The sequence below is a fragment of the Myotis myotis genome, unplaced genomic scaffold (genome assembly GCF_014108235.1).
Source record: "Myotis myotis isolate mMyoMyo1 unplaced genomic scaffold, mMyoMyo1.p scaffold_m19_p_18, whole genome shotgun sequence".
In the NCBI taxonomy this organism is placed as follows: domain Eukaryota; kingdom Metazoa; phylum Chordata; class Mammalia; order Chiroptera; family Vespertilionidae; genus Myotis; species Myotis myotis.
The window spans coordinates 33090988-33378626 of NW_023416322.1; the positions used below are offsets into that span (position 1 = coordinate 33090988).

Here is a 287639-nt window from a genome sequence, read left to right on the forward strand (position 1 = left end):
TAGCCCTTGGACTTGGACTTACACTCTGGGCCCTCTGGTTGTCAGAACTCCACCATCAGCTTTCCTTGATTTCCAGTTTCCACAGCTGAACTTGGGATTTCTCAGCTTCCATATTGCACAAGCCAATCCCTTATAATATATCTCTTTCCAATACCAAGAGTGTGATTACCAGGGATCACTGGGGTACTTCTTAAAGATTGCCTGTCACAGTCTGCATCCATTACCTCAACTCCTAGAAATTAGATGAATAAGGCAATTTATTCCTTCCCTTTCTTCCTTCTGGAACAAGGCTAGTACAAATCAAGCACAAAAATCAGGGAGTGTAACCAGAGCTGGGGCCGAAGACTGTGCCAAGCTATGTATGTCATGTCAAAGATTTTCATCTGTATCCTTAGAATAATAAAATCCCCAGACTCTACCTGCTCAGTCAGCTCTCCAAACATCTCTGGAAAACATTGCTGGCAGTGACTGGCTCTGGCTATTTTCTTGGATGCCTAAAAGGTTGAGTGGATCAATTTCTGGACATTGTAACCTGTTTGCAGCACAAGAGGAACCCTGGCTGGGAAGCTCTGCCTTAGAGGACCTATTGGAAGACCATCTTGTAGAGGGTGTGGCAAAAGTAGGTTTACAGTTGTGAGCATGCGAAACAGTTTATTCTCATATTATTATTTATTCATGATTGTATTATTTGCCATATGAACAACTGTAAATCTACTTTTGCCCCACCCTGTATGTGTAGTTTATAGTGACGGCCCGCAAGCCCCTATTCTGAGGGCCAAACAATATACATGGTGAGGCTTCTCTGTAGGACACGTTCTGCCAGCAGGGGGCATCTGTAGATGGTTGCACTGTCATAAGACCAGGTTTGGTGTTTGTGGGTGGGCACTTCTTGCCAAGGGAGAGGCTACAGTTTGATAGTTTCCTAAGCATTTTTTCTCTGTGGCCTAGATTGCCTGATACATGCTCCTTGGCCGTGGACTGGAACTGCTTGTCCCCTACAGGAAGATGACTCAGGTTTTAGTGATGGTGCAATTGTCGCGAATGCCTGGAAAGCTCTTTGTGAATTTACGTCAGTATTGTTTTGGATCGCAGGAATTTATTTTTTTAACCCTCAAATCAGTCCCTTCAATTTTTAAGGCCCAATATCTATGTTCAAAGCAGTGAGAATTATCCAGGTATTTCACACAAGTCTTCCTTCACTGACCCAACTCCCCTTCCTAGACATTTTCATACCACATTTCTTACATAATTCCCCCAGCTCCCACATCAGATACACATAAGTAGTGGGTGTTGAAAGAATGAGGGGGATTGTATGAGTAAATTACCACCAGCTGTCTGAAGGCTTGATCATAATTTCTCTCCTTAAGGGGTTTTTTGTGTGTGTGTGTTTTTTTAAACAGCTGACAGGGCTAGCTAGTAAAGGAGATGGGTCTGAATCACACACACACACACACACACACACACACACACACACAGTCCTAAAGACAGAAGGAGAAGATTGGGGGAGAAAGAATACAAGATGATGGAAATGCCTCCTTTTATTGTCCCTAGAACTCCAGTCAGGTGGCGAGGGAACCAGTTCATTTAGCTGCCTTGCCAGTGCCTCGGTCTCATATGATAGATCAGAGAGCTGAGAAATGGAAAAACCTGGGTCACTGACCTAGCCCTCGAGAGTAGTTTGGAACAGAATTGACTTTATGTCTTCTATCCAGGGTTGGAATCCTGCCTGGTATGCAAATATTAATAAAAAATAGCTATGATGTATTCAGTGCTTTAAATGTGCTAGGCAACGCATTAAACACGTCATATGTTAGCTCATTTTGTTCTCACAACTACCTTATTAGGTAGTTGTTGTCATTAACCTTATTTTACAAACGAGGAAGCTAAAGTACAGAGTTTAAGTAACTTGTCAAAATTACAGGGCTGGAAATTGACCAAGGGGGTGTGGGGGGAGGAGGGATTCACCCAAGTCTCTCTTATTCCAGAGCCAGAAAGCTTAACCACTCTGTTGTAATCCCTGCCAGTGACAGCATCTTCATTGCATGGCTCTTCTGGATGGATGGGACCATAGGCAGTCACTCAGAGGAGACTGGAATCATCTCTCCTTCTACCAGTGAAAATTCAAATTGTTTAATAGAAGCACGATCTTTTGCAATCCTAATATGTGATGAAGTGTTTTAATGGATAAATGAATGAGATAATGTATCAGAATTCTTGTGTACATGAGAAGGCATTGGTCCAGTTGTCTAATTCTGCATAATGATGCACTTAAAAACTTAGTGGCTTAAACCAACAGCCATTTTATTACATCTAATGATTTTATGGATCAGGAATCTGGACAGGTCTCACTTGAGCAATTTGTTTGCTTCCTGTTGAAACGGAATATTTGGACTGGAACCTGGATTCTTTGTCCGCCGGAATCAAAGAATGAATCCACGGACAGAAAGTGGTATAGCAAAGGTGGTGATTCATTGAAGAACAAGTACAGACTCCCACGTGGGGAGAGGGAAAGAGTCCCACAGAATAGACTCCCATGTGGGGAGGGGGAAAGGGCCCCACTGAGTTCCTGTTCCTTATGGCTTATAAAAGCTGCAGATCCTGGTGCCTTGATATCCCCTCTGATTGGTCACTATTCCCTTAGACTGGTTCCTATAGCAATTCCTGGGCTCAAAGGTCAAACCTCACATGGAACATGTGAGGTTCTTCCCCCCTCCCTTCCTTCCTTATTGTTTTCCTATTCCCTTTGGGCTTTCTTCTTCTCCTTCTGGATGAAGGGCTTCCTTCTCTTTATTTTGTAAACATAGACCTTTTGCTGCTCCCAGCTCCCTTATTCTATGGAAATGTACCTGTTGCAGCTTTTCAGCTTCCCTATTCTATGGAAATATACTTTCTGCTGCTCTGCAGCCCTGTGCTTCCTCCATGGTCCCCTTAATTTGCAAAATTTCTAAAATTTCCTAAACCTGTCCCATTTTACCCCTAAAATTCCTGTTTCACTGTGGTGTTGACTGGGTCTCTAGGTGGATGTTTCGGAGGTCCAGAAAAACTTCACTCATATCAGATTTAGAATGTGAGTGACGCCTGATGGCTTCATGTCGACTGCTAGATGATATTTCACAAGTGGTCTCAGGGCCTGTCCTTGGGGTCTCTCCAGCAGAGTGGTCAGTCTTCTTTTATGGCAGCTCCCAGGTGGAAGCTGCAAGTCTTCTTATGCCTCAGCCTCAGAATGTATAACCTAGCACTGTATCCTGTTGGTCAAGCAAGTCACCAAGACCAGCCTAGAGTCAAGAGGTGGAGAATTAAACCCCAGGTCTCAATGGGAGAAGTAGCAAAGAATTTTCAACCATCTCTAATCTACCACATTCCTCCAGCTTTGGCCATGAACATTACCACATGCATTATTTACTCCCTCTCCAAGCTCCCAAATTTCATAACATTTACTTCATCAGCTCAGAATCTCACCATCTAAATCAAGTTCAGGTGGAGATGAAGTTGCTGGGGTACAGCTCCTTAAGTATGGTTCCTCTAGATCTGAAGGTATCTTGGTCTTTCCCTCTGGGCTCCTGGTCCCATTCTTTGAGTCATTCTCCCCCCCCCCCCCCCGCGCCGCCCCCCTCCCCCCCAGTAAGAAATGGTACTTGTTTGTAGTCAGGTAACTTTCTCAGCCTGCTTCCTCTCAGCATCAGGTTGATGGGTGCAAAGGCATTTTTTCATTCCGTACTGTCTAATCCCTTTCAGTCCATGCTGGTACAATTCACTTTAAAAATTTGAGGGCATCTTTTGTGCAAATTTATAGTCAATTTCTCTAGACAAAAGTCACATCCACACTTAGTTCTGAAGCACACTCTTCTCTACCTCTGGCTGTCTATGAGGCTGCTGGAGGATAATGAATCCTGAAAACTCTTAGCTCTTTTGTCTACTGGAGAGGCACACACTTAAGAGTCTTACAGGCCTTTTATTTTATTTTATTATTTTTAATCCTCACTGGAGGATGTTTTCTGATTTGAGAGAGAGAGAGAGAGAGAGAGAGAGAGAGAGAGAGAGAGATCATTGTGAGAAACATTGAATTGATCGGCTGTCTCCCACCCTCACCCTGACTGGGGATCCTATGGGAATCCAGCCTCCAACCTTTTGCTGTATGGGACAGCTCTCCAGCCAACTGAGCTTACAGGCCTTTTAGTTTAACTGCAATTATATATGAGGCACTAGCTTCAATCTTTTTGAGTTCTTAATCATCATTCTAATGGTTACATCTCAGATTTTGATTTTTGCTCTGAAACTACATTTGGCCCTTGAACAATATGGGGATTAGGACTGTCAACACTCACTCAAAAATCCATGTATAACTTTTGACTCCCCCAAAACTTAACTATTAATAGCCTACTGTTGACTGGAAGTCTTACTAATAACATAGTCAATTAACACATATTTTGTATGATATATGTGTGATATACTGTATGCTTGCCATAAACTAAGCTAGAAAAAAAATGTTTTACGAAAATGATAGGAAAAAGAAAAACACATTTACAGTATTATACTGAATGTCTACATCCTTTATTTATTTTATTTTTCAATTACAGTTGACATTCAATATTATTTTATTAATTTCAGATGTACAGCATAGTGGCTAGAAAATTATATAATTTACAACATAATTCTAGTACTTATCTGACACCATGCATAGTTATTACAGTATTATTGACTGTATTTCCTATGTTGTACTTTATATCACTGTGACTATTTTGTACTTCTTAATCCCTTCACCTTTTTCACCGCCCCCTCCCCCCCAGGCCTCCTTCTATCTGGCAACCCTCAGTTTGTTCTTTGTGTCTTCAAATGGTTAGATTTCATTCTTTTTTAATGGCCAAGTAATATTCCATTGTATACATGTACCACCTTTTCTTTATCCATTAATCTGTTGATGGGCACTTGGAATGCTTCCATATCTTAGCCATTGTAGGTAATGCTGCAGTGAACATAGGGGTGCATATATCTTTTTGAATTGGTGTTTTGGATTTCTTTGGATATATACCCAGAAGTGGACTTGCCTGGGTCATAAGGTAGCGCTACTTTTAATTTTCTGAGGAAACTCCATACTGTTTTCCATAGTGGCTACACCAGTTTGCAATCTCACTAACAGTGCAAGAGGGTTCTCTTTTCTCCATATAGTCACCAACATTTTTTTTGATTTATTGATAATAACCATTCCTACAGGTGTGAAGTGATATCTCATTGTGGTTTTAATTTCTATCGCTCTGATGATTATTAACATTGAGCATTGTTTTATATATCTATTGGCCATATGCATGTCCTCTTTGGAGAAATATTTAATAAGTGAAAAAAGGAAGACATAAACTTATGTCTAAGTTGTAATTTTAACTAGAGATAGATATGTAATAGTATATATACTAGAGGGAATATGGAGACATTTAAACAGTTGTGCTGGAGGATTAGATATATAGATAAACAGTTTTATTTCAGAATATAATACAAAAAGTTTCTTTATTGACAATAAATGTAATTTTTTAAAACAAAGAAATTTCTCAAGAATATACTCGGGTGTGTAAGAGTCATTGTTTAGGTTAGAAGATACATATTTTAAAAGACTGGAAAGAAATTAAATTTTAACATTGATTACCTCTGGGATTAAGGGTAATTTACCTTCTACATACTTTTCTGTATTTTTCAAATATTTTACAATGAATATATTATGAACTCTGGGAAAAAAAGTAATTTTAAAAGCAAATGAGCCTATTTTCCAGCTTCATTTCTGAGACCCACACTTTATCTAGTTAATGTGTCATTTCTTAAATGCAGCACATGTCTGGCTATAGACAGAGTTCCTCTCCAAACTCAGTAGCCCATAATTTGATTTGAGACAAAACTAAATATAGCACCAACTTTAGGAAGGAGGTCGGAAATCTGACTTTCCTGGCCCTCTCCTCCCCCGGCCTCCCCTAAAGAGGCAGCAGTAGATTCTTTTCAAGACAGGTGGCCTGTGAGCCTTGTCTCATTAAACGTTTTTAAATGTTTCCTGGAAATATTCTGAGTTCAAGAGTTCTGTGGCCTTAGGTCGAAGCTAAGTGTTAAGGTTGGGGGATCCTAGACTAGGGGCTTTGTAGACTGTTCCTCAAATGTTTTAATGTTATCCACTCCCCACACCCACCCCCATTCTTTACTGACAATTAGGAGAACTAACCCAAGAGGTGGGAAGCAAGAATACAAGCTCCCTATAATACCACGCATACTCAGGCATGCTGGGGTCCTTCCTGAGTTTAACTCTTGGGCTGCCTGAGCGAAATCAATTAATTCCAGAGAAGCCTCATCCGTTTGACCTTCAGAAAGCATGTATCTAGGGCAGCCGTGGGCAAACTACGGCCCGTTCGAAATGAATAAAACTAAAAAAAAAAAGACCGTACCCTTTTATGTAATGATGTTTACTTTGAATTTATATTAGTTCACACAAACACTCCATCCATGCTTTTGTTCCGGCCCTCCGGTCCAGTTTAAGAACCCGTTGTGGCCCTCAAGTCAAAAAGTTTGCCCACCCCTGACTAGGGCCACACTGTGTAGGAAACAACCTGGATCAGAGCCTTCGCAGAGCCTCTCAGCCCTTTTGGGTCTCACATTTATTATCTGTGCCACAAGGGCCACTAAATCAGCATTGCTACTCATGGGCACTATGAAGCTTTCTGCAAATTAAAAAAAGGTCAGCGGTAGTGCTATTAATAATGGTGGTTATGTCACTTAATAAAATGGCTTTATTGTAGAGCTGAAAAGGAGCTCTGGGGCTGTAAGCACTTTAATTATAGCATGTCTGACTTGTCTAAACCTCTCACAGAAATAGATGTACATGGTCTCGGACAGTGCCATCTCCAAAGGACCCTTTTCCATGGTCTTAGAGCAGTTATAAGGCAGCTTCTACGTCCTGATGGCCAGTGTTTGGAGCTTTTCTGGGGGAATTGGGGAGCACACCGCCCTCCTGCAGCGAGTGGGATAACCCAGCTGCCTCCATGCTTGGGGAACTGACACCCAGAGAGATAGGAATGCCACAAAACCAGGGATGTCTGAGATGGAGACAGCTGCTAAGGCTGCAATGTTTCGTTAGGATGCTTCCCTTCCCGAGCGAGGTTCCAGTCTCCAAATTAATGGTGAGACCGACATGTCAGATCGCTAATAACCCCTAATTACTTACTGATGAGACCGACATGTCAGATCTCTAATAACCCCTAATTACTTACTGGTGAGACCTACATGTCAGACCTCTGAGAAAATAACCTGGCGTCCTATGACCATGTAGCATGTGCATCCGCATGCAGCCAGGATTGCGCCTCCTGCACTCCAGGTCTGGCTCCGGGGTTACCTGCGGGTAGGGTGATGCAGGCACCAGAGAGGACCTCCTCTCTAAATTCACCCAGCCATTGGTTGGCTTTTTCCAAAGCCTGTCGGCGAGGTGGGCAGGCACAGAGGGCTTGGTGTGGCGTCCCTTTACTGTCCCTTTGCCAACATCACCAAGGCAGGGAGGGCCGGAGGGTGTGTCTAGGCGGCGGGTAACCCGCTCAGCTCCTGACTCCGGCGGCCAGAGCCCCGCCTCCCCTCGCGGTTGACAGCTCAGCTGGAGCCGGAGCCGCTCGTGCCAGCCAGTCGTGTCTCAGCCTGCGCTGCCTCTGGCCCCAGCTCCCCAACCAGCTCCGGGCGCCGCTCGGCTGGGCTCCGCGTCCAGCTTCCTACTGAGAACAGTCCCTCCCTTGTGCCCGGTGCACCGTTAGCTGGAGGTTTGGCCACGTCAAGTCGGGTTTTCTACAAAAGCAGGAGCAGAGAGCTCTCTCCCTTTGCGGACACAGAAGGAGGGAGCTGGGGAGGGCAAGGCTGCTGCTCTTTGCACTGGAGATTCCGGGGCAAGGCTTCGCCTTCTCCCGGGCTGCGTCCTCTCCCGGCTGAGGGGCGCCTGGGAGCAAGCACAGCGCCTGGAAAATGGAGCAGCCGTGGACAAGGTAGGGTGACTGCTGCTTCTTCGCCGCATCCCGCATCCCTGATTTTGTGTTCCCCCCACCTCCACCCCGCTCCCCGCGCCTTTACCTCTGGGGGTCTCTTTTTTTGTTGTCTTGCCCTCCGTAATGCCCATTTCTCTAGATCCCCCTGCACGTGTTCGCGTCTCTGGTGTTTCCTTGCCTAAAAAAAAAATCTCCCCTCTAACCTCGTCTCGATGTTAAAAATACCCATGAGGCTGCCTGGGAGTTTTTGGAGAAACGTTTCTCCGTCTTTTCCTCGTTCCACAGAGGAGAGCGATCCCCGCAGGCCTTTCTTTAGGGATACCTTTGATTTCAGACACCTTGGAAAAGATCAGATTTCCTTCTCCCCCTGCCACGTCTTCCTTCCAGACCTCACCCTCCACCTACACAAAGCAAAGGGCTGAGTGAGCAGGCCAGCCAGGCTCATCTCCAGGGTCTAGTTGGAACTGAGTTTGGGAGAGGAAAGGAGGGAGATCGGAGTGCCCTTCATCGCTCAGACCTCGTGGAGGCCAGGGCAATAGCTGCTTTTCGTTCTAGGTCATATTTTGGAGATGCTGGTGAAATCGTGTCTTCTCCATCCTCCCTTCCTTCCCCCAAAGATACTTTAAAGTGGAGCTCACTCACGGGGAAGAGATGATGGGTTGAGATGAAGACTTCATTTTTGTTTTTCAGTAGGAAGGCAGATGGAGAGACTGTTCAGAGGTGTTTCCATAACAGATGTTCCCCCATCTCCAAGACCTCGCTTGGGGAACTGGAGTGGGGCCAAAGAGTGTTGGGAGCCCTACCAGAGCTCCAGGGCCAGGCAGACGCAGAAAGTAAACGTACTTGTGAAAAAGATGTGGGGGATTTTAGCCGATAGTTCCACAGGAGTGAACTGTATAATGTGAATTTTAAAGAAAGGGCAAATGAAAGTTAAGGGTATGCTGGTAAATTCACTAGACTTGCAGGTGTTGATTCTACTTTCTACTCTTTTCTGCTCTTCCCAGGCCTCTCCTAGGAGACTCCGCTCTCCTAGGGGGCATCACTAGATAAAAGGAATGCAATCAAGAATCAAGGAGGACTGAGAAACAGGCCTTGAGGGGTGACGGGAGGACCTGGGGCTCCTTAGTCCAAAGAGAACTGAAGACTGGGGAGGGGGTTTCTAGGTTAATGATGCGGATTTTTTTCAATAGATGGGGTTCCACATATGTTGACATGTATGCGTTTTGATATGTATGCTATTTTGTATTGACAACAAGCTTCAAAACTTCATGTCAAATTTTCTGAAGGTGTTGACATCATAGATATTTTTACGCTTAAAAATGTCGAATTTCGGCCAAAAAAAAAAAGAGCATTTGCGGGAAGTTTTAATTCATTACTTTATTTGGAAGAAAAGTGCTAGCGATTAATTATTAAATGCAGATTAATCATTAACTGGTTAATTATGCAGATACCGGTTAATTATGCGGATTACTCAACTATTGGAAGAGTAGCTGCTGTAGATGGAGTAGATCTATTTGGAATCTGTTAGGAGGACAGACGACTGATGAAGCAAGTTGAGGGGAGGCACATTATGGCTGCGTATAAGGGAAAAGCTTTCTAACAAGTGACCTGGGCAGTAAATAGGTTCCTGACCCAGGAGTGATTCCATCGAAGGCTTGATGACCACTTGATAATAATGAGAGGGAGTGTATGGGGGTTCTTGCTCTCTATGTGTTTTTCATACTTAAAAAAGGTATTATTGACTTTTTTGAACTTTATATTTAGATGTAACAATTTCAGAAATAATTTAGAAAAATCACAAATCATATGTTTACTAGTATAGTTCAGCTGATTGCACAAATTGAGTATACCTATGTAACGGGCACTCAGATCAAAAAAGAAAACATTACCAGCACCCCTGAAGCCCTCAGGACCTGAAGAATAACCATCATCCTAATTTTTAACACCATAGATTCATTTTGCCTGATTTTGAACTTTATGTAACTGAAATTATCCACCGTGTACTCTTTTGTATCTGGCTTCTTTCATTCAATCTTATGCTTGTGGGATTTTTAGACATTGTTGTATATAGTGGTAGTAGTTCATCTTTGCTAATATGTATGATTCTATTGTGTGTAAATATCTCAAATTTATTTATTGTTAATGCACTTTTGGGCAATTTCTAGTTTGAGGCTGTTAAGAATAGTGCTGCGGTGAACCTTTCTGTACTTGTTTTCTCGTGAATGTGCATACACATTTCTGTTGGGGTACATCCATAGAAGTAGAATTGCTGGGTAATAGGAAATGCACGCTCAACGCTAGTACATACTGCCAAGGGGTTTTCTCAAGTGCTTATAAAGAGGCTTTCAAGAGGATAGATACTCCATCCGCATCACTAGTCATCAAGGGCATGCAGATTAGAACCACAGTATACATACCACTGCATGCCGTACCATTGGATACGTATCAGAAAGGCTGGAATGGAAAAGAGAGAAAATACCAAATGTTGGCGAGGTGAAACAGTCAGAACGCTCACACTTTCTTCTCATCCCTACCCACAATAGGAAATGTATTTACATCCCAACCAGGTTACACTACACTCCCATATGTCGCTGAAACAGACGTTTCAAGTAGCAGTACTTAACCTTACCCGTGTTTTGTATTCTGATCTTTTCTACCCTGTTATTTTTCTTTTTAAAAAAATGCTGGTATGACTCACTACATGTATTTTACCACCTAGTGGGTCACACATGGAAAAATCCTCTAATGATATAGCATCACTGATGTCTCAGATACTTCCTAACTCCCAGCTAAGATCGGTTCATGATTTAAAATGTGAGCGCCCCATGCAGATCAGGCACTGTGCTAAATGCTAAGGTTAAAACTATGAATGAGACTGGGTTCTGCTTTTGGGGGTCTTACTTCCTCATTGTCTGTAATTCTGACAGAGAGCAATGAAGGCAGACATGTGCCCTGGCTGCTCTGGGAGCACAGTGAAGCAGCACAACATGGAGAATTCAAAGAGTAAAAATTAACTATGAAGTTACCATTTATTAAGCTTGTATTCATTAGCTTGTGTGTCAATCCCTTTTCATACTTTCTTTTATCTAATCTCGCAACCCTATGAGGTATAAGGTAAATGTTGTTATACTCATATTTCAGGACGAGAAAATTGAACTTTAGAGATATTAAGTAATACCCCGAGTTACACACCCATATGAGGAAGAAGTATAGTCTGGAACTATCTAATTCAGTGGTTCTCAACCTTCCTAATGCCATGACCCTTTAATACAGTTCCTCATGTTGTGGTGACCCTCAATTTCATTGTTACAAATTGAACATAATTAAAGCATAGTGATTAATCACAAAAACAATATGTAATTATATATGTGTTTTCCGATGGTCTTAGGCGACCCCTGTGAAAGGGTCGTTCGACCCCCAAAGGGGTCTTGACCCACAGGTTGAGAACCGCTGATAATTCCAAAGACTAGGCTCTTAGTTGCTTTGTTTGAGTTGAGTCTTGTAGGTGACTCAGTTTCTGAATTGGTTCTGAAGCTGGCTGCTTAACCTGACTACACTTAAGCTTATGAGTAAGCTTATGAGTAAGTTGTGATTCTATTCCCAAGTTTTCTTCTTGGCAGCTCTGGAAAGCCCCCTCTCTGAGGGGTTCTTCTCCTGAGCCCACAAACTCGTTATCTTGCTTAGTCTTCCAAAAAAGAACGGGGTGCTGAGTAATTGAGTTCTCAAAGTTAAATATCCCCTATTCCCGCCCCCGCCCACCCCACCCCCCGCCCCGCAGCATCTTGCCTGGCTGTTGCCAGACTCTTTGGTTAAATCATTCAGGGAGAGCCTGGTTGGTTCTGGAATAACAAATTTCACATGAATACATAAGCCTTACAAAAAAAAGCTGATTTGGTCACTAATCAAACTGATATCCACAACTAGGGTAGGAGTTGTCACAGGAATGAGCTCATGGAGATGATGAGGGTCATTTTGCTCACCTTGTAAATCTAGCACCAATCAGACAAACGGCTTCTACTTAATTCTTAGTATTCATCTCTCTGGACTAGCAACTCTCTAGAACCGTTTGGATACCTCAGAGTCCCTGTTTGTATTAGTTTCTTTTGATGCTGTCACAAATGCCACAAACTTAGTGACTTAAAACAATGCAAATTTATTATCTTGCCTTTCAGGAGGTCAGAAGTCTGAAAATTGGTCTTCTAGGCTAAAATAAGGTGTCAGCGGAATGTGTTCCGTTCTTGCCTTTTCCAGCTTCTGGAGGCTTTCTGCGTTCCTTGGTTCATTGGCCCCTTTCCAGAAGTGGCATCACTCCAGCCTCTGTTCATCTCATCTCCTCCTCTCATTCTTCCTCTCTTGTGTAATCCAGAATAACCTCTCCATCTCAGAATCCTTAAATCCCATCTGGAAGTGCCCTTTGCCATGTAGAGAAGCATAGTCACAGGTTCCAGATATTAGGAATGCGGGCTTCTTTGGAAGGCCGCCGTTCAGCCTACCACACTGGTAAGTGTTGGAAAAGTCATTACTCATTCTCTCCCCCTTTTAGGTGGAAATGTTCTTGTTTCTAGCATATGGGAAAGCTGACTACAAGTCAGGAAACCTTATACAGTTTCCCTGAACAAATAATTCAAGAAAAAGTGAACTTGAAATATTTAAGACTGAAGGTTAGGAAAGGAAAAGAAATTAGTCTGTTTTGTTTTATATTAACCTGTAATTTGATTTAATAAAATGCAAGCATTAATTGTATTTGCCTGCTGTGGCTGTGAAAATTTGGAGAAGGGGAGTAGCATCCAAGAAAAACAGTGGTTTGGTCTCACAATTCAAGAATTTTTATTTGTTTCTCCTCTCCCACAAAGTTAAAGTAAGTAAGACAAGATGCAGTTAAATTGCACTTAAATGGTCCCCATTAATATAGATCAGATGAACCCCCACCCCTTTTCTTTCAGCTTACACATTAAGGCTGGATTTTAAATACCAGAAGACTGGGATGAGGTTGTGTTTGTCTCTGCAAGGATAAGTTGGCTGACACCTCTCCATCACGGTGCCCCCTCCATGCTGGGTGACTCATGGCTAGTTTATTCAAGGCTGCGTGGAGCACCCATTCACTCAGTGGATGCCCTCACTACTCCTATTGGAATTGACCTTATTTTATAAATAAAATTCCAAATTGGTCTCAGAACATTCCACAAGTTCTGTCTCTGGCAAAAATTCAAATCGCATTTAAAGTTAGAAGAAAGTCCAGAATAAAAGAGCTGTCACGATGACCCAAGGTGGCTCTGTTCGATTCTATTTTAAAATGTTTAAACGCTCCAAGGACTTGTTTTCTTCCATCTCAGAACACCTTCTGAGTTCTGTGGTCAGCAAGACAAGTGTGATCTGAATTTTATTTTTTTCCCTCATGGCTGAAGCACTTTCTTAGTCATAGACTATTTATTATTGTAATAATAATAACTTGTGTTTTCATTGCACTTTAATAGTTACTCACATATTTCCCCTTCATCTGTCTCATTAGTTCCAGTCCTTCTCTGCTGGTTGCACTGCAGAAACTTCTTTCTTGCTTGACTTTCCCAAGGCCCTTGGGAAGTGGGGGGGGTCTCCTCATCATGGCCAAGGTGGGGGGTGTAAAGAAGCAACAGCTGCTGATGTATAGAAAACATTGATTGGCTAAGAAAATCGAATAAATCATAGAACTTCACACAATTGAAGAATATATTTATTTTCCATTTCATACTGTGGAGTATTATTATTCTAAATGTAGAATAGCATGTCATACTTTACTTAATCATACACCTAAATTAAAGCTTTTAGGTTTCCAATTCTTAGCTGTTATAGAGATCTGATATACATCAGGTGCCCAAAGCATCTCCTTCCACAGTTTATTTTTGAATGGTAAATGTTCAGAAGTAGGATAACTATGTCAAACACTTCTAGTTCTTGAAAATACATTGCAGTTTTCTTAGGGTTTAGAATCATATAACTCATACTAATATAAAGGTTAGTACATTCAATTTAAATATCCTTTTCAAGACCTGAGTCCCTATATGGCAGAAGGGGAAGTGAGGCACACACATTGACATATACGAGGATATCCTATTCAGCGGTTCTCAACCTGTGGGTCGCGACCCCTTTGGTGGTCAAATGACGCTTTCACAGGGGTCGCCTAAGACCATCCTGCATATCAGATATTTACATTACAATTCATAACAGTAGCAACATTCATAAGTTATGAAGTAGAAACGAAAATAATTTTATGGTTGGGTCACAACATGAGGAACTGTATTTAAAGGGCCAGAAGGTTGAAAACCACTGTATGTGAATCAGTGGCAATAGTCCCAGCTTTTACTTCTCTCTGGGGTAAGATGCCTCACTGTTACTACTGTGTCTGTATCATCTTGAAGTGTTTCCTGAAATAAACAGAAAATTTTAATATAAGAAAGAAAAAGTGGATATAATTTACATTAAAATTATGCATACATATTAGGATGTTGATTCCAAGGAGAGAGAGAGAGAAAATTGAGGCTGTATTTTGCTATACATACTGCTTTAAAACCAAGTAAGCATATGCTTTTATGTCAGGTTGTCACTTGGTAGACAAAAATGTGTCTACCAAGTGACCACATGAAAAGTTTGGAACTGAGTTGGTTTTGGAAAGATTCTTCTGTGCATTACTGTACTTTGAGATTTCCAGATTATTGGCACCTTGGGAGCAGCATTATGCCGGGAGCTGGCTCTCGAGCATCATTTTATTCACCCCGAGCTAAAATTATTATGAGTGGGCCTCAGAACACCAGTTGTTCCCGCCTACACAGCTAGCCTTGCCTTTGTTAGGATAACTCTGTGTATCCTTCAGAGGGTAGTTGCAGCACTACCGCCTTTGGAATTATTTTTGGAACGTAGTTCTGCGTGTTTTCTATCGCCAGACCACACTCTGCACCTTGACCTCACAGTTCTTCAATTCTAATTCACTTCAGTACCCCCTAAGCACAGCCACCCTTCGTTACTCATCTTCACCCCAAACTCCCCATCCCTGTGATCCTTAATTCTACAATTATATTCCCTGACCATAAGGTCAAGTCCCCCATCTCTTCATTCTTTCTGTCTATTCGGTTTACCTTATCGCTTAGTCCAGTTCCTCCCCTTCTCCACATCTTCCAGGCCTTCTGCTCTTCATTCCTCTCCCTGCTGAGCATTTGAATTGTTCCCAGCACTGTTTTTTTTTTTTTTTAATACATTTTATTGATTTTTCACAGAGAGGAGGGGAGAGGGATAGAGAGCTAGAAACATCGATGAGAGAGAAACATCAAGCACCTGCCTCCTGCACGCCCCCCACTGGGGATGTGCCCGCAATCAAGGTACATGCCCTTGACCGGGAATCAAACCCAGGACCCTTCAGTCCACAGGCTGACGCTCTATCCACTGAGCCAAACCAGTTAGGGCTCAGCACTACTTTCAAATCTCTCACTGCTTCAACAGTTCCCACCCTTGGTAACCCTCAGTCAATTTTATTATCCTCTAGGACTCTATAAGCTCTTTTTAAAAATATATATATTTTATTGATTTTTTTACAGAGCGGAAGGGAGAGGGATAGAGAGTTAGAAACATCGATAAGAGAGAAACATTGATTAGCTGCCTCCTGCACCCCCCCTCACCCCCCACTGGGGATGTGTCTGCAACCAAGGTACATGCCCTTGACCGGAATCAAACCTGGGACCTTTCAGTCCGCAGGCCAATGCTCTATCCACTGAGCCAAACTGGTTAGGACAAGCTCTTTTTTAATATATAAAACTATACTGAGAAGGAAGATTCTAATTCATTCTTTCTAACCTCTGTCAGGTCTGTAATGTTATAACACTTTCTTCACTCACCTGTCTCCTCCCTCCCTCTTCCTCTTCCCCCAAAAATGTATTCCTATCGCTTCTCGGCCTTTTGGCTAAGATCAAGTGTAGTATCTGTTCTTATCAGTTTAAAAATGTATTCCTCAAAACCTTCAATTTCAATACTATAAAATCAAAGTACAGATAGCTCGTGCAGTATTATTTCTATTTTGTAGAATTCACACAGGCATATGAACTGAAGAGCAATACATAAACATCTTTCGCAATATTGCCTTTAGGTGGTCGCACTTTTATTATTTTTATTTTTCGCTGTATACCTTTATCCTTTCCAAAATTTCTAGAGCACATAATTCTTTTCAAATCGTTAGAAATAGACAATACTAAGGAAGGAAACAGTACAAGATAATGTGAATAAAAAGATGAAAGCAGGGGGGAAAATCACCTATCTCTTGATGCTTGGTCTTACGCTCTGAGATAGACTGAGCCAGTTGCCTCGGCATACCCAATGCCTTGTGGGTGGTGCTTGTCCATGAAAACTGAGGAGTACAGAATGCAGTGCCAGGACCAAAAGCAAAAAGCGCAAGCTAAGTTTTCGAAGTGGAGGAGAGCCCATCTACCATCCTGGGTGATATCAGTGTCTTGGCTGATTATTTTATTGATTTTTTACGAGAGGAAGGGAGAGGAATAAAGAGTTAGAAACATCGATCAGCTGCCTCCTGCACAGGGGTTAGGGGAGATAATTCATTCGGTATTTGGATAGCTGATAACCTCATAGGTCAAAGTGAAGAAAATAATTACTTGAACTGCCTTTATCTTTTTTACAGTAGTAAGTGGTTTTTCTGAACCTTGATGGATAGCAGCAAGAAAAATGTCCTTGCCCAGCTGGAGTGGCTCAGTTGGTTGAGTGTCATTCCATGACCCAGGAGGTCACAGTTCGATTCCCGGTCAGGGCACATACCTGGGTCGTGGCCTCGATCCCCAGTAGGAGGCATGCAGGAGGCAGCTGATTGATGGTTCTCTCTCATCAATGTCTCTCTTTCTCTCTCTGCCTTCCTCTCTAAAATCAATTTAAAAAAATTTTTTTTTAAATGTTCCTTTTAGTGAAGACAGTATAGGAGCAAAATAGGTCATAAAATTCAAAGTTGTTGCAGATGCACAATGATGCTCGTAGCCCCCTATAGCTACTGAGGACTTAGCACTCCAGAAAAACTGCCTCCCAGAGTTCAGCTGGCCCTGGTCAATCTCAGTGAATACAGACTGTTGAGTGAAGGGTGTAAATTGCAGCCTGTGTTGGAGAAAACTGGATACCACTGTCGCAGTGTCAAGTCAGCCCATACTTAGTGTGCAGAGGGAGGCTCGGAGTGATACTCTCTCCTGTCAGAAGGGCTTTGCCAATTAAGCATCCTAGCCTGCAATTTTATAATGATAGGTCTTGAGATAAGAACAAATTATAATCTTACTGCATTTATCATATGATAGTCTGGTGTTCTGCATCTGTGACTTCTACCCCATTTGCATTTAATTTATATGTTTTTGCAGTTATGGTGCCAAATGGAGGATAGCTGGCAATATTTGGATCCGGAGAGATATATACTCAGTATCTCTCTTGGCAAGAGAAGAAACGATCCTAGGAGAAGTCTTAGAGCTTATTCACTAATGGCCTTTCCCATTTGGGTTGTGTCTATTCCCATCCCCTTTCCTGCCTGTCAGCTGATTGCCTTTGCCTGTTAGGGACAATGCCAAGTATCATCACACAAGGGGGTCAAGGCAGGCGTGGATACTTGGAGAAATTTGGCTAGAAATAGGGAAGTATAAAATAATAGATGACTCACTTTTTAGGATAGGACTTCTATAAAAAGTCATATTTGCCACTTCCCTTTTAGAATTTTAGTCATTCGTCACATGGCATCTGTTTATACCAGTACTCACATACTCAAGTGTGAACAAACTTGTGTCAGGATTTGACTCTCAATTCCATCTCCTTCCCACAGCACCACTGCCCACCCTTCCTCTCACCTCACTTTCCAGGTCGCTTCCCTGGAGGCGAGGCAGGTACAAAGGAGGCTCATTTACCCAGTAACTGAGTGGGTACAAATAGCGTGGAGAGGACAGAGTAAGGGTGTGGAATCAGACAGAAACAGTGTTCACATTTCTGAACCAACTAGCCAAATAGCTGATCCTGGGCAAATGACTTCATCCTTCCAGGTCCCTTATTTCTGCGTCTGTAAAATTGGGGGAGCATTGCCTATTTTACAGGATTTTGTGAGGATTGAATGAGATAATGCCTGGAAAATATTGGGCACTCAATAAATTATGGCGGCAGCATTGGTGGTGAGTGGTGGTGGTTGTGTAAATAATGATGGTGGTCATTGACTTCGAGATTAGTGTTGAGGAAAATTCCAGTGTAAGAAAACATGTTGAACTGTAAAGTTGTGCACAGGCAGTCCAGAGATTGTTACCTGTTGACACCCTTTGTTTCGAAGTTGGCACTGCTTGTGAAACCCTACCATGTAAAAGCTCTCAGAGCCAGAGCTTCACATATTAAAGAAAGTAGGCCACAGTTCTCCTCCTTCAGGCCCTTTTGTATCTGCAAGGGTTGAGTGTGGATATAAACTAAGAATATGAAAGATCTTTTTTTTTCTTTTTTTAAAACTACTTTTTAAAAAAAAGTGTTTTTATTGACTTTTAGAGAGAGAGGAATGGAGAGGGATAAAGAGCTAGAAACCATTGATGAGAGAGAAATATCACCAATCAGCTGCCTCCTGCCCGCCCTCCACTGGGCATGTGGCCCGACCAAGAATCGAATCACTACCTCTTGGTTCCTGGGTTGATGCTCAACCACAGAGTCACACTGGCTGGGCCTGAAAGATAAATCTTTGAACATTAGAAAGATTTCTTTCATTTGAACCAGAACCTAGCAACTCATGTCAAGTGTGCTTTAAGAATATGGGAATTAAGAGAAAATGTGTGTTTGGGTCAGTGCCTAATATTGGAAAAGACCCAAATAATCATCAAACTTCACCAATCTTCCCATCATACCACACATATCTCCCACTGTTAGAGAAGGCCACACTGAGCCTAATCCCATTTCATCTTTTATCAAAGATGACATTCAATAAAAAAGCAATGTAAATTAAATCAAAATATGGTTCCTCATTTTTAAAAAAAATAAGAATTATACCATCCTAAACCCTTGCCTATGCACCTCTCCTGTTTTATGTACCCACACCCATCCTTCAAGGCCTAGATCACATGTTCTCTGTTTTCTGTATATTTCCTATTCCCCCCCGCCCCTCAAAAAAAAACAGGACAAAATTATCTCATTTATTTTCTGAAATCTGTTTTAAATCTCATTATTCTAAGAATTATCTCTTTGAATCCTGTCCTCCTCCCCCAATAGACTCTGAGCACCTTGATGACAGGGTGTATTTCTTTTTCACCTCTATTACCAGGGCTCGCCATATAAGCAACTTACATGTTTATGAAAAGGAATGAAAAACCCTAAAGGTAGCAATCAGAGGCCATTTCGTGCTCTAAGTACTACTATATATAGCATATTGTTTTCCCTCCTTCTGAAGAAGAAAATCATAAAAGATAGTAATTGCTTCTAGGAGATGGCCTTTGTCCCCCGGCTCAGAGATGTGAAGCAGGGTGGTGGTGGGGGGGATGAAGTCGGGGGACCACATTGTCTGGTAGTCCAACAACGTCAGTGTGTGCAATTGCCCTGGGGAGAGGCCTGAAAAAAACCACCACTCCTTTGGGAGTTTGGACACTCATATGGGAAGAATTAGCCCTAGATTAATAATATTAATAGGTGAGACTAAGAAGGAAAAAGTAATGGGACCTAGATAGACAACACCTCTTTTTAAATAGTTTTGGGGTGAGTTTGGTCCAGGGGTACTAATATTTCATTCCGTTCAAAGACTTGTTGCACAGCCTGCTTTGTGATGGTGAAGTTGTCCAATCACCATCTTGCCATTGCTCATGTATAGTATGGTCCATTAGCATGATCCATTTCTCTTCTCATTCCACAGATTAAACAGGCCAATGCAAGGCAGTAACGCCACATATGCAGTTTGCAAAGGACGGCTTATGGCTGCCTCATAGAGAATATCTCCCTGTGGGCTCGGTTGTGGTGTCACCCTTTGCTAAGGCAGAAAGACTTAAGTTTCTACTCCTCCCCACAGTGTGATGAGAGACTAGACTGGTGGGACCAGCAAACTGCTCAAACCTTGGAAAGGAGTTATATCACTGGCCATTTTCAAGCAAAGCAAAATCGAGCGCCTTGGGTATTCCTGACAGAAGTGAAGCTACCATATGTACTTAGAAAGTTGCTGGAAGAAATGGTCAGAGCACAATTCGACAGCATCAGGGTATCAGAGTGTCGCAGATGGCTTTGGGAAGAGCAGTTGTTTTCTGATCATACTCAACCTAAACACCCTGGAAAACTATAGGGAAAGCTAGTAATAGGAGATATTGAATGTCATAGTTTGAGTCCAGTGTCTTCATAGCTGCTTATGAGCAAATCATGAAAATGTGGGTAATATACCATCAGAAATTAAGTAGGTGAACAGCCGGTGGGTGGATTGTACTTGGAAAATGCTTGGCTCTTCAAATTAAGCAGAAGAATGTCCTGATAAAAATTAATGAGTGTAATTTTAGTGTAATTGGTGTCAGTATCAACAGATGAATGAGGTAGGGAGAAAAGGATGAGGCTCATTGAGGGAAAGTGTAGTTCATTTATACTGGAAAAGCTACATTTAAGGGAAAAGCATCTTGGGGGAAAGATCATACATGTCCATGTATGTAGGAGAGCTACAAATGCCCTGGCAAACCACACAACTCACTGAGCATGAGTCAATCGTGGACTCGTGTTAAAAAAAGAAATCTAGAAACACTTGAATTTTAGAAACTGGGACAAAAGATAAACAGGTTTTTTCCAGACTTGGTAATAGGGAAGAATTTACCAACATATATTACTGCTTTGTGTATGTGATGTGTGTGGGGTGACAGGGGGGCAAGCTTGGAGCCGGTCTGTAGCATACTCCAATTCTCTTTGCACTTTGGTTTATCAGATGCATGAATTGCAATCCCCTGAACATATACCCTGTGTTTCTTCACCATGAGCCCCCCTTCCCTGGGGGAGCATCAGATTCCTTACCAACTTTTTGGAGCAGCTGAGTGAGTACCACTCGCTGGCAATAAGAGGGAACTTGAGCTGTTAATAGAGTTAAAGTGATTTTTTAAAAACCTCCAGAGACTACAATAATCCCATTAACTCAGTATCCATCCTCTCTACCCTTTCAGTTATTGATTCATCCCGGGCAGACAGCTAGCTCCGAGTGGGTGTGGGCGGCGCAGAGAAGGTGAGGTATCTCAGAGGGCCCATATGCATGGCCTTGCTGTAACCTGCTCCTGATGGATCTTGAATGTGGAATCTTCCGAGCAAGGAGGATTGAATGAGATCATGTCTGGACAGTTCCCCAGATATTTGGAAAGTATTAAAATGGGTTTTATGCTTAAGCATCTACTAGAATAGAATTGCATAAATACTGTAAGGAACTGTAGAAATTCATGTACTTCTTTTACAAATAGTTGAGGAAATTGAAGGCCAGAAGAAGTAAAAGTGACATCATAAGACAGTAGCTTATAATCACAGATTAATGAAATATGTGCTAAAGCCAATAGGTTACTCGAGACTGTGTCTTTAAGCAGAAATGAAATCTGTCTGTGCTTTATCAATATCAGGAAAATAGCCTCCAAGACCTGTACGGAGTCCGGCAGGTATCACAGAGAGTTCATGAGTTGGGACTGAGAAGGGACTGTGGCAAACTGGAGAATACACCTGTTCTGTTTAAAGGTGGCAGGTTATCCGCGTATGGGAAGGCAGGCCAAGTATTGCTAGACCCGTTCATTTTCCAAGAGAAGTTAGAAATGGGTCAACTTTGTGTTGACCAAATAGAACATGTGGGATGGGCTGAATTTGGCCTGAGGAATGACCCTGCTCCCGGTGGCTACCTAGGTCTATGGGCTGAGCATAAAGGAATTCATCTAACTCGTGAAAAGAAGCAGCCAAGTATAAGCTTTAGTCTCTACAGATTTTTCAAGATATTATTCTGGCTGATAGTGTCATTATCCAAGTAGTATATTTATCTCTTTCATTGTTCACTCACAAGGGAAGTTTTTAATGAGAAGTGGAAAAGGAAAGAGGCAGGGGACCTGGAAGGAACCACCAACTGGTGATCTGCTTTTGCATAATTGAGAGTTGGCAGGTGGTGTGTGTAGACGAATTTGTCCTTTCTGGTACTTTCATGTCCATCTGGAAATTAACAAAGTGGAGATTCGTGCCAAGATCCAGACCTGAGACAGTGAAAAAAGAACATCAACAATTTCGGAAGAAATGCCTCCCTGTGAATGGCTTTTTAAAAAAGAGAAGCCCTCTAAATCTCTGCCTACAGAATTATTTTTCCAGCAACCAACTGGGAGTATCCAAGGTTTAAGGAATAAGCTAAATGTTGAAAGCATCTCATTGTAGGATTATTGCAATGCTCTCTCTGTTTCTGCCTTCCCCACCCAGCCAGTCTGGTGTCAAAACAGCAGCCAGCCCTTTTAAAACATTCGTCACTCAGTTCATCTCTCTTTCAGACGCACAAGACTCCAGTGGCTAAATGCCTCTCAGTGTCCCAAAAGGCTTTAGATAGTCTGCTCCCGTCCAGCCTTCCCGTTACTCCCCTGACCTCCCCTCCCGCTACTCACCACGTGCTCTCTCTGCCCAGCCACACTGGCCTCCTTGCTGTTCTAAAACCACTCTGGCGTGCCCCCTTCTAAGAGCCATTGCTTTTGATTTTCTCTGCTTAGAAAATTTTTCCCCCAATACCCCAAGGCTACCCGTAGTGCCTTTCAGAGAAACCTCGCCTAGTGAAAATTGTCACACATACCCCATTGCTTCCAGCACTCCCTATCCTCATCTCTAATTTTTAAAAGTACTTGTCCCCAGTTTCTAACTATACATTTTCCTTTTGTTCCCCCTTTTCTCTAAGCTCTATGAGTGCAGGCATTTTTTTTTTTTTTTTAGTTTTTAAAAATATGTTGTTATTGATTTTAGAGGGAGGGAGAGGGAGAGAGAAACATCAATGAGAGAGAAACATTCATCCACTGCCTTCGGCATGCCCCCTACTGGGGATCAAGTCCGAGACCTGGGCATGTGCCCTGACCGGGATCGAGCCAATGACCTCTTGGTGCCTGGGATGATGCTCAACCATCTGAGCCACACCGCTGGGCAAGCGCAGACGGTTTTGTCTGTTTTGTTCACTGTACATTTGTGCCTAAAACAGTGCCTAAAAACATATTAAGTGCTTGACAAGTATTTGTTAATAATTTTGAGGTTTCCCCCTTTCTGTGCTAGGGATGGTGGTCTTTGTTGTGCTGGATAGATACACCTCTTGCTACTGAATATTGGTGTCTTTAGCATTTCCATGCCAATTTGATTTCTATGCCAATTCTACTTCCTAAACATATCTTGAATTTTTTTGCTTTTCTCCATCTCCAGGTCATTTTCTTTGGTTAAAATGATCATAACTCCTTGCTTTCCCTGTCTACCCTTGTTCCCTCCACGCAGTATCACTCAACAGTCAGAATGATCTGTCTAAAATCTAAACCTGGCCATTTACCATTCATTCCTGATTTAAAATCCTTCAGTGGTTTCCACTGTCCTTCATATAAAACTCAATATCCTGCCCTATCCCACAAGGCCAGACAAAGTCTGGTCCCAATCAGATTTTCTGTGTTCCTTTCCGACTCAGTTTCATTGCTGTTCCCTCATGTTGGAATACTCTTCTGTTCCCATTTTTCAACTGGTTGACATTCTCCCTCTTTTTTTTTTTAATTCTCACTTGAAAATATTTTTCTTTTCTTTCCTTTTTATTTTGCTGCAAAAAGCTTTATTGTTTCATTTGGTCCAATGCATGGAAAGGGCTTCAGGGTGGTTAAAAGAATGGCTAGTAGTTTCAGGAAGAGGCTCAGGTAAAAGCCAGACACCAGGGGATGTAGAGGGGCCTCTCACAAGTCGTGCTTGTGGTTGAGTCTTAAGAAGAGATACTCGCCCAGCCCAGCCTGGGGGCCAGCGGCCTGCGGAGGTGAGGCAGGTGTCGCCCATCTTCTTGATGAGTTTCACCTCCTCACCCCGGAAGTGGTTCTCCAGGAAGTCACAGAGATGAGAGTCTGCGCGGGTAGAACCAGGGCCTGCGGCTCCAAAAGGGCCTGGTTCAGGTTCCTCACCAAGGCCAGGGCGGCTGCCATGGCATCCTGAGTTTTGCCCACTCATCTTGGGAGGCTTCAGCACCCTTGGGGAGGCTTGTTTTGCCACTTTAAGAGGCGCTCAGCACCCTCGGGCTCCTTTTTAGAAGTGGCCCCCTGCCCTCGAGAGCCACATTGTCCCAGTAAAAATAGAAGCCCAGAGAGCAGTAGGTGTAGGAGGCCCGCAGATGCAGGTTGGCCAGGTCGTGGACCGCAGCCTCCACGTCGGTAGAATAATTATGATGAATTTGGGAGCTCATGGCTGTTCATCAATAAGGAGTTAAGGTAGAAAAAAAACCAGTGTGCGGCTGGTCCCGGAGGTGGTTCTGAAGGTGGTGACTGGATAAGACACAGGAGAATGGTCGGAGGCTGGAAGGAGTATCCCTGGGTCTGTTTCATCCAAACACTGTTGAAGCAAGAAACATATCTGGGACCGATGATGTTTTCCTATTGATTTTTAGAGAGAGTGGAAGAGAGAGGGAAAGACAGAGAGAAATATCCATGTGAGAGAAACACAACGATTGGTTGCCTCCTGCACACACCCTGACCAGGGTCTGGTCCGGAGAGGAGCCTGCAACTGAGGTACATGCCCTTGACTGGAATCGAATCCGGGACTCTTTGGGCCACAGGCCAATGCTTCATCCACTGAGCCAAAAGGGCTACGGCATGGTTGACGTTCTCTTTATCTCAGTTTTAATGTCCCCTATTCTGAGTTTCTCTCAGTCTCTCTACTAGTTAACTTACTCTGCATTTTCCTTCATAGCATTTGCCACTTGGTAATTCAATACTTGTGGAATTGTTTAGTCTATGGCCATCTCTAGGTGTACTACTGATTGAGGATAGAAACCCTACTGGTGGGGTTTGTCTTTGTATTTCCAGCACTTACCACTGTCCCTGAAGCTTAGTAGGAGTTTAGTGAATACTTGTGGAGAAATAAATGAAAACAGAACATAGGTAGGTGTCTTGTCACCCCAGGGATTGGGGACCCGGTGAGAGGTTATCTCATGAATTATTTGTTTCTCTTTACAGAGATTATTTTGCAGAGGATGATGGGGAGATGGTACCCAGAACAACTCATGCAGCAGGTAAGGAAGCCATGGGCCTTGTCTTGTTAAATTCTTGGTTTCCTGCTGGTCATAAATCCCTTGAGCCACAGACCTTTAAATTCACCATGGCAGTGTCCTCAGACTCTTTGTGAATTTTCAAACATGCTACTGTGGCATGTAAACTCCTCACCTGGCCAGCACATGCAGTGAATCTGTATGTGAACTCTAGACTTTTAATGATGCTGTAATCGCAAGGTTAGAGTCGCTTGTAAATTGATTAAAATAGAGTCTGCCAGAAATCTTCACTGTAATATACCATTAAAATGAGTATAATAACAGTGTCAGGCTCACAAGTGAGGTTAAGTGGCAAGAGCTCTTAGAACAGAGCCCGTGAAGGAATAAGCACCCAGTAAATATAGTTATTAATGTATTCATAATACGTTCTCATCATGACTGCCCTAACATTAGCCAGAGATCTACCTAAATTACAAAACCAGTGTGAAGATAGTTCTCTCTTTTCAGATTTTCACAAAAACTTAATCATTTGAGGATTTCACTTTGCCAAGTGATCTGCCTTTTTTATACCAGCCTCGGAGCACAGATAGTTCATATGCCCCATGTGGGGAGAAGTTTATAATTGGAACATGTTAGGGACTTCAGAGTCACTTAAAACTAGCAATGGTAGTTGCGTACGTTAATCTACAGTGATCACAGTGCCACCATTATGTGACATCATCTGTTGTTCTGTTTCACTGGCAGCTTTCCTCAGTGACGCTAAAGATCGGGGCCCTCCCGTGCAGTCACAGACCTGGAGAAGTGGTGAGAAGGTCCCCTTTGGGCAGACACATTACCTGAGAGCCTTTGAAAAAGCCCCTCAGGTGCAGACCCAGGCTCTCCGAGACTTTGAGAAGGTAAGTCACATGGTTAGTTGTTATCCCAACTCGGAGGAGTCCCATAGGTAGTGATGTCTTATAAAACTCTGATCCATGGCTTGCTCTGGTGTGGGCGTTCTTACCATAATGGCGCCTCTTGTACGAGCATGTGCCCCAATAAAGCATCTGCACTATTAGCTGTGTGCCTGAGCGCTGTGGTTTGTGGGCAGTGAGTGGCCTGAGGCCGCGATTCCGCTGCCTCGCCAATTTTGTCCCTGGTTTACTTCTCAGATCAATTCAGGAGGTTTAAATGGCACCTGAGCCCAGGGAATCCAGTCCACGTGGCTGGCATTATCCTCTCTGTAGCTGGCTTGGACACAACTCCACACATCTGGATACTGTCTGTGGTGTGAGGCGGCTCAGCCACAACCATTTGCTGCTCAACAAGAATCTGTCATTGTGGCTCAGAACTCCTGCTTCAACTCTTGATGTGCTCAGCACCTTGATATGTTTACCCTTAGATTTGGCCAGGCCAGATTACGGATAATGTAATTCAGGACCCCAGCTCCCTGTGCCCTGGATTGACCCCAGGAAGGCTGTACAGTAGCACCCATCTTCTGGCATTTATATGGCCTGCACAATAAGACCCATCTACTGGCATTTATAGGGTCTGGAAAGAGCACCCAGGATTTCTTACACCCCTGTGTGCTAAAAATAGAAATAGTTCTTTGGTGCCCCCTGGGGGTTACCCAGGTATCAGGCTACACACCAGTACTGTATAGATGCACTCAGACCCGTGGGTTTCTTCTATTCTTGAATTGATAGCTTTTGACATAAAATAATAAAATTCCATTTTCAAAACAGGGTTAATAAAGCTGTGTTGACATGGGTTTTCCCCGTCTTCTCTCAGTTTTTAAATAGAAATGTTTCATTAGGACCTACTGTGCATCCTACCAGATTTCCTGTGGACAGAGAAGATGCGCCACGTCCCGTGGGCTTGAGAATTAAACAGCTTGTTCTTGCTTTGGCTTTGTTTTCACCCAGTGTTGTCATGGATACTGGGTGTGTTTTTTTAAGACACAGAGAGTTTGCAGGAATATTAAGTGGCTTTTGAAGACTAAGCCTCTGAACCGCTATGGTGCTGGGAGTGGGAGTTGGGCTGGTAACACCCAGACCCTCCCTCTTTGTTCACCATTGGATTCTGCATAAGCACCCAGGGGTGAGCAGAGTGGCAGGGCTCCTCAGAGCTGGGGGCGGGGCTCTCGGAAAGCCAGTCTGCCTGCAGGTTCCTTTTGGTTGAGAGGCGATTTGGAACCTGGAAGTCGGAGGTGTCACCTACACTGACAGAATGAATGGCCGGATGCTGTGGGGGGAGGGTAGATAAAGGGCCGAGTTGGGTGACAAACAGAAGTCACCTGATGTTCAGGTATGGATGTCTAAGTCCTTTTCTCTTAACATCCAGGTCTAAGATCCCTGATTAGTCCCTGTTCTCAATGCTGGGGACCATGGACAGAAACCGATGCAAGACACAGAAGAGGCCAATAGGAGATATTTAAAATCTCTCTCCCCTGTGTGTCAAGTAATACATAAGAAACAAGGGCTATGACACTTTTTTGTCAGAAATGTCATTGCTGGGACTAAGAAACTGACTTTTTCAGGGTTATGCAGTTTATGTACCAAGATTATAAATCCAGACAGGTTATTGGGTCAGAAAGATTCTTACCTATAAACGGTGTTGAGAAAAACTCCTTTCATGCTTTCCCGAGCATGTCTGGGATGAGGAGAATAGAGCAGCAGGTAGACAGTACTAGCTATCACATCTTGATCACTTTCTATGTGTCAGGTACTGTTTTAAGTATTGCAGTATTATCTCACTTAATGAGAGGGGGGCAGAGAGAGAGAGAGAGAGAGAGAGAGAGAGAGAGAACAGGTGAAGGGAGGAAAGGGGAGGGGAGGAGAGGAGAGAAACATCGACATGAGAGAAACATCAATCAGCTGTCCTCCCCACCCCCAGTACTTGCACCAACCAGGGATTGAACCTGAAACCTAGGTATGTGCCCTGACTGGGAATCAAACTTGCAACCTTTTGGTGTATGGAAGATGCTCCAATCAACTGAGCCACCGGCCAGGGCAATACTTAATATATTTTATTTCAACTATTTTTTAGTTCATTTTCCTAATTTTGAGATAGATATTATTACATCTGTTAGACCGATGAAGTGACCAAGACTCAAATAACTTACCTAAAGCTATACTGGTTTAAAGTGACAGAACCATGATTACTCCAGTGATTTCCAAGGTTCCTAGGGAAATGAGTGGACCATTCCAAGAAAGAGAGTTAGATTGGCGAAATGTGCGTAGTGTGGTTTTATGTGTAGAATCAAATGGCAGATGCTATAGAAAAGCTATGGAGATGTGGGGGCCTGTGGCCGTAAGGTCTAAAGGGGGCCTCCACTGCTTTCTCCTGTTTACACATCTATAATAATAAAAGGGTAATATGCTAATTAGACCAGACGTCCTTCCGGATGACCTTCCAGACGAAGCTGGGGCTGCGAGGGAAGCCTGGGTCCTGGGTGCCAGAGGGAAGCCAGTGCCGGCAGCTGGGGGAAGGAAGGCCTAATCTTGCACGAATTTCGTGCATTGGGCCTCTAGTTTTTAATAATGTTGTCTTGAACATGAAAATACTAGCAAACCCAGCTGCAGTGTTTGCCTAATTATAGTGTGATGCCAGGTTTCCCTGGTCGTCTGATAGTTTGAATCCAGCCACAGTGAGTCAGCTGGGTGAGGCTCCACCCATCCTGGAAAAATTTTCCACTTGAATCTTGAAATCTGTGTGTGTGTGTATGTGTGTGGTGGTGGTGGGTGGGGTGGGGGTGGGAGGACAAGTCCTAGAAGGGACTTTTCTGCCTTTCTGGAGATCCGAATTCTCACAGTCTGGGTCTCCTGTCTGGGTTAGGTGAATCAGGATCAGATCTCCGCTGGCTTTAGGTCCAGCAGCTTCAGTGCTTCTTGGGAGTTTCTCTCTAATTATACAGCCTTGGGAAATGAATGCTACCAGTGAAGAGCATGTTCACTAAAAACAAACAACCCGGCAGTTATGCCTCCCAAACCACAGTTCCCCAAGCATACTGACTTCGTTTTTGCTGGTGTTTGGGGCATTCAGAAAGTTATTAGAGGACCCTGGCTGGGTAGCCCAGTTGGTGGGAGCGTCGTCCCCATATGCCAAGGTTGCGGGTTTGATCCCTGGTCAGGTATCAAACATACAAGCTTTAACCATTGAGTGCACAGAGAAGTGGAACAACAAAATCGATGTTTCTCTCTCTCTCTTCCTCTCCCTCTCTAAAATCAATCAATAAATAAAAAATTTTAAGTTATTAGATGAGAAGGGAAGGGGGCAATCCTAAACTTTCAGCAATCATAAGGACAGAATTTTCTTCTTTCTAAACATGACTTTTCAGGAGGATTCCACAGTCATTCCACAGAACTTCAGAAACAATTTCATTCCTAAGCAACATGGTCAGATATGTATCAACACAATCTTTTTTTAAAAAAAAAAAATTAATAAAAGGGCTGATTCTGAGTGATGTAGAGGATACAGAGTTGCATACAAGTTACCATTCTCAAAGAGTGTACAGTCTGACTGGGGTACATGAAATTTAAGTCATCCAAGATTTAATTTAAATAACAGCTAAGGCAACAGGGGAAGAGATATCACAGGGTTAGAACATTTGCTAAGGAAATGTATGTCTTTAAAACCCAAATATTAGAAAAACATTCTAAAATTTGTATTAATATAAACATGTGTAAATGTCTCTTCTTCACTCAATGAAGAGAGCTTTGTCTTCTTCCTATGGACCTTGAGGAATTTTCATTCCAGTAATAATTTCCATTCCAAAAATAATTTTTAAAAATAGCAACAAAAGTGATGATGCCAGTTAACATTTATGGAGTGCTTACAGTGCCCAGGGCTCTGTGGATGCACTTGACTTGCATTATCTTGTTCAGTTCTTATGACAGTAAACGGAGGCTGGCACAACCGTTATCTTGATCCGTGCAGAGAGGGACACTGAAGCCAGAAAAAGATAGTGATTGTTAGAAAGGGCTGAGCTGGGATTTGAGCAGAAGCGTACTTATGTCAGAGCCTGAACTCTTTTTAAAATATATATATATATATATATATTTTTATTGATTTCAGAGAAGAAGGGAGAGGGAGAGAGAGATAGAAGCATCAATGATGAGAGAGTATCACTGATCAGCTACCTCCTGCACACCCCCACTTGGGATTGAGCCCGCAACCTGAGATTGTGCCCTTGACTGAAATAGAACCCGGGACCTTCCAGTCTGAAATCCAATGCTCTATCCACTGAGCCAAACCAGCAAGGGCCAGAGCCTGAACTCTTAGCCACACTGTGTTTTAATCCTTACGTGAGGATAAGTTTTTATTGATTTTAGAGAGAGAGGAAGGGGGAAGAGAGAGGAGAGAGAGAGAGAGACAGAGACCAGTACTGTATAGGGCCTTGAAGTTATGTAAAGGGTTTTCATTTTTATCGGAATTCCTTGGGGAACCATCGATAGCTTCTACACAGGGAGGTGATGTGATCAGATTTTCCCTTTTGAAACATCCTTTTGGCTTCTGTATGGACTGTGGATTGGAGGAGTCAGTCTAAGGCAGAGAGGCAGTTAGGAGGCTGTGGAGTAGTCCAGACAAAGGTTGGTAGTGGTGACCGATAGGATGAGAGAAATGGACAGGGGAAAGAGAGATGTCAGATGCAGAACTAACAAGACTAAACAGTTGATTGGATGTACGGCCCGTGATAGAGAAGAAGCCTAAATATGACCTCCCACCAATTCATCTCCATTCCCATTGCAGGGTAGGGTGTCACCTGTTGTAAACTTCCAGAGCACCTTGTACTTTTCCTTTAATAACATGATATATGTTTTCAGAGTCTCTCTTCTCTCTTAGGATCTGAGCTCCATGATAGCAGAGACTGGATTCATCTCATTCACCACTAGATAGCGGAGTGCCTAGTTATAGCAGGCACGCCTCTTTTCTCTCTTTGCTGTGTTTTGGATGAATGAATGATATCAAGCTTTCTTGCTTGGGCAACTCAACTAGGTGATGCCATCCACTGAGAAGGGGAACCACTGAAGCAGGCACATGTAGTTCTTGTATAATCATTAAACCACCAGCAACAAAGGCCAAAAGCTAGGAAAGGGGTTTTCATTTTTGGAGGGAAATTAAGGCGATCTTTCTGCTCTTAAGGGACTCTCCATTGAATTGGTAAGATAGTCAAACAGATAATCCCAAGGACAAGAGTTGGAAGCACTGGAGAGGGGCCCTCCCCTGGCTTTAGGGTCAGATAGGCTTCCTTCAATAGGTGCTATCAGTCAACTCCTCCAGGGCGAGCTGGTGACAGTCAGAGCCGAGTGGGCGGGGAAGAGGAATGGCTTTCCAGGCGAACACTGATCCCAGGACAAGTCCTGGGCAGCAGACAGCATAGTGAATTCAGAAACAGGAGGGTTGTTGTCATGGCTGGAGCACTAGTGTTGACAAGTTCAAGTTGGCAGTGTCTCTCCCTAACTAGCCTCTACTCCTGGTCAAAGCCTCGTTGTTGCAACCATGGTTGTTCATGATACACTGTGAACTCTTAGCTCATCCGCCTGGAGAACGTCCTAACTGTGCCTCTGAAATCGCCTTCTTTCCTAGAGAAGTATGGAGAAAGGTTGGTTGGAAATCTAGAAAAACAGGTGAGGCCGTCAATTGGTAGGTCCCCCCTTGAGCATTAGAAGCTCTTCCTGGGTTGAACCAACTGTGAACAGACAACACCAAGTCCTGTTGCTATAGATGGAGCCACGCTGATGGAGGGTCAAGTTTGGAGCCTAGGAGCCCTTGGGAGCTGCCAGCATCGGTGCAGCTCAGCTGTCCTTTCTGCTGTGGAGCGCTTCACTGTCTGACAGCACTGCTTCTGGCTGCGCCATGTATTTTTGGAAGTCAGGGAATTTGTTATTTGTTTTGTTTCGGTTTTATAGAGTTCACAGTGCTCTACTGTGGTGATGACGACAGCACCTTGTTATTCCAGGATCAGGGGGTGGCGTGGGTGTGCATCTCTGGTGGGGGAGGGCAGCAGGGATATTGTCGGAACCCCTCCTTCATCCACACGATGCTGCTGCCTGAGATGGGGTTGTTTATCGACCTGATGGAACAGCTCTGCTCTTAGCTCTCTGGGCGTCCAGACAGTTATTTCAAGAAAAGGCTGCGCAGAGGATGGGTATCTGAGTGTTAGGGGAGAAAATGGAATGATAGTAATATGATAGCATTTAAAAGATGCTGCAACTTCAGGAATGATGTTGAAATTTCAGAATCAGAGTTTCAGAAGAAAGATGTGTTTATTGTGCAACTCAAAAGAAAAAAAGGTCTTTGTAGAATTGCAGTCTGCTTTATGAGCAGGCCTCCTCACCAGCTGACATCTGAATGTGGGTCAGAAACCCTGGGTGGGGATGAAAGGGTTGAGGAGTGGAAGACCAAGTTCGTTGACTTTGGTTGACACCCTCCTTGTTGGAATGGTCTCCAAAAGTTAGGCATTTTCTTCAGGGCCGCTTCAGGAGTATGTTTTTCCTGTAGCAAATCCGAGTGGATCTATATTTCCTTTTGTTTTATCTCAGGATTGTAACAAAACCTTAATTGGTAAAACATAACCCATGAGTTTTTTATTTTTAAAAAAATATATTTTATTGATTTTGTTTTTACAGAGAGGAAGGGAGAGGAATCGAGAGTTAGAAACATCGATGAGAGAGAAACATCGATCAGCTGCCTCCTGCACACCTCCTACCGGGGATGTGCCCGCAACCAAGGTACATGCCCTTGACCAGAATCGAACCTGGGTCCTTTCAGTCTGAAGGCTGACGCTCTATCCACTGAGGCAAACCAGTCAGGGCAACCCATGAGTTTTTTATATTGAGGGCCATTTAAAGGATATTTCATCTAGCCTTTATGTTAGGGCCCCCTAATCTAAGCAGAACATTTGAAATGATCAGTTCTAAACCACTTGCTTTTAACTGAAACTTTGTCATAAAAAAAAAAAAAATTGGTTGAGCTCCTTTTGTGACAGGACATTTACTCTCATAATGTAAGTGCTCAATAAATATTTGGTGAATGGCCCTGGCTGGTTTGACTTAGTCAATAGAGCATTGTCCTGTGGACTAAAGGGTCCCAGGTTCAATTCCGGTCAAGGGCATGTACCTTGGTTGTAGGCTCCTCGCTGGCCGAGGACCTGGTTGGAGCTCGTGCAGGAGGCAACCAATTGACGTTATTTCTCTCCCATCGATATTTCTCTCTGTCTTTCCCTCTCTCTTCCACTCTCTCTAAAAATCAATGGGAAAATATCCTCGGATAAGGATTTAAAAAAAAAATTGGTGAATGGATGTGTGGATGGAGTGTGACAATAAGTTTTCTATATCCAACTCTACTAGAGAATTTATCCTTTTATCTAGCTATTTTACAAACAACAGGAATGTACAAAGACTAATAAAACACTGTCATTGTACCCAGTATCTAAATTATACCAAATATTATTTTCACTGTATTTGCCTCGGATTAAAAAAACAAAAGTTAGCATTTCAGATATAGTTACAAGCTTCTTAATAGCCCATCCAGATCTGTCTCCTGACTCCTTTCCTATAGTTAATTACTAGTAAGTAATTTGCCAATAGTTAATTACTAGTAAGTAATTTTCCCAAAGTTACACAATTAGAAAATAGCAGAACTGGGATTTGAACCTACATCTCCTTGGTTCAAAAGCTTTTGTTCTTTCCACAATGCCCAGCTACTTCACCTAGATAAATATTCATAACAGTGATAATATTTGTTGCCTATTTGTAAATAAGGCAAAAAGTATGGTGTCAAAAGTTACTTAAAATAGTATTCTCCTGTTTCTCTGTTTACCATATTATTTAAGGCTATTTTTACTTTCATGCAATATAAAGATATGAATTATAACAGATATCAAACTAATATAGTTTAAATTGCAGAAGTGCTATTATATTTGAAAAGAATGTGTCAATTAACACATTGTGGACCAGTAGTTTTATTGCTAGCTTTACCCAGTGGCCAGATAAGTTTCTATTGAACGAGTACAAAAAAGTTTTACCTAAATGTTATAGGCACGTTTTAAAATTAAATACCCATTGCATTTTGAAGTTATTTATTACATGTTCTTACAAGCTAATATCTTTTTAAAAAATTATTGTGATTGGCCACAAACCTTAGAACAGGAAACACGAGAATTCTCGTGATCCATCCGCAATGTATTAAGATGATTAATCATTTTTAGCAGAGTGGAAGTTTATTTTTAGGAGAGAGAATGGTAAAAGATTAGTATGTTTTCAAGCATTTCCATTTAGAAGAGCTATGTGGGGGGTCTGAATATGATCAGGCCAATGTGAAGCTGAGTTTTTTTTAAAAGACTGACTTGACAGTTGTTTGTGTTAATGGGGCATGACATGCGACAGCTGGGTTGTAATCCTCCTACTATTGTTGGCATTGATCGAGTCCTTATTAAAGGCTTATTTCCAGTTTGAACTAATACATTAAGAAGCAGTAGAAATTAAGGAATGAGCAGGGGAGAGCCATTAATGTTTGGAAAAAAATATTTTTAGGGAAGAGTAAAGGTTTTCAATGCACTGTGTGAGAAAGAAAGAACAAAGACAGAAGCACTGAAAAAAGAGCTAGGGCCTGGCCAACCTGGCTCAGTGTTCATTTCCTAAGTAATTCAGAGCTTAACGAAAACACATGAGCCTGGGGGAGAGGCCTTGGTTCAGTAGGTCTGGTGTGCATCTCGGGGATGTGCATTTTTGTTTGCTATAAACAACAGACATAAGCAATAAACAAAACAGTTTTCCGAGTAAGCAGGTTCTGGCCCTCCCCACCCCCTAGGCCTTTCTCCTCACCCTTTGTCTAAATTGAGAGCCAGGATGTGCCTAGAGCAGTGGTTCTCAACCTTCCTAATGCTGCAACCCTTTAATACAGTCCTCATGTTGTGGTGACCCCCAACCATAAAATTATTTTCGTTGCTACTTCATAGCTGTAATTTTGCTACTGTTATGAATCGTAATGTAAATATCTGATATGCAGGATGTATTTTCATTGTTACAAGTTGAATATAATGAAAGCATAGTGATTAATCACAAAAACAATATGTAATTATATATGTGTTTTCGATGGTCTTAGGCGACCCCTGTGAAAGGGTTGCTCGATCCCCAAAGGGGTCGCGATCCACAAGTTGAGAACCGCTGGCCTAGAGGCTCCTCACCCTGACTTTCAAGATCTCCTGAAAATGGTTCTTCACCCCCATCTTCTCTGTTCCTCATTACAGGACAGTATGTGTCATTGTCTCCGTCCAGTTGGCTCTCTGCACCTTTGCTTAAGCGCCACCTGCCTTGATTGCCTTACATTCTCCCCCAAGCCTAGCCACACGCGACTCATCCTTAACGGAGAGCTGAGATGCCAGTTCTCTGTGGAACCTTCTGACAGCTCTCTTTCCTGATTTCTAAGGTTTTTACAATTTGTACAGTTCAGATTGTCCTTGAATTATAATTTGTCATATATTATACCCCATTTGTTCAGAACTCATACAAAGTTCAGATTCTGCATTGTATATCAAAATTAGTCTTTTAAAAAATATATATATATGTATATATATATATTATTGATTTTTTTTACAGAGAGGAAAGGAGAGGAATAGAGAGTTAGAAACATCGATGAGAGAGAAATATCAATCAGCTGCCTCCTGCACACCCCCTACTGGGGATGTGCCTGCAACCAAGTACATGCCCTTGACCAGAATTGAACCTGGAACCCTTCAGTCCACAGGCCGACGCTCTATCCACTGAGCCAAACCGGTTAGGGCCAAAATTAGTCTTTTAAGATAACTTTTTTATAAAGAAGAAGGATGCCTTTATATATGCTCTTCATCCTAAAATATCTAATTTTGTACACAGATTGAGTTCTCGTAGGATTAAATCCAGTCAGTAAGTTAATACATTGCGGACAGATCACAAGAATTCTCGTGTTTTCTGTTCTAATGCTTGTGACCAATCACGAGAATTCTTTAAAAAGATATTAGCTTGTAAGAACATGTAATAAATGACTTCAAAATGCAATGGGTATTTAATTTTAAAGCGTGCCTTTAATATTTATGTAAAAGGTTCTTTGTACTCGTTCAATAGGAACTTATCTGGCCACTGGGTAAAGCTAGCGATAAAACTTCAGGTTCGCAATGTGTTAACTATTCATCCCTTCTTTTATCCAGCAAATACTTACTGAGCACCACTCTTGCCTGGTGAACAAAACAGGCAAAAATTCTGGAGTTTATATGCTAGTGGGGGAAGACAATCAAGAAACAAAATACATAAGTAAATATGACATTTTAGATGATGATAGTGCTATGGAAGAAAAAAAACAATGGCGATATGAGTGCTGAGGTGAGGCACAGAGTGAGTTACAGTTTTAATTATACAGAGAATGCAAACCATATGGAGGATCAACAAGCCAAAGGCTCTGAGGAGGGAGTGTGTTGACTGCTTTTGAGAAATAGCAAAGAGAAACAATGTGCCTGGTGCAGAATGTGTAGGGGGAGAGGAGGAGGAAAAAAGTAAAAGAGCAAGGAGAGACTCCAGATTAAGTAGGGCTTTGGGCCTTATGGGCTAATGGAATGATTCTGTGTTTCGCTCTAAATTAGATGGGAAGCCAGTAGGGGTTTCCAGCAGAGGAGTGACCTGGCGTATTTTAGAAGGGTCACTCTGACTTGTGCTAAGAATAGATTATAGGGAGTAAGGGCAGGAGCAGGGAGACCAGTTAAGGGGACTATTCAGATAATTTAGGGGAGAGATCATAAGTATCTTGGCCAGAGTGGTAGGTAGAGGTGCCAGTGGTGGTGGTGATATAGTTGGATTCTGTAAATATAGATGGATATAAATACATGGAAAGTAAGAATAATAAGATTTACAGGCAAATGAGATGGTGTATGAGAAAGAAGAGACAAAATAATTCAAAGGTTCTGGCCCAAACAACTGCAAGTATTGAGTTCTTACTCAATATTGGGGTCCAGTGAGGAAGGAACATATGCACCGGGAAGGATCAGGAGTTTCTGATATCTCAGGTATGAGATGTCTGCATTCAGGTGGAAATTTCTGCTAGGAAGTGAGGTATAGACTGGGGTTCCGGAGAAAGCTCGAGACGGGCATGTAATTTAAGTGAACAAAACATCATTCTTCTACAGTTATTCTATATTATTGGAAAGTTGTGAGAACAATATAAGCAAACTAGCCCATATTTAACAAACATAATTAACAAAATTCAATTACATTTTGAACACTCATCTACTCATCAGTTCAACAGATATTTAGGGACTGCTTCCTAAATACTGTGCAATGAGAATACAAAGGCACAAACTATATCCTCAAAACACCCTGGTCTGGTTGAAGTGACTGTTAATGAAATGGAATTTTTGGACTGGAACCTGGATTTTTTGTCTGCCGGGATCAAAGAATGAATCCACGGACAGAAAGTGGTATAGCAAAGGTGGTGATTTATTGAAGAACAAGTACAGACTCCCACGTGGGAAGGGGGAAAGGGTCCCACTGAGTTCCTGTTCCCTATGGCTTATAAAGGCTGCAGATCCTGGTGCCTTGATATCCCCTCTGATTGGTCACTATTCTCTTAGACTGGTTACTATAATAACACCTGGGCTCAAAGCTCAAACCTCACATGGAACATGTGAAGTTCTCCCCCGCACCTTCCTTATTATTTTCCTATTCCCTCTGGACTTTCTTCTCCTTCTGGATGAAGGGTTTCCTTCTCTTTATTTTGTAAATATAGACCTTTTGCTGTTCCCAGCTCCCTCAGTCTGTGGAAATATACCTGTTGCAGCTTTTCAGCTTCCCTATTCTATGGAAATATACCTTCTGCGTCCTGCAACCCTGTGCTTCCTCCATGGTCCCCTTAACTTCCAAAATTTCTGAAATTTCCTAAGCCTGTCCTATTTTACCCCTAAAATTCCTGTTTCATTAGCAGGTTGTACAGTGGGGTGAATGTTACTGGAGAGGCTGGCTCGGTTTAGTGGGAGTGAAGTAAATGTGGAAAGACATGTAAATGCCTGGGAAGCTTACAGACTAGATGGAGAAACAGAAACACACAAGTCAAGTAGCTCTAAAGGGTGTAAACAATCCTTCAAGACAACAGAAAAACAATATCACGAAGCAGCATGTGAGCACTTGCCAAAGGCAAATATTTGCTTTAGGAACTCAAAAGATGATGAAATCTTTCCAGGCTGGGGAAGCAGGGAACACTTGGTTTGGATGGGATGTGAATTAGGGCCTGAAAAAAGTGGTAGTGCCCGGCCAACGTGGCTCAGTGGTTGAGCATTGACCGATGAACCAGGAGGTCACAGTTCGGTTCCCAGTCAGAGCATATGCCCAGGTTGTGGACTGGATCCCCAGTGTGGGATTCTCTCTCATCATTGATGTTTCTATCTCTCTCCCTCTCCCTTCATCTCTGAGATATATATATATATATTTATATAAAATCAGAGACAGGGTGTCTTGAGGAAAGGTGATGGTGGGGTTTTCCTTTCATTCTATGAGGGATGAGACTCCTGATAAGGGTTTTAAGTAAGAGAATGACAGGATAATATCTGAGTTTTGAAAACATCGCTTTAGCTGTAATACAGAGCAGATGACCAAAGTGAATTCTGGCAGGCATGATAAGAGACTGCTACAGATGTTTTTGCTGTGAGGTTGGTTGTACGGATGGGACATTCACTTGAGCTTTCTAGCAAAGAGTACAATGTGTAGGGCTAGGTCTTAGGTAAGAACTTGGTTGGAGATTTGGGGGTTGTTTAGGAGGCAGAAGTGTTAGCCCTAAAAGTGGATAAAATCTCAAAGGGAGAAAGTATGAAGAGAAAAAAAAAAGCAGAAGGCTAAGGACTAAGCATCATTTAAGCACTCACTTTAAGGAGCAGCAAAAACCAGAAAAGGGGGCAGATGGAAGAACAAGGGACCACAGGGCATAAGAGGAAATAGGCATTATTAATGTGCAGAAAGAAATATCTAAATTAGATAAGAATACCCTGCATTCTTATGCAATGTTACTTTTCACAAAGCTTCCATTAAATTATCTCACTTCATAAAAGATTCCAAGTAGACATAGCAAACATTATCAAAGACTAATCAAATCTGGTATCCTGGTTCCCCACGTGCCAAATGGAGGTGATAAGAACTAGGTTATTCCTTTTGGAGCGTAGACCGAGAAGGTGCCTTAAAAACCACCTAGTTTCCAACCACTTCATTTTATAAATGAGGACAGGTAGGCCTCTGGAGAAGCGCACTTCTGAGGTCATACAACCATTTAGTAACAGAGCTGGGACCAGAAACGGATCTTCTTGAGTTTTAATTTAGACGTTTCTCTTCCGGAACTTTATTCATTTATCATAAGAGCATGGATATAACAAAAATAACTACATGGATTGTAAATGTCTCCATTTTTGAAAAAAATGAATATTTTCTCTTAAGTTGCCAGCAGTCTATGGTAAATCAAATATGTTGACTACTTATAATCCAAATTGCGTCGAGAGAATGCTCAGTTCTAATCCTGCCCTCCTGAGGCCTCTTTATCCACCCAAACTTTTTCCGTCTTTCAAAGCGAAGGGCAAGTGCAACTCTGAAGTTTTCTGCCATCATCCCAATAAGAATTAACCACTTTGTCTTCTGGGTTCTCATAGACTCAGCGTTTTCCAAACTTCAGGTGGAAACGTCGGTGTGTAAATGCATCAGTTCAGTGGGTCACTCCCAGAAAGAGAAATAGAACAGATAACATCAGTGTGCATTGCACGCAGTGGTGGTAACATTACTTTGTGAAGCTTTCACTTCATGCACGTATGTGTGCTGGATTGCAGTATAAAATGTAAAAGGTGTGACAAGCTTGGAGGATTATAGTGAAAAACACGCCCCTATGTCCATATAACTCTTTGAGGTTTGGGACTGTCCTCACCTTTCTATCCCTCATGCCCAACATACTACTTGGTGGGGACTCAGGAGATGAAGAGTTATTATTAGAAGAATGAAGAACAGGTAGGTTGGGGGGAAGTGAGTACTTGAATGAAGTATAACTTTCTTTAGTCTTCTTTACTTTGGATGTTAATATTAATTGTTTTCAACCCAGTATTTACCGCAACCAAGAACCTGTGTTTGGTATGTGTGTCCCCCAGTGACCTTCAATGTCCTCTGTGATGTGGTATAAATAACACTTCCTGCTAATGTTGCAGCTGTCATTCAAGGATCTTAAATTGCTCTAGGAGCAGGATCTGGTGTTGAGTGCCTGGCTCCACTTGGCAGGTGCTCGAGTTAGAACCAGGGACCAGCTGAAATCTCTGGGCTCCAGGCTGACGCCTCCCTCCCCTCCCACCCGCTCCTCCCACCCTCTCTTTCCCTCATCCCTTGTGGGGAGGAGCCATTGGCCCTGCCGTTTTGTGAGCTTGTGTAACAGTAAACAGAGTGTGCAAACATTCCAGTGAATGAGAAGGTTGCTCTTTCATTTGGGCTGACTCTGATGTATAATGTGGGGAGGGGGAGGGGTCATGGAAATACAGACTATTGATTTAAGCAACTCGGGGATGGAAAAGTCAGGGGAGAAAACTGTGAAGGAACTGATTAGAGGTTTAGGATCATCCAAGGAAATTAGAGACCCCTCTGGCTAGTAGCTCTTTAAGATCTGCACTTGACCCAAAGGGGCTATTTGACTAGCTATGTGCGATATCCATTTTGTGTCCACTTGTTCATTTCTTCCTTCTGGCCACACTCCATCCGGGGTGTGTGTGTGGGGGGGGGGGGGGGGACGCGGGGGCACATATGCAAATCAGCCACCAGGAGTTTAAATACCACTCCTTCCCCCTCCCCCCCAACGCCCTTCATTTCCTTCTCTTTTTTGTAGCCCTACCATCACCTTGAATTACTCCCATTCCCCATTTCCTGGAAGCTCCTCGGGGTCACCCCCCTCCTCTTTCCCCAGGAGCTGTTAACTGCCCACAGTTGGGCCTGGGAGGCTCTGGGAGGGTGGCAGCTTGGCGTCCTGGCTGGGAGTCAGGTTACACCACTTGTGTGTGTGTGTCTGAGTTCACGCAGCATGTTCCTCTGTCAGGGATTCCGCAAATATCTGCCGGAGGTAAAAAAGGAAAGTGCTCTGCGCTCCAGCACCCAGAGCAGTGAGCCCCGCGTCCCGAGTCCCCGCGAGCGCCAGGCACCAGGGCCATGTCGCCGCCGTAGCCTCCACCGCGTCCCGGCCGCTCGCTTCATGCCTCGGTGCAGCCGCACCACGTTCCTGGGGTGAAGGGGTGCCTGGGCATGCTCCTCCCCATGGGCAGCCCACCATGTCTAATGGATATCGCACTCTGTCCCAGCACCTCAATGACCTGAAGAAGGAGAACTTCAGCCTCAAGCTGCGCATCTACTTCCTGGAGGAGCGCATGCAGCAGAAGTATGAGGCCAGCCGGGAGGACATCTACAAGCGGGTGAGTGAGGGCAGGGGCGCACCGATATTCCAGGCCCTTCCTGGCTCGCGCTGTGCGCACTAGCGAGGGAGGTGGGCTCCAGGCCTGGCCAAGCCCAGTTCCCCCCCTGAGAGAGGGAGCTGGATTGAACCAGAGGTTCTCAAACCGCGACAGTGTGTGTGTGGAACCGTGCAGAGCAATCGCCTTGGGAGCTGGTTAAAAGGTAGCTCACCCGGGATTCTGACTTAGTCACCGGTGGGGGCACTGGGAAATTTGCATTTTAAAACAAGCCCCAAAGGTGACTCTGGGCTGCGTGTAGCTCTGGTTGGCCCCTTGGAGGCAGAGAATGATGCTGTGGAGAATAGGGCAGCCGTGGAGGGCACTTCTTTTCCTTGAGAAATTCATGTTCAGTTTTTAAAAATATATATATTTTTATTGATTTCATAGAGAAAGGAACAGGGAGAGAGAGAGAACCATCAATGATGAGAGAGAATCATGGATCGGCTGCCTCCTGCTCGCCCCACACTGGGGAGACCAGAATCGAACCCTGACCTCCTAGTTCATAGGTGGACGCTCAGCCACTGGGGCACACCGGCTGGGCTCAAGTTCAGTTTTGAAGATCGTTACGTAGAATAGTTTTAAATACAGAATCTTGGGCGTTTTCAGTCTTAGGAATAGGTAAGCTGAGCATGAAGAAAAGGTAGCAGCAGGCCTGTGGAGGGGGAGGGGAAAGGGTGGCTTCCCTGAACCAGAGGGCTGTCTTGATTGACAGCTGAGTGACTAGGGTGGAGATTGGCTGAGTTGAGGGTGAGATGAGACAGCACCTTGCTAGAGGACATCAGGCTGTGGGGGTGCAAGGATTAAGCGTCCTGACTGGTTTCGACAACACTGGTTTCCACAGCCCTCTTAGTGTCTGTGCAGGCGCTGAAGGGGCCTGAGTGACCTGGAGCTGGTCTCAGGGGGACTTTATCAGAGACCCTAAATCTCCAGCTGTTTACGCAGGAGACTGTGCAAATAACACCCCTGTGCGCCCCTGGGACGCATCACAGGCTGCCCGATAGGGTCTTGGTCAGAGGGGTTCCTGGTGTCTCTGACACCCAAATGACTATTTGGTAAATCAACTAATGGGGACCGCCACATTGGGGGGATTTAGCCCCATTTTCTGTTTTTCCTGGATTTCCATGTTTTACTCTGAATTTTCCTGAAACTGGTCTAGATTCGCCTTTCATCTTTTATATGGCTAGTGATGTGCCTCAAGGAGCCACCAGGGTCGAGGAGGATATTGCCAAGTGAGGGTTGTTGGCTCAAAGATATATAGAGAAAGGGGGGAGGGTAAATGGCAGTATTTGCCTCAGGGTAGAAATAGTGAGTGAATTTGTTCACTGGAGCATTTTTCTATTAATTGTCCCCAAAGCAAGACAGAAGGAAGAATAGTTTCATAGATCATTTGAGGGAAAGATGTGGTTTTTCTTTAGCTTGAGTCAACGGATTGCTTGCATCGTTTGGTCTCACCCTCTGCTCTGGTCTGGTAGTCTCCAGTGAACACTTCGGGGTGGGCTGTGCAGAAGCCCAGCTGTCCGGGAGAAGCGTGATTAAGATTAAAGGAGCTGCTGAGGGGCGGGGGGTGGGGAGGGAGTGGTCACAGCACATTGTCACATGCAGAGGTGACAACCATTTTGTTCAACCAAAGTTGCCACTAGCCCCATTTAGGAAACAGGCATGGCTCTGTGTCCTCCTAATGTCAAGTACGGCGAAGTCAGGCAGCTACTGGACAGCACGATTGGAGGGATCTCAAACTACTGGGTCCCCTTCTCTCCCTTCTCACCAAATCTTCGTTCATTCCACCAGTCACCTACTCATCCCATTTGTCTGTGACTTGGGAAACACTAAAAGCTTACGTTCAAATGCTCTTATGTAATGCTAACAATACATAAAGCCATTGTTAATCATTAGAAAAGAGGCTCCAAGATTTGTCGTGCAGACTTTTCAGCTCTGAGTTAACTCACCTTTCACCTGGGAGATTTATTTTCTGCAACAAGTGAGACAAGGGAGGGTCAAGACGCCCTTCTGGTACCAGCTGCTTGTCAGGGAACTTTAGTTCAAAGTAATCAATATGTCATTCTGGGATATTTTGGGGTGGCCTGTCTTGGGCCCCAGCAGTGTCTTAAGTTCATCCTTGTTGGTCACATCATGATTCCACGAGATTAGGTGGATTAAATAACAGCCATGTTGGCAAAGAGACATCAAGGGTGACATGCATTACATCATCACACGGTAAGTCAGGTCATTCGGATGGGAATTCAGAGCCCTGTTCGGTGACCCAACTTAGCTTGGTTTTTCTTTAGTGTTGGAAGGACACTTCTTTAAATAGAGTAAAAATATTAAATCACACCCAACTGAGTCAGAATCTGCAATAATTTGGGTGCTGCATGCATGGTTCTCTTAAATAAAACCAATGTTTGCGAAACATGTAATGTAAGTCTGTTGTGGATAGTAATTACTTTACACATTTCCACTACTTCAGATTCTGTTGAGATATTTGTATTAGGAGTGGCTTTTTACCCTGATGGCAGCAGGGGAGGGAAATACGGGAAACTTTAGTAGCAAAGGACTGGAGAGAGGGTCCTGTCTTTCCAAGTGTCAAGTCATTCTTTAAGTAGTTGCTATGGGAGAGACAAAAATAGATATAATTCATAAGGATTTTAATTAATTGTAAGAAGTTGTAAGAGAGTTATATAAAAACCTGGAGGTGTCAACTTCAAGGCAAGTAAATAAAGGAGTTAAAGGTTTCTCTCTTTCAAGCTGTTCAGAAAATTCAGAAATAATCTTAAGACTCATGTTAACTGTGGACTAATAAAATAGTATTAAATTATACCTAAAAATGTGTTTCTGTGAGACTGGTTACTTTTCGGCTGTTTTAACTATCCTTTAGCTTCAATTTTTGTAAATAATTTAAAAACACAGAAAAAAAATGGGCATATATCTACCCGATTAGGTACCACTGCCCCCTCTTGGTAGCAAATGGTAATTGTAGGTTCAGTTTTTTGGGAAGATAGTTTTGAATGCGTCTTCCCAAGAAGAAACCATTGCAGCACTGCTAGCCCCTGATTCTGGAGCGAAGTAAAGCGAGAAAGTGCTGTGACCGGCCCACAGCTGAGTATGGCCCACTCCTTCAGAGAGCGGCCTGTTGGCATCTCTGGACTGCAGCTGCTCTGGCAAATAATTTCTGGGTGGCAACTTGTTGATTTCCTCGTTGTTGTTGATTATCTAATACTGCATCTTCTCACGATAGCTGAGTGTGCCACCACTAGAAATATGTGCTGCCCTGCAATTAGTGAAATCCGCTGCTGTGTGGAAAACACCCAACCCACTGTGTTTCGCCTTATGATAGCTACTTGTTAAGCTTCTGTGAGTGTATTATTATGGTGCTTTAAAAAAGATTTAAGAATGGAATTTAAAATCTGACAGATCCAATAACAAAAATATCAGGGGAAGCTGAAGGTTGTCATCTGGGCCAGGTAGAGTCAGTGTTTAAATCTGGCATAATTGATGTTAGAAGGTTAAAGTGGATTTTGCCTTCAGATGGGAGTTGGAAGAGTTGTGTTCTATTGTTCTTTGGCCCTTAAACTGCCTGATTTCTATCGTTTCTCATCTTTGAAATCAAATGATATTTTTCCGGAGCAAATTTGAAGTTTATGCATAGCATATTTATGCAGCTAGGTTTTTAAAATTGTGACAGACTAAGTACTGGTTTTACTTGCCTACCAGATCTTCATCATTTCTACTATTCAGCTGTCACAGGGCATAGTAGTTAAGAGTTATGAACCAGTCCGGCTGGTGTGACTCAGTGGTTGAGTATCAACCTATGAACCAGGAGGTCTCCATTGGATTCCTGGTCAGGGCACATGCCTGGGTTGAGGGCTCAATCCCCAGGGTAGGGCGTGCACGAAGCAGCCAATCAATGATTCTCTCTCATTGATGTTTCTATCTCTCTTTAAACCTCTCCCTTCTTCTCTGAAATCAATAAAAAATATGTTTTTAAAAGAGAGTGAATAAATAAGAAAGGCTGGGTTTGCTAAATTTCTTTTTTTAACAGAATATTTTATTTAGCAATGGTACAAAGTCCTTTGCCTTTATACAAATTATTATGACTGTGATTAATTATAATTCAAAATGTTTTATCATCTTGGTTTAATACTTTCTGATATAATTTGGTCTGGTTCTAAATTCAGCTTTTAAAAAAGTTTTGAAGACCTATCTCTTTTTGGTTGATCCTGCCTGCTTCCTTAGTTTCAGGGGAGAGGTGAGCTTAGGAATGTGCTGCAGCGAACTTACAGATTTTCATGAGTGTGGAGGAAAACAGAGGGTCCGTGTGGGATCGAGAGGCTGCCACAGTCTATCCTCATTCCCTCCCTCCTCACCTACACCTACCTGGAGCTGTGTTGCCTGAGGATAGCGTCCAAAAGGCCAACTGAGCTCTCAGCCCCGATGATGAACTTCTGGAGCCTGATTTACTCTGATTCACGTTCAGTTATCCCCTTAACTACGACGTCCACCTAATTTATACTTCTGCATGAACTTATTACAAAGCCCCTTCTTAGTATTAGTTGTGTCCATCCAGGCTTACACACTGATAGACATAGCATGATAGAGTTGAAAGGAGGCATTCTAAATTCCTGTCTCTTGCCGAAACCGGTTTGGCTCAGTGGATAGAGCGTCGGCCTGCGGACTGAAGGGTCCCGGGTTCGATTCCGGTCAGGGGCATGTACCTGGGTTGCGGGCACATCCCCAGTGGGGGGTGTGCGGGAGGCGGCTGATTGATGTTTCTCTCTAGTTGATGTTTCTGGCTCTCTATCTCTCTTCCTTCCTCTCTGTGAAAAATCAATAAAGTATTTAAAAAAAAAAAATAAATAAATAAATAAATAAATAAATTCTGTCTCAAACGTTTCCCTTATTTGCGTTATCCCCTTGACCGTTTGTTCACTCACATTTGCACAAATTGCCACATTCATACATTCATTCAGACATCTGTTGATTATCTGCTATATGCCAGCTACTGTGCTTGATGTTGGTAGAGAAAGATATTAACAAATAAATGATATAATAAGGGCTTCCACATAGAGATATGAACAGATTGGTCTAGAGTACAAAAGAGAACAATAAAGTCCACCAGGAAAGGTCTTGCCAAGTGTGTGAAGTTTGAATTGAATCTTGAAAGGTGATTAACACAGCAAGGAATGGGAGAAGCATTGCAGGCAGAAGAAACAGCACATACAACCACACGGAACACTGAAAAAGCACTGTGTGTCAGCACACTCCAGGTCTTCAGTATGGCTAGCGCACGTGGTAAGGATTGTGGTGGTGGGAAGGTGAGACTGGAAGGTAAGCAGGGTACAGATCATGGAGAGCTTTGGGACTTATCCATTCATTCATTAATAAACATTAATTGGATACCTTCTATACTCTAAGTACTGTGCTAGAAGTTGGGGGTTCAAAATTGTAAAACACAAGTGAGGGAGTGTAGTAAAAAGCAAAAATCGAGATGTGTACAAAGTTGGTCAATGGATGGTGCAGTGGAAAGAAAGGACTTTTGCCAGGAACAAAAGCCTAGAGACAAGAAAGCGCGTGATTCATGTGGAGAATAAAAGTGGTTTTAAGTTGATAAGTTTAAGTGGTAGGCATATAGAATAGGCTTTGAAGTATGCAGGACACAATCCTTTGTGCCATTTTAAAGAGTGTAGACTTTATCCTGAGGATGGTAAGGAGCCATTGATGGGCTTTAAACAGCGGGGAACCCCCAGATCCTTCTGGTGGGTGGGGAAGAGGGGCTCCAGGAAGGGAGTGCAGGAAAGCAGGAGGACAGACAGGCCAAACAAACTGTGGAGACAGTAAAAAGATCAGTAGCTGGCAGGGGGTTGGGGGAGGGAGGGATGAATAGGCAGAGCAGAGAAAACTTTTAGGGCAGCAAAACTATTCTGTAGGATACTGTAATGATAGATATATGTCATACATTTGTCCAGACCTATAGAATGTACAACACCAAGGGTGAGCTCTAATGTACAACACTATGGACTTTGAGTGATGATCATGTGTCATTATAGGTTCATCAATTGCCACTCAAGCCACTGTGGTGGGGAATGTTGATGTGGGGGAGGTTGTGGGGGAGGACGGGGTATGTGGGAACTCTCTGTACATTCTGCCCAGTTTTCTGTGAACCTAAAACTACTCTAGAAAATAGTCTATTTTTAAATGCTAAAAAATTAAAGAAATTTTAAAGAGACAAAATGGGGGCCCATGGCAATAGGAATAGAGGGGAGGGAACTGATCTGGGAAATATTTAGGAGGTAAAACATCTGTAGGACTTGATGGCTGATGGGATGGGCAGACTGAAGGGAAAGAATCGAGAAGACTGTCAGACCCAGCCAGGGTGCTTCCGTGATTGAACATTGGCCTATGAACCAGGAGGTCATGGTTTGATTCCTGGTCAGGGCACATGCCCCTATTGTGGGCTCGATCCCCAGTAGGGGGTGTTCAGGAGGCAACCAATAGATGATTCTCTTCCAATGATGTTTCTCTCTCTCTAGCTCTCTCCCTTCCTCTCTCTAAAATTAATTATTTTAAAGACTGTCAGGTTCCTGGCTAAGACAGGTCACTTTTTCTGGGCCTCTGCTTGTTTATGTGTAGAATGAGTGGGCAGGACCCGGATCCGTGCCAACATCCCTCCCAGCTCGAAGTTCTGTGATTCTGAACAGCCTCTTCTGGATACTCTCACCCTAGCCTAGTAGTTGCCTCCCTTCTCCCAGTCTCTCAGCTCATGATGCCTCTCAGTGCAGGAGTTGCCTGCAGAGCTGAGATGGCTTTAAAACTGCCAGCCAGTGTCAGGAAAATTGGGTGCTGTTATCAGGTAGCTGGGGTTATAATTAGCTCAGTTGCTAGGGGAAAACTGAGATTCTGTAGGCATGGACTGCCAGAAACAGCTTTCCCCTGCTGGTTGAACTGACTCCTTTGCAGGAACAAAGTGGATAGGGATGGAGTGTTTTCATGTGTTTTTAGAGGATTCAGTTTTTGCCTAGGACAGTGGTCGGTAAACTCATTAGTCAACAGAGCCAAATATCAGCAGTACAACGATTGAAATTTCTTTTGAGAGCCAAATTTTTTAAACTTAAACTATATAGGTAGGGACATTGTTATTAACTTAATTAGGGTACTCCTAAGGCTTAGGAAGAGCCACACTCAAGGGGCCAAAGAGCCGCATGTGGCTCAAGAGCCGCAGTTTGCTGACCGCAGGCCTAGGATATAGGATAGGCTGAAAGCAGAAAACAGGCTTGTGCTGGGGCTAATCAACATCTTCTGTGTGGTAGGAGGAGTGGGCAAAATTCTCTTGATCTGTATTTGGGTAGCTGGAAAGAGACTTCACATGATGGAGAGAAATAACTCACAGTTTAGAGCTAGAGATGATCTTGGAGGTGATCTATATAGCCCTTTCACTTTTTAACAAATATTTTCATCTTAAAATAATTTTAGACTTATAGAGAAGAGGCAAAAATAATATAAAGCATTCTTCTATACCATTCATTCAGCCTTCCCTAATGAATAAGCCCTTTATTTTTAAAGATAAGGAAATTGAGGCCCCCAAATAGTAAAGTCACTTGCCCAAGGTCACACAGGTCAGGTTGGGACTAGAGTCCAGGAGGCCTGGCGACCTGTCTGGGTACTCAAAGTGACTTCCTTGGTCTTCAGCAAAGTTTCAAGACGTTTACATGCTTGCCAAAATTTAGACTTTCTTCTGCTTTGTGCTACTGGGCTAAAATGGAATACACACATCGGGGGCTAGGGTAATTCATAGATAAAGATTCTGTACCCTGTGCCTGCTGCCAAAAGAACATATATAGTTCCTCAGCCTACATACGCCTTCCGTAGGGGTTTCATTTATGTTTCCAAAGCCACTGTGAACATTTTTTATCTCTGCTTCCTGCTCTGACCTTTGCCATCTCCTCTAAGCAAGTTCAAATTCACAACCTTCACAGTGAGATGAGGCTCTGTGATACGTGGAGAAGGCACGGAGTGGGGGCTGGGGCACACTGGAAAGAATCCACCCTATCATGTTAAACAGCAGCTAAGCCACCCACACACCAAAAGACCTGGTACATGCTGTTCCCTGCAGAGCTAAGTAATGGTCCAGGTGGCTTTTTGCCAGGCAGCGTTAGAACAGACTTTGGGCCACACCGGGCAGTTATCATACCTGTTATTTGGAAACTTGGCTTGAAGAGGTTGAAAGGAAATGAAAGGCACTGCCTGCCTTGTAATGCCAGCTTTTCATCCCCAACCTCACACAAGGTCCCACTGCGTGAAGGGCAGGAAGCCACCTCTATCTGTACTCAGGGCCTTAGAAAGCCCTCATGGGGGTTTGAGGAAGAAGCCTGCTCTGGGGCCCCTGGGTAAGTGGAGGGAGCTTGGCCAGCCTCCAGGCCATGACCTGGAGCTGCGAAAGGAGAGTCTGGGTCTGGGCCCTGGCTGAGGGCCAGAAGTAAGAAGTCCTTCTGGGTCACTTGTTCTGGGTAGGTTTCCAAGTTTCCTCTGAGGCCGCATAGTGGCTGCCCCTCTCAGAGTTCTCCATTAGATCCAGTCAAACTGAGTCGATGCTCTGTACTAAACATACATCTGGTCCTGCCCACCTGGTGCCACTCAACTGGTGACACAAGGCGTGCTGTCATCACTCTGCTCCCAAGTCAGGAACTCTGAGTCCAGAGCAGGATCCTGGGGTCTTCCAGGTACAGAAATCAGATGAAGGTGGTGGAACTCTGGGGCTCAGGTGAGCGGATCCCTTACAGATGGGGGGCACCCTCTCTTCTGAGTCTGAGATGGGATTGTGAGGCCTCAGAGGATTCTTAGAGTCCAGTGGTTCTCAACCTTCTGGCCCTTTAAATACAGTTCCTCGTGTTGTGACCCAACCATAAAATTATTTTCGTTGCTACTTCATAACTGTAATGTTGCTACTGTTATGAATCATAATGTAAATATCTGATATGCAGGATAGTCTTAGGTGACCCCTGTGAAAGAGTCGTTCGACTGCCAAAAGGGTCCCAACCCACAGGTTGAGAACCGCCGTAAATATAGTCAGAAGGGTCATAACTGGTCCCTTCCAGCCTCTGCCAAGCTGGGAAGGAGAGCAGAGGGGTCCCTTCCATCAGGGAAAGCTTGGATGTAGAGGGGCCACATAAGGGCTTGCCGGAAGTGCTGCAGGTAGAGGGTGATCAGGAGATGGTGGTTAGAACTGGAACTCCGCCTCAGGCTTTCTCCACCCTCAACTCCTCATTTCCAAATTGCTCTCTCATCTCTTTTATTTCCTGTTTCCCTACTTCTTCAAGGCGTGTGAGAGTATGTCCCCCGTGCCTCCGAGTCTTGACATAAGATGTAAGAAAAGAAATGATCAGGAGGAAAACTCCTCTATCCTTTCTAGGCTACTGCTCTCCAGAAGTTTCCAGAGCCAGATCCTGTCCCTCCTTCTTGTATCACTGTTCTCCCCCATTTTTTAGGCCCTTTCTGTCCTTCTTTGTCCCATATCCTGTCTCTTTCCCCTCAATTTCACATAAATGCTAAATGCTTCCCATTTAAACCCCCTTGGAAAAGGAAATCCATTTAGTGTTACTGCAGGCCAGGCTCTATGCTTTGCATTTTATGCATATTTAATCTCAAGCCCATAATAGCCCTGTGAAGTTGGTGTCTTGTCCTCATTTTTTTCATAGGGCCAGGTTTGCCATCAGCAGCCCCAGCAGCTACATGGCCTGATTCTTGAGTTAATCAAGGCCTTGGCACATCCTTTAGAATTAAAAGTTAGTCCCTCTTTCAAATGCAAATGATGCTTTTTAGTGACTAACTCTACATTGTATTAAGGCCTGACCAAAGAGAAAAGAAAGAGTTCTAGTGAACGATATCTATTTTCATAGTGGCTTTCACCAAGACTGTGACCGGAAGGGGTGGCATTATCTCACTGATCTATCTGCAGTAAAAGGTGGCATTGACCTCATTTTTACTTGTGAAACAGGTGCAAATTGCTATGTGGAATGTAATAGAAACCCTGCTATCCTTATCCCCGTGCACTGCTCTGAGTCTGGTATGGGAACTCCAGAAATACAAAGGAAATTAGGAAATATTCAAACCAACATACAAATTAGAAAATGAGGTTTATGAGAAAAGGGCAATGGAATTGGGATTTTTAATTCGGGGAAAGAATAAACTTAAAGGTGACCTAGTAGTAGTCTCAGTCTGTGACAGATGATCAGCTATGCTCTGTGTCTGATGAGAATAAGAGTAAGTTGATCCTAATTTAAACATAAGCATTTAGGCCTCATTTATAAAAATATTTTTGACCACCTACTATGTTCCAGGTGCTATTGGAAGTGTTTGGAATATTGTATCAATGAACAAAACAGATAAGCATCGCTAGCCTCATGGAATTTATATTCTACCTTGAGAAGACAGACAATGAACAACAAATTCGTAGAATATTGGAAAGTGATTAAATCCTCTTCAGAATAAAAAGAAAAACATAGAGCAGGGTAAGGGAGTCAGAAAGTGTAAGAATGGAGGGCAGGTTGCAGTATTAAAAAGTGGTCAGGGGAGGCCACATTTAGAGAGTGATTTTAAACACACACACACACACACACATTCCTTACTTCAGTTTATGTGGGCCAGCACTCCAGAAATAGCTTAGCTGAGTTGTCTGTTTAGCACTTCACTAGGCTACAGAGCAGGTATTGGCTGGTTGAGTTCTCATCTGGAGACATGATGGTGAAGAATCTGCTTCTGGGCTCACTTGGGTGGTAGGACTAGAGGTCCCAACTTCCTGATGGATGTTGGCAAGAGGCTGGCCACAGTTCCTTGAAACCACCCACTACCCTTTGCCATATGGGCTTTTCCACATGGCAACTTGCTTCACCAAGTCAGCAGGGAGAGGCGCTAGAGCAAGTCTGCTACCAAGACAGTCTTAAGGCTTAACATTGTCAGAGCAGTGACAGTCCCTACCTTTGTTATATTTATTGGGTGGAAGCAAATTACACATGCTGCCCATAATCAAGGGGAGGGAACTATACAAAGGCATGAACACCAGGAGGCCGATACCATGGGAGCCGTGTTAGAGTCTGTCCACCACATAATCGTCCCACTTTTTTTTTTTTGCAGAGATGGCATGGGAAGGGAAGTAAATAACATAGAGTGACCAATAGAGGAAGATGCGTTCCTAGGTTCTACCTTCACAGCATTTATAACTGTCAAGCATCCCAGATTGGTGGTCTCCGTGTTGAGTTCCTTACTCACCCTTTGTATTTGGCTATTTGCATTGACATTTCCTTTATCATATCTTTCTTTACATCTTTTTGTTTACATCAACTTTATTAAGTGTACAGTTTGATGAGTTTGAACAAATATATACATCTATGCAACCACCACCACACAATAGAGATATAAAGTATTTTATGACCCCCAAATTGTATGTCCCATTTGTATCAATCCTGTCACACCACTGGCTGTAAGAAGCCATTGATCTACTTTCTGTCTATGGCTTAGTTTTATCTATTCTAGAATTTCATGTAAATGGAAGCATACAGTATGGATTCTGGTGCCTGGCATCTTTTACTTAGCATAATGATTTTGAAGTTCATTCGTGTTGTGTCACTAGTTCATTCTTTTTTATTGCTGAGCAGTATTCCATTGTTTGAATATAATGCAATTTGTTTATCCGTTCACCTGCAGATGAGCATATGGGTTTAGTGCAGTGACTAGCTATTAGGAATAAAACTGCTCTAAACATTCATGCACAAGTCTTTGTTTTATTTCTTGTGGGTAAGTACCCAATAGTGGAATTGCTAGGCCATATCATAAACATACATTTCAATTGATAAGATGCTGCTATTTCCCAAAGTGGTTATGCCATCGAAAATGTCTTTTTAAAGCAGTGCCTTAAAGGATATGAGGATGTTAGCAAGCTGATAACTAGGGGAAGAACATTCCAGGGCAGCCATGGAGCCTGAAGCAGCATGAGAAGGTGCAAGAATGCTGAGAGATGAGGCCCTAGAGCAGTGGTTCTCAACCTTCCTAATGCCGTGACCTGTTAATACAGTTCCTCATGTTGTGGTGACCCCCAATTTCATTGTTACAAATTGAACATAATTAAAGCATGGTGATTAATCACAAAAACAATATGTAATTATATATGTGTTTTCCGATGGTCTTAGGCGACCCCTATGAAAGGGTCGTTCGACCCCCAAAAGGGTCGCGACCCACAGGTTGAGAACCGCTGCCCTAGAGGTAGTGGAGCTGATGCAGATCAGATAGGCCCTCATAGATAATTGTAAAGACTTTGGCTTTAACTCTTATTGATAAGGGAAGCCATTTAAAGGTTTTGAACAGAGCAGTGACCTAATAAATGAGAGTTCTATCTGAATTTTGAAAAGATCTCTGTGGACTGACAGTTGGCAGAGGGGAGTAGAATTGGGGAACTGGGTGAAACAGGTGAAGAGATTAAGAAGTACAAATTGGTAGTTACAGAATAGTCACAGAGATGTAAATGACAGCACAGGGAATATAGTCAGTAATATCAAATAACTATGTATGGTGCCAGGTGGGTACTTGAAATATCTGGGGGATCACTCTCTAAAGTACATGATTATCTAACCACTATTCTGTACATCTGAAACTAATACAGAATAATATTGAGTGTAAACTATAATTGAAAAAATAAAAAAAAATTTAAAGATCATTGTGGTTATGATATTGAGAAAAGGCTGTAGAAGGGAAAAGGTAGAAGCCAGGAAAGGCTGCTGGGAAGCTATTGATTGTAGTAATCCACATAGGAGGTAATGGTGATCAGACCAAGGTAATAGCAGTTGATGGGGGGAGAGATGGTGAAGGTAGCACGAGGAGGATTTGCTGATGAAGGGATGGATGTTGAATATGAGAGGAAAAAAGGAATTAAGAAAGACTCCAGGGTCAAAGCCCAAGCAACTGGAAGGATGGAGTTGCCATAATTAAAACTGGGAAGGCTATATGTGGAGCAGGTGTGAGGGTGGGGAGTGGGATTTCAATTTTGGACATTCTCTGTTTGGGATATTTGTTGGACATTTCCAGTGGAAATATCAAGCAAGCAGTTGAATTTATGTCTGAAGTTTTATTTATCCAATTTATTATGGATAATGCATTGGACTGGAGATATAAAATTTGGGTGTTGTCAGCATATAAATAGTATTTAAAGCTGTATAAGATCACCAGGGAGTTAGAACTACCAACAGGGAAGAGAAAAGGACCAAAGACAACCCTGGGTCACTCAAACATTAATAGAAGAACCAACAAAGGAGATAGGAAAGATGTGATTGGTGAAGTGGGAAGAAAACCAAGAGTCTGGAGTCATGGAAACCAAGTAAAGAAAGTATATAATGGCCCAGCCAGTTGAGTGTCAATCTATGAACCAGAAGGTTATGGTTCAATTCCTGGTCGGAGGAACATGCCCTGGGGTTTTGGGCTCGATCCCCAGTGGGGGGTGTACGGGAGGCAGCTGATCAACGATTGTCTCTCATTATTGATGTTTCTGTCTCCCTTCCTCTCTGAGATCAACAAAAATATATTTTTTTAAAAAGAAAGAAAGTATATAATGGAAGAGGGTGGGATCAACCTTTTGAACTGCCGCTGATAGCTCAAGTAATATGATGACTAAGAATTGACCTTTAGCTTGGCCTGCATGGCTCAGTGGTTGAGCATTGTCCTATGACTCAAGAGGTCACGGTTTGATTCCCAGTCAGGGCATATGCCATTTTTGTGGTTGTGGGCTCGATTCCCAGTAGGGGGTGTGCAGGAGGCAGCCAATCAATGATTCTTTCTCATCATTAATGTTTCTATCTCTCTCTCCCTCTCTTTTCCTCTCTGAAATCAATTTAAAATTTTTTTTTAAAGAATTGATCTTCGGATTGAACAACACAGATGTCACTAGTGATCTTGCTTAGAGTAGTTTGATGGACTGGTGGAGGCAAAGCCTGATCGCAGAAAGAATAACAGAAACTGAGAGGAAAAGAATTGGGCTCAATGAGTACAACAGGTCCTATTTAGGAGTTTTCTTGCAAAGGAGGACAAAGAAATTGGACAGTCACCAGTAAGGGGTTTATAGAAGACTTTTTTAAAAAGATAGATGAATAATAGCATGTTTGTATACCAATGGAATTTTCCAGTAGAACGTGAAATATTGGTGAAGAGAAGGAGAGAGTTTCTGGATGGTTCTTTTGAGAGGCAATGCATAAATGGGATGTTTGGCTTTAGGTGGGAGCATGGATAGTTGGCCTGTGGTCACAAGTGGAGAGACAGAGTATGTGAGCTTAGATGCCTGTGGACGGACAGATACAGTTGGAGAAGACTGTCAAGAGTTTTCTTCTAGCATTTCAGTATTCTCAAGGAAGTAAAAAGCAAGCTTGTAATACTTTAAACAATAAATTTTTTTTAAAAGGGAAAAAAAGCAAGCTTATTCTCCCACTGTGTATTTTCAAACATGCTCCTAGAGTGAGTCACTCTCCCTCATGTGTGCTAATCCCTGCTGACATATCCTCGTTCACACCTGGAATAGCCCTATCCATTTTCTCTGCTTATCTAAACCTTTCTCAGGTTTCAGAGTCCAACTCAGATTCTACCTGCTCAGGTGGGCCTGTCCTTATCACACTGCCTGAAATCCTCTTTCACTCTCTGTGCTCTTCCAGCAACTACAGTCGAGATGCATTATTTGGCCAATGTTATTGAATTCCTGGCTGCCAACTATCTTTCCACATGTACAGTCCTTGTCCCTCCTTTTGGATTATAAACACTTTGTGGGGTGGATTGATCTCAAACTTCCTCTGTAGCCTTCAACATAATCTTCAACATTGTTGAGCCTATAACAGAAGCTCAGAAAGTGTGTGTTAATTGTTTGCAAACACCCTGAAGGTTGCAAGGGAGGCTAATCTGTGCAGAAAAAGAGGAAGAGCAGACATCTTTGCATCCTTTGCTATCTCCTCCACCTGGGAGGCCCAGGAGCTGTGCTTTGGAGGAGAACCCTCATCTCTTCCCGGAACCCAGCAGCCTCTCCAAGAGAAAGGTTGGCAGAAATAGAGGGCAAACACATTGAGGAATGAAATAGGTAAGAAGAAGAAATTCTTGTGGGGGGGGGGGGGCGTAAGAGATCAATCAAAGGACTTGTATGCATGCATACACGCATCACCAATGGACACAGACAGTAGGGGGGTGAGGGCCTGTGCTGGGGGGTGGGAGCAGCCAGGAAGAGGTCAATGAGGGAAAAAGGAGACATAAGTAATACTTTCAACAATAAAAAATTTCTAAAAGAAAAAAAAGAAGAAATTCTTGACAGTAAGAATTGCTTAAGAATGGGCTCTGGCCTAGCCAGATTGGCTCAGTAGATAGAGCATGAGCCTGCGGACCAAAGGGTCCCCGGGTTTGATTCTGGTCAAGGGCATATACCTTGGTTGCAGGCTCCTCCCTGGCCCGGGCCCTGTTTAGGGCATGTACAGGAGGCAGCCTATCAATGGGTTTCTCTCACATTGATGTTTCTCTCTGTCTTTCCCTCTCTCTTCCACTCTCTCTAAAAGATCAATGGGAAAAATATTCTTGGATGAGGATTAATCCCCACCCCCACCCTCAAAAAAGAGTGAGTTCTGTTTTATTTTGAACAAATTCACTCATCTGATAAAGATGTGATCATCTTCTATGTATGGGCACTGTGCTAACAACAGTGGGGATACAGTGGTGAGAGAATAGAGGGGTCCTTGTCCTCCTGATACTCGTCGTAGTGCCTGAACATAGTTTGAGTAGGCCTGGGACCTGACCCCTCCTCAGTGCCATGCTTGCTACCACTCGTCTCGTTTTGCTTCACTTATAATGAGCTGGAGTCACGTCTGTGTTTTATTGGTTGCTGAATGCCATCATCCCATGAAACGCTAAGATTCTCCTGTACCACAGGATCAGTGTAATACAGGGCAGAGCGTTTTCTGTGTGATGTACCGAGAGCTAGTACACCTTCCTCCTAACATCTTATAGAGCAGTGCTGTCCAGTAGAAATACAATGTGAGCCACAGACGAAATTTAGAAATTTCTAGTGGTCATATTAAAAGAAAAGTTTTTTTAAAAAAGTGAAATTAATGTTAATAATGTCTTTAAAATATTACTTTGGCATGAAATGAATATTTAAAAATCGAGAGTGTATATTCTTTCGTTGTGGTTGGCCTTTGCAATCAGTGTGTACGGAGTCTTTGAAGTCCTTACAGCATATCTCAGGTTGGACTGGTCACATCTCAGGGGTTCAGTAGCTACATGTGGCCTGTGGCCGCCGCCCTGGATGGCAGAGCTGTAGAACCTACAGTCTTAAGTGCTGTGCCTGATCCCAAACAGAAGCTCAGGCACTGATCAGAGGGCCTGGCTGCAGGACACAGCTAGGCTTTCCAGGAGGAGCAGCTTAGATTCCAGTGTGGAGTGTAAGCTTCAGGGTAAGAAACACCGTCCTGCACTTTGCAGGACACCAATCAGTGGCTCTGTCCTTTTTGAAAAATAAAAGCAAGTGAGCTGAATTTGGGGATAAATGTCAGATCACGTTAGACAACCTGGACACTTTTTTAAAAATCTATTTTTATCGATTTCAGAGAGGAAGCGAGAGGGAGAAAGAGATAGAAACATCAATGCTTTTTCTCGAGAGAGGAACCAAGATGGCGGCATAGGTTAACGCCGGAGTTTGCTGCTTTGAACAACTACTTCAAAAGTGAAACCAAAAAACGGAAGGGACATCACCCAGAACCACAGGAACGCTGGCTGAGTGGAAGTCCTACAACTAGGAGGAAAGAGAAACTCATACGGACACTCAGAGGAGGCGCAGTGCTGAAGTCAAATTCTGAGGTGCGGAGTGCGCGGAGCGGGCTGGCGGCGGAGGGCGCGGTTGGCGTTTTCAATCGGGAGGGAGTCGCAGACTCTGAGCTCCAGATACAGGCGAGTCTTTAGGGACCCAGACTCAAACGGGAGAAGCAGGACTGTCTGGCTTCGGTCAGAGCGAGTGCAGCTTTCTCTCTGAGCTTTGCAGCGGGTGCTGGGACTCAGAGAGGCAGAGCCCCTGGGGACAGGACTGAGAGCCGCCATAACTGCTCTCTCTGGCCCACCCTGTTGATCCTGTGCGACCCGCCCTGCCCAAGCCCTGCACACAGGCATTTGCCGGATAGCCTCAGGCAAAGGCTAGATTAGCACCTCCCTAGAGGACAGAAGTTCTCTCACTGCTGACACAGCTGATTCTCATAGCCACTTGGCCTGGAGGTCAAACCCTCCCTGGAATTAGCTACAACAATCAAGATTTAACTATAAGACTGCGAACAAAGACCACTAGGGGGTGCACCAAGGAAGCATAACAAAATGCGGAGACAAAGAAACAGGACAAAATTGTCAATGGAAGATATAGAGTTCAGAACCACACTTTTAAGGTCTCTCAAGAACTGTTTAGAAGCCGCCGATAAACTTAATGAGATCTACAAGAAAACTAATAAGACCCTCGATCTTATATTGGGGAACCAACTAGAAATTAAGCATACACGGACTGAAATAACGAATATTATACAGACTCCTGACAGCAGACCAGAGGAGCGCAAGAATCAAGTCAATGATTTGAAATGCGAGGAAGCAAAAAACACCCAACCGGAAAAGCAAAATGAAAAAAGAATCCAAAAATGCGAGCATAGTGTAAGGAGCCTCTGGGACAGCTTCAAGCGTACCAACATCAGAATTATAGGGGTGCCAGAAGATGAGAGAGAGCAAGATATTGAAAACCTATTTGAAGAAATAATGACAGAAAACTTCCCCCACCTGGTGAAAGAAATGGACTTACAGGTCCAGGAAGCGCGGAGAACCCCAAACAAAAGGAATCCAAAGAGGACCACACCAAGACACATCATAATTAAAATGCCAAGAGCAAAAGATAAAGAGAGACTCTTAAGAGCAGCAAGAGAAAGAAACTCAGTTACCTACAAGGGAATACCCATACGACTGTCAGCTGATTTCTCAACAAAAAACTTTCCAGGCCAGAAGGGAGTGGCAAGAAATATTCAAAGTGATGAATGCCAAGAACCTACAACCAAGATTACTTTATCCAGCAAAGCTATCATTCAGAATTGAAGGTCAGATAAAGAGCTTCACAGATAAGGAAAAGCTAAAGGAGTTCATCACCACCAAACCAGGATTATATGAAATGCTGAAAGGTATCCTTTAAGAAGAGGAAGAGGAAGAAAAAGGTAAAGATACAAATTATGAACAACAAATATGCATCTATCAACAAGTGAATCTAAGAATCAAGTGAATAAATAATCTGATGAACAGAATGAACTGTTGAATAGAATCAGGGACATAGAAAGGGAATGGACTGACTATTCCTGGGGGGGAAAGGGGTGTGGGAGATGCGGGAAGAGACTGGACAAAAATCGTGCACCTATGGATGAGGACAGTGGGTGGGGAGTGAGGGCGGAGGGTGGGGCGGGAACTGGGAGGAGGGGAGTTATGGGGGGGAAAAAAGAGGAACAAATGTAATAATCTGAACAATAAAGATTTAATTAAAAAAAAAAAAAAAAAAAAAAAAAAAAGAAACATCAATGATGGGAGAGAATCATTGATCGGCTGCCTCCTGCATGCCCGCTACTGGGGACTGAACCCCAATACCAGGCATGTGCCCTGATTTGGAATCAAACTGTGACCTCCTGGTTCATAGGTCAACGCTCAACCACTAAACCACTCTGACTGGGCAGCACAAATCATTTAAAAACATTTAGTAGGCTGTATGTTTCCTGTGCACCAATTTATCTATAGAAAAATTAATACAGTTGTTATATATTTTTTTAAAATATATTTTATTGATTTTTTACAGAGAGGAAGGGAGAGGGATAGAGAGTTAGAAACATCAATGAGAGAGTAACATCGATCAGCTGCCTCCTGCACACTCCCTACTGGGGATGTGCCCGCAACCAAGGTACATGCCCTTGACCGGAATCGAACCCGGGATCCTTCAGTCCATAGGCTGATGCTCTATCCACTGAGCCAAACCGGTTAGGGCCAGTTGTTATATTTTTTAACTTCATAGTCAATTTCTACTTTGTTACTTTCAGTTCTAAACCTGCTGCCCAGAGAGAAGCCAGGCAGAGCTCAGGATGGTTCCCTGAGCTCCCCTTCCAGACTAGCTGAGGACACAAGTCATTCTGAGCATCTCCCTCTCAGCCCCGTGCGTGGGGCTGGGCTCCTGTCTGCACACAGGTGGCCTGGGGATTGCAGGGCTCTCGCCTCGCCCCGGCTTTCTCAGGAGGCCTGCACTTTGCTAAATTAAGCCCCGCCAGGCCTATTTGTGGACCCAGAGGCTCCAGCCAAGTGAGAGAGATGCGTCCAGCTACGGAATGTTCTGGGAGGGAGAGAAACACTGAGATCATTGGTATTTATGTACAGTTTCTCACTTGCCAGATCAACAGAGGCTTCAGGGACTCAACCAAGATTTTAACAGAGTGGCCACGGGGGACAGTTGAAGTGTAGAGCAGTGTGGACACCAAAGCAGTGTGTATACGAAGACCTCTGAGCTCAGTCTAACTGAACAAGCCCCAGACACCCCAATCCCCCCCCCCACTTTGTAATAGACTTTATTTTTAGAGCAATTTTAAGTTCACAGCAAAATTGAGCCAAATATACAGAGATTTCCCATATACCTCCTGCCCCCCAACATCCACAGCTTCCCCATCATCTTAGTCATCTCATTTTAATTTTCTTGGGTTCCTACAGTTAGTGTTGACCAGAAATAGCTCTCTCTTTCTTATGACTCATGCATCTTACTACCTGTGGGGAAACTAACATTTCACCAGATTATGTAACCAGACAACCGAGGGGTCTGGGCTGCCTGTCACTACTTGAGCCAATTAAGCAGAAATGGGGTTGAATCATATATGAGCATTTATTCCAGTAATGCCGGCAGTGTGGGAGAGCAGCAGGTCACCCACAAAAATCTGCCCTGCAGCCCCCCATAAGCCAGCTGCTTATATTGGGTAGAAGGACGAAGATTACGTGGAAAAGTAGGAATTACAGGCATGGGGAAGTGGGCATGGGATGATCAATACAGGTTACAAGTCATGCGGGCTGGAGGGGATTCTCAGAGGGCAAGTGTCTCCGGGGGCGCCCCGGCACCAGATTACAGGTGATGGGGGGGAGGGGCGGTTGTAAAGTGCCTCTGGGACTGTATTGTTTCAGCTACGAGGTCATAAATCTTTCCATAATGATAGACAGTTCTCCAAACAGGAGGATGGACTGCATTCGGATGTTAGCTCCCATATTCCAGGGTGTACAACTCTCAGCCAGGTAAAAATGTGCTTTCTCTAATCAGAAAAGAACAATCATGGTTAACAGAGCATGATTAATATTTCTTATAGTTATAGTTGGTTTCCAATATTCTATTTCTGCCCCTAACACCTACTCTGTGTCAGATATTTTCACTGAATTTTCTCATTTAATTTTCACAATATTCCAGAAAGGTAGTTATTAGCACTTGAAAAAACAAAAACTTGGGTTAAGCAATTTACCCCTAGAATACAGAGGTTGAACTGTATGGAACTATGTGGAACTGTGAAAAGTGGCTGAAGATCTGTACTTTCCTGTGATTCAACCTAATAGAATGTGAGCGAGCTAGTACTTCAGTCCTGAAGGCTACACTCTTTGCCTTGTACCATATGCTGCCCTAAGTACCAGATTCTTTCTTTCCCCTTGGCAGTGCGGTAGTTTCAGACTCATGTCTCTCACCCCTTAAAACATTAGGACTAGGGAGCCGAGAGGAAGGGCAGCCCAAGGTCTGACATGTGTTGAGTTGGGTCTAGGCATGTTTCTCTGGAGGCGAAAGCTGGAATTGCATTATGGGCCTCTATTAATTTGTGTATCTGCTGCTGTTTACAGCTGCCATGTGTGTGCGTTTCTGTACACTATCTGATTCTACATCCCTTCTGTTTATCACACTCGACTGTAATCATCTGCTTAATTGCCCCCATAGGCTGTAAATTCCCCGAGGACTGTGATTGTGTCTCCTCGTTCTTTCTAGTACCTGTTAGAGTATCTTGCACATCCAAAGTTGGTGCTTCATAAATATTTGATCAAAAAAGAAGTAAACAAATCTACCATCTCACAGTCACCCTGTCTTCTGCCCGGTGAGCACCCTTTCTCCTTCTTTCTCTCTCTCCCCTGTGTCTGTTCATACATCTGACCTCCGTACCGCCTTCCAACTCATTCACAGCTCAGTGTTTTTTCGGATGTGACTGTGTTTGTCTGCTTGGGCTGGGAAGAGAATGGTATTGTTTTCAGGCCCCTACGAAGGACTGACATGGGTTGTGCTTGAAGGAGAGACCTGAATAGAGAAACTTTGCCATTTGGATGTGGATCCTTGTATTATGTATTGTATGACCTGAAATTTTCCACTTGGGTTTTTTCCATCCCTTTGGGGGCCTGGACATTAAAGCAGGCTCTGGCCGGGAAGTGCCCTGGCCGCATAGAGTCCTCTGGGTACAGAGACTGTGGACACTGCTCTGCTGTCCTTTCCCTGGCAATGAAGGATGCTTGTCACATGTTGGGGCAACCTAGGTGTCTACTGTGGGGCTTAACTGCGCTAGTAGGAGACAGTGAACTTGGAATCTAGAAAGGCAGAAATTTCACCTCTGAGTAAAGTCTTTCCTGTATCATAGGGTCTAAGGGCTGTTAAAAAACAAAACCAACCCAGTACATTTGAAGATCTCACTGGCTTTATTAAGTGACTCATGAGTCAGGCAGCGTCCCGCCTAGCAACTAGAGGGATGATCCTGGGGTTGTACAAAATGAAAGCTTTTTACAGGAAGAAGGGGAGGGAAGGGAGCTGATAAAAGGAAAAGACTATTTTTAGACCACTGACATTTTCTTTTGGGAGCTGGGGGACAGCAAGGGTTTTTATCCTGCAGATTGCCTCTTCTCAATATGGGGCATGGTGCGGGCCCATGTGATAGATTACCTCATGGGTGTTGAGCAGAAAATTCCAGACTGGTTGATTAAATTATGTTTCTGGGAGAATTTGAAAGGGAACTTAGTTCAGGTATTAAATCCAGGTTTGGTATCACGGGCTTTAGCACAAGGTTTTTTTGTGACTGACTTCATTCACTTAATATAATGTGTTCAAGGTTCACCCATGCTGTATATATCATTTCTCCTAATGGCCAAATAATATTCCATTGTATGGCCATACCACATTTTCTTTATCCACTCATCAGCCAATGGGTAAAATTTTAAAAAGTGACTCTAGAACTTTATAGTGTCAAATATTTATGCTTGAAATGACTGTGCTCCTGAATGGTACTTGTACATTGTGGATTATATAGCAATTTCAACTTAATACCATATTTCCTTACCTACAGTGGTGTCCACCCTTCTCTTTCTTGCCCAGTCAGCCTCTTTGGGTTAGGTTATATATGAACTCCCTTACCAATGATCACCATTAGCATTTTTTAATCCATATCTTGGAATTTTGCTCTTCTTCCCTCAACTGGATTGCAAGCATACTGAGTATAAGAAATACATATTAGACATCGTCGTTATTCCCCACAGGGTCTCTAAAGTCCTTTTACACTAAGAGTGTGTTGCTAAATGTGCAGGACAAGGGCCTGCAAGAGTCAGAGCTGACCCACTCACACGGCTGGCTGTGATCACACGTCTTCAATTTGAACGTCTCTCCCCAACTCCTAGAAATGTGGAATTTCTATGGGAGGCAGTCTGTAAACTCTTGACCTCCTTAATATAATGGGTAATGATGCTTCTGGTCTAATGCTGAAAAGATTGATACATTTTGCTTTAAGAGCTTTTTTTTTTTTAATTGGCCAGATAAAGCCATTTTTCTTTTTTTAAAAAGGGGGGTAGGTTGTTCTTTTAGGATTTGCTGTGCCATGGCTTCTACTGGGACATAAATTTGAAACTCTTCTAATTTTTAAAAGTTAGAACCGTATTTTGGATTATATAAGCGAAGATCAATGAATAGAGTTAACACCGAAGCCTTGAAAAGGAGTCAGGTAATTTGTTGCTGCTGGCTGCTCTTAACCCAATTCTATGCTGAATTTTGCAGTAAAAATCAGGGTGGGAATCGATTCAGCGGAATCCCATGTTTCATGTGGATTGCTGGGAAGGCTCTGGTCAAGTGATGTTCCCAGAAACAAAACAAGCTACTGACATAGAGAAAGTCTGATTAAACTCTGTGTAACTAGGCAGTGATTTTTCTGCAAAAATAGGTTGTAGAGGGGCTAGACCAGCCGTGGGCTAACTACGGCCCGCGGGCCGGATCCGGCCGTTTGAAATGAATAAAACTAAAAAAAAAAAAAAAAAAGACCGTACCCTTTTATGTAATGATGTTTACTTTGAATTTATATTAGTTCACACAAACACTCCATCCATGCTTTTGTTCCGGCCCTCCGGTCCAGTTTAAGAACCCATTGTGGCCCTCGAGTCAAAAAGTTTGCCCACCCCTGGGCTAGACCTTAACACTTTAAATTGGAATGTACTTGTATTTCCGTGTGGTAAGATTTTGTATCACCTGTGAAATGACTTTGATCTGCTGGAATCAGTGATCATAAGATTTCAGATCTAATCTGTGATGCTGAAGCTATTTCAGCAGTTCTGTGTGAGACATAAATTTAACCGTCTGTTTGATTGAACAGACATAATACTAAGGCCTAGAGAAGTAATCTATTCTTTATCTTTCCTCATTTACTTTTTGCTTTCCCTCCTTTTCAATTCTCTTTCCTACTTAACTTAGAAGGATAAAGCTACCATGAAGAATGTGCGGATTGGATATGTATTTGCGTGCAGGGTCTGGGATAGCCCACCTTCGGTATAATCATTTATTTTTCTTTCTATGACATTATACTAGTTTAAAATGTGGTTATGGCTGGGAACTTTAACTCCCCTAGTCAGACAGGGTAAATTGGTTTTATAGTTGATAATAGATAATATTTCTTGAATGCTTACTGCACACCAGGCACCACGCGTGTGCTTTTTGCGCATTATTTCACTTAGTCTTCCGAATATTGTTATGAGCGAGGAACCATTACGATCCTCCCCTTGATCGATGAGGAGGTCGGGGCTCTTAGGGAGGGCGGGTGACTTGCCAGGCCCTCTTCTCACCTGCAGGGCCTATGCTCTCGGCCACTCTCCTTGCTGCCTCCACATCTTTCAAGAATGCCCTAATTGTATAGCTCACCACATTCCACAAGGTCAGGGGAGATTGGCAGTGTGTCCTGGCCTGGTCTCTGAAATGCTGGAGTGGAATGCTGGATTCGGTTATTGCTTTATCTTCAAGAGGAGCCCTTCTGGGTTTCAGTTTCCTTATTTTTAAAATGTGGGACCATCCTGTACCACTGAGAAAATGGGAGCTCTTGTGATGAAACCCATAGCATAGTATTAATAAAACTCGTCCTGCTTCATACTGTGTAATGGACTTCATCAGGGAAGGAACGGATTCGTTTCTGTGCACTCAGCTCGAAGCCTGAATAAAGCCCATCCTGAACTAAAATGCAGAGACCCCTCCATCGGCTCACCCACAAACCTGCTCCTGTTTCTGTGCCCTGGTTTAGTCATTAACGCGCGTTGCCACCCACTGGCTAGAAACCGCAGCATTGGCTCTCTCCTCCCTCTGGTCTAATCGAGCCTCTCACTAATCCTCGAGTCCTGTGGAGTCTACCTCTGAGAGGTCTTTTGAGTCTTCCTCCCTGTGCTTCGCTGGCTCAGACAGTCCCCACCTGTTCTGGTCAGTTGCCTCTTGGCTCATCATCATCTTCACGCCTACCTACCCTGAATTCCTTCCTCAGCACAGAGCTGGCCGGGGCCCTATTTTGCCTGCAGCTCCCTAGTGAGTTCTTGTTCTCTACTGATTACCATTCAGCCTTCTTAGCATGACGTTCACAAACTGGTTGTAAACTGATTTCTGTACTGATTTCCCACTCCTCACCATATACCAAGGCACTTCCCCTGCCCTGGGCACTTCCTGGACAAGCTCTCACCAAATCCTTGTCCATATTTGACTTGGGATGCTTTTATTTCCTTCTTCTGTTTGTCAAAATCTGACTTGTTGCTGCCTCACCTCAATACAAATGAAGTGTTCTCTTCATACATTTGCCATCAGAATCTCCTGTCACCTTAAACAAATGCAATTTTATGAAAGTCCAATTTTATCATAAAGGCAGGGTATTGTTTTCAGAAATGCTCATCACACACAATTTCTTTAAATAATTAAATTCCTAGGTATACTTAAAATACAGTCCTATATCCAGCACTTTGGTTTACAGGAACACACCTGTGTTGGTAAGAAAAAACATATTCTAATATACACTCCGTCTGTCAATGCATTAAAGAGCGAACAGGCTTGGGCAGTGCTCAGCACCAGGGGTGGTGAGGGACAGATGAGGAGGATGGTTAAGTAGCCCCGGGGAAGTCCTGAGGCCTACAGTCCGGTGGTCATTGGCTAGGTTACTGACCATCTGAATCCACAGCTGTGTCAAGGGCCAGGAAGAGGGCTGAGTTGAGATGACAAGTGGAGGACCGAGGCAAGTTCAAGTAGGAACCTGGTTCCAGGGTAGAGGGTCTGAGGCAGGTAATGATGATTCATGCCTGTGTGCTTTTCAGAACATCGAGCTGAAGGTTGAAGTGGAGAGCCTGAAACGAGAACTCCAGGACAAGAAACAGCATCTGGATAAAACTTGGTGAGTTGTAGTTTGCACTAGATGAGTTCTGGTCCCTTCCAGAGTCTGGCTCACTAACCCAAGAATAATAGATTTGAAACCAAATTCCTTACCCTGAATCTGGCATCTGGATGCCATGTCTAATTCAGGGCTCTGTTACTAAATCTGACAGACCTCACCATAGACGAATAAATTCACCAGACCTAAGTTTACAAACTTCCTATTCAATAATCTACCGATATAACACCAAGGGCTGGCATAGAGTTTGGGGAAAATGGGCTCGCTCATACACTGCTGACGAGAGTATGAATTGTGGCCACATTTTTGGTATGTGGCACTATCTAAGTAAAAAAAAAAGCATTTCCTCAGATCAAATAATCCTTAAAAGTATTCCTTACAAATAAAAATCTAAATCTATTACTTACAAATAAAAACATGACTATGAAAGGATAAATGTGTGAAGATAATTCCTGAATCATTATTTGTAATGGCAAAAACCTAGAAGCAACTATGCATCAATAGAGCAATGGTTGAAGGCATTTTGACCTAACCATACTGTGGAATATTATGCAGTCATTAAAAAGCATGAGTTAGCTCTATCCTGGTGGGAAGTCCCTGACAGACTAAGTGAGGGGGAAAAGTGCTGAGTGATGTTTATAGTGTCAGCCCCTTTGAGTAAAGGCAAACAGTGCTCTCTTGGTGTATATGTGTTTGTTTGATGCTGCATAGGAAGAAAACTGGAGAATTTCATATCAAATCCTTTAACATGCTTATATCAAGGGAGTGAGATTGGAGTTTGTGATGGGAAGGAGACTTGATTTTTTTTCTTTAAATAATTTTGTGTTGTTAAAATAGTTACTTTTATAATTTATAGTTTTTATAATTTAAAAACTGAGTTTTAAATGATAAGTATTATTAAAATTGCCATTAAAAATAATTTTCAGAGTGTATCCTGTGATCAGTTTACATTCAATCTGATCTGTCAATCTTACTATTGCTACTTCTCTTGACATTTAGGATGACTAGTCTAGCAAGGTCAGAATACTCAAAACCAGACTCAATAATACACAATATACTGGTGTTATTAAACACTTACTAAAGCATTAAGTGAGCTGATAGCTTTTAGGAAAACATAAAATAACAATTGAGTAATAGATTTTGAGATTTGTGTAATGCTTTAAAATTTTTTTATGTCATTTCAGCTTTTAATTAGGTGGCATTATCTATTTTTAGGAATGAAAAAAGTAAGGTACAGGGTATTAAAGTCTTGTCAAATGAGTGGCAGAACCCACATCTTCTGGCATCAATTCAGCGCCTCTGACTTCACAACAGCTGTAGCCTCTTCAATCAGGAATTCCTGGCCAACTGAGCTACTCAGAAAATGTATAACTTCCATTCTCAAGATATTATAGTTAGCTTTTGTCTATTGCATTTATCAAAGAATATGGAGTCAAAGTAAAAGTTGATGACTTCTGAGGTCTACCTATTTAGGGGTCTTTCTACTTAGGGTTATTCTTTTGACTTGTGTCCCTTGTACAACTAAGACCCTTCTATCCCCCAGAGACTCAAGTTACATAAAGCCTTTGGATAGTACTGAGTAGTGTCCACCAGTAATTAAGGGATCCTGTCATCTTTAGGAAAGCTCCCTTTGGTCTCCATGGACACAGCCTTCTGGGTCAAATATTAAAGTACCACTCGGCTTGGGTAGAGTAGCTTTGATTTATGAAGGTACAATGGTGCTCTCTGCTCTGAGAACAAGAAGGTGGTCCATGGTTCTCAACAAATGACTTACAGCAGGAATAAAACCAAACCGGAATTAAGATCATTCAGCACCTCATATTGCCCCCAAATTTCTAATCCTCAGACATCCACGGGCAGCTGTTCGCTAAAAATAAGCTGGTGACACCTGACCCGCTTTAGCGCCTGGACATTCATTCCTAAGGACGTCAGAGGACCAAAGCTAGGCCAGAACCCCAAGCCTCCGTAGATTAAATGTCTGCTCTCCGCAGGGAGAACTGGATGGGACGCTGGCCAGGTAGCCCAGATGCAGGGCAGGTATTTAGGAGTTACTGGCTATAAAGGAGGAGAGCATTTCTGTGGCTGTCCAAATGGGATTTCTGTCCCAGCAGTGAAAGGAACACTTGCAATTCAAATAGCAAGAAAGGCAGGGAACTAGCAAAGCACTCTGGGAGGATAAGCCTGAGTGGAAGAGTCCCTGGACAGAAGATAGTGGACATGGAGGCTGAGTTCTGAACAGTTTGATGGTGACTCACCTTCCAAATGAAAGATCCCCCAGGAAGCTATAGGAATAATGAAGCCTCTAGGGCAGGGATGGGGAAGGTCCGGCTCGCGGGCTGTAGAAGGCCCTCAAAATGATCTGGTCTGGCCCTGCCAAGGCATTAGGGGTGAGTTAGTTAAATGTTTGATGAAAATATAGCAGGCTAATGTTTACGTTGATAATTTTGTATGGCCCACGAATGATGCTATACATATCCAAATGGCGCTTGGCAGAATAAAGGTTCCCCACCCCTGCTCCAGGGAGTCAAGTGTATTCTGATGGACAAGCAACAAAAACTTAAGAGTTCCTGGAAAGGTTGGAAAAAGCAGTTCTGAAAATAGTCGCCGAGGGGAAAAGTCTTCATTCTTCTCCTCATTCATCACTGTGTGAAACAGCCGACATGGGTTCACGAGCTAAATGACAGGACTGGCTCTGACTGGCCCGTGCTCTGCGGTTTCAGTGCCGATGCGGAGAGTCTCAGCAGCCACAATGAGGCCGAGCTCCGGCGCCAGGTTGAGGAGAGACAGCAGGAGACGCAGCATGTCTATGAGCTCCTGGAGAACAAGATCCAGCTTCTGCAGGAGGTAAGCAGGGGCCCAGGCCCAGGCTCCCTGCCCTGCTCCCTACTGCTCTGCCCCTGCATTCACCTTTCCTCCCCTCTCATGCACCCCAAACGCATGGAGTGTCCCCGTGTTTTAGGGCTCTTAACCTCGGTGGGGACTTCGCAGTCTCTCAGTTTTTGTTCTTTTTGCAGGAATCCAGGCTAGCAAAGAATGAAGCTGCGCGGATGGCAGCTCTGGTAGAAGCAGAGAAAGAGTGTAACCTGGAGCTCTCGGAGAAACTGAAGGGAGTCACCAAGGACAGGGAAGATGTACCAGGAGACCGGGTCAAGCCCGACCAACACACGGAGGCCCTGGCCCAGAGGGACAAGTAGGTGCCTTTGGTGCTGTATTTGTCACCTGCCTTTTGCCTGTTCTCCAGGTTCTGAGTCACATAGCAGCTGCACTCTTCCCTTTTAAGGACTTACAGTGTCCATTTCTAAGACTCGGTGGCTCCCACAACCAAAGATTTTCTTTTTAGGGTTGCGCCTTCAATGGTATTCATGGAAAGAACTCATTTGTTGGCAATCGGGAGCCTTGTGTAGGTATAAATAGAACAAGGGTCCCACGGAGGCAAACGAGAGATGTGGATTTACTGATTGTACAGACATTTACTGAGCACCTGCTACATTCCAGACACGGGGCTGAGCACCAAGGTTACAGATGAAAGACCCAGCTCTCTTATCATGTTGCACAGTCTTAATTAGTTCTCTGACAGAAGTAACAGGGGATGCTTGGGGGACATGGAGGATTGTCATCTCTTCTGGACTAAAGGTTTCTTAGAGGAGCTGAGATCTGAGCTGAGTTTTGAAGAATGGATAGAAGCTAGAAGAAAGCATAGGACGTGGGGGGAAGAGCAATGTTCTGTGCGAAGGAGAAACTGTGGCGGGGAGACAGAGGGAAGGGCGTATTTCAAGGCCTGCGTGTGGTTCTACGTAACTAGAGCAGAGGGTCTGGGGAAGACAGGGAGAGGTAAGCTGTGCTCACAGTAGGGGTCTGATTGTGCCAGCTTTGTGCGCCATGATAAGGAACTTGAATTTGTTTCTAAAGGTAACTGGGTAGTTGTTAAGGCCACTACTGTCCAGGTTGCTACAGCAAAACTTCTAACTATTCTCTTCACGTCCGGTCCTGCCCCTCTACTGTCCATTCCTATCTAATAATGTAGAGCTGTTTTGAAGTGGAGAATTCAACATTACCAGAGAAACAGCAAGATATGCCTTGCATGTTGTAGATAAGGAATAGCTGTTTATTTGAACCCATGGTTTGTATATTTCAACACGGCCTTCGGTCTTTTAACTTAATCCTAGCCTGAATGTCCAGCCTCTTCTCCAGCCATTGTCTCCCCCGGCCCCAGCCCTTCCCCCTTCTTTCTACCAATGACTCTTCCCCAAATATAACTTGTGTCTTCATACTTTCATTCCTCTGTTCAAGCTCTCCTTCTGAGCCTGCAAATAACCCGTCTTCAAAAATCTCTTCTCCTGAGCTTTCCCCAGACTCTTTCCAGTCAAATTAATCATTTAAAAAAAAAATCTGTCTTCCTGTAGCTCCATGGCAGCACCTAATGTACTACAAGGTACACATACACCTGTGGTATGGTAGCACTTACTATATTCTATGACTATTATTTGTTTCTATTGCTGTGTCTGTGCACTCCCCGAACTCTTGGCACACACACTAAAAGAATTAATGCTTTCACAGAGCAGAGATTGTGACTTTTCCAAACTTATATTCCCAGTACTTGGTAGAGTGCATTGAGTATACATAATAGCTATCTAAGAATTGTTTCTTGAGTGAAACAACAATAGCAACCGAAGAAACTATAACTCCAGGGCCCTTATTTCCAGTTACATACCTATGGTCTATAGATCCATAGATTGGCTTCAGGAGGCTCGTAAACCTAGTGACAATGTAAGCAAATTGTGTAAATGTTTGGGGGCTGGAGCAGAGCATACATGGCTTTCTGAAGAAAAGAATCAAAGAGTTCAATGACCCCCAAAGCTAAAAACCTCCTGTATTGAACCATGCTCTCTTTGGAGTGGGCTGAAGGTAGTAATAGTATCATGAACATAATTGTCCTTACTTTTTCTTCAATCCAGACAAATTGAAGAGCTGAGTCAGAGCCTGGCTGCCCAGGAGAAGCTTGTAGAACAGCTCTCCCAAGAGAAACAACAGCTGCTACATCTGCTGGGGGAGCCCACTAGCATGGAAGTGCAGGTGAGGTTTGGGCTGTACTTCCGGAGGCACTCGCCTCGTGCTTTCATGAGTCCTGCTTTCTTATATCTACATGTATTAGCTATCTATTGCTGTGGAGCAAGTTACTACATGCTTAGTGGTTTGAAACCATAGACATTTATTATCCCACAGTTTCTGGAGGTTAGAAGTCCAGGAACGGCTTGGCTGGTTTCTCTGCTCAGGGTCTCCCAAGTCTGAAATCAAAGTCACAGCTGGGCTGCGTTCTCTTCTGGAGGCTCACTCGAGAACTGATACATGACCAAGCTCCCTCAGGTTGTTGGGACAATTTTTTTAAAAAAGATATATATTTTATTGATTTTTTACAGAGAGGAAGGGAGAGGGATAGAGAGTTAGAAACATCGATCAGCTGCCTCCTGCACACCCCCTACTGGGGATGTGCCCACAACCAAAGTACATGCCCTTGACCGGAATCGAACCTGGGACCCTTCAGTCCACAGGCCGATGCTCTATCCACTGAGCCAAACCAGTCAGGGCAGAACAATTTTTTTTAATCCTCACCTGAAGATATATTTTGATTGATTGATTGATTGATTGATTGATAGAGAACATCAATGCGAGAGAGAAACATCAGTCGGTTGCCTCTTGTACATGCCCCAGCTAGTGATGGAACCACAAGCTAGGTATGTACTCTGACCGGGAATCGAACCTGCAACCTTTTGGTGTAGGGGATGACACTCCAACCAACTGAGCCACCCAGCCAGGGCAAGTCTCTTGGATTTTAATGATGGACGCAAAGTGGTATGAAAGAATGAGCTCAGGTTTTGGAATCTGAATCTGAGTGTCAACACTTGTTTTATGTATAGTCTTGGGCACGTTACATAAACCCTCCAAGTGGTTTCCTACTCTGTAAAATAGGCATTAAAATACCTCATGTTCGCTATTTGTACAGATTAGAAATAACATGTATGAGATGTCTAGGGTATGACTTACAACATGGTAACTATCATCACTATCCCTATTAACAACCTGAAAGAGTAAGGCTGTTCCTAAGATGAGTAGCAGTTATAGAGACATAGTCAGTCATATATTGCAAACCTCACTCACATTGCAACTGTCTTTGTTTTATAACAAGGACAAAATTAATAAATATAGCTGTTGTTTATTAGTGAGATTAATGGTCATAATTCTCCCTTCAGACCTGTTAGCCTTGCACATAAAAAAACTATTTTATAGACAAAAACTGAACTCAGAGTTGTCAATTTGAGTTATTGCTCATCAGGTGGACCACACTGGAGTATGAATGGTTCAGAGCAAATTGATCACAATGATAATTATCTCCCACTTTAATCTCTTAGACAAAAAGAAGTATTGAAGCACTTTCTGTAATATCTTGGGAACATTTAATCACTCAAATGATTCAGCTATTAAAATATAAAACATATCCCAAGTGTAATTTAAAATATTTATCAGTGAATATTCAACAACTTTTCTGAAGTAATGAAATCAGCACATATTGTACCATTTTCTATGTACCAGGTGTGGCTCTAAATATCTTATACATGAACTCAAATTAACAAGTCTGAAAACAACCCTGTGAAGTCTATTGACATAGGAGGCATAAAAAGAGAGTAATTTATAATAAAATAATGTTTTTTTTAATATGTAAGTTCTTGAGCACAATTATATTAAAAAGACAAAGAAATAGGTGCTTATAACTGTAACGGAAAGCACTGTGACTATCACAGCCTCAAATGCAGTCTGCCTTGATAAGTGATGTTACAACATGCAGGCATGTTCTGTTGGCACTTCAGAAATGGCAAGTGGCAATGCTGTTAGTAATGAGTTAGTGGTGATGCCAACATGATAATGAGCCATCGGTGATGCCAAAACTCTTGGTAAGTTTCCAAGTGAAATAAAACCAGTTCTCTCCTAATTTACACAGCAGTTCGACTCATGGAAAATTTAGTGTATATTAGTATGTCCATATATACAGTAGAATTAAGTCCTCAGTTCAGATGATTATGTAAACAGTTTTATTACTTCCATCAGTGCCCCATGGAAGATTTGAAAGTCATTCAAATGTCATGCTTTGTCCATTGCAAGTTATGTAGCACCCTTTGTCCCACTCATTATTGGGATGACAATGAAAACAAGAAACACCCCCATGAATTTGCAGAATTCACCAACAGAGATTGTACAGTTGCTCAGTAGAACCATGGCCTAAGGGGTCCTAGCCTCCAAAGGGTTAATAGTCCAATAAAAGATTGGCATGTAAAGAATTAAAATACAGGATGATAAATAAAGACATAGAAATATACGTGCAATGCTAAAGGGACCCATCAATTACAGGGAATAAGTCAGAGAAAGCCTCACCTGGAAGTCCCCCTTGACCCGGCCTTAAAGATGGAGTACACCCGACATAAAATTGGAGAAGTGCATTCTAAGCAAGGGGAACAATATATGCATAGTGAAGGAATTGGTATTACCAAACATATATGCTAAATGTTGGAGAGTGAAATACATAGCTGGAACGTCCCACACATGTCACGCTAAGGACTTCATGTTGTAGGCAACTGAGAATTTTTAAAAAATTAAGCAAGGGGAATAAAAGCATCTGATGTATTTTAGGAAGATAACCCTGGTGGTTGTTTAGACTGATTGACTGAGCAGATATTTGATGTCGTGCCTCGAGGCAGTAAATGGTGATCTGACACAACTAATACCTGGCTTCATCTGCTCCATTCTGTGAACTGAGTAGAGGCATAAAGATGATGATACAACCAGTTGTAAGGCGCTTTGTCTCCCCCCTCTGTATGCAGTAGTGTGTGGCAACTCTTGCTATTTGTGACACCGGAAGGCTTTGCTCTGGGTGTCCCCCCCCCCCCCCCCCCCCCCCCCGTATCTGCAAATAGTAGCTGCATTTTAGTTTCTGCAAATAAGATGCACGGCTTTGATACAGATTAGTTGACTCAACTGATTTTATTATCCCTCTGTTTCCCTTTTCCATTCTACCAAGACGTCGCACAGCATCACTGCAGCTGGAGTGTGCTGGCACAATACTTCTGAGCTTCTATTAGATAATTAACTTCATAGAACAACGACAAAAATGCCCTAAGCTTAACATGCCACCGACTGACAATACTGCGTTGGCCTCCCGTGCTCTGTATCCACTCGGGTCGCTAGCATGCTGTGATCGGGGTGCTTGGGAGCTGTTTGAGGTGGCTGTCCCCCTTTTCACTAGGGAGTCAGAGAACCGAATGGAGCGAAGTTTACAAAGCATCGCTCTCTTCCTTGGTGAAGGCGTCCTCAGCGTTGCAGGGAAAAGCTGGCAGTGGCCCCGGTGACGGATATTATTCCCTTTACAGAATGGCAGGAGCTTCATCTCAAAGAACCTTTTAAATAAAACCATTCCTGGAGGGTGTGCAGGCAAGGGAAACGATGTGCCTGCAAAGGACAGTCTAGAGCAGCGGTTCTCAACCTGTGGGTCGAGACCCCTTTGGGGGTCGAACGACCCTTTCACAGGAGTCGCCTAAGACCATTGGAAAGCACATATATAATTACATATTGTTTTTGTGATTAATCACTATGCTTTAATTATGTTCAATTTGTAACAATGAAAATACATCCTGCATATCAGATATTTACATTATGATTCATAACAGTAGCAAAATTACAGCTATGAAGTAGCAACAAAAATAATTTTATGGTTGGGGGTCACCACAACATGAGGAACTGTATTAAAGGGTCGAGGCATTAGAAAGATTGAGAACCACTGGTCTAGAGGAACTCTTGTTTTGTGTCTTCCCCCTTTCCCTCTCCATTCCCCCCCAGTATAAGGTGATATTCATTACCCTGTAATTTCACTGTGGCTGGCCTAGAATGAAACAGAACAACAGAATTCGGGAGAGGCATGCATTCAACAATCAGGCACCCACACAAAGCAGCAGACACCGAAGCCATTGCATTTATGGCTTGTTTGGAACCCGATGCAAATAATGCTGCTGTTCAATGAGGCATGATTCCTAAAATAGCAAACATTCCAGCGTTACCATGGAGAGATCTGAAGTAGAGGTTAAGGCAATAATGCGCTCCAAAGCTCAAGGCAGGGACTGAAAACCTTGCAGGGATTAGTAGCTCAGGCAGCCAGCCAACTTCATATGAGATTTTTTTTTTTTTTCAGAGCAGCTTTTTTGCATCCCCATCTTAAGCTGATGAATGTTGAAGCTAGAGACTCATTGACAAAACGTCATTCAACATCCCTGTCTCCCAGACATAACCCCCATTGATAACATGTATCAGAAACAGGTCTTATCAGCGAGGACAATCATAGTTCTTGAACATCAAAGGAAGTGGAAAAAGAAGGGCCTTCTTTATAGCTTCATTGAAAATGCTTATTGAGCATTTACAGTGGAGATAGTATGCACAGTGATTACAGGAGTAAGCTTCTACTAAGGTTTCCAGAACCTGAAATGGAAAGCATAGTGAAAATGTGAAGCAACGTTTCTGGATAAGCCAAAGATGTTCAGAAAAAGGATGGAATGAATGTAGTGTTTGGTTTGATAGGGAAGGATTCTGGGGAGTTAAAGGCAACAACTCTGACATTTACGCGTCCACCCAGGTAGAGAAATTATACAACCAAGTTTCTCTCTCCTGCTGATGTATCTCTAGCTTTATACATTGTTAACCAGTGCTCTCCTCCTTCAAATCTTGTCCCCTCTCACCTGTGTTTCGATTGCAGAAGAGTTTTCTCAAGTCACCTAAACTCAGCAGGTCCCGAATCAAATTTTTCATTATCTTTTAGCAAATGGACTGACGCTTCAACTTGACTTTTCTGCTCATTTAGACCATTTTATCTACCAGTCTTCCAGACCAAAAACCTTACCTCCATTTTCAATCCTTCCTTTCGTTCATCCTCTCTGCATATACGTCATCAAGTCCCGCTGTTCATGCCTTCAAACTGATTCACACCACTTTCTTCCCATTTACACCCCAGACTTCTATTACCCCACATATGAATAACTGCAGTGGCGTTTTAGCAGGTCTTCCTGTAATCATCCCCACATCTCTTCCTGAAAGTCTAATTTCTGACCTTTTGACAAAGATTTTGAATGTTGCTTGGCTAATCTTCCCAAAACAAAGTTTTCATCATGCCATTCTCTGCTCAAGTTTATAACGTTAAGTCCTGGTTCTAGTTGCCAAGGCCCTCGATAGCACCACAGCACAGTCTGGCTTACAGTTGGCCCTTCACACATGTTTTTTGAATGAGAAATGACAGAGGATAAGATGTAATGAGTAGGATGAAACTGGCCATTCAAATGCCCGGCAAAATCTCGACTATATCCCTTTACCTACAGACTTCTGATGATGCCGTTTCCTTTTTCTGCAGTCCCTTCCTTTGTCTCCATTCTAAGACCCATCTCAAATGCCGCTCTCGTCCCCTTTAACGACAAAGCCCATGCTCATCTCAACTTTTTTTTACAGTCACATTGAATTTAAGTCAATACCATTTAGTTTACCAACCAATTGTTCTCATGGTAGCATCCATATTTTCTCCCCTTCAACTAAACTGAAAGCTCCCTGAAGGCAGAGAAAAGACAGAGTTTGCATAAATTCTCGCTCATGGGTTGCTTGATGTAACACTACTGTAAAATTCACTTAAATAGCTATGAGTATTTAATAACCTAATTGGAAAGACTCTGATGGGTACTATTTTAAGGGATCCTGCTGATACCCATATGACTACAATCTATAGTTGAACTGGTTTTAAAGAAGTGCTGGGAAATGCTGTGTCAGTAATTAATGCAAAACACGATTGTTTCTGACATCTTAAAGATTTCCAGGCAGCACAGGGAAATCATGCTTGTGGTATTACCATAAAGCCTAACTGGTTTGATTGATATTCTTGCATTTCCTCATCTGCTTTACTTCTCTGCCATAACCACTTTTTTTTTTTTTTGGCATAGTTTTTAGTTTAGAACAGCTATTCCCAATGTCAGAACTAGGGCAATGAAACCTAATACAACTGGTTTGAGACATGGGGATTTTCCACATCTGATTCTGTTGGAAACTCCCAGCCCAGAATTAGGTCTTAGAAACACTACAATGCTGGGGGTACAAACGTGACTATGGTCCTCAGAGATACTTCCCAGGGCCTCAAATGTAGAGATCAAAATAGAGATAGTGCAAAGCATCCTGACCACAGTAATACTTAGGAATCTTGTTCCAAATTAGTATATCGTTTTCTCTGAGGTCAACAGTTTTATAAGTAGTTCTTTATTGGTGGGTTTTTCAATTTATCTGAAGAATTTCTGATCTTTGACTGAGATTTTACTCATACAGTTTAGGATACTTCTAATTCAGTGGTTCACACAGTGTGATTCCCAGACAGCAGCGTTATTAGCATGATCTGGGATTTGTTAGGGACGCCAATTCTTGGGCCTCACCCCAGACCAAATGAATTAGAAACTTGAGGAGATGGGTCCCAGCAATGTGCTTTAACAAATCCTCCAGGTGATTCTGATGCATGACAACGGTGGGAAACCACTGTTTAAATTCAACATGTTTACTTTGTAGATTAGGAAATTAAGGGCCAGAATAAGTGATCGGACCTAGGACATACAGTTGCATATATCAATATATTTTGAAGCAAAGTGCTGACATATAAAGTCAATAATTTATTTACTTCTTAATAGCTTGTTATGATATGTACCCTGCTCTCAAATTTTCCTGTATTATGTACCTTTGACAAGTTTTAGAAATAATCATTCTATTCTAAATCATCACAGAAGCCCTAAATCTCACCTTAATATGTTTTGCTTCACTCATAAATGTGTGGTGTGCATATGCATGTAAAATAATATTTTCCAAATCTTATATGGATAGGAATGATAAAGTTTTGAATTTGCAAGTGGGCCTTTTATAAAATTTTTCTGGGCTATATTTTATCTTCCCAATTTTCAAAGCTATTCTTATGACAAAGTAGGGGTTAGCAGCTGTAATGAGTTTTACTCGGAACTCTATTTTGCATTCTTGGTGTTAGGGCCAGAACATACACATACTTAGTGAAATCACACATGCAGAGTTCTGTAGCCTGTGCCGCCCAAAGCTCTAAGAGCTGTCCCCTCTCCCAATGGGGCTACTAAGATTTTGTTTTGGTGATTACTAGTAAATAAGAGAACAATACAATCCTATATGTGCAGCGCCCCACAACGTTTTAAAATTACTTGAAAATATTTTTATAATGTTAAAATAACAACAGTTGCTATTGTTTACTGTCAGAGTACTTCTCCCAAATCATCTCATTTAATCCTCCATAAGAAGTCTGGGAACTTCTTTGGAGCTGTCATTGAAGGCATTTGAACATCTCCAGGTTGGGGAGTGTGGGCTTAGATATACTTAGACTGTTGCTGGCCATGACCTCTCACAAGGTCAGGTTAATAAAATTATTGTCACTGGGAAGTGCCCTGCGCTGGGGGACTCCAGGTAACCGCCGGAGCTGTTTTCCTTCCTGTGAGAGGTGTCTGCATGCCTCTCACAACAAGAAAATTCTTTATTGTAAATGATTTGACACCTGGGTTCCTCCGAGTCAGAGCTCCAGTTTCCCTCCAGTCTTTGTGTGCATCCCAAGTTCTATTCCCAAGGGTGGGGTGACTTACAACTGTATGGTGTTGAATAAAACAGGGTACTAACTAAAGCCCGCGAAATTCCCAGCCCTAAATCTGCAGAGCAGCACTCCCTGACACTCTGGGCTCTTGCTCAAAGAAGCTAGGTCTTCTGTTCCAGAACCTGAAAGAGAATTCGGCGATGGTAATGGTAATCTACTCTCAGGTGACTACATTCTTGAAACAGCCCACTTTCTCTTCCATTGTCTTTAACATCTTGCTTAACCAGCTGCGGGTGATTGCTTTGTGCCATCTCTGAATTTCTAAAAAGAAAAGGGCAAATCATCCGGGGGTGCGAAACCTACCACCCACCCCCAACATCGCGAAGGGAGAAACACTTGCCCTTTTTTCTAGTTACTCCCAGCAGTCGAGGGAGAGGTTGCATTGAGCCTTCTAAAATCCGCCCTACGCGCGCCCCCTCTGGTTCATCCACTTTTCCTCCACGGCCGCCTCTGCAGCCTCAGGGCCTTTTAATGCGAGCACCGGACTGGATGGGAGAGGAGGTGGGGCTGCAGCGGGAGGGAGGCGGCGCGCAGCGGTACCCAGCGGCGCTGCCCAGCGGCGCTGCCTGGCGGCTCCATCCAGAGGACGTGGCACTGCCCGTGGGGAGAGGGGGAGGGGTTCGGCTTTCTCCGCCCCGCGCAGAGCCTCCGGACATACTGCAGGGCGGCAGGGAGGACCCACGCGGGAACTGATGCGCTTTCTTGGTGACATCTTAGCCGATGAAAGTGGCCTGGCAGCGGCCAGCGTCCGTCCTGCTTGCCACGGCAAACACGCGTTGAGCCAGATCTGTGTTACCCCGCAAGAAGCGGTGACCCGATTTGGGGAGGAGGGACGCACTCACCACCACGCATGCGCAGAGCCGGGCTGCGGCCTCCCGGACTACAGTTCCCAGAGGAACCTGCGGCAGGCGGCGGGAGCTTGAGCCGCTGACGCCATCTTGAAATCTGATCCTCTGTCTCCAAGCCTCAACGTCAGCGGCTGGCTGCCGCCCGGGCTCCGTGCACCCAGCCTGCTTTCTGGGAGGACGTGGAGGACGCGGGCGGCTGGCGGGAGGGACCGCCGGAGGAGACTTTGCAGGTTCCGCGCACGGCCTGCTCCGCTGTCACTTAGCATCGCCCTGAGGCGTTTCCGCGCTCGCGCCCTCCGAGGGGCGGGGCTGGCCGCTCCGGTACCCAGCGCTCGCGCGCGGAGGGCAGAGGTGACCCCCTGCCCGGTGGGGATCGCGGCGGGCTGTGCCATGCCGGCACGGAGTCACCGCGGCGGGAGACGGAGCGCGGCGCCGCGCCGGTGAGTGAACCCCGCGCGGCGGCAGCGGCCGCCTCGGGGAGGCTGGGAGCGAAGATGAAGGAGATCTGCAGGATCTGTGCCCGGGAGCTGTGCGGGAACCAGCGGCGCTGGATCTTCCACACGACGTCCAAGCTCAACCTCCAGGTGCTGCTCTCGCACGTCCTGGGCAAGGATGTCTCCCGCGACGGCAAAGCCGAGTTTGTCTGCAGCAAGTGCGCTTTCATGCTGGATCGGATCTATCGCTTCGACACCGTCATTGCCCGGATCGAAGCCCTGTCCATCGAGCGCCTGCAGAAGCTGTTGCTAGAGAAGGACCGCCTCAAGTTCTGCATCGCCAGCCTGTACCGCAAGAATAACGAGGACGCGGGCGCGGAGACCCGGGCGGGGAGCGGGACGGTGGACCTGGCCGGCTTGCCCGACGTGCGGTACTCCGCGCTGCTCCAGGAGGACTTTGCCTATTCGGGGTTTGAGTGTTGGGTGGAGAACGAGGACCAGGTTCAGGAGCTGCACAGCTGCCATGGTTCGGAAGGCCCAGGACACCGACCCAGGAGATGCCGGGGTTGCGCGACTTTGCGGGTGGCCGATTCCGACTATGAGGCCATCTGTAAAGTACCCCGCAAGGTGGCCAGAAGCATCATGTGTGGCCCTTCTTCCAGGTGGTCCACCAGCATCTGCACCGAAGAACCAGCACTGTCTGAGGTCGGGCCCCCGGACTTGCCAGGCACGAAGGTCCCCCCCGATGGAGAAAGCATGGAGGAAGGGACCCCGGGGTCCTCGGTGGAATCTTTGGATGCAAGTGTCCAGGCTAGTCCTCCGCAGCACAAGGACGAGGAACCCGAGCGAAGCGCAAAGGAGCTCGCAAAGTGTGACTGCTGCTCAGAGGAGCAGGCCCCGCAGCATACGTGCAACCCCAAGCTGGAGCTCGCTCTTAGCGTGATTAAAGGTCTCGATTATAAACCCATCCAGAGCCCCCGAGGGAGCAGGCTTCCTATCCCAGTGAAATCCAGCCCCCCGGGAGCCAGGCCTGGCCAGAGCGGGGCAGATGGCGTTGGTTCCGGTTTCCTTAGCAGGTCTTTGAAACCCCTTTACAGCACACCTGTCAGTTACTCCTTGGAGATTTCAGACCTGCAGGAGCTGTGGGATGACCTCTGTGAAGAGTATTTGCCACTCCGGGTCCAGGTATACAACATGGCTACACAGTGCCTTTTTAAATTATAGTTATCCGGCCGCAAGCTTCACATGATTTCTAAATGAAGGTTAATTAGAACATTAATCATCGAGCCCATTTTTGCTGCACCTTTCGCTCGTGTCCCAGTTAGTCTATGTGATTCACACTCAAATGATTTGCTTTCCACAATCCCCTTTGTAGCAACATCTATTGATGCCTTCCCATTAATTATCACAATTGCAGATAGAGATTTTGAATTCACTTTGACCCGATGAAAAGATGTAATCTTATGTCTGGCACTAGAAGTCTTCTCTCTTACACACCTCCCCTCCCCCTGTCTCCCTTCTTTTTTTGTTTTGTTTTTATTTTTTTAGATTTGTAGATGTTTTCTCCCATTCTGTGAGGGAGTTAGTTCTTCCCCAGGTAAGCTTCAAACTCATTAGAGGATAGGGTAAAGGTTTGGGAAAACTTATTAATTCACCAAAGTATTGTAGCATCTGGGCAATATTTATACTAAATTAATAGAGGACTGATGGTGACTTGCTCATAAAAGAGATTTGGGAATTCAAGTGTTGTCATTTAAAATGTCATTTAAGGAGAAAACTTCACAGCCAGTTAGTCTATTGAGGTTCTTTAGGAGATGTTTGATATTAAGAAAGGATTCATTATCAAGTAATAGAGTTTCTTTTTTAAAAAATTTCTTTATTGATTAAGGTATTACATGTGTCCTTATCCCTCCACAGTTTCATCCATTGTATTCTTGAGTGTCTAAATGATTAGAAGATAGGAGTTGATCTTAATTTGAGCTGTTTACATCTGGCCAATAGATTTCATGCCACTTTTTCAATTCAGCTCTATACAGGGATCTGACAAATGCTATTTTGTTTCTATAGCAACAGTAAATGCTAGATTAGTTAGCTTTGTGAAACATCTAGCGTTTTCTACTTGATACAGATTGTTTAGCGATACCATTATAAAAGTGGTCAATCTAGAAAGCATTTTTGGAAAGCCTGCTACAGTCACCATCATCCTAGAAATTTACAGCTTGATAAAAAAATGAAATTGTTGATTGTCACTTGAAATTTTTGAGAAGTAGTTTTAGTGTATAAAATTTGCATCACAATGACACATTTGTCAGAAACAGTACATATGAAAGTGTTAGAAAAAGTTTGATAATGCTTTCATTTGTATAAAATATTAAGTATTAGTGTGCTGACTGCTTGTGTGCTTCTTTTCTTTTGCTTCCTTTTCTTGGAGTGGAGCCTCACAGCTAAATTTGGGCTTTACAGTATTTGTGTGACCAGACATAGATGTCACAAATTAAACATGGTGTTTTCATATTAGGATCTAAAAGGAGACTGGGGCAGGGTGGGTGGGAAATAAGCTTATTTTACCCCCTCTCATATATGGTCAATATTATAGAAAAGTAAAGGCAGAAAACTGCAGGCAAAATGAGAGGAATTTTAAAATCCATATTTAATTAAAAATTCTGTTTGGTGCCTGCACTCAAAAAAATTTTGGTGTTGGAAAGGATTTTAAAGATCATTTCATGCAGGCCCTCAGTTGAGAGATCTGGAAAGCTCATAGTTTAAATACTTAGCCCATGCACAGCCAAAGATCCCTAACCATTCTCAGCCGAGGTCTTTTAATCTGTGTATTAAGTTACATTGCCTGGTATATGTTGAATTAAATAAGTACTTATTTTAAACAGTCTCTTTTCTATAACCTGAGGATTCCTTTAAACTGTTGACTGCATCTTTACATCAAGTCCCTTCACTAAATTTGGGCATTAGGAAAATTGATGTTTAAAACAAAGTATATGAATGACCTTTTCATCCATCACTTGGCTTACATTCTTTACTGTTTGTTGAATAATAAAACATCGAGAGGAGGGAGAGAATAACATGCAGCTTGAATTATGGCGTTTAATTACTATGCCATTTTCTCTAATAATTAAGGATGTGGGGGGAAATAGAAAGATAAACTGGGCTCAGGTGTTTGAAAATAAAATGTATGTTTTGGACCCCTAGTCTGTTCTTTAGGCTAGGTTGACTTTTATTTTATTTTATTTTATTTTAGGCCAGGTTGACTTTTAAATTCCCTTAGGCCTGTTGTGCTTTATGGCAGAGCCAGAGCCAAGTGGAACAAAGGCAGACTGGTTTTTGTCTATTGCTCTCAACAAATGTGGAAAGATTAGAAATAAATGTAAATTATTTTTGGTCGTCGTCCTTTTAGTTTGTAGAAAGGAAAAACCACAAAAGAATAAAATTTCCTTTAGTTATCTTCTACTACAAATATGAAGAAAGAGCAAGATTGTTCTGTAAGATCATTTTGATTTCTTTGTTTAATCCTCTACTTTCCCATTGATGTGCACTATTCAAATGTCACTATCACAGTGCCTTCTGATTACTTTTCTTACTGTCTTTCTCTTTGCTTTTTCCTTCCTTATGTTAAAGACAAACAGCAACAATGTCATTCTCCTGCTTACTAATTTTCTAATATTATGTAAGTTGGCTTATTTGCCTTGTACAGAATTTATGTCTGAATACCCAAGGTTGTCTAAATATCTAAAGAAAGGTTTGAAGCTTTATTCTAGCTGGCCATTATTCCTTCTTTATTGTCTGGCCCTGAACTAGAAGAGCTATGATAGGAGGGGTGTGGTTCCTTAGTAAACAGCAGTTCAGCTCTGGCCCACATGCAATTTCCTTTTCTGTGTAAATTCGAAGAGCAAATCTTTGCTTCAAGCTTTGCAATGCCAGGGTCTGCTCTTGTGTGACTATAGTAAATCATAGCTCTCATAGTTTAGCTACATAACCAGATCAGGCCCTTTGGAAGATGTGTTAGATGCTAGGCAAGATTAGGTCTTTAATTTTATGCTGGGTGATGATTCTTATGTATCTCCTCTTACCAACAATAAAATAGAAAATTACAGCTGTTTGAGATTAATGACTTGCTATTGTGAGGACTAGTAATGTGCCAAGAAAAATGCTGTTAACCCGGAAGACCTAAATTACTGTCTTTTAGCCTAAAGGTCTTACAATATACAACATTAGGCCTGGAAGCAATTCTCTTTTCTGATACTGGATTTGTCCTAACTGAGTTAAAAGCAACTTAATTAAAATTGTTACAACATGATTTTAGTAGCCGATAGTCTGGAGATTAACACTAATCAACCAAATCAAGTATTACTGAACTTCAGGCTCGATAAAATCTTCATAGGAGCGATTGATTCATGTGCTTGATACTTCACAAGGATTCACAAGCTCAGTTGGTTCAGTGGGGCTTTGCTAAATGCTTTTTTGGCACTTGTATTTGAAAGGACATTCTTCTGAGATGTAAAGTATTATGATTAGAGAAGAAACAAACAACATCTAGCTTGTAAGTCAGTAATTACAGAATTAGGAGTTTCCTATGATAATTTATGCCAAGATGGGTTCAGATGAGATCCAGATTCATTTGTACTCTTCTGTGGCCTTCTTGGCTTCAAAGTTGCTGCTGAAATATCGATATTAAATATCTATCTATCTGGTCTTATTTGTAAGAGAGCCACTAAAGGATTAGAACACTTTCCTGAGAAGGAGACGGGCCTATTTTTTGTTTGCTTGCTTTTTATTGTTCTTATTAAGCAAAAAACTTTTGGTCCCTATAATATTTTAGGCATTGTGATAGTGATTTTATATAGAGGTGAAAGGTACATTACCAACTTAAGTGCATTTGGTTAAATTGGAATCTTTTCCTGATTTCCTGTGTCACTTTGGTCAAGTTTCTTACCATCTCTAAGTTACCGTTTCCTAAATGTAGGGTGATATTGGACCAGATAATTAAAGTTTTCTTCATATCGCTAAGATTCTTTGGTTTAAAGGGCATAGATATAACCACAGTTCCTACCACTTTAAATCTGAGGCTATTTTTTAAAATTCTGTTACAGTTTAAATTTGAAACATATCGCCCTAACTGGTTTGGCTCAGTGGATAGAGTGTCAGTCTGTGGATTGAAAGGTCCCGGTTCAATTCCAGTCAAGGGCACATGCCCGGGTTGCCAGCTCAATTCCCAGTAGGGGGCGTGCAGAAGGCAGCTGATCAATGATTCTCTCTAATCATTGATGTTTCTTTCTCTCTCTCCTCTTTTCCTCTGTGAAATCAATAAAAATATTTTTTTTAAATTTTGAAACATATCTTATTATAGATATTATTGGAAAGTTGTTTTATTTGAGGAAATAAAAAGCCAGGTTTTGTAGACAAAGTTTTATCATTAAGTAAATGATAGTTATTTATCATTTAGAATTGTTGTACATGTCTATTAAATAGTTACATCTCCCATGTATGACATAATTCACATTGCTTCAGGACAAGGCTCCCTGTTATACCACAACAACAGATATCTCAATTTTTCTAGGAGTTGTTTTTCTTGCTTCTTTTTTCTTTCTCTCTCTTGCATCTGGTCCTGTTTGCTGTACTTTCAAAACATGCCTACCCATTTCTCTCCCCTGCCATTACTACCACTATAATCCAGGCTGCTCTTATCTTTCATCTACATTACTGCAGCAGCCTGCTACCTCGTCTCCTGTTTCTATTGGTGCTCCCCCACGATCCACTCATCACAGAGCTGCTTGGTGACCTTTTGAAAAATTAAATATGATTGGATTACTTTTCTGTTAAAAACACTGCAGTCCATTCTCATTTCAATTGGAATGAAATTCAGTTTCATTAACTCTCGTGTATAAAAGCTTTATATGATTTGACCCCTGCCTTCCTTTCCATCTCATCCTGTATTACTGTCTCCTTTGCCCCTTATGCTCTGTCCCTGTGCTATCCAGCAAGGTAGCCACTAGCCTTACGTGTCTATTGACACTTGAAATGTGGCTAATCCGAATTGAGATGTGCTGTGAGTGTAAAATATCCCCCTTAATTTCAAAAGACAGTATGAGAAAATGTAAAGTATCTTGTTAATCATTTTTATATTGAATGCTTGTTTATGATAGTATTTTGGATATAATGGGTTAAATAAGATATTTTATTAAAATTACATTCACCCATTTATTTTTACTTTAGCCAATGAAGATACTAGAAAATTTAAAACCATGTATATGGTCCATTGCATTTCTATTGGAAAGTGATACTATAGTCCCCTAGGCCTTTCTCTTTCCCAGGCTCACATCCACCCTCGGTCTCTTGCATTGGCTGTTCCCTCTGCCTAGCTTGTTCTGTAGATCTTTGCACACTGACCAACCAATTTAGGGTAACTTAATCACTTTATCATGCTCTCTATTTTACTGCATAAAGCTTGTTCCTATCTGATATTTCTTGTGTTTCTATGTTCCTTTATATGTAGCTCCCTTCCACAGTGCTTTATATACTATGGTATTTAACAGATGTGCTGGATAGTATGAGGCTCAGTGAGCAGAGGAGATAGTAATGCATGGTGAACAGAAAAATTGATAAATAGCACTGAAGGAATAGAAAAGATTTTTCTTCTGAAAACTTTATGCTCCCAGTTGCTGGCAGGAAGGGACTTAAGGTAAGCTGTAACTCCACTGCCTGCAAGGCAGTAATTAGAGGTCGAAAGTGTGAAGGAAAGAAAAAATGAATACCAGTTGCTTTTTTTCTCTTCCTCTAATGGGTTTATAATTTTTCTAATTGGAATGAGGTGGAATAGGGAGGGAGGAGGTGGAATTTAATACCACAGTGAATTCCTAAAGCTTTATTTTAGTAAGTACTCTTAGCTCATAATGAATATTAGTATAGTTCAATGAGTTCATCTCAGTCTGATTGATCATCCCATATATAAGTAATACATGTGTCTGCTTTTTACCTGAATTGTTTTGGTGAATTATTCTTTCTGTAAGACACCGTTTCCTCAGACCACTATGGATTTTTAAATTTATTTTAAAATATTTTTACTTTTTATTATCATTTTTTAAATCCTCACCTGAGGACATGCAGAGAGAGAGAGAGAGAGAGAGAGAGAGAGAGAGAGAGAGAGAGAGAGAGAGAAAGAGAGAGAGAAACATCATTGTGAGAGAGAAACAGTGATCCTCTGCCTCCTGCACATGTGGATGGGGACTGAACCCTCGATCCAGGCATGTTCCCTGAATGGGAGTCAGACCAGCAGTGGCAACCCTTCAGTGCACAGGAAGAAGCGCAACCAACTGAGCCACTCCAGCCGGGCTTACTTTTTATTTTGAAATAATTTCATGAGGGGGTTACATAGAACTCCCAGATTCATCAGTTGCCGAATATTTTGCTAACTTTGCTCCCATTGTCTATATAGACACATTATTTTTTTCATTCCTGAACCATTTGAGAAATAGTTGCAGATAATATTCATTTTTACACTGAATACTTCAGCATTTATTTCCTAAAGATAAGGACATCTCTTATATAACTACAGTATTATATGTTAGATAATTTTAGTATTGATAAAATACTATTATTTAATGTACAGTCCATATTAAAGATCTGCCAATGCCTCCAATAATGTGAGCAAGCATGCTATAAGAAAGATAGTTGGAATATAACTTTTCCTCTCTTAGGGATGACATAAGTTTGATCAGTGTGCCTTTTGAATTTCCTAATTGAAAACAGGATAAAGTGAATATATGATCATCATTTTTCTATTTTGAATGCTCCCCTTTCTTTAAACTCTGAATTAATTGCTTTAACTGAATAGCTAGCGTTTGTGTGAGTGGCTGGGAGAATTAGAGAGGGGAGCTAGAAAGTATAGTAAGAATGGAAATGAATCAGTACTCTTAATAAGGAACAGGACTATCTTCAGGAATTCATACTGATATTTCATGCAACAACCGGTTTTTCTAAGTCTCTAGCAAAAGATGCTAAAATCCTTTGATAAAATTTGTTGTTGACTACTTTTAACTCAAGTAACTTGTCTTGTTGCTTCTTCCTAGCCCATGACCCAAGAGTTATTCAAACAACAAAAGCTGAATTCAGATGAGACCATTATAACTCAACCGTCGGTACCTGAGTCCCACATGGCAGAACTCCAGGAAAAAATCCAGCAAACAGAGGCTACCAACAAGGTATGATCACCTGGTGGCCCTTGGAGATCCATCTCCTGAGGATGTGACTGACTCTAGCTGAGTCTGTTAACTTCTCTGAGTAGGACTTGGGAGATGGATAGTGTGTGTTTAAGTATAGTTCTTCTTTATTTCTCATCAGGATGTTAGCCTGTTCTGCACAGATCAGGTTGCAGGTGCCTTTTACGTATGTGATTAAAACGTGAATGCAGCCTTTAAATGTATAAGGTACCGAGGTAGGAGATCTGTGCTTTTAATTTTAGCTTAACTTCTCACTCCTTCCTAACCAATGGATTTCAACATCTGCTTAGAAGAAAAGTGCCACAATTTGGGATGCTGAGCTTCTGGCCTGGCGTAGTCCTGTATGACGCTAGGTAGTAGAAGCTCCTTGGTCTTGGTTTAAGGGATCTACAGTGACTCATATGGACAAGTGCCCGGGATGGCTGCCATCATAGAACAAGCGCAGTGCATGAGAATTGAAGCAACTGAGTGTAGGAAGAGGTGTTTCACCTTTCCTGCTACTTCCTCTTGCTGATTGGCTTAGGACTCGAATGGGCACTGTATTTGGGGAAAAGTAATCAGGTAATATTTCCCAAGGAGTCCTCTAAACCTAGATTTGAGGGAGGATTTTATGCATTTGAGGTTAAAAGAAATAATTGACCTAACAAACTCTCTTACTTTTCTGAATTCAGATTCTTCAAGAGAAACTGAATGAAATGAGCTGTGAACTAAAGTCTGCTCAGGAGTCATCTCAGAAGCAAGATGGTACAATTCAAAGCCTCAAGGAAACTCTGAAAAGCAGGGAAAGTGAGGTAAAATATTTGGCAATCAAGGACCTGTGAGGAAATGATGTGTCCCATTAAAGTGGACAAGTATTCTATATTTTTGATGTCAGATTAATACACCTTACCCTAGAGAAATTGTAGCTTAACCTGAGTTGGTATTTTGGAATAGTCCTGCTACTAAAATCTGTACAGGCGAGATAATGGAGTTAATTAACATTTCGGTTACTAACATGTATGGTGCTCCCTCTCTCATTTTCAGACGGAGGAGTTATACCAGGTGATCGAAGGTCAAAATGACACAATGGCAAAGCTTCGAGAAATGCTTCACCAAAGCCAGCTTGGACAGCTTCATGTATGTGGGGGTCACATAGGCAGACTCCATGGAGGATGTGCCATTCTCTGACCTATGTTGTTGGTCTTCTCAGCTCCTTGCCCTCCTTGTGATCATGATTTTTACTCTTTTCAGAGCTCAGAGGGTACTCCAGCTCAGCAACAAGTGGCTCTGTTTGACCTGCAGAGTGCTCTGTTCTGCAGCCAGCTTGAAATACAGAAGCTCCAGAGGGCCGTACGACAGAAAGAACGCCAGCTGGCTGACGCCAAACGATGTGTGCAATTTGTCGAGGCTGCGGCCCACGAGAGAGAACAGCAGAAAGAGGCTTCTTGGAAGCATAACCAGGTAAATCATTAATCGTTTTGTGGCCCTAAAGACCGACTTTGCCCTGATAATAACTTTCTATCAGGACAGTTTGTGTTGAACCCTTTAGTCGCTTACTTTATTTGAGTAATTCAGTTCAACATTTGCTGTCCTCATACTATATGCAGAATATTGGGCTGTGCTCTGGAAATACAATAGTGAAGATTACAGGCTCTTGCCTTGTAAGTTACTTGTAATTTAATTTGAGATACAGTCACATAAACAGAAACATTGGTCGATTTCCTCCCGCACACGCCCCCAACTGGGAATCGAACCCACCACCTTTTGGTGCAGGGACAGTGCTCCAACCAACTGAGCCACACAGGCCAGGGCTATGAAGTTATTTTTGAAGGATGGGTAACAGTCAGCGAGAAAGAAAAGTGGGAGCGCAAGCAAGGTCAAAGGAATGGCACATGCCATTAGACATGTTTGTTTTTAATAAAAGACATAATTTTTAGTGGTTTCTTTATCTTGTTAGTTTAGAGCATATGCTACTCTTTTTTAAGATTTAAAAGGAAAGTTGAAATATCCTATCCTTGATTTTATTGTAAAGCAAAGGATCCAGGTTTGCAGTGGGACAGAGTCCTCCTTAGTAGTTATAGAGGTCTATCATTTTTACCAAGTTTACATTCTCCCCCCATCCACAGTTCCCTCAGTTTCCCACATCCTAGTTGATTTGTGTATAATATTTCTGAGTAATTTTAAGAATGGTACTTTCTGCTACTTTATTTTGTTCTACATGCCCAGGAAGCTTTAAGGCCTCCATGTCTAATGACCTTGTGAAAATGTTAGATTCTTAACAAAAGGGAACATGGGGGACCATTTAAGAACTTGCTTGTGTTGTCAGTTTGGCTCAAATAAATTCTTACAACATTTTAAAATAAGGGGAATCTGTTTAATTCAGGAATTGCGGAAAGCCTTACAGCAGCTACAAGGAGAATTACAGAGTAAGAGCCAACAGCTTTGTACCCTGGAGGCTGAAAAATACAATGAGATTCGAACCCAGGAGCAACACATTCAGCATCTAAACCACAGTCTAAGTCACAAAGAACATTTGCTTCAGGTGAGTCACACAGTAATTTCATCGAAAACTGGACTCAGAGAGCTGAGGTTCCTGTTTATGTAATCTTAAGATAATCAGTCCACCTGCATTGAGTACCTGCCACATGTAGAAGAGTGAGAGGTGGGGATCAGGAGGATTCAAAATAAAGTACAATCTGTTAACCAGGAAGTAAAAGCAAATATAGACCGGAAAGATGTAGGCCATAGTCGTAAGTAGTTATTAAGCACCTCTGTGAGTCAGAAAGTATGCTAGGTTCTAGGAAGACAACGAGAAGAGATGGCCACTGCTCTTAGCCTAGTAAGTGAAGAGATTTGAATAGAAATTTCCCCAGATGATAAAACGAAAGTTTTAGGGGGAAAATCGAACACTAAAGAAGACAGTGGATCACTTCTACCAACTACTCTAAGCTCCAGTCACATTGAATCCCTTATAGTTTATTGTGCATACGATTTTTCCTAGCATGCATACATTGTACATACTTTTTTCTTTCTCTGAAAGAAATACCTCCTCCATCACCTCTTCTAGTCCTTTCAAGACTCAGCAAATGTAATCTTTTGTGAGATCTCTAGTGACACCTTCAGGCAGAGTTAGACAGTGCATCCCATGTTCCCTATTCTTCTGCATCACATACACGCATCACATACACACGTGTGTATGTGATGCAGAATAGTTAAAAATTTGTTATCTCGGCTAAACTGTTCCCCTTGAAAGTGATCACATTTTGGTTTTTATTCTGAATAACTAACAAATTGATTGGCAGAGTATGGGAATTCAGTTAGTATTGAGTAGATGAATAAAGGAAAATATTTTTTGGTTTCATTAGGAATTTAGGGAGCTCCTGCAATATCGAGATAACTCGGACAAAACCTTTGAAGCAAATGAAATGTTGCTTGAGAAACTGCGGCAGCGAATACAAGATAGAGATGCTGCGCTAGAGGTATGTCCCATAATTTTTCTCATGATGCTATGGATTATTCTGTCCACGTAGGTCCTATAGAAATCTGTATCTACTGGGTTTGCTGCTTTTCACAGTTGAATCTCCATTCCTTTATATTGGGATTCCTATTGGAAAAGGGTGATCAGGATAGTGGCTCTTACAGAGCTTTAGGACCCTTGCTTTCCTTGCAGCGGGCTATAGATGAAAAGTTCTCCACTCTAGAAGAAAAAGAAAAGGAGCTGCGGCAACTCCGTCTTGCCGTGAGAGAGCGAGATCTTGACTTAGAGAGGCTGCGCGGTATCCTCTCCTCTAATGAAGCTACCATGCAGGTAAGAGCAAATCTGTCCTGACGTGGCATCCCTCTCCTACTTGCATTCCTGAAGCATCAGCCCTTCTATCATTTTCTGCAAACCAGTGTATTAATTTATGAGAAAAAAAAATAAAAACAAACAAAATAATAGTCATTAGTTTCATCATCAGGGATTAGGAAGTGAGACGTTTTAGCACTTTCATGAACTTTGTAGAGGGAGGCAGTGAATATGGATTTCTATACATGGTTCTAATTAATTTCTAATCCTTGTCAATATCTGTACACTTTTACATAAGCATTGCCAGGGTGCAACTACTGCATTGTGGTTTTCCCATTAATGTTATATACATGTCTGTGTATGGCCACAATCAGATCATTTGTTTAATAATACTTACTGTGGAACATTTTTGATATTTATTTTAGAGCTTATATATCTAACCATCTGCCACTTCTTAAAGAAGTTCTCCACTGCTTGTATAGTATAGCCTACTTTCTCCAAAATACATCATTTATCATGTATGTTACGTTTATGTCTCTACAAGCTAGATGAGAGTTTCTAAAAACAAAAAATAAATTAGTATGGCATTTTTAGATTAGGTACTAAGTTTCCTCCTTTTGTAAAATAGTTGATAACATGAAGATAATTTAAAGGTAGATCGGGTTTCATGTGTAACCGGAGGTGTGTGGAGTGGTCCTTGGACTTACGGTTGCTTTCTTTGTGACCGTAGAGCATGGAGAGCCTCCTGAGGGCCAAAGGCCTGGAAGTGGAGCAGTTATCTGCTACCTGTCAAAACCTCCAATGGCTGAAAGAAGAAATGGAAACCAAATTTAGCCATTGGCAGAAGGAACAAGAAAGTATCATTCAGCAGTTACAGACATCTCTGCATGACAGGAACAAAGAAGTGGAGGCAAGACTTTGTTAACTTACTGGTAGTCAGTTTATCAGTTACATAACCTCAGTCTTGGATTAGGACTCTTGAGGTCTGGGAGGCCAGTGACCCAAGTCTTTAATTCCGTTCTGTGCCTGGGCGAGTCACTGGCTTTCACTGGGACTGTTGTCCCTCCTCCTATAAATTCACGGAGTTTGTTATTTCAAAACAGTATGTCAGTTGCCATAAGTATTCTTCTGTATTGTCAGTGTTCATTCACTGAGCATGTATTTATAGGCTTCTATGTGCCAGGCCTGCGCTGGGTCTGGGGAAACAAAAACAAATGAAACACTGATACTTGTTCTTCAGAATCTCACAGCTCTTTCTTATATGATAGATTCTTAAAAGCCCTCTGATATGTAGTAGAGGGAATTCTTTCCTCCAAAACTTACACTGTTTCCTCTGTCTCAGGATGTTAATGCAACCTTGCTCTGTAAACTCGGACCAGGGCAGAGTGAGATCGCTGAGGAGCTGTGCCAGCGTCTGCAGCGCAAGGAAAGGATGCTGCAGGACCTTCTAAGTGACCGAAACAAACTAGCTGTGGAACACGAAGTGGAGATTCAGGGCCTGCTTCAGTCTATGAGTGCCAGGGAGCGGCAGAGCCAGGTAAGGACTAACACACACTTTACCCAGAGTAAAGGAAGACATTTGTTATCCCAATTCAAACCAGAATCTTTTTTTAAAAAAATATATTTTTACTGATTTCAGAGAGGAGGGGAGAGGGAGAGAGATAGAAACATCAATGATGAGAGAATCATTGATCGGCTGCCTCCTGCATGCCCTGTATTGGGGATTGAGCCCACAGCCGGGGCATGTGCCCTTGACTGGAATCGTACCTGGGACCCTTCAAACCGCAGGCTGATGCAGGCCAATGCTCTGTCCACTGAGCCAAACCAGCTAGGACCAAACCAGAATCTTGACACCTTGGTCTGATGAGTTCTAGCAGAACCAATTTCAGATTATTTTATCTTTAATATTATCTGTTATATTCAGTTTTTTCTAATATTCTACCTATGAGAGACTTTTCACTCATTGCCTGTTTTTCCCTGTAAACTGAAAGCAAGGAAACTATTTTCTAGGGTCCCAAAACTGGCTTCATAAATGGTTGGCTTTTAACATATAACATCAGAACACAAATTTTGTTTTATTAGAGAATCTTTCTGATGTCATGTGTGATTTCCATTCTAGGCTGCTGCCGAGAAGATGGTGCAAGCCCTAATGGAAAGAAATTCAGAATTGCAGGCCCTTCGCCAATATTTAGGAGGGAAAGACTTCATGGTGTCCCAAGCACTCATCTCCAGCCAGCTGACTGGAGGGACCTCCATCAGCCCCCGCCTCGGAGAGCAGACTGATCAAGTAAGACTGTAGACTTGTGTAGATATGTTTGATAATTATCTGACATGTGTGAGAAGAATCCAAGTCCTTGTCATTGTGATCATGGTTCCTGCATCTTCCTAAATCCCCCAACTCCTCCAATTTTCAGGGTTCAGTGCACATACCCTCCAGAGATGATAGAACTTCATTGACTACCAAAGCGGATACCACCGTACCCAAGTCCCCATTAGGTAAGCATCAAATTTCATTTCATTAAGGAATCTCTGCTTTTCCTTCCCATAATTCTCTTTTAATAGGTTTGGCCAAGACTCTCTTTCCCTTCCTACCTTAATGGAAAAATTAAATTTGCGTTCCCCTGAAAGGATGAAGACGCGTCTATTCTAGGAAGAACTGCCCTTTCCTTATGTTGAATTGAGGTGATTGCTCTGGGTATGCAGTTTGGCCAGGGAAATTGCATCCTCCTTTTCAGATAGCTTTGCAGGGATTCAGTAATGCAGGAGGTAGTGTTTCCAAACCTGCACAGCAGAACGATGGGGCTGATACCTTCTGGGTATCTTTTAAGAAGGCTGAGGACACTTGCTATAAGGTGACATTTCAGTGTTGGGAGGGGCAAGCAGTTGCCTCCATAACTACAATATAATTTATCACACAGAAAATTTAACCTTGGTGTGGTTATACTACGTCTTACTTAATCTTATTTTATAAGCATATAGGTTGCTTGCAGTGTTTTGCTTTTACAAATAATGTTGCAAAGAACAACCTGTGCATATATGTTGTTTTTTATTGTTGGGGTGTGTCTTCAGAGTAAATTTCTGAGAAAGGAGGCAGCAGAGATCATGCTATGTTAATAGTGATAGAAACTAGCACTGTTGTTTTTTTTCTCCAATTTTAGGAGACTTGGACACAGTTGCAGGGCTGGAAAAAGAACTGAGTAATGCCAAAGAGGAACTTGAACTCATGGCTAAAAAAGAAAGAGAAAGTCGGGTGAGTTTTCTAGTCAAGCCTAATTTCTAAATTCCTGGTTTTTCTTTCAAAATAATTTATATTTAAGAAAGTACACTTCTCCAACTATAATATCTGGAGAAAAATATAAATCACTTTATATACACATTACCTCTCCAAGATGCTCTGGTTTTTATAAATGGGGACTGTTAAAACATTTTAAGTGCTAAAATAATAGTTTTCTCTGCCCATTGCTAACTGGAATAAAGTAATTGGGAATAAATGACATGCTATATAATTGCTGCTTACATTTATGACATTAGGTCCATTAGTTTTGGAACAAGAGAAATTTGAGAATGATCACTAACGTTGAGTAATTGCTAAATGCAGTGCACTGTATTGGCTATTTAAATTAGCACTAATGCTTACAATTCTATACAAAGTAAGTGGTGTTGGCCCTACTTATAGATGAAGAAGCTAAAACTCAGATTTTTTAAAGCACAGAGGTAGGGAGTAGTCATATAATTAAATACTAAAGCTAAGATTTAAGCTCAGGTCTTTCGTGACTTGAAATGCTTTTTAAGTAGTCATTTCCTGGAACATGTTTTTTCCCCCATGTTTATGCTCTATTTCTAGCAATAGAGTTTTCATCAGTCTTTTTAGAAGAGGCCTCTTGGCCTTACAGACTCTCTCCCCCTTCTGCCTCCCTGTGCAGCTAGTTGTATGTCCAGCTATGACGCAGAGGGAATATTGGGGCCACAGTATAGTGTTCCAGACTACAACTAAGAGCCTTTATTTACCAGGGCATCTGTTTTAGAAGGTCGGTTCAGGTCATGGGTTCTTAAGTCCAGTTCAACTGGCTAAGCTGTGTAGTTCCTCAGTTTTGTTCCACTTCTTTGTCTTAGATCTGTAATGTAAAGCCTGTGTTCATAGTTGTGATCAAAGTATCTTATTATACCTCTTAGCATCTCTTTTTGCACCATTTATCTCCTTAAAAACAGACCCACATTATATGAATAAAGTTTGAGGATATGAAGTTGCATGGCATTTAAAAAATAAGAATTTTAAAAATCCCCCAGTTATCCTCCCCTTTACGGGGGGACCTCTACCCCAACCAATATCTATTATTCATGTCAGTTCTTTAGTTTCCAAATGCAGTTCCTGTTTTTCTCATATATGCTCATTTCAGAGTAATACTCTTTGGTCTGGTCCTCTTTTCAGGATTATAAAATTATAATGAGTAAATGGATATTTGGAGTGAATGATATTTAGCTATATTACTTACCTTTATGTATTCTTAACTACCAACTTCTCAGTTCAATGTCTATATTCATTATCAACTTTCCTCTAATATCTGTTATTTTCCAAAAGCCATGAAGATTTTTCCCAATTTTTAAGTACTCCCCTACTATCTTGAGATAATTGTAGTGGTGGTAATAGTGATCATCCTTTATTGATTGTCTAGTATGTGCCAGGCACTTTAGATACATATTTTTTATTTTCAGATAGCCTTGAAAAGTAGGTATTATTCCCATTTTACCATTGAGGAAACTGAAACTCAGTTTAAATGTCTTGTCAGGGATATTAAGACATGATTTGAAACCCATGTGTGTCTGACTGCAGATTTTATCATGCTGCAATAATGTTTCTTTCTCATGTTTTCATTTTTTTTAATGGAGTAAATTATCTCAATATTTAATGATAGAGATCTCTGAAGAGGGCCTAATACATAGCACCCCTTTTTTCCATAACGCAGACCTGAACAAACTAAGAAATAAAACAAAGTAATGGCAGATGATGTGGTACCTTATCAACTGTGTTACTGATAAAGGCTTAGGTAGAGAACTTAATGCAAGAGCCAATGGGCCTGCTAGCCAGTCCCCAGAATTAGGTAGACTTACCTCCCCAGTCACAGGCAACACTGGGCCTGGGCAGATTCCCCAGTTTGCATGGTAGGGTGGGGCCTGCCCTTGGAGAAGCCCTGGCAAAAACAGGCTTCCTGCAGGCAACTCTCTCCAAAGGTTAGGAAAGGCGGAACCTAGTCAAGCATGCCTGGCTTATTATTCCCCCATGTACCATTACGATAGTCCCTCTGCCTGCCCGGGGCTGCATGAGGAAAGGGGTGGAAAGAGGTCAGGATTTACACTGCCAGGGCTTCTTCATGCAAAGAAATGTGAGGAGGAACATTTTCTCCTAACATGCCACAGGAGCCCAGAGCCATCCGATAACTTGGTATCGTTATAAATCATCATGAGCCCACACAGTGATACTGTAAGCTTTGATAGAATTAGAAAATACACAAATAAAATTTTTGTTGCTTATAATTTACCTGAGGATTTCTTCTCTGCACAGATGGAACTTTCTGCTCTACAGTCCATGATGGCTGTGCAAGAGGAAGAGCTGCAGGTGCAGGCGGCTGATGTGGAGTCCCTGACCAGGAACATACAGATTAAAGAAGACCTCATAAAGGTCTCTCAAAGCTTTTTAAAGACCATTGGAAATAGCTACCACTCAGAATAGGCACCTACACACGTTCGGATGCATTGGTCCGTTGGCCAGTGCTTATTTCTCGGACACACTGCTAGAGTCTCGTGATAATGCTGTGTTCTCTTGGACTTGAATCAGAGTTGCTGTGACTCCGTTCAGAATACATCATTACCTTCCTATGGCTTATCCGTATCCCACTTGAAAGTGTAGCAGACTGTCTTAGGAGCACTTTTTCCTTTGCTGAATAGTATTTTTATTACTATTCCCATTTGTTTACTTCTAGGACCTGCAGATGCAACTGGTTGATCCTGAAGACATACCAGCTATGGACCGCCTGACTCAAGAAGTCTTACTTCTTCGGGAAAAAGTTGCTTTGGTAGAATCACAGGGTCAGGAAGCTTCAGGAAACCGAAGACAACAAGTAAGTTATTGGAATACAAACCTTATTTTCACTGTGAAGTAAACAGTGGAAAACCTGTCCATCTCAGTTGGCTGGAAGGGGTCCGGGGATAGAATTTCATGGAGAATCTGTGCTCTGGAGTGTCCTGCCTTGGTCAGTGTCAGCCACCAGCGCAGAGGCCCCTTCCTTACACTTGTAATTGTGGAGGGAGAAGCAGTTCTTTCGTCACACACCGTCAGTTGTCCCTGACCCCTAAGTCACCTCTCTCGGCTGAATCCATCTGCCTGCATGTAACCATCTTTTAAAAGTGATTAAATTTTTAAGTTTTTGTGGGGTTTTTTTAAGAAAAGAAGAAAAACTTCTGCCTCTTCCCCAAGTTCTTTTGTAGCTTCTGTCCCATGTCTAACCTTTTTTCAATGATAAACTTCTCAGAAGACCTACTTGCCTGTGCTCCTGGTCTCCACTCTCATCCCTCTCACTCACCGCTCATGTCACTCCAGTCTGGCTTTTAACTCTACCAGTCTCCTTAAACAGATCTCTCTGGTCATGCACTGTCATAGCTCGTCATCTTTATCGCACTTATCAGAGCTCACAGTGACACAGTGACAAACATGATTGATGAATGTCTTCCCCCTGACAGGATAGTAAGCTTATTCCTAGAGCAGAACCTGGCACATAAAAGGGACTCAGTAAGTATTTATTGGATGAATGAAGAATACTAGGAAGTCCCATTACATGTTTCCCTCTTGCCCTTCCTCTCTTTCTCTTCCTCTCCTTTCTCTCAGCCTCTTTCCTAGGCTTCTGGCTCCTCTCTGTCTTCTACTTGCTTCCATGTTTAAACACTGCCTTAAAGGGTTTTAAAGAAGAAAAAATGGTAGTTCATGTGGTATTGATTTGAAAACTAAAATACCATGGAAAGCATAAGTAAGTAATAATATAGTGAGCTTCCTTTTAGTCCAAGCACATGCTAATGCATTCTTTTAGTCTTTCTCAGGATTAACTGGCTTCATGTCTCATTTCTCCATTTGCACATTTCTTCTACTGTTTCCTCAGCTGCTGCTGATGCTAGAAGGACTGGTAGATGAACGGAGTCGGCTCAATGAGGCCTTACAAGCAGAGCGACAGCTCTATAGCAGTCTGGTGAAGTTCCACGCCCATCCCGACAGGTAAGAGAGTGACTGCACTGTGTTCCCGTTTACTCTCATTAAGTGCAGATGCGTATGATAGCGAAGATGGGAGAAAAGAGAGCAGAGACAGCTACTGGGACTGCCCAGTTTGTCATTTGTTGTGTGGATTGCTTTGAACAGAAGTGTCCAATCTTAAGTCAGTCATATAGCTGTTGCAAATTTCAAATGAGAAGACCTAGCAGGTTTCTAAAATAATGCCTTGCCTCCAGTAAGCACTCCATGTATAGTCCTTTCCTTTCTCTGCTCCATGTCCTACTAAAGACTGTTCCACTGTAAGACTAAGGCTGTAATGGGAACTGATACTGTTGAGTATCATTGAAGAAAACATATTTACTGCGATGGCAATATCACCCCAGGATCACCAATAACCATCGTGACCCGTCTTTATTCTTGTCCCTCTTGATTTGGGGTCATGTATATTATATCTTTCTAGTCCATTTTATATTCTTCCCCTTTTTGTACATTTTGCCTTCCCTCCTAGCCCCCTTTTCTCTTGCCCAATTTTTATTATTTTACTATTCTTTTATTATTCAGTTTCTATTATTTTTGGATTTAATTTTTTTTTTCTACTTCAAGCAAATGAAGGAAGAGGAAAGGTAGAATAGGACCCCCTGATTGTGTTACTTTTTAAAGAATGTCTGGATCCTTAATGTCTGTGAACTGGGTTCCTTTTCAGAGCACTGTCAAGTCTGGTTAACAAACAAGAGAACAAGTATTTTACTTGGCTCAATAGTGCTTCAGTTTATGTTTAGTTTTTCCTTTTTTTTTTTTTTCCCCCAGAAACTAACACTCTTAGTCAAATAATGAAATTTCTCTTATGTGCTATAGGGGTGTGAGATAAATCTCGGGAGCTATAATGTCCTGTGAGATTGGCCCAGAGCCTAGGATAAGGGACAAACTTTAAAGAAAGGAGCAGGTCTTGCCAATCTACCACAGTGGCCACAAATGCCACAACAAAGACCACATTCATTCACTGTGTCCTGGAGAAGAGTTACTTTAGACAAGCATGCCAAACTCAAAGGCTAACACAGCCGAATAAACGAGGCATGTGGACCGCGGGCCGTGACTTTGACATGCTTGCTTTAGAAGGTCTCAGTCTCATGGCATTGATGGCTCTTTGCAAGCACAGGTGGACTCATTACAGTTGATGGCTAATCCATTTTCCTTCCGTGTGGCATGTTTAATCAGCTCTGACAGAGACCAGACTCTGCAGGTGGAACTGGAAGGGGCCCAGGTGTTGCGCGGTCGGCTCGAAGAAATTCTTGGAAGAAGCCTGGAGCGCTTAAGCAGGCTGGAGTCCCTGGCCGCCAATGGAGGTGGGGAACTGGAAAGTGTGCGAGTTCGTCACAAGCATGCCTTCTGAGCACTGGCGGGTCACTGCAACCAGGATGGAAAGCCTTGTTTGTACTAACCAGAGAGAGCCTGGTCTGACTGGCAGAATTCAATGGTGACTTACTAATGATAAAACTGGTACAAGTAGCATCAGCTACAAAGTGAAACTCACTTTAGTCTACCTGAACTTCAGAGTACATCTCCATCTCTGCGTTGAATGGTGGAGGTTACAAAGTGTATTTGCACATTTTAAATCATTCCATTTTAGTTTTCCCACCCGTATCCATTCTTTTCCCCAGCGCCTCCTCCTGATTCCTTCATCCCTTCTGTGGGCCAATAAAGTTTATTCTTCCCCCACTCTCACAATCCATTTCATATGTTCCATATCATGTCATAATGCATGCGTGTGTATTATTTTTGCCATTCAGTCAACTCCTGCTCTTTGAGGGAGAGTAATTTAAAGTTTCAAGATGAGAGAGAGAGATTTAAAGTCTATAAAAATGACTTTGCATGAGTGATATAATCCTTATCGGAAGGTAACCAAAACCAAGTCTTGTCATGGTAGACTGTATATAGCATTGGGAGGGCCACGCGAAAGAGCAGAGGCAAAGGATAGAGCGTTGATAGTAAACCTTTACCTCCGATATTGGTTCAGAATTGATTTTTTAATGACTATGAAATTAGATTAGGAGATTAAATTCCATTAAATTCTTTTTCTTTAAACCAAGGGTATGTTATTTAGTCAGATCATGACTTGAAGAAAGCTCCCAGGTCTTCTAGAGTCAGAATCCTCTATGTAAGAAGATAATTTGAAATGAACGTCCCCCATTAAACTTAGTATTTCACCAAATAAGTCATTATGGCCAGAGGAGTGTATTGCTTGTCTATTTTCAGGTGGTAGTGCCCTGATGGAGTCCTATATTTTTCACTTTTTAGTGCTTCTCCATTTCTCCATATTAAAATAAGCAATAGGCTTCAGGCTTTGGGGTGTTTGAATAGTTTAGAAATAAATGTCACAGATCTGTGTTTATAGGTTTCAGTCATTGTCTCCGTGCTTTCTTACAGCGACAGGATAGGTATAAGGACAGGGCCACTGGAGATTGTACTGGTTCATCGCTGTTGACAGTGTAAAAAGTAACCAGGATAACTTGGAGCTCTGTGGGTTCAAATGAGATACCTGTTTTGCTGGATGGCAGTTGCTTAGATTAGAAGCTAAGATTTTGGTTTTTAAACCTGATGAGCAGGGATTGAGGCTTTCTAGCACCGTTAATGTGACTGCTCTTTGTAAACAAGGTGGAGTGCAGTGAGTGTCCTGTTTGCCCTCCATTGTTTTCCAGGACAGTTATTTCTTTCACACTCTTGTGTTGACATGGCTTGCCTGACATTCTAAATTCCATCCAAAAGAACAGCCTAGCATTTTCTATAAAGTATTTTGCAAAGACTGATAGCCTTAATAAGTCTTCCTCTTCATGGAAGTGCTTTCCAGGTTTAGTGGCTTTGGCAGGGATAGGAAGTATAAGCAGAACCATCCAATCCACTTTCTTACTCTTCTAATCTTAAAAGGCCCTTCCTGCACAGAGCTTATTGTGACTTTCTGGATGTAAGGAGGTGGGTATTCGAGCAGTGAAAATGTCAGCCAACCAAAACATTTAGGAAATGTTATCTCTTAATTTTACGAATAGACCAAGGAAGCTTTCTAAGTCTCCTAAGATTCAACTTTGGGTGACTTGGGTTCTAATGATTCACAATGATTACAGGAACTTACGTTAATTACCACTGCTGCTTCTGTCAACCTTGAACAAGAGTAGGAACTTCCCTTGGGGTCTTGAACTGTTGCTAAGTGTTAGAGGAATTCAAGTTAGATGAATAATGAGAAACTCAACTTCCTATTGAAAAATTATCAGAATAGATTAGAGAGGAAAAATGTAAGTGAATTTCTGGTCCCGATTTAGATGCCAAAAGGACAGACTAACTTGTTACTTGCCTTTTGATACTGTCTTTGGAAAACATTTTAGAAAATTCGGTGCTTTAGTGGCAGAGGATAAATTAAGAGTTTAATTTTGATACCACTGATGTGACTGAAATCAGTACTGATTTTCTGGTAGCTGGAATGAGGCTTGCAAACAGGGCTGCCTGGAGAGAGCTCTCTGGTCGACCACTGTTGTGTGATAATTTGACATTTATTAGGGGACACAGTTCTGATGAATTTTGTCCTATAACGTACATATAGACGATACTGTGATCGACCATATCAACTAGAGTTAACATGATATAATAGCATCCATTCTCTCTTTAGAAGCACAGACCCTTTCTCTTATTGGATTGTGCTTCCTGTGTCAGGCATTTTTCAACATCACCATAATTTTAGATAAAGCATTGTGTGTTCTGCTTATGGAACTTCATGCCTGAATAAAAAAATCTTGAAAGAAAATGAATGAATGAAATTCTCCCTCAGATCATAGCTGTTTAGCCAAGTTCTAACTTTTGAAAAGACATTTTTGGGTTATTCTAATATTGTCTGCCTTTTAGCTTGATAAGGTGTACTTTTACCCTTACCCCCACCGCATTTTTCTTCCTTCGATTGTAGGCAGCAGCAATATTTTTGGTACCTCTACTTCCTTATTCATATTTTTAAAATATTTGTCAATGCTGTTATATATAGTGAGAGCTCTATTAAAGCAAGAAAATCTTGACCTGAATAGGATATTAGTTTCTAGCCACAAGACATTTTCTTAGAGGGTTCTTTAGTATATTTCACTTGCACAGTTTATGCATACGTGATCTCTGTGACAAATCTTTATAAAGACCTATCACTATTATGCTTATTTATGCTCCGAATTCAGTGTCTGGTCCTGAGAAGTTTGCTTTATAGCTTCAATGCAGTTCACGAAATTGATTTCGTTTTTCTTTGTCTCCCAGTTGGACCCAGGGTTCTCTGGGTGAAGGGGGAGCAGATCAGATTATACCCAAATTGCTCCTTTCCTCGAGGAATAAAGTCTGACTGGTGTACTTAAAGTCACTTCCCTTTGGGCTGTAAGCCTTAGAGAGAACAATGCTTTATTCCTTGGCTTTCCTTGAGCTAGTGTCAGAAAACTCTAGTTCCTGTTGTTAGGATAAAGCCATTGTTTTCTGGGTTCTGGTCTTTTTATATGAAAAAGTCACAGAATCTTCATATTTGACAGCCCTGAAAAATTCAAGTTGCCTCTTCAACTCGGGCCTCAGTAGTAATTATACAGGTCAGCAGCCAGTGTCCTGCAGGGAAATGTGACACTTCCTATGAAGTTAGGAAGAAATATTGGTCCTCCGCACACAGTCCATTTTCCATCCTGTCTTGTAGAAATTGTACTGATGGTAGAATAAGTGAAATCAGCTTTCTTTTTCAGATACTAATATCCTGAGAGATGACGCCTGCAGAGTATGTTCTCTCATTTCTCTTGGGGTTAAAGTTCAGAGAGATTTTCTTCTCCCTTTGGTGGTATAGAACCATTTGTACTATAGAAAGAATAGCTAGGAATATGGGGCTCATGAGGCAGCCAATAACAAAAAGCAAGGAGTGAGCCAATGGGACCATTCATTGGAATGATTTCTATGGGGTGACAGTTGTTTAGTCTTTACACCTTTTGGAATATGATTTACGCCACCCTCTCGCTAGACATTTGGATCGATAACTTTGTTAAACCGTTTTGATTATGATTACATGGCAAGCATGTTGCTGTTAAGTAGTCTGAGTGTTGACAGAAGGTAAGTCCTCAGCCTCTTGCTATATAACACAAGAGCCAGGATGCGTTTCCCAAGTCAAACATTGGCACTGCAATTAGCTTCCAACAAAGGATGGGAAGTGGGAGGGAAACAAACTGTAGAGCTGACAATAATAACTGTACCAGATTTCAAATAATTAAACTTACCAAGTGAATTACTCATTCTTTTTGCATTACTTTCCCTTTTTTCCCGTTGTTTCAAGTCAAATTCGAGAAATAAACATCTCTGTCATACTGTTTTCCTCTTGCAAAAGCTGGAAGGATAAAACGGAAAGTTCAGCAACATCAGAACATGTTTGATGTAAAATAATGTGAAGAGTAGGGGTGTTAGGTTCATGAACCAAATCAGCTTCCTGGTTCCCTTAAGGAACTCATAAATGTCTGCACATGCATGAAGTTTGCTTTCCGTAAGTAACATGCGTGCGCACCACTTCGTTTGCCATGATCAAAGTCCTTGCTCTAAAATGCCATCCTCTCTCAAGCTGCATGTGTGTATACAGGTATGTTTTACAAATCAGAATTTGTTTCCACGAAGTAGTGACAGTTTGATAATAAAAATAGCTTTATTTTCATCGCTTAAAAGTTTGCTCCTAAGGCTTTTGAGAAAAATGAAACTGCTTCAGACTATTTAAATGAAGGAGGAAGTGACATGTTAAATGACCCAGTAACTTGGCATTAGGTTATTTCCAGGTCTATTTCCCAGTCCGTGTATTTTCCTCAGGAAGGGCATTTCTTCATGGCCCTGTGCTGTGCTGACCTGTGTTAACATTTATGCTGACGTGGAGAGTGTACTTTTTTTTTTTTTACATATAAGTATTAGAATTTCAGCCACTTGAGTTGATACACCCAAAAAAGTTGTTACTGATCAATAAAAGTATCCAAGGCCAAACAGTAACTATTAGTTTCATTTTTAAAAGGTTTAAGAGAAGAAAAAAAAGAGAGAGAAAGCTCCTATCTTTTTTTTCCCTTACAGGAGAATCAGTCTGTTGACCATTGTACTAAAATTCCAAGTCAGAGTAAGGCTCTGGTGTGAGTGAATGAATGCCTTTGTGTTTATTTAACTAAAGGGAGGAAGAGGAAGGAACCTGAATTTTTCTGCTTTTAAGAAGTGAGCCTAAGGGACAGCCTTGTATTTCCTGCAGAAATGGAAATGGACTACTGTACCTTAAAACCCTTTCTTGCTCTCCTCACTGAAGGAGAGAAGTAGGAAGAGGGATGGAGATGTGAGGAGCCAGTTCTTATGGTGGGTGGTACTGTCCCCATAAAGGTTCCTGGAAAGTCCTGCTTCCCATGTCCTTTGCGTGGAAAGAGAGAGACCATGAGCAGGAAGAATTCCTTGACATTGTAGAAGCTTAAGCACTGAGAACAGTTGCTTTCTGAATCAAGGACAAGCTGGTAGCGACTTAAGAGAGGTTGCAATTTAAAGACAAAGATACACCCTGAAGGGGCTTGACCAAAGACAACAGTTTTCTACCTACTTCTGTTCCAAGATCAGAATCTGTCGAGTTAAAGAACTTTATTTCTCGGCAGAAGTTTATGGAGGACTATATGAACTCTTAAAGTTTTCTTACGGTCCAGGCGGGAGTGGATGCAGGTGAAAATTGTTGCGTTCGAAAGGCGAGCGGTTTCCTTTGATTCTCTCATAGTGCATCATAAAACTGGAGCCTGCAGTAGCTGGTTCATGATGTGAACATGTGACTCCTCGTAATGAGCCCTTGGCAGGGTGCTCAGAAGTGAAAGTGAGATGGGCCCAGAGGACCCCGCTCAGCAGCCTGGCGGCAAGGGAAGAACAGCCGGGCGCTTGGCACCGCCAACTTGTTCATGCTGTGAAGTGTTTAGCTCTTTGAATCTTCTTTCAAAATAGTCAGATGTGAGTCCCATATCCTGAGTAACCATATGGGAAAATGTTACTCTTTTTCTGCTGGTCCCATATAAATGGCTGGAAGGGAAATCAGTAATGACTCGAGTTGGGGGAAACTGGTTGTGTGCAACCAGTTTGGGCTCGTTACTGCAGAATTAAAATAACACTTCATGGCTTTCCTCTAAGGCTTATTCGTGCCTGATGGAGTTTGAGGGCAGCTAGAATTTGATGATGATGAACCCAGTGTGTGAAGCACCTGTCACTCAAAAGAGCTCATTCTATTAAAGCTGTGTTCTTTCAACGGTTCTGGGAAGCAGGGAGAACCAAGTGTGATTTCCAGCCTCTTGTTTGGGGAAACACACAGACATGCAATAGACCCAATCCAGATCCAGTTAATCACAGGTATAAAGTTTCCCTCTGCTGGTTACCTACCCTTGGGCCACTTTAGTTTACCAACAATAATAAGACAATAATGTTTAAGGGCAATATTTAGTGGTACATGCCATATGCCAAGCACCATTCTAAGCACTTTCAAAAGCAGCAAACCCTTTAAAAGTGCACAACTAGGGAGTGGGTGTCATTATTAACCCTAGTTAATAGGGTTAACTGCTGAGATAATTGAGATACGGAAAGGCTGTGACTTGCCTGAAGTCACATAACTAATGACAGAAGCAGAAATCTAACCTAGACATTCTGGCTCCAGAGCCCCTGTTCTTAATAATTATAGCCACCTGCTATTTAAAAAGCACCACAAATGCATGAGTTTTTGCCTCATTGATAACATATATATGTATATATGTATATATATATGCATAATAATTAAAATTTTGCCAAGGATTGTATAGTATTTTAGAGGTTTGCTTTATTTCTGTGTACTTTATCATCAGATAGCTGGCAGAAAATAATTTTCTAAATCTAAAAAGGGAAGGTTTTGGTAACACTTCAGTATGTGTGTTTCAGAGCCTAGAAACTTGCAGGAATCACAACTTGAGAACTATTATTGAAGCCTCAACAGTTTTTAATAAAAATTTCAATCTAACATAAAACTTAACCCTGGAGAAGGAGAAGCAAGTTAAATCTGAATGAACAGATTCTTAGCTTTCAGAGATTCTAAAGGTGACAGACTATTTTATTTCACATTCATGAGAAATAAGTAGTAGGTTTATTAATACAAAACATAGCACCTTTAAATTAGAAATTTAAAGTATTCCAAGTTAGTTTTGAAGATAGTGTTTTGTTGCCTTGTAAAAGCTTAGAAAGGGGTATTTTGCACAAAAGAAGTTCTTTTATTGTCATTATTTAAAAAAACAAACAGAAGGTAACAGAGGGATGTCTAATGTGTAAAACATGTAGGACCTTGTGTGGGATAACATTCATCCCAGTATTCTCTATAAATTTTTTTTATTCCACCCCACTCTAACACTAAAAAGCTTTCTGCATTCTAATCCAAGTTGGTGAAAGGCTGAGCAGCACTTAACACTGTCCTGGAGGAAAAACAGGGACTATAAACTAGCTTAAAAATAAATAAATACATACATAAATAAATAAACATTAAGGAAAGTAAAACCCCTGTGTAGTGGAGTGTTGGGATGAAATGGGCGTTCTTGCTTGGTCTCCCTTTAATTCCTAATGAGTTCAAACCCATGGTACCCTGCTCCCGAGTGAATTAAAGAGACAGCATTATCTAGAAAGGTGGATGTGGCATCAGGAAGGTGGCAGAGGTAAGTGGAGGACAGAAAGTTAGACAAAAACTTTCCAAACCAGTGACAACCACCTATTCTGATTCCCCACTAAACCTTACTCCTGAAACCTAGTCTGGAATCATCTTGGGATGTAAGCCCAGAATGGCTACATAACTCACCAAAAATGGTGTGGGGATGAGGATCCTGACCTCACAGAGCTGAGCTTTCTTTAGTCACAGAGTCATTCTCTAGCCCAATGCCCAACAGTAGGAACCATGAAAAGTGTGTTTTCTTAATCTGCCACTGAGTGGGGCAATTCATTTTTCTTGGCAGGAGAAAATAAAGATTCTGATTTGTACTGTTGTACAGAAAAAAAAAAAATGATAGTAAGCATAATACAGGGTGTCCCAAAAAAATGTATACACGCTTTAACAGCTGGTAGCTCAATTTTTTAAAATGTATTTTAACAAACACTGCCTTTATAATTATTCAAAGTATGTGTGTACATTTTTGGGGGGACACCCTATATATGGTACAGATGTCCTCAAGTGATTTAGCATCCTGGATTCAGTGAATTTCCAAAACAGCCAAAGCTTAGGGAGTGTGTTCATTCACTCTACACATCCTGAACCAGATGTTCTGGGGCTGGTTTAAAAGATTAAGTAATGGAAATGCCTATTGTGCACTGTCCGCCAGGGGACTCCAAAGATGTTGAGTGGTAGAGGTCCCTTGTAAGTACGGCTTTATTGAACAGGTACTGCCTTGATCCAAAGATAACACAACATTCACAGTGAAGATCAGTGAGTGAATCCTAAGATGAAGCTGTTAGAACAACATGCCTACTACCTTTTTGTACTTTAATGAGATTGGCCCAGACCATTGCAAACATCTGGCACGAACTTGCAGATGCCGGATGGAATGCGAGCGTGACCCTCCCCATTCACCTCCTCTGCAGATGGTACTGAATGCTCGTTATTCACGCAAGGCCTTTCATCCAGGGATGTCTGAGCTCAGAAGCAGGGTCTTGGGTCTTGACTCTTGAAGAAACAAAGGTACAGATCTGACTTGCAATTAGAAGGAACAGTGAGCTGCCTCATAAAGTTCAGACACTTGTCTTGTCAGAACCTTGGATACGCCACCTAATCTCTTCGAGGTCCAGGTTACTACTTAGAGGTCAGAAGAGTTTTAACCAGGTTGGTTGCCAAAGTCAGGGTCACAACTAGATCTCTAGGTTCTCTAACTTGGGCAGGTTCTGTAAGACCCAGAGAGAGTCAAGGTAGATTTTCTTTGGTGTTCAAATGAATTAACCACTATAAATTCCTACACTTTTCGGAAGAAATCTGTAATGTGGGTCATAGGCCTTAATCTGAAATTGGATGGATAGACAGTCTTATTCTAACATGTGAAGAGGAAGAAATGTCCTAGGTTTGTACTGTCCAATGTGACAGCCACTAGCTACATGTTTGAATTTTAATTTAAGTTAAGCTATTTTAAATTAAAATTTCAGTTCCTCAGTCACCCTAGCCATATTTCCAGTGCTCAGTAGCCACTCACATCTGACCAGTGTCTACCGTGTTGGGCAGTGCATAGAGTTGCAGAAAGTCTGTTGCTCAGCACAGCTCTAGACCTTTGCCCAGACCACCAACTGCAGCTCCTTGTCCCTTAGTTCAGGGCATAGATGCTTGTGCCCTAGGGAACCATGTCCATCTTTGGGGAATGAAAATATGGATTAAATCCCATTTGGAAAAAGCAGTGCAAGAACCCTTCAGGCAATGGATGTTGGCATTGAGCAAGAGTCTGAGACATGGGATGGGGGTGTTAAAGAATTAAGAAATACTTGTGCCTTGGGCCTTGACTAGACCTGAGCTTCTGTAGGACACAGGGCCCCTAGAGGAGGCTTCCTCAGAGAGATTGTCACGCCATGCACAGCTGATCCCAGTGATGGAAAAGTATGAGAGGAGCAGGACTGCCCTAGTCCCCAGAAAATCAGGGACCCTGTCCACACTCAGTGGTGGGGAAAAGGGTAGTCATGCTGGGCCCATGTTACAGAAGAAAAACTTGTTACATAGCCAATCAGAGGCAGAACTGGGGCAGGGGGTGGGGAGAGGTTGTAATTCAGACTTTCTGGAAATAAGTGAAAGGGTAACCACCCTGACAGTGGGCTCCTTAGGTACAGGTCTGTGCAATCAAAGCCAGCTTATGTTTTGAGGCATAAGCTTGAATGTTAGTAAGAAAATACCAGTGATACAGTGAGAAGGCTTTTCTACAGATTTGGCACGTTGGTTCTGCCTTTCCTGTCAGCCCTGCTGGCTAGGGACCCATGCATATGGGGAAGGGAAGAAATCAGAGGCAGATGGCAAAAGGAGTGACATTTTAGCTGCCGTCTGGAAGCCACCTGTGAAGGGAATCACCTTTCTCTTTTGGACTTATTTCCAGGTGCAGCTGCAGGGGATGACACCGAAGATGCGAGCACCGAGTTCACTGACAGCATTGAGGAGGAGGCTGCACACAACAGCCACCAGCAAGTAAGTCTGAGTCAGGTTCTGGGTCCCAGGGTGGAAGACTCGTAACTCTTTGGGGTCTGGTGCTTTCCTGCAGCTCTTGTGGACCGAGAGTGAGAAGCTATCTTTTTATATAAACCATTTCCCAGTCTTCTCCCTGCCCTCCCTGAGCTTCCCAGCTACTTTGCCAACCTCTATCTTCACTCCATTTTTTCTCTCCAATACACTCTTTTGTTTTTACTCCTTCTGTCTCGTACCCCTGCTCTCTCTGCCCCTTCACCAGCCTTTGTCCCTATGTACCATCTATAGCTGTAGCTCCAGGAGAATTTTTACTTATAACAAGACCACAGACACTTTTCCTCTTGGCCTTTTGTAACTGAAACACACCACTGAAGACAGAGAGTCAAAGAAGGGCTACTTGGGGAGGTGGCAGGGCCTGCGACCTGCTTTGGGAGAGCACTCTTTGAGAAAGTCTAAGAGGATTGAATCATTCTCAATGAAATCTCATCATACAAAAGAGAACTTTGTTGGGAAATCTGACAAACCATCCAGGTCACGGCACATCAGTGACCAAGAGATGGCACTTCAAGAGCAAGCCCCTGTCAAACCTGAACTTGAAACCCAAGGATGAAACACTGTTCTCATCAACCATCAATGATGAAATAACCAGCATATTCTCAAGCTCAAGAATTTAATGGCCTGGACCTCAGAGATTAAGTCACCAGTAGTGATCCCTAACACTCACTGGTACTCCTTTGTGTCTCCACCTTGCCCAGTGACATTTAGCCATCACATCTCCTACATGGACCATGCCTGTGACCTAAGGAGAAAGTGGATTTTTGGTATCTGTCCTTCTTGCAGAAGCAGCTGGGTATTTCCAGTGATAACTTTCTTGGGGGTATTAGGAAAACTATAGGGGAAATGAGGCTTTCTGAGTCTGCCTGTACATCTGCACAAGAAAAAGAGGAGACATCTAATAAACCAACAAGAAGAGCCCAAGGGAACATTCCCCAACTCTCGCAGGATTTGGCACAGTCTTTGGTTCTTGACATGAGTAGTTGTCTGGAATATCTCCAGTCCTCAACACAGATTATTTACCTTCTATCAAGATCCTCTCTTTATTGCTCTAGACATACCTGACCCTTACTTTCCCCTTGAGTTTCTGCATGAGCTCTACTTACCATTTTACTTTAACAGCTTCTTCTGAGTCCTCCTAGCCAATGCTTGTAACTTTACTTATGTACCCCACAGCCCCTTTGCACTGGTCCCTCTGCCTTTCACTTCCTGATTTCACTGAGGACTCTGGGTGAGCGAGAGAGATCTTCAGGATGACCAAATGTCCACACTAAGACATATTGGGATGTCAGCAGGTTATTGCTACTGTGGGAAGGATTGACTTTAGAATAAATGAACAAGAGACACATAAGACAAGAGCCAGGTTCTGAGAAGTCCTTCATTCTCAGTTATAGGCAAACTGTTTAGTAAAGTCATTTCTTCCTTAACCTTCTTTCCTATAGTCTGCATGGAGACAGTGACCAGAGCGCATTTTGAGAAGGTCAGTTCAACCCTGAAGTAAACCTTTACACTGGGGCATTTGTATTTTTCTTGCAACATCTTCCATATTACTTGGCATAGGAGATAATAAATTATGGGTTAAAAAATCTTTGGATTGGGGCTTGACTCATGATTGACAAAGTATATACCTATTGGATGAAGGATATCTTGCGTCAGCACCATTTTGCTTTCCATCACCTTTTCTTGAAACTCTAATCTTCAGTTTTGGGTAAGAGGTGTGTGAAATCATTGTCAATTTACTTCAACTTTTCTGGAGCTTGAGGGTGTGACTCTTCTGCCACAAATTAAATAAAGCTTGTTTTGCCATAACTGTTTTGTGTCCAGATTCTCAAAATGTGTTTGCTTGTATCCAGGGAAATAGTCTGTTGAGATTAGGTTCTGAGCTTCTTTTAGTTGTGTCCTTAGAAGGTTGGCTTTGTTCTCGACACAAAGCTTCCTTCCTACCTCAGGCATACACACAAGTCCCCTAACAAACACACCCAACTTTGTGTTTCTTCCAAGGCAAGAACCACCTTTAGGCTACAGCAAGTAGCTTTATCCAGTATGAACTCACCCACCTCAGGAAGTCTCAGGTCCAGCCATGGTGGTAATTTCCAGTCTCAATCAAATGTAAAATCTATAATAAATACCTAGGAAATTCCTGGGAAAGAAACTAGCATAATCAATTATTATCTTTCTTCTTTGAACTTTTGCAATGGAAAAAAGTTAATCAAGAATCAAGATTAAAATCAAAGGAGAGAAAAATGAGTAGACTTAGTGTGATGAACTTGAGAAAAGAATAGTTTTAATGCCCCTAATGCTATCAGAGAACTGGTTTACATTATGAAAGATGTAAAGCAATAAGGTAAAAGCAACACAACTCTCTTCAAACAAGAGATCAGAGCTGCATGTAGACCTGCATGGGATTAATGGAAATCCAGCACACAAAAAAGTTGAGTTATACCCTGACGTAATAGAACAGATGAATTAGAAAATGGGGGGAGGGGGGTGAGAGAAAAAAAGCTATAAGAGATACAATTAACAATAGACTTAAAAGATTTATACTACCACCACACATACTTGGGGTTTTATTGGGGGAGGGAGGAAATATTAACTTTCATGCATTTGTATTTAAAATTTAAAGACAAATTAGCCAAAGTAAGCTCCCTTTGACCTGAAAATATGAAACCCAGATCATCCTGGGAACAAATCAGATCTCTCTTTTCTCATTTTATAGTGGGAAATTAGACCAGATGGACTTTATGGTCCCTTTTAGTGTTAATATGCCATGGGTCTTAATTTTGTATTTAAATAAAATGGGTATATTTAAATCAATAGAAAAGTATATACATCCAGAAGGTACATTAACAAATAGGTGGCTATCATTAAAGTCAGACATGATTTTTAAGCAGAAGGAACCTTTAAGGTTTAGAAAAGAACAAATGTTGCCCTAGCTTGTTTGGCTCGGCGGGTAGAGCTCTGGCCTGTGGACTGAAGGGTCCTGGGTTCAGTTCTGGTCAAGGGCACATGCCTGTATCATGGGCTTGATCCCCAGTAGGGGGCGTGCAGGAGGCAGCCGATCAATGATTCTCATCATTGATGATTCTACCTCTCTCTCCCTCTCCCTTCCTCTCTGAAATCAATTAAAAAGAAAGAAAACAAATGTTTCACCCATATTAAAAGCTGATGCAACATTCAGTTAGTTGCAAAGAGTTGACATAAAAAGATATCACATAGTTTGAATGAGGGCTGAGGTTATAAACTTTCAAACGTGGTTTTATCCAGTCCCCCTTCCTTTATTTTGTCCCAGGTGCCTTGTGGCACATGCAGGGGTGGCCACCAGTCTCACCCAGTTTGGCAGCAGAGGCATAGAGTCAGACATCCCAGAACTTCACAAATCTCAGGCTCACAATCCCAGGGGGGATTGGATGCCTAGGAAATGAGCAATTGTGTTTTTGCTCATCTCTTTCATCTTTGACATGGATGTACATCTCTTCACAATCCCAACTGCTATGCTCCTAATCACCATTGCACATATATATCATGAGTCAACCCCACCACATACCTGCAGCCTAACTTAACTATGCTCTGTCATGGAGTCAAAAGCAAAGGTCAATGGCTTTGTGCCAAGCCGAGCAGCTCTATCGATCATCAATCTATTTACACTCCTCTGGACTCTGTTCTGTTCAACATATCTGTGACCTGAATGAAGGAATAAAGCATTTAATTAATTCTGCAACGTATCCCCAATCACAACCCCACTATATGGCCACTATATGGTTATGCACATAAATATATTAATGACTTTGATCATTGGGAAATGATTTTGTACAGCCAGAATGAAGTTATAAGTGACAAGTACAATTTATAGAGACAAGTCATATTTATAGAGATACAAGATGACAAATAACATGACCGAAAAATAGCTATGGGGAGAGGTGGGAAATTGGGAGGTCAAAATTGAGAGGAAACAGAAGTCAAGACGATATTGAGATATATGATTAAGACTGGACCTCCAGGCAAATTCTTGTACTAAAATAATTAGTCATAAACTAAGTTGATTATCATACTCAAATTTGTTTTCTACACTTTTAAATGCATGGGGGGAAACTGGAGAGGAGCCCAAGATGAAAATTAAGGAAGTCTAAAAGTTAAAAATTCTCATTTGAGGGAAAACCATCCAATCCACTTTAGTTGAAACATTGAGGAGTAATGTCAAGAGTATCCTAAAAGAAAGGGGAGATGGGGAGTTGGGAAGTTGTTTCCGCTTAGATTTGCAGAGAGAGTTTCACCCGCAGCATCAGCACAAGGGTGATTAACCAACAAGTGAACTTAGCTGCTGGCAGGTGGCCTCACTGTAGCTTCTCAGTACTTGTGGGGTGTGGTTCTCCAGCAGCCAGTGAAACTCAGCTTGTTGTATCTTACCTGCAGCCCCATCCACATTCTGATTCTGTCACTGACTCCTGACTGGCCAGCACCCTGAGCCCTCCATCTTGATCATCCTCTTTGGAGTCTGAGTTACAGGCACAGTCTGAGGATTTGAGCGCTGGTGTCTCGAGCCTTGATCTTCCCAGTCACAGACTCCAGGGTCATGGAGCTGATGAAACTTCTTGCCTTGTGGGAAGATTCAGGGGACTTAGCCTCCTCAGGAGGAAAATCACAGCACACATACTTTCCAGTCCTATTTAAACCTTATTTGTTCGAATTTTTATTTATTTATTATATGCTTTTGTGTTTTTGTTTTTCTCACCCACCTCTGGGATCTCCTCTTCCTGCCCATGGCAACAATTCTCCCTGCTCCCTGGGTGTGCCCTCCCCACCCAAACCAGTCTCCAGGGCCCTTCTGGCTGAGGAAGACCTTGGAGGGTGCTCACTTTAGGTCTGCCTTTTTTTGTTCCCATTCGAGGCTGCCCTTGAGATCTGATGTTCCTCTTGGATCCTCTTTAATGGCCTGACTTCTTTAAATCATGATTTTCTTTCAGCTCATCAAAGTGGCTTTGGAGAAGAGTCTGGCAGCTGTGGAGAGCCAGAACATGTCTCTCTGCTCTCCGTCCCCGACAGGAGGGGGGAGTAACAGGAGTCTTCAGGAGGAAATGCTCCGCCTGAGAGCTGAGGTCCACCAGCACCTCGAGGAGAAGAGGAAAGCCGAGGGGGAACTGAAGGAGCTGAAGGCTCAAATTGAGGAAGCAGGATTCTCCTCTGTGGCCCACATCAGGTAGGACAACCCCCAGACCAGGGAGCCTGCCAATGGAGAGGCCACCATAACCCAGGGACTTGCCTTGCTGCAGCCAAGGAATCTGCCCCTGCCATGGGGCTTCTTGGTCCCCATCCCAGGCTCCATGCGTTTATGTTTCTACAAGTCCTTTAGAGAAAAGTGCATAATACTGGATAATGGTGATTTCTTCCCTTGATTCTACTTGTTAAAATATGTTTTACTGCCCTAGCTGGTTTGGCTCTGTAGATAGAGTGTCAGCCTGAGGACAGAAGCATCCCAGGTTCAGTTCCAGTCAGGGGCACATGCCTGGGTTGCAGGCTCGATCCCCAGTAGGGGTTGTGCGGGAGGCAGCCGATCAATGATTCTCATCACTGATGTTTCTATCTCTTCCTCCCTCTCCCTTGCTCTCTGAAATCAATAAAATATATTAATATATACATATATATATGTTTTACTTAAACTCTGTTATATGTAAACTTAGTTGAGCTGTCATAGGTAAGAACAGTGTATCTCTTTTGACCCTACAGTTGAACCTACAATCAAACCATATGTACATATTTTTGTGGATTATTTTCCTTTCCCCTCACAGAGTTACTGACCTGATACTCTGATTTGTTTAACTCTCCACCCAACTTTAAGATTGGCTGATATTGTAGCAGATAGAATTTATGAAATTCTTAGCCTATCTCTTGAGATGATTTTGTTGAGCTTTGCTTTCATTATTGTGAAAACAATAGGATTTTCCCCCAAAGCATAAAGTTAGAATATTAAATATTCTTTTCTATACCATACACATGCCCTTTATCTCCTTCTTACACCTCCATTTTGGTAAATTACAGCTCCCTTTGTCTCCATTGAGGAAACACTCTCATAGACAGTGTATCTGAGTCCATGTCCTAAAGCATTTTCTTCCTTAATTCATATTAGACAAGCTCTTCTGTTGGTTCCAAGACTTCAGGATTCTGAGAAATTCAATCTAGAAGCATAGCCAGCTGGTGATGCTTCAAGTTGTGAATTACTTATTTTCTTTGCCTCTTATACCCAGCAGTTCCCAATTTAGAACACGTAAGAAGCACCTGTGGAACTTAAGTAGAAATGTAAATTCCTAGGCCTCAGCCCTAAAGCACTTCATAGGATTCTGATGTTAGTCTTTGCAGGGCTGCAGCTGTACAGCAGAATTAGATGACTTGTCCACGGCAGACCCTCAGCTAACCACACACATATGTAATTTCATTGAAGCATCCAAGAACTCCACTAGGTCACTGCTGCGATCCTTATCTATATATATAAAAGGCTAATATGCAAAGTTTCCCCTTGGGAGTTCGACTGAGAGACCGGGAGTTTGACCACTCATTATGATGTGCGCTGACCACCAGGGGGCGGCGTGGAATGAAGGAAAGATCCAGCTGGCAGCTGGCAGCTGGGGAAGGAAGGCCCCGATTGGCCCTGATCGCTGGCCGGCCTAGGGACCCTACCTGTGCACAAATTTCGTGCACCGGGCCTCTAGTTTTATATAAAAGAAGACGGAGGCTCAGAGAGGTTAAGTGAATTGCCTATTTAAGTGAATTACCTTGTTAAAGCTAGGCTTTTTATTGCTTCCACCAACCCTACTAAAGGATTTGGTGGGAGGAAAAGGTGGATCTAGATAGAATGTCTTGGTGAAAATTATTTGTTGAGTCCATTTTATTTCTTCTGCAAATGCGAATGTTTAATGTGGAGGCTCTGGGGGCACGGAGCGAACAGAACAGACATCTGCTCTCATGAAGATGGTCTCCTATCACAGGAGTCATGAAGCAATTAATTCCATAGTGTGTTTGAAGTTCTGATTTGCATTATTTATTTCTGCCATGTTCCTAGGTTCCAATTTCTCATCCAGTAGTTGAAAACTGACTGATGCTAATTAAGAGAACTGTAGAATGCATAATAATAAATGTGTCCCAGGCTAGGTCTTTATGTTTTTTTCTTAATGGTGTATTCCAGGGGCCATTAAAAATTAGAACATGAGGCTATGTGGCCGGGTAAAGACAACAAAGCCAGGTGCTTAAGTCCAAAATTTTTAATGAGGGTGTGGGCAAGTCTCTGACTCTTCCTGAGCTTTGGTTTTCTTGTCTATAGAATAAGAGTGTTGTTATAGGTCTCAGAGGTTACTTCATGCTCTGGGGTGTCTCTGAGTCTATAATGGACTGAGATGTGGGTAAGGGGGATTTCAGGAACTCGGGCCAAGACCAGACTTGGCCCCTGATGGTGTATGTTCCCTGCAGAAACACCATGCTGAGCCTTTGCCTTGAGAACGCAGAGCTGAAAGAGCAGATGGGAGAAGCAATGTCTGATGGATGGGAGATGGAGGAGGACAAGGAGAAGGGCGAGGCGATGGTGGAGACGGTCGTGGCCAAAGGGGGTCTGAATGAGAAGAGCCTTCAGGCTGAGTTCAGAAAGCTCCAGAGAAAACTGAAGAATGCCCACAGCATCATCAACCTCCTCAAGGAACAGCTGGTGCTGAGCAGCAGGGAAGGGAATAGCAAGCTGAGTCCAGAGCTCCTTGTGCACCTGGCCAAGGAGATCAACAGAATGAACACAGAGCCAGTGTGTTCTCCTGGGAAGCACCAAGGCCAAGAAGAGGAGGACGTGACCGGGAGGCCCTGCCCCAGACCCCAGAGCCTTGACCTTGGGGCTGCCCTTGCAGTGGATGCCCACCAAGTAAGTGTGGGATTAGATGGAATGAAAGGCCTTTGGAGAAGGGCTGGAGATGTCAGTTTCTTCCTTAAGCAGCTCTGCCTTGTGGGTCCAGAGGGACTAAGGGAAGGGCACCTTTGCACCACAGGCAGTGGTCATAATATTCTCACACATTCAGGCTTAGGAAGGCTTTTGCAACAATATGCCATAAATATTTCTCAAGTAATTAATTTCCCAGAAATGTATCTTGAGTGCTTAATTTTCTAGTAACATACTAGGTATTGGCAGCAGGCAACACGACCTGGTCTCTGTGCTCGAGGTACTCAGTATGGAGGGAGAGCTGGACAGAAGCAGCTCACTGCAATAGGAGGCAGTGTAGGGGTGCACAGGGCTGTAAGGCAGCCCAGATAGGCGGTGTGTAATGACATCTTTTCCTTATCACTGCCATTTCCTCTCTCCCTTATTATTGAATTTATTAGGGTAACTCTGGTTAACAAAACTATACAGGTTTCAGATGCACAATTCCACAACACATCATCTGTACACTGCATTGTGTGATCACCAGCCCAAGTCAAGTCTCTGTCCATCACCATTTATCCCCCCATCCCCTCCTCCACTTCCCGTCACCGCCCGCCCCTGCCATTTTCATCACAGCTCCTCCTGGGGGTCTGTGGCTGGGTCTCAGAGGGGTTAGCAGGCTCCTTTTAAAGGGGCGGGGCTGTGCTGAGGATGAAGAAAAAATGGAGAACCCTGAGGATTCAGAAAGGACAACCGAGGCAGGAATGCAGGGGCAGATGAGTGGAGGTTTCTGCCACTTCTCTTTCCAGCCGTTGAACAAACATTTACTGAGGGCTCCTCCGAAGACTCGGTTGGCTCCGTGCCGTGTGCTGTAGATCCTGAAGTGAATAAAACATTATCCCAGCTCCCCAGGCTCCATCTGGAAAGCAAGATGCTGCCAAATGGCATGAGCAGGGCTGTGGCAGACACATGAGTAAAGTCCATGGGGCTCAGAGGAGAAGTGGGCCTTGCTGCGGGACTGACCTCAGATTGCCCCGATCCCTTCACTGCCGCCCTGTGCTGGCTTCTCTTCACAGCTGGATGACCAGTCCCAAGCCCGTGACCCCGGGCCACCGTCGGAATTGAGCCTCCCAAGACCCACCCAGCACCTGCGCTCCCAGCTGGCGCAGTGCAGGCAGCGCTATCAGGATCTGCAGGAGAAGCTGCTGGTAGCAGAAGCCACTGTGTCAGCCCAGGCCAGTCAGCTGGAGAAGTTCAGGCTCATGCTCAGTAAGTCCTGTGTTCCCGCCACCAAGCGTCTGTCTTCCCCCTGAGAAGCCACATGCCTTGCGGACTTCACGTCTTCCCCAACCTTGAAACAGACTTACCCCTGACCATGGTCCTAGCCTCGTGGAGGAGGATATTTAACTTTAATTTGCAGGTGGCAGAGAAGAAGGGATGGATAAAGCAGTTTGCAGTGAGGGAGGCAGTGGACCAACAGCTGGGTTTGATGACCTCTGATGTGTTCAGCACACGGCCTTACCTCACTCAGCACATACTGATAGTTTCTCTGCTGTTCCTCGGCACCACGTCCGATTCTTCCAAAATATATCATCACTGTTAGTCTAGAACAGCCGTGGGCAAACTACGACCCGCGGGCCGGTTCCGGCCCGTTTGAAATGAATAAAACTATTGAAAAAAAAGACCGTACCCTTTTATGTAATGATGTTTACTTTGAATTTATATTAGTTCACACAAACACTCCATCCATGCTTTTGTTCCGGCCCTCCGGTCCAGTTTAAGAACCCCTTGTGGCCCTCGAGTCAAAAAGTTTGCCCATCCCTGGCCTAGAATCAGTGCTTTCTGCAGTGACAGAAGTGCTCTGTGTCTGTATCACATGTGGGTATTGAACACATGAAATGGGGCTAGTTCATCTTGGAAAGTTTACCTTTTATTTAACTTTAACTAATTTAACACCAAATAGTCACATGTGGCTAGTAGCTACCATATTGGACAGTGCAGAGCTAGATGTCTTGGGATTCTAAGTTAGTTCAGTGTCATTCAGGTATTTCCTGAGCTTCTGTGGCTAAGGCACTTGCTAGTTTCACTGGGGTTTCTAGAGATGAGAGTATGCAATATCTGCCGTCTAACGATGTCTGGTCCCAACTACGTCTGGGTCAACGTAGGGGAGATCATCAGTGGCAAACACAGGCTCACCCTGGTGGAGGGAAGCCGTGCTGTCTGGAGAGGGTGGTCTCTTCCACTCCATGAGTCCAAAGAAGCGTGTATCCCACTCTGGATCTGACTTCCCGCCTCCAAGGGCCAGCGTGTGTGCCACCGAGTAAGTGAGATACCTTCTGTCTCTCAAACAGGTGAATCCCTGGTGAAGCAGGACAGCAAGCAGGTTCAGGTGGACCTCCAGGACCTGGGCTATGAGACCTGTGGCCGGAGTGAGAATGAGGCTGAGCGGGAGGAGAGCACCAGCCCAGGTAAGGCTCACCTTCCCTCCCCATTCAGCCTTCACATCTGGGTGCTTTTGGCCAGTCCCACACCTGATGAGGAGGAGGGGTGAGGGGGTGTTGTAAACTGAAGAGGACACAGGACCAGAGAGGGACAGGAAGTTTGGGTGAAAACTCTTACCCCAGATGAAGCCAAGCGTGAGTTTGAATTCCTAGACATAGTTTCCAGCATATTACTTTAAAGAAAACACTGTTCTAGCCAACTGATTAGTATAGGGAAAAATGCTAAGGCTTACTTAGTAATGAAAAGACAAATGAGCTTTTGGGAATATGCAAACCATAAGTTAAAAAATTGTATTTCTACTATGAAAGGACTTTGATTTTAGGGATACCCACCAACTTGCAATCTAAAAGAAGAGAAAAAACACTTTGTAAAACAGAGGGAGGCCACACCTGACTTGCAGGGCTGTTGTGAGGATAGTAATACTGTATTTGAATGCTAGTCCCATGCCAGGGCTGAATAAAGAGCTGCTCAAATGTTACTCTCACCGTTGCCCTTGTGACCACACTGCCTCCCCTGAAGGGCGAGGCTATGGAGCATGCCCAGCTTTACTCAGGAAGGCGGCTTTGTCTTTTCCCAGAGTGCGAGGAGCAGGACAGCCCCAGGGAAACAGTCCTCATGGAGGGGCTGTGCTCTCAGCAGGAGCGACTGGGCCCGACCCTGGCCGGCCCCCATAAGAGGAAGCCCTTGGAGAGCCAGCTGGGGAAGCAGGAGGAGTGCCAGGCATATGGAAAGTCCGAAGACATCTCTGTCCTCCGGAAGGACATCAAAGATCTGAAGGCCCAGCTACAGACCGCCAACAAGATCATTCAAAACCTCAAGAGCCGGGTCCGGTCTCTCTCCGTCACCAGCGACTACTCGTCCAGTCTGGAGAGACCCCGCAAGCTAAAGGCTGTTGGCACCCTCGAGGGATCTTCACCTCATAGTGTCACTGACGAGGACGAGGGGTGGCTGTCTGATGGCACTGGGGCTTTCTACCCCCCAGGCCTTCAGGCTAAGAAGGACCTGGAGAGTCTGATTCAGAGGGTGTCCCAGCTGGAGGCCCAGCTCCCGAAGTCCGGACTGGAAGGGAAGCTGGCCGAGGAGCTGAGATCAGCCTCGTGGCCTGGGTAAGGAGGGCGTTCCTCGGACCCTTACCAGATAGAGGATGGCGGAGTTTGTGCTTGCAGTAGGGTAGCCAGGCAGGTGGAAGGGAAAACCCAGAAGGGCACTTATTTCAGTGGTCGACCAAGTCTGAAGAAAGGACTGGGAGGCATCCAGGGCATTGGGTGGCGGCCCCGAATGGGCAATACCAGGTCTCTGGGATTTCCTCCTGGGAATGTATTAGGAAAGTGACAGTGGGCACAGTGTAATAGTAAGACTGAAGGTAGGCTGCCTGGGTTTGAATCCTGGCTCTGGTACTCGCTAGCTGTGTAACCTATCTAGTCTTTCTGAGTCTGTTTTCTTACTTTAAAAAATATATATATATATATATATATATATATATATATATATATATATATATATATATATATATATATTGATTTCAGAGAGGAAGGGAGAGGGAGAGATAGAAACATCAATGATAAGAGAGAATCATCAATTGGCTGCTTTCTGCACGCCCCCAACTGGGGATCAAGCTCGCAACCCAGCATGTGTGCCCTTGATGGGAATCAAACCCAGACCCTTCAGTCCACAGGCCAACGCTCTATCCACTGAGCCAAACCGGCTAGAGCCTTATGATTCATTTTTGGGCCATATGACTAACATATATAAAACAGTGGAAGAAAGTGGCATAAATTGTTTGATGCAATAGTCTCTCAGAGCAGAATTTACTCTTAAATACGTCCTTTGGTTTATGTGCCAGAATTCCACTTGGTGGGGAGATCCTTAGAGAAGTGCTCACAGAAATCTCCATGGAAGCCCCCATAACTTATCATTCCCTCTTCTTCATTCTTACTCTTTCCTTCTCTTCCCTGCATTAGGAAATATGATTCCCTGATTCAGGATCAGGCTCGAGAACTATCCTACCTACGCCAGAAAATACGAGAAGGGAGAGGTATCTGTTATCTCCTCACCCAGCATGCAAAAGATACAGTCAAGTCTTTTGAGGACCTCCTCAGGAGCAATGACATTGACTACTACCTGGGGCAGAGCTTCCGGGAGCAACTTGCCCAGGGAAGCCAGCTGACAGAGCGACTCACCAGCAAACTCAGCACCAGTAAGTTGGCCACAGGGCTGTGGGACACGCTCAGCACTCTCAGCCTCCACTTCATTCCCTGGGGGCCATTACAAGATCAGGCCTCTTAGAGCAAGAAGGTGGGAGGCACCGCAGAGGCACACACAGGGTTGGAGAGGCCACGGTTACCACTGTAGAAAGGTCATCCTTCATGGAATGTGACCTTTGGGAAGGAGGCTACATCCATCCAGTGCTGAGGGGAAGAAAGAGAGGTGCTCAGAGGACCTTATGACAGTGGAAAGAGCCTGGAACTTAGAATTCAAGACCCAAGCTCTGGCCTAGATGCTGCCATCAACTTGCTTTGGGCAAATGACTTATCTCTTTGGTGTCTGTGTTTCTTCATGTATTGCACGGTATTGCACACAAAACTCATTCAAATATAGCTAAAGCACCATGCCCTTTTGGACATGGTGTAGGCACCGATGGCCAGAGTGCAAGGGCTAGGAAAGTTGGTTATTAATGAAGCTCTTTGCTTAGAGAGAATGTCCTGGGTACAGCAGAATCAGTCTTTGGGGCCAAACACCCCACGTCCGATAGCAGGTGCTGAAGTGGGACAGGGCTGTTCGTCATCTCAGAGCAATAGTAGGTTCTACATGAAAGCCGTACAATGGGGAGTCAGTGTGTGGCAGGCGTGGAGGCTGGATTGTCCCAGAGGGAAGCTGGGCACATGCCTTTTACACTTGTTTGCGTAGATTTAGGGCAGAGGAAGTCATGGTGGGGATTGCCAGACCAGGGAAGGTCTGCGGTGAGCTCAGGAAACCTGGTGGGTCCCTTCCCTAAAGACGGAATCTGAGGCCTCCCAGAATGATGCTCCCACACACCCTGGACACACACAGAGTAATCGTTTTGTACACAAGTAGGCCCCTGTGTTTGTAATGTGTGAAGTGGAACCTGTTTGTTTTACCGTTTCTTTTCTGAATTTGGTTTGCAGAGGATCATAAAAGTGAGAAAGATCGAGCTGGACTTGAGCCGCTGGCCCTCAGGTAATGCCACATGGGGTCTGGTAAAAGGACCAGGAATGAGGCCTGAGGGATGGCTCACAAATTGTGGAGGGGCGGGGGGGGAGGGGGTAGAGCAGGGAATGTTGATTGTAATTAATTCATTTATTCATGGAACACTTTACTGTTGTCTTTAACCTAATTCTTTACTCTCTTTTGATATGATTCTGTTGGAGAATAAATTTGCATATTTATTCTCCAGGCTTGGAAACCTAGAGTCAGTCTGATTAAAAGTATACTAACCATGTTTTAGGGGTTTTGCACCCCCAGGGTCTTCTCTGCTTCCTGCTGTGTGTTTAAAGACCAGGGTGTACTTTTTGCCCAGTTGGCTTACTCTCCCCCTCCTCCCCCAGTTGAGTTTTGGCAGCTAGTTCCTAGCCACCCAATTTCCTTAGGAAAAAAGAATTATATTACAGTTCTTAGTGAAAAAGGCCTAGACATTGCGGGTCCCTGGGAAGCTTGGTGCCTCAGACACCAGCTTTCTGTGAGTCACTGCACATAGCCTTATCATGCACAATGACACATGGGCTCAGAGTTTGTTGTAGCTGCTAGTTGGAGCCCCTTTGTGTCATGAGTGTGCTTTAGACCGCACGGTGCTTCTCCAAATGTCCCTGGTGAAGGACAGGGTGCTTTTGTTTTTGCCTTTATTTTCATTTCTAATCCCAGACACACAGGTGGTCTGTACCTCAGTCATGCAGATGGTTTCATCTATATTGCTCCTGGATGTTAAGGCGAGGTCAAGCTGCCATATGGTTCTCAATGCTTTCCTTCCATTCTGTGCTGTCTAGTTGGAGACAAGTAGCCAACAGTTCTCAGGCTGCAGCCATAGTGGGGACCATACTCTAGGCAGTAGTGCCTTAGAGGGCTGGCCCAGTCCCCGCTAGTCCTCAGCGTATGGTGTGGCCAGTGCCCTGGGTAGCGATTGCTTACCCTCCCTCTGTGCCCCACCTGCTCCCCACCCCTAATCAGAGATGGGTCACTTCCATTATTCTCTGCAGGAATGTTCCCTTGACTTCTGTGGCTTTTCCCATGTGGTCCAGTCAGGACCTGCTGGTCTGGGGACCTCGATTTCACCTGCTGTCCTCCCTCCCCCACCAGGCTTCGCAGGGAGCTGCAGGAGAAGGAGAAAGTGATTGAAGTCCTGCAGGCCAAGCTGGACGCCCGGTCCCTCTCACCCTCCAGCAGCCGCGCCCTGTCTGACTCCCCCCGCTCGCCCAGCAGCTCCTCCTTCCTGTCCGAGGAACTGGAAGCCTGCTCCGACATGGACGTAGCCAGCGAGGACACACACTATGAAGAGAAGAAAACTTCGCCAGGCCACCCAGGTAGCCACCACTTTCTGAATGGTTCCAGCTTTATGTAGGCCAAGAGGAGCCCTCCATAACCCAGCCTCATAGATCCACCTGGTGTGGATCAGGCTAAACACGGCTCTGGGACCAAGTGCCCAGTGAGTTAGGATCCTTGCTCTGCTCCTGACTCTACTAGTTACAGTGGCACCAGGTCTCTGGCAGCATGTGCATGAGGTTAGACCCCAAGCGACCCACAGGGGAGAATGAGGCCATGCCGGCGTTTCTGTCCTACTGCCTCTGAGCACAGACTCTGGCCTCCTTCAAGGTGGGGCCGCTGGTCCTTCCTGCAGCAATCGCATCAGTGGCAGCTCCCGAACAGCGTCCCACAGGTGCTGCCAGTCCGGCCTGGTGTCATTGGAGATGCCATTTTCATGGTTTCAGGGCTCTGGGCCCCGGTATCACCTCTGTGCTGGCTTGCCTCCCCAAGGAGCTCTCTGTACAGAGGAAATGACCCCTGCTCGCAGTGCCTGTGCTTGGAGCTGCCCTGGTACCTGGTTAAATTTAAGGCCACGCTCCAGTTCTCTGTAGATCATCAAACATTTTCTTTCATTCATGGGTTTTGTAGATTCCATCCATCACTCAAGTCATTCTGCTGTTCTGTCTTCTACACCATCATCAACCACTGCGCCTCAGGGGGTTAAGGCTGAGCCCAGCAGCAACCCCAGCAGCCTGCCTGCTCCCCAGAATCCCCCGCAGGAGGCCGCCCAGGCCCGTCCAGGTATGCAGCGGTCAGCGGGCAGGGCTTCGTCTCCTCTCCCCCAGCTACCTGTTTGGCTTTTCTTCAGAGACAGATGTTTCCATTGTTAGGGGCTTATTTGCATCAAATCCTGGGAAAAATCAAGAGACCATCCTAATTCACTAATTGTGCCTGACTTTTCTTTGTTTGAAATATTTTAGAAAAATAAGTCATTCACAACAGACTTTGAGCTACATACCAAAAGACTCTGACCAATAGTTGCCTAATCACTTATTTTATTTATTTTTCATGAATCTTCACATGAGGATATTTTTTCCATCGATTTTTAGAGAGAGTGGAAGAGAGGGAGGATAGGGGAGGGGAGAGAGAGAGAGAGAGAGAGAGAGAGAGAGAGAGAGAGAGAGAGAGAGGAGAGAGAGGGAAACAAACATCAATGTGAGAGATACACACTGATTGGTTGCCTCCCACACATGCCCCTGCACCTGGGCCAGGGGGTTGAACCTGCAACCCAGCATGTGCCCTTGACTGGAAATCAAACCTGCTGCCCTTTGATGTGCAGGCCGACACACTAACCACTGAGAACACCGCACAGGACTGGGTAATCATTTTTAAATAAAGATATCATTTCTTTCTCTCATTTCACCCTGGGGAGCAAAGAGGCACAGTGTCTCTTGCAGGATTATAGTAGTCAAAGCACAAGAGGAAAGTCACATCTGCCCCTTGCACACACTACCGTTTTACCTGTGCTGCAGCCTCTGCTGTACGTGGGCTGCTCACTTCCTAGCTGGGGAGGCCTCAGAATCCTCAGACAAAATTCTGCTATATTAAATCATCAGGATTATGAGTGGGTCGGCAGTCCTTGAGATGTACGTGGTGTGTATCCTGAGGCCAATCAGAGGGTTACGTTTCGTTTACCTGCCTCAGCGCAGTGGCCCGGGGTGCACTGGTTAATCTCAGGCCTGCACCAGCCCTGCAGGGAAAGGCAAACCTAGTCTTCGCCTCTGACACTCCTCCCCTCCCGCTGCTGTCTTCAGTGTGGTTTGTGGTGGGGTTGGGTTTGTGTAGAGGTGCCCCCAGAAAGCACAGTGCTTCCTTCTGTTGCCCCCATCTCTCCTGAGGACAAGTCAGCCAAAATCTTGAGGAAGAGGGTGTGGCCGAGTCTTCCTGAGCTGGGCTCAGGTTTCTCAGTCACAGCAGCAGCCGGACCAGGGACTCATGGGAAATCTGCTCTCCTAGCCTGTAGACATCTGCAGAAAGGCTTTGGGGTCAAACGGCGGAAGGCCAGGGCTTTAAGTCAGAAGCTTCCCAAAGGAGCCGGGCGGTGTCACTGGCAGCCCGGTGTCCTTGCAGGACTGCTCTGGTCCCGGTCAGCGTCGGGCAGTGGTGTGATGTAGAAGGTAGACATCTCTCCCACGTGAGACCTTCTCCACGGTCAGCCTCGGTTTCTGCTCCCTCTGTGGGCTACCTGCCCTATACCTGGTTTTGTTTTTCAGTCCTCACCTGAGGATATGCTTATTGTTTTTAGAGGGGGAGGGGGGAGGGAGAGAAACATCGATGTGAGAGACAATATTGACTGGTTGCCTTCCGTACTGCAGCCTAGGTATGTGCCCTGACCAGGGACGGAACCCATACCTTTTGGTGTGCAGGACAACACTCTAATTGAGCCACCTGGCCAGGGCCCTCTGACTGTTTCTATGAAAGAGGAGACAGATTCAAACCTCAGAACCTCCCAGGGCTCCTCATGACCCGTCTGAGATGAGCTGCATAGTGACTACTATGAAGATTTGTTTAAAAGTAAATTTCCAAGCTCTATTCTCAGAGTTTCAGTGGGTCTGCAGTGGGGCCCCAAGAGTCTGTGTGTATTAAGAATTTTTCCCAAGTGGTGCAAATGCCCAGACAGGTGTGTGAGCCACTGTGTCTCTGTCACTTCACGGAGGCCTGTTTTTCACTCGGTGAAGGAACGTGTTGATGTAGGATTCTGAAATGTTTCCATTAGTCTTGAATTGCATGCATTCATAATGCAAATTTCCCCACAGTCCTAGTCCAGCCTGAACCACCCCAGGATGAGCCCTAATGCTTTCAGAAAAAGGAGTTCAGGGTGTGGGGAGAGTCTTGTCACAGGGGAAGGACTGGCGCCAGCTGTGACAGTGCCCAGGATGCTGGGTGGGGCTATGGCCACCTGGCTTACGGTAGTACCGGTAGTACCGTTGCCTTGTGTAGCCAGTTGCTTTCAAGATGAACATAGACCATGTCTGCAGGATGGCCCTGGCAGGGGAGGGGGCGGTCAGCCAGACCAGCCTTGGGGAGCAGTGCTCACCCTTGGCCGTGGCCGTGGCCACTCTTAGCCGTCCCAGGCAGCACCACCGTGAATGAGAGTCACTCCCCAAGGAGACATCTGCTCAGGGCACAGTTTCATCTTCTCAATCTTTCACTCATTCCTTTCTCTCTAACGATGTCTCTGCTTTCTCCCTGACCTTCTGTTTCTAGGCCTTCATTTTTCCTCCATACCCACGCGGGTTAGCCTCCCGCAGGCACCATTGCCCTCAGCTCCACCCAACTTCCTGCCTTTCCGCCCCACTGGCCCTCCCCTCCTGGGCTGCTGTGAGAGGCCCGCGGTCTCCTTGGCCGAGGCTCAGCAGGAGCTGCAGATGCTGCAGAAGCAGCTGGGAGAAAGTGAGCACTTCCTGCATGCGAGCCTGCGGATGGCGGCCCCACCCGTGTCGCTCTGCATGGCTTTGGTTTGATGGCAGTTTTCTAAACACCGAGGGGCGCCCATGGCCAGGGGACGATGGCGGGATAACGCTGCTTGCTTTTTAAACATTTTTTGGAAATGTATTTTCTGTTATCTTTCTGGTGTGTGTGTCCCATCAGTTAACAGGCGTCTAGCTCACCAGGCCCTAGTCCTGGTGCTCTCCCATTGCTGCCAGTGGGGAATCCCACCAAGTGTGCCGAAGCCTGACACGCTGCTGACACACTTGCCTGTGCAAGGTGAAGTGGCTTTGACAAAGATGGCCACGTTCCATGGGCTCCTTTCCGTGGTCATACACCCTCCTGTTGTGAGATGCCTTTAGTCGAGTTCAGATCCTTACACCCTCAGGTGGGGGCTACAAGGTGGAGGTAGAGGGATTAGAAGGGGTGACAGGCCCCTTCCTGTTGCACAAGGTCCATTTCTGCCCCTGGACAGGGGACGCATGGGCAGTGAGACCCAGAACCATAGGGATGTCTGCTATGAACTCAGTCCTCTAACTCACAGAACTCATCAACTGTGTAGTTATCTTTTAGAAAAGTGTTTGCTGTATATATGGACTAGATGCCCCATCATAAAAATTTTGTGTGTGTGTGTGATCACTTACAGCTTAGAAAAAATAAGAAAAGGACCTCACATGATGGATTTGCTCTCTAATAGTGCTTAAAAAACAACTAGAAAGCTCCTTGAAACTGGAAAGTGCTGGTGTGTCTGACCTAGAACTTACTGCTGTAGCAGTTCTGGAACCAACAATTGATGGATAACAAATCTGTCCCATTCCCCAATGACAAGAGTGTTCCCAAGCTTACTTTTCCCCCTTTCCATTGTTGCCGACTCGCCTTCATCCAAGGGGAAACATAGAAGGAGAGCACTGCCTGAAAAGGGGCCAGTGCTATGGGCTGAAGCCCTATCTAGTCTGGGGCACTGACCAGAGTTGGGTGGTCCCTGAGTTGGTGAGGAAGATTGTGTCCCTTTCTTTGCCCTCCTGAGGTGCGGTCCTCTCCGAGGGACCATCGCTTGCCCATGCTCCTTGTTTGCTTTGACCCAAGCTTCCGTGTGGCCAGTAGTGCATGGCGGCTTCTCAGGTCACTGTGGGGCTAAAATCTTGTCTGTTGTCCTTGCATGATTTAGGGCATGTGCTCTGCATTGTGTGGCCAGGGAGACTGGAGAATGAGAGTATTGCTCACTGGTGCTGATAGTCTTGGGAGCTCCTATGACCTTGGGTAGAAAGTATACGTACTGACTGTCAACAACACTTTGCCTTGGGTTGGGGTGAGCTGAAGGGTGTAGGAAAGCACATCTTTATTGACTCCCAGGTAACATTCAGAGACTTACCCTTCATCCTGTTCTCTAACTCCCAGTGATCCTAATGGATATCTGTATTTTGCAAATTTGAGGAAGGAGAGACCCATGACTGTATTTCTCACATGTTGCTGTCTATTAGAGTCACGTGGGATGATTTAAAAACACCCAGTGCCCAAGCTGTACTCCATACCAACTAAGGCAACATCTCAGGGGCCCAGGCATCCGTATATACTTTTCTTAAATTGTCCCACGTATTTCCACTATGTAGCCAAGTTTGAGAACCAGTTACAGATGGAGATAAAAATTAGCCATTAACTACTCAGAGGAGTTTGGCTTGGCAGGAGAAAATGTGCCCTCACTTCTGTTTGCTTAGATAGAGCTACCTGTGCACCTTGCCACCCATGTATATGATCCCTGAAAGACAGCGGTCATATGAATATGAATGTCCTAGACTACAGCACTGCCCTCCTCTCTCCATCGCTCCCCAAGCTGGCCTTCGTTTTATACAGAAGCAGAGATGATGGTGCTCAAGAGAAGGCCCATGATTTCTTAAGATCTGTGAAAGCATCAGCCTGTGAAATGAAAGGTTCTCTCCCCTCCCTGCCTGCCTCCCTCCCTGCAAGTCTTCGGTGATTCTTCAGACAGGAGTGAGGAATCGTGTTGGGTGAGGTCCAGTCCCCCCTTGCCTGCCGTAGAGCCTCCTGCAGCCTCAGCAGAGCTCTCTGGTCTGGAGGAGTTGGGGAGACCATGTCTACTGCATTTCATGTCCCCTTTCTCCTCCGACAGCCCCAAAGGAGAAAGGGGGAGACTGACTGTTTAGCTCCTGGGGAAGGCAAGTTCCCACAGGCCAACAAAGAGTCCTGTTCACAGGTGTGCTCAATGCTGGATGCCATCACCCACGTGACCCCCGACTTTGGGAGTGAGTTCTACTCCTGGAACCTCCCTAGACTCTGGCATAGGAGCTGTGATAGGAGCCAGGGTCCACTGGATTTCTTTGGCTCACACTGGTGACTTCCAGATACTTGACTGTCTCCTACCTCTTGGTGTCTCCTGATGGCAAATACTAACTAGTACATGGCCTCTAGGTTATGCGTCTTCATCTACTGGGTTCGCTGCCATGGGCTGGGACCTCTGACAGCCACAGGCATCCGTCGGGGGCTGTTCTCAGTAAACACACTTCCTCGCTGACCCTTTCCCTCTGAGGCTGTTTCTCACGTGGGTTTCTTTCTGCCCAGGTGTCAGCACCGTCCATCCCGCCTCCCCAGCTACATTGCTGAGCAGCCACTCAGACGCCAGCTCTTCCCACTTCCTCCACCCTGCCCAGCCCCACTCTCCTCCGAGGGGTGCCCTAGAACTGGGCGGGATCCTGGAGCCCAGGTACCTGGGCAGCAGCGGCCAGTGGGATATGATGAGGCCTCAGAAAGGGAGCGTATCTGGGGACTTGTCCTTGGGCTCCTCCCTGTGCCAGCTGAACTCCAAACCCACAGGTAAGTGAAATTCCTTGGGGATAAAATGAAAGGGCCATAGCGGTGCTTCGTGCATCCTTCATCCTCCCTGCCCAGGGCCCGGGTGCTGTGCAGGGCATGGAAAAGCCAGGGACCCCGCTGCTCTCACATTCGCCTGCATCCCGAGCCCCTGACAGCACACTCTGGGCCCTTCCAGAATGCCGGGCACCAGCACTCATAGGACAGGTGTCCATCAGTCAGGAATTGCCGCAGAGAGGGTGGCCCACCCCATAAATATATCCTGTGCCCAAAACCAGGTCCGACTTTCCTCTATCCTAGCTTTCCTGGTCAGGGTCGAGGCAGTGCACCAGGTGGACCTGTTAGATACCGGTGGATGCTGGGATGCAGCTCAGTGCCAACAGTGAGACGACTGTCATTTAAAAAAAAAAAAGGCTGAGCCCGAAGCAAAGTGGTGCAGCTGGTGCAGCCTGTCAACAGCACCCCTCCCACCTCTGTTCCTGCACCTGTCATCCTTTCCTGGGGCACTTCCTCCTCTCATCAGCCCTCGGATATGTGCAGGCTCTCCCTCCTTCCCTCCCTCACTCCCTCCCTCCCTCCCTCCTCCCTCCCTCCCTCCCTCCCTCCCTCCTTCCTTCCCTTCCTCCCTGGTAAAGGGGATGTGAGGGCAGCATTCAGGACCATTAACCAGCGGGATGAGTCCTTGTCCATGAAACTGACCCGCCGTGTCTTGGGGCGGAGGAAGAGCTGTGTGTGGATGTTTAATCCAGCATCAGTAAGAGGAGAGGGTTAGGGTAGCGTGAGGCCTTCCCTGTCACACCCAAAGTCACACTCAGGAGTGGCCACACCTTTCCAGGTGCCAGCAGGCCTGTCCCAGCCTCAGTTATTTATTTATTTTTTTGCACGCATGAACAGGTTTTTAATAACATCCCCCTGAATCAAACCGAACTGAAATAAAAGGGGCAGCTTAATTCCCAGAACTCAAAAGACTGCAGACTAAAATAAAGTCAGGCAGAAATATTGAGAAATTCTAGCGAACTCTGTGAATGAATCGTCCTAGGAGTTTCAGCACGTAGGCTGGTTCCGATCCAGGCGTTGACTAGAATTCAGGGGTCACCAGATCATGGAGAAGGAACCTTCCCACAGCTCCACACACTGGGCGAGACCCACGTTCAGGAAACCACATGAGAACTCAAGCCAGTGAGATCTCAAGCTGACGAGCTCTCCCAGTTACTTTTCTAAACCAGGCGGAACCCCCTCACCCTCACTAGTTACACTGGTCACTGCACACTTGCACTTAGCCCTGCGTGGGAGGGCGTCCATGGGGCTTGCTTGGCCCCGGGCTGTCCTGTGTTGGAAAGTGTCCTGTTGCCATGTGAGAGGGTGCAGTTGGCAGAAGGAGGGTGACGTTTAGGGGTCTTGCTGAGAAGCCAATGGCCGAGCCCTGTGCCCACGTGGGCCCTGCCTGTGACCAGGATTCTCCCACCTCTCTCCTGCCCTGGTGGCGGCTGCAGGGGCTGACCTGCTAGAGGAGCACCTTGGTGAGATCCGGAACCTGCGCCAGCGCCTGGAGGAGTCCATCTGCATTAACGACCGCCTGCGGGAGCAGCTGGAACACCGGCTCAGCTCCACTGCCCGCGGGAGCGGTAGGACTGCCGGGCTTCCTGTTTCTGGTCCTAACTGGGAGCTTCTGGAGGGAGGGCCCTTGGGCAGAGCTTCTCAGCATTCAGAGCACAGTGGTCCGCTTACACAGGTGCTGCCTGCAAACAGCCAGGCAGGGGTCTGGGCAAGTACCACTGTCCTTACTGTGCAGGTAGATGGAGGGAGCTCAGAGAGTGACCTCTCACAGCAGAACCAACCAGGTCTGTCCCAGAGCCCCGGACTTCCTGCTGAGTCCTCTGCGCCCTTCCTGTGGTTGGCAGGTGGTGGGGCCAGGTCTCCGGGCCCTCGCCCAGCCACTTACCCAGGTGGCCTTTCCCCACACTTGGCCCCCGGCTGCCGTCCCTGGGAGGCCGGCCCTCCCACACGCCTTGTCTGGCCCACAGCGCAGCTATGTAGGGAAACGAGCCGCCCTGGCGATGGCAGCCAGGGCAGGTGACAGTGCAGCCGAGAACCCCGAGAGGAGGACAGGAAACCAGGCCTAGGCCCCCAGTCCTGAGCCCAGGCCTGAGTCCTCAGCGTTTTCTGCTGGGTGGGACAGTGTCTTTGGAGATACAGAAGGGGCAGCTTTGAAAGCAGCTGCCACCCGCATGCGTAACTTGTCTGCTTTCTCTTCCGGGGCAGGATCCGCGTCTAACGGCTACAGTCAGGGTCTGGAGCCCACGGCTCAGCTGCACAGCGAGAACAGGGCCCTTCGGGAGGAGAACCGCAGCCTCCAGGCTCAGCTGAGCCACCTGTCGCGAGGTGGGTGTCAGAGCCACGAACTGGTCACCTCGGGTGCCTGTCTTCCCTGGCCACACCCGTCGCCAACCAGAGAAGCAGAGAGAGGAGGTGGAAATAACAGCTACCCAGGCTCCCATCGCCATTCCCAGGCTGGAAAGGGCTGCTCCTGAGGGGTGCCACCTATGGGCCCTCAGCCTCGGGGCCGAAGGGACACATAGCCCTAGGGAACCACGCCTGCCGTGCAAACCCGCCTGCTGATACCCAGTCACTGGCTATCAAAGTGGATACCACTTAAGTACCTGTCCCACCTCCCCAGTGCACAGCTGATTTCGAACCAGAAAAGGAAGGAACCTAATAGCCTATAAACAATCTCATGTTTCTCCTGACTTCACTGCAGCTCTGTGTGTCCCTCCCAGTCCTGGGCTGCCATCCCCATCCCCTCACCACGTCCCCTCACTCCTCAGTCAGGCTCCTTTCTGGTCAGGAGTCCTCATGACTGTGTCTGGAGGTGCCTGTAAAATGTTTCCAGAGCTTTCCCAATCTACATAGTGGGCATCCACAGGCAGTCATCCATGGGTGGGCATCCATAGGTGGCATCCTTGGGTGGGCATCATTTCTGATGTGGCCTGAGGTGCAGCTGACCTTAGTGTTAATTGACCTGCTCAGATCACTAAAATTGTCAATAACAAATTACTTTTATTTACTAATATTTATTAAATTGTCATAGAAGACTAAGAATAGTGTCCAAAAGGATTAAGCTCAGAATGAATGAATGCTTATGGAAAAGGAAAAAGATATCAACAGATTTTTCCAAATTAGCCACCGCAGAGCAAGGAGATAGGAGAGGAAAGGTCACTGCTTGGGGAAGATAAAGGTTAACACACAAGAGAGAAGGCACAGTTACTAAAGCACCATTGTGTGCCTGGAAAGACTAGAACAGACCTCTCAGGGCAGTACATAGAAGAGTTAAATGAGCACAGTTTGCCAGGCCCAGGTGAATTCTACCCGGAGGACTGACGGGCCTGCAGTCTTATTCTGAGTCCTTGTCCAGGATCTTTAAGAAATGAATCAGAGAGATGCCACAAGCCCAGAGCAGATGTCCCTATTTTCAAAATGATGACAGTAATATCTACTAAAAACTGTAGACAGGAAATCTTGTTGATCTCTGGCAAAATTCAAGAATGGACTATTGTGCAGAAGGTTGTGAGCGCTTAGAAAATAGTGAGCGTTAGAGACCAGAGTGTTTTCTCTAACAGCAACTAGGCCTTACTCAAGCAGAGGACCAAGGGCATTGCGAGGATGAGGCCCCACTGTCCATCCACCCACCCCACCCCCCGCCCGCCCCCGGGCCAGCTGCAGCATGCGCTGGCCTTCCTTTTGCCTTAGCTCTGTCTGCCAGATGATGTGCTTGGGCTCACCTTCCTGCTGACCTCTGCCCCCAGTCTAAACGCTCCTGTGTTCTGCTCACCAGAGCACTCCCAGGAGGCAGAGTGCCTGAGGGAGGCGCTGCTGGCCTCGCGGTCCCGGCTGCAAGAGCTGGAAGTGGAGCTGGAGCACCAGAAGGTGGACCGGCAGCAGCTTCTGGAAGACTTGAAGGAGAAGCAGCAGGAAATCTTGCATTTCCAGGAGGAACGACTCTCCCTCCAGGAGAAGGACTCCAGGTCAGGGGGAGCCCCCTGATAAGGAAGGAGGCCCCAATTTCAGGTGTAGAAGAAGGGATCTTGGCAAGACAGTTAATGGCCCCTTTTGGGGACCTGTTTCCCTTTTGCAATTGCTGATTTATGGGTGACGTGCACAGAAGGAGGGACTTCTCTGGGAAGGTGGAACCCCGGCACCAGCCTAAACGCTAACTGCCTGGCAGCGTGAGAAGAGCATCGGGGCAGCAGGAACACTGTGCTGGTGTGTCCCAGCCACTGTAGCTCTAACGCCACTCCAAGCAGAGTCACTTCCCCTCTCCAGCCTCTATCCCCTGCCTGTAAAATCAAAGCCAGGGGCTTTGTGACCCCGCGTTGACAGCTCGGGCTAAGCCTCTCTTGTGTGAAGGTTGGCTCGCAGCGTCTGGCCCTGGTGTGGCCCAGCGCCCTGTCAGCTCAGCGCCCTCTCCCTCCTCCTCCCCGCAGGCTGCAGCACAAGCTGGCCCTCCTCCAGCAACAGTGCGCAGAGAAGCAGCAGCTCTTCCAGACCCTCCAGTCGGAGCTGCAGATCTATGAGGCGCTTCACAGCAGTTCCAAGAAGGGGCCGAAAGGTATGAGTTCTCCCTCCCGCCCCCTGGCCATGAGCTTCCTGCCCCTGCTTAGGATCCCAGTGGGGTCTTCTTCACCTTGGAGTTCGTACAGGTGCTGGAAAGCTACAGCCTGTCTCAGAAAAACTGCCAGCTAGGCCCGGGGCTCCCAGTCCAAACAGGGGAGCTCTTGTATGCAAAGCCCGGAGGTTGGTGACAACCCTGAGGTCAAGCCTAGACATCCTTAAAAAGAGGCCACCATCTAGGCCAGAAGCCAGTTCCTCAAGGTCCAGATATACACCGATATTGTTTCAGTGCACAGAACTGTCCAGATGGTGTCATCGATTGAAAAAGTCTTGACTAGTGTGAACAATACACCCCGACCACCATGCAGCCCGTGCAGCAGGCCGCCTGTTCCCACTCTGACCCCTTCCCAGTGAGAAAAGAAAAAGATACAGGAATTGTTTTTATGGAAATACCACTAATAGGACCTACATTTCAAGGCTGGATTTAAATTTTAAACTCTTAAAGAAGACATTTGTCACCTGCTGAAATAATAATTTTTAAAAGCCCTGAGCTTGATTAAAAACTTCTGTGGCACCCAATAAATTTAATAAAAATAAATAAATAAAAAATAGTGGTAGATATACAGGATGTGGAAGCCTGGGTCTATAGCTGTCCATGGGCTCGTGGATGAGAGCGTGAGGTGGAAACACATTTCCACAAGGATGCTGTAGGCCAAGGTTGATAGAGGAGCCACCTCACCCCGAGACCACCGTGGTGCGAGCGTGGTGTCCCTATGGTGAGACCATGTCTGAAATATTGTCAGGTTGCGGGTACCGTCTTGTAAAAGGGACATTGACAAACTAAGGAACATCATGAAGACATGAGCCATGAGGTTGAGGGACTAGAAATCTCAAACTGGTTGAAGAAACTAACAGTTTTTAGGCTTGGAAAGACCCTGAGAAGATGGAAACTGGCTTTGAACATCTGAAGAACTGTCAGGTGTGTTTGTGTTCTTCAGAGGGCTGAACAGAGGGCCGGGGTGAGGGGCGATGGGATTTGCATCTGCAGTTCACGCTTTCCTTGTCCCTGGAGCCTTCCGGTGGTGGATAGGCCGGCCTGTGGAGGAGTAAGCTCCCCACCCAAGCCCCGTTTCAGTAGAGAGGGATGCTTTGTCAAGGATGACGTAGAAGCAGCTCCTGCTTTGGACAGGAGTTGACTCCCCGAGTGTTCCAGCCCTGAGGTATTTTTGATGATATGTTCTAAAATTCCATAAACAATATGGTTTATTATATTAAGAATTTTCACTCTTCAGCCAAATTTGAATTTTCATAAAACTTGATCGAGTTTCCTAATTTTACTGAACTGGGACTTGAAGAAGTACAGAGGGCCCAGGAGGCTGAGAGAAGAGCTGATGTACGAAGTCTGGGTGTACTGGGCCGGGAGACCTCCCTGCCTGGAGGAGAGTTTTGTACGGGGCCGGGGGGCGGGGGCGGGGGGGTTGTGTGTGTGTGAGAAGTCAGGTCAGCCGAAGGAGAGTTGTCAGCAGACAGAAGACCTACTGGGAGGCTGAAACTTTACATTCTGTGAAGCAGGCGATGGAAAATGAGTTCAATCTTTCCGAGCAAAATAGGTCCGTGGTGGAAACAAAATCTTAGGAGGGTGAGACTGGTGGGCCTGGTGGGGGCTGGAAGACCTCAGGAAACCTCCTGAAAGGGTGTAGTGATGTCTGGGTGCTAAGTGATGAGAGACTAATCCAAGGTGCTATCAGGAAGAGAAAGGGGAATGGATAAATGAAAAGCATGTTTTAATAAGCAAAATGTTGTGAGAATTTGGATGGAGGGAAAGAAAGAGAAGAAGGAGCATCATGGAACTTTGGGTTAGTGTCCCGAATCACCTCCCCTTTTGTGCCTTTATCCGTTTTTGCGGGTCTTTTAGGATTCATTTCAAAGCTACTTCCACTAAAGCCCCAGAACCCTTTGTCCTTAATGCTATAATCCAGCAAGAGCTCTGAATTGAAATCTTTCTCATGTGCTCATTTGGTGACAAAACCTAACTGAACTGACAAAGTGCGTTCACAGTCTCCACTTATCCCAATTAGTGAGAATATTCACATAAGTCATTGCAGAAATATTGATGTGTCCGATAAGGTCTATGGCCCAGAGGCAGCTGGGTGCGTGGATTGTGTGTGGCACACACGGTACATGCATCCCATTGCCTTGCTAGCAACCAAAACAGATTTTGCCTTTGCAAATACACTTGGCCTCAAAGTTTTCAGCTAAGCAGTTGTGGTCTTATAGATGACTTCTCACATCTCTTCATTCCCAGTAGCTACACACAGACTGTGTAGTGAGTAGAGGTAAAAAACATGGAGAAGGTAAAGTTCAATCAGGTCTGATCCCTAGTCTGTGGTGCCTGGTTCCCATGGTTACAGGCTGCCGAAGGTCTGGCGCCTTCCTCCTTCTCTCCTTGATTCCTGAGTGTGGGGGCCATCAATCTCCCCTCCCCCAGCCCCTGCCCCTCTTTCGTTCTGTGCTAACTTCCTGTCTTGGAGGACCCTGCTCACTAGCCAGCAGGACTCAAGTCAATATGGAGTTGAAATGATAGGCTTGACTTCAGCTGCCAATCAAACGCCCTCTAGATGCATGGGGGTAATTTCAGAAAAAGTCCAGACTTGGGCGTGTGCCAGACTCCACACAGGACAAGTGGCATTCCCGTCACAGATGTATTTGTTGCCTGGACTCTGCGATGGCAGTGAGTCCTGGAGAAAGGAATGTCACGGAGTGTCTGACAAATGCTGAGAAATACTTGGATCAGAGCTACCAACCCCTCCCTCTCTGCTTTCAGCTCACACCTGGGATGCCTGTCACCAGGTCCCTTTGAGCAGCGACCTGAGCCACCTGGTGGCAGAGATCCGGGCCCTGAGAGGGCAGCTGGAGCTGAGCATTCAGGTGAACAACAGCCTGCGGCTGCAGCTGGAGCAGCAGCTGGACCGCGGTGCCAGCAGAGCCAGCCCTGGCCCCGCCGGCAGCCACAGCTCGCCCGCCAGCATGGGCCCTGGAGACAAGCAGCCGCCCCTCCCAGGTAGGAAGGGAAGGGCATGGGGAAGCCCGCAGCCAGCTGCCTGGCCGCCAGGCGCCTGCGGTGGAATGGACAGCTTGCTTCCCCCAAGCTCCTTAGTGAAGGTCGGGTGACATCACAGATGCTCCAGTGTAGTCAGCGCCTGAGCGGGACGGGCTTCAGGCTCAGCCCTGCCTCCGACCCTGAGGTGCCACCTCCCCATGTTCCCCTGGGGCCAGGTGTTTGAGCTCCTCGGGTGTTGAAGCTGCCTTTCCTCATTTTTTAAGATGCGGGTAACAATATCGAGTTTGTGTGGTGATTTGGAGTGTTAAATGAAGTAATTTACAAGCACTTGGCACAGTAAGAATTGCTCAACGATTGACAGCTATGTGCCTAACGACTCCTGTATTTGTAGAGTGTTCTAAAACTTCCCACAAGTTTTCAAATAATTTCATCCACGGCAGGGCAGGTTTTACGCTCTGTTTTTGCGGGAGAAAACATTGGCACGTTAACTGACCTGCTAAGGCTTATGGGGCTCAGATCCCACCCAGGACCGAACCAGAGGTTCCGATTTCCAGGCTGCGTTCCTCTCGGTGCTGCTGCCGTCCAGGCTCTCTAGCCTGGCTTCCCTTCCCCTGGCACCGGGGGACCTCAGTCACTGCCCCTCGTCCCGTCCCACCACAGAGGCCTGACAGGGAGCAGGCTCCAAGCCCCGCTGGCCGAGCAGGATGCTCTCTGTCTTCAGGACGCGTGCCACTTCCTCCACTGAAGGCTTGCTGCCTGGTCTCCCACCAGCCCCCCTGGCCCCCAAGGCTCCTGTCTCCTGCTCTGCCCACGCTGCCGCCTTTTCCCAGCACTAACTCCTCATCGGAAGGGTGACTAGAATGCTGGGTTCAGCCCTGGCTGGTTTGGCTCCGTGGATAGAGCATCAGCCTGTGGGCTGAAGGGTCCCGGGTTTGATTCTGATAAAGGGCACATATCCAGGTTGCGGCGTACATCCCCAGTACGGAGCGTGTAGGAGGCAGCTGATCAATGATTCTCTCTCATCATTGATGTTCCTATCTCTCTCTCCCTCTTTCTTCTTTTCTGAAATCAATAAAAATATATTTAAAAAGAATTCTGGCCGAAACCGGTTTGGCTCAGTGGATAGAGCGTCGGCCTTCGGACTGAAAGGTCCCAGGTTCGATTCCGGTCAAGGGCATGTACCTGGGTTGCGGGCATATCCCCAGTGGGAGATGTGCAGGAGGCAGCTGATCGATGTTTCTCTCTCATCGATGTTTCTAACTCTCTATCTCTCTCCCTTCCTCTCTGTAAAAAAATCAATAAAATATATTTTAAAAAAAAGAAAAAAAAAGAATTCTGGGTTTAGTCGCCCATACATCCCTTTATTCCTTGATTCAGTATTTTTAACATATATGTTACCTCTATTTATGCATATTTATACTTTGTTACAATGCACAGTTTTAGACACTACATGCAAAATCGTATTCAAAATGGGGGTTAGAAAAGTGTGTACCTGATAGTCTTTTAAATTAGACTTTGCTTCCTCCACCTTCGACTCCAGGAACATCTTGTCCCGCACCACGTGGTTGGTGTGCTCTTGCCTGTGCTGCGCCCGTGGGTGTGGGAGGGCCCGAGGGAGGAGGTGTGCCTCTGCGTGGGAGCAGCGTGTCCCAGGGCCCCTGGGAACTGGCCTTGTCTTCACCCCCAGATGCAGTTGCCTCCCCTCCCGTTCGGGACGTCGGCATGAACCCAGCCCTGGTCTTCCCGGGCTCTTTCACGGCTCCCGGTCCGGACACCGCCCTCCTCAATAGGACAAATGGTAACTATGGCAACCAGAGGGCACAGGGGCTGGTGATGGAAAGTTGTTGCTGCAGGTAACCCTCGGGTTTCTGCACACACACTGAATTTAGGGCGTGTTCTCTGCATGCCCCGAGGCCGTTGGCCACCCATTGGCCGCCTTTCCTGTCATTGCACTTTCTCCTGTGGGTCTCCTTTTGCTCCGCTGTTGCTTCATCGCACACAGTTGCTCCCTGAAAGTGCTCTCTGAATCCAGCCTCCTCTCCTGCTCTGTCTTCTCATCCCAGACGTTTTAAGGTTCTAATTAGAAACATTTGTCCCAAATATTTCTTGTGCAATAAACACAAGATTTGCCTCCCGCAATTCTATCATTGTGAGATGATGTAAGAAAGATGATAAAGCATAGAACCCAGACCATCTGGACTTCACGCCCATGCTTTTCCACGACTGCCCTGGCCCTTGCAGCATTCGTTGTGTGTTTCGGGTTGACGTGAGCAGTGGGGTTTGCTGTGCCTTTATTTTCCAGATCTGGGTTTTGATGGAGTGAAGAGCCCTCCCAAGCTGGAGGGCGATGCTGCTGACGGCTGCTTCGCCAATAAGCACGGCCGCCACGTGGTCGGCCACATCGACGACTACAGCGCCCTGAGGCAGCAGATCGGGGAGGGCAGGCTGCTGGCCAGCAAGATCGCGTCAGCCGTGAGATCCGCCTGCGGCTGCCCTGGCCTCGAGGCTTGGGGCTCCAAGGTAGTCACATCACAGTGCCTGGGGGCCCCTATCCTGGGCCCTTTTGTTTCTGATTTTTATTTTAAATTGATTTTTAGAGAGAGAGGAAGGGGGGGAGAGAGAGAGCGAAACATCGGTGTGAGAGTGAAACATCAATCGGCTGCCTCCGGCATGCCCCCCACCGGGGACGGAGCCTGCAACCCCTGCCGGTGCCCCGACCTGGAAGGGAACCAGCACCAGGGACGACACCCAACCAAGTGAGCCACACTGGCCAGGGCCCTTTCTTCTGATTTTAGCTCCTTCTCCCGCTTACTCATGCATTCATTGCTTCTTTTTCCCCTCACCACTTACCCCTCTGTGCCCTCTTCCACCTCCACCCGCACCTGCCATCAACACGGGAGATGTATTTCCTCTTTTCAGGGGGACAAAGGAGGGTCAGAGTGTCTTTCTTGCACCTGCTCTTCCTCAAGTAACTTTAATTCTAATTAATCAGTATGCTCTCATGGTATAGTTTGCTCCCCTTCAGGACTTTAGACTCCAGACCTTGGAGCAGGACTAGAAGTAAAGAGAATGTGGGGGGAACTGGGATCCGCTGAGTCCTTGCAGGTGGGAGGTCACCGCTGAGGCCGGGGCGCTGGGCTTCCAGGCTAGGCTTCCTCGTGCAGGCAGGTCCGTGTCTGCCTCACTCACAAAGGAGGCTTAAAGCTTAAGATCCTGACAACATGCTTAGGGGAAGTGATCTCTCAGCCCCAGTGATGCCCGCGCTCCTCCCTCTCTCCCAGGTGCTGGGCAGCGAAGGCGTCAGTGAACTTCGCAGCAGCGCCAGTGCCCTGGGCCACGTGTTGGATGAGTCAGCCTCCCTCCTGACCATGTTCTGGCGGGCGGCCTTGCCCAGCTCCCACAGCCCTGTGCTGCCTGGCAAAGCGGTAAGAGACCAGCACCCTTTCTGGTTCTGCCCCCAGTTACCACGCTGCGTCCCCAGCCCTGCAGATCCTGAAGATCAGGAGCCCAGGGGCGAGTCAGATAGACAGGACCTGGGGGAGACCTCTGTCTGTGGGAGCTGCTGTCGGCGCCATTCTGACCACTTCTCCTCCCGCCCAACTCCCAGGATAGAAATCAAAGGGGAAAGAAAGGATGCAGAGAAGGGAGAGACAGGAGAAGCCTGGTAGCATAAATGCTCCGTTTCTTTAACTTCCTAAAGTGGGGCTGAGAAGTTCAGGGACAAGTTCAAGCATCAGTGCCCACGCCCACCCACCACCCACAGAGTCAAGCAGGGTCCCAGGATGTCCCGTGAGAGGGCCACCTGCTGGAACCCATAGAGCACTTCAGTCTGCATCTCTGGGCCGGGCCAGGAGCGTCAGCCACCCCGTGCTGTCAGACCTCATACCTGCTCCCTTGTAGGCGGCACCTGGACAGGCAGGTCAGAATCCCCTCCAAGGCTTCTAGCTCCAGATTCTAGCTGCCGACATCTAGGGGATACACCTATGCTAATTCCAAGGGGGAGGGTTTTGCCATTTTGCGGTTGGCACAGATATTTAAAAAAGTGCAGTCTCTGGCCAGCCCTGCCTCCCTAGGCACAATATTCCTAATTACCAGGCTTCCGTGTGGTGCCAGTGACGTAGGACGTCAGCACTAAGGTTGAGCTCTTGGTCACAGCCGGGAGTTTTCGGGCTGTCCTGGAGTCAGGTCCCCTCCGCAGCAGGAGTGTAGGCCTGCAGGCTGCTCGGCCCCCAGGTGCTCAGTGTCCCACCTACTGGCTCAGGGCCCCAGGTGCTCAGTGTCCCACCTGCTGGGACTCCCAGGTGCTCCGTGTCCCACCTGCTGGGACTCCCAGGTGCTCAGTGCCCCACCTGCTGGGACTCCCAGGTGCTCAGTGCCCCACCTGCTGGGACTCCCAGGTGCTCAGTGCCCCACCTGCTGGGACTCCCAGGTGCTCAGTGCCCCACCTGCTGGGGCTCCCAGGTGCTCAGTGTCCCACCTGCTGGGGATCCCAGGTGCTCAGTGTCCCACCTGCTGGCTCAGGGCCCCAGGTGCTCAGTGCCCCACCTGCTGGGACTCCCAGGTGCTCAGTGTCCCACCTGCTGGCTCAGGGCCCCAGGTGCTCAGTGTCCCACCTGCTGGGGCTCCCAGGTGCTCAGTGTCCCACCTGCTGGGACTCCCAGGTGCTCAGTGCCCCACCTGCTGGGACTCCCAGGTGCTCAGTGCCCCACCTGCTGGGGATCCCAGGTGCTCAGTGCCCCACCTGCTGGGGCTCCCAGGTGCTCAGTGTCCCACCTGCTGGCTCAGGGCCCCAGGTGCTCAGTGTCCCACCTGCTGGGGCTCCCAGGTGCTCAGTGTCCCACCTGCTGGCTCAGGGCCCCAGGTGCTCAGTGTCCCACCTGCTGGGACTCCCAGGTGCTCAGTGTCCCACCTGCTGGCTCAGGGCCCCAGGTGCTCAGTGTCCCACCTGCTGGGGCTCCCAGGTGCTCAGTGTCCCACCTGCTGGCTCAGGGCCCCAGGTGCTCAGTGCCCCACCTGCTGGGGCTCCCAGGTGCTCAGTGTCCCACCTGCTGGCTCAGGACCCCAGGTGCTCAGTGTCCCACCTGCTGGGGCTCCCAGGTGCTCAGTGTCCCACCTGCTGGCTCAGGGCCCCAGGTGCTCAGTGTCCCACCTGCTGGGACTCCCAGGTGCTCAGTGTCCCACCTGCTGGCTCAGGGCCCCAGGTGCTCAGTGTCCCACCTACTGGCTCAGGGCCCCAGGTGCTCAGTGCCCCACCAGCTGGGACTCCCAGGTGCTCAGTGTCCCACCTGCTGGCTCAGGGCCCCAGGTGCTCAGTGTCCCGCCTTCTGGGACTCCCAGGTGCTCAATGTCCCACCTGCTGGGACTCCCAGGTGCTCAGTGTCCCACCTGCTGGGACTCCCAGGTGCTCAGTGTCCCACCTGCTGGGACTCCCAGGTGCTAAGTGCCCTACCTGCTGGGACTCCCAGGTGCTCAGTGTCCCACCTGCTGGGACTCCCAGGTGCTCAGTGCCCTACCTGCTAGGACTCCCAGGTGCTCAGTGTCCCACCTGCTGGGACTCCCAGGTGCTCAGTGTCCCACCTGCTAGCTCAGGGCCCCAGGTCCTCAGTGTCCCACCTGCTGGCTCATCCTGAGCTGTCAGCACTGCAAGGTTTTGAGACTTCCATGGAATCCACTCCAGAAATCATTGGGAAGATCAAGGAATCCTGCTTTGGATTGTAAGAGCCACGAGATGGGTGTGTAGGCCTCTGACCATCGACAGCCAGCTGTTCCTCTTCCCCAGGGAGAGTCCGCGACACAGGAGCTTCTGGAGCTGAGAACCAAGCTCTCCAGGCAGGAGAGCCTCCTCCAGGGCACGGCCGAGCGCCTGAGGACCGCCAGCCGGCAGAAGGAGAGCCTGGAGCAGTTCATCTTCAGCCAGCGTGGGTGCCTGAGCCGGGAGGGGGATGGGCGGGGGGGGGCGGGCGGGCGGGAGGGGGACTCCGCACTGAGCTGCGGATGGGCAGGGGAGGGGAGACTGATGTGATGCCCCCGCCTCCTGTGCCACGAGCCAGCATGAATGCAGAGCGATGTGGGGCCTGGGGGCAGCAGGAGGCCCAGGCTGAGGTGGCCTGGAAGACACACTGGGGAACACACCCAGGGCCCGCGTGGGCCCCGCTTGCTGGTAATCTCCGCCTTGTTGGGCTCTTCTGTGTTTCAGTGACCAGGACGCACGATGTCTTGAAGAAGGCAAGGACTAATCTGGAGGTAAGGAAACCACCACACACCCACCCGCACCTGTTGCCAGAGTCTGCGGGTGACCCTCCGCCTGCTCCGGCCACCGGGCTCCTGGTCCGCGGAGGAGCGCAGGCGGCCAGCAGGAGGTCAGCAGGCATCCTCTAGTCCCCCCTCCGCCCTCCACTGGGGGCTCCATCTTCTCTCTTTACTCCACTTCCCCCTCCTTTTCTGCCAGGTCAGGGCCCCCGAGAAATGCAGCTCAGTTGATTCTGGAGTCAGAGGCCACGTGGGAGTCGGCCTCTGCCTCAGCCCCAGGAAAGGGCTCCTGAGGCCGGTGGAGTGCGCCGGGCTTTTCTGTGCTACTTTATGAAAATATAAAAGCAAGTGCCCCCTAATATGTTGAGTTCACTGCACACGATTGGGCCGAAAACAGCAATTTGATTTTTCTATATCCTTTTCTTTTAAGCAACATCACACAAAAAAGCCGTTGGGTCTTACTGACCTGAGAGAATTTGATAAATAAAGGTTAACCGTAGAGGGAAAGATGTGCCGCACACGGCAGACATTCTCTACAGTTGCTGAAAGCACTAACACACTTCCTGGCAAGTACTTTCAGAAAAACTTGAGATGTTAGAAATGGCTTCACAATCAGAAACCGAGTCTTCTAACCTGAACTTTAACTGCTTTGCCATAGCAGCCGAGCACATTTCTGAATGGTAGCCGGGGAGAAGGTGGGTTTCCCCAGTGAGAAAATGGGTTAAGCTCTGCCCCCGCCCCTCTTTTTTTCTTTTTCTAATTCCCTCTTGTTTTTCTCTTGATGATTCCTTTCCTTCCTGAGCCTTTTTAGAAGAACACTTCCAGGATTGCCTCTGTAAAGCCTTATTCCTGCCCCAGCAAAGGTAACCCACCGGCTCAGCTCCCGTTGGCTCCCCAGCTTGGAAGTTCCTCTCTACCCCTGCGAGGCGGTGGCAAGGGGCCTGGGCCGGGTTCTAACCCCAGGCTTGTCACTAACCGGTCGTGTGGCTTTGGCTGCCCTCCAGCTGTAAGAGGTGGCACCAGACCTAAATGACCTCTGATGTGGCCCCTTTTTCTCCTCAAGTAGGAGGGGCTCTCGCAGTGTCCTCTCCTTCCCACGGCGCCGTGTCTGTGTGTGCATGTGTCATACTGAGCGTTCTCTCCCTGGGAGAGCGCAGAGCCATCATTTTGCTGCAAAGTGAATTGGAGAGTGAGCTGGCCCCTCAGGGGGGTCGTCGGATCCGGCCACTGGGTGCAGGATGGCTTGGAGCAGGGATATCCCACGCGAGGAGGCGGGACCTTCCCACTAACCTGGTGGCACCCCTTGCTCCCCAACCACAGGGCAGCCCCTCGGCTCCTCCTCTTAACAGGCCCTCGCTGTGCTGGCTGCTGCCACCACTCAGCTCCCTGCAGCCTCAGTGCCCCGGAGGGCCGGACAACAGTCCTCACGCGGTTGTGGTTTTGTCTGCAGGTGAAATCCCTAAGGGCTCTGCCGCGCGCTCCAGCCTTGTGACCCTTGCCTTCCAGGAGCCATGCAAGAAGCGAAGCCACCAGAGGTCCTTAAAGCAGCAGGAAGGATGGGCCTGCCCCCCTTTCGTGCAGCTGCCTCTCTGCTGAGGAATCCCAGCCCTGCTCCTCCTCTCCTGCGGGGGTCAAGAAGGAGTCAGATGTGGCCAGCGGGGCGGGGCGGAAGGCGGGGGCCTCCCCTACACTTACAGACACCAGCCCAGCCCCCTGCCCAGCACGAAGCAAAACATGCTGATCACTAGGCAAAACGCGCGTAGCTTGTAGAGGACCTGGGGCGCTGCTTGTGAAAGCCCCGGGGGCACGGGACCCGCAGCCGCACATCTGCCCCAGCAGCTAACCTCCGTCAACTCAGGGGAACCAGGACCCTGCTTCCCACGATGGGCATATGGTCCGGACACTGGAGCTGCTCGGCAGACCCAGAAGCACAGGCGGAGCAGCGGTGCCCTGCTGGGCAGTGGGCTCAGCAGCACTCAGAGCCGCGCCTGCCCGGCCAGCTCAGCTGGTCCCAGGCCACCGGGCATCCGCCCGCACAGCAGCGGTGCGTCCTTTCAATCCTCACAGTGGAAGGGGCGACTCCCGGATACCACCTCACGCTTAGCCAGCACCCTCCTTTATTCTCCCGTGATCTCCAAAGTGTGCCGGCCTCACGCTGGAAATGCTGTCCCGCTATCACCGTGTTTCCCTCCGGGGACTGGGGCACATGGCCAGGCCAAGCCATTGAAAGTCTGTGTAAAGCAAACCAGTGACCTTCGTAGGTGGCACGGGAGAGACGGTTGTGCTAAAGCCTGCCTAGCTGTCTCCGCGGTGCTTCAGAACGTGTGTATGTGTGTATAGCTGTATGATATGTATTTATATATGTTGCTATAGCGACAGATTGAAGGCTGACATGACTGGTGGACAGGATCTGTGGGAGGAAATGAAACCTTTTTTTCGGGGGGCTATTAGAGCAAAACGTGCATAAAGAAATAAAAGGTTTTCTTCGCCCGCTTTGTCTCCAGTGTCTGCCTCAGTCTCTAGGCTGCATGTGTAAGGGCAGGAAGTACAAACAGTTCCTGACACATGTGATAGATTATTAATAGATATTGATTGAATACATGAATGGAGCAAGAGGGATATAGGGAAGTATGGCCTTTATGGCCACACAGACCTGGGCTTGCATCCTGTTTCTGTTACTTAAGAGCCTTGTAGTTCGGCAGGTTATTTTCTCGTTGAGCCTGAGTTTTCTCATCTGTAAAATGGGGAGGTTGTGGAATGAGTAAATGAGGCTGTACGGAAAGCGCTTGGCACAATACCTCACGTACACTGGGCAGTGAATGGCTACTTGATCTTATGATCAACGTATTGATCAACAAGGCTACAAAAGCGGATCTGACATAAATTCTGGCCTTGTTGAGCTTGCAGACAGGGAGGGCAAGAAAAAACCTGCACAACTCACCATAATACAAGGTAGGACACATGTGCTGCCTGAAAGTGCTGTGGTATTTGGAGGAGGGGAATGAAGTTAGGGATGACAGGAAGCAGGATTTTAAAATGAATTATATTCATAAGAACAAAGGAAACCCAAAGCTAGTGGAAGGAAGGAAATAAGAAAGATCACACCCTTCGGATGCCTATCTCCCTACCCCCCCCCCCCCCCCAAATAATCAAACTACGGTGTTGGCGATAGTATGGAGAAATTGTACCCGTGTGCACTGCTAGTGGGAATGCAAAGTGGTGCAGCCGTGGAATACAGCATGGAGTTTCTTCAGAAAATTGATAATAGAACTGCATCATCCTGCGGATCTGCTTCTGGGTGTGTTGAAAGAAGATATATTTGCACACGCACGTCCATAGCATAATTGCTCTCAGTGGCTAAAATGTGGAAGCAACCGAGTGTCTACAGATGGATGAATGGATAAACAAAATGTGATACATGTAGACAATGAAATATCATTCAGCCATTTATTTATTCATTTTTTAAAATATATTTTATTGATTTTTTACAGAGAGGAAGGGAGAGAGATAGAGAGTTAGAAACATCGATGAGAGAGAAACATCGATCAGCCGCCTCCTGCACATCTCCCACTGGGGATGTGCCCGCAACCCAGGTACATGCCCCTGACCGGAATCGAACCCGGGACCTTTCAGTCCGCAAGCCGACGCTCTATCCACTGAGCCAAACCGGTTTCGGCTATTTATTCATTTTTTAAAATATATTTTTGTTGATTTGAGGGAGAGGGAGAGTGATAGATAGAAACATCGATAAGAGAGAAACATCTATTGGCTGCCTCCTGCATGCCCCCTGCAACTTGGGCATGTGCCCTGACCAGGAATCGAACCATGACTTCTGGTTCATGGGTCGATGCTCAACCGCTGGGCCACACCGGCCGGGCTCATTCAGCCTTTTAAAAAAAGAAATACATTTCTGATACATGCTACTACATGGAGGAGCCTTGAAGACATGCTTAAGACATGTGAAGGAAGCCAATCACAAAAGGACAAAAGTAAGGGCAGAAGGGGATGGTGGATAATGAAAACATGAAGTCGGTGGATTTGTGGTTGACGGTGTTGGAAAGTTAGGAGTAGGCATCCTAGAGCAGTGATGGCGAACCTATGACACACGTGTCAGAGGTGACACGCGAACTCAATTTTTGGTTGATTTTTCTTTGTTAAATGGCATTTAAATATATCAAATAAATATCAAAAATATCTTTGTTTTACTATGGTTGCAAATATCAAAAAATTTCTATCTGTGACACGGCTCCAGAGTTAAGTTAGGGTTTTTAAAATGCTGACACACCGAGCTCAAAAGGTTCGCCATCACTGTCCTAGAGTAAGCGTTCTGGGAAGATGAAAAGAATGAATGGGAGAGTGAGGTGTCAAGCGTCATATCTTGGGGGTAGTGTGCTGCTTGTCCTATGGCAAGGTCCAAGGCGTGATGGTGAGAGTGGGCCTTAGTGTGTGGTGAGGAAAGAGTTCCAAGTGAGGAGGGGCAGGATTTGAGCGGTCACTGCTGGGGGGTTTCCACGTGGAAGCTGAAGTCACAGAGCAGGGGTGAGGGAGAGACGGAACAAGGCGCTCAATGTCTTGGTGGTGGCCGGTCTGAGGGTGAGTACCGGTGATACAGCGATGGCAACTGCTCCCGAGGCGCGGGGGCTCCTGCAGGGGAAAGGAGAGAGGGTCTGGATACATTGGTGGGGGCGAGGAGGCGAGCTCCCCACCTGCAGGCTGTTGTTCCCTAGTTGGTGAGTGGGGCGGAAACACCTGTTTCCGATGGAGGGGAGGCTGGGAAGGTGGACGTCCCCAAAGGCCCAGAGGACTCAGGGGTGATACAATAGTATGGGGATGAGTTACAAAACTTGTCAATCGTTTGGGAAATCCAACTATTGGAAGTACACAGGCTCCTGCATAGAGAGGCACAGAGATGCTCTGTTAAACGAGGGATGGTTGCGCCAAGTCCTCCAGGACCCGGCTCCAGGCTTCCTTAACTCAGGGCCCTCACCCCCCAGAGCTGTGGTTGGGCCTGGGCTGCCTCCCACACTACAAGGCACCGCCATGTTTCTCAGCCCCAGCGAGGCAGCGCCCTTAGAAGGAAGTGCTTTGTGCCCACCTTCTCTCCTTTCCGCGCCCCACAGGGCGGGCGGGTGATGGGAGACAGTTTGACTGTGTGGGTGGTTGAGTTCCCTGGGGGACATCAGAGCCACCAGGCAGAAGGCATCCGAGCTGTGTGGCCGGAGGGGCTCCTGGAGCAGATCCGCCCTCACGTCTGGGAAGTGATGGGAAAGAGGTAAGTGCTCCCTCGTTTGGGTCCTAAATGCTATGCAGGGGGTAGGGGGGTTAGGGTTAGGGGGTCCAAGTTCTGGGTCTGAACCTATGCCAATTGCATGCTCGTTTATTTGTGCCACCTTCATGGGGTCACGTACGCCGCCATTTAGAAACCTACAGTCTCCCCCCTGCCTCAATCAAGATTCATTGGGAAAATGTGGGAAAGGCTGCGTAATTAAGTTCAGGTTTGCCATGACTTCTTTACCACCTGAGGGCTTAGCCAGCGAAGGTTAGTGGTGAGCCCACCGACACTGGAATGAAAAAAAAAAGACTGAAAAGTACCACGTCTCTGTCCTGGTTTTGAGTCCCGTGTGGGGCGCCGTCTGTGCCAGGTGCCCTTCTGCTCTGTTCGGGAGAACGGCTCTTAGCATTTCCTTGTTTCGGGGTGAATTCCGCTGTTCCCCAAGCAACAAGGAGACACCGCAATATAATTCCAGGCTTGAATGAAGCGCACATCAGGGGCAGCTCCCAAAATAAACACGTTGCCATTGAAATGTGTTGCAGGCATCTACACCGAGCATGTCAAACTCGCGGCTGGTGGGCCGCATGCCTCGTTTATTTGGTCCGTGTTAGCCTTTGAGTTTGATAGGCTAGAATAGGTCTACACCAAAGCCTTACATTTCATTTATTTAGTAAAAAACATGTTTTTATTGCTTTCAGACAGGAAGGAAGAGGGAGAGAACCATCGATCGGCTGCCTCCCGCACGTCCCTCACTGGGGATCACGCCCCCTACTGGGGATGGCCTCCTGGTTCATAGGTCAGCGCTCAACCACTGAGCCACAGCAGCCAGGCCAAAGCCTTCCATTTTTAAAAAGGTTACCTTCACTGTTCCGAAATGGGGTTCGTGGGGATTGGGATTGACTAACTCCTGCCAGGGCAAACCCGTTTGGCTGCTTCTGTAATGGGCACTTTAAGGGGTGGCACCAGCCAACACCCCCACCCCCCACCCCCCCGTGCAGCCTGCGGGTGAACACAGCCGGGCAGGTTCAACTAGGGTTCACTTAGGTCAGAGACAGAGGACTAGTCCCTCCTTGGAAAACAAATAACACAGCTGTAAGTGCCTGGAATCAAAGGCCACACAGACCCTCATCGGATCCGCCTCCTAGCTGGCCCGGGTCAGTGATGCACTTGTAAGGTGGGAAGTGGCGGGTGGGACAGGAGGGAGCAGGAGACTCCGCTAGAAGCCAGGTCCAGAGGGTGCATGAACTTGGGGTTGGGGAGAGGGGAGGTAGAAAGGCTTTGTTTTGTAGCCTACCTGTGCTCAACTCTTGGTCACAAGTGGCTGCTTGGTTCTGGTCCGCTGCTCCCAGACCTGTCCCGGGTCCTCCAGCCTTGCACCCAGGAACCCCATAAAATGAACTTTGGGGAAATGCTCTTAGTTTTTGCTGAGTAGGAGGTTGGCTGTGGGTTTGTCATGTATGGCCTTATTTTTGTATTTCAAATTTTTATTGTTGAAAGTATTACATATGGCTCCCTTTTTCCCCCATTGACCTTCTCTAGCCCGTCCCCTATGGCCTTTATTATGTTGAGTTATGATCCCTCTAGTCCCATAGTGGGTGCTGGATTTTGTCGAATGTTTTTTCTGCATCTATTGATATGATCATGTGATTTTTATCCTTTGTTTATGCGATGTATCACATTTATTTATTTGTGAATATTGTACTAGCCTTGCATCCCTAGACTAAATCTCACTTGGTCATGGTGTATGATCTTTTTGATGTGTTGCTGGGTGCGATTTGCTAGTATTTCGTTGAGGATTTTAGCACCCATGTTCATCAGGGATATTGACCTATGAGTTCCTTTGTGTTGTCTTTATCTGGTTTTGGAATTAGGATAATGCTGGCCTTCTTAAAAAAGCTTGGAAGTCTTCCCTCCTCTTGAAGTTTTGGAATAGTTTGAAGAGGAGGTGTTAGTTCTTCTTTGAATGTTTGGTAAAACTCGCCTATGAAGCTGTCTGGTCCAGGACTTTGTTTGCTGGGTGTTTTTTGATCACTGCTTCAATGTCATTAGTTGTTACTAGTCTCTCAGGTTTTTTTGATTCTTTCTGATTGAGTTTTGAAAGATTTTATGTTTCTAGGAATTGATCTTTTGGCCAGGTTGTCCAATTTGTTGGCATATAGTTGTTCATAGTATTTACTTACAATTCTTTGTATTTCTGTGGTGTCAGTGGTTACTTCACCACTTTTGTTTCTGTTTTATTTATTTGGGTCCTCACTCATTGTTTCTTGATGAGTCTGGCTAAAGCAGGGGTCCTCAAACTACGGCCCGCGGGCCACATGCAAATACAAATATTGTATCTGTTCCCGTTTTGTTTTTTTTACTTCAAAATAAGATATGTGCAGTGTGCATAGGAATTTGTTCATAGTGTTTTTTTAAACTATAGTCCGGCCCTCCAGCGGTCTGAGGGACAGTGAACTGGCCCCCTGTTTAAAAAGTTTGAGGACCCCTGGGCTAAAGGTTCATCAATCTTGTTTATTTTTTCAAAAGAACCAGCTCTTGGTTTCTTTGATCTTTGTGTTTTTGTGTGTTGTTTTTTTTTTACAGAGAGGAAGAGAGAGGGACAGAGTTAGAAACATCGATGCAAGAGAAACATCGAGCAGCCGCCTCCTGCACACTCCCTACTGGGGATGTGCCGGCAACCAAGGTACATGCCCTTGACCGGAATCAAACCTGGGACCCTTGAGTCCGCAGGCCAACGCTCTATCCACTGAGCCAAACCGGTTAGGGCTGGTATTTTTTTTTTTTAGTCTCTATGTCATTTCTTTCTCTTTTTTTTATGATGATGAAAAACATATACAATTTTCCATCTTTTTTTCCCCACATTATAGTTCACATTCAATATTATTCTGTATTAGTTTCAGGTACACAACACAGTGGTTAGATCAGGGGTGGGCAAACTTTTTGACTCAAGGGCCACAATGGGTTCTTAAACTGGACCGGAGGGCCGGAACAAAAGCATGGATGGAGTGTTTGTGTGAACTAATATAAATTCAAAGTAAACATCATTACATAAAAGGGTACGGTCTTTTTTTTTCAATAGTTTTATTCATTTCAAACAGGCGGATCTGGCCTGCGGGCCGTAGTTTGCCCACGGCTGGGTTAGACAATCATATACTTTACCGAGTGGCCCCCTAATATTTCAAGTATCCTCCCCCCCGGCCCATACATAGCTATTACACTATTATTTTTTTCTTCCATTGACCTCTCTCCGGCCACTCCCACCCCCCCAGCAAATGCCCGCACCCCCTAGTGACCGTGTCCATTGGTAATACTCATGTGCATGCATACAAGTCCTTTGGTTGATCTCTTACCCCACTCCCTGCCTTCCCTCTGAGGTTTGACAGATCAATGCTTCTCTGTCTCTGGATCTATTTTTGTTCATCAGTTTATGTTGTTCACTATATATCACCAATGAGTGAGATCATGTGGTATTTATCTTTCTCCTATTGGCTTATTTGCTTAGCATAATGCTCTCGACTCATCCATGCTGTTGCAAATGGTAAGAATTCCTTCTTTTTTACAGCAGCATAGTATTCCATTATATAGATGTACCACAGATTTTTAATCCATTCGTCTGCTGATGGGCACTTAGGCTGTTCCCAAATCTTAGCTATGGTGAATTGTGCTGCTATGAACATGGGGGTGCATATATCCTTTCTGATTGGCGTTTCTGGTTTCTTGGGATATATTCCTAGAAGTGGGATCACTGGGTCAAATGGGAGTTTCATTTTTAGTTTTTTTGAGGAAACTCCATACTGTTCTCCACAGTGGCTGCACCAGTCTGCATTCCCACCAGCAGTGCACGAGGGTTCCCTTTTCTCCACATCCTCCCCAGCACTTGTTTGTTGATTTGTTGATGATAGCCATTCTGACAGGTGTGATGGTACCTCATTGTCATTTTGATTTGCATGTCTCAAATGATTAGTGACTTTGAGCATGTTTTCATATGTCTCTCGGCCTTCTGTATGTCCTCTTTCAGAAAGTGTCTATTTAGGTTCTTTGCCCATTTTTTTATTAGATTGTTTATCTTCCTTTTGTTAAGTTGTATGAGTTCCCTGTAAATTTTGGAGATTAAACCCTTAGCGGAGATAACATTGGCAAATATGTTCTCCCATGAAGTGGGCTTTCTTGTTTTGTCGATGATTTCTTCTGCTATGCAGAAGCTTTTCATTTTAATGTAATCTCAGTTGTTTATTTTCTCCTTAGTTTCTATTGCTCTAGGAGCTGTATTGGTAAATATATTGCTATGACAAATGTCTGATACTTTGCTGCCTGTGGATTCCTCTAATATTTTTATGGTTTCCCGTCTTACATTTAAGTCTTTTATACATTTTGAATTTATTTTTGTGTATGGTGTAAGTTGGCGATCTAGTTTCATTTTTTTTTTTTTTGCATGTATCTGTCCAATTTTCCCAACACCATTTATTGAAGAGACTGTCTAGAGCAGCCGTGGGCAAACTACGGCCCGCGGGCCGGATCCGGCCAGTTTGAAATGAATAAAAAGACCGTACCCTTTTATGTAATGATGTTTACTTTGAATTTATATTAGTTCACACAAACACTCCATCCATGCTTTAGTTCTGGCCCTCCGGTCCAGTTTAAGAACCCATTGTGGCCCTTGAGTCAAAAAGTTTGCCCACCCCTGGCCTAGAGACTGTCAAATATTAATTGAGCATACTGGCTTGGGTCAATTTCTGGGTTCTCTGTTCTGTTCCATTGGTCTATATGTCTGTTCTTGTGCCAGTACCAGGCAGTTTTGAGAACCGTGGTTTTGTAGTATAGCTTGATATCTGGTATTGAGATCTCTCCAACTTTGTTGTTCTTTCTCAGGATTGCTGCAGCTATTCGGGGTCTTTTTTTATTCCATGTGAATTTTTGGAGTTTGTTCTAGGTCTGTGAAATATTCTGTTGGTATTTTAATGGCGATTGCATTGAATCTATAGATTGCTTTGGGTAGTATGGACATTTTAATGATGTTGATTCTTCCAATCCATGAACACAGTATATTCTTCCATTTGTTTATGTCCGTCTCTTTTTTGTCAATGTTCTGTAGTTTTCTGAGTACAGGTCTTTTACCTCCTTAGTTAAGTTTATTCCTAGGCATCTTAATTTTGTTTGTTGTAATGGTAAATGGGATTGCTTTTTTAACTTCTCTTTCTGTAAGTTCATTATTGGTGTATAAAAAAGCCAGATTTCTGGGTGTTAATTTTGTATCCTGCTACATTGCTAAATTCATTTGTTAAGTCTAATAGTTTTTTGATGGAGTCTTTAGGGTTTTCTATGTACAATATCATGTCATCTGCAAATAATGTGTCATTTATTTCTGCCATTTATTTCTGCTCTAATTTCCTTCCTCCTTCTTACTCGTGGCTTGTTCTTTTGCGCGTTCTTTTAGTTGTAGGGTTAGATTGTTTATTTGAGACTTTTCTTGTTTCTTGAGGTAGACCTGTCATGTGATGAACGTCCCTTTCAGGAATCCTTTCATGGAGTCTCAGATTTTGGGTTGTGTGTTCTTTGCTAGAACACAACTGATCAAGTATAAATGACTGGCGTGTCCAGAAAATTTGCTGAATTGTAAAAACAACCTTGTGGTTGCTTTATCTCCTTCATGTGAAGATGCTTCCGTGAAAAGTACAGGGTACCCATCACCAGTGAGAAAACAAGGCTGCTTCCCACCACTCTGACTTCTAGAGGCTAACCCAGGGGAGGGGCTCAGCCCAGGGAACTGAAATCTACACCAGAGTCATCTAACCACAGCCCCCCAGGACACGTAGCATGCCGAGGGCACCCTACGGATGCGACAAAGACCAGCTTTGTCAGTGAGGACATCTGTGGCCCTTCCAGACTAGCCTTCAGTGTCCCGTCACGCATACGCATGTTCAGTGTCCTCCTTTCATTATGTAAATCATAACAGTCTGTCTTCCTAGCACAGTGGTTCTCAACCTTGGCTGCACATTAGAATCACCTGGGAATCTTTTTAAAATCCTGATTTCTGGGCCTCATCCTCCGGAAATTCTGTTTCTTTGTTACTGATGTTGTGGCCCCACCCCATAACAAAGAAACAGAATTTCCTGAGGATGAGGCCCAGAAATCAGGATTTTAAAAAAAGATTCCCAGGTGATTCTAATGTGCAGCCAAGGTTGAGAACCACTGCCTTAGCAGCTGAGCTGGAGAGCACTATAGGTCAGACCACAGCTGTCAATAATCACTAAAAAGCATAAAGCACTTTACAAATATAAAAGTGCTAGTTTGGCATTTGTAGAACCACCAGGAAACATTCACTGCTTGTGCTACTTGGCAGTTTTGCATTTACTCCTCTCCCTGCTTGTGCCCTCCTTGTATAAAGCCTGGAGCTTTCTACTGTGCCTTCGTGTAAAAAAAAAAAAAAAGTTTCTACTCTGACCAGAGCTCAGGTCAATAGGAGTGAAGGTGGGGGTTCCATGAGCTCCCCCATCACTACAGGGGAAGGGGGATACACAGATACAAAGCAAAGGCAAATGAGACAAAGGAACCTTGCCCCCCAAGATGTGAATTTTGCTTTCCTGTGTCCCTCACAGAAGGTCAGCAAAGCTCTTGAGCGGGCTGACTTTTGTAGCAGGTCACGGGGCCACTGTGATGGTCTGAGGTTCACTTGAAATAAGCACCCAGCTGACCCGGGAAAGGGAAAGGCGCCCAGAGCTGGGACGGTTCCATGTCCCTGCAGGTAGAAGGTCACGAGTGAGACCTGAAAGAAACACGGAGCCAGGCGCACACCTGGCCCTGGGGGCAGGGCCTGCTCACCACAGACCACCTTGGCCCAGCACGAAACCCGGACGTTTCAAAGGAAACAGCAAAGAACCAGATTCCCTAGATCTGAAAACCAGTTATGAGTGCATGTCTGAGTTTCACCTTTGAAGTGAGGGTGTGCAGCTTTTCTGCCCAGCTTCCCCTGGATGCCCCGAAACAGCAGCGAACTGTGGCTCAGAGACAGGAGAGCGTCCGGTATATCCTCCTGCAGGATGGCAGGGCTCCTCTGCTTTTCCTGGGACTCGAGCTGATGGAGGGCGGGGAGCAGGGCAAACGGTGGCTTCACACTGATGGGACCAGGATAATTATTCACACCCACCTTTTCTTTTACCCCATGACCCTCACTCCAACTACACCCTCTCCTGATTCCCTCAGAACATCGCAGCCCAACCTACTCTGTCTGCCACCCTGTTTCCCCACAACCTGAATCCCATTTCCTCAGGGTCCTCCAAGTGCCCGTTTAGCTCCTAGAGTGTTGGAGGGAGTCAGCACTCGTTCTAGATGGGTTTGCATTTTTAATTGCATTCTTTCGTGTCTGCATTCCCTCACGTAGCATGGTTTTTTATTTTATTTTTTTCAACCCTCACCTGAGGGTATTTTTCCACTGATTTTTAGGGAGTGGGAGACAGGAGGGGGAGAGAGACACATCCATTGGTTGCCTCCTGCACACACCCGGACAGGGGCCAGGAACCTGCAACCTAGGTACGTGCCCTTCACCAGGAATCAAGATCCGCAGGCCGACACTCTGAACCACCCAGCTGGGCAGGGCGTTTCTGATGTCCTCACTGACAAAGCTGGTCCCTGTCACAGAAGTATAGTGTCCTCGGTATGTTACCTTTCTACTAGGGGCTGTAGTTAGAGGACTCTTCAATAGCATGATTTCAAAATCTATCCGTCTTACTACATGCATATTAGTACATCCATACACTACATCAACAGTTCATGCCTTCTTATTGCGGAGTAGTATTCCTTTGTATGGGTGTGTTGTGCCTGTATATACACTGAGTGGCCAGATTACTACAACCACCCCATCAATACAATGAAGTGAATTAGTTATGCAAATAATAAAACCTTGAGAGTATTTGCTTACTAAGTTTTCAATATTTTGGAAGTGTCAATAAAGTACTGGTGGGGTGGTCATAATAATCTGGCCACTCAGTGTATATTCACCTTTTAATAGACATCTGAGTAGTTCCCAGGTTTTGGCTGTTATGAATAAAGCTATTAATGGATATTCAATTACAGATTGTTGTGTGAGCATATAGTATAAATACTTGGGAGTGGAAGGGCTATTCGTGATTGGTATGTTTGATTCAGCTTTTCCAAGTGCTTGTACCATTGTTCATACCATAAGAGGAGACCTCTAGTTGCTGTACATCCTCAGCACATGTGGACTTTTCAGGTTACCTTAGCCATGGTAATGGATGTGATGGTAACTCACTGCAGTATTCATTTGTTTCCCTGAGGACTGAGGCAAGCATCTTTTCATGGGCTTTTGGTCATTTATATATCTTCCTTTGACCAATTCTAATACTGCATTCTTATCAGAAAAAAACAGGTGTAAGATCAGTACACTGAAAATCACAGAACACTATTTTGAGAAAATTAAAGAACTAAATAGATAAAACTTCTTGTGGGTTGGAAGACTCAATATGGTTTAGATGTCAATTCTTCCCAAACTGGTCAAAAGATCTAATACAATCCAAAATTCCAGCACGTATTTGGTATTTATAAGCTGATTCTAAATTTTATATGGCCCTGGTTTGTGTGGCTCAGCTGACTGAGTGTTGACAGATGCACCAAAAGGTCCCTGGTTCGATTCCTGGTGAGGGCACATATTCAGGTTTTGGGTTCAATCCCGTCAGGTGTGCACAGGAGGCAGCCGATCGAAGATAATCAGTACAAACATAAATGCAAATGATCTTAAATTATCAAAGCAACTTTATGGCGCTATTTTTATAAATTTTATTTTTTTATCCCCCCAAAATACATATAAATGGAAACCTGCTCTTCAAATGCAGGGGAAGGCCTCTGCCTATAATTTAGTATTACATCATAAAACATTCTGATATAAAAATAAGTATGCAGCTCTTACACACTATACATATACACAATATATTTGTAAGTAGTTATGAACTTTCTACTTAGACATATCCCTTTAGTAGAAAGTTAGAAAACTGGGCAATTCCCATGCTTTCCAGCCCTGGGAAGATAAATATAAATATAACCTCTGATTTTTTTTTTTAAAGATGAAACAAGTAAATGACAACTTATTTAGACATGTACATTAGAGTACAGCAAGGACAGTGCCAAGTAAATGACAGCGTGTTTCTCGAAGAGATAAAATTGGAATAAAAATGCAAAGTTGAACAGGTAAGATGACTCACACCCATCCCAGCCTCCCGTGACGTCAGCACCCGCTGGCAGCAGTCGCGATCTTCCTGTAGTCACCTGCCTAAGCAGGCTCCATAAGGCATCTGTTTAAGTCCAACAGTCAGTAATAAGGGCAATGAGAAATCCCCATTCCCCCAAAAAGAAGTGTAAAATCTACTTCTGTGACTCAAGAGTTCAGCCAGGTCAAAGCTCTGATGAAAGGCCATTTGTCAATTTCTTTTCCTAAACAGTCCCAACTCCCTGCCATGTAGACACACATTATACATACAGGGCACTAATCACCCAGAAGCCAGCCAGGAGTCTCAGCTCGACTGCACTTTAGTTAGAAACAACTAATTTGTTGAGAAGGGTAAGTAGTTCGCAAGTAGGGTATTTCCATAGACAGAAATAATCTGTAAGTTAGTTTAAGGAGGCCGCTCTAGGTCAGTTCCATGGTCCTTTCAGCTCTCCATGACCCTGCATTTGTGGGCAGAGGACATTCAACTGTGCACCTGTCTCAGCCGGAGAACGCAGGGTCACAAATCTGCCAGGGCAGAAATGAGATACTCTTGAAATGTTACCTCTAGAGAAACACACACCTCGTTAAAAAATTTCTTTGCCTTCTGCTAGATTGTAAGGGGACCAGCTCCTGAAAGGCCCAACCTTCGAGGCACAGAAAAGATTTTAAACGACTCATCGGTCAAGTCCAAGCAATGGAGCCCACAGGCAAAGCAGGGCCACGTCCTGGGATCCTCGGCAGCACGGTAAGCTCTTACTTGGCTCCTTGTAAGCTGACGTGGCCTCTAATGCTGCTTAGTTCAGAAGTCCTTTTTAAAAGTAGAAAAAGCACCACATTTCAGTTCTAGGTCAGTGTTAAAATCAGCTTCTCCCTCTTTTTCCTCTTCCTCTTCTTCTCTTCCAAGTGGCTGGTTGCATCAGCGAAAAACATAACTTCACTTTTTGCCTCGCACTCCCTCTTGAGATAGTTAAGACCCGCCAGGTTGAAGCCGATAACATCCTGAGGTAGAAGACAGAAAGGTGGAACTTGTCTCACGTGAGCTCAGTACCTTAAGAATCAGCTTATGTGAGTCAGGGGCCAGTAAGCCTCAGGCCCTGTGTTCCTATTCCCACCAGCTCCACCGCCAAGCTAACCTCAAAATACAGATCACGTCTGGCCAATACCCCCCAAGACGGGCACAGCGCCCCGGGCTCCTTCTAAGTCACACACTAGGGCAGGAGTCCTCAAACTACGGCCCGCGGGCCACATGCAAATATTGTATTTGTTCTTTTACTCCAAAATAAGGTATGTGCAGTGTGCATAGGAATTTGTTCATAGTTTTTTTTAAACTATAGTCCGGCCCTCCAATGGTCTGAGGGACAGTGAACTGGCCCCCTGTTTAAAAAGTTTGAGGACCCCTGCATTAGGGTCTCCCCCTCACTGCTGTAGCTCTCCAACATACTTACCCGGACTTGGCTGACTTTTGAAATAGTTGTTTCCTTTAATTTTTCGATCACTGGCACAAGCATTTGGTTGCTAGTGATCTGTCCAAAGTGAATCCTAATAGAAAAAGAAAACAGCCATATTTTGAAGAGAGGTAGTGGGCTGGCTCTACTTGCCCCTTCCACAAATAGCAAACAGACACAATAGCAAAGCAAAAACACTTGTTACGGCATCATGGGAATAGAGACGTTTCTAGTAAAAAGGGGAAAGGACTTTCTCCCCCACTATTCAGTTCTATCTGATAACAGTTTAAAGACACTGTGCCAGACCCTAGCACAGGTTCAAACTCAGACCTGGAGGACCCAGACACCTTGATGAGCACAGGCTCCGTCACCCCGACTCACCCTCGCCTTCGACTGGGACCTGCCATCTCTACCTGTGAGGTAACTGGTACCCACCTACAACCCTCGGATATGCTGGCATTCAGGGTGTTTCTTTTAGGAAGAGTAATCCTGATTCAACAGCTCATATGCCACAGCAACAAGAAATTATTAGTAATACTGTTAAGTCCTTACAATTTGCCCCAAATTCTAAATATGGCAACAGAACAATGTAAATATATTGTTCTTTCACTAACATCCAAATAGAAAAAGGATGGAGGGCTAAGAATCATGAAAACAGGCCAATTCACCAACTTCACTAAACATACCTGTTTCTTTGAACTACTTGGTACTGGCTGACCAGTTTTTGCCCTCCTAACAGCATTTTAAGGAATGTCCAATTTGTCTCTTCATGTTCTCTGTTCTATCAGCTTGAAACAGAGGGGCAGAGAGTGGGAGATAGAGTAATACATTCTTAAGCCTTTGTAAATAGTCCTCTCAATTACATATGAATAAGAATTCTTCATGTTTGAGAATATAATCTAATGAACATATTTTCCGATGCAGTTTCTTTTATATGTGCCCTCCTGTTGCACCTGTGCCTCTACAGGCCTGGGAAATAATCCACTATTCTTGCAAGGCTGTCAGGAGGACAAGGCAAAACCATTAGCTTACAAATGAGGCAAACTGCTTACACCCAGGCTGTTGGCCTGCAGCCTGGGGACTGGCGCCTGACGAAGCATTCCTGAGCACTGTTAACCTCATAGTACTTGTTTTAAGGGCAAAACTGATTCTGACTATTCAGGAGTAATTCACGCCAGGCCGCACTGAAGTTCTGTGACAGTCCCTGAAACCGAAACATCGGTTTCTTCATCCCAAAGTGGTGACAGCTTCAGTGAAGGTTCCACTGGAGCAGCTGTGCTGGGAAGACGGGGTCTGTCCTGGAAAAGGAGTTACCTGAGGAGGAAGAAGAGGCACCTACACAGAAGTTCCACGTCAGAGCCCAGCTGGATGAACTCATTGAAGAGTCTCAGGATGTCCGGGACGTAGGAGAAAGGCAGCACCAGCAGGGACTCTTCCAGCTCACTGGGGAGAAAGCGTCCGTCAGCGCAGCCATCTTACAGCTTCCTCGGCTGTTTTTCCTACTGCTTTTACTGAACAGACCTTACCCATTTAGAGTGAAATGCAATATTCTAGATGGTTCTCTTTTCAATGTTTTGTTTTTTATATTTAATACTTTAATCTATTGGATGCATTTTGGTCCATGGCACAGCAGGAGACCCTTTTTATTCTTCTAGAAACCAATTTCTCCAAAGCCTATTGTTGACTATTCCATCTTTATTGAGTCCTTATAATAGTCTGTTTGAGGCCTTCCGAGTCTGTTTTGATGATCAATTGATTCTGACAACAACCCTGTACTATTTAAATGTTGCCAATTAACAGGTTTTTGTTTGTACGTTTTTAAATCTAGGGGAATAGCTCCCCCTTGTTGCTCTGATTTCATTTGTTTTTCTTTTCTTGAACTAATTCTAGCATCATTTCAGCAATTCCAAGAGGATTTCAAATGGAATCACAAAACTGTAAGTTAAAGAAAAAACCTTTAAAACACAGACTCTTCCCACCTAGGAATGCACTGCACCTCCATGAATCTAAGCTCCTGTTACATGTCTCTAGTGAAGGATCCTGTTTGCTACTTTTAAGAGACATTTAGATATTGTAGCTCAAGCTCACAAGTAAAATCAAAAGGAAAGTCACAAATAAGAAACATTATTCCAAAAATATACGACAAAATACACAAAACAGTATGCAAGATGGTTCTAACTGTGTCCGTGCACAGGAAATAAGCCAAAGCAGCACACTACAAAGAATGTTAGCTGCTGCTATGACTGAATTACAGAGATCAAGCATGTCAAACTCAAAGGCTAACACAGGCCAAATAAACGAAGCATGCGGCCTGTGAGTTTGACATGCTTGATATAGATAATTTCATTACCTAAAATATAAAGTAATACTACCCTTCATTTCTCCTTAAAAGTAGAGCCTCTTACCTCTACTTCAAAAAGAACATTATAATAAATTATTTTCCCTCAAAATTTTGACACCGTTAACCCTATAAGGATGCTGGATCAATTGTAATTTCTCCTTATCTCATGTTTAGATACACACTCAATAAATGTTAGCTGACCAGTGATAATAACTGTGCACTGAGACGCACCTTGACTTGATTCCTTTAAAAATCTCCAACACGTAAGCTGAAGGCTACAAAGGAAGGACAAAGGCATTAGTGACAGTCTTGACTGGTTTCTACTGAATCTCTAATTTCCTAAAATCCAGGATCCTCTCTCACGAGACAGTGTACTGAAGTGGCAAGACGTGCATGGACCCAGTGTTAGTGAGCTCTGGGCTCACGATCCAGCTCTGCCACTTACCAACTACGTCACCTGTAACTCTACGTCAGGCCAGTTTCCTGTCTGTAAAAGGAAGATGCCCTGACTCACATGACTGTTGGGAGGAATGAGACGTGCAAGTCACATTCTAAGGAACTGGAGACTGTTGGTAGTTGCACTGCACATTACTCTCCCTCTCTCTCCTGTATCTGATTGATGCTAACTTCTCCTCCCACACCTTTCATTTCAAAGTTCATTTAGATGAACAGAATCTTCAGAGGGCTTTGGACACGAAACATGGATAAGCACTAGAAAACTAAGAATGCCAGGCCAGCCCAACCAAAAAGGATGACCTGGAAGTTACACTAAATTGGTCCTTTACAAATTCACAATAGAGGACACCACCCTTCAGGAGGGATTTGTAATGACAAAGTACTACCTCCTCCCTCACCTCTGACTGACCAAGGGGAAACTTAGGCGTACTCACAGAGATATTGCCGTAAGCCATCAGGATGGGGTTGGTGGGGAGAGGAACCTGTGAAGAAATTAATAAATCCAGTCATTAAAAAAATGAGACTTTGAAAGTGCTTGTCACGGACAGGGAGGTACTAGTATTTTACATTTTAAAAAGAGACAAGACCGACCCCCAAAAAGAAAGAGTGAGTGTAAAGAACCATCAGGCCTTTCAGTTTCAATACTGAGTTTGGGCAACAGGTTTCACCAGAAATCGGACATGGTTACCCTGCCTCCGAACCAAAGTAGGAGTGTGAGTGTCTACTCAATACAATAATCTCACTTTGCTCTCCTTCCCGTTTATTAAGACCAGGCTTCCCCCACCCCCCACTTCCTCAATTCGCTCTTTCTAATGTTTGAATGAGAACGAATTCTACTACGTTTCTCTCATGTCCTGACCTGAGTTAGTAAGTCCTGACCAATGGTTTTCCTCTCAGGAATTCTCTATAAATGTCTCCCAGAGCGTACCGTCATGGGCTATCTTACCTCTTTCCCTGCAGCTTTACAGATGGCTTTGTGTTCTTTCATTTTTGCAGTTTCTTCTCGGTATAGTTCAACTGCCTCCATGATCCTCTCAGCCTACACAGACGAGGACAAAGGACAGACGTCACCGGGACACACTCCATCCCAGAACACTGTGCCCGGAGGGCCCGATGGGAAAATCACCAAAGCGCTTGACCCAGTTTAATAAAGATGTGCCAAGAGAGTGGCAAACTGCATGCAAAGGCATCCTTGGTTCTTTTTATTTCTAGGGAGGGACTAAGTGTCCTGGCTTCCGGTAAGAATGGAGGTGGGCACCTGGGTAGGGCAGCCCCAGGAACAGGTCTACTGAAGGTGCTACTTTCAGGAGACCAAGCTTTCCTTTCTAGAAGGCAAACAGGTGCAGCAACCCGTGTCCTTCTTACAAAGAAGGAAAATGGGTTTTGATCTCCCTATAAATTTAATCAATCTTTTTTTTTTGCCACAAAAGACTATTTGGTTGATAAAGACTTTTACTAAAGAGTCCAGATCCTATGAAAAAATGAGGTACTACATTCTATATCAACTTACTGCTTTGACTGTTTCAATAGTTTTCTTTCCAGTAAAGTAATTTTCTCCTTGAGTCTCCCCTGGAACCTGCCAGAAAACAGAGAGATCCTTGAATAATACTGTTGACAAGCATTAAAGAGCCAATGAGCCAGTAAGTTAACCTACTGTCCCTAAAAGAACAGGCACCATGGTTTCAGAATAACAACACTGGTCATCAGCTACACTCACTGAGGACTGAGAAAGGGCCAGACACCATGTTGAGTATTTTATATGTATTATCATAAGAATATTTTTCTCTACAAATGTTTTAAAATAACACCCAGCTTCTCAATTTTTCCCGATTTTAATTTTGTTCTAGTGAAATTCCCTGAAGTCTCCTTAAAAAAAAAAAAAAAAAAAAAAAAAAAAAAGCCAGAATACAGTTGACTGAAAGGACTACGCATAATCTGTCTCACCTCAGCTGGTGATGACCTTGGCATCTGCCCCAGTTGTAACTCCCTCAGAAATTCTTGAAATTAGGCTAAATTCTAATAAGGTAATTACAGGCACAATCCCAGGATCCCAAGTTTACTTACTGCTGGCTGGTCTTCTTTGGCCACACTCTCCTCATATTCCGCTTCCCTTTGCTGCCAAGAGAGAGACAGAAATTAATCTGAAGGAAGAAACATGGTCTCTATGCAAAATGAAATGAGAAGGAGACAGCAAAGAGCTGCTGCTTTGAAGTCTAGTCCCTGTGGCCTCGCCTCTGCCCGGCTGCTGAACGGTGGCAGTTGTCGTGGGAACATGCCCCATCTCAGGTGTCCTTGGACTTGCACTGCCTGAGGGGTGCCTAAACCAGACAGAGAACTTGGGATAGTGTGTCAGACACCCACCAGCGCATTTGTAACCAGGCCCAAGTCCTTACCATTTCCCTCTCCTCCTCAAGAATAAGAGGCTCCCTTGTTCTCTCCCAAAGTCTCAGAGATTTGTCATGGGATGATGACACGACATAGTCTCCATTGGGGCTTACAGCCAAGCACCATATCTCCTGGTGGTGCCCCTGGAGAGAGGAAAAACAAACCCCAACCGGCAGTCAGAATGTTACTCACAGATGGCTACCTGCTCACATTAGGGGAGCCAGCACGCAGGCGGATTACCTCCAGAGTCTGTATGTGCTCAAAGTTGTCCGCATCCCACTGCTTGATCTTCCGGTCTTTCCCGGCGGTGAAGAAGAGGTGAGACTTGGGGACAAACTGTAGGTACATCACACTGAAAGGCGAGAAGAGTATTCAAATGTCATCCAAGTCCACATTAGTAAGAGTCTTACATACTTCAATAGCTTTTGAATAGCTAGTTCTAGAGTGTCTTGCTTATACTTTAGAATTTTAAATGTATGACGATCTGAGACACTAAACACAGACACATGCTCAAGGGAGATGGTACAGGCGACTGAGAGGGAGTCTCTGAAAAGACTGCGCCCACCTGTCGTCGTGAGCAAAGAGAGACTTGTGGCAGTCCCCGAAGTCCAAACCCCAGATTTTCACATTCCTGTCGGCAGACCCGGTTGCTATCAGTGCTCCGTCCTACGAGGAAGAGAGGAAACACATCGCTTCACTTGATTATCCGACTCTGAAAAGTAGAGAAAGACAAGCTACCAGAACACTTAACCCAATCTCCCCAAAACATGAAAATCAATGCCAAGAAAGCACCCCCATTTCTCTACCAAGAGCACCTACTTTGCCTTTATCCGCAAACCTACTTAAAAGCTTGTCAAGCAAAAGCTTCAATGTTTCTGCACGGCCACAGGGCCGTGTTGTGCCTTCATGGAGATTGTCTATTGACCTGTTAAGTAGGTAGGAAAAAGAACCTCTAATCTGCTACAGAATTTGGGCAAAGAGAGGGAGAGGTAGAGAGAAGGAAAGAACAAGAGAAGAATCTCCTAGAATGTTGGGACCTCGCCTTTTGTCCCATGTTCCTTATCACATTTCTCTCTCCTCTTCCTATTTCAATGCCTAGTTCAAATGGCTGTTAACAAGAAAATCGGAAATCTTTTTCAGCACCAACTTGTTCTGTTAACTCGCTGATCACTCAAGCACAGGCCCACGCCTTTCATACCGACTGGACGTTGTTTTTAAGTATATATCGCCACCCCTAATCACAACTAGACATTGCAGATAGGATTTTGGTCAAGAGACTAAGTTTACAGAGTGGAAAATACCTGGATATCCACATAAGAAAGCTAAGGCCCATCTTCCTTACCTGCTTTCAAAGCAAAGGGGGTGTCTTTTTAAAGTCTTTCATATGTTAGGGTGCTCTATCAATTATAGTATTTTACACAAAATATTATTTGAGGAATCTACAACAGGGAGCTAGTTATGAGGATTAATTTGTGAAAATGTTCTGAAAACATTAAGTATCATATATAAATAATAATAATAATAATAATAAAAAATATATATATAATTTTGCTTTTGGGTCGGGGGGAGATATACGACAGAATGAAAAAATAAATATTCTAAAATGACCTATCAAGCCAAGAACTAAGAAAATGCTTTAGAAAAATAACTTGTTACTGAGATACTATTTAAATTTTACTTACATAAGAGATGTCCATGCATATAACAGGCAGTTTGTGTCCATACAGTGAGAGAAAAAACTAAACATAAAAAAGAATATAAATAATTCATGTTTGTCTATAAAATACAGGCATAATTTATTACGTTAATCTAAAATATAACTTCAAAATCCAATGCTAACACTGTCTGGGTCACTTTGTGTGTTTATTCTCAAAAGCAAACCCCTGCTGGCAGCCGCACCCGTCTCGCTTCATACCCAGCATGCCCTTGCCAAGGACCGGGCAGCCCAGTGGAGCGTGAGGCCCGGAAGCCTCCTGCCTCCCTTGCACACAGCAGAGACGGTCTCTGGATCGCTCAGCTGGAGAGACCCCGGGGCACTTACTTCACATCATTCCCAGGTTCAACGCAGTCCCACCAACCCTGCGGGTAGGGCTCTGCGGGTAGGGCCCAGTAAACTGTATTGTTAAAGCAACACAAAGACCCTGATATAAAGCCAAGTGTGGAATCACTGCCCAGGACACCCAGCAACGCCCCTGAAAACTACTGGCTAGGACAGGATTTTCTGAACATATGCAATCTAACTTGCTTTAAACAAAAGCTATAAACAAGAAGACTCTTCTAAAACTCTTTTGGCTTTCCTAGGGCACCTACAATGTTCGATCCACATACAAGTTTTTAGAAATATGCTCCTGCTGGGCACTCAAGGGCACTTCTTTTTCTTTTTTCTTTTTTTTTTTTTAAATATATTTCTTTATTGATTTCAGAGAGGAAGGGAGAAAGAGAGATAGAAATATCAATGATGAGAGAGGATCATTGATTGGCTGCCTCCTGCACACCCCCTACTGGGGATGGAGCCTGCAACCCAGGCATGTGCCCTTGGCCGGAATCGAACCTGGGACCCTTCAGTCCGCAGGCCAATGCTCTATCCACTGAGCCAAGCCGGTTAGGGCTTCTTTTTCTTTTTTAAAATATATTTTTATTGATTTCAGAGAGGAAGGGAGGAGGTAAACATCAATGATAAAAGTCATTGATTGGTTGCCTCCTGCACGCCTCCCACTGGGGCTCGAGCCTGCAACCCAGGTATGTGCCCTGACTGGGAATAGAACCATGACCTCCTGGTTCATAGGTCAACGCTCAACCACTGAGCAATACTGGCCGGGCACAAGGCCACATTTTTTAAAATATATATATTGATTTTTCAGAGAGAGGAAGAGAGAGGGATAGTTAGAAACATTGATGAGAGAGAAACATCGATCAGCTGCCTCCTGCACACCCCCTTACTAGGGATATGCCCGCAACCAAGGGCCTGGAATCGAACCTGGGACCCTTCAGTTCGCAGGCTGATGCTCTATCCACCGAGTCAAACTGGTCAGGGCACAAGGCCACCTCCTTACGATCTCCACCCAGGCCAGTCAGAAAGGAAGGAAGGCATGACCACGGTACCTTTAAGGTGTCGACATAGAAAATCTTCACAGTGCAGTCCAGCAAAGACACCGCCAACAGGTTCTGATGGGGTGAGTACCTGACACTCAGAACTTCTTCATCCAGCTGCAGGGTTCGGGTTTGCTTCACAGAAAGCCTAGCATCACAGAAATCATCCAGAAAAAAACACTGAGTACCTTACAAAGGCAGATGAAAGTGCCAAAAAACTCTGGAGCTCAACAGAAATACTCAAAAGTCCATTCAGTGAGTCCCCACTTTCAGTCCAAGAAATGGAGGAAAATAAAAAATGTCTACTCACCTCTTCTGGGTACTATTTTCATCTTTCACCAACTCAAAATCCCAGAACTTGACAGACTTATCTGCACCACCTGTCACAAAGCCACGCTGAAAACCAAATGACATCCCAATTAGAATTTTAGCACAGAAACCTGGATAAGATACCAAAATAGTATAAAGACCATTTGTCTTCAATGGCATGAGATAAGAACTAAACGTGGTTTCTAACTCCTTCACTCTCTTTAGGGGCTGCTGCTTCAGACCATATTTGAGAATTCCTAGTGACACAAATGACAGAGGACAACTAGTGGAAAGTCCTAGTTATACTTCCGTTCGGCATCAGGAGGAAAGACACAGTGAGCGTTGGGGGCTTGTACTCCACCTGAGAAGGCAACAGTCTAAGGGATCTGCTACTAAGCTGTAAAGCAGTTCCACAGATAAACAGACTGGATCACCTAAATAAGTTTGTTCACAGTATTCACCTAAGAGCATAAATGTACCCTACACTATCTCTGCTTAAAATGTTAAAATCGCTTCCCAATATCAAGACAATTAACCTCGTCACATTGCAGAGCTGGTGTAGTGCCCAGAACACAGAGGTAGAAACAATTTCAAGCATCTGGTCGGCCAATTCAGAGATTTGTAACAGGGAACAACTTTACAGACGCTTACTGTTGCCATGGTGATAAAGACCACCTAATTTACAAAGTCATTGCAAAAATAACAATCTGCATAATGGATGTGAAAATATTTTGGAAGAGATAGACCACGGTACAATGCAAGATGGTTAACCATTTAAAATTTACATGCTGCTGCTGCATTCTGACTCCAACAGCACTACCCACTCTAAAATCCAGATTCAGTGTTTTCCAAAAATGTCTACATTCAATGAATGAAGGTTCACCACCATTCAGAATATGCAAATGAATGGGCCACAATCTCTTAAGGTATTTTAAAATAATACCTCACAATGTTCTGAGCCACTGCACCTCATGGGGGGTGACGCCTCTGAAGGAAGCCCACCGTGAATGACTCATAAGGGCCAACTTATCTGCTAAAGCACTAGATTTAGTCACAGATGAATGGACTAAGAGGGGAGGAGAGCCTGCTCTACCCTCTGCACTGCGTTGCCCAAGGAACTGTCTTCTTAAGAAGTATCATAAAGCACTGGCAGAAAACCATGAAGGTAAGGAACGTGATGACATGTCACTGATGACTGAGAGCAGCTGAACAAGGACTCATTTCACAATGACATGTAGAACATCATACAGGAAATCGAAAGATTAGATTAAACATGCTTTCTTTAAAGAAACCCTGAGAGAAATCTATTAGGCAGCAGTGAAACCTGACGGAACAGATGGGAGATGCAGCAGAGTCCTGAAGTCCAGATGTGAACATCTGTACATTACCTGGTCTGGAGAGAGAGACATGGACCACAGAGCCCCGTCATGGGCATCCACGGTCTCCAGCAGCGTCCCCGAGGCCAAGTCATACAGCTGCAGGCGTCCTGTCTGTGGGCGACAGAACGAGCACAGCTCTGAGGAGCACACCCACTACCCCTGCCTGCGCGGGCAGGAAAGACTTCACCGCCAAGCAGCAACCCTGCGGCACTGCTTGGAAATGGGCTCCAGGCCATGCTTGTACTCCTACCCAAATCAACGCAATGAAACCCCTGCTGACGTGAGGAGTTAACCCTGGCAGGGTGGCTATTCCTGTAGTACTCCTGCCATTTTCATTGGTTCCCATCTTCAAAAGGTAAACATCATGGCCACAGGCCAATCAGAATAACCCTAACAGCACATGGCAAACCTGGAATCAGTCCTGTAAGTGGACTACGCCTGTGGTAACTGGCTTAACCAACCCTACCCCATCTAGCCTTGGTTTCCTCTCTACCCTACACTGACAATCTACCTACCATGCTAGGGTGAGCAATGAACCTAAAAACATCGTAGCAGCTTAGAAAACATCGGCCATGCTTGCTCAGGACCCTGTGTAAGCCACGGCCACAGTGCCAACAGGGACCACACACAGCGGCAAAATCTGCTCTGAGCTTCTGCACGCCCAGTGGGAAGAGCATGAGTGGAGACTGGAGTCCCAGGGCTGCCTCTTTCCAACTCAGTGACTGCTGGTGAAGTCATCTTTATGGGCCCGTTTTTTAAACCTGTAAAAGCCCACCTTTCTACACTGTTGTGGGGATTCAGTGAGATAATGTACATTATCTGCCTAGCACAGAGGCTAGGCTAGGGGTTGTATTTTAGTCATACAGGTAGCCTTGAAAGCCATTTGCAAAATTGTCTCTCAACAGCAAATGGCAGATGAATATTTGTTAGAAGAATGAAAAATGAGGGAGACTTTTAACTGAATTTAATGCTCTTTCCCTGACAATGACCCCACGATCTCTCCAGCTTATTTTTCACTTTGTGCTGGGCAAAGGATATATATCCATTGTGTTACACAGGTTTTCTAATAAAATAATCATGCACACATGGCCCTGGTTTATGGAGATAAAAATGACAAACACTTGCAAAGAACTTTTCAAAACATTACATAGACCTTACTCCATTTATTCTCACTCCTACTCATCATTGCTACTTAAGGTACCAGCTCTTATAAGTAGCATGCTGTGAGCTAGGTTATTTACATTATTTTGCATGAGAAAACCAAGGCTTACAGGGTTAAGTAACTTGCCCAAAGGCCTCATAGCCAGTGAGTGGAAGGGCTGGGTGGGATTCAAACCGAGGTTCACCTGGGGGGAAAGCTGTCAGAAGCAAACCTCATGATCCCATTAGAGAGATAAGGGACTTCTTAGGGATATCTTCCCTAAGAGAAGTTATGGGACTTGCTCCAAATTACCCATTTCTTAAGGGAGAGATTCTGACTCCAAATCCACATCTGCTCATTCCCACATGGTATCCCCCAATCTGATGAGCAGCTGGGAATGAGGCCTTGGTCAGGTTTTTACTGAAGCTTCTATCTGCCAAGCATGAAGCAAGGTACTTAATGTATTTATTGTTAGTCTTCTCAAATCACAATTACATATGTGCTCAAAAAGATGCACAAAAGCCTGACCACCAAAATGTTAGTGACAGATATCTCAGGGCGTGACTTTGCCTTCCACATAATTGACATAAGGTTTGATTTCTTAGAAACAAAGCAAAACCCTCAAAACAGGGACAATGAACACCCTCATGTTATCCAGCTCTAACACAGTTCCACTATGTTAAAAAAGAAGCCAGGTTTCTCAAACACCTTTTCGAATACTAAGTAGGATAGACACCAAAATCCAAGAAAAAAATCCCAATTTACCTTTGTTCCGATGACCACCTGCCTATCACCAGGTACAAAGAATGAGCAAAGTGCATATTCACAGGTCATTGTGCGGATACACTGCAGTGTAGACCTGTGAGAGAGAAGGTGGAACATAAATATGTTTGTGAAGAGAACCTGCCTCCCCACCTTAGAGGTCAGGGTGTGTGTTCAATGCACACTTAGCCACACAAAGCAATCAACGTGAGAGACGACAAAGCCCGAAGAATCCTGGCTCAGACCCAGTTGCAGTCAAGGGAGAAAAGCTTGTTTTCATTGCAGGAGCCTCCTCGTCTTGAGGAGCAGAGATTAGACAACAGCAGGCAGAAAAAGCATCTGCTGGCTCAGAGACCCCACCTGCCACTACACGGAAGTGAGCTCAGGATTGCAAGTCAAATTAGCTTATTTCTATCTATCCCTATAAGTTTATTTATTGGACCATAAACATTCATCAATTCAACAAATATATATCAAATGCCCACTTCATTCATCAAACATTTACTGAGCGCCAGGATCTCATAAAGCTTAGCATTCTTTAGGAATGAGATAAATGTTGGTCTACCTGGTACAGGGGGTAGCAGGTGCTATGGAGAAACACAAAGCTGGGGGTGGGGGCCTGTATGTGTGCAGAGTGCAAGGGGGAGGGGAGCAGGACTGCCCTTTGATGAGAAGACGGAGAAAGGGGAAGGTGGTCTCAGGCAGAAAGAACAGGGAGCACAGAAGCCATGACACAGGCATGTTCTTATGTTGAAGGGAGAACAAAAAAGCCAGTGAGGCTCCAGGGGAGCAGACGGGGCAGCAGTGAGAGATGATGTCTGGAAGGGCTTTGGTTTCAAGTTGGAGTGAGATGGCGCTACTGGAAGTGACATAACTCCCACACAGACTGCTGTGTTGAGAATGGACTACGGGGGACCAGCCAGGAAGCTATTTCAACAGTCCAGAGGAGAGATGATGGTGTGAATCGGGTGCAGGCAGGGCAGGTGATGAGGTGGTTGGATCTGGGTACATTTTGAAGGTAAAGGATTTACTAATGAACTGGACATGTGTAATGAGAATCAAGAATGGCTGCAAGGATTTGGGGCCAGAACAACTGGAAGGAAATAATTATGTACTAAGATGGGGAAGTCTCTAAGAAGCGGGTGGGAAAATTGTTGAAGAAATGAAGATCACAAGTCTGGTTCGGGACATATAAAAATTTGAGATGCTTACTAGACATCCAAGTGGTGACACAAACAAAGCATTTGGATAAATGGGCCTGATGGGGAGGGAGAGGCTAAGGCTAGAGATATAAACTCCTGTGTCACCAGCACAGAGAAAGGTGTGACTGGAGGTCACACAGAGTGAGTGGACACAGAAAAGGTCCAAGGACTCCCCCGTGAAGCATTCCAACATGAAAGGTAAGAAGGATCCAGAAAAGACTAACAAAAAACAGTCAGGAGAGGAAGTAATAAAAATCAAAGAAAGTGTTTCAAAGAGAAAGTGATCAATTCAGAGAGAGTGTCAAATGCAGCTCACAGGTTGCTGGGTTTAGAAACAAGATGTCTGATGTGGTGCCAACAGCGGCTTTGGCGGCACGGTGGGGGTAAAGCCTCACAGAGACAGATGCAGACAGCATGGAGACGAGCAGGCAGATGGGGAGCTGAACAGAGAGGAGCATGAGACAGGGTTATTACTTCTTTTAAGATGGGAGATAGTACAGCCCATCTGTATGCTGATGGAATAGCCAATGGAAAGGGAAACTGATGATGCAGGAGGAAATCTGCGAGGAAGGAGATGAGAAACACTCTCACACACAAATGATTAATTTTGTTAGAAGCCCTAACACAGCACTGTGAGGAAGGGCAGAAACCTGGATAAGATGAAGACGTTCTGAGTGTGGCAGGTGTAATGGGGGCATATGAACGTTTTCTAGAAGTTTCCACTTTTCCAGAGAAGTAGGAAGCAAGGTCACCAGCTTAGAGGTGCTTGAGAAAAGGTGTGAAAGAGTCACCCAGCAAAGTGAGGAGTGAAGCAGTAAAGTGGCATTACTGGACAGCACGAAGAGCCTACCTGAATTTAAGAAGTCGGCAGTATGGCTGTTTCTCTCCAGCATGAAGCTTGTAGCTTTCATACATGGAACAAGTTTGAATTTTTTTTGCATGGAACAAAAAGGCCACTTTTCCTAAACCCCACAGATGTACGCTCAAAAAACACTGAAGATATATTTGGATGGAACTGTCTTTAAGGCCTTAAGAAACTAGTAACTAACCATGAAGAGTATTAAGAACTATTCAAAGGGAAGAAAACACTGCTGGATAAAGCTACCGAAAGATCATTTCACAAACCTGTTCCAAATCTTAATGGAGTCGGCTGCCGCGGAAAGGACAGCGATATTGTCCGAGCTGAAGGACAAAGTCCGCACGTCACTGCGATGGCCCCCGAGGGTGACCCTGCTCGTCCTCACAGGCTGAGGTGCAGGCGCTGATGGGTTCAGTGAATATAATTCCACCAAGTTGTTCTGCAGCAGGAAGACAGCCTTTAACTCCCCTTGAGGTGAGAGGATCAGGTCAAAGGATCTGCATGTGGAAATATTCATAAACGTCTCAGCTCCCACAGTTTTTTTCTAGGACAAAGGCTTTGCAGCGTCCTCAATCTATATGAGTGTGAACAAGTGTAAAGAATTTTACATGTAAGAGAACTCTGAGTATTGGATACTAGTTGAGTATAAGCTTTAAGAAATCTGGGCTTAATCCCTGGACCTGGCATATATGTTGTTCTTGTGTATCTTTTGTAAGTGACCTCAAATCCTTTCGGCATATGAGGAATACATTTTTCTTTTAAATTGGCAGCAGGAAAGAATAGTAATCAAATAGGTAAAAGGTAAAACTAAAATGACATGACGAGTAAGTGTGCCCGCTATGAGGGAGCGGGAGTTGAGTGTGACACAGGCATCCCACGATCACCGTCTCCAAATACACACTTCATACAGGCCGCTAACAAATTGTGTAACCAAGTCAATACAGCGCTGCTGCTCGCTGTTCCTACACCGCAGGAACTCCTCAGGTACTCCACACACTGCACGCGCACTCACTTGATTTTGGCAGATGTTTTGATGTTTGTCACCCGCTGGATTTCATCTTGCAGAGTCATTTCAACACTGACTTCAAGGTCTTCCTCCTCCCCTTTGCCAGAGTTTAATCTAGAGGGAAACAAACTCATGCTACCACTTTTCCAGCAGCTTTGCTACTAGTTGAGTCAAGTTCTGGCTCTGAGACTCACAGCCTCTGTGATCTTGGGAGAGGCACATAACTATACAGGATGACTGTGAAAACTACAAATGTAGTGGATGGAGAAATGCTCTGCATTGCAGCGTCACAAATGTAAAGTATTACAGCATTTAAGGGGTTCTCTCAAAAAATGGGCTCGCCCTAGCTGGTTTGGCTTAGTGGATACACATCAGCATGTGGGCTAAAGGGTCTGGGTTCGATTCCAGTCAAGGGCACATGCCCAGGTTGCAGGCTCGATCCCCAGTGGGGAGCATGTAGGAGGCAGCCAACCAATGATTCTCTCTTATCACTGATGTTTCTATATCCTTTTCCCTTTCTCTCCGAAATCAATAAAAATATATTTTTTAAAAAATGGGGAGTCGGGGAGAGGGGTGAGAGCTCTGAATGCAAGAGCCCATACAATTTCCTAGGACAAGTCTCTGTAATTTGAACTATTCCACTGAAATGTATTTGGTAAATTTTTCTAACTTCAGGACATTTTAGAAAATTCATTAACCTGGATTTTTAAAAAAATTCAATCCAATCATGTTAAATAAGCCAGAGATCTCAAAAGAGTTGTCAAATCAGATGAGTTTTTATTTCTTTGAGACGTGGTAAGTTTCAACCATTGAGGAACCAATTTCTATGACTATAATGTCCTATTTCAGGGTTATACAGCCTCCAGACTTCAATTACATGACTGTCCAACCAGCCTTCCTTCTTAGTCCCACAAGTGAGCATCGTGCAACCGGCTTCCTTCTGTACAGGCTGCTGTCACTGAAGACACAGGGCTGCTCTCTGGGAATTTAAGTCATTTAGAAGTGATTTTTAAAAATCTGTCTAGCTCTGTGTTGCTCTGAGTTCAAGACTGGAATGCAAGAGTTAAAAAGCTGTACTAAAGAGTAGAAATGTAAACTTGGACTACCAGCATGCCTCAACATCTAGCTTTTAACAGTAACTGAAAATAGAGTAAATATTTCCTTAACCCAGTTTTTCTATGGGTACTATGTGGGCACACCCAGGATACCTGACTATTAGTAAGTATAAGGAAACACACCTGGCTTTCTTTCTGGCCTTCTTCATCTTCTTATCCATTTTCTTCTGAATCTCCTCTCTGGAGAGGATGCAGAACACTTCCAGCACAGAATCAGTTCCCTAGAAAGACAAAAGGCTGACTGAGTCCAGGATGGGCTATTTGTCAGCTAGCTTTTTCTCAGTAAGAACTAAATCCGTTTCCTTTTCTTCCCTTATTAGTTGTATCACCTTGGACAACTTCTCTCTCTGGGTTCACTGTCTCATCTGTGAAGGGGAACACCACCTCCTACTCAGAGCACTGCTCTGAAGACTAAGTAAGAGTTAATGCTTTGAGACTGCTTAGGAAAGCAAGCATGTAATAAACAGCCGCTCGTAAGAACATAACAGCCATTATTAATGTGGTGGCTGACAGAAGCTCGGGATTATAGGCCCACACAGTATCATCATGACTTTTAGCATGACCAAAGGAAAACTGATCTTCACAGACTCTGAAAGAACAGGTCTCTGAAAGGAACGCCTAGTCCTTGTGACTTCCTCCTGAGACTGGAACTCACATGGCAAGCAAGCATCCTGCCTGTCCTGTCGGTCGAGAGGTTCACGACTCTGTCCCTTCCTTCCCGCAGGATGGAACCAGCTTTTCTGCAGGTGAGGATGCGCTGCAGGAGGAGCAACAGGGAAGAGGAAGGTTAGCCTCTGAAAAGACGACTAAGAAACGCAGATAACAAAGACATTCCCTAAAACAATGCCAAGAATTACAAATTCAATAACAATTTTCACTTTCCCCGCCACTTAGCTCAATCAGAGACCAGAAACAGAAATGCCTTACATCCTCAGGAGCCTCGTCCACCTCGAGGGCACCATCCTCTGCTTCACATGTGTCCTGTATTCCAGGGGACGAGCCCTTGGTTTTCTTGGGCTCTGGTTCTTCTAGATCTTTAATCTGTTTTACAAAAATGGAAACTATGAAATAATATGTTCTAGGAAATGACTTAACCCTAATGACTTAGGAACCTGTCCTGATGGCCACTAGTACCCTCCACTCAGTGATCTCTCTGATCAAACCTCTTCAGCGGCAGGACATTTACCAGGATATATGAAAGACTGACTATAACAAATGCATACAAAACACTGTTGGCTATCCTATCTCCAGTAGCTTCCAGAGTATAAGAACTATTATTTAGTAACAAGGTGATAAAATGATGATTGACTCTTCATTAATCTTAAAACCTTCTTAGGTCAGCGGTTCTCAACCTGTGGGTCGCGACCCCCTTGGGGGTCAAACGACCCTTTCACAGGGGTTGCCTAAGACCATTGGAATTACATATTGTTTTTGTGATTAATCACTATGCTTTAATTATGTTCAATTTGTAACAATGAACTTGGGGGTCACCACAACATGAGGAACTGTATTAAAGGGTCGCGGCATTAGGAAGGTTGAGAACCACTGTTCCTAGGTAAAAGATCTACCATATTCTAGAACAGTGGTTCTCAACCTCCTGGCCCTTTAAATACAGTTCCTCATGTTGTGACCCAACCATAAAATTATTTTTGTTGCTACTCCATAACTGTAATGTTGCTACTGTTATGAATCATAGTGTAAATATCTGATATGCAGGATGGTCTTAGGCGACCCCTGTGAAAGGGTCGTTCGACCACCAAAAGGGTCGCGACCCACAGGTTGAGAACCACTGTTCTAGAGGGAAAGATTCAAACTGGCATTAAGAATTGCAAAAGCATTGCAAGAGAGGTTATACTTTCCCCTTTAAATAAAGAAAAGCTAAGCCCTCGCCTACTAATGTAGAACCTATCGAAGTGGCTGCTGGACACACCACACACTGAACTCCAGCTACCAGTAAACGTAAGGTCCAGAATCGTTTCCTCACAAAATCTCGGGAGGATCGGAGAAAAAGTTATAGATCTCAGAATAGACGTATTTAGAAACACACAAACTTTACAGACTTTTGTCTGAGGGGAAAGAGTCACTGATATTCTCAAGTCCATCCATGGACACCGAAGGTCCAGGAATATTAGGCTAAGAATCCCACAAACTAAAACATTAGCATGACCAGAAGCTAGACGCCTAAAGCTATCCTTCCAAGCCTGAACCCATGAGGGCAATGGAGCACAGAATGAAGAAAACTTGTTTAGAAGTTGCAGGTTATCAATGTGATAGCATTCCTTTAGAACTATGTGACACTGTGTGAAGCACTCAGTAATTACATCCTATTTTTTAAAGTCAACGAGCCCCTAAAACCGGTGAAACACGACAGGCACATAATGAGAAAAAGGAATTACCTCTTGCAGATAGGCTATGTCCCAGGCCCTCAGCTCACTGTCCGAAGCCCCCGTGATGAGTCGCTTTTCTTCTGACACCAGAACCAACCCCCACACCTAGAATATAAAGAGATTCCAATAATACAACTTATAAGACCCTAGGATGTATGATGTGATACTCCAAGAGCTTCAGTACACTGTAGTGCATTTGCAAAGTCCAATATTAAGGTAATTCTGTCAACATGGATTGTGGGAAATTCCACTGTTAGAAAGAAAAAATGGCCTATGGCACAATTGTCTGATAACTTTTCTCTCTCTAAAATCAGTTTGCTATCTTTAGAGAACAGTGTTCAACATAAATCCTAATAAGAGTCCACTCTAATGAAGATTTTTAAGTCTGATACTTCCTTGCCTCACAAATAAAAGGAGCTGAGCTCCATTCATATCTGCTGCATCATACTCAGCCTCAAATACCCAAGAAGTAAACAATAAAAATAGCAGTACTATTGCAAATCAATCACCAGAGATCTAACTCGCTTTTCCTCATTTACTCCAGGTATATGCTTTTGAAAGCCTGGTTTGAACAGAGTAGGATGCAAAGATGTGATCTCTTCTCTACAGAAGAGATCTAAGTTCAGGTAACTTTTATAATGACTACAATTTGCTATTCACATGTCACCGGGCCCGGTACTGTACACAGTGTCATTAAGCCTCCCTACAATCATAAAGGTGGACACTTACTATTTAAAAGTGATGAATTTAGCCCTGGCCAGGTGGCTCAGTTGGTTGCACCAAAGGGTTGCAAGTTTGATTCCCCATTAGGGCACATATCTAGGTTGCAGGTTCGTTCCCCAGTCAGTGCATGTACGGGAGCAACTCAGATCTATCTCTCTCTCTCTCTCTCTCTCTCTCTCTCTCTAAAAAGTAATAAAAACATATCTTGGGTGAGGATTAAAAAAAAAAAGATGAAACTCAATATTCATGGGTTAAAACGTATCCAAAGCCCCTTTTAAGTAAATGCCAGTATCTGCTGATGGCTGGCACCTCCCCCACCACACCGACTCTGTCTCTCAGGTAGCACTGGACGATTACTGCTGCTGAAAGCCAAGAGCCATGAAAGGACCGGGGGAGAAAACCAGGCTTTCCGGTTGCCCCGAATTCTTCCCCTGGGCCTGGGAGCCCACATGTACCTCAGTTCGGTGGCCAACCATCGTTTTGAAGCAGTGCTGGGTATCAAGGTCCCACCATTTCACCACAGTATCTTTCCCACTAAGAGAAGAAACAGAAAAAAGTATTATTAGGAAGAACCTTGAAACTAACAGGGAGACCAAGGTCTCATTTGTAGCCTTAAACAGATAAGGTACAGCAATGTCTACTGCTGCTACTCTCCCTGACTTTCTTTTAGAAAGTAAAGAATCGGAGCTCTCCATGTGAATATTTTTAGGTATGGTATGGCTCAATTGGTTGGTGCATCATCTCATGCACTGAAAGGTGTCGGGTTCGATTCCCCATCAGGGCACGTGGGGGAGGCAACTGATTGATGCTTCTCTCTCTCTAAAATCAGTAATAAGTTTCACCTGTAAGCCTATCATGCTTATCATCACAGCAGGAACATTCTCACACACTAACAGAAACTTCTTAGATCTCCCTGCTCCCTAGGCTCCCATGTCATTTTTCTGTCAAAGAAAATGCCACCTCGGTGAAGTCGATAAGCCCTGATTCCTTCCAATCCATTTCTGTATTTAAGGCCTACTGCCTGAATTATTTTAACAGCTCTTGGTCTGGTTGCTCTGCCCATTCCTGTTCCCTTGTCACATCCAATACACTTCTGTCCGATAATCTCAATTTTCTAAGTTCACACCAGACTCAAAATCAGGCTCTTCATCAGCACCGTTCTCAAAACCTCCCATCATCTGGCTCTAAAATTCCCTGCCAATGGACTCTACTCTGCCCTGCTCCCTCACTAATACAAATCTAATTAAATCCCTTTTCATGACCAAAGTGGGGGAAAGCAAAACAAAAATCCCATTTATAAAGTTTTTCCTACAAAAATCCCACCTCCGTTATTTTCCCTAAACTATAATGTGCATATTCCAGTAGATCTGCAGTCATTCCTGCTCTCATCGGAACAGGACACAATGGTGTTCCACTTTCCCCACAGGAACAGCCCACCACTGGCATAGCACGCATGTTCCTTCTCAGGTTCCCGAGTCATTCCTATGGCTCTTTTGGCTACTGCCTGGCAAACCTCAGGACCCCAAACTTTCCTGGGTAGCCATTCCTCAGGAATGATAATTGTTACATTAGGTTAACCCTATGCAATTGCTGATATCTGACCAATCACTTTTGATCTACACAAATGGAAATTTCAAATGGTTCAACCTAGTAGATGTCAGAAGGCCTAAATACGGAGCACGTCTCTTCTCGACAGGCTAAACAAGCGGTCGCCAACCGGTGGTCCGTGGATCAGTGGTGGTCCATGAGGTCCGAAAGGTTGGAGACCACTGGTTTAAGGAAACCTTTGGAGCAGTGGTCACCAACTGGTGGTACGAAAGATTGGCGACCACTGGGCTAAACCAAATACTTAGTATTCACCTCTGCCCACTGCTCCATATTGTGATTTCCTACTTTCTGGGGATCCAGAAAGCGGACAGCTCATTGTATAGAAGGCACATCAAGAGGTTAAGGAACATGGAAAAATTGGTATCAGAAAATACAATTTAAAAATACTATGAATAACTCCAGACAGCTTCTATGATACTGTTTGGGAGGGGAGGGGAGCAGAGAGAAAAGCAGAGAACGGAGGAAACCAGAACATGAGCTTGAGTGTAGCGTGGAGAAACGAGTAAGGAATGGAGCAAACTCCCTCTTTAAAACCCTTCACCTAGAGAACTGAAAGCGAAACTTGTTTCCTTACCTACTGACTAGCAGGTTCTTTTCTCGTAGGAACAATGCTTGTGTGATGGCGTCCTTGTGCCCCTTTAGACGGTAGAGGCCACTTTCATTGATCACGTCCCACACAATAATATCTGTGTCCTAAAGGGATTAAATAATATAGAACCTTCTTTATCATATAAAGGACTAACAACAGAATTAACATTTTTATTACAAATTTTTATTATATAGTCCTTATAATCACCACAGATACTTTATGTTCTTCCAGTCTTGATGTATATATCCAGATTGATAATTTCCTATTAAACCGACACCATGCTATTCATTAGAAAACCCTCCCCTTTTTTCATTTAATGCATTTCCATTTTTCCATGTCTTTCCAGACTGCTCTCATTTTTTTAATGGTCTCTTAATAATCCTAAGGATATACAATAATTTATTTAAAATTTTTTTTTCTATTTTAGCCATTTAGGTAGTGTCCAATATTCTACCATTACAAATATGTGGAAATGGACATTCTTATGTATCTTTGTATATATCTCTGATCAGGATAAATACTATGAAGGGAAAGTCTTGGGTTAAAAAGTATCCGTATTTTTCAGGTTTGCAACTCATATCATCAAGGTACTCTCCAAAAAGGGTGCACCAATCTCTGTGTCCAGCAGGGGTAGTGCGACAAGACCCATTTCCTCATCCGCTCAACTCTGGGGACTATCAGCTTCTCAAAAACCACTGCCTATTTCACACGCTATAAATGCTACCTTGCTCTGGCTGGTGTGGCTCAGTGGATAGAGTGTTGGCTTGCGGACTGAAGGGTCCTGGGTTCAATCCTGGTCAAGGGCACATGCCCGGGTTACGGGCTCGATCCCCACTGGAGGACGTGCAGGAGGCAGCCTATCAATGATTCTCTCTCATCATTGATGTTTCTCTCTCTCTCTCCCTTCCTCTCTGAAATCAATAAAAATATATTTTAAAAAATGCTGTCTCAATATTTATTTGCGTTGTATTTTCTGAATACCAATGAGAAGTTCTGTACACAGTCTATGGTGATTACTGACCATCTGTACCTCTCTCGAACCACTGAGCTCCTTTTTGTCTACCTTTTTGGGTTTTATTTTCACTTTATTGTAAGTTATTAAGAGACAAATGATATTAAAGCTTTCTTCCAATATAGAAAATATTACATGCTTTCCCCCCATTTTATTGAGAACAAATTTCTATACATCACTGTGTAAGTTTCAGATGTACAGCAAAATGATTTGATGTACACATATTGTGAAATGATTACCACAATAGGTTGAGCTAACATCTATCTTCTCATATATATATACATATATACCAAAAAAAAAAAGAAAAAAAAAAGGGAAAAATATTTTCTCCCTGTGATGAGAATTCTTAAGGTTTACTTGTAAACAGCTTTCCTATATAGTATTAAAAGTACAAATGTTTTAAATTTAAGTATTCAAATCTATTGATCTTTTTTCCTTTATAGTTTCTTTGCTGATATGTTTGAAATCTTTTTCCACTTGGCACCAGGTACATATTTACTTACATTATCTTGCAGTTTTCTTGAAATATCAACCACTCTTTAATATTATGGCATGAGGTAAAGCTTTAACTTAACCACCCCCCCTCCCCCACAGTTAGCCAACTGTCTAAGTACCATTTTCTACTCATCAGAAATATCATCTCCAAAATATACTCATTAGGAATAAGAAAGATTTGTTTCTGGAACTCTCATTAAGTTGTAATAATTACCTATTTTGTATTGATATGAGATTAGCATGTTTTCAATTATGACTTCATAGTGCATTTTAATATCTAAAACCTCCTAAAAAAAATCTAATCCTGGAAAAAAAACCCCTGCAAAACTGAAACCCTCTTTTATTAGTCTTCTTTCCCCAAATCCTAGAGTTTATGATTCATTTGTTTTTCCGCAGATGCTTTTAAAGTATTTGGTCACGTTCTAACAACAACAAAACCCATTGGGATATTTATTTAAATTGCTTTTACTATTCTAATTAGAAAATACTAGCATCTTTTCAATACTTTGTCTCTATATTCAAGTACATGGTTTCTGTGTCTATTCAAATCTTCTGTTACTTTCTTTAGTCAAGTTTCATAGTATTTTCCTGTCTGTTACTTAATAAACCATTGAAAATGGAATCTTTTACATTACATTTTCTAACTTTGAGACATAGGAAAGCTACCAATTTTACTAAACTCAATGGCAAAGAATGATCATTTTGTCTCTGCACTTGTGTACTATTAGGGCAGCACTTCCACAATGATGTTATATAGCAGTTACCAGGGCACACTCATCTTGTTCCTATATCTAATTGGCTCTAATCAGAGACTATGACAGAAAACAAAGTGAACCTCCCCATTCAGACCCATCCTTCTTGCTGTTTCTACCATCTACACTGTTGTGTACCCAATGTGCCCATTGTTCAACAATTTTTGTGTACATCCTGCTTGGCATAGGATTAAAAGTCTGGGCACTGATTCAAAGTCTCACCTTGGACCCAGATGCCAGCCTGCCTCCCAGCTGATCATACTTCAAGGACGTGATGGCTGCTTTGTGTCCATTGAAGGTTACATTTCCTTCCCCACTCAGGAGACTGAAGATTCGAATAGACCCATCCTCATAACCAACAGCTAAGTGCAGTCCATCTGGGGAGGGGCACAAGCAAGTGACTTCTTGTTTAAGCCCCTGAAGGATAAGGATCTGAAATCATAACAATAAAAATAAAAGTAGGAGTTAAGCATGTCATCAAGGGAAGAGTGGGAATAAACAAGCACCATAAAATTAAGAGCACCAGAAACTCCAAATCAGTCTTACAAATAATAATGACTCTGGAATCCATCTCAACTTCTTTAATATAGGAATTATTATTAGTACTGGGCAATGAAACATTCAAGAAAAGGCAAAATTATTTTTTCCAAAGTTCTACATTAGCATAATACATGCAGAAATTTCCTAGGCAATGGCATGAATTACTAAGTTCTTATCCTATGTCATGAAGTGGTTTTCCATAAAGGGTTGTGAGCACATCCTTGGCTTAACACAGCCCCATTTTATAAGAAACCAACCTATGTGGCACCAGAGTGCTATCGTGGTTTACCCCCAAGGGACCCTGCGCAGCAACAAGTATCCAAGTATTACCTCCTTGGAAGTCACATAGTAAGTGGACAAGATCAAAAGGCCTGTATTTGGTTTGGTAGAAGTGGTAGGCTTATGCGTTTAGCGTTACACAAAGTCTCAAAGCCTAGTTTAACAACCTGAGCGCCATCTGAATAAGTAAGAAAAAGATTCAGTCAACACAGCAGAGAACTATTCCTTTTAAATGCCTCAATTTTATAACTGGCTGTGAGGGCAAGTAGAAGAACCTGACAGATAGGTAAGTGGTAAAGCAGAGAAACACACACGGAGGGAATTATGCTCACAACCCTTTATGGAAAACCACAAATAATTACCTGTAAGTATCACTACACATAGATTCCTAAGAGGTACGCTCCTCTTTGGTGGTGGTTTGCAGAGGTTAGTATAGAACACACTAGAACCTGATACCCGGCTATCTAGAACTAAAGAAAAAAGATTTCCCTTCCAGGGGCACACACATACAAAATCTGGGAGCTCTCATGCTTCTGCCTCTCCATCCTCAAACACCCACATGCCAACACGGACCCAGGTGGTATCCGGCTTACCTTCTCTCCTTTTCTCAAGTCCCAGATGAAAACATGCTCACAGGCTGGCACTGCCACGTAGCGGCCTTTTTCCCCACGAAGTGTCACAAAGACAATATTGCCTTTCTGGCTGCCAATGAGGCCAAAGACCGCACTGGCAACATAGCGAAGGTACTGCTTGGTGAGCCCCATGTTAGAAGCTCTGAAACCACGGGTGAGGCAGCTGCACAGGCAAACAAAGAAAACTCAGTCCTTTGGGTACGTTGGTTCTACTAGGCTAGCAAACACCAATTGTTTATCATGTGGTTAACTTATACAATAATTCATGACACAAAATATACTTTTTTACTCATCCATGATTCAACATGTCATCCCTCATTCATCAAGTTGCAAACTGCTCACATTGTCATGCCCCTCTCACAGATATCTGATGTATGGCCTCAATGTCGCTAAATTAGCTTCTGTCCATTTAGTCACCCTCTTACGTTTTTACACCGAGACTGAGAGCCTGAGACTGAAAATATTTATCAACGAACATTTATTGTAAACTAACTAATTAGGCAGGTACTGCTGTAGATGCTAGATACAGGTCAACAATCTCCCTGACCTCGCAGCACTCACCTTCTAGCACAGCGATTCTCAATTGCTGTAAGTACCCAGCTCACCTGGGGGCTCAGGAGAACAGACTGCAGGGACCCCTGCCACCTCCCCTCCCCAAGGCCTATTTTTGATTCAGCAGATCTGGGGAGGGGCCCAAGACTTTCCATTTCTGACAAGTTCCCCTGTGCTGCTGCTGTGGTCCTCGGTTTGGGATCTACTGTTCTAGTACAGTCAGGGGAGCCGCCGCCCCTTGGCACAGAAAATGGCACAGCAACTTGGCACAGTTTTTGAAAGATGCCATAGTTCCCACACTAAGTCAAATTCACTGAAAACACTGGTTATGGATAAAAGAGACAACACGTGAAGGAAGTAACAAGCCAAGCCCACGTGCGCTTGACATGGTAAAGTGAAAAGCCAGCCCCCAAACACCCACGCAACTTAAAAAACACAGGAACCACTCACTGGCCCCATTTTTCTTAGCACAGTAACCGCCCTAAAACCAGTTAAAAATCAAGGGAAGATAACATTCACGTGGTGATAATGCCCTTCACCTACGCCATTTATCAACACTTCCCCAATTCGTCTGATTCCTTAACTGTAGTTGTTCCTCGTGGTAGTCCTTGGCCATCTCCCGATTCTTCCCACCGTACTTTCCTTGGAGACGTCAGGGAGACTGCCTCCGCCACGGGACTGCTCATCTCTATTTCCAGTCCTGTCCACATCCCTGAATACTGACTAGACACCCCCATTGGAACACCTTGCAGCATCACGTTTAACACGTCAAAAAACAAACCTACTTTGCTTCCTGAATCCCTGTTGTTTTTTTCTGACTTTAAGACACACAAACCTCCGCGCCATTCGGCTCAAAACCTTGTAGTAACCTTTGGCTCATTAATAAAAAATATGATAGCAGCCAACACGTGCTTACTATAGCAGCTTCAGGACTTACGATGGGCGGGGGGCTTCCCAACAAGCCCCTTGTGTTCCTGCCCATCGAACCGCCTATAATACACCCAACCTGCAGAGCAGCACAGCTCAGCCTCTAGGTGGGCACTGCCCTCTAACATGACCACATGTGCAGAGTATCGGCTGTTCACTCTCGGGATCGCGCGGCGGCCTGGGAGCGGGGCTCACTGCCAGCCCACGGACAGCATCGAATCCTACGGCACAGAGCTGGTCCGGGGAAAGATCAAAATTCACAGTACAGTTTGCATGGCATGCACACCCCCCTTTCCCACTACCGGGAAGTAGAAAAATCCCGAGTCGGGACTACCTGCGTGTGTTGCCGAATATACGCACATAACCGAAGACACGTATACAACTGTGTAGTCACCTCCAGCCAGGGAGTCCCGTAAGTGGGCTCGTCTATGTAAAGCACTTAGAGCACCTCGCATTTTGTAAATATCAATATTAAAAAAAATTCTTCACCATAACCTTCCACGGTAGGTACTGCTGTTATTTCCAATTTTACAGACCAGGAAACCAGCGGCGACGGGAAACAGCCCGAAGCCAGACCCCGGCCCAGGCTCACGCCAGCATTCCTCGCGGCCCTGCCCCCGCGGGTCGGGAACTCCCACTCGTCTCCCCGAGGAGGACCCTTTCCTCTCTCCCCACTTCCGCTTCCGGCTTTTTATCACTGAGTTGCGGCACCAGTTTCCCATCTAGCACCGCCGCCGGCTCTGCACCTGAAAGTCGTTAACGCTACCAGCCTCATCTTTTCACGTGCGCGGCCCTGACCCAAAGCCCTTGAAAGGGCTAAACGGTGTGCAGTTCCCAAGACTCCTCCTCTCGGCCCCTCCCCATGCCTCACAGAACCTCTCAGGGCGGGCGGTTCGGCTTCCCTCCGCGTCCTGCCACCTGGCCTTCACGTCGCCCCTGTCACCGACAGCAACAAGCACGCTCCCGCTGCCTGTTTTAATCGGCGACTTCCTGTGAGGCCCGCTCCCGTCGGGGCCAGTCCACTTCTCACGGCCTTGTCCGCAGCCGCCGTGCTTTGCCGTCCTCCACACGAGGCATCATCACCGGGCTTACGGCCTCACCTGCCTCGGCGCCCCCACCGCCCCTGCGTCCTAAGCCACAGCCCCCCGCGCCCCACACACGTTGCTTCCACGCTGCTTCCACGGAAGGGCGGGGACGCCCCTACCTAAGCCGAGCCTTCAGTCTGGAGAGGGTGAGAGGAATTCGCACACCGGACGCCGCCGGAGCGTCCTCGGGCGAGCCTGTGCACGCGCCGGCCCCGGGCGCCCGCGCGCGGCCTCCGCTACCACCGCCCAGGTGCCCCTCCACCCCAGCGCCCGACCCCAACTCCCCCTCGCCTCGTCTGCTGCTGGCAACCACGAAGGCCTCAGCCAGGAAACAAAGTCGAGGAGCGGAGCACCCCGGGTCCTCACCTCAGCCTCCACGAGGCGCCGGGCTGCTCGGGCCCCGCCCCTTCCGGTCCTCCCCCCCAATCTCGTCCATCCGGCGTTTCCTAGGCCTCGATAGGCGGAAATGACGTAAGAGCCGGGCTCTGATTGGTGAGCACCTGCCGGGAACGGAAGTCGGTGTTTCGCAGCCCAGAGCTTCTGCAGCTGGTCACTCCGGCTTCCAGGGACTTGGATCGCCTTGCCCTTCCAGCTCCTGGAGGAGTGGTCCGGGGTGCCGATCGGCGGCTTCCTATGAGGAGTTCAACCCGCCCCGCCTGCCGCCCGGATGGGACCGCGGGAGTGAGGTGAGTGGCGGGGCAGAGGCCGGGAGGGGAGGCGGGGCGGAGCGGGCCGGGGGCGCACTGGACTCACCCCGGCTGGGTGTGCGGGCAGAGGGTCAGTTCTGTGGCTTCTCTGGAAGAATGATCCTTCCCCGCTGCTGGGTTTCTCTTTCCCGATGTGCCGTCCGGGACGGCTTATCCGGGAGGAGGGAAGGTAGGCAGACCCGGGCACAGGGATCGCTTTGCTGTGGTCACGGGGGAGGCGCGTGCCCTGGGTGCGGAGAAATGGGGCCGGGAGCCCCGCGGGTTGTAATCCCGGAGTGAGATCTGTATGTTGCCCTGGTGGACTAGGCGTCTCGTGCCGAATTGTCTGGATCCCCGCAGTCCCTGGAGTGACATTGGTCCGGCTTTGTGTTTCCGCTCCCTGGCCGCTGGAGGAGGAAGTGACCCGAGCTGACTCCCCCTCACTGGGTAACTGAGGCTTATGTGCTCTTGCAGTTCTGTTCGCCTGTATAGTTGGGCGGCACAGAAAGGTTCAGAAATGAGTCCTGGCGTCTATAGCTGTGGAAAAGGAAAGCTAACCTGTGCTTCCGTAGAAAACGGAGTAGGCTACCTACTACCTAGATCACACCCCTTGGGTGATCTGATGCTAAGACAGCTGTTGTACACCTGTGTAAACTGTAGATAACTAATCTCATATTTAATAAAAGTTGGTGTAAGAGCAGCTGTGACTGAGTGCTAAGGTTATGCATCTTATAAAGTTCCCAATACATACACTATACAAGAATATGACCCTAATTTCTTATTTACATTTAAAATTGCTCAAAGTATTAATACTTATAATTGAAGATAGTAAAGTTCTTTTAATGTGGTTCTGCTAACTCATCCTTACAGCATGTGCTTTGGGTGTTTTTGAATGATGGTGTTGAATTGGACCTGTGCCCTTGACACGGTTTAGCAATATGTTTGTTATACTCTATTTATTGTTGACATATTTGACTGCTTGTTTGTTTTTCCATCTAAGTAATTTTGAAAAATGAAAAGTCATTCTTTCCATTTGCATAGAATGACTTAAATATAATGGATTTGATGTTGGGATAAAGGTATTGTGCACAAATATCTAATGTACCCCGGATAAATATAGAAATACAAAGACGTAAAGAATGGTAGACCTGTAATTTATGCAAAGACAGTGAAAATGAACTCGTCGAAATGGGAGGTCAAGCGCAGCTGGTGTGGCTCAGTTGGTTGAGCATGGTCCCCACGCGGTTGGGGCACGTGCCATGCTGGGGTGGGGGCTCCATCCCAGTAGAGAGCGTGCAGGAGGCAGCCAGTTGATGTTGCCCTCTCACCCATGTTTCTATCGCCCCCTCTCCCTTCCTCTCTCTGAAATCAATAAAAACATTTTTTTTTTTAAAGAGAGATCAAAAGCAAGGACCGGCTCTCTTTGTAATTTTATCTAGGCCTATCTAATCAGTGTAAGCATTTTGAAGAATAAGTACTACACAGATATAAATGGAAAATGATAGTTTTCTTTTTATCCAGACAACAATCAGGTTGTTTTGAGACAGTGATCCAAGGTGTTCTGCTTAATTCTATTGTCTTTTTTTTATTGATGTTTTTAATAGAGAGGAAGTAGGAGAAAGAGAGACATCAATTTTGTTGTTCCATTTACTTATGCATTCCTTGGTTGATTCTTGTATATGCACTGACCGGGGATTGAACCCATCCTCTCTCTTGCCTGAGCCCTCTGTTTGCATTCTTTCCATCACTGGGATTCTTTTTTCTTTTTTTTAAAATATATTTTATTGATTTTTTACAGAGAGGAAGGGAGAGGGATAGAGAGTTAGAAACATCGATGAGAGAGAAACATCGATCAGCTGCCTCCTGCACACCCCCTACTGGGGATGTGCCCGCAACCAAGGTACATGCCCTTGCCCGGAATCGAACCTGGGACCTTTCAGTCCGCAGGCCGACGCTCTATCCACTGAGCCAAACCAGTTACGGCCATCACTGGGATTCTTAATCTGAGTCTGAGAACCCTCTCAAATTTATTTGGAAGTATGAGCTTATGTGCTCACATTTTGGGTGATGAAAGGGTCTTTATTACTCATGTGATTTTCAAAGGGGCCTGTGACCCCAAGAATGTTAAAAATTATTGTTCCTTAAGGATAAGGAATCAGATTTTCCTGCCTAGCTTGGCTTTGGGGCTCCGTTTGCATCACTGGGGAGGAGGAGATTTAAATTTCTTTTTGGTTAGAAAGTAAATTTCTGTTTAGAGATGGAGCTGAAAAAGAATTTACCCTTTGTTAAATGCCATGCACTGCCCTTAAATGCCATTCAACTCTACCCTGCAAATAGTGCTCTGTTACTTACTACTCATTTAACATCCAGTATCTTGTGGGTCACAGTGACTTAAGATCTGGGAAGAAGGTCTAACAAGATGAGGTTGGAGATAAAGGAGAACCTGGAGTGTGTACTGTCAAAGAAGATAATATCGTTTCAGGAAGGAAATAATAGTAAATGCAGCTAAAAGTTGTTTAGCTCTTAGATTCCACGTTTGGGGAGGTATTGTTGACTTTGAAAGGGCAGCTTTAGCATTGTTAGAGAGGTGGAAGCAAAACTGCAGTACGTTGCATAAATGGAAGAATAGGAAGTAGAGCTGCAAAACAGATTACTTTTAAAAAGTTCAGCAGTGAAAAGAGTTTCCATTTCCGAAGGAGAAATGGGGTAGGGAAATGTTTTGGGAAGAGGCAGACTGAGGGGAAGGCGATCAAGATGTTGTGAGAGAGAATTGAGGATACTGCATTCTCTTACAGAACTAGTCAAGTGGAAAGTGAGTGTAGTCTCCCTTTGTCCTCTGTTCAGCTTGTGCAGTTCAAGTCTGAATACTTGTGAACAGATCAATAGAATTGTGCCTCCAGTTTCAAAGGCTGATTTGATGGACTAAATACAAACTTGTGGATAAAATTAGTTTCTTTATTTCTTTTTTTTAAAAATATTTTATTGATTTTTTACAGAGAGGAAGGGAGAGAGATAGAGAGCTAGAAACATCAATTAGAGAGAAACATCGATCAGCTGCCTCCCGCACACCCCCTACTGGGGATGTGCCCGCAACCCAGGTACATGCCCTTGACCGGAATCGAACCTGGGACCTTTCAGTCCACAGGCCGACGCTCTATCCACTGAGCCAAACCGGTTTCGGCTAGTTTCTTTATTTCAAAATAATTTCAAAGGAGTACTTAGTAGCAAATAAAAATAATCTTCTCAAGCAGTTTTATCCTGGTATTGAGAGAGTAGACAGTTAGACATGTGCAGAGCAGGAATGTAGGCCTTTAAAATCCATGCTTTCTCCAGCTCCTTCTCTACTCAGTTCAAACCTTATTATCGCTTACTGCTTGATTGAAGTAAGCTCCTTGCTTCTCATTCTGTATTTTGCCACATTATCATTAGACTGAACTCTTTAAATTGTACATATTACCTATCTTGCAGCACCTAGCTCTTCCCCCATTAGCCGACACTCGGTGAGTGTTGAATGAATATTCCTGTGTTTCTGGAAAGAAGAATTGGTGGTCCCTGTGATTATTTTAGTGGCTGTAATTCTCTGAAAAGAATTTGTGCTTAAATAATCCCTCTTCCTATTTTAGAAAAGCTGGAAGAAATTTAGAGAGAGAGAAATTAGCAATCCTTTGTTGTACATTGATTTTTATGGACTGTATAAGTGACTATAATAATACAATATACTGTTAGAGCACTTCACAGTAGGGTTTTGTTATTTGCGCTAGTGGAAGTAAAGTAGTATCTGTGCTTCTCTATTAAAACATTGGTTTCTTTTTCTCTGAAGCTAAAGTCTCCCGTGAATATTGAGTTGCTGAGGAATTTGGGAAAAGACGAGCTGAAGTTCCCATTCCATGGATCCCTTGGGTGCACCTTCCCAGTTTGTGGATGTGGATACACTGCCAAGCTGGGGTGACTCTTGTGAAGATGAACTAAATGCTTCTGATACTGCAACCGATGCAGACACCATTAGATCACCTTTTCTTTTTAACAAGACTATCAATGGAAAAGTGATTCTTTGGTAATTCTTTGGTTAAATCATATCACGATATGATAATACATTCTCAGAACTTCTTCCTAATTTTTTTTTTCTCAGAGTTTCTTTTTTTTGTAAGCCCTAGCATTGTTGAAATGGTGCTTTGCATAGACATATGTGCCTCTATTAAGGTATAATTGACATACAAGAAACTGCACACATTTAAAGTGTACAATTTGGTAAATTTTGACATACGTATACAGCCATGAACCCATCATCACAATCAAGACAGTGAATATACTTATCTCCCCCACCAAATATTTTTTGTGTCCCTTGGAAATCCCTTTCTCCTGCCTTCCCTGCCTCCACATCCCCAAGCTACCATTGACCATTCTGGCACTATAGATTAGTTTGCATTTTCTAGAGTTTACTACTTTTTAGTCTGACTTCTTTCATTCAGCATAATTATTTGAAAGTTCATCTATCTTGTTGAATGTATTAGTAGTAATACATTATTTTTTACAAAAAGCTTTATTGAGATACAATTCACCAATTTAAATTTTACGAGCCAGATATCACAAAGTTGTGTGACCATCACCACTGTCAATTTTAGAACATTTTCATTGACCCGAAGTTCTATACTCATCAGCAGTCACTACCCTCTTCCCTTTTCTCTATCCCCAACCCCCAAATACACACATACACAATCTCTCAATTCTAGGCAACCACTAACCTACTTTCTCTCTCTATAGCTTTACCTATTCTGGACATTTACTATACATCGAATCAATTGTGACTTAGTGTAATGTTTTTAAGATTCATCCATGTTGTAGTTTGAATCAGTACTTCATTACTTTTTATGGCCAAATAATATCCCATTGTATGGCTACACCACATTTAGTTTATCAATTTATTAGTTGATGGACAGTTTAGTTGTTTTCATAGTTGGGGTATTATACACAATATTGCTGCGTCTAAACTCTTTACACCAACCACTTCTGCGCTATGAGCATTTTATTATAATGAAACAAATGTGAAGGAAGCAAAGGAATAACATGGTTTTATTTGTTTTAGACTTGTAGGAATTGCTTTCCATATCTACCTAGGATGCCAGATTAGTCTTTCTGAGAGTAGAACGTTTTGAAAGAATTAGAAACTAGCTTTCTTATCTCCTCCTCATCCCCACACTTGCTCTTTGTTTGCTCAGGAAAGGAGACGTGGCATTGCTGAACTGTACAGCCATTGTGAACACCAGCAATGAAAACCTCACAGATAAGAATCCCGTGTCAGAAAGTATCTTCATGCTGGCAGGGCCTGATTTGAAGGAGGAACTCCAGAAACTTAAAGGTGAGTGGATTTTCTTAAGGATGTATTGCTTAGGAAGAGTCTGGGCAGGACATGGTGGAATCTGGAATTGAGTGAAAGCAGTCTGTCTGGAATCCAGCACTGCCTTTCAGTACCACCCCCTTTCTTCATATTGATTGCCCCATTTCCGCACAGTTAGGTTCCCCTGCATTGCTAAATCAGTTACTTCTAGGTCATTGACTGTCTACCCTCCAAAATTTTGATGCTTAATTTGCTTCACGTTCTCTCCCATTCTTTTCGTCTCTGTTTTCATACCTATTGTATTGCTCGCTGTCATTTTGGGAACAGGTAAATGTGTTTAACTCATGTTTTTAACGGAAATTTCTCAACGTTCTTATTCTGTGTGTCATGTATTGTTTTTTTGTTTTCTCTCTAACACCACCATGACGTATGTGCTCCATTGCTCCCAGGGTGCCGGACAGGTGAAGCCAAGTTGACAAAAGGATTTCATCTAGCGGCCCGGTTCATCATTCACACGGTGGGACCCAAGTACAAGAGCCGCTACCGCACAGCAGCTGAGAGCTCCCTGTACAGCTGCTACCGAAACGTCCTTCAGCTGGCCAAGTACGGCCTTCTCGCTCCCTGGCCATAGCATGCCATACATTGTTAAAGGCCCTGGTTTCACAAGGAAGCCTAGCTGCAGGAGTCAGAATTTGAGGGATTTAGATAATTTCAGAGGACCCTGAAGATAGAGTCCATTGTCTTCTCAAACTTAGCAGTAACAGGAATGGCTCTGGGTGACTTGAGAATGTAACTTGTTCTCATTTTACTCAGTCTTTATGTGGAATATATTTCCCCCACATGGTGCAACTAAATTATAAATAATTCTTAAATACTGCAAGTGCATTAGGTACTATGGTAGATTTGTTGAAGGGACAGGGAAGGAGAAGTTAAGCTGCATTTTAAAATTAGTTGTGGATTATGGATGTTGGTAGTGTAATTTTTGTGTTTTCTGTTTGGTTGCAGAGAGCAGTCAATGTCTTCTGTTGGATTCTGTGTCATCAATTCTGCAAAACGAGGTTATCCTTTAGAGGATGCCACACACATTGCCCTTCGTAAGTAATTGGCTTAGCACTTCATACATGGGGTTGGGATCACTGTACATAAATTGAGACTTAAAAATTTTATATCACTAGTGAAATAATTATAGCCAAAGAAGAGTTGTTAACTGACCGTGGCACCTGTAGGGAAGCTTTTATTGATAAAGTGTAAAGCTCTCAATTTACTTTCTTCTGTTGATATTTTTATCCATTTGAATGGAAGATTTGCCTATTAAAATGATACCAAGCTAAGAAGTATGGCCAATACATTGGGTATTTGAATCCTAATTCAGAGTGGGAGCTTAATAAAAAACTGATTTCTTTATTATTACCAAAGTAATACATAATCTTTGTGAAAAAATACAAAAGTATCTTATATAATATAAGCATAATATGCTAAGTGTCCAACTGATTGGTTGACCGCTTGACCAGTCACTATGATGCACACTGACCACCAGGTTAGCTTGCTGCTGGGGTCCAGCCGATTGGGACTGGGCGAGAAGGCTGGACAGGCCCTGGAGCTCTCCCGCGGTCCCTCCCCTGGCTGGCCGGCCAACCTCCCATGGCTCCTCCCAGGCCAGCCAGCCCTCATCGGCCCTGATCACTAGCCAGGCCGGGAGACCCCACCTATGCACGAATTTGTGCACTGGGCCTCTAGTATAGAATAAAAGTTGACTTTCTTGTCTTAATCCTATACCTGCAACCAGGTCCCTGCTCCCTGTGTGTATATAGATATATGATTTATTAACTGGAGAATAACATTTCTTATCTATTGTCTTAAGATTTTTGGATTTAACAATTATTTCATACATGTTTTATAAGATAATAATACATCTGATGTATCAGTAAACAAAAAAATAAATATGAGGAGCTTATATCCACCAAAAAATTACAAAGATATTAGCATGTATAGAATTTAGGGCAAGGGCTTGGCCTCAGTCTTAAATAGTCTTATTTAATAATTAGCTATTTTAAAAACCAAGATCCTTACTGCTCAAGGATTTCATAGTAAATTTATATATTGTATAGAAAGAGTATTATTTATATACATTATATTAGACTGAACTTGAGGAGCAGAGATCTTATTTTTTCATTGAGCAGAGACCTGAATGAAATGAGCAGTGATCCATTACAAAAATAAAACTTTGAAGAGTTTGATTTTTCTTCATATGTAAGTAACTTCTTCTTTTTTGAATAATCTTTCCTTTTTTTTTTTTTTTCCCCCCTTAGGCACTGTAAGAAGATTTCTAGAGATTCATGGGGAGACCATTGAAAAAGTAGTATTTGCTGTCTCTGAACTTGAAGAGGTATTTTGCTAATTATGTTGCATTGTTTAAATCTTACAGACCAATATCTCTTATGAATAGAGATGCACAAATCTTTAACAAATTATTAGCAAACTGAATCCAGCAACATATAAAAGGGTTACCAAATGGGATTTATCTCAGGAATGTAAGGTTGGTTCAATATACAAAAATCAATCAATGTAATGCACCATAGTAATAGAATAGTGGATAGAATAATAATAGAATCAAAGATAAAACCAGCTGAAACCGGTTTGGCTCAGTGGATAGAGCGTCGGCCTGCGGACTGAAGGGTCCCGGGTTCGATTCCGGTCAAGGGCATGTACCTGGGTTGCGGGCATATCCCCGGTGGGAGATGTGCAGGAGGCAGCTGATCGATGTTTCTCTCTCATCGATGTTTCTAACTCTCTATCTCTCTCCCTTCCTCTCTGTAAAAAATCAATAAAATATATTTAAAAAAAAAAAAAAAAAAAAAAAGATAAAACCATATGATCATCTCAGTAGATGCAGAAATTGGACAAAATCTAACAACCTTTCATGATAAAAAGCACTCAACAAACTGGGAATAGAAGGTAACTTCCTTAACCTGGTAAAGGGCATCAGTGAAAGACCCAGAGGTGATTAGATGTGACATTGTAGGCTCATCAGTTAGAACAAATATGCCACTCTGGTGGCTGTGTATGTCTTGGGACAAGGGGGATATGAGAAATCTCTGTACCTTCTCAGTTTTGTTTTGAACCTTAAATTGCTTTTTTAAAAAGTCTTTTTTTTTTTTTAAATGGGCAGAAGTTTTAAGTAGGCATTACTTTAGAAAAGATATCCAGATGACCAATAAGCACATAAAAAGATGCTCCACAACATTTGTCATTAGGAAATTGCAAATAAAAAACACTTTTCATTCCCTAGTATGGCTGTAATTGCATAGATAATAAGTGTTGGTGAGGCTGTAGAGCAATCCAAACCTCGTACATATCGAGTGAGGATGTAAAATTGCGCAGCTGCTTTGGAAAACAGTGGCATTTCCACAAAAAGTTGGAGAGAGATTTCAGTCTTAGGTAAAGACAGAAGGAAACTGAAAACATTTGTCCACCCAAACACTGTACATGAATATTTATGTCAGCATTCTTCATAACAGCCCAAAAGTGGGAACAACCAAATGTAATCGACTGATGAGTTGACAAATGTGTATATACATACAATGGAATATTAAGCTGTAAGAAGGAATGAAGTACTGATACAGGCTACCGTGGGGGTGAACCTTGAGAATGTTATGCTATGTGAAAGAAGCCAGACACAAAAGCCCACAGACTGTATTCCATTTTTATGAAATGTCCAGAATAGGCAAATCCATACAGACAGAGAGTGGATTAGTGGTTGCCAGTGTCAGGGAGGGAGGAATGGGGATGATCTAGCTAAGTCTGAGTTTAGGTTTTCTTTTTAGGATGATGAAAATGTTCTGGAATTAGATATTGGTGATGGTTCTACAACTTTGTGAATATACTAAAACCCATGGAATTATAATACTTTAAAAGGGTGAATTTTATAGTATGTGAATTCCATCTCAGTTTTTTAAAAAGGCTATAAAAATGGTGTCTCTTCTTATGTGTCTATACATGAAAGATGATGCAATATTGCAGGTGAACAATAAGAAAACTGACATGTTTTCTTGAATGATTTCATTGTTTTTCTAAGCAATTCTATCATTTTTTTTATACTATTTTAGTTTGTGTTTTTTTTAGTATCGTTGGGAATAATTAATGGTTAATGATAAAATAATTTCTAGGATGATGAAAAAGATACAGGAAAAATAAGAGCACTAAATGCCTCTGATGTATCATGGATTTATAAATGGGTCAAATGAACCAACTCATATGGAAATTATAAAATAGAATGAGTTTCATTCTAATTTAAAAATGTTTTCCAGCCGGAACCGGTTTGGCTCAGTGGATAGAGCGTCGGCCTGCGGACTGAAAGGTCCCAGGTTCGATTCCGGTCAAGGGCATGTACCTGGGTTGCGGGCACATCTCCAGTAGGAGGTGTGCAGGAGGCAGCTGATCGATGTTTCTCTCTCATCGATGTTTCTAACTCTCTGTCTCTCTCCCTTCCTCTCTGTAAAAAATCAATAAAATATATTTAAAAAAAAAAAAAAAAAAAAATGTTTTCCTTTGTTCTTTGGGAAACCTCTAAAGAAGAATAAAAGTCTTGAAATTGCAATTCTCCATAATGAGTATTAAAAAAAAATACTCAAAAATTAAACCGGATCCGTGGACCTTAATGGCTCACTGAGCATTGTGGAGGAGCATCTCAGCCAAATCTTGAAAGACATGTCGTTAGTAAGGTGAAGGGTGGGGAGGAGACAGGAGTGGCAGGACGCATTCCAGGCTCAGTCACCAGGAATTGCCGGAATGGGAGCCATGTTTAACTAGCTAATGATGTCCTGATCTTTAACAAAACTGAAGGAGGTCCCAGACAGCATCTGCTGTGAGCTTAGGGCAGGGGAGGTCTTCCTCCCTGATGGAGGCTCTCTTCACAGCGTCTGAGCAGCACTAAGCACTGAGGTGCCTGCTTCATTACTTCGTGATTTGTCACAGCACGTCTTGCTTTTCCGACACAGGCTACTTACCAAAAGCTGCTCCCTCTGTACTTCCCAAGGTCATTAAAGGAGGAGGGGCGGTCATTGCCATACCTGCCTGCAGATATTGGAAATGCAGAAGGGGAGCCTGTGGTACCTGAACGGCAGATTCGAATAAGTGAGAAACCTGGTGCCCCGGAAGGTGAGTTCTGCCTTTCTCATCTCCCTCTTAAGGAAGGGAAGGGATTGATCACAGAAGAGAGTATGTGTCTGTTAGTGTGACACTGAGATCAAGACCAACTTAGAGGTTTTTAAGCATCTTATTCTTGTTAAGATTTACTCTTTAAATAAAACTAAAAAAATTAAATATACCCACATGCCTATGTGAGGTCTGTGTTAGGCAATAGAAATTCAGAGGTGAATATAACAACGTTCTTGCCTTCATGAAGTTGATACAGGTCACTGTTGAGACAGCAGTCCCGTACATGATCATCTAAACTGTTCAACAACTTCAATAAGGTCTTCTAAAACCATACCTAACATCTTCCTTCCTCGGTGACTTGACCAAAGGACTGAGGTTATGTGCTGGCCAATCAGGTGCTCCCTCCTTTAACGGCTCTGGATAAATGACCCCAAACATTTGTTGCTTTCCTTCATTATTTCAATTCTTTAGATGCCTAAATCAGATTTCATTTTCATTCTCAAAATATAATTTTGAGCTAGCTCATAGTCATCCCTGTTGGGCATTCATAATCTATTTGTAGCATTTACAGTCAAGTTTTGTCCTCAGCTCTCTTGCTGGTGTTTTTGTTACAGACGACCAAGAAGAGGAGGAAGAAGGCTTGGGAGCTGACCTCTCTTTCATTGGCTCTCATGCTTTTGCCCGAATGGAAGGAGATATTGATAAGCAGAGAAGACTGATCCTTCAGGGACAGTTATCAGAGGCAGCCCTACAGAAGCAGCATCAGAGAAAGTAAGGGAAACCCTCTGGCCTGAAAGACACGTAAGGTCTGGGAAGGAAGAAAGGGCCTTCCATCTATCCATGTGTATGCTTCCCACTTTATTCCTCATGGCAGTCCCGTGAGGATAATATTGTCCCCGTTTTGTGGAACAGAAATTCAAAGTTAATTTATCGGGGGCCACAGTTAACATGTGTTGAAGCCAGTGTTGAGATGCATGTCTGATTTCAGAGTTCCTGCCCTTTCTGCGATAATTGTGGTGCTTCTGGGTGAGGTTCTGTTGTAAAAGTGGAACCTAGGGAACGGGAATGGCAGACTTACAAAGGTTTTACCCGGCTTGACTATGTTTATAATTAAAACATAATCTACAGTTTTATTACCTTTAGAAGAGCTTTATTTCTCCTCGATTTATCCTCAGGACCTTATAAAGGCATTTCATTTCTTTCAGGTGTTTTTTTTTAAGCAATTCTGAATAAATCCTCTTTGAAACAAAGAAAAGTAGCTTTTGTACTTCTGGGTAAGCTTTTCCAAGGATTGATAGTTCTTGGAAAGCTAGCTGCTTTTCAAAAAAATGGTAAAGGAAAGAAAAAAGTCATAAGCTATACATACATGGTTAATATCATCCATTACCTTACAGAGTTGGCTGAGGGGATGACAGCTTATACAGTTGTGAACATTAAATAGGATAATGTCATGAGCTTAGCACTGCACCTGATACTTAGCAGGCTCTTAAAACTGGTCACTGCTGTCCTCTTCAGTACTGAGCAATCATGGTCTAGTTTACCTTTGCGCTTTGCTACTTGGCATCCCTTTGGACTGGAATACTCTCATCCTTCAATTCCTGCCCATTCTCCAGGTGTTAGCCCAGAAGGGACGGTTTCTGGAAATGTACCTCGCTGGAGATAAGCTGGAATAGATGGAATAGAGTCTGGAGCAGATGCTGCCTCCTATATGCTTTTTCAGACTCTAATTAACCAAAGCCTAGCATAGCATTTATCCACTATAGTTAATGATGTGTGGTGGTTGTCATCCTCCATCTGTAAAGTGGGAGTTGGACTAGGCGATCTCTGGAGTCCCTTAGAGTTCGAATTTCGTGTCTCCTGAGTTCCTGGTCTTCACTTTATTATGATTTAATTTATATAAACAAAAGCACAGTAGCCACTAGGGGTCACCAATGAACAGCCTTTTCCAATCAGATGATAGTTTCAGTGATTTCTAGGCCATGTGTAAGAATCATCTGGCAAACAGTTTTCTTCGAATATCCTCTTAGCCAATGCCAAACTGTGGTCCCCGTGATCTGGTATAGGGGGGATAGTACAACTATTGTGACTAATCAATCATTAAAGAAGCCAGGACTTCATAGATAAAGTTACCTAGTTCCTTTGTGGTCCCACATAACATAACATGTACAACACACCCGTTTTTCTTCTGCAAAGTAAACTCCTGGAGGGCACTCACGGTGTCTTTTCTCTATAGTATTCTCAACCCCTATCATAGAGCAAATCTTTGTTGAATGAATGAACATCTATTTTGTAGAACTGCTACTGAGTTAGGCTTTCTCTTTGCTTTTATTTTTTTGCAAAGGAGAGTAATAGTATTTAAAAACAGTGTTAGTTTGAGACTTGGTATCTGGGCCAATTACATGAGTAGTCTTCATTTGATCATAAAGGGTTTCTTAAATACATATGGACACCTTTTCTCAGTAACTCGTTTGTGCTTCTTTTATCAATAATATACAGTAGAGATTCTGCATATATAACGGCAACTCTAACTTCTTCCTCATTATAATAAAACAGGGCAAGATAAAAACAGGTCCCAACTGTTGAATTTAATTTACAAGGGTTTATTATAATGATTGTATCTTTTATTTCTCTAGTTATAATCGCTGGTTATGTCAAGCAAGATCTGAGGACCTATCGGATATTGCTTCTCTAAAAGCCTTATACCAAACAGGTGAGCTTGTGGATATGGCAACTTATTCTATTACTAATTAAGGACCCTACCTGGCATGCTGTTCGAGACTTCATTTTTCTCTGCTGTTGCCCATTTTCTATGAATGAAGTGTTTTTGTACTAATGAAGATGAAACCTATGAAAATTTCAACTGGTAGTTGTATATCAGCCAACTTCATTTCTTCTTAGTGTCCTTTTCTTATTACATTTTTTTTTTGCTTTTAAAAGTACCATATACTGCCGAAGCCGGTTTGGCTCAGTGGATAGAGCGTCGGCCTGCGGACTGGAAGGTCCTGGGGCATTCCGGTCAGGGGCATGTGCCTGGGTTGCGGGCACATCCCCAGTGGGGGGTGTGCAGGAGGCAGCTGATCGATGTTTCTCTCTCATCGATGTTTCTAGCTCTCTGTCTCTCTCCCTTCCTCTCTGTGGAAAATCAATAAAATATATTAAAAAAAAAAAAGTACCATATACTTGCTATACAAAATTCAAACCTTATGTAAATATATAATGGAGACAATGAAAGTTCTCAGACTGCCATTCTTTCTCCATTGTATTTTTTTCAGACGATACTTGAGTTCCATTTAGTTTTCCCAGATTACCAATGTTTTTAAAAGTTGTAAGTTTAAACAAAAAGCTCTATATGAAAAGATCTTTGCCTGCAACCTTAGCTTTGACTGTCCTTGATTTAAAACCCATAAGAGGCCTTATCTTAAAAGTAATAAGGGCAGTCATCAAAACCTCCTAAAGGTAAACTAAAAAGTGTTTTCTAAGAAATCTGAAGATGGAATTTGAAAAACTTACGTTCCTGGCTTTCAGTCTTTCACATATGTGTGGACTATTTTTATAAGGTTGGTGCTCAGGACAAATCCTTCTAGAATAAAGTTTCTGGGTACTGTTTACATTTCCTGTTTATAGGTGTTGATAACTGCGGTCGCACGGTGATGGTGGTGGTTGGAAGAAACATTCCAGTAACACTAATAGATATGGACAAGGTAAGCCATGGAAAGGCTGGTTTACAAATAATGTTGATTTAAAAAGAAGAATGTGAATTTGGAATCAGGGTTTAGAATGTGAGATGATTGTATATTTCTGGCGGAGTGGCAGCCCTGGGGTTCTGCAGATCTGCGTGTGTCATTTCAGTAAGTTAGGGGTTTGGTTTTGCTCTGTGGGAGAAACAGAAATACTGGGATGTCATAATGTGATCTCCAAAAACCCATCTGCTTTGTTTGGATATCATGTAACAGGCAAATTTTTTATTGGAATCTTCCTGTATTATCATTGTACTAATAAAGTCTGTCGTTCTTTTCTTTCTTTTTAAATTTATATTTTTCTTGATTTTAGAGAGAGGATAGAGGTGAGGAAGGGGGATGGAGAGAGAGAGAGAGAGAGAGAACTCTCAATTTGTGTAACACTCATTCTTATAGTGTAATTGATGCCAATAAAAAACCATAGATCCTGCATTGATGTCAGTGTGCACTTCCCTGATGATCTAGATATTCATGTGTCATTTCATATAAAATACTGAGATGTGTTATAAGGTCAAACCAGGTAACAACTGGTAGCAGTTGGATCCTAATCCATGTTAATCCGGTCATGGGAATGCCAAGGACTCCCTGAGGAGGAATTGGGAAACAGCCTGTTTGATAACAATCTTTCAGTTGTTACCTCTTAGCTTCCTCATTGCCATAGTTTATAGCTACACCATTGGGTCACACTGGCCCTGCCCATATTGTATGTCTGTTTTGTGTTTGTTTCTCTTAAATTTTATCTTTCTTGTAATGGAATATTTCTCTAACCGATCTGGGTTACATTACATTTGAGTCTTTCAGAGCTCCAGAAAAGCTGCCCAGCCCACGGCCATCTACTGGCTCAACCTGTTCCCATTTTCATCATTCAGGTCAACAGTAAAGGTGCTAAGAACATTAGCCCTCAAAGTGAACCATGTGAGGCGTCACTTACAATATCCTCTCTCAGTAATTCTCAGTTATAAGAGAGCCATGAGCCTCTATGTCAGTAGAGACTGCAAAGACTTTCATTGAATTCAAGCAGAAACTTCAAGAATGATTGAAAGTCTAGAAATTCTACTGCTAATGATTTTGATGTCATTATTCTACAGAGGAAAAACCTGGTAGTTGACCGAAGAACTGTTTTGAGTAACAGGAAGCGTTATTAGAATAGAGACTGGTTCTTCTCCTTCATCCCTTAACAGCGGTTCTCAACCTGTGGGTCGAGACCCCTGAAAATACATCCTGCATATCAGATATTTACATTGCGATTCATAACAGTAGCAAAATTACAGTTATGAAGTAGCAACAAAAATAATTTTATGGTTGGGGGTCACCACAACATGAGGAACTGTATTAAAGGGTCGTGGCATTAGGAAGGTTGAGAACCACTGTTAGGGCAAGAGAGAGAGGGATGGTACTGTAGCATTCATGAGAATGATTGGGCGGTGGCATGATTCACTCTCCTGGAGATCCTTCTAAAGAGAACTGATGCTCATCAGAGTGAAATGTCCATCTGCGGTGCCTGGGCATAGAGCAGCTTAATCTGGATTTTTCCTCTCTCTGTGAAATAGACGGCTGTGCAAAACGATCTTTACCTTTGCTCCTCATTATCTTCTAGGCCCTTTTATACTTTATCCATGTAATGGACCACATCGCTGTGAAGGAATACGTATTAGTGTATTTTCACACACTGACAAGCGAATACAATCACCTGGACTCTGACTTCCTGAAGAAACTCTACGATGTCGTGGATGTCAAGTTAGTTATTTTTTGCAAATTATGAAGAGGGAAAGAGCTTCTTTCTTTCCTAATTGAAGCAAACATTACTGTGTATTCTGTGAAAGTGTCTTTCATATACAAAGATTTTTATCATTCATAGTTCAGATATTTTAATAGTTGTAGGCACTGCTTAACTCCAACTTACCACATTTAAGTAAATTCATATGTAAACTTGAGCCTTCTTTTCAAACACCTTGGAAAAGGTTTGGGGTCATGACCAACCTTTGTACATAAAATAATAATGCTACCTTCTATTTATAAGGTGTTACACTTAATCAAAATATATTTATAAACATTGTTTTATTTGATCTAGTGACCCATGAGTTTGTTAATTCATAATCTAATCCCAGAGATTCTAGCATCATATAAAAAAATAAGCTTATCATAACTTTGTTAAGTATGAATTTACTTCGTCTTTCCTCTAGCTAGATAAATATAGATTTCAAATCTACATTTGAAAGATGGAAAAATATGGACATTCTGAAAGATGAAGGACATTGCTCAAGGTCTCCTAACATTCAATGCAGAATTTGGACTTGAACCTGGGCTACTGACTTGGAGCCAGAAAATTATTTTCATTAAACTATATTTCCCTTAAAATGATAATAGACATTTTAACCAGAATATATAGACACCCCACTACAGCAAAGATAAAATGTTCTGCTTTAAATTTTTTTCTCACTAATAGATTTCCTAAATAAAAATGCAATCCACCTTCCTGGTGGTTGTTTTATTATGGTAGCATCACAAAGTCTTTGTGGATTGCATTGAAAAATCTATATTGCAATTAGTGTACAAAGAAGGCAGATTACCATAAGTTCCAACTGTCTTACTCCGCCCCTTAAATCTCATCTTAATTCGAAATATTAAAGTTGTCATTACCTCACACACACTTCGTTAGCTTGCTTTGAATGTGGGTTTTATAAGGAAGCATCACTCCACTATAATTCTGCCTCTACCTCTAACCAACTCTTTAACTTTGAAGAGGCCTCAACTGTGAAATGAAGAGTTTGTACTATTTCTCTGAAGTCTTCTCCAGTTAACCTTATGCGACCCAATGGTGATTAACAAGCTGTTGAAATGATTTCAGGCACGCCTGGGGAGGCTAGATAGAGTAGTGGATAAGAGCGTGATTCTGGAGCCATACGGCCTGGGTTCAACTTCTGGCTCTACCAGTTGATGGCTCGTAACTTTTGGAAAATTAAAATAGAAACAGTGTCAGTTCATAGACTTGCTATGAGAATTAAGTATAAAGCCTTTGTACAATTTCTGGGACACAGTCAACTTCCTATAACTATTGTTGTAATATGATCATTGAAACTTTAGTTTCTATTTTTACTATAATTTTAAGTGGTTTTACTGTTGTTTATAATAACCCGATCCCAGAGATTTTAGGTTCATATGAAAAATGGCATTAAATAAATGCTTGTTAAATATGAATTTCCTTTGTCCTATCTATAGACGGCTGTTACAGCCTAGAAAAACATAGTATCTCCTATAAAACGGACACTTTAAATAATAAAATGTTCTCTAAATTGTTTTTGACATTTCACCTAAAATTTAAATACGTAAACCAGAGCTGTCTAAAAACTCCCCCCCGTGAATGAATATATATACTCAGGCAAAGAGTTAATTGTCCATTATGGTGAGTGGTTTGGGGCATGACTTATACTGACCCTTTTTTTATTTTAAATCAGGTATAAGAGGAATTTGAAGGCTGTTTATTTTGTTCATCCAACATTTCGTTCAAAGGTACAGTATTTTTCCTTTTAGCTAAATCATGAATTTAAATGCACTGCATGCTAGCATATTAAGACATATATATATGTCAACATCCTAATTCTTGCTGTCACACTATGACTGCTAATTTCTTTGTTTACCCTTCCTTGTTAAGTGATCTTGAGCTGTGGTCCTGATGTTGGTCTCATTTAATTCTAGTATCTTTGTAGACAATCCTCAAAAGCCATGACGTCTCCATCTTTTCTTCTTCTTGCTCTTTGTTCATCCGGATGTTGCTCATGTTGTTGGTGCAGAATTCACTTTCCTTCCTCTGCTCATGGCTAACTTAATATGTCCTCCAGGTCTCAGCTCAACAATTACTTTGCATAGAAAACCTTCCCTGACCAGTCCTGTACCTAGTTGGTACTCCTGCATTGTACCCCCTTAAGATTTTATAGTCTTCTATCATTGTTATGTTTTTAATTCAAATCACATGTTTTATTTTCTGCTTTGTATGTTAGCCTCCAAGATGATGAGAGTTAGAATCTAGCCATCTGGCTCACAGCTCCATCCCTAATATGTGATCCTACATCTTGACTTCATTAAGACATCTAGTCCTTTGGCCCTTTTACTGAAAATGTCATCTCTTTTTTGTCCTGATTTCGCCCCCCCACCCCCTCCTTCCCCCTCATCCAGTCTAGCACCCATGTTCCATCACTTCAGCCACTTTTGTCAGTGCCTAACCTATAACCTCTCACCCTTTCATCACACTTGCCCATTAATCTTGAGATAGTACATAATTTTGCTTTCATCACTCCCGTATCTGGGTTGCCGAGCACTGATGGAGAAATTGGCAAAGCCAGGGGATTTGGGCTGCTGATCAGACTTGGAGCTTGATCTGCTAGAGGCCCTTTGATAGTTCACTTGGCAGTGACCCAGTGTGGCTGTCTGCTCTCCTCAAGCCCCGACCTACCAGCAGTGCTCACTCCAGCAGATGCTTTGCCTTGGTCTTAAGATCATAGAAACCTCAGTAAGGAGGTTTCTCCCTATCTTCTCTCCCGCACGCCAAACCAACTGCCATCTAGTCCTTTCATTACCTCCTTGTTCTGTCACACAAGTGTTTCTTAATGAAGGGCAGTCTCTGGATCCCATGGTAATAACAATAGCTAACGTCGTCTAGTCACTTACTATCCACCAGCTCTTCCTGTGAATCATCTTGTGTGAGCCTTACAATAATGTATCTCTGCAGTAGTGGTAGTCATCTTCCCACTTTACAGACAAGGAAATTGATGCTTAGAGACACTAAATTGCTTGTCCAAGGTAAGCAACTAATAGATAGCAAAGGCAGGATTTGAATCCAGGCATTTTAATTCCAGGGCCGGCGCTCCTAACTACACAATACATTCCCATCTCCTCAGGAAGCTCTCTCCAGTAATTCTCCTCTTTCCCATTTTTCTGGATCTAACTCATCAATTTTTAAACACTCTAAAGTCTCCAGTTATCGCTCTTCTTCTTTACAACCAAATTTTTAGTGTCATCTATGTTCTATGCTCACCATTTTCACTTTTCATACATCTTAAATTACTCCGTCTGGTTCGAAATTCCACTGTGGCTGCTCACACCAACATCACTGGTCATCTCTGTTACTAAACCCAGTAGACACTTTTCTGTCTTTGTGTAACCTGTTTCCCCGCAGCCTTAGACACAGTTGACCACTTCTTCCTCCACACACTTTCCTCATTTTCCTCCTCCTCCTAGCTGCTCCTGCTCAGGGCCCTCCGCCCCCCTCTTTCTCTGCTCCTCCTCTGAGTGTTAGTGTTCCCAAACACTCTGCCCTTTCCTTTCATTCTGTACCTTCTTTCCTTTCTGTGTCTTCAACAACCCTCTAGAATATGTGCAATTCCCAAATAAAGGTCTTGGAGATTCAGTAAAGCCCAATGTCTAAAAGCAAGGGTTTTAGGTTGAGGTAATGATGTAGGTTCTAATGCCAGCTCTACAGATTACCAGCTTCTCATCCCAGGCAAGTTATGCTTTCGTTTCACCTTCTATAAGATGGGAGCGATAATAGTACCTACCTTGTTAGGGTGTTGGAAGGGTGAAGGTAATACATGTAAAATGCTTAAAACATTCACTACCCAGATTGAACAGTCAGCAAATGTTAGCTATCCTCATCATTCCTGTACTTAGACCTGCATGTTGAAATACTGACTAGGTATCTTCACTTAGATGTCCCACAGGCCTCTGAAGTTCAGCATGTCCTCCTGCCTCCCTCCTTCCCTCCTAAACTGCTTTTTATATTCCCTATCTTAGTAAATGGGACCACTGCCTACCAAGGTACCTGAGCCAGAAACCAGGGAGGCATCCTTGGGCACACTTTTCCTACCTCACCTCTCACCATTACATCAGTTCTGTGTGCCTACTGTTGTCCAAATCCATGCCTGTGTCTTCAGGCCTGACTAGTGAAGTTTTCTTATCAAACTAATATTCTAGAATATTTACTATAGGTTCCTTTGCAAAAGTTTGCCAAGACCTGGTCTTAGGCAAAAAGAAAAGAAAAAAAGAAAGAAAGAGTATATCAGTGTCTAAACCCAGGGGCATAAAAACCCAGGATTTAGTGATTAATTAGATTAGTAGGAGTGAGAGCAATGTGGCATCCATGACTCCCAGGTGGCATCAGATATAGAATCATGGATTGGGAAATATTTTTGAGAGTCAATATCAAGTAAACTGAGCTTTAGCCCTAAATGTTCATGAATAAAATCACAGAGGGGCTTAGAGCAAAGAGGACAACTGCAGACAGAGCCCTAGCATCAGGGAAGGAGACTGGGAAATAAATCTAAAAATCAACAAGGAAACCAAGATTTGACTAATGCCGTGGGAGCCAGTGGATGGGAAAAGCATCAAAGATGGTAGAAATAGTCTTTATTTTAGAGCATTGTGGAGAAATTTAAGTAAGAGGAGTAGTGAAAAGTCCTTGTTGTATTTCATAATTAAGAGATGAGTGAAGACTTCAGTGAGGGATGTTTTCCACTTTGGGATTTCTCATGGTTTATAGAATTCTTGTTGAGTTTCTCATCCAAACATTGGAATGGCTTTAGCTAAGAGTCAGGGTGAACGCAGGGTGGGCAGAGGCTGAGGACCAGGTCTGTAAAGTGACAGCCATCCTGTTGCCTCTCAGTAATATTTTGGGAAAATGAGGGAGTGAGAGAATAAAACCCATGTATAATGAAATCCACTCTTGTTTTAAGCTAAGTCAAAAACTATCAATGGAGTGTTTCTTATTATAATATAATGAGATGAAATCAAGGGGTAATAAAGCAATCGAATCACGCTGTTCTGATTTCCATACTCCTCAGATTATTTTCCAGGCCACCCCACCCAGAGTGATAATTGACTGCACATATAAATCACTGCTCTTTTTCTCCTTTGAAACTTACTAATAGAAAGCAAGCTAATGGGATTTAAACCATCCTTGATTCTGGCTCCAGTGGATTACCATTACTCGTGTGAACCATCTTTTCCTGGTTTATATTGTTTGGGATCCTGTGTTCTTGGTTTTATGTCTGTAAAGAACTGGATGAAATAATCTCTCGCATTCACAAACGAACTCAGCAGTCCTTTTCAAATTTTTAATTTTCTTCAGTTTCTTAAAATAGTAGATACTAAGGAATTCAATTTACCCAACTGAATGTGTATTTATAACTTGTAAATAAACCAGGCTCTCTAAAACTAAAATGGAAAAAGTGAACACAGTGTTCTTGAGTCTCCCTGAACAGAAAACTTTTAACTGGGTTTCCGCTTCGGTCTACTTTGAGTAATTTTCTCTTGCTAATACCTGAAGGATGTGAAGGAGGAAATGGGAGAAAAACTTCTTTCAGAGATTGTAGGATTCTTCCCCGACCCAATCTTCTCTTTGAATTTTCCACCCACCCCCATGTCTCTACGGTGCAGCACATTCAAGAGTCCTTTCATAGACCTGTGTATTTAAGAATCATTTAAAAGTATTGAGAGCTGACCTGCTCAGTTTTATGGATTAAGAAACTGAGTCTCAGACTGAAGAACAGTTTATTTTTATAATTGTAGACGCACTTGTGTCACAATATACTACTCGCATAGGAGCATAGCGACACAATGGAAACCAAGCTTCATGGGACACAGCTCTTTACTGCAGTGCCGAGTAGTCGGCACGCTAGTGCGTCTCTTTCTTTAAATGCTGGTCATGATCATCTAAAACGAATCACACCGACACTGACGGACAGCACCCTGCATTTTGAAAAACACTGTTTATTGTGAGATGCTTCTGAGCTCAGTTTCAATTTTGAAATACAGTTTTTATCTGTTATAAATTCTCAAACTCGTGTTTGTATTTCTAAGTTCTGGCCACTGGCTTAAATTATTTTCTCTTCTATTAATCAGGTATCAACATGGTTTTTTACCACCTTTTCTGTCTCAGGACTGAAGGACAAAGTCCACCATGTGGACAGCCTCCACCAGCTGTTTTCTGCCATCTCGCCAGAACAGATCGACTTTCCTCCTTTTGTCCTTGAATATGATGCCAGGGTGAGTACCAGGAGTTCTCCCTGCCCTGCTGCAGGCTCCTAACTGCTCTGCAGAGCAGGGCTTATAAGGACATCCTTCCATTGTAAGATGATATTAATGCAATTAGTGTGTTTTTATAAACTTGATTGTATCAATTAACATTCTTAGGAAAACTCTTTATCCTAAAAGAGGGCTTCTCCCCCAATAAACTTTTCAATGGCAGATTTTTCTGCAATAATTTTGAAGCCAGTCCTGGGTTGTGTTGTGAATTTTTCTACCATCTTTCAGACATACCTCTACCTACTTATCTTAAGATTGAATGGCTATTCATCTCCATAAATAGAACCAGAAGAATCGATTGATGTCCATTTTCAATATTAATTGTAAATCAGGTAGCCAGTCTTAGTCTTTACTAAAAGTTTCATTTTGCTTGGTCAAAAGATCCTTAGTCTTCTTATTTACTTGTTGCTGGTTACATATCTTTATGCATGAACCAGGGAAGATATTGGAAGGCTATATTAAGTTGAAGTGAATTATTATTCCTTAATTATTGAACAACATGGATACAGTAAGATAAATATCCTACAACACATTTTATCTCTAACTTCTTTAACTTCAGCTATGATTTCTGTTCTTTATTTTATGAGTAAAGTATTTCACGTGTTCTGATGGCTAATAAAATCTTATGGTTGGTACGGCCAGCGTGGCTTAGTGGTTGAGCATCAAACTATGAACTAGGAGTCAACTTTTGATTCCTGGTCAGGGCACATGCTGGGATTGTGGGCGCAATCCCCAGTGTGGGGCGTGCAGGAAGCAGCCGATCGATGATATATAAAAATATATATATATTTAAAAAAGACTGGGTAGACTTAATGCTCCTCACCAGCTGTCATGTAAATATACCATAGAGCAGTGCCATTTTCATCCTGCCCCTCATTCTCCATTTCCAACTGCTATCTTACATTAATGCCATACATTTTCTGTTTAAGGTTTCCTGAAAAATACATTGTTTGTCAAAGAAACGCTTTCCTTAAAAATGATAAATGAACCTCCAATCTTATAAATGGAATCTAGAGCCCATCTCCTATAAAGTTAACTGCTTTGATTTTTATTAAGATAAAGTTAGCCAAAATGAGGCCAAGAAATTCCTCTGACATGGATGCGGTGCTTTCTACATTCGACATTAAAGCTCTGGCATTTAACTCTCTGTTTTGATCTTGAACTAAGCGCCCTGAGACCTGTAATCGGCACAAGCCTGGACGCCCAGGCGCGTCATGGAGAAGACTCACTTCTGCCAAGAAAGCTACGGTTATTACATTCTTCAGCAGCCGCTCCTTTTGTTTTGTGACTCTCTATTAAGATCCGGCACACAGTAAGATCACGCAGTCTGACAGCAAAGAGTCTGTGCGCTGTATTCCATTGGCCATGGATTCAAACGCGGGCTCTTCTGGTGACTGGCCAGGTGGCCTGTGTGAGCCTCCGGCTCCTCTCGTAAGATGAGGGTGTCACCTACTTCACAGCATTCTGTGAGGATGTAAGGGATAAGGGATTCAGAAAAATGCTGATAAAGTTTCTAGCGTATAGAATATTCAGTAAGTGGTAATGGTATTAAAAAAAATCATCATCCATCATCCTGATCACCTCTACCTATTGTGCACCAACTCTGATTACCGGGGAACTGCTCTGATGGCTTGCGCTAGACATTTTATATGTATTAAGTCATTGACTCTAAATCCCTTTCTTTTATGTTCCCAGTTAAAGCGATCTTATGACGTAGGGTTCTTGTCTTTTTTTTCTTCCCACAGGAAAATGGGCCTTACTATACGTCGTATCCCCCATCCCCAGACTTGTGACCTGCCCTCTCCCAGCCCTGGTTCCCAAGGACACCACCCTCTCCACGGATCACTACCTGCTGAAGTGATACTCATTTTTGCTGTACAGATCCAGAGAGCCTTTTGTGCCCACCTCTCTGGTATTTTTTTATTGACTGTATATTTTCTGGCACATAAGCAATCTGAAAATGGTAGGCCATTCTGAATTGCACACTTATTTTAACTTTGTATATTTGTATCAAATGAAAATGTTCATTTGTAGAGGGTTGTTCATAGCAATTGGGGAGCAACTTTTGCGTATCTTCAGTTTCCTGAAAGGACCCTGGATTCTCCAGTAGACAAGCCACCCATGTCACTCATACCCTCTCTTTAACATTGCACGCTTCCTTTGTGTACTTGAGCCTGTCTCAAAATACATAGAACCAATGTATTGCTGACCGGATGCATTATTTGCTTCAGATCCTGGCATCACGTTTTATACAGATAAGGTGGTTATGATAAAAGAGAACTGTCTGGGACCAAGGATTTGGAAATGAACTGATCAGAAACGTCAACATCATGAGCTAAATATAGGTCTTAGAATTTTACTGCACCAGTTAAGACGAAGGTTTAAGAACTGAAGTTCCTTGGAGCATGTGGTTTGTTAAGATTGTTCTGGTCTCAGCGGTGGGGGAAACAGGAAGATGGTAGGTATCTTCAGCCTTTTTCCTGTAATCATGGGTGACTCGGTCTCCTTATTCAAGGGGACCGTGCATATTGGAACCCTGAAGTGGAGGGCATCTCCTGGACTCCATCAGGGAGCCTTTGGAGATGTGCGGTCTTCCCAGAGTCATGCACGACCCTGTTTGGCTCTTAGAAATGCCCCCTGTAAGGACCCTTCCTAGTTGCCCACATCAGTGTGGAGGGAGTGTGTGCATGGAACGAAATTCCAAACCATGTTTGTCACTCAGGCTCTCCCTGTGCCTTAGCTTGCTTATGGGTAAAAGTAGAATTATGCTCCCTACCTCACAGAGGTGTCATGAGGGCAGCATTTAGAAAGGGCTTTTGATGTCTTTGGATGAAGAATGCTAGGGGAGTTTTTGGGGTAGGGTGTCTTCAGTTACTTTTTCAGTGATAATAAATATGCTTGAGGGAGTGCTACAAGCCCTTCCCCTTGTCCTTGGCATCTTTAGAGTGACGCTTTTCTTTTGGGACAAGAGCTGTTAGAGCAAAATCCCAACCCTGAGGACCTCCTTCCTCTTCGTCCAGATTTCTTCTGGCCTCCTCCCCCAGCGCTGCACTTTAATGAGAGGCATCTGCTGGCCATTTTAAGCATGTCTTCTTCAATTAAGGTCACACCATTATCATTTCCATCTGGGTGTCCTCGTCCCCTCCATGTCCTTCACCCCGGCATGTCCATTGGCATTTTGGAGAAGCAAGTGTAGCCATCTTCTAGTCTAAAGTGCCCAGGATCGGTGCTCCCAAAGGTCTGTTCCCTTTGCCCAAATTAATTCTTCAGTGGAAGTAAAAGAAACAACTTCTCGTTGTTTGTGATAGAGAAGTCCCCTTTGGTTGTGTTAACTGCATCCCCTGTTTTCCCATGTAAATGAGACGGGACTTTACATTTCTAATACGCGCGCCTGTCTTCTGCGTGGAGTGGACACATTTGCTTTCTGTGGGGAATCAAAACCACTTGTTCCTTATGCACTGCTTGTTTGTTAAGGACTTCCTGATGACTTAGGTCATCGGGTCCAGGGAGCCAGTCAGAAGTCTGGTGTTAAGCTTCCTCTCGAATAGTAATCCCTTCACCCCGTGAGCCTTGAGCCTTGAGAATCTGAAAAATTAACTTCATCTGCTCCAGGCAATTGTTAGGTCATGTTTGAGGCATCTTTTCCCCGGAGGCAGTTATAAAAATATGCCAGCTTTTCTTGGTTAAAGCTGGACGTGGCTCCTTCACATTGGCACCTGGCCCGAATCATTTCCTCTATAGATAACAGAGGCTGCAAGCTACTTCGCCATTTGAATGGAAACACATTTACACGGACAGTTTCTTATAGGCAATCATTTTGAAAGGATGTCCCTTTGTGGTGAGTATACCAGTGGCACAAGCAGGAGTCTCCATATCCTGAGATTCTAGTTCAGTTGATGTCCTAGGGTAGAAAGGTAGTAGAGGACTACGTACATGTCAACCACGTTTCATAATTAAATGGAGACTAAAGCTAAGGGCTGCTCTTCTCAATGAAACTAACTTTGGTGTGGGACCAAGTTTGTGTTGTCCTGCTGCCTGAAGTGTTATGTAATGAAGTTGTTTCTCGGTGTACTGAGATCCTAGGAGTGGAACACAGTGACCTCGATATTGAAACGATTAAGTAATGCTCAGTGTCTATCTGCCTCTGTGGAGCAGTGGATGCCTGGACAACACACGCCATGTTCAAGGATGGACTTGAGGATGAAAGGGTGCCTGGGTGGGGATGACCACTAGCATCTGATGTTAATTCAAAGCACCACCCAGTCCTTAATTCAGTTAAACTTTGGTCATGCCAAATGCTTAGTTGAGTTGAAGAAACAACTTACAAGACGTTAAGTTAATCCATTCATTAATTCATGCAAGGCATAATATGATTTTTAAGACAAGTATGTTTCTTGCTTCAGCATATGTTTGGATTCTTCTGAACTCATCTATATCTAAGTTTCTTGACAGCAAAAATAACCTTGAAAAAAAGCTTAGTTTTTATTAGACTCTTAGTGTCTAGAGGCCAAAGTGGTTCATATTTTAAAGATTTTGCTTTAATGTATATCTTAGTTCATTGGCTGGTGCTCTATTTATTTATTTGTGTGTTGTTGTTGTTGTTGTTTTTTTAAGGAATCCATCTCCAGTAGTTTGAGAGTGATCAAAGAGGATTTTCAGAATATTTTTGATAAGAAAAATGGATGTAGATTTTTTTATCAAATACCTGAAATCTAAAAGGATTAAAATATCTCCTATTTGTAGAGATGGATGAGTGTAATCACTTTAGTAGAAGAAAACGGTTAGCCTATTTCTATTTGTTTTTTATTTGTTCAGATATTGTTTAATGAATTCAAACTGTACCTAATGGTTTAAACTTTTCTTTGCAACAGTTAACAGGAAAGCGATAAAGTGTAGCTTCAATATGGGCTGAAAACCACTTTTCGTGTTTCCCTTGGTACATTGTGTATGTATGTATATGGAGTTTACATTGCCTGCTATATAAACAGAAATTATTAGAATTTGAAGTATTAGATAGAAGAATTGTATGGTTCTAGGTGCAGTGGATTGATTGTATTAAGGACCAAAAAGACTACAGCATATAAACCTCTAAAATTGGGATTAGCCAGGAAGTTTCTGATTGTGGTTCCCTTAAGTTACGGCCATTATAATTAACATGCAGGAGAGTTTTTTAGCTGTACTGACAGTTTTGGTATATACTAGTACCTCATGGCATATGATTGATTCTTGGTTTGCGATTGCCTGAGCCCATGAAGAATAAAGGAGGGTTTTATCTGTAATCTAGGTCATATAAAAAAAATAAAAAACTCAGAAATTATAAGGATGGCCTAGTAGGCCTAACCATACACACACACACACACACACACACACACACACACACACACTTTCTTCCCGCCTTTTGTCCCTTCCTCCTTCCATCTCCCCACAAGAACATTTTAATTTTTTAAAATTAAATTTATTGGGGTGATATTGGCTAATAAAATTATATGAGTTTCAAGTGTATGATATGTAATACATTTATGTATATTGCATTGTGTGCTTATCACCCAAAGTCAAACCTCCTTCCATCACCATATATTTGACCCCCTTGACCCTTTACTCCTTCTGGTGACCACCATACTGTCTGAGTTTTTGTTTGTTTGTCTCATTTGTTCATTTGTTGCTTTCCTCATATGAGTGAAATCATGTGGTTTTATATCCCACCTATGAATGAAATCATGTGGTTCTTGACATTTTTTGTCTGACTTATATCGCTTAGCATGATATTCTCAAGATCTATCCATGTTGTCCCAAATGGCAGTATTTCATCTTTTCTATGGAGAGTAGTATTCCATTATATATATGTACCACATCTCCTTCACCCAATCGTCTGTCAAAGGACATGTCAGTTTCCATGTCTTGGCCACTGTGAATAATGCTGCAATAAACATGGGGGAACATGTATCTTTACGAATAAATGTTTTCAAATTTTCAGGTAGGTACCCGTAATATTCCCACAGAATTTTTAATGGTGGTTAGTAGCATCGGTGCTGTGGCTTCTCACATATCTGGGTTCAGACCTTGGGCATGCTTCTCAACCTTTTCTGAGCCTCAGTTTTCATATTAAATAGGGATAATAATTCTCCTTGAATAATTAAGAGAGATGAATGCAATAATGTTCATGAAGCATGCATAGTGTTGATTTTTTTGTTTTGTTTTTTATGCATAGTGTTTATAAGTGCTAGCTACCATCACTTTTATTAGAAAAAATAACATTTTGCTAAGGTCTTTATATTATTTTATATATTGAGTAGTAAAATCAGGATTCAACTTCAAGTCTGACTCCAAAGTTCATGCTCTTATGAAAAGTTATTTAATAAAGACCATCAATATCAGTTGCTTATAAGTTTTTAATCTTAAATACTATTTTCTGAATATTTGTTACAAAATTAATGTTTCTGTGGAGGGGAAATGGCTAAGGTTCCTTTTAACAATTGTGTGAATGTGCTAATAACCAAATTGACACTAAATAAATATAAACTTTATTTACCAGTTGTCATGCTAGGTTGTGGTCTAGTAAAGGGATGGCGGGGCCATGAGGCCAACGTGTCTATTATCGTGCACATCTATGATCTGTAACTAATGATAGCATGGGATTCGCCCTGAATCGTGAGACAGTTTTTGCAGGAAAAGAATTTTCCCCCAACCAGTATTATCCTGATGTTCCCTGATAGTTCTGAGAAATAGTACGTAAGCATCTTAAATCTGTGAAACCTATTTGAAAAACTTGCTTTAACTGTTCTTTAAAATAGATGTTAGTAAGTCTTCTATCTTTTCCTAGTTTTCTAAATAAATTCTGGAGTTCTGAAAAAATGAACATACATGCAGGCTTGGTTGATTATTATTATTATTATTATTATTATTATTATTATTATTTTGCTGTTTTCTCTCATTGGGTGATGAGGAAAAAAATACCAGGAGAGGGTTGTAAGAGGAAGTCAGTTACTTTTTTAGAAAGGATAGCGTGTATCCAATTCAAGTCCTTTCCTTACTCACTATACTGTATTTGCATAGATTATTAAAGTCATGGAGACACCAGAAATGAGGCCAACATTGAATTCTGTTTTAAAACTATTTCCCTCTAAACATGGTAATAATCTATGCTGCAGAAATTATTGATTCTTTTCCCAATCCAGCCTCTTTCCCCATCTGCAAGATTTTGGATTTTAATGACTGCATGCCTCTTCATCCACACCTGTGGGTTCTGAAGGTAAAAGACACGTGATCAGTCAGAGCCTCATCCATCACAGCAGAAGACAACGGTTCTGGCTTCGCATTTGCAGACGAGGCCCAGGGCTACCTGATTTCCCCCATTTCAGTGTTTGTTATTTGACATTTTTTGGCGCCTACTTCAGTTCAAGTTATTTTCCTCTTTTATTAAATACAAATAAGACTGGTTTGCCTGGCTGATATGACTCAGCAGTTGAGCACCAACCTATGACCCGGGAGGTCCTGGTTCGATTTCTGGTCAGGGCACATGCCCAGGCTACAGGCTCGATCCCCAGTGTGGGGTGTGCAGGAGGCAGCCAATCAATGATTCTCTCTCATCATTGATGTTTCTATCTCTCCCTCTCCCTTTCTCTCTGAAATCAATAAAAATATGTATACAGTATATTTTTTAAAAAGACAAGTTTATTATAACTTTTCCTTTACTACTTGGGTGAAATGCCCTCAGGTTTTTTGCTTCTTTAAAATCCGAATTTATTTTTTATAAGTAGGTATGTAAAGCATTTTGACTATTTTGTCATGTCTTCTAGTTTAGATGTACTTATTATAAATAACACTGATTTTTAAAAAAAATAGATTTTATTGATTTTTTACAGAGACGAAGGGAGAGGGATAGAGAGTTAGAAACATCGATGAGAGAGAAACATCGATCAGCTGCCTCCTGCACACCTCCTACTGGGGATGTGCCTGCAACCAAGGTACATGCCCTTGCCCGGAATTGAACCTGGGACTTTTCAGTCCGCAGGCCAACACTCTATCCACTGAACCAAACCGGTTTGGCGACACTGATTTTTTTTAAGCATTGTTTTTAGGTGGGTTATGTTATCTATGCATTTTATTTCTAATAGTAAAGTAGGTATTAAAATTGATTATGAAAGGAGGCATTGGCTCTCAAACAGTTGAGAACCGCTCAAGCCTATCACTGCAGGTGAAGAAATGGAGGCCCGGCCCAGGCAGGGGAAGGCGCTTTGGGCTCACAGCAGACAACACAGGCAGTAGGTGGCTTCAGAATGGCCTCGCCACCCTTGCGAGAGCTCTGGTTTAACTGTTTGCACAGCTGCTTGACTTGGACATTTCCTCTCATGTCCTTTAAAGAAGGGTTTGTTGTTGGTGGTGTTTTTTTTAATGTATTTATCACTTATTTCTTAAGTTGCACTTTCCCAGCCAAGTTCCAAGGGAGGAGCAGAGTTCTGTCATCAGCAGCAGAGGTGATCAGCCGTACGCAGGGACTGGAAACGTGCAGTGAGTGTTTGACAGGCATTGGAAGAAGATGCTGCGCACATCCTCCCATCGTACCAGAATTCTTTTTGTGAGCTCAGAAACGGGATTCTGTCCTTTTTGTGAAATCATGATGGAAAGGACATTAAACAAAGCCCTGCTCGTCGCTCCTGGGCATTTGTTTAAAACTCCTGGTTGCCTTATAAGTCACTTCCTCAAAAATGACTACTTAAAAATGACCTTTATTGGATTCAAGTTGCTTCGGTATGAAAAGTGAGACGCTGCAGCCAATTAGATTACCACGGCCGTGAGCCAAGTACCCATTCTTCACGGCCCCAAGCCAACCAACCCGGCCCAGTGTTTCTCCCGGCAGGCCCGCTGCCTTTGCTTCTTGTCACTTTCTTTTTCCTCCTCTCGCCTCCTGTTAAGTCAGTGAGAGGGGCTTATTAATAGAGAAGAAATTCAGATGTTACTGATTTTGTCTTTTCTCCTCTAAAGCACCTGTTTATACGCCTTATCGTTTACATCCGGACTTCGAGATCGTGACTCGCCCAGGTAAACAGTGAGGTGGAGGGTGTTTCTGTTTTCACAGAATGCCCTAGAAACAAAACCTGCTGTTTATGGAGATTTAGAAAGCATCAAGGTAACGCCTTTGCCTACTACTCCTTCCCCTTTTCTTTTACTGCATCCTCCCCTCTCCCCACAAAAACAGTCCCATTCTAAAACCTGAGTATTTTCTTTCACTGTTTCTGGGACAAGCCACTATTCACATTTTGGTCATGTCATGTCATGTCGTTTTTCTCCATGTACGATTACTGGGGCTTCTCAGCCACATCAGTTTTAAAAGTACTTCCACCTTTCCATATGAGTTGCTCAATAGCTGCTATGCTGAGCCCCCCAAATGCCTTTGCTACCCCTTCCCCCCGCAAATTCCCTGGAGTTCCCCACAGTCCAGTAGCTAAAGAGTGAACAACTCTTGCCCTTCCAGGACCCCACTCCAAGATTATGGCCAACTTCTCTTCGGATTGGTCAGTGCCCGTGCCATACCAGTTTAAAAATCACACCTGTGTATTACCATAAAATTCCATTCCTGTATATACAGTGTATATGAATGACTAAGAGCATGGATTTTTCTTTTTTGTTCAGGTCAGTGGTCCCAATGTCTCCTTGAACAGAACCTGCCATGTAGTAAACTTTTAAATAATTGCTATACACACTCCCATATATATGGTGAGATATATATATATATATATATATGTGTGTATATATATATGTATATATATATATATGGAGAAAAATATGTTAGATAAGCTTCATTCTGGCATGATTTGTGGTTATTAACCATGAGCTTTATGTTAATAAACCAACTATATATTACATACATATATGGTTATATATATGTATATACACACACACACATATACATACACATACTTATATATGGTGAGATTATATATATACACTTTCTACTTAATCAGGGCTAGGCTAGGATTCTGGACTCTCTTGCTGTATATTGCACTACTTTCCATATGATTCTGAGAATCTTCCTTGTCCAGAACTTCCTCTGTTGCATTCTGCAGTCTTTAAATACTAGCCTCTGCCCTTTGACCTTGTTTTGGGACCACACGCCCATTCTCAGTAGGGGAGCCAACAACTCCCCACTTGGATTTATGACAATTCAGTCCTTGTTGACCCCTCCCAGCAGAATGTCATCAGGAGGCTAATTGTGACTTATGGCAGCTTGTTTTCATCCAGGTCCCTTCTCATCACGCTGGTCTGTATCACCCATCTGCTGTGTGACCTGGGTTCCTGGGAGGCCCCTGTGGTCTGAGACTGACGGGTGACCTCCCCAAAGCTAATTTCAGAGAGTTATTTGTCACTGTTAGCAGTTGCTCAAGTTCAAGCTTCCAAGTGTAGAATGTTGAGCAGCTGTACTTCTGTGACTGCAGCCATTTCTCTCTGTTTCCTATGTGGGAAATCCTGGCAGTAATCAGATCAGCCAGTCTTCATCAATTCTGCAAATAGGCCACCTGCTACAACATATTTTTTTCTCTCATTCCTGTAGGTACGAAAGGAGTTTTATTAACCTTCCATGCGGGATTTGGTGAAAGACAACATCCCACCTCGCCTGTACGCTCCAGCGGGGCAAACTGCAGTACCCGTTTCGAACACAGTAGCCACGGTGCCGAGCATAACACCCTACATACTAGTATGTGTGGGGTTTTTATTTCTTTTTTATTGATTTCAGAGAGAAATGGAGAGGGGGTGAGAAATTGAAACATCAATGATGAGAGAGAATCATCGACCGCCCACCTCTTGCACACCCCCCACCAGGGATGGGGCTCGCAACCAAGGTACATGCCCTTGACCGGAATCGAACCCAGGACCCTTCGGTCTGCAGGCCGATGTTCTATCCACTGAGCCAAACCAGCCAGGGCAGGTTTGTTTTTTTTTCACTGGTTGGGCTTAGTATCACCTTAGACTGTCACATTCATTGGAAGCCCTGCCCTTTATAGCTACAACGACATTACAAATACGCACTCTTTGACTACATAAATAGCCAAAACAGCCTCCTTGTTGTTGGAGTCAAGGGCAGTATTATACTATTTTACACCCATCTTTGTTTTTCTTGACTTTATAGCATACTGTGAAAAATAAGTAGGCATGCAGCTGCAAAGCCATGCATTACAGCTGGGGTTGGAGAGTAGGAAGAAGAGAAGGCAGGAAAATCAATGTCTTGCCCTGGTTTAAATACCTAAGTCTCTAGATGACTTTTGGTGTTGAGTGAGATATTTATAAAGATATAAAGGATGAATATATTTTTTACCAAAAATGCATTCTTTGGCAAGTGAGAGAGTGCCTGGCCTAGTTTAGAAAGAAAGGCTTAGAGGTGCCCTGTGTGTTAAGGATTAAAGATTCATTTTCTTCTTTTTCTTCCTCTCTTCCTTGTTGAAAGCGTGTAACTTGGTAGAGTTACAGAAAGAACACAAGCTCTAAAGTTAGAAGGCCTGGGTTTGAACCCCAGCTTCTCAGTTTCCTTACCTACCTGGCCTTTTTCTCTAGGCTTCACTCTCTCCTTATAATTATATTTTATTAGCTCCCAATGTAGCTGAGGGTAAATTGTACACTACAAAGCACCGTATCCAATTCATAAAGTATCATCATCATCATCATGTCCTTTATAAATCAAGATGGCCAACCCCTGGACTGTGGCTATTGTAAGGATTTACCAGAATTACATCGTTTAGGATTGGCCTCTGCCGCCCACATCTAACATAATACATGCAAGGGCTTAGCCAAGACACATTCCTGAAAAGAACACAATGCAACAGAAGTGGTTCACAAGGTCCTGTGCGTTTTGGTTGGAGATTACATCCTGTTGCGTTGTTAGCAACAGTTGGCAACCAACCTGAAGAGAGAAAAAAAGAAGCGATGAAAATGTCAAGCTTCCTCCAACAGATATGTCATTGAATGAGTTGGAGTAGACCAGGACATCGTGTTCAGCAGTAAAGGCCAGGAGATTTGGCCACCTCCTGTACCAAATTATTATTTCACTTGAAGGACCTCAATTTGCTGTGAAGGATTGAAAACAAACACATTCCAGCAGAGAATTCTTAGTCCTGACCTTCCTTCTAGGTGACCTACGGACAGCAAGACAATACTGTACTTTCTTGTCTTAAAACTTTAACACTTGCTTCCCTCCCAAATAAACACTTGGGACCAGTAGTGTGACAGTTGCAGTTGAGCCTTTAAGGAGACTAGACCTTTAATGGAATTGGAGGCTCTTCTAGAGAGACTACATGGCCATCCCTGCACACAGGAAGTCCTTATTTGATCATGGTTCTAGTGCGGTGTGACCAAACTAGAACTATAACGAAGTTATAGATCATCCTGAATAGCCAATGGAAGGCTAGCTGATTTCACACATATGTGGAATCCAATGAACAAAACAGATTAACAAACGAAGTAGAAATAGACTCATAGATGAGAAGAAACTGACAGCTGTCAGAGGGGAGAGGGGTTGTGGGGCTGGGTGAAAAAGGTGAAGGGATTAAGCAAAAAAAAGAAAGAAAGAAAACACCCAAAAATTCAGTAGACACAGATAATAGTATGGTGATTGCCAGAGGGAAGGAGGGGTGGGGAAGTAGGGTAGCAAATGCGGGGGGGGGGGGGGGGGAATACATAGTGATGGAAGGAGACTTGACTTGGGGTGGGGAACACACAATACAATATACAGATGATGTGTTATAAAATTGTACACCAGAAACTGTTTTTTTAAAAAAATATTTTTATTGATTTCAGAGAGAGAGGGAGGGGAAGAGAGAGATAGAAACATCAATGATGAGAGAGAATCCTTGATTGGCTGCCTCCTGCATGCCCCACACTGGGGGTTGAGCCTGCAACTTGGGCATGTGCCCTGACCGGGAATTGAACCATGACCTCCTGGTTTATAGGTTGACACTCAACCACTGAGCCAAACTGGCTGGGTGGAAACTATTTTATTAGCCAATGTCACCCCAATAAATTCAATAAAAAGAAAGAGAAAGAATCAGTAAGCAGCGATAAGCCCGTGGGAGGCTGAACGAGGGTGGTGAGGTAAATAATCACAGCCAGTATTTACAATCCCTGACCGCATGCCAGGCAGTCTTCTAATACAGCGGTTCTCAACCTGTGGGTCGCGACCCCTTTGGCGGTCGAACGACCCTTTCACACGGGTCACCTAAGACCATCCTGCATATCAGATATTTACATTACGATTCATAACAGCAGCAACATTACAGTTATGAAGTAGCAACGAAAATAATTTTATGGTTGGGTCACAACATGAGGAACTGTCTTTAAAGGGCCAGAAGGTTGAGAACCACTGTTCTAATACATGAACACACTTGATTCTCCCAACAATCGTGTGAGGCTTGACCTTTTATTCTCCCCACTCTACAGATGCGGAAATTGAGGCACAAAGAGTTAAGGCCCAGCGTCACATTAGTGACAGGGCCAGGATTTGAGCAGTGAATGCTTTACACAGGTGGTTTCTCCTGTCTGAGGACCTGTAGGAGAAGCACCTAGGAGTGAACCTGCAGGGCAAAGGATACGTGGACATTTCATTTTAATAGAAATCCCCAGATTAACTACAACAATCAAGGCTTAACTACAACAAGACTGCGCACAAAGACCACTAGGGGGTGCACCAAGAAAGCATAAAAAAAATGTGGAGACAAAGAAACAGGACAAAATTGTCAATGGAAGATATAGAGTTCAGAACCACACTTTTAAGGTCTCTTAAGAACTGTCTAGAAGCTGCCGATAAACTTAATGAGATCTACAAGAAATCTAATGAGACCCTCGATGTTATGATAAAGAACCAACTAGAAATTAAGCATACACTGACTGAAATAAAGAATACTATACAGACTCCCAACAGCAGACCAGAGGAGCGCAAGAATCAAGTCAAAGATTTGAAATGCGAAGAAGCAAAAAACACCCAACTGGAAAAGCAAAATGAAAAAAGAATCCGAAAATACAAAGATAGTGTAAGGAGCCTCTGGGACAGCTTCAAGCGTAGCAACATCAGAATTATAGGGGTGCCAGAAGAAGAGAGAGAGCAAGATATTGAAAACCTATTTGAAAAAATAATGACAGAAAACTTCCCCCACCTGGTGAAAGAAATAGACTTACAGGTCCAAGAAGCACAGAGAACCCCAAACAAAAGGAATCCAAAGAGGACCACACCAAGACACATCATAATTAAAGTGCCAAGAGCAAAAGACAAAGAGAGAATCTTAAAAACAGCAAGAGAAAGAAACTCAGTTACCTACAAGGGAATACCCATACGACTGTCAGCTGATTTCTCAACAGAAACTTTGCAGGCCAGAAGGGAATGGCAAGAAATATTCAAAGTGACGAATAGCAAGAACCTACAACCAAGACTACTTTATCCAGCAAAGCTATCATTCAGAACTGAAGGTCAGATAAAGAGCTTCACAGATAAGGAAAAGCTAAAGGAGTCCATCACCACCAAACCAGTATTATATGAAATGCTGAAAGGTATCCTTTAAGAAGAGGAAGAAGAAGAAAAAGGTAAAGATACAAATTATGAACAACAAACATGCATCTATCAACAAGTGAATCTAATAATCAAGTGAACAAATAATCTGGTGATCATAACAGAATCAGGGACATAGATAGGGAATGGACTGACTATTCTTGCGGGGGGAAAGGGGTGTGGGAGATGCGGGAAGAGACTGGACAAAAATCCTGCACCTATGGATGAGGACAGTGGGTGGAGAGTGAGGGCGGAGGGTGGGGCAGGAACTGGGAGGAGGGGAGTTATGGGGGGAAAAAAGAGGAACAAATGTAATAATCTGAACAATAAAGATTTAATATTAAAAAATCAAAAAAAAAAGAGCTTCACAGGTAAGAAAAAGCTAAAGGAGTTCATCACCACCAAACCAGTATTATATGAAATGCTGAAAGGTGTCCTTTAAGAAGAGGAAGAAGAAGAAAAAGGTAAAGATACAAATTATGAACAATAAATACACATCTATCAACAAGTGAATCTGAAAATCAAGTGAATAATCTGATGAACAGAATGAACTGGTGATTATAATAGAATCAGGGGCATAGAAAGGGAGTAGACTGGCTATTCTTGCGGGGGAAAGGGGTGAGGGGAATGAGGGAAAAAAAAAAAAAAAGAAATCCCCAAATTGTCCTCCTGAGTGGACCCACTCTGTTGAAGAGTGCTGGCTTCTTCGCGCTCCTAGCTGCACCGCGTTATGGGACTCTGATTACTTTCAATCTGACTGTGGAAAACACTGCATATGTTTGTACTTTCAACTTGCATTGCCCTTTCTGTTCAAAAGTTTCCCATATTTTCTTTTCTGTCAAGTGTCTGCTTGTGGCCTTTACCCCCTCTGTTGGGATATGGGCTTTTTTTTTAGTTGATGTGTAAGAAGTGGTTTGTACGTTAAGAAAATTAGCCTCTTGTCCGTGATATCATCACACTTTTGAGCTGGAAAGAATCATCTCACAACAATGTAGTTTAGCACCGTCACATTTAAAAATTGATTTAAGGAAGTTAGATGCCTTGCAAAGCTGCAGCCCAGAAGTTTTGACTGCTAGTTTGGTAATTTTTACAGTGCACCCTGCCGCCCCTCACACAGAAAGAACCAACGCCCGCCCTCTCAAATGTCTAAGCATTGGGATTTGAGGACCCTGCCAGGCCCCCGGGCCCCACTATTCCTTGCTAATCCATTGAGAGACATAGCTCCCTCCCGACCTGATTGGCACTTTCTGGATTCAAATCCTCATTTTGAGTCAGTCCCTCGCCCTGGACTTCCTGAGCTCTTGTTAAATGAAGAGCTCCTCATTGGGCAAGATCAGAGGATAGAAAAGGAACAGGAACTGTAATCCCTGCCTCGTGAACAATCCACTTGAGGACACGAAGCCAACGCCGACTTTCTCTGAAGAGTCATGGCTAATGCTCAAGGCATTCAAATGAAGCGCGTGACTCAACGGGTTTGTGTCCATCAGAAAAGGATTCCCACAGGTTAAGCTGTTCCTTCAGATCTAGGAAGAAGTGATGTGTGTAGGTTATAACCACGCACAGCGCTTTCTAGCTCTCAGGGGGCATTGCAGATATCATCTCTTCTCGTCTGAATGGCGGTCCCTTTTCTTCCTGTTATACACGAATAAGCCGCAGAATGACTTGTTCCGACTTGGGAAGGGACCAGGCTCCTCTCGCGGGACCTGTGACCTCTGCACTCCCCCCACCCTGCTTCAGTTTGGCAGAGGACGAGAAAGGAGTCGGAAGAGCGTCCAGACGAAGTGAGTCACCGATTGGACCTCTTTTAAGAGGCCCTGTGGTATAGTGAGAAGAGTGGAATTTGCAGTCAGACTGGAGTTGAATCTGTCTTGCTATTTACAAGTTGTGACCCTGGCAAGTTGCCTAGCCTCCAAGCCTCCATTTTCTCAAGTGCAAAATGGCACGAAGCGTATCTACTCTTTAAGATCGCCTGGCGTACAGTAGGCGTCTTACAGTGGCAGCTCCTTTAGCTGGGAGCGGGCTAGAGTGAGGACGCGGCTGGTTTTTTCTCTTGCATGTGTTGCTCATTGACTTGATTGAGGGCGTGGGACAAAAGACACAAAGAACAAAAGGGCGTTGGGTCCCAGGGAAAAGCACTCCCCTTGCTCCTCAGACTCCACAGTCCTACAGGCAGGTGTCTGCAAAGCAGGGAAGAACTTCCAGAGAGAAGGGTCGGGAGATTCCTAATTCTCTGGGTGCAATCCTCCTTAGAGGAGCACAGGAATGATGTGTCTGCAGAGTGCACTGAAAACCGGTAAAGCAAGTTCTAGACTCAACGGAAGTGCTGGGGAGAGAGGGTGGCAGGAAGGATGGCCCACAGGTCTGTGGGCCACGCCTGTGAGGAGGAGTCACCAGGGCTTCCGCACAGACTCGGTGCTGCATGTGCGGGAAAATGTAACGTCCATGGCAGCACTTTGTCGGCTTGGCCCACTGTGAAACGCCATCCTCATTCCTGGGGAGAGGCGCAGGAGAATGGAAAGAGAAGGAGCTGAACCGAATGGCCTCAGAGGCCCCTCGGAGTCCTGGGCTGCGCTAATGCTTTCAGGATGGGTAAACTTCCCCGAGGAAAAGGGGAGACTTATTTGCAGATTTTCCTGGTCCCACACAGTGCCCGAGTGCTTCCAGAGGACAGGCGGTTCCAGGCATCGTCCAACCCAGCACCCGGGAGAGCAGGCCCGGCCAGCAGGCTGCGTCACGCCTGGAGGCGTGCGTGGGAACTGGCAGGCCACACCGCATCCCAGACACTCAGCTCTTGAGAAGGAAGTGCCCTGACGCCGGGGCCCCCAGACCTCCACGATGTCCAGTCAAAACAGCCTGGGTGGCGAGGCCCCGGGCCAGCGCGGGCGAGCGCTTCCAGCGTGGCAGCCCCAGCCCCATGTGCGGATGACTTGCTGGCGCCTCACAAGGTTGCAACACTTTCCCCAAACCCCAGGGGGCGAGGCTCAGTGCCTGGGCCTGTCAGCATCCCAGAGCCTCTTCAGGTAGCCAGAGTCTTCTAGAAAGACCCTCTCCAAAAGGCTTCTTCCCTCCCCCCTCTCCTGCCTGGAAGAGCTTGCTATAAATCCAACCCATTTGGTCTCTGATCTTTGCAGTCGCCTCTGGGAAAAAGTGAGCTCTTTTCACATAAAACTTAGCTTTAGACAGTTCGACCCCAGAGGAGCTGGGCACGCTCTTCCCTCTCAGGGAGCGTCTCACTAAGCAAGTAAAGAGGATGAATTAGCCCGGCCGGTGTGGCTCAGTGGTTGAGCATCGACCTATGAACCAGGAGGTCATGGTTTAGTTCCCTGTCAGGGCACATGCCCAGGTTGCAGGCTCGATCCCCAGTAGGGGGCGTGCAGGAGGCAGCTGATCAATGATTTTCTGTCATTGATGTTTTCCTCTCTCACTCCCTTCCTCTCTGAAATCAATAATATACATATATTTAAAAAGAAGCTGAATTAACTCTTTAAAGTCACTGCGTGATGATGCCACTGTGTGGTGATCTGTGAATGGGAGCTGCTTCCATCTGAGAGGCAAACAGCCTCTCCAGGCCTCCGCCTGGCCTCCAGACCCCCAGCATTGGCGTCGCATCACCCAGAGGAGGACCTGTTAGAAACGTACTCTCAGGCCCCACCCTGCCCCACTGAATGAGAAACGGGGGTGGGGCCCCGCATCTGGGTTTTTGTGAGTCTTTCCAGAGGTTCTGCTGCACGCTCAGCTTGGAGAACCACTGCCTTGGAGAAAAATCTAGAATGTGGAAACTGTCATATGAAGGAAGGGAGGCCCAGAAAGAGAGGGGGACTTGCCCTAGAAGAGGTAGATAACCTTGTGGTCTCTCTGGGTTCCCCCTCCTTTCTCACTAGGAAGCTCCGATTTTTTTCCTTTTGAATTATTATCCTTTCCCAGAAGTCGTAGCTGCTCACCAGCCCTCACACTATCAAGTGAACTGTAACAATTTACTCTGTGTTTATATCAATCTGGTTATTATATATGGTAAAAGGTATATGATACTAAGTGCTAAAGAGACCCCAGAGAGAGAGGATGTGGTTTAGATTGGGTTCCCTGGGAGCAGAGAATTGCGTGTTTCTTTGGGTTGCTTCTGTAGACACCTATATGACTGGTCAGAGGGAGAAACTGACCCCCAATATGGTTGTAACGGAGGCCTTAGACAATCGTACAGGGAGCTCTGGAGCTGGGACGAGCTTTCAGAATTATTTGCAACTGAAGCAAGGGAACCTGACCTTTACGTCGCTGGGTTAGCCAGCCATTGGCCATGAGCCACCCCCTGGAGGGGCCTTATTCTTGGGCCAGGCAGTTCTCTGCCAAGGGCATTGCCTAGTAAAAGACACAGCTGTGAGCCATGGGGAGCTGGGTGTGTCAGGCTTAAAGATGGGATTTGGCGAGGATAGAAATGTATTCTCTGGAGAAGGCATTCCGGAATTGGGGGGTGGGTGGCAGAGTCAGAAAAATAAAACAAAAACTCCCAAGACTCAGCATTGTAAGAGTCAGATCCTAAAATGGATGTTGCTGATGAGACTGGAGTATGTACCATTTCCACTAAATCTTCCCAAATCTCCAGACGAAGATTGTGGCAGGTGCTGGAGCTCTCTTACGGGCGTGCCAAGGCCCACTGATGGGCAGCATTGAATCGCAGATGGGGGGTGGACAGGGGACTTTCACTTCCTTGAAAACTTAGGGTGGCAGGACAGGACTTGGGGTGACTGGAGTCCCTCTGTCAGGCCACCCCAGTATGCCACGCAGACATTGCTCTTGTGTTTGGGTGCCCCATGCATAAAACGTTGGGAAGCGCTAGCCTGTAAAGAAAGTTGCTGTCAACTCACCTGTGCCCTGTGGAGTCTGAGGCAAAGCTGGTGTCACAGGTGGAGGTGGTCTGTGTGAACCCACACCAGCGCCGTGTCAGAGAGGGAGCCCTCGGGTTCTGAGAACAGCGCTGTTTATGCATAATCGGCCCCCTGTGCCACAGGGCAGCTCATCCAGGTGCTCTGAAGGATGAGCTACCCCCTAAGAACAAGAACACGCCCGAAGCTTTGCTCTGTTCTTGTCCACATTGAGAATAGCTGCTTTCGGTGCTAGCATCCTCCGTGGGCTCCTCCTCACAGGCACCCAGAGAACAGGCTGGGCAGCAATGATCCTCCCTGACAAGACACCCCTCATTACCATTCAGGATCTTTTTGAGAGACTCAGTTCTCCATAGCCTGCTGGTCTATGAGGAACTTACGGAATGAAGTTCCCACCCCGGCAAAGCTGAGGGCCAGCCTCTGGACCATGGCGACCCTGTGTGGAGACCCCGGGCTATTCTCTCTCCCGGCCCCATCGTTTAATGAGCACACCAGGAAAGCATCTCACACAGAAGGGACTGGCCATTGGAGAAGCAATGTTTTGTCACTGGACACATAAGGATTCTGGGGCCATGCTCTCTGGCCAAGGCTGGGAAGGGTGAAGAAGAGTTTGGGAAGCCTTGTTAACAGACATCTGATCTGTGACCTTGGGCTGACTCCCTGGGGGCATCAGCAACACAGCTGCATGCTCTGTGACCTTCTGTCTTAGGGGAAGGTTAAGGGAGACACTAGAACCTACTCATCTTCCCCATTCCATCTCTCACCTTTTTGTAGGAAAAAGTTAGGTGTTTTCCCTGTGTGGCTGTGAGCTTTGTTGTTGTTGTTGTTGTTGTTGTTGTTGTTGTTGTTACTCCTTTCCCAAGGATTTTTCCCCCCATTGATTTTTAGATAGAATAGAAGGGAGGGAGGCAGGGAGAAAGAAAGAGACATTGACGTGACAATTGGTTGCCTCCTGCATGAGGGATGGAACCTGCAACCCAGGTATGTGCCCTTGACCGGGAATCCAACCCATGACGCTTTCTTTGGTGAATAGGCCACACTAGCCAAGGCTGGTTGTGAGCTTTGGTCCAAAATCTTGGGCAATCTGGCCTCAGAGCTGCCCAGGGTCAGATCTCAGGTGGATCTCAAATTAGATTTGACGCTCACAGGGCTGTGGGAAACAGAGTCCTCTGGATTTTCTTTCCCAGGAGAGAGGGGAGTGGTAGGTGTGGCCCAGAAACCTGTGTCCCAGGTTTCCTGTCATCGGCAGGGGCCCCCCCAGGCCCCGCACACACAGCAGGCCTATTCTCTAGCACTAGGGAAAGGCGCACCAGTTTCCTGTCGGTGACACCATGGAGGTTGTTCGGACAGAGCAGGTCTGGGCCGGTCTGAGCCATGTTTCACCTCCACTGTTGGTTTAGGGTGAGAGAAGCAGAAAGGGGAGAGAGCCAGGCCTGACCACTGAAATTCAGCCTGAGCCCCTGTCTCCCAGGAGGCTTTTCTGCTGTTCCCTGGGACCGCGCCAGCCAACTTTGGGAGAGAGGTGTCCTCTTTCTCCAAGGCCCACTCCCTGGAACCTTGGAGCAGCCAACTGACTCCGGCGTCTCCTTCTCATCCTGCTTTCAGAGGATGCCAATGGGCTCCACCCTCGTCCTCCTGGGAGGTGGAGCAGCCACTGCCACAGGCTTCCTCTTTCTCCACATAGGCCCAGAGCATGGGGCCTCCAGCTCTCTGGGTCCCACTGAATCCCTAGGCCCCCCTGACACGCCGCCAGAGGGGTGCTGCATCACAGCTGGAGGGGGTCGAGTGTGAATTCACACCACACTGCTCGGTGCGTCTCAAGCCCATGTGGGAATGGGAGCCCTCGGGTTCTGAGAACCAGCGCTGTCTATGCAGAGACGTCCAGACTGCGACACTGACTCCTCCCAAGCTGTTGCCATCATCTCTCGGCCTCTGTGTTGCGTTCGCTTTGTAAGGACAGGAGCGGGAACTCTTCCTCTCTCCATGCCCCAGGGCACCTAACACAGGACCGCCCACAAAGTAAGGTCTCAGCACCCCCAGGACCACTTGGCCATCCTGGGGACTCAGTGCCCCTAAAGATTAGCTCTGCAACCTTGGAGAGCGAGCGGGAGCAGGTCTAGGAAAGAGGCCCTGCCCTCTGGCACCTCTGAGCACACCTTCTGTTGGATTGACTTCAGATGAAAGTAAATCTGTGTGCGTTTGCAGGGTCTAGGAGGGAGTGCAGGAACGGACATGGCAGGAAGAATGGACCAGGTCTTTACACCCCAAGACCATTGACCTGCTGAGGGTTGGCCCTGCTTTGTGGAGGCTTTGGTCAGGAGATGCTGGGAGAAACCAGCTGGGAGAAGTCCCAGAAAAGTGTTCTCTTCACCCCGCCACCCTCAGCCCCAGGCCCAGGCAAATACTCTCCATGGTTGCAGAGCTAATCTTGGCTAGAGCAGAAGTCCCCAGCCACCAATCTGTCTTATTCCACACCCCCATGAATTTTTCCCCAATCCCTGTTTTGTCCTACCATCTCAGATCTCGAGTAGTAGGGTCCCTTTTTCATCATGCATTTTGATTTTTCCTCTCCCTCATGCCCTTGACCAGCCCCTCTTCCTTTTGCTCCCTTCAGCAAGATGGCCTTGGGAGCTATTGATCTGCCTTTGACCTATAGCCCTCCGGGTCAACCATCCTCAGCCTCACACCCCAGAGGAACCCTGAATGCTCCAGTAACCTGCCCCAAGGTGGAAGTAATGACAGCCTTTTGTTGTTCTAACTCAGGGGTCAGCAGCCGGTATGGCCCACAGGTCAAATCCAGCCCACCATTCTCTAAGTGAAATTTAATTGAAACACCGTCACACCCATTCATTTGCATAGTGTCTGGGCTTCTGTGTGCTTCAGTGGCAGAGTTGAGTCGTTGTGACAGAGCCTACAAGGTCGGCCAAAAGCCTACGATATTCACTCTCTGGTCTGAAGTCTTGTTGGAATGAGGTCCTGTGCTCGTGTACCAGGAAGTGGCTCCTGGTGTTTTCTGCGGAAGTTGCTTGAGCCTTTGGAAGGCATCAGTGAGTGAGTGCCTTACCACAGACAGGTGGTAGCAAAAGAAGACACAATTGCCATCTTGTACCCACAAAACAGCACAGTCACCCCAATAGTGAAGAGGATATTCTTGCTCCAGGAGAGCGAGCTGGGGGTGGAGGTCTGATCTGGCCTTGGAACAGGGCAACAATTCCCCAATTTTCTCACCACTACTCTCTCGGTGAGAGCCTCTTGGTGCCACAGGGACAGAAACAAAAGTGTCATCATTAACACAGATCTGTGACTTTTGTCTAAAGTAAGGCGTCTTGACTGGTGTAATACTAGATCTCTCCACCCTTTGGCGACCAGGACTCATCAAGGGTTCAGGACTTCTACTTGCTCCCTGTTCCTCTCATCTCATAATGCAACTATGTGAGTCATGAATGGTCAACACTTCCACCCACACAGACTGGCCATTTAGTGGTAGGGCCATTTTCATTGTGGGCTTGATGATAACATTGTTGATGTAAGAAGAAAAAAAAAAGCTGTAGAGAAGTTTTATGAGTTTACTTGAGCCGAACTGACGACAATTGCTGGGAAGCAAAATCTCAACAGACTGAGAAAATGCTCTGGAGAATGGCAGTTTTGCAGCTTATTTTGATCCAGGAGAATCAAAAGGGGAGATGTAAGGGGAAGTTATAGGAAATCCATTGGTGGTAGATTATTGAGGCGGGAAAAAGCAAAGCAGGAAGTCTCTGAGATTGGATAGAAAGAAAAGCGGAGAGACACATTTCTTTCCCATTGGTGGGTACAGCATAGTTAACAGCCAACATTTACAGCACATGGAAATTATATTTGGGGAACAAGGTAACAATGAGGTCTCCTGCTCTGATGTGGTGAGTCGAGAAAAAAAGGGCTTTCTCTGACATTAAAGAGTATATCATCTTAAATGCAAAAGACAACAAATAGACAGGCTCAGTTAAGACTGACCTTTGTCAAAGAAGCTGCAGGCCTAGAACCTGACTACCTGCCCTGTCCTGCTCTTAGTTAGGGATTTGGATGCTCAGACCATTACCCTCTGTGGTTACTTTTGGTTTTTGAGTTTGTAGGGCCTGCCATGCTGGCCTCCCTTGAGCTTGTCAGGGTTAGTAGGTGGCCCCTTTTTCATCCACAATATTAATAATGATGTAATTACTATTATTCTCTCACACATGGGACTTGCTCTGTCAGAAATTACCTACTTTACCTCATGACTCGAGTACTGCCAGATTCCACCCATCGCTTTGTCACATCAAGCCACGTCCCCTCCTCGGTGACTCTGCCCAGGGTTGCTCGGACTCTGCCCTGCATCCGACACTAGAATCCAGATCAACTGGGGCTCCTACTGGTCCTGCTCTGGAAACATCTCTGAGGCACTACCGTATTCAGATGTCTTGGGGGCCTCACCCCATGCCGTTTTGAAGCCGCACCATAATGTACAACGGGCCCTCATCATCATTGCTCTGGGAGTTGCCTCTGAGCTGCTACACCACCTGCATATTCAGTTCTACGAGCTTGATGGTCACTGAGCCTTCCCTGGGGCTCCACTCTCTTTAGCATCCTCGACCTTGATGAGAACTGTTGGTCTCAGGGTCTTTGGGAGAAGGCTCACTGCTCCTTTCTGATGAGTTACTGTCTTTAGGACAACTCTGCTGCTGTTGCTGCTGCTCCACAGACTCCCAGGATGCCATTGCTTTGTTTGTTTATTCAAAGAACAGTGCCCAGCACCTTTTGTGTGGACAGAGTGGACAGAGGAGGCTGCGGGCTAGGTAGGGGAGAGGCCAAAACACACGAGAGGCATAGAGCACTGGGTGCAGTGGGAACTTGGACTTGGAAGCGATGGCTCAGGAGGACTTCCCACGGGGCTAACATCGAGATGCATTGTAAAGGATGAGCAGGAGCCAGGCAAAGAGATAGAGGGTGGGGGTAGAGTTACAGGCAGGAGCAGCAACTTATACATTAACCGGAGGCATAGGAGAGAGTGAGAGGTCTGAAAAAAGTGTATCTCTGTTTTCCTTGACTCACGGGGCCTACAGATGCACTCACAGTGCCCAAGACTCCAGATCCCACCAGAAGCCGAGCATTACAGGTGACAGTGTCCCCCACGGGAACGCAGACCAGCCCCCACTTGGGACACAGACCCGTGGGTCGTACCATGTGGTGCTGCTCCTTCCTTCTCCTACTGCCCCTGGCACAGACTGCGGGTCCACCTGATCCTGGCATGGGTTGGCCCTCCCATTAATCGAGGGATATTTTCCTAAACCACTCTGATGAATTTCACTAGCTTAATGGAAGGAAACAAGTCTTAAAATGCCTTTTTGTCACGTCTTCAGAAGCTCCATAGCATCTAGACCACCACCCCACTCTACCAAACTAGAATAAGCCCAATTCCCCGTCACCCCCATCACCAGCACCACCTATGGAATCCTTGGTAATGTTCACTAGACGCTACTGGCCCTGCACTATTCTTACACAACTGGTTGAAAATTACGACTTGTCCTGTCATCGCGTAGCTTTAACTTGAGAAAGGCGTGGAGAAGACGGAGACCCCTGTCCCAGTTCTCAGGGAGAGAGAAAACATCTAAAACGTTAATCTGGTGTTTGTGCGTGGCTTTATGGTTTCCGTGAGGTTTGTTCAATTGATGCCAGCAACATCTGGAACTGGGAGTGTGTCTTGTCACATTGCAATAAAAGGAGGCTCCCATGGCTGGGTTTCCCTGCAGGAGGTGGAGCAATGGAGGGTGTGAGGGTGTTGGAGGGCAGGGCCTGTGATTTTGTCTAAGGACGGAGCAGCCATTGCATCGGCTTAAGGCAGGACCCAGCAAGTAGAGAATTGCCACCAAGAGCAGGTCCTTTGCACTGTTCTGTCCTTTAACCGGCTAGTTCCCTTCTTCCTTCACCTCCCCACTCCTTTACTTCTAGGCTCTTAGCGCTCTTCTGCTCTGAGCCAGGATGTTAACTCTTAACTCTAAATCTATCCCCCAATCTTCTCCCATAAAAAGATTTCCAGTCACAAAATAGAAATATTCACACACAAAAAAACACACAAAAAAATCCTCACAAAAACACACACCGAAAAACCCCAATGTGCCGAGGGACAGATGCAGGAAATGTCAGAGTGAAGTCAGTTTTAAGACAATAGGGCAAGGGTGACTTCTTTTCCTGCCATAAAAATTCCTGTACAGTTATTATGATCATATTTTGCTAATAAAAGTGATATATTTTTGTTTCTTTCTCTTTCCCTCCAGATTTTTGAGTCGACTATATTGCCCATCTTTGATACACTGGGTTAGGGTTACATGCTATCTGCTTAAAGCTTGCTACTCCCAGAAGCAACTGTTCTCAGAAGATGGATTCCTGGAGTCAGCTGATCACCAAATGCTGTTTCTCTACTGTCATCGCAGTAGCACAGCTGAGAGTGTAGGGAAGGGGTAGGTGGTGATGCCCTAAACCTTAACAGTGGGAAAGACCTTGATGGTCATTTGGTCAAATCTTCCTTCCCCCCAAGTGGTGGAAATCTCCCCCAAAACACCCAGAGCTGCTTGATTGCTTCCAGCGATGGGAACTCACTTCTGTGAGAAGCCAGTTCAGCCTTCCGATGGTATTGTTAGCAAGGTCTCTTTGGTTTTGCTGAAAGAAAATCTGCCTTCCTGAAAATCCCTTTTACCAAAGCAAGTTAGATTCTTTGGAGCTGAAATAAGTCTAATCCCTTTTGCCATGTGATAGTAGGTTAAATATTTAAAAGTAGCCACCACACCCCAAGGCTTTTCCTCTCTAAGCAAAATAAAATCCTAAAATCCCTTCACCTCTTTCTGGTGTGACTCATACTCAGTCGACCTGCCTCTAGGAGACTCTCTAGTTGGTCAACATCCTCTTCAAATCTGGTTCCAAAATTGGGCTTGAACTCCAGGTACATTCTAGCCATGTGCAAAATAGAGTGTGTCTTACAGCTCTTTCAGCAGCCCTGGGAGGCCATTGGAGTTGAACCTGGAGTAAATATTCATTTCTTCCTTCCGTCTCTGCCTCTCCCCAACCCTTTATCCCAAAGGTCCCATTTCCTAATACCATCACATTGGAGGCTAGGGTTCCAACCTAGGAATTTTGGAAGGACACAAACATTCAGTTTATAACACTACATTCCCCTCTCCCCCAGCCCCTGGCAACCACCTTTCATTCTACGTTATGTGTATGACTCTGACTGGGGATCTCAGGCAACTGCACTCATGCAGTGTTTGCTGATTTCACTTAGCATAATGTGCTCAGGGTTCATCTGTGTTGTCGCGTGCATCAGGATTTCCTTCCTTTTTAAAGCTGAATAACGTTCCATTCGATGTATATACCACTTTCTGCTTATCGATTCCTCTGTCGATGAATACTTGAGTTGCTCCCACCTTCTGGAGAAATTTTGAGTCAGCACATATTCGCCCTAGTCCTTAGTCTACTTGACCTTTGTCAACAGAACATAGCACATATCATCCAACAGACCCTTGTTAAGAATTTACTAAAATTCTGTCTTAATCTCTCATTACTGTGTTCATTTGCTGAATCTGGGTGTGTCAAACTTCAGTCATCTTGAATTCTCTTGTCCAGATGAGTCTCTGTCTTCAGCATGCTGGTCCTGACCTCAGGAAACCTCTCTGGGAACATTCTTACCTTAACTCTTGCTCTGCCACACCAATTTCTTTGAAGAACTGGTAGACACTTTTCTGATTAGGCCTTTCTGGATCAAATTAATCCTCCTTTCCAGAGTTGGCAGGCTCTGTTATAGTTCAGAGTTGAAATGTGATTTCTTCCTCGCCAGTGTGAAATATGTCTTGGTACATTTCCTTTTCATTAAATGACTTGGGGTATTTTTATTTCTCTGGATGAATCCTTCTCATCAAGAAGCATGATGATTCACTTGGGAAAGCAAACTGAAAATTTATGTTGCTCATAAATGTTTGACAAGAAGCCATTTCATACTCCGGGAGAGGAAGTCAGAGGCTTGCCATATGGATGGTCTATTTGAGAGCCTTTGGTTCTGAAGTAAATACCCATCCAGTTGGGCGTCAGTGTGAGCAGCATTTACCTCCATGCCACTTGGTGAGACCATATGTGAGTTCGTCCCTTAGACCCACCCCTGCTGGCCACTCCTGGCGGGACTGGTGGCCTGTATGAGAGTCACATGTTCACCTCCAACAGGCCAAGTTGGTTTGGATTTTCAGTTCTCAGCTTCTTTGGGGCTTTATGCCATCCTACAAGAATGTAAATTCTAAATTCTATGATAATAGAAGCTTATATATTGCCAAACACGAGCGCACATGTCATATTTCACTGGCCTAAGTTTAAGTGGAATACCTAGCAATTTTGAATTGCATGACAAAACCAGTTGTCCTGCTGTGACCCTACCCCTCGCAGCTCTTTGTGTGGGTGGAGGGCAAGAGTTTCCTCCTTGGAGTAGGGAGGAAATGCAGATGTCCTGGAGGAAGCAAGGGCTTTTTACAAATAGGAGACAAAAGGAAGAATTGTACAAGGGTCCTCTAGAGCAGCGGCCGCCAACGGGTGGTCCGTGGACCACTGGTGGTCCGTGAGGTCTGAAAGGTTGGCGACCACTGGTTTAAGGAAATCTTTGGAGCAGCGGTCGCCAAGCACTGGTCCGAGGACCACTACTCTAGAGGACTTAGCTGCCCAGGAAGGTCTGGGAATGCCTGAGGCTACCATCGCTGAGAGGCAAGAGCACAAAGAATGAACTATGACTGCAAGTGTCTGAAGGACTTGATTTAGAAACCATTGGAAAGGTCAGACTTGATTTAACTGGGGCAGAGACTGCCACACCCAAGAGGGGTGAGGGGTCTGACATACAGAGAATGTGGGGAGGCTGCTCAGCTCACGGATGCAGCTGGCTTGGTTGTCTTGACACAGCAGTCTCCTTCCTAAAGACTTCAAAGTCTCCATCTTTGTATATGTAGATGCTATGCTAATGGCTCCTCCCAGACTGTGGATCAGCAGCAGGGTCATCCACTGCCTTTCCTAAAAGGATTAGGGAAGTGGGGCTGATTCAGGGCATAATCCTGGTCAGTGCAATAATAGAGGAAAAATAAGTTAAAAGGTATAGAGTTGAAAACGCAGCATAAAACTGCCTTTATTCACTAATTACATGATCATTCATGTACCAAACCCTAAGGAATCTATGAAAACAAATAATTGCGTTTAGCAAGTTTTCAGGATACAAGGTTAATTTATAAAAATCAGTTGTATTTCCCAATACTATAAACAAAACACAAACAGAAAATAAACTGCCATTTGTAATAACATCAAAATACGAAATAGGAATAATCTGACAAAAGATGTGTAGATCTGTATACTGAAAACTACAAAACATTGCTGAACAAAATTAAAGACCTAAATAAATGAAGAGATATGCCATACTCATGGATGGGAAGAGTCAGTATTATGAAAATGCCCATTTTCACCAAATTGATCTGCAAGAATCAACACCATCACAAACAAAATCCCAGCGGGATTGCTGTAGAAACTTCCTGATTCAAAAGTTGATATTCGTGTATCAGGTCAACATGTTGTACACCTTAAACTTACTGCAAGGTCAAATGTCAGTTACATTGCAGTGAAAATAATTTAAACATTGATATGTAACATTTTCCCTCCACACCCTCACCCCTAACCTGAACCACAAGTTTTGTTTGTATTAATTTTTTCCCTTTCCTTTTTATTTTTACTTCTGTGGGAGTCCTACTGCATCTTATTTTTCTTCCCAAGATAGTATTTGGCTCCCTCCTTTCCCTAGAATTGTCATGGTGGTTGCAAAGAAACATGATTATGTGTGATTCAAAATAAAGAAGTACATCGATTTATCAGTTTCAAAATATCCCCCCCCCCCCCCCCAGGAAAAAGAATGTTCAAAAATAGGATGGGCTTCCTTGGAAGAGACTGAACTCTCAGTCCCTGGAAACATTCAAGAGAAACTGCACTATCTTCATTCAACACTCACTCACAAACACCTACCATGGACCAGGCGCTGGGAATACAAGCGGTAAATAAGGCAGACATGGTCTTCTATCCTCCCGCGTCTTAACGTTTAGAAGCATAGCCAGGGTCACAGAGAGTAGAGATTTAGACGAGGTGGCTCCCCAGTTCTCTCCTAGAGTCTATAAATGTATGTTTCTGGGATAAACACACACACACACACACACAACCAAAACCAAAACAGACCTTTGTCTAGTAAGGCAAATGGTTCTCTTGTGCCCTCTCTGTTTGGGGTTTGACGGTGGGAGACTGAGTGCAAAGGAAGGAAGAACCCCAACACCTACAAAAGCACCCTCTGGCCTAAAACCACAGAACGTGCCTGGCTCCCTCATTAATCGGATCCATCTTGCACACGAGAGCTCTTGTGCGCCCCTGCCCGAGGGAAATGTCTAACACATGGGCTCAGGCCATTCTTGCCCCCGGGAAATCGTGGAAGGGACTTTGTTAGAAAACGCAAACCCATTTCCAGGAAAGCCCACCTTCTGGCCTTGTCCCCTTTCCCTGGCTCTGAGTGCTGCCTCAGGACCCTGGCTCGGGGACAGTGAGGCGGCTGTGAGCCAACCCAAGCCATAGTGTGCAGATGGCCTGGCATTCGGGGACATTCTAGGCCTATCCCTCCAAGAATTCCACAGAACAAGGACGGTTCCAGGAAAACGGGGAGCTGTAACGAGGCTCATGGCTTCGGCACACAGACCAGCACAGAGTCTCCTGAGCAGACTGGCCGGAGTCAGGCTGGAGGAGACAATTGGCTTCTCCTACAAACAAACCGCTTGGAGTCCCCCGCCTTGTTGGACATGCTCACTGCTCCCTCCCTAAGACACGTCTGGGGTCTCAGCCCGGGGCCAGCTGCAGCTCTGATACCGGGGAGCAGGCGGGAGGCGTTTCAGAGAGTGAATGGGCACCGGGTCACCACCCCGTGAGCAGTTGTGCCCAAAGCGCTCTCTTGCGTCCTCTGTATCTTTTTTCACGTTCCGTCTTCTTCCCGGGACGTTCTCTGCCTTCTGTCCTGGGGAAGCCCAGCTCTTTCCCCAGCGTTATTTCTCACAGCTTCCCATGGTCAACAGTCTACCTTACATTGCAGAATGCTGTACGAATTACATTTTTTAATTAAAATTAAATTCCAAGTAACTTAGAGCCCGTGGCTAATTCTCCTTTTACATCTCACCCTGCCCTTAAAGCAGGATGATTCCTGCCCAGAATCATCTAATGATGATTCCACCATTAGACTAAGAGAAGCCTGGGGGGATGGAGCTGAGAAAACCGGCTTTAGAGCAGAACCTTCCCATACCTGCAGAGGTCACGGCCAGGTCCCTCCACTTGTCTCTAGGAGGTCAACCACAGCCCTATCTGTCCCAATAATCTAAAAAATTAGGAAACCCAATTCACACTCAGTGATGCCTAATTCACCCTGAGTTCCACCAAAGTGAATTTTCCAGATCACTGGAGCTTACTTATTAGAATCCAAAAAGTAAACATGACTTACAAAACATGCTTTTCTAAAAGCGTTTAGAATATCTCTGGAGAGGTCCAAAAGCGATTGGTTCCAGAGGTCGTGTCCATGGAGGACAATTGGGAGATGAAGGAATGGAAGAGGGAGGAGACCTACTTCTCACCATGTACCCTTTTGTGCCTTTTGCATTTTGAGTGATGCACATCTATTACCTACTGATGTAAAACGAATGGCGCACTTCCTTAAATATAGCTGCTGAACCTAATTTAACTTCCTGTCTGAACCAAGGTCATCATTATTGTTTGATTGGTTTGTTCCTAAATAGCATAATTCCAACAGAGGGTATTGGGTGATAGGGTTATAGAATCATTGACCCTTTCCTAAATGGCTCCCAAGCTTCTGAGTCTCCAGAGGTTTGGGGTTTGGTTTACCCTTTAGATTTTCTCTCTCTTCCCCAGCATCCACCAGTTTCTGTTGTTCATATAGTGACTCCTTATAGCAGTGGGTCTCAACCGTCTGGCCCTTTAAATATAGTTCCTCATGTTGTGACCCAACCATAAAATTATTTTTGTTGCTACTTCATAACTGTAATGTTGCTACTGTTATGAATCGGAATGTAAATATCTGATATGCAGGATGGTCTTAGGCGACCCCTGTGAAAGGGTCGTTTGACCGCCAAAGGGGTCGCGACCCACAGGTTGAGAACCGCTGCCTTACAGCAACCACTGACCTTCCTTCTGACTCCCTCATTTGTTCCGATGAGACTTGGAAGTCAGATGATTGCAGATGATAAATAGGATTCAGTGAGCGGAGATGGGAAGACGAGAATTCCAGGAGTTTAAAAAAATGCTATCAGCTATGAGGACTAGGGTTGTAATAAAGTGGATTAGGTTGAATGGTGTTCTAATCTTACACCAGCTTTACTTTCTTTCACTCATAAATCACAGGGTGCTGAGCCTTCAGATGGCGGGTCCTTGGGCGGGGCAGGCCTAATGGACGCAAGTAGTGACCTGCTGGAGGCAATGCCTAGGAAAACTAGATATAACCGGTATCTCTCTGTCCCTGGAAGACAGGAAAACTGCTAAGATAAAACCTAGGAGCTCAGAAAGTGACGAAGATCGATGTCATCAATATGTGGACCTCATGATACCTTTTTTGGCCTCTCTGTGATTTCTCTGCTTATTTTTAGATTTTGGTTTAGATTTTTACATGATTTCTGCTTATTTTAGACTAGAGGCCCAGTGCACAGATTCATGCACCAGTGGGATCCCTTGGCGTGGCCTGCAGGGATCAGGCCAAAACTGGCAATCCAATGCCACCTGCCGCTCCTGCCTGCCACTCCCATTCATCTCCGCCCTGCTGCGCCTGCTGCGGCTCCCGCCTAGTCAGTCCCGGTAGGGAGAGGCTCACGCTGCCGCAGTGGCGCTCACCAGCTGTGAGCCCTGCGTCTGGCACCCATCGGTCAGTTGACCTGCGCTCCCACTGTGGGAGCACGCTGACCACCAGGGGGCAGCTCCTGCATTGAGCGTCTGCCCCCTGGTGGTCAGTGTGCATCATAGTGACCAGTCGACCGGTCATTCGGTGGCTTAGGCTTTTATATATATAGACACCTGAGTGACTAGATCAGTGGCTTCTAGAGAAGTAGAGCTACAATTAATATCATTAAAGTTACTGTTTTCTCTCTTTATCTGAATGAGGTTAAAAAAAAAAATCCAGGACAATGAACGGGCAACATAGATTTAAGCAACAATTGCTCCACATTCAGAATAAGCCACACGCCCGTGAAGGCTCAGATCTGTCACCTCCGTGGTGCCCTGAGCCCCACTCTCCTGGGTTAAAGTATAAAAAGTGTGGAAAATTATCAGTGATCTAAAAAGAGAGTTGAAAATCAAAGGCAGAGCCTGAGACGAGGCCATAAATATAGTGTTGATGTCTAAAAGAGAAAGCTAATTGTGGAAATTACTGGCCAGTCAATTGGATAGTCATAGTAATAAAACAGATGTTAACAGTGGACATCCATCAACATCTGGAAAGGATAAAGTCACCGAGGATTTATGGGAAGGAGCGAGTTCAAGAGACTCGGCAGAAGACAAAGCGAGAGCGGGGCCAGGGCTTTAGTGAAGGATTTGGAACCGGGTAAAAGGCTTTGCTCCGCCTGCCACGCCATGTCCACTCCCTGCCCAGCTCAGATAGCTCTGGAGGAGAACGTGGTCACATGGACTCAATAACTGGCTGGGCCATCATCAGAAATGAAGGATAATGACATAAACACCCAGAAACAGCTCCAGTGAGGAGAGTGGGGGGCTGAGGGCGCTTCCCTAGAGAGCAGGATGACCGGGTCTGGTTGTAGTTAACACCTGTGCTAATGACTGGAAAGCAGGAACAAATGTCACGCCAATGTAAAAAGCACATGCACTGTAGGTGAGGTGCACACACCCGCCAGCAAGGAGTTTACCCCACGGGTGTGAGAGCGACCCCCTAAGGGAGCTGGAGATCGCCTAGGTCAGGGCAGCCTGGAGAGTGATCTGAAACAGGAGACCAGCCACCCTTCCAGGTTGGAAGAGGAAGGGGTGAGGGGTGGGGTGGAGGGACCGGAAGTCAGGGTGGCCAAAAGCAGCCGCAGGGGACCCAGAACGTTTAACTACATAACAATGGCAATGAGGAAGCCCACAGAACAGAGGTTCCGTTTTTTGAGGTTTGTAAATGTATGGCTGTGGTTCAACAAATGGGACATAACTGACCCATTCATTCATTCGGGGTTCAGGGGAAAGAAAGACAGCAGGAGTGTGCAGATCGGGCTTCGGACATTTACCCGCAATATTCACGTCCTAAGGGTGCATATCTGTGCACTCCTGGGTCAGACCCCTAGAATGTTTGAAGTCCCATAACCTAGCCCCAACCCTGACACAGGGTAGATGCTCAGTGACTATGGGACCAAGGAAGGAAGCTCTGGAGAATTCTCAGTATATCTGAGATCACTGCGTGAAATGGGGTGAGGGTTGCTGCTAAAGACACTCCCATATTTGAGATGTGGGGACTCTGCGGTTGGAAGGAAAAGAGCCAGGAGCAGACGGGTTTTAAGCAAACAGTGACGGCTGTCCCACCTTCTGCTCTGGGGCCTCCACCTGCCCCTTTCCTGCCTCTGAAAATGGAATTGTGGTGCATCTACTACTCCTGCTGGTTCTGCTGCTCCTGCTCTTGACTTTGGCTAAGGGACTGGTCACCTATGAGCAAACCTTCCTTTCTTGTGTACCTGCCCCAACAGGGTTCTAGCTCTGTCTGGAAGGACCCAGCTGAGATTCATTGCTTTCCCTAACTGTTTAACTCCAAGTCAGCAGCTCAGAGGGAAGACCCATTTTTTTTAAATGTTTTTTTAAAATATATTTTTTAATTGATTTCAGAGAGGAAGGGAGAGGGAGAGAGAGATAGAAACATTGATGATGAGAGAGAATCATTGATTGGCTGCCTCCTGCACGCTCTCTACTGGGGATTGAGCCCGAAACCCGGGCATGTGACTCCAGGTTTATAGGTTGGCCAGGCCCTTCATTCCATGTTTGTGGAGAGGTACTTTCTCTCTGCCTCCAGATGTGAATAAAGAAGCACATGGCCGGCCCAGTTCCTGCTGGTGCACACCTTGCATCCAGCCTGCAGTCAGGGCAGACACGTGGGAAGGGCAGAGCCGAGACTTAGAGAGCAATGGAGCTGGGCCTGAGCAAACTGATCCTGAAATCGGAATGGCTTTGGGAGTTTTCAGCTGTGGGAACCAAACAAACTTCCCTTTATTGTTTAAGCCAGTTTGGGTTAATTTAATGTGACTAATGTTGTTGTTTTGCAAAAATGCAATTGGCACTGGCGACATAAATATGTTCATTTCTGCCATGGTGTTGGATTTTTGCATTGAGCATGGCTGGTGCTAGCGTGTTCTTTCTTCTATGCTTCTCTGTTCAGACCCCCGGGAACCCCGGTGCTTACAGTGGGCCCTAGGCTTTCAGGGGTGACCAGCTTCATTCATGCACCAAGTCTGCTCCTTCTTCTTTCCTTGTTAGCAACAGTGTCTCTGACCGGTGTGTAGACACAGACACAGGTATGGCACCAACCCCTCTGTGTACTTGGCCATGAGGAGTCCTCGTGGTGACTCAGAAGATGCCCAGTTTCGTCTGTTAAATTGTCAACAGAATAAGCACAGCACTTGACCTTCAAAGGGAACGTATGTACCCTCGAGAGGCCTCCGGGGTCTGTGGGCCTCATTGAAAACACGACATGGTGGAAAGCACCTGGGACTCGGTGCCGGAGGCCAGGTTGGCGCCCGGCTCCCTGACTCCTGTGCTGTGATCCTGGACAGAGATTACCTTCTTTGGAGCCTCCGTCTCCGCGCCTGTAACGGGGAGACCGATTCACCTGGAAAACTTTTACGAGGCACCTGTTGCGGGCCAGGACTATCATGCCTGCCTTCCGCTACTTCACAGAGTTGTTTGGAGGATCGAATGGGATTATTTAGTAGGAAGCGTTATGCAAAACCAAAGCTCCTACAGTGGTTAATATTTTGTTTTCTTGCACTTATCTCTCCCCTACTGAGCCAGACAGGCTCCTCTGCACCTTGTAAAATGCGTCCCAGAGGGTGTTCTCACGTCTCCCTCCGTGGTCTCAGAGCGCCCTCTCTATAGAAAACAGGTCCTGTCTGCTTACCTGCGGTCTCTCCTCCCTGGCCAGGAGACAGCCAGCTCAGGGCTGCTGCCTGGTCCACAGGGAGTCAATCCAGTGGATGATTGCTAACGAATGGGCCTGAGGCTATAAGGGAGATCGATGAGGCCTGAGAAGAGAGGACAAGGAAGTCAGGCGCTCCTTCCCCACTTGAGGATTCTGCCTAATCCTGGCCAGGGGCACCTCCCATTGCTGGCCTCCACTACAACCCACGTGTCAGTCACAACAACGGCAACAGCAGGGCACGAGTTTGCTCTGTAAACGGTGACTGAGTCAGGGTTTTGCTTCCCCAAGAACCTCCCTGGGAGTGATTGGAAAAGTTGAGGCTGCCTTCGCCTTTGGGGCCACCGTCCCTGCCCCAAGGTCCAGCACAGGGGCAGGGTGTCTCCCTGGCTGTTTGAAGGGCCACCGGAAGCGTGTGCTCCTGGCTGGCTTTGTCTACTGAGAGGCGGAGGGCGGGAGGACTGGGTGACAGCAGCCATCCCAGGAAAGGAGGAAGGGTGGGAGGTGGGGAGAGGGCTGGGTTTTCGGAATTGCACGGGCCTGGTCCCTGGGCTGGGGTGGGGTAGGGTGGAGAGAGAGGGCAGCCACTCCACACGCTGCTGAGCCCAGATGGCGGGTCCGTGAGAACCACTTAATTGTCCACAGAGAGAGGACATCCCACTTTGGCAGAAGATGTAAGCTACTCAGAAGCAGCCCCCACTCTCCCCACTCCCTCTTTCCCTCCCCCTGGGAATGCCGTTCGATGCGTACACGGAGGGCTTCCAGGACCTTGACGCCTGGCCGTGCCACCAGCCTCCAGGGCGGGACATGCAGAAACAACTCAAGGAGCTTTTCCATTGGGAGTGGCTGCAGGAGTTCCTCTGTGCGCCCACCCTGGCCAGGGCTCTCCCATGAGCTCCCAGCAAGCCCAGCTCTGCCTGCTCCCAGCCTGTCTTGGTGCCAGAGCCCTCGTGCTGGGGACACTCGGGGAAGAAAAGGAAGAGGGAGTAGAGACAGCTCAGAGTTTCAGAGGGAAACAGATGAGGGTGTCGGTGAAATACGTCAGGGCCCTCCCACTTCACAGTGGCTCTGCATGACCTCAGGAAACCCAGTGACCCCTGTGAGCCGTGGTTTGCTCCTCTGCAAAGGAAAGCTCAGGAGACCTACCTGATAGGACGTTGTGCAATGTGCAATGGTGTATGAAGTGCCTGGCACTCGACAGAGCAACTCCTTCCTCTCCCAGGCTAAGGGGATGCCCGGGTTCAAGCCCAAAGTTGTTGGTGGTTAATATAGAGATTTTCTCCTCCCACCTCCTTTGCTATCTCTATCTAGTTCCTATTCTCTTTTGACACAGTTAGTTTTACTCTTCCTATTGCAAAGACTTAAAAATCCATTCTGCATTAGTGCTGGTTATAAAACAATTATATGTATTATACATTTACTTGCATATATGCACATGTGTGTATATATATATATTTTGCAAAATATCTGCAAGGGCAGCTCAGTAAGCTCCCCCCCCCCCCCCCACACACACACCCTCCCCCACCCCCGCACACACACAGCTCTGTCACAGTCCAGGTGGGAACCACAGTAGGCTTTGTAACCCCAGCTGGGCTTCTGAAACAAGTTGCATGTAAATGGGCAGCTTCAACAGAAAATCCTATTTGAATGCACTTTTTTGGACATTCAGCAGCTGGTAGCATCCACTCAGTTGAGTCTTACTCACCCTTCAGCAGAGGCCTGCCAGAGCCGGCGTGGCTGGGGTAGAGCCAGATTACTGCGACTGGGCCCTGGAGTCGCCAGAGCTAGGTTTTATTTATTTATTTTTAAATATATTTTATTGATTTCGGAGAGAGAGATAGAAACATCAATGATGAGAGAGAATCATTGATCAGCTGCCTCTGGCACGCCCCCCACTGGGGATTGAGCCCACAACCCCCGGCGTGTGCCCTTGACCGGAATCAAACCCGGGACCCTTCAGTGGGCTGGCTGACGCTCTGTCCACGGGACCAAACCGGCGAGGGCGCCACAGCTAAGTTCTATTTGAGCCCCAGCTCTCACGGAGTATGTGCTCCCGGGGAAGTCGCCTGTCACTGGTCTATGCCCACCGCTTCCTCAACTCTAACATCAGTGGGAAGAAGACTAAGATGACTCATCTGCATCCAAATTCAAGACTCCCCAGGGAAACGTGGGCGCTGGGCATGGCCACTAGGTGGCAGTACTGGGAAGGACATGGAGGGCTGGATGCCCAGGTGCAGCCTGAAGTGAGAGCTGCGGAGATCACACACTCAGCGGTCCCCACACAGTCACAGAGTACCAGCGTTTGGCCATGTTCTCCCCCCTTCACCTCCCTGCACCCCCTGCTCAGTCACAGGAATAGGCGCACACCCCTCGTCCTCCCTCGCTGGGCAAACCCCTCCTCATCCGCAGGACTCAGCTCCCACAGGTCCCTGCGAAGCTTTTCCTGACACACCTTCCCCCCTCTTCTCAGTGTCCTGGTCACCTCTACCTCTCCCTCACCTTTGATCCACACCCTGATTGTGGCACCTGTCTGTCCCCGTGACTGGAGTAGGAAGTCCTTGACGACAGAGACCGGGTTCTCATTACCTGTTTCCCCAAAGCCTAACCTAGGGCTGGGACAAGGCCTGTTGCCACATACTTGTTTTTTCGGATGAATTAACTGATGAATAATGTGTGCGAAGGCCAAATCAGTCTCTTTATTGTGTGCTTTGGATCTGCCTTAACTCTTCGTATTAAGAGTGATGCCTTTTAAAAAAAAATTTTTTTATTGATTTATTACAGAGAGGAAGGGAGAGGGATAGAGAGTTAGAAACATTGATGAGAGAGAAACATCGATCAGCTGCCTCCTGCACACCCCCCACTGGGGATGCGCCCGCAACCAAGGTACATGCCCTTGACCAGAATCGAACCTGGGACCCCTCAGTCCGCAGGCCAACGCTCTATCCACTGAGCCAAACCGGTTAGGGCAAGAGTGATGCCTTTTAAAATTTTGATCCAGAAGTATTATTTCGGTGGGGTTTTCAGCTTCCTTAGCAATGGAACTCGATTCAAATGAAAACCTCTGACCATCAAATATATAAAACATGGAAGTAGAGCTACTGGAGTTGAAGCTGGAACCAAACCTTCTGTCTCTGCCCATTCCCGGTTCAAGGAATACTTCCTTAAATTCTGAGGGCTCTGTAAACATAGTTTGATAAACACGCCCCTGGTTGTTGTAATAATTTATCTTCTATTTATCTTCAGTTCAGAGAAAAGATGAATGGCTTGGGCAGGATTGCATTTCTTGGGGCAGGAAGCCTGTTCCTGTCATCGCACAACCTTGGCAAACAGTACACACTCAGTGGGTTTTTGATAGATTGACTAGAGTTGAGTTGAATTAAAATGACAGACTTGGACGCCAAGCCTTGCTTTAGAAGTTGGAGAGAAATGACTCTGCCTGGCTTTTCCCCAAGGCAGACGCGGGAAAGTGGGTGAGGAGATGGCTGCCCTCCGGATGACCTCCGTCCTGAATTAATTCATTGTGACCCTGAATCGGGGGCAGGGGGTTGGCCACCGGGCCAGGTAGCCCCATTGCGGAACTGGACGATCGAATCCACGATGTAGTTTCCATCTCTTTGAATACCCAACCCCGGGTCAGTGCACGGCACTACACATACAAACAGGTCAACCAATCATCGTCGCGTTGAAGAAGCGAAGTTAGCAGGTATCAGTGGGCTCAGCCTCGCGGACAGGGGGTGGGCTCCAATAGTGACAGGGTGCTCACGTCCTCGAGGGGCAGCACGGACACTGCCAGAGAGGGCTCCCTTGCATCCAGCCTCTATCTTCAGCTTCTCCCTCTCGGACAGCTTCTCCCCTCTTCTATAAATGTGCTCAGGCCTCTCGATGTCTCTTTGTTCAACTTAAATATTTAAAAATACCCTCTCTTTACCCAGTATCTCTTTACATCTGTCCTTTTCTTCACAGCCAAGCCTCTTGAGCACAGCCTATGTTCTGTCTCTCCTTCCTGACCCCCCTCCACCCCTCAGCCCACTGCAGCCTGGCTTGCCCCATCCACTCTGTTGGCACGACTCTTGCCAAGATCAAAAGCTGTCTTTTTGGACATTCGGCAGCTGGCAGGCGTTTTCAGAGGCCTCTGGCCCTGTCCCCGGGCCACTGTCCATTGCCTGGGGCTCCCCACCCTCATGCATTTCTCAGAAAGGCTGTGGCTGGAGAGCCCTCTCCCCTTCTCGCATTGAAGTATCCAGTCTCCTGCCCATGGACATCCCCAGAACATCACTGAGTCCAGCACTTGGGCACAGCTGGCCTCCTCCTTGGAACCCCTGCCTTTCTTCATGGCTCGTGACCACGGTCCTGGTTGGCTCCTTCCTTCTCTGGATACTTCTCCTCTACTCTCTTCTTGGTTTGCTCTTGGCGGGTCCTCCACCTTCTGTTCCTCTTTCCCCACCTACTCTCCCGGGGCTGTCTCACCTGCTCTTTGTCCGTGAGCAGCATAGTGGTTAGACAATTATATGCTTTACAAGGTGTTCCCCCTGGTATTTCCAGTGCCCAACTGGCACCACACATATTTATTACAATATTACTGACTATATTTCCTATGCTGTACTTCACATTCCCATGTTTTATTTTTATTTCTGACTGCTCTTCATGTGGCAATAGCTAAAGAATGCTGGCCAAACAGTTAAAGGGCTTAATGGTTCATAAACTCCCCGGCGGACATCAACCGCCTATTTTAAACATTACGGTTTTTACGTAATTCCAGTTATCGGTGCCGGGAGCCTGGATTTTCACGCATTGACCTTCTTGGAAGCAGACACACCTGTCTTGGAAACGAGCCGTCCAAAAGATAGGAAGCAATATTTGTAATTAAGTGGAAAATTCCCCCGTGGCGGTGAAGTTAAAGTACAAAGGAACTGATTAAGCACAGCAAAGAGAGTACTATTCGTTCTTTTAGTGAAAACTCTTTGTTTGCCCAAGCCAGAGCGTTGCCATTTCTGAACAGAAGTCAAACACCTGTTGCTTCAGAAAGGAAAATTTCAGACCTGGCTTTTCGGAGCTATCGCTGATAAGGGCTGGCCGTGAAAAGCTTCCAAAAATGGACATCTGGGCCCAAAAGTTTATCTTCCCCCCTGCTTGTTTTCTTTATCTCTGTGTGTGTGCCTTAGCTGGAAACATAAATGTGACTCTGGGCCAGGGCTAGCAACCCTCTTTTTTTCTGGAAGGACCATTGGCTTGGGTGTGGCTGCTCCAGATAAACTATGAGCCCCACACCACCCGGCCCACCCCCCCCAACCCCAGCCCTGCCGTGGCTTGGTCAAGCCTTGGTCTCTAGGTCAGTGATGGCGAATCTATGACACGCATGTCAGAGGTGACACGTGAACTCATTTTTTTTTTGGTTGATTTTTCTTTGGTAAATGGCATTTAAATATATAAAATAAATATCAAAAATATGTCTTTGTTTTACTATGGTTGCAAATATCAAAACATTTCTATATGTGACACGGCACCAGAGTTAAGTTACGGTTTTTTCAAAATGCTGACACGCCGAGCTCAAAAGGTTCGCCATCACTGATAACTTACTCATCTGATCACTGGCTTGCCTACAGATGGCGGCCCCTCACCTGTAGCTCCCCCAACCCCAGATTTTTGACCCGCTTCCCCTAGAGACCAAGGCTCACCCGGACGGAGTCTGTATTTTTAAACAACCTTCGAGGCAGGGTGATCAGCCACCCCTGGTTCACCTGGAACTGAGGGGTTCCCCATGCAGAAGGATTTTCAGTGCTAACACTGGGGATGACCTGGGAACATCCGGGTGAGATGGTTTGCCTATTTCGGGGTGATTCTGGTTTACAGCAGGCGTCGGCGCACGGGAGCCCGCCAGCCAATCCAGCCTGCCGCCTGTTTTTGTAAATAAAGTTCTCTTGGAACAGCCTCATGCTCATTTGTTTCCATGGTGTTTCTGGCTGCCTTTATGCTACAGCAGCAGAGGTGAGGCGTTGTGACCGAGGCTGCATGAACCACAACATGTGAACTATGTATGTGTGCTTTGTCCCTTCACAGAAAGCGTTTACCGCCTCCTGATTTATAAGATAAAATCCAGCACCCAAACCCTTCAGCCTAGCCCTCTGCCTCCTCTCCAGCCTCTTCTTGACTCCTTCCTCCCTCACGCGATGACTCCTGCTATCTATCGATGGCTCCAGAAAAGGGCCAAATGCTTTCTCTTTTACTTATTTTTTTTTTCACGGGCTTCTTCCTCTACCACAAATGCCCTTCTCCTCATTCTGCTGGGCCAATTGTTTTTGGTCCGACAGAAAACAGCTCCTGCTCCAGGAAATCTCCCCTGACTGTCCCCCATCCCTCCCCAGGTTCTCAGGCAGGTGCGTCCCCTGCCTCCCTGCTCCCCCCCCCCCCCCCCGCCCCCAGCATTGCTGGTTTGCTTATAGGTTTCTCCCAAGGGTTACAGCAGGTTCCTCCAGGGAGAGCACTGTGGCACGTTCACCTTTATAGCCCCCTCCCTGCGTTTGACTCCTACCGTGGAAGAAACCTGGAATATCTTTATTGAAAACCGAATCTATAAAATGGCAATAAGAACCCTCTTCGTTCCTGGAAGACACCTTGGCTGGGGTGTGGCTGCCCCAGACGATCAGTGGATACCATGGTGCTCCCTCCCGGGTGGAAACGCACGGCACGCATTGACCACAGGGAGTGCTTTTGTGAGCACCGTGTCTGGATCACCATAAAAGCGGGGTCACAGCATCTGAGGGGATTTTTTATCTTCTGAGAAGAACTTTTGTTTTCTTGGAAAGCTCAAGGAGAAATATGGGAATCCCCTGTTCTCTCCTGTATTTTTTCTATGTTTTCCCCAGGCCCGCTTGTCTCCAACTAAACCAGAGGGGATAGATTTTTAGATTAAACTCAGTTTGAGTATGTTTTATGGCTCTAAGTTAATGAAATGGCTTTAGGTCAGCAATGACATCCAAAAAGGACTTGAAGGCATGCTCATTCCCTCCAACCCCCCCCCCCCCCAAAAAAAATTTGCTTTTTCTTTTAAGAGGATTTTCTTTGGTCTGTTGCTTTTTCTGTTTCCAGAAACTTTGCTTCTCCAGGTGAATGACTACTCCCGGACGGGCCAAAGGATCCTGAGAGCGGCTCAGCTCCGAGTGCTGGGTGTCCATGGCTAGGACTTCCCAGAGGAAATGGAGGAGGCGCCTTGAGGTGCTGCAAGGGCCCCGGGCAGAGAGAAGCCTGCAGTGCTACGGAGAAGGCAGGCCGAGGGGGCCGCCCTGGAGCCAGGGCCACTGGCAGTTACCACCCAGGCCCACCGGCAGCACCAAAGGGAGCGATTCTAGCACGAGATGAATCTGCCGATCATGACGTCACTCCTCTGCAAAGTGGGTTTGGCAAGAATTGACCATCGGTTAGCGTGCAGGCTGCTGGCTGCCCTCTGGACCTTGTGTTCCCACAGCACCTGTGTGACAGACCTGCGCTCCCTCTGCCGACGGCACAGGCCCAAGATCAGAGGGAAGCCTGGGACATGCGAGATCACGGCCTGGACTGGCCCAGAGGCTGGACCCAGGGCCAGTGTCTTACCTTCTCAACCCCTGATCCTTCTGTATGATGGACATAACAGCATAGTATATACCTCAGAAGGTTAACGTTTACAGGAGATCGCATGTGGAGAAGTTGTTTTCCTTTTAATGTTTTTATAGATTTCAGGGAGAGGAAGGGAGAGATAGGTAAGTGTTAGGAAGGAAAAGCATAGGGTGCCTTAAGGAGTATCACAGGAGAACCACATTGAGGTTGGGAGGCTAAGGAATGTGTACTGAGGCGTCTTTAAATTATAAATAACAGAAAGGCAATTCGAAGTCGTTCAAGCCAAAAGGAGGAATGGATTGAAAAGACGTTGGGGTAACTCAGAGAAGCAAGGGAGAGCTGACAATCCAGGCTTGGAGGAGGCTTCGAGGGTGGAGGGCGAGTCCAGGGACTGGCACCCCATCTGAACTCTGTCTCCCTTCCTCTTCTCTGTCTCTCTGATCAGCCTCATTCTCTCCCACTCGAGACAAGCTTTCTCCGCACACCAGAGAACAAGAAGTATAGCCAAGCAGCTCTCTGACCCAAGGACCAGAGAACCTTCCCTACCACTTCCCAGGTAGGAAAACCTAGCAGAGGACTTTACTGACCAGAGAGATGGGATTCTGTAAAGTTGGTCCAGCCAGGTTTGGTGCCCATCCCTATAGCTAGACAGCAGGGCTGTTGCCTAAAGAAGAAAAAGTGCGGCGAGGGTGATCGTCAGAAGACTTTTTTGAGGAGGTAACATTTAAAGCGATATGAGACCGAAAAGGTAAGATTTAAGCAGGTAATAAGTGAGGAAGGAACATGCTAAATAAAGGAAACATCGCTCATTCATTCGTTTAGGTAGCAAATATTTATTGGCTATTTACATATCCCTGGATTATAATAGTAAATGTCATAATAAATATCACAATAGAACTGATAAAAAGAAAAAATAGAGTCCCTGTTCTCTTGGTGTTTATAAGGGAAAAGATCTTAGGCCAGAGAGCCTCGCAGGGGATGGCCAGCGCCAAGTGCCTGCGGGATCATGAAGGAAGAGCTTCGCAGCGCAAGGCAGCGCTGGAGAGGGAAGAAGGCACGGCGTTCAGATCCTTGCAGGCCATGCCAAGGTTTGAATTGTTCTCCTAGCGCCAACGGGAGGTCACGGAAGGGACACTAAAAAGGAACATGATCCTGTTTATATTTCTAAATATCACTTTGTCAAAGGGATTGTAAAGGAACAAAAGGTTAAGGACACCAGTTAGAAGACTCCTGCTGTAGCTGAGGCAAGAAAGGATGGTAGCTCAGCCCAACGAGATAAGGAGAAGAAATAGGAGGTACAGTGGCCCTCCCTTATCCATAGGGGATTATGTTCCAAGACCCCCAGTGGATGCCTGAAATGGCAGGAGGCCTTGAATCCTATATATATATATATATATATATATATATATATATATATATATATATATATATATACACACTATGCTTTTTTCCCTACACATACATACCTGTGATAAAGTTCAATTTATAGACTAGGCACAGGAGGAGACTGACAACAATAATAAAAGAACAATTCTAACGGTACACTAGAATCACAGTTATGCGAATGCGGTCTCTCTCTCCCTCTCAAGATATCTTATTGTGCTGTGCTCACCTTTTCACTTAAAGAAAGCTTCTTACGGCCTCTCTGTGGCACATCGGGGCTGCCGGCATCACTGCTCTCGCACGTTGGGGCCCTTATTAAGAAAAATCAGGGCAATTAAACACAGACCCTGTGGGACTGAGACAGTCGAGCTGATAACTGAGATGCTACACGTGACTGACAGGTGGGTCCTACACACAGCGCAGAGCTGCCGGGCAAAGCTCAGAATCAGAGGGTCCGGGTGTCGGGCGGCCAGGCACGGAGGCACTCCCAGGGTGGAGGCTGCAGGGTGTCCTGCTCCACAGCCAGGTGCCTCCAGCGCCTCTTTTATACCAAACAGACGGTGCGTGCATGGCCCTCTGGCCTGCACAAAGGGTTCCTTTCTTAGAGGAGTGACCAGGCCATTGTTCGCAGATGGTGAACTACGCAAAGCAAGGGAGAGGTTGGGGCGGGCAGGAACTGAGAGCCAGAATCCCAGGAGGTGTCGTCAAGTCACCGTAAGTCAGACATGCAGGAAAGAGATCTCTGAGCGACCAGCGGGGAGCAACGAGGGAACGCGACTTATTTGACAAAACAGGTTTTATTTCCAGCTAAGTTTTCAACAAACCCGTGAATTTTATCAAGGCAGAGGCACCTGGACACCCTCTAAGGTTTCTACAGTGTCAAGTCTGTGTTTATGCAGCGGCCTCCCCTTTCCACATTGGAGGGCAGCGTAACGTCTCCTTGGGAACAGGGAGAGTCACAAAATTATGCATCGATACAGAGCTGTGCACATAGTAGGACACACTAAGGACACATTGAGGGGTGAGTGAGCGAGGCAAAAGAGACAGATAAGGCTGAACACCGTGTGTTTCCATAAAGGGAGAGGTAGCTCCCAGGCATTGCCAATAGCAGTTCTGGTATCACTTTCTTTTCTTTTTTAAAATATTTTTTTTATTGATATTTTTACAGGGAGGAAGGGAGAAGAATAGAGAGCTAGAAACATCGATGAGAGAGAAACATCAATCAGCTGCCTCCTGCACACCCCCCACTGGGGATGTGCCCGCAACCAAGGTACATGCCCTTGACTGGACTCGAACCTGGGACCCTTGAGTCCCCAGGTCAAGGCTCTCTCCACTGAGCCAAACCGGTTAGGGCTGGTTATCACTTTCTTAACGGTAACATGGGAATGAAAATGTGCCCTGGGCACGTTGCTTTAAAGGATCCCACAGAGGCTCTCCCTGCGCCGGTTTCCAGGGTCTCGGACACAGTGAATGATGAGAGGCTGAGCAAAGCGGCCGTCCGGAGGGATAATAGGACCTGTGTTTGTAAAGCAAATATTCCTTGAGCACACACACGTGCCAGGTTCTGTTCAAGTCGTTGGAAGCGAGCCCTGGAGGTGTCCTCAGGGGAACCTGCCACCCGATTGTGGAAACAAACAGGCACCAGGGTAAACCCACACGGAGCGGGGGGAGCGGGAAGTGCGAGGGAGAGCCGAGCTCCGGACGCCCAGTCTCTGCTTTCCACAACGACGGCATTCTGGGTTACTTCGTTGGTGTATTTTGCTAACTTTTAAAAAAATATATTTTTACTGATTTCAGAGAGGAAGGGAGAGGGAGAGAGAGATAGAAACATCAATGATGAGCAGGAATCATGGATTGGCTGCCTCCTGCACGCCCCCTACTGGGGATGGAGCCCGCAACCCGGGCATGTGCCCTGACCCGGAGCCTAACTGTGACCTCCTGGTTCATAGCTTGACGCTCAACCACTGAGCCACGCCGACCAGGCAACCCACACAATTTTCACATCAGGTCTGTGCGGGGAAGGCAGCAGGTGCCATTCTTCCCATTTTCCAGATGAGAAAACCGAGTCTCAGAAGGTTCACAGGAACCCACAGCAGTGCTGGGAGCCAGATCTCTGCACAGGTGCTGACTCCCAAATCCAGTGCTCTCCGATTTTCCACCGTCAGGCCCAAGCTCCAGACCTGGACATGCCCCCAGCCCAGGTCTCCACACCGGGGCCCACTGTCCATCCCCATTTCATTGGTCATTCAACACGCCCTTATGGAACACTTGTCAGGACTGGGTTCTGGGGTTTTGAATCTTATCACTTAGGACTACTTCATGCCTCATTTTCTGCCCATCTTCTCCCCAGCCCTTCCTCATCCCCACTGCGAGCTGATGGCCTCGCTTCACGTTTTACTGAACAAATGGAAGTCTCGAGGACCAAAATCTGTCCTCTCTCCACCATCCAGTTTTCAATATTGTTGGGCCAACACTCTCTGCCTCCTCCTCCTCCCATCAGAATGGAAGGTGTGTCCCTTCCGCCATAGGAGACCAGGCTCACCACCTGGGCCATGGACCCCATTCCCTCTCATCTTGCACCCTCAGTCGTACCCTTTCTCTTCTTCCCCATCATTGATCTGTCTCTACTGGATCATTCTTATCAGCATAATATGCCCTGAATCTCTTTCATGTTAAATTTCTCTCTGGGCCCCACCATTTCCCCAGCAAGTATCCCACCTCCCTGCCCCCTTTATATCACACTTTTTTTTTTTTTTTTTTGCCTGATGTTGGTTTGACCCCAGGTCGCCGGATGGGAGTTAATCCCATCTTCATTTCAGGTCACCCTGCAATTGTGGTTCTGAGCAAGGTGCTACCCTGCTCCTCAACCACAAGGCTGGTTTTTTTTCTTCTTCTGGTGAGCTAAAGTGTTACTGGTTTTTACAAAGCGATCAAGTATCTGACAGCCTTGCTCAGTTCTCTTAGCAGGGTTCACACCTGTTGATTCGGTTGCTTTTTTCTCTGTAGGAAAGCAAGTCATCGACACGGAGTGGCCGTTTCATTTCTTCCTGTCCATCCTGACCTGTTCTTTCTTTTTCTCTCTTTAAAGGGTTGTGAGGGCCTTCAGTTCTACATCAAATAATGATAGTGGGCCTCTAGTCTTATTCCTGATCTTAAAGAAAAGGTAGCTGCAGTAACTCAATTAAGTATAATATTAACACGTTATACTAATAGCCTATATAGTATATATTTGGTAGATATGATATTAAGGTTTGGGTACATCAACTTCACCAAGTTAAAGAAATTATTTTCTCTTTTCATAAATGGAGAATTACACTGATAGAGTTTTATAACATTGAACTGTTCTCACATCCTTAGTATAAACTGTATGTTTTTTATGATGTCCTTTCTTTCTAATCCAGTGTTATATTTGTTTTACTAATATTTAATTTAGGATTACACATCTATATTCCAGATGAAACAGGCCTATATTTTTTTATCTTCCTGAACTATTCTTACCCAGTTTTGGAAACAAGATTATACCAGCCTCATGGTAGGACAGTTTTTATTCTTTTTCTATTGTCAGAAACTCATTTAAGATAGACATTATCTGGTAAAATTCATATGGAAAACCACCTAAACCTGGGGAGAGATCTTTGATTACAATTTCATTTTATTTAGTGCTTACTGATCTTTTCAAATTTCAGTTTCTCTCTTTATCGATTTTGAGATTTATATTTTTCTAGAAATGTTTTCATTTCGCCTAGATTTTCAAATATATGAGCATGGGGTTTTCATAATGTAGTTGTCTTAGTTAATGTGAGCTGCTATAACAAAATAGCATAGGCTGGGTGACTTAGACATTTTCTCACAGTTTCAAAGGCTGGGGAATCCAAGATTAAGGCGTCAGCAGATTTGGTTCTTGGTGAGAACTCTTTCCTTGGCTTGTACACAGCCACCTTCTCACTGTGTGCTCACTTTCCTCAGTGTGTGCAAGGAAAAAGGGAGGGAGGGAGAGGAGAGACAGAAAGAGCACGACCTAGCTCAGGCGTTTGTAATTCTTCTTACCAGGGCCCGAATCCCATCCTGGGAGCACCACCCTCGTGACCTCATCTAACCCTAATTACATCCCAAAGGTCCACCTCCAACTACCATCACCTGGGGGGCTGTGTCTTGCGGGGGCAGAGGGGCGGGAGGGCTCACTAGACTTAAAAATTCATGTTATATTTGTCTGTATTGTGTTTATTTGTATATATTATCTTTTTTCTTGATCTGTCTTAGAGATCTTACAAATTTTTTGAAAGAACCAGGTTTTAGTTTACTAGTCTTTTTTGATGTTGTAATTGTCATTCTCTTCCACTGATCTCTGCTCTGGTTTTTATTATTTCCTACGATCTTATTTCTTTGAAGTTGACTCTGTTGCTGCTTTTCTATTTTTTTTATTTTTGCATTCTGATAAATGTTTTCAACAACACATCTTCCTTTAAGTTCCGGTGTCTCATTGTCAGTTCTAGCTCTTTTGTTATTTCTTTAGGAGTTAGTGTTTAACCCAAGTGATGCTCTTTAGTTTCAGACATATATATGTGTGTTTAAAAACGAAATCTCTTGTCATTCATTTCTAATTTTCTTTCATACGTTAGAGAACATAGCCTGAATGATGCTGATTCTGGTGGTTTCTTTAAGGACTTAATATGTGGGCAGGTTTGTAAACATTCCAGGTGAAACTCAAAAGAACAGAGCGTGCCCTCGGTGCCTCACACCGTGGATGGCAAAGCCTAGCTAGACACAGGTGGGTCTTCCCTCTCCTCCTCACCAGCAGGGAAAGCAGGTCTTTTTTGTTGTTTAAAATTATGTTTTTTGTTGATTTCAGAGAGGAAAAGGGAGGAAGAGAGACATAAAAACATCGCTGATGAGAGAGAATCATTGATCGGCACCCCCGCCCACACACACACACTGGGGATCGAGCCTGCAACCCCGGGCACGTGCCCTGACCAGGATCAAACCATGACCTCCTGGTTCATAGGTCGACGCTCAACCACTGAGCCACATCAGCCAGGCAAAAGCAGGTTTATGGAAAGACGTGGAGCTGGGCTCAGGTGGCACCTGGCATCCCTTTCACCATCATAGTTCTCCAACCTTCCAGCGGGAGGGGATTCACATCCTCAATGGAGGTTAGAGGTCAGAGAGCAGAGCACAAGAGTGCAGAGGGTCCAGGCTTGTATTCTGGGTGTCGGGCTGTTCTCAAGAGGGTCCCTACTCACTTATAACCTCTGGCAAGTTCCTTTCTCTCCCTGATCCCATGTTCTGAACTGTAAAAACTGGGATAATTTTATCTGCCCGATCTAAATCCCAGGGCTGTGTAGGTCCCCAGAGATGGTCTGTGTGTGAAAGAAACAGAAATGGGGCCAGACTGTAGCCAGACCGTAGTCTCTCTCCATACGCCTTCGTTCCCGGCACTGGGTTAAAGAGGTGCGATCAGCCTTTGGACACCGTGTGGTGAAAGTAGCAGCCTGGCTTGAAGCTCTGGGTGTTTATGGGGCTGAGGCCATCTGCTCCCTTTCCGCTTGCTGTGGGTTTGGGTCTGCTCGACTCTGCTGAGCACAGGCCTCTTTGAATGATTATCATGTTTGAAGGATGTTTTATTTAATGACGTGTAAGCTGGACTGGGATTTAGCCGTTAATGTCTCCAATGTTTTTTACAGTTGCTGTTAAGAATTTTATAACTAGTTTTATGATTATAATAATAATATTCCCTCTCTGCGTCTAGAAGAGCAGCCCAGTATCTGATTTCAGGCCTTCTGTGCATCTCGGTCTTGGGCAGTGGGAGGAGGAAGAGGAGGAAAGAGAATATAAATATGGTTGAGTCTTTATGGAACTCCTGTAAGTGAAATTTCATTCATGCCAGTTGAGTCCAAGCACATTCTTAGGTTCTGAAGAAAAGAGAGACACACACTAGCGGTTCATGCTGCTTTTCTGAAGAAACGCACTTAGAAGTTCATTTGCTTCGCCATTTGCGAGTGTGCTCATGCTAATATCCATACAGGCAGCCCCTGAGGCATGTACACCGAATTTATCAACAACTCTTCCCTAGGAGTGGCCACCACCACATCCAGCTGCCCTCCCACTGCCCCAGACCCTGCTGAACGGTCCCAGGTCCCCAGGCCGGTCATGGATTCATTCAGCACACACAGTAAGAGCACCTGGTCCAGCTGCCGAGGCAGTGTGGGCCGTGCCTGAGATGGTGGGTTCTGGGCCTATAGTTGGGGTTGACATTCTGGCTGAGCAGCTGTGAGACCTTGGATAAGTGGCTCTTCCAAGATCGACTCGAGACGACCCCGTTTTTATCTTAGTTCTGCAAATAGCTGTGCTTCTCCCTTGAACTTGATACCGTGCAGACACTAAGAGTCTTGAAAACGGGGTGACTTTCCTCTTGCTGTTGATTACCAAACAAAAGCCCTGAGCTAACTAGGCATGTGGCTTCTCTCTGGTAACCAGGACGCCCTGACAGCAATTTATTGGCAATGTTGTACGTGGCGGTAAGATATGCGCTGACTGAGTCACCACTCCCGCTGTCCCCAGAGCCCAGCTTGGGTCTCTACAGCTGCCTGTAGAGTTTATGTCTGTTTGTCCAGCCTCAGTGTCCTTGGGGAATGGGAGGAGGTAGCCACCATGAGGACTTCAACAGGAAAACTGCCTGCGCCCTAAGTGTACAACTCTTACTGGCCAGCTCCTTTAGTTCACACACGTAGCCTTGTCCCCCGCCCTCCAAGACACGCCAGTTGGGTGAGAGTCAAGATGGATTCCCAGTCAGCTGCACGCTGTGTCTAGCACAGGGGTGGGCAAACTTTTTGTCTCGAGGGCCACAATGGGTTCTTAAATTGGACCGGAGGGCCGGAACAAAAGCAAGGATGGAGTGTTTGTGTGAACTAATATAAATTCAAAGTAAACATCATTACATATAAGGGTACAGTCTTTTTTTTTTTTTTTAGTTTTATTCATTTCAAACGGGCCGGATCCGGCCTGCGGGCCGTAGTTTGCCCACAGCTGGTCTAGAATCAGCACTTTCCTTCATTAGCCCTGTCTCTTCCCACCTCCTTCTTTGGCGGAGTGTTTCTTCGTGGGGCTCCCCCCGCCCCCACCACCACCATTGCCTTTCCTGCTACCGGGCCTCCACCAAGCCTACCTAGTTCACCAAACGAGCCTTCGTTATTTTGAAAGTTCAGGAAAAGAGCTTGCAATGCCAACACCTTTTCTCCCAGGCCCTTGCAAAGTCATGGATACTCGAGGCTCCATTTGACAGTAGCCGAAACCCAGTGCCAAAGATGTGTTACAACCTGGTGATGTCTACCCCTCACTTCTCCAGCATCTCAGCCGCGGGCTGCTGCCCAGCCAAAGGCCCTGCCACACTTCTTTCCCGGGAAGGCTCACTCACTGAACCCAACCACAGTCATTCTGTGTGTGTCTTCAACACCTCGCACGAAGCTCAGGTGTGATGGCCTCCAAGCCCACATTCAGCTCGCCTCTCTGCTCATTAGGTATAGACCTCAGAACAGGTTACCCCTGGAGCCCCCTGGCATTGCCGGGGAGTCTGCTGACCCAGGCAACACAAGCCTGGGCCCAAAATCTCAGCGGGGTTGGGGGGTGGGGAAGGAAAGGCACAGGTGTCCTCCCGGGAGGGAGAGCTCTGGGTCCTCCTAGGGGTCTATGGGTGGAGATTTTAGGGGAGGTCCCAGGGGCAGATCTCAATAGAATCTTCAGCAGCTTTCCAGGTGTGTCCGTTCAGGGTGTGGTCTCCACTGACTGATCGGCCAGCAGCAGGGCAGCGGGTCATTATTCCATGCAGCTGGGCTTGGTGCTGAAACACAGCTGAGGCCTAGATGTTATTTCTAGGGAGGAAAAGTCAGGGGCTCCAAACCCAATGACCAGCGATGTGCTAGGGGCGGCAAGGTCACCCTACAATTGACTGTCCATTGCTAGGATGGCCTGTCCTACCAGGAAGTAAAACATGGCCTCAGGAACCGGCTCCTAACGTGGGCTATCAGATTTTACAAATAAAAATGCAGGCTGCCCAGTTAAACCTGAACTGCAGATAAACAACACAGGCATTTTAGGATAAGGGTGGCCGGTGCGATGTTGGAGCTTGCGGTGATGTCCCTGGGCCTAGGAGCTGCTGCCGCCAAGCCCACGTGGCGCTCAAGGGAGCCGCAGACCTGCCGGGTGCTCAGGGTCTGCTCCCCAGCCTGGTGCCCGAGAGGCAGGCCCGGGTCACATGCCACCTCCTTGTGGGCTGCGTGGATGTGCAGCACCCCCTGGGGAGGGGAACCCGAGTCAACAGCCCAGGGCTTTCCAGGAAGAGAGGAGAGGAGAGGATGCTGGCTCCTGCTTTTATGAGCAGGGCCCGCCCCAGTGCAAGTGCGAGATCTTGGCTGCAGGTCTCCCCCCTGTTTTTCTTGGAACATCACACCAGGAAGCGCTGCTCTGGGGCATGTGTGCTCTCAGAAGAAATGGGAAGCTTTTCTCCCCCAGAGGAGCACTTTATAGAGTGGATTCATCGCTCTAAACTCTAAATGTGTTTGTTAAAGCAAAAGGAGGTGCAAGCTGGAGGGGAGCCGCCAGCCCGGGAGCCCAGGAGCCCAGGAGGCGGCCGTCCAAGGGCTTTGGCTGCGGCCGCCTGGAGGGAGGTCGCTGACCCGAGCAGCCTCCCTGAGCCCAGGACAGGACCGGCAGGGATTTCCAGTCCTTCCAGGCCCAAATGATCCAGAAAGGAATGATAATAAAAATTCCTTCCACTTCAAAGCCTACGAAGCATTTTTTTATAGACATTCTCAGTAGCCCTTCTAGCAGGTGCGAGGCACGGGGCCCGAGGAGAGGGAGCCGTGACTTCCCTGGAATTAGCAGTCTGTGAGGAATGGAGCCGGGACTCAACCCCAGGCTTCTGGGCCTCAGTCCAGAGACCTTTCCAAGGTGGTCAGATGCCTCGTTGTGTTGTAGGCAGCGAGAACGGGACCATGTGTCTGACCAAACCTGGGTTCAGCAACCTTAGTACTTGGGTTCTAGCTAGGAAAGGATTCAGAGCAAGACCCAAACTGTAAGAACACTGATCGGGTAAGTTATGGAGGCAGAAGAAGTAATTCCGAGAAGAAATGGGCTTGGGAAACGAGTTATGGAGGTAAAGGAAGGGCCATGGAGGCTTGGGAGTGAGAAGCTAATGGTAAGGAGCCTGGGGGGACAGAGAGGAAGGGAAAAGCAAAAGCGTTCTTGCTGGAGGGAGAGCTCGCTGGGCCCTCCCTGGGTCCTCAGGGCTTTAAGGGCGGAGGGCTTAGGGGCGGTCCCTGGGAAAGCTCTCAATAGAATATTCAGCAGCTTCCCAGGTGTGTCCTTTTAGGGTCGTGGTCTCCACTAATTGATGGGCCTGGCCCGCACCAGGGCAGGGGGTGATTATTTCAAGCAGTTGGGCCTCAGGGCAGCTGTGGCTGGTTTTATTATTTATCTGGGCCTGGAGCTGAAATACAGCCTAGGGATAGATGCTATCTCTAGGGAGGAAAGGTCAGAGGGTCCAAACCGCATGACCAGGGAAATGCTGGGGGAGGAGAAGTCACCCTGCGGGCACGGTTCCACCCTACAATTGATCGTCCACTCCGATGGCCTTCTGTGCCTGCCCCGTTGTCCTTGCTCTGCTCCTGTCTGTCCAACTGCCTGCTGCAGTTGTTCCTTCCAGGTGGCTTGGACAGCCATGGACAAGCTCTGGGCATGGTGACCAGATGTCTGGTTCGTGCAGGGACCAGGGCTTCCCCCGGATGTGGGACTTTTAGTGCTAAAGTCAAGGCAGCCCTGGACAACTGGGATGGCTGGTTACCTACTTGGGAGGCAGCAGGGGCTCGCCCCTCCTGATGGGGCCCTGGCCTGGGACAAGAGGGAAAGGAGGTGGTGGGACTTGAGAGCCACGGAGTCTTACTTCTGTCTCTGCCCAACTAACCTTCTACCTGGCGTCCCCTGCCTTCCCCGTGGCTCTCTCCCATCCCTCATTCACTTACCTCTTCAGTTCCCTTCAGGTCTCCTGACAGGATCTGGGGCGCCACCTCCTCCAGGCGCACCCCCCGGCCTCCCTAAGGTGGTGGGAGGCACCCTGTCCACTCCCAGTGCATAATGACTTCATCACAGAACATTTTGTGTTGAATTTGCTTATTTGCCCTAGCGTCTCCCCGAAAACACCTCTGGGAGGGCAGGGGCTGCATCTTCATACATTAATCAATTCCACAAACACTGAGGGGCTGCCCACTGTGGGTCAGGAACGAGGGGATACAGTGTACCCCGGGGGTACAGTGACAGCAAAAACAAGTCCAGTCCTGCCCTCATGGAGCTTGTGGTCCGTTGGGTGAGACAGGCATTAATCAAATACCCATACGAGTAAAAGCAACATTACAACTATGTCAGTGAACGTTTGATTTGATGACCATGCACTAAGAACCAACAGGAGCCGTACCCCACGTGAGGAGAGCTCAGGACGGGGGACCAGAGAGGCTTCTCCTGAGGAAGTGCTGGTGGCTTGGAGATTGGGGGCCAAGGAGAGGTTAACTAGGAACAGGGGCAGGAGAGAGCTGCAGGCAGAGGGAGCAGCCTGTTCCCTCGTTTCAGGAGAGAAGACAGAGCTACACAGGGAAGGTTCTCAGTGGGGGCGGTAGACTTTGCCCCCCAGGGAACACTTGGCCACGTCTGGAAATATTTGTGTGTCACAACTTGGGGGGAGAGTTGCCGCTGACCTTTAGCAGGTAGAAGTCGGAGATGGTGCCAGCTACCCTACCACGCACAGGACAATCCCCTACGACAAAGGATGATCTGATTTGAAATGTCAATGCTGCCCCTGTTGGTGGAGCAGAGAGCAAAGGGGAATGGGCTGTGAGCGGAGGCTGGCCGCCCTGCAGGTGTGGTAGGCTCGGTGACACGATCCGGTGAGCATTCTGGAAAGGTCAGGTTAGCTGTAGTGTAAAACAGACGAGTGGATGGAAGCGGGGAGGCCAGTCATGGGCAGCTGTAGTCGTCCAGTGGACAGATGATGGTGGCTTGGACCAGGGCTTTGGGCATGAAGAGGGAGGGAGCGGAATGGAGGAGGTAACAGAACAGGACATGGAGGAGAAGGACTATCAGAGCTGACACCTGGCTTTCTGCATGGGCGGTGATAATGGGGAGCACACGCCAACATGTTGTAGGCAGCAGGAACGGCATCATGACCCGTCAGAGCAAAGCTGGGTTCAGCAACCTCGGGACTCGGGTTCTGGCTAGGAAAGGTTTCAGAGCAAGACCCAAACTGTAAGAGAACACTTACTGGGTAAATTCCAGAGATAGAAGTACTTCTTAGAACAGTGGTTCTCAACCTTGGCTGCACATTAGAATCACCTGGGAATCTTTTTAAAATCCTGATTTCTGGGCCTCATCCTCTGGAAATTCTGTTTCTTTGTTACTCATGTTGTGGCTCCACCCCATCACAAAGAGACAGAATTTCCAGAGGATGAGGCCCAGAAATCAGGATTTTAAAAAGATTCCCAGGTGATTCTAATGTGCAGCCAAGGTTGAGAACCACTGCTCTAGAAGAAATGGGCTTAGAAAACAAGTCACAGAGGTAAAGGAAGGGCCCTTAGAGCATGGGGGTGAGGAAACTTAAGGTAACACCTGTGGGTGCGGGGAGGGAAAGGCACGGCGTGCTTCAGGATCCTGGGTCCTCTGGGTCCTCCATCCTAAGGGTTTTCAGGGTGGAGATTTTAGGGGAGACCTGAGGGAAAAGATCTTAATATTCAGCAGTTTTCCAGGTGTGTCCTTTCAGGGCTGTGGCCTCCACTGATGGATTGGCCGACAGCAGCGCAGGGGGTCATCATGCAATGCAGCTGGTCCTGGGGTCAGCCAGGGCTGGGTTTATTGCTTACCTGGGCCTGGAGCTGAAATACAACCGAGGGATAGGTGTTATCTCTGGGAGGAAAGGTCAAGGGTTCCAAACTGCATGAGCAGCCAAGGGCTAGGGGAGGAAAAGTCACCCTGGAGCCAAGGTCCCACCGTACAAGTGACTGTCCGTTGCTAGGCACCTGGGCGTTCCATCCTGGTGGCCTGCTGTACCGGGCCCATCGTCCTTGCTCTGATCCTGTCGGTCTAACTGCCTAGAGCACATCCCGCTATTGCAGAAGGGTCAGAGAGCCTTCCTTTTTACGACGGCATCGTATTCCACTGTGCACATGTACCACCGCTTTTCTATCCACTCACCTCCTGAGGGGCACTTGGGCTGTTTCCAGATCTTATTTGCATTTTAACAGTTTCCTCTGGCTGCCATGAGTGGAAGGAGAGAAGCCCGTTAGGAGGACCCCAAGTCCAGTGACGAGTTTCTTGTCACAGTGGCGGTACGTGCTGAGGCTTCCGAAAGAGGGATGGTGTCCAATGCTTGAGCTCTTGGCTGCAGGTCTCCTGGGCTGAGTCGATTGTGCTGAGAGACAGTGATTGCATGAGCAGTAGGTTTCCTATAAGAACAAAGTGGCAGGAAGTATAAAATAATGGTTGCTGAAGGACTAATAAGGCTCAAGAAACAGAGCCAACTGCTTCCCACCCCCAGTGCCCACGCTGCCCTAACCCAGCAGAGATGAGGCCCCAGCTCCAGTCTGACCGTAGCTGAGATGCAGGAGTCTAGACGTTGGACAGTGGAGGACGCATGAAAGGGGACACAAATCAGCCGGAGCGGGCTCAGGGGAAGCGCATGCTGTGGTGGGTCAGGGGCCAATCTGACAAGGTCACAACTGCCGGAGAGTGAACTGTGAGACACGGAGATGGGTTTGATGGACAAGGCTCTGCAAGAAGACAAGATGCCTTCAGGATGTGGCAATACCCTGAATAAGCTTCCTGAACCTGAACAGGACAACGGTGGCCCCACAGATGCTGTGAAAGAACAAGAAATGAAGTATGTGTGCCCTGACCGGTTTTGCTCAGTGAATAGAGCGTCGGCCTTAGGACTGAAGGGTCCCAGGTTCGATTCCGGTCAAGGGCATGTACCTTGGTTGCGGGCCTATCCCCATTAGGGGGTGTGCAGGAGGCAGCTGATCGATGTTTCTAGCTCTCTGTCCCTCTCCCTTCCTCTCTGTAAAAAATCAATAAAATATATTTAAAAAAGAAAAAAGAACAAGAAATGAAGTATGTGGACTTAGCTTTATGGAGCCTCCAAGAGAATGTCCCCTTATATTGAAAGCTGATGCCTGGCTTTATTTTCGTGGAAGAGTTTTTAAAAAATATGAAGATATAAACTATTATATTTCAGTTTCTCAATTCGAATCTTTGAGTGATAAATCAACAGTTAAAAAGGTACTCCTTTGCCCGGCTGGTGTGGGCTAGTTGGTGCGGCATCGTCTCATGCACCAAGAGGTGGCCGGTTCGGTCCACATGCTGGGTTTTGGGCTCAATCCCCACAAGGGGGCGTGCAGGAGGCAGCTGATCCATATTTCTCTCTCATTGGTGTTTCTGTCTCTCCCTGGCCCTTCCTCTCTCTCTAAAATCAATAAAAACTTATTTTTTTAAAAAAAGGTACGCCCACTTGGTTTGTGATAGCAACGTTCTATGTGAACATGTTCACCAGAATGAGAAACTGATTAGATTTCTCAGGAATGCAGAATATTTGGCTGTCGGAGCCTAACACTCTTCATTTACTAGCTGGTGTGTGAACAGGATGGGTTCGACATCTGCCTTGAGCTCTGATTTTGCTTTGCTGCCAGAGTGGAACCCTGCCCAGCTACCTGTCCATGTCCCGTGATACCAGGTGATCAGAGACAGGAGAGAGAAGGGCAAAGAGAGAGGCAGCCGGGCATAAGAATGGCTGCCTTCTCCTTTCCCCCCGGGAAGCGTGCTGAGTGGGTGCTGCGGAGCCTGTCCATGCAGATAGCTAGTCCTCTCACTGATTACTGGGATTCCTAAGATTCCTCAAGGTATTTTCAAGCTTTGACTATGTTTACAGATGAAAAAGTTATCTGACAGCTAAAAAAAGAGTCAAGCAGAGTCCCAGGGAGAAGGGCTTCGGAGACACGGAGCCTGGGCTCAGCCCTGACAGCTCCCAGGCCGAGCGGGAATTCTGCTCCTCAGAAGTTAATCCCCGTTTCCCACCACCACGATCATCTTCAGAGAAGTGCAATACGCCAAGACCGGCATACTTTTTCCTTATCTACTTGTAAACCATTCCCCAGGAAAGGGAGGTCTTTCCAGTGCAGCGCAGAACGTCTCATTTACCGTGTTAATTAAGAAAAAAAAGCTGGTCAGAGTCTCTTTAAGTAATTTTCTCTCCTTCCAGTTTCTAGATCAGTGGTTCTCAACCTTGGCTGCACATTAGAATCACCTGGGAATCTTTTTAAAATCCTGATTTCTGAGCCTCATCCTCCAGAAATTCAGTTTCTTTGTTATGGGGTGGGGCCACAACATTAGTAACAAAGAAACAGAATTTCCGGAGGATGAGGCCCAGAAATCAGGATTTTAAAAAGATTCCCAGGTGATTCTAATGCCATGGTTGAGAACCACTGTTCTAGATGAAAACAAACCTCCTAGTTGTCACAGGCTCCTCTCTCCCCTTTGCTTCCCACTCCCAGTGGGCTGCCCAGCGTTGTGGGTGCTGCCCTCCCTACGTCTCTTACATCCGTCCCCCCTCTTCTCTCCCGCTGCTGCCTCCCCACTTAGCCTCCTAGCTGGCCTCCTGGTTTCCTGTCTGGCCTCGCCTCCTCCACGGTGTCATTGCCAACCACATTGCAGACGGGTTCATCTTTATTCAGTGCCAAGGGGCCAGGAGGGGCTTAAGAAATAGTCACCAAATTCTGAATTTTCTACCATCTTATTCAGAACCCTACAGGCACCCGGGACCCTACACATGAAGTCTGAGCTCTTTGGCCTGCGCCCTGAATTCCACCCTAATCTGACCCAGCCCACCTGTCATTGTCACCCCTCATGGATCTGCCATTCCGGCCACAATGAGGGACAGCTTCTGGTGCTGCCCAGCTTCTTGTCCATTGTTCACGCTCCTCTCTACGTGCGATGCTCGGTCTCCCTAATGCCACCTGTTCTGCAAGCCCAAGCTCAGTGCCCCCTCCTCCTTGAAGCTGTTCCTGATCCTATGCAGCCAGACACACCGTTTCCATGCTCTCCACCCACTTAGCACTTATTTTGCTCTTTCTTGTGTAGAACTCTCTGTCATTTAAGCACATGTCGTCCGAGATTGTGCACATTTTGAGCGTGACATCTGGGTCTTCAATCAACAGCGTATGTAGGGGGCACATCAGGATGTCTGGCACTAGCAGGCATTCGGGGAGTGCTGGCCTCACCTTTTGCATCGAGCTTTTCCCAAGATGACCCACTAAAATCTTGGCAGGACAACTGCTTTTCTTGAGAAACCCAAGGGTTTCACAACCGAGGCGCTCTGCTTACGTTAGGGCCAGTGGCATGAGGTAGCAGAACACATCAGTCCTGGATCTGTACTTCAGTGATCTTAGAAAAATTTTCTTAACTTCCTTATTTTCCTTCCAAGTAGAACGACTCTAAGAAGATAGAAATTTATTCTCCTTTTATGTAATGACCCATTGGTGGGCAGATGGTTGAGGACAGGTAGGAAACTGTTCTTTGAAGCCAGCCAGAGACCCAGGTTCTTTTTGCCTCATTACTCTAATGCTGTGCAGGTGAACTAAAGCTTACTCACCAGCCCTAAGCCACATCTATTTCCAGTTCCCGGGAAGGTGGAGCAGAGAGGAAATAGCTCCCTTAGTAAGGGCTTCACCTCAAAATTGCACATATCACTTTAGTGCCAATCCTGTCAACTAGAACGTAGTCACATGACCACACCTAGCTGCAAGGGAGGCTTAGGAAACATTTACCAGGCCTGAGTATCTGATTCTTCCATCATCCTATTAAGAAATATTTTGGAAGAATGAATATGGAGGGGACAAGTACCAGGTTTTTTGCCACATTACTTTACAAAGTTGTTGCAAAGTGTAAATGCAAAGATTGGCAAAGCACCCAAGATTATGTGCAGCAAAATCAATATTTGTTCCCTCCTAATTTGTCTCAGTATTTCCCACTTGCCTAGCAGCCTTCCACATAGCAAGCAAGTTCTCACTATATTTTTGATGACCGAATGCTTAAATGAATGAGCTCATTTTGCAGGCCCATCATTTCTAACTACATAAAGCCATTTGTAATTTATTGATTGCTGTTGGATGAAAGCTTGCTGCTCAAGTACTGTACTGATTAATGGATAAAGAGCTTTCTGTCTACATCAACCATATGCCAAACTAGTAGAATTATCCTGAATACCTCTAAGCCTTAAAAATTCCCAAATGAGGAGGACTACGTTATTAAGGCTTTGTGGCTTAGTGTGAGATTGCTAAACTCCACTTTATGTGGGTGCCTGCTATTTCTCTAGAGAGCAGATAGAAAGAAGTGATCCCCACCAGCCCCTCGCATTTTTTGGTTCGAGTGCTCAGGCTTGGCCTGTCTCCAGAAACTAGGATGGAGAAGCTGCCGGAAGCCAATTCCAGCATGTCATAATTTCAAGAGTTTCATCAAAAGGTTGATGGAACTTGGGGACTCAACAGGGTTGAGTCACATATGTAGTTACCTGTTGGGAATGGCTGATGGCATTTCCCCAAACCTGAAAAGGGATGATTGTTGGCTGCCAGCTAAAGGGCATCTTAGCCGAAACCGGTTTGGCTCAGTGGATAGAGCTTCGGCTTGCGGACTGAAGGGTCCCGGGTTCGATTCCGATCAAGGGCATGTACCTGGGTTGCGGGTACATCCCCAGTAGGAGATGTGCAGGAGGCAGCTGATCGATGTTTCTCTCTCATCGATGTTTCTAACTCTCTATCTCTCTCCCTTCCTCTCTGTAAAAAATCAATAAAATATATTTAAAAATAAATAAATAAAATAAAGGGCATCTTAATCTACATGTTATAGCCTCCTACTGGCCAAATACCTGCCCTAGGCTAATTCCCCCATTCTGACAACGCTTGTGTATACCCTTTGAAGTGTATATCTCTACCTTGTCTCAGGACAAGTTGTGTTAATAAAAAGCATGGGATCTTGAGGCAAGGAGACCTTAGACCTAAGACCTTAGACCTTAGAAACTTAGATCTTAGTTTCCTTTAAGCTAAGCTCCTCTGACCCCCAAATGCCTTTCAAAATTATATTTTGTCTCTGGACTCTTTATTAATCTATGCACAGCCTTCTCCAGATTGCTGAACCCTTCTTAATGCTGGAACAAGAACCCCAGCAGAAGTGGACGGGCAGAAGGTCCTAGGATAGTGGTCGGCAAACTCATTAGTCAACAGAGCCAAATATCAACAGCACTTCTTCAGAATAGACTCGCCCAGGCCGAAAACCGACTTCTGCGCATGGGCCACGAAGTTTCAACTGTATGCGCGCCCGCACGTGGTATTTTGTGGAAGAGCCACACTCAAGGGGCCAAAGAACCGCATGTGGCTCGTGAGCCACAGTTTGCCGACCACGGTCCTAGGAGAAGCTGAGCAGGACGGTGGAGTGCTCCCGCTGAAGGTCACGGCAGCCTGTGAATCCTGGGAAAAGCACACGGACAAAGGTCTGTGCCAGATGGGAAGTGGGGAGCTCACCTGGCAGGAATAACCCTGGAGATCAGCTGCGGTGAGTTTGAGCCTGTTGCTTTAGTCAGGGGAGTCCCAGACCCCTTTGCAGGCATGTGCTTAAGCAGTGACTCAGCAAATGACAGAATGCCCAGGAATTGTCATTAAAACAACCCCCAGGGCTCTGGAACACTGAGCAGACTGGCCTAAAGAGAAAAGCAGCTTCTGGATGTCTCGAGGGAAGCAACTACTGCTTCACTAGACACATGGTCCAGAGGAAGCGCTGGAAACCTGCACCCCCACCCGGGAGAAAACCCTGTGAGAATCCGGGCAGCCTCCCCTGGGGGGCCCGAGACAGGGGCCCATAGGGGTGGCCAGCCAACCTGGTGCTAACAGTCCAGATTCCCAGGACTTCCTCTCTCTCTCTCCTCCTCCTCTGCATTATCTCCTCACTGGGGACAACTTCCCACTCCCTCCTCGAGTCCTTCCAAGTTGCTGAGTTAATCTCTTCTCTTGAAACCTCAGAGTTTGTATACCGAAATATTTCCTGAAATTGGATGCTCTGTAATCATATGTGTGCGCGCACATATATGTGTATGTTTAGGGATTTCTCGAAACATTTATTTACTCAAATAATGTTTTTGGGTGCATTCTATGCCAAGGCATTGTGATACCAAGACCCAGCAGTAAATAAAACAGACTATGTACCTACCTTGATGAGCAAAGAAATATTACATGGTGTGTGGGTGTCTATATATACACTGTGTGTACACACACACACACACACACACACACAGTGACTGTCACACAGTGAGTACCCAATAATTAGATGCCCAATAAAAATGAGAGCTAATGTGTATTGAGTACTCATATGTGCCAAGTACTCTTTAATAACCCTAAACGATAGAAACTATTATCTTCATTTACAGATGGAAAACTGAGGCATAGGAAAAGAACACAGGTAAGAGTTAGTAATGTGAGATTGAAGCCCCAACATTGTCTCCAAGCCTGAATCCTTCTTCTTCCTCTTGAAAATGGGCTGTCTTTATTCAAAGGCAGACTGTAGATCAGACGTCCTCAAACTACGGCCCGCGGGCCACATGTGGCCCGCCGAAAACATTTATCCGGCCCGCCGGGTGTTTTTGCCGCCGCTGCCTGTCCTGCTTAGCAGTCGACTCCTCCCGGGCCCGCAGTGCGCATGTATGGAATGTCTGAGGGACAGTGAACTGGCCCCCTGTTTAAAAAGTTTGAGGACCTCTGCTGTAGATACTCTAAATCTGCCCGTGCTACTCTAAGAAGAGCAAGCTTCAGGGAAAAATCCGGGGAGAGAGAACGTGGAGTTGGGTGGGGACAGGACTGAGAGGCTGTTTGTTTGACTGTGGGCCTGCGATGTGATTCTCGTCTTCCAGTTTTGCTTGTCTCAGACAGCGATGCTTCTGAGTGCCTCAGAACACCTACTGTAAGGGACCAGCAAACTCCGTCCCAGAGGTCTTCCCTGTAGGCCTAAGTCCAAAGCCAAGGTCTTAATATGATCCCACTCGCTATTGGTCTGAAATCACTAAAAACCACGTTCAGAAACTGACACTTCAGGCGATTGCATTTATGAACTCACTCGTTTCATACATGATCAGGGAAAAATGGGATCCTGGCAGAGGAAGCTGTGACATACAGGAGGAACTGTAGAGGGACTGGTGTACCCCAGCCTTCAAGCCTCTCTGGAACATTCCTCACTGCACCCCACTCCTACCCACTGGAGGAACCCGACCATCCGCCCTACTGGGCTCCCCGCTAGCAAGGCCCACTCGATGGCAAGCGTTTGAACTCCCTGTGGTCTGGAGGGGGTTATGTGGGATGAATGTAGAGAAGAGAGAAGTGTACACAAGAACTCGCTGAGGATTACTGCGAAGATGAGGGAAATCGTGCTGGTGTAGACTTTGAGGATGGGATGTGTTATTACTGGCTTTGTTTGTTAGTCTGATGAATATCAGATGGGATCTCAATCTGACTAGAGAAGGAATGGAGAGCATGGCTCCGTGGCATCCCCTTGGACGCAGTAGCTAACGTAACTTTGCTCAGAGCCCTTGGCATTTGTGGTTGTATGTGGGCGTGTCAGATCATGCTGGGCAGCAGGACATATGGGTTGAAGTGAACTCTGTGTGTGTGTTCTATGCTAAGCAACTAAGGGGGAGGATGTAAAAGACACCACGTGGAGCAGTTGCCTAAGCCATAACAGCGCCCCCTTCTCTGAGTACCCCCCTAAAACTCAGGGTGGGCCATGCGTCTTTGTCTCTATCCCCCACCAACACACTCCACCAGCACCAGTAGCTGCATGCAGTGTGCCAAAGGCTGGGCACGGGGAGAAACCTTCCTGGGTGCCAGCAATGAGGAAGTCGGTACGGAATTTAAAAGCAATAATATAACTAACCAGAAGTCAATGTGCTTTTTATTACCACCATGTGCTGGCAATGCTAAACAACGTGCACGATAAAGAGGCCCTTCCTGAAAAAAATCCTTTGTTGGCCTAAGCTCTAAACAACTGCCACACTGCTGCTGTGTTTTAATCATATGTATCTAGCTTCCAGTTAGCACATTTTTATTACTTACCGTTAGAGCTCGCATTCTACATGAAAGCTAATTGCAGAACTCCCGCTTGCTCAGGCACGCAGTACGCAGACTCAGCCACACAGCTCGCTTCCAGGACGTCCTCAACAGTTGGGAACCATTCACGCCCACGTTGTGTGCCCAGCTCTGTAGTGCTACCAACTCCTTACCTAGACTCGAAAGAAGCAATAATAGCACAGTGATTACCAACATGAAGAAACAGAACTTGAATTGCTTTAATGTTGTCCTGTCGTGAACGCCAAGAGGAAAGATGTTGGGCTTACGAGACAGGAGAAACCCAAAGGGCCGTGTTTGAATGGCTTGATCCTGACCACCAAGAACAGGATGCCTGATATAAAGCAATGAATGGGTCAAATAGCGTTAATGTTTGCTGTTATTCAGACATTTCCTCTGATTTCTGTAAAACAAGAACTTTGGGAGAGTGAACGAAAAATGATTAAGATGTTTGATGACATTTCTATTTTACTAGAGAATTTTCAACTGTGTCAAATTGGAAAGCTCCTGGAATTAATACCTAAGACACAGACATGGATAGTATTGCAATTCTTTGAATTTATTGTGAAATGGGAGTTTTGGGAATCTTTGCTCAATTTATCCTTATTTTACATATTACTTCATATGATAGAAAAATTTTAAATTAAAATTAATAAAAACTGTTGTTTGGTCAACCACGAGCAAAGATAGATGGACCTATCTTATACTGCCTGTTGAACATGAATATGCAAATATTAATTTTTGACAAAATTACTTACAAGTTTACGAAAGTTACAACTGAAAACAAATACTGAAATATTATTACTCATCACTGGTGACAGACCAATATGCAAGTACTAATTTATTTTCCTTTTTTCCAAAAAGCACAGTAATGTAATAAAGAGTACTATTTCATTACCTTTTTTCTTTTATTATACTGTAGTAGGTATTTTAGTTTGCATCTTGCTTTTAAAATTACATTTTATTAGCATGAATATATGTACAAAGCTCAATAATAAATCTTTTTCACTGTGCTTCTTTTATGCTATTACTATTACTAGCTGTATTTCATGATTATTACTGAAAATATCTTTGTTGAGGAGGATGTTAAAAATGATCCACTCCACCCTGGCCTGGTGTGCTCAGTGGGTAGAGTGTTGGCCCTCACACAGAAGGGTCATGGGTACGGGTTCAATTTCCTGTCAAGGGCACAGAACTGGGTTGCAGGGTCAGTCCCCCCCAGCTCCCCCTCCCCATTTGGGTATCTGTGGGAGGCAACCAATTCATGTCTCTCTCTCACATTGATGTTTCTCTCTCTCTCTCTCTCTCTCTCTCTCTCTCTCTCTCTTTCTCTTTCTCTCTCTCTCTCCCCACCTCCCTCACTCCCTCCCATTCTCTCTAAAAATCAATGGAAAAAATACCCGCAGATGAGGCGTACCAAAAATAAATAAAAAGATCTCCTCCAAGGTCTACTATGCCGGTAAGTCACTGACGGGTTGATCTGAGGCACATACCTGACCCAACCGGGACCAGTCAGTCCTGCAACGTGACCTGCGGGCTGAGGGACATGGGGGTTAGAGACATGGACGCTGAGCTGGGTTATGAACCACAGCAGAGTCCAAGTGCATGAACTGCTCCAGAGTTCAAGAGCTGCCCTGCTCTGCCCTTCCCACAGCTTCCCTGGATCCTGTGAGAGACCCAGAATCATTCCAGTAAACCTCCCGTGCGCCTTAGAGGCAGGCTCAGCGTCTACACCTGGGACAACTGTCTTCATTACTGACCCTTGGGGCTGGGGACCCAAACCAAGGTCCTTCTGCCCAGGGCCCTCGGCGCCAACAGAACGAGACAATTCGCTAAAGCAGAGCAGAAGGGAGGCGCTGGCCCAGGAGTGGAGACAGGGGAGCTTGCGCACTAGGGGCACCTTCTCCGGCCGGGACTGGAGTGATCACATTCTTTGGGGCCCTTCTGCACAGGAGGCCCCATTGCCACCTTGGGCTGTGCGCTCCGCACCTTGGGCTGTGCGCCCCGCCCTCTTGGTTCGCAGTGGGGAACCCTTTGCAGTTCCTGTAAGCAAGCACAGGTCCTGACGCAGGTAGGCATTGAGAAACAATGGGATCTTTTGGATAGTAGCCCAGTGACATTTTTACACAAGGCAGGGCCAGAGGCAGAGGAGGAAAGGAAAGATGGGAAAGCCACTGCCAGCCAGGATGTGAAACATCCTCCCCGTCCCCCTTTTCCCTGCTCACTCTGCTCCCAGTTATAGGTCTCATCCTCAGAGTGGGGTTCGGGGGCCTGGCCCTGTCAGAGGATCACACAGACCTCCCTGTAGCTCCAGGCTGGGTTGCCTCTCTCTATCCCCCTGCCTCCCCCACTCCCCTCGAGGCTTGCCTCTCCCAGAGAAGGGGTTCCTCTGCTGTGTGTGGGGTCCGAGGGGAGGAGAAGGGAACCTTTCTGTGAGACATCTCCTGTAATTCCGACCGTCACCGCACGAGGCAGGGACGGTCAGCCTCCTTATTCCTTCTGCTTCTCTTGTGTCTGAAAAAGAAAAAGCAGCAGCCTTGGCAGTCGTGGGTCCCTCCCCCTCCCCCCACACCCTCCTCTGGGGCCTTGTTTTCTACACCAGAACAGCACGGACAGGAAGCCAGCTACTGCTGGTCCCTGAATACAAGACGCCAGGGAAAGGCTCTATTTTCATACCAAACCTGGTTTCCTGGTGGGCACACAAATTGTTGCCTGTTAAAATAGCAACTCGGGCAGAAATGTCTCCATCTGCTTAGATGTGCATCCATCCCATCAGGAGCTGGCCTTGCAGTCAAACCACTGATGTTTCTAATGAGCTGGAAACAGAGCTCCCTTCACGGCTCCCAGCCTTTGGCCCAGGATCATCTGCTCAACCAGAAACCCGGGGCCTTTGGCTGTGTCCACCCTGCCCTCTCCATCACTCTTTCTCACTCTTTTCCAGCGCGCAGTCAGGACTACTGCTCTTCCGCCTGCACACAGGCCCTCAATAGTAGTAATAGATGGCACTGGTCAAGCCCAGGCCAGGGGCATGGTGCCCGGCCCTCCCTCAAGAAGAGGAGATAGACACAACTCTGGGCTATTTCTTTTGCGCTGTCCATGCTCCTATCCACAGCCCACCGCCCTTGCCTTTTTCCAATCAAGATCAGAACCACTGACCGGTTTCCACAGTCTCTGTCCACAGACGTGAATAGCAATGTCACAAACTCAAAGGCCTCAGGGGACCAGACAGGTCGTCGTAATAAAAATAGCCGACCCCGAGCTCCACTTGGCTCTCGCTTCACCTCCCTGGAGTCTTGTGGAGGCCTCTTCTCAGCGGGGTCTCCCTGACTAGCCTTTTCGAATTGCACCCCCAGCATTCTCCACCCCATTCCTTGATGTATCTTCCTCCATAGCATTTGCCATGATGTTTACTATATAATCCACTTAAAAATCCTCATCTGAGGATATGTTTCCCCTGGTTTAGAGAGAGAGAGAGAGAGAGAGAGAGAGAGAGAGAGAGCGAGAATCATCAATGTGAGAGAGAAACATGGATCGGTTGCCTCCTCTGTGGGGATTGAACCTGCAACCTGGATATGTGCCCCAATGGGGACTTGAACCCGCAACCTTTTGTTGCACAGAACAATGCTCCAACCAACGGAGCCACTTGGCCAGGGCTATAATCTACTTTTTTATTTTCTGTCCCCCACTCTGCCCCCATGTGGGTGCCATAAGGGCAAAGATTTGTCTGTTTTGTTCCCTGATGTATCCCCCATACTATTGGCCATAGTACATGCCCAGTCAATACTCACTGTATAATCCAAGGCCAGGCACTGTACCAAACACTTAGATGTATTAAGGCAGTAATCCTCACAACTCACCTATGAGATAATTGTTATTATTTCCACTCTGCAGGTGAAAAGGCGGGAGAACAGAGAGGTGAGGGGTGGACCCAGGACTCAGACACAGGTGGTGTGGCCATGCTCCCAGCCACTTGCCTGCTCCTAACATACTCTGTGCCACATGGGAGGGGCCAGTGGGAACTGGGACAACTGGAAAAGGCTTATCCTGCCTGAAAGCATTTCGTTTAAAAAAAAAAAATTGTGTTCTGAACCAAAAAAATAAATAAATAAATAACCCGCTGACCTTAGTTAGGCCTCAGTTAGATGAGGATGGCCCTAACGTAGAATTGTAGACAAAAATAGACTTTTATCGGGAGGGGAGGGACCAGAGGTTTACGGTAAAGACATTACCCAACCAAACCATGGTGCTGGAGAGTCCACAGGTGTGTTTTCCTTGGCTGTTTGCCCTCCGAGTGGGGTCTGTGCAAGGGACGCTCAGTGGGAGCTCTTTGAGCAGCAATCTCCTTGCGGCCGGCGGACCCCCCCTAGGAGAGCCAATCCCAGGGGCCACCCCAATGACGGGCGCACTGCTGATTGTCGCAGTTGGGCTCCTGGGACAGAGCAGCCTCACAGAGGACCAAGCCGCGAGCCACACACACATGCATTATCTTGGCATCTTCCATGGCCCCGAGGCACCTTCCTTTGTGTCCTCCTGGGCACCCCCAAACCATCAGTTTCATTAGCAGGTGGGCAGCGTGGCTAAGACACCAAGACGCCTCAGCTTGCGCAGACCCCCAGCCATCTCACACTCGGCGTCCAGCTCAGGGGGGCCAGGGCCCCAAAGCCTCCAGAAACGCCTTCAAGCAATAATGCTTGGAGGCCACAAATATTTGTTGGACACCAGAGGCCACACTGACGTCGTGAGCTGGACCGGAGGAAAATGAAGAGAAACCTTTCTCTTTTGTGAGGCAGCTGTGGCCACATAATAACCAGCCCGGTCTCTCCATGCAACTAAGACGGGCTAGAAGTCACCAATTCCTTCAGCACGCGCTCCGTGACCACTGGCCGAGCCCCTCGCGGGGCAGTAATGTGGTAGACCCGTGGTCAGCAAACTGCGGCTCGCGAGCCACATGCGGCTCTTTGGCCCCTTGAGTGTGGCTCTTCCACAAAATACCACGTGCGGGCGCGCGTACAGTGCGATTGAAACTTCGTGGCCCATGCACAGAAGTCGGTTTTCGGCCTGGGCAAGTCTATTTTTGAAGAAGTACTATTGATATTTGGCTCTGTTGACTAATGAGTTTGCCGACCACTGTCAGCTCGACAATGGTATAGACAGGCACGAGACAGGTCTAAGCAATGCATCAGATGTGCGGGCAGAAGAGGCACCACACCCGTCTGGGATATGTTGGTTTTGGGGGGACAAAAAAGCAAACCAGAGCCTCGTAGGGCGGGGTTGTGTTGGAGGAAAAGACCCCTGGGTGGGATGCAGGTGGGCAAGTTACGAGGAGGGTGCTTCGCAGGCGGGAAAGGCCGCGGGACTGTCAGTGCCCAGCCCTGGGGCGGGGTGCCCCACGGTGCCCAGAGTGCCCAGGAGCCCACACGCACTTGGGCAGAGCCCCGTTCTCCATTCACGTGGGCTGGGGTGGAGGGAGCCCTGCGTGGGGCATATGCAAGTCGCCTCCACCGTGGACGCCACGTTATCCCCCAGGACTCACCTCCAACCCTCTGCGTCTCACGGAGCCTGAGCACCTATGAGTGGATGCCGCCAGCTTCTCTGTGAGTGGATGCCGCCAGCTTCTCTGTGAGTGGATGCGGCCAGCTTCTCTGTGAGTGGATGCCGCCAGCTTCTCTGTGAGTGGATGCCGCCAGCTTCTCTGTGAGTGGATGCCACCAGTTTCTCTGTGAGTGGATGCGGCCAGCTTCTCTGTGAGTGGATGCCGCCAGCTTCTCCGTGCCCACGATCTGGCGTAGGCCCTAAAGTCGCTCTGCCACTTCCTGGCTGTGTGGGCCACACACAGTTTAGTGACTCTCCTGGAGACTCCGTCTCCTTGTCAGCAGGATGGCATGGCGTCTAACTTGGAGAATTACTGGGAGAATGAGATGGGAACAGGCGATTAGAGAACAACATATATTGTGTTAGCGCAGAGAATCCAATAGGGTTATCTCTTTGGAAAGTGCCTTGCAAACTGTGAAGGCCAGTGCAAGTTCATTGGGATGATATCTGTTAAATGAAAGCTCCATGAGAGCAGGGGGTTTTGTTTGTTTTGTCCACAGTTGGGGCCTCCGGAGCCTAGGACAGTGCCTGGCATACAGCAGGCACCCAGTAACACTTGTGGCAAAAGTGAATGAACGCTGGCCCAGAAGGAGGTACACCCGCTGAGAACTCAGCAGGCAGAGGTGAGCTCCTTTACGTGGTCAGGACTGGAAACTGCAGGTCCACACGGGGCAGCCCCCCAACCCCCTGCCAGTCGGCCAGCTCATGGGGTGGGGGTGCACCCCTGCCTGCCTCTCTGGGGCTCAGTCTCAACCCCTAGACCTAACCCTTCAGGATCCTCTCTAGCTCAGCTGCGGGCTGGGTGGCACGTGCGTGCCCCTTCCTGCTCCATCCCAGCCACCACCTCCAGGATCTGAGGGTGTCAGGAGCATGAAAGAACCAGTCTTGGACGCTGGGACTGAGACACGGGCAGAGAGCACTGGGTTCTCTCCACACGTCTACGCCAGAGCCTGAAATAGCTGTGAGGCTAAAGAGGATCTCAGAATAGCTTTCGGCTCCACCACAATTCCAGGCTGGGGCACAGGAGGGCCAACTAGGCAGCCGGCGGCGTGGGAAAGTCCTTGGGGAAGAAAAATGAAAATTGTGATATAAAAACCCAGGCTTGTCCTTGTTCAGGGAAGAGCGACAGCGTCTTCAGTGGCTCCAACGGTCCAGCCAGTGGATGGTGAGCAGCGTGGCGAGGTCGTGGAGCCAGCAGTGAGGCCTTAGCTGTGGCTGCTGAGCCCTGGGGAGCCCTGAGGCGGGAGCTTCCCGGAGGCCAGGAGGCTTTGAGAAGTATCCCCTCATCAGATGTGACCGGCCCGGCAGGGGCCTTCCACCACAGAGCCACGTGTGCCGGCGCTGGGCCGTGCACCTCAAAGACATTATCCTACTGAGTTGTCGCCACACGTCCGAGCAAAAGGCACGACGGTTCCCATTGCACAGGTGAGAGCTGAGGCTCATGGGTGGTAAGAATTTGGCTCAGTAAGTCATGGAACTGGGATTTGAATGCTGGTCTGTGTGATTCCAAAGTGCATTTTAGCTGGGGTGGGCCAATGGGAAGGATCCGGCCTCTGACTGAGGCCAGGGTAGGGAGGGGGCACTGCTCCAGCCCTCAGGTGGTTCAGAACTGTCTCTGGGACGGCGGACCGCACCACCATTGCCCGCACCACCATCGCCAGCACCACCATCGCCCGCACCACCATCGCCCGCACCACCATCGCCCGCACCACCATCGCCCGCACCACCATCGCCCGCACCAATGCTGCAACGCGGACAGGACGGCTGGAAAATCTGAGTTCTCCTGTGCCTTCTGGTCCAGACCCTGTTCCTGGCAGGCACCCCTCTCTTGCATCCTTGAGAGGTGGGATGGGCAGGCCCGGGTGGGAGGGTGTGGAGGGGGGAGTCGAGAAGGAGACAAGAGGAAGCCAGGAGGCTGCCCAACCCCCTGTAGAGCTCATACCACTTGTTGCTTCTGCCTTTGGATCCCTTCTTTTCTGTCCCCATCACCCACTCCAGGAGGTGCCACATCTGAGACTGTTCCAGGGTCTGCGACTCTTCCTCAAAGAGGGACACGGTGCTACGTTTCAGGGTACCCTCAGGCGTGGCTTTGGAACACAAAAAGGGTCAGGTGAGAGAAAGCCCTCAGCCTTAACCACATCCTAGGTTACCCCAGCCCCATTCCTAACCTGCTGCCCAAGACCCTCAACCTCCCCTGCTTCTGTCCTCTGCTCCCTCCCCCTCCCGGCAGAGGCCCGTCTTTCTAGAACTACAGTAAGAAGGGTGTGGTGAGGAGACTACCACGAGGGGGCAGTGTGGAGCAAAACCCCCATCCGCCATCTCACCAAGAGTGTTTTTTCACTTCCTCCAAGTCCCAGGACCAAAGGGTCACCCTTGGACATATTCCTCGAGCTTTGCATGGAGAATCTTTACACTCATTGTGTTAATTTCCATAAGTTAAAGTATACGCACATTCTGAATTACCCACAATACCTTGTTACTGAGGACTGAGCTTCAACACCGACCTTGACATTTGGCAGCAAGTAGCAGTACGTTAACTGGCCGAAACCAGTGGTTCTCAACCTGTGGGTCGCGACCCCTTTGGGGGTCGAACGACCCTTTCACAGGGGTCGCCTAAGACCATCGGAAAACACATACATAATTGCATATTGTTTTTGTGATTAATCACTATGCTTTAATTATGTTCAATTTGTAACAGTGAAAGTGGGGGGCACCACAACATGAGGAACACTATTAAAGGGTCGCGGCATTAGGAAGGTTGAGAACCACTGGGCCCTAAACGAACGAGTGAAGAGCAGAGGAACATGGAATATGGGAATGATGTGATTGTTCTGCATGGAGGCCGGTGACACCTTCTCCCTGAGGCTTCGCAGTTCTTCCAGGGTACCCCCCCTCCCCCCGACTCCCCGGGGGGCAGCATCCAGCAAGCCAGGTGCAAAAGACCCTGAGCTATGGCTGCTGTTTGATGAGAGGCGACTGACTCGCGGCCAAACCACCTCCCCTACTCCAGTCCATCAGCCACTTTGGACTTCGTTGTGTTTCTTTGATGATATTTAACCTGTACATTTACTTTAGATTTCGGGCTGTGTGATCTAGCAGCTTATACGTATTAAATTTGTGTACTTATTTAAGTGACATTATGAAATGTAACTCCATCCAGCTGGCGTGGCTCAGTGGTTGAGCATCGACCTATGAGCCAGGAGGTCACGGTTCAATTCCCGGGCAGGGCACATGCCCGGGTTGCAGTTTATAAAAAAGGTTCACATCTTTTTATTTGATCATCAGTATAAAGAACTCTGAAAGAACCCATGACTCAGAAAATAATACGTCTGAAAACATGGGTATAAAGGGGACACTCGAGACCCGAATCCAGACATCTGGATCCGAAGCCCTTGCTCGTCCACCCCCCCCCACTCCCCCCACGTGCTGTTTGCACGTGCACAGGGCAATTTTGCAGCTGGCGCCGCCTCAGGACACTTACAACCTCAGGCGTTCGGGTATTAACTTCCCAATGTAGCCACAGGTACCAGGACATGTCTCAGAGTCACCCAGAGCTCTGACTCATGAATGTTCCTTGGTCTGGTTTTGACTGAACAGGATGAAGTTGGAGAGTTCCAGCCTTAGTTTCTGTTCCTCTTCTTGCTCGTCACTGTGACGTTCCTTGAAGAGGGCACACGTGTTCATTCCACGGCAGGCATCCAGCCCTTCCCAGAGGGAGGGGCTGGGTAGGAGCGCTAGGCATGAGACAACAGGGACTAGAGACGCAGGAAGGAAGCAGGTGACCTGGTA

General features: G+C 45.2%; 3 protein-coding genes, 3 long non-coding RNA genes and 1 pseudogene across 40 annotated transcripts; 5 read left to right on the plus strand and 2 right to left on the minus strand.

Annotated features, from left to right (window-relative positions):
- The first annotated feature begins 7725 nt into the window (after positions 1–7725).
- Positions 7726–149419, plus strand: LOC118673634 (myomegalin-like). 24 transcript variants are annotated; one of them, XM_036344692.1, is made up of 48 exons: positions 7728–7991; positions 25148–25203; positions 25924–26075; positions 41486–41596; positions 67277–67353; positions 70071–70194; positions 70365–70540; positions 72306–72423; positions 89426–89557; positions 90247–90366; positions 90599–90691; positions 90806–91015; positions 91938–92096; positions 92920–93033; positions 93225–93362; positions 94072–94251; positions 94684–94878; positions 95461–95628; positions 95756–95837; positions 96500–96591; positions 98902–99018; positions 99320–99457; positions 100490–100602; positions 101812–101939; positions 111693–111781; positions 116794–117026; positions 119288–119723; positions 120794–120986; positions 122069–122185; positions 122797–123325; positions 124181–124416; positions 125366–125417; positions 126531–126754; positions 127344–127496; positions 129963–130148; positions 132762–133013; positions 134504–134635; positions 135273–135392; positions 136843–137032; positions 137492–137616; positions 140443–140679; positions 142367–142477; positions 142982–143199; positions 143961–144104; positions 146459–146597; positions 146876–146922; positions 147740–147791; positions 148435–149419. In XM_036344692.1, exons 1-48 carry the CDS (start codon positions 7972–7974, stop codon positions 148674–148676), a joined length of 7470 nt encoding a protein of 2489 aa, XP_036200585.1. In that variant the 5' UTR covers positions 7728–7971; the 3' UTR covers positions 148677–149419. The 24 variants fall into 24 exon arrangements, 21 of the variants coding, with proteins under 21 accessions (XP_036200600.1, XP_036200599.1, XP_036200585.1 ...); XM_036344704.1 differs by having other exon boundaries at positions 148379–148664; XM_036344701.1 differs by lacking the exon at positions 147740–147791 and having other exon boundaries at positions 148379–148568.
- On the plus strand, positions 15899–16045 carry LOC118673856 (annotated as a pseudogene).
- A 3822-nt stretch (positions 149420–153241) lies between the features above and the next one.
- On the plus strand, positions 153242–166790 carry LOC118672685. Of its 4 annotated transcripts, none has more exons than XR_004973182.1 (4): positions 153242–153354; positions 162029–162162; positions 164753–164799; positions 166656–166790. It is a non-coding gene; the product is annotated as an uncharacterized LOC118672685 (long non-coding RNA). The 4 variants fall into 4 exon arrangements; XR_004973179.1 differs by having other exon boundaries at positions 153256–153369; XR_004973180.1 differs by having other exon boundaries at positions 153261–153374.
- WDR3 (WD repeat domain 3) lies at positions 160949–190947 on the minus strand. Of its 5 annotated transcripts, XR_004973177.1 has the most exons (28): positions 190855–190947; positions 187886–188087; positions 186696–186905; positions 184200–184318; positions 182473–182551; positions 181304–181399; positions 179835–179948; positions 179563–179664; positions 179031–179128; positions 177799–177906; positions 177053–177283; positions 174729–174822; positions 172832–172933; positions 171445–171530; positions 171147–171282; positions 169727–169783; positions 168610–168710; positions 168285–168396; positions 168053–168187; positions 167724–167774; positions 167170–167235; positions 166606–166698; positions 166094–166141; positions 165435–165478; positions 164177–164305; positions 163549–163650; positions 162863–162956; positions 162372–162416 (listed from the first exon to the last, which is right to left on the minus strand). XR_004973177.1 is itself a non-coding variant. In XM_036342280.1 (27 exons), the coding sequence occupies exons 2-27, from the start codon at positions 188054–188056 to the stop codon at positions 162261–162263; spliced, it is 2832 nt and encodes a 943-aa protein (XP_036198173.1). In that variant the 5' UTR covers positions 188057–188087; positions 190855–190947; the 3' UTR covers positions 160949–162260. The 5 variants fall into 5 exon arrangements, 4 of the variants coding, with proteins under 4 accessions (XP_036198173.1, XP_036198174.1, XP_036198175.1 ...); XM_036342280.1 differs by lacking the exon at positions 163549–163650 and having other exon boundaries at positions 160949–162416; XM_036342281.1 differs by lacking the exon at positions 163549–163650 and having other exon boundaries at positions 160949–162416; positions 190780–190887.
- Positions 190948–190985: 38 nt separating this feature from the next.
- GDAP2 (ganglioside induced differentiation associated protein 2) lies at positions 190986–221052 on the plus strand. 3 transcript variants are annotated; one of them, XR_004973178.1, is made up of 15 exons: positions 190986–191174; positions 194995–195228; positions 196391–196530; positions 196959–197112; positions 197515–197603; positions 198819–198895; positions 201507–201666; positions 202281–202437; positions 204300–204376; positions 205291–205367; positions 207001–207140; positions 208859–208913; positions 213297–213440; positions 215225–215442; positions 220655–221052. XR_004973178.1 is itself a non-coding variant. In XM_036342284.1 (14 exons), the coding sequence occupies exons 2-14, from the start codon at positions 195062–195064 to the stop codon at positions 215270–215272; spliced, it is 1485 nt and encodes a 494-aa protein (XP_036198177.1). In that variant the 5' UTR covers positions 190986–191174; positions 194995–195061; the 3' UTR covers positions 215273–220339. The 3 variants fall into 3 exon arrangements, 2 of the variants coding, with proteins under 2 accessions (XP_036198177.1, XP_036198178.1); XM_036342284.1 differs by lacking the exon at positions 220655–221052 and having other exon boundaries at positions 215225–220339; XM_036342285.1 differs by lacking the exons at positions 215225–215442; positions 220655–221052 and having other exon boundaries at positions 213334–213440.
- Positions 221053–269596: 48544 nt separating this feature from the next.
- LOC118673682 lies at positions 269597–287451 on the minus strand. Of its 3 annotated transcripts, XR_004973442.1 has the most exons (7): positions 287332–287451; positions 285793–285937; positions 283792–284163; positions 281415–281712; positions 279752–280772; positions 278247–278413; positions 269597–270551 (listed from the first exon to the last, which is right to left on the minus strand). It is a non-coding gene; the product is annotated as an uncharacterized LOC118673682 (long non-coding RNA). The 3 variants fall into 3 exon arrangements; XR_004973443.1 differs by lacking the exons at positions 279752–280772; positions 281415–281712 and having other exon boundaries at positions 269597–269981; positions 270301–270551; XR_004973444.1 differs by lacking the exons at positions 279752–280772; positions 281415–281712; positions 283792–284163; positions 285793–285937; positions 287332–287451 and adding an exon at positions 278528–278589.
- On the plus strand, positions 285361–287540 carry LOC118673683. The gene is made up of 3 exons (XR_004973445.1): positions 285361–285693; positions 285849–285960; positions 287448–287540. It is a non-coding gene; the product is annotated as an uncharacterized LOC118673683 (long non-coding RNA).
- Positions 287541–287639: the final 99 nt, after the last annotated feature.

Bases quoted from the DNA above. Each gene is read 5' to 3' on its own strand.
- GDAP2 (XM_036342284.1), top strand. From the start codon at position 195,062: ATGGATCCCTTGGGTGCACCTTCCCAGTTTGTGGATGTGGATACACTG. The intron at 197,113-197,514 runs GTACGGCCTTCT...GTTTGGTTGCAG, and splicing joins AACGTCCTTCAGCTGGCCAA to AGAGCAGTCAATGTCTTCTG. The intron at 201,667-202,280 runs GTGAGTTCTGCC...TTTTTGTTACAG, and splicing joins GAAACCTGGTGCCCCGGAAG to ACGACCAAGAAGAGGAGGAA.
- LOC118673634 (XM_036344684.1), top strand. From the start codon at position 81,408: ATGAAGGAGATCTGCAGGATCTGTGCCCGGGAGCTGTGCGGGAACCAG. The intron at 125,418-126,530 runs GTAATGCCACAT...CTCCCCCACCAG, and splicing joins CTTGAGCCGCTGGCCCTCAG to GCTTCGCAGGGAGCTGCAGG. The intron at 137,033-137,491 runs GTCAGGGGGAGC...TCCTCCCCGCAG, and splicing joins CTCCAGGAGAAGGACTCCAG to GCTGCAGCACAAGCTGGCCC.
- WDR3 (XM_036342280.1), bottom strand. From the start codon at position 188,056: ATGGGGCTCACCAAGCAGTACCTTCGCTATGTTGCCAGTGCGGTCTTT. The intron at 181,400-182,472 runs GTACATGTGGGC...TTTATATTCTAG, and splicing joins TGGTTGGCCACCGAACTGAG to GTGTGGGGGTTGGTTCTGGT. The intron at 167,775-168,052 runs GTAAGGACTTGG...CTCTCTTGGCAG, and splicing joins TTGAGGAGGAGAGGGAAATG to CAAAGGGAAGCGGAATATGA.